General features: G+C 40.2%; 2 protein-coding genes and 1 non-coding gene across 3 annotated transcripts in view; 1 reads left to right on the top strand and 2 right to left on the bottom strand.

Annotated features, from left to right (window-relative positions):
- Positions 1-43254: 43254 nt before the first annotated feature.
- LOC113902613 lies at positions 43255-43361 on the bottom strand. The gene has a single exon (XR_003513878.1). It is a non-coding gene; the product is annotated as a U6 spliceosomal RNA (small nuclear RNA).
- A 73696-nt stretch (positions 43362-117057) lies between these two features.
- FREM2 (FRAS1 related extracellular matrix protein 2) lies at positions 117058-269986 on the top strand. The gene is made up of 24 exons (XM_027557360.1): positions 117058-122230; positions 127056-127145; positions 189366-189512; positions 195648-195878; positions 204116-204241; positions 205326-205577; positions 229764-229913; positions 231808-232017; positions 233846-234043; positions 235111-235275; positions 236232-236414; positions 239884-240014; positions 242066-242224; positions 244026-244329; positions 246718-246849; positions 248392-248723; positions 256762-256954; positions 258749-258853; positions 260360-260487; positions 260582-260716; positions 261994-262120; positions 264952-265139; positions 265353-265499; positions 267663-269986. The coding sequence occupies exons 1-24, from the start codon at positions 117058-117060 to the stop codon at positions 268173-268175; spliced, it is 9519 nt and encodes a 3172-aa protein (XP_027413161.1). The 3' UTR covers positions 268176-269986.
- Positions 269987-280876: 10890 nt separating this feature from the next.
- Positions 280877-288358, bottom strand: part of STOML3 (stomatin like 3) — a 26690-nt gene continuing 19208 nt past the window's right edge. The window contains exons 4-7 of the mRNA XM_027557359.1: positions 287824-287906; positions 286097-286300; positions 284268-284402; positions 280877-282119 (exon numbers count right to left, since the gene is read on the bottom strand). Of these exons, the coding sequence (XP_027413160.1) occupies positions 281895-282119; positions 284268-284402; positions 286097-286300; positions 287824-287906 (647 nt within the window). The 3' untranslated portion in view covers positions 280877-281894. The remainder of the gene's footprint in view (positions 282120-284267; positions 284403-286096; positions 286301-287823; positions 287907-288358) is intronic.

Below are 288358 nucleotides of genomic sequence, written 5' to 3'. Positions count from 1 at the left end.
CGAAGATTTCCTGGAGAGGCAAGTGGGTTGCCCACTCCAGTATTCTTGCCTGCAGAATCCCCATGGACAGAGGAGCCTGGTGGGCTACAGTCCATGGGGTCACAAAGAGTTAGACATGACAGAAGGTGTGATATACACATATATTTACTTGATATACATCTGATATACTTTAAATACTCCTTAGATTATATAATATCTAATACAATGTAAGTGCTATATAAATAGTTGTAAATATAATGGAAATGCTATGTATAATACATAGTTGCCAGCACTCAGCAAATTCGCTTTTGCTTTTTGGAACTTTCTAAAAAAATTTTTAAAGATATTTTTGATCCAAGGTTGGTTGAATTCCAGGATGCAGAACCCTAGGATGAAGAACCCTAGGATGCAGAGCCTTGACTGCACTCATTCAACTCAGCCCTTTCTGAATACCTGCTGTCTGTAAGAGAGGCTAACCATGTGGAAACAAAGATGGCTAAGATGGTCCTGCCTTGTCACTGTGAAAAAATGGCAGAGTTGAAATGTTTATGAAATACTTTCGGTACTACGTAAGCAAAACCTAGATAGTTTAACTTTTAAATGTCCAGTACCATAATTGTTAGCATTGTGAGGAATTTAATTCTCAGAATAAGACAGAGGTGAGCATGTTATTGAGCTTCCCTGGTGGCTCAGCAGTAAAGAACCTACCTGCCAATGCAGGAGACAAAACGGACATGGGTTCAATCCTTGGGTCGGGAAGATTCTCTGGGGGAGGGCATGGCAACCCACTCCAGTATTCTTGCCTGGAGAATCCCATGGACAGAGCAGCCTCACATGCTACAGTCCATGGGGTTTCAAAGAGTCAGACGTGACTGAAGCGACTTAGCACACATGTATGAACATGTTATTAGGACCACAGACTCTGGGAACTTACTATATCTACTCATATCTGCCCATGATTTATTTTGATATCTCAAGAAAAAGATTTCTAAATTCATATAAATTATAAGCATATCTTGGGATGAGAATAATGCTGGGATTTTTAGTGCTTGTTATGTGCCAGGTTCTTCTCTAAGGGTTCAGCCTATGTGATCTCACTTCACTCTCACAACCATCATATGAGACCTGACTCTCTTCCCACCTTGAAGAGATGCAGAGGCCAAAAGCACAAAGGGCTTAAACAATTACCAGCAGATCACACAGCTTGTTACACTTGACAGAGTCAGGGTTCAAACCCAAGCACAGGATATAAGAGCTCTCAATTTTATCCTGCATCGCAGGTGTTTCCGTGTTTAACCTATTGTATAAGAATGTGGGGAAGATAAAGAATGCTTAGCAGTGACTTTTGGATCTTTGGAAAATCACAGATCTAGACAGCAATAGGGCATCTGGTTGTCTATGGCTGAGGACTAGTCATGATAACACAAACTAATAGGTGTGTAACTTGTAGCCATTCAAATGATTCCCTAATAATATATCAGGTCAACATTGCTATGATGAACAATGGATATGTATAGTCTATGATAATCACAATGTGTCTTCCTTCAAACTTGACTAAATACATTTTATATGTGTTTTTTTGCACCTGAAGCATTTGTGATATATATGTGTGTGTGTTTATATACATGTGTACATATATGTTTATATACATATGTACATACATATATACATGTGTATGCTTACATGTATACATGTAAACAAAGCAGTTTACAGGCACATATATATATGTATCCTGTTTCATAAAAGAAGAAAGGGTATTTTATTAATTACCATAAGTCAGACAAACTCTAATTCATCATCAGTACAGACTGAGATCGGAGAAGGCAATGGCACCCCACTTTAGTACTCTTGCCTGGAAAATCCCATAGACAGAGGAGCCTGGTAGGCTGCAGTCCATGGGGTCGCTGAGGGTCGGACACCACTGAGCGACTTCACTTTCAATTTTCACTTTCATGAAGTGAGAAGGAGAAGGAAATGGCAACCCATTCCAGTGTTCTTGCCTGGAGAATCCCAGGGACAGGGGAGCCTGGTGGGCTGCCGTCTATGGGGTTGCACAGAGTCGGACACGACTGAAGTGACTTAGAAGCAGTAGCAGCAGCATAGACTGAGATGCTCTGATTCATTAATATTCTTGTTAATAAAAATTCATTTATCATTGATTCACATGCCTATTTGCTTAGGTCTCATAGTCATTTAATTTGTTTACTTCTCTTGTCTTCCATGAGATTGCAAGCACATTGAGTACTCAGATTAAATTCATGAGTCAGTTGCTTATGTTACAGTTCCAAATGTTAAGTATGGAACATAAATACCCCATCATCAAAATAATGAAATTATTAACGTTATAAAATAAACTCCAAAACAAGTACTTAATTGAATGACAAATATGCCAATTTTAATAAAAGCAAGTTGTTTCTTAAGCAGTTGTCACTTTTTAAAATGGAAACCAAAATGATTATGACAACATAAACGAGAGATTCATACACATGCATATTTATAGTATTGTGCCCATAAGGAATTTCAGTAATAATCTGATTTGTAAAATCAAATTTGTCATGCTCCTTTAATTAGGAACAAAAGGGAAGGTACAAATAGGGGCAAATATCAGAAAAAAGATAAGCTCTCTCTTAGGTGAGTCAGATAAAATCAAATAGCAGAAATTGCATTTTGTAATATCTTCTGTCTCCTAAAACCATTAATAAATATATGAAATCACTATTTCCATAATGATGGAGAAAGCAATATTTATGAATTTCAATATAAATGTAATTATATAATCTTGCCCTAAGTTACAAAAAAAAGGAAAAAATGACAAAAGCTATGGCAAAGAAACGTCTTTAAGGCACTCTCTCATGTATTACATTGTTTCTATATGTGAAATCTAAATGGTTCAAATCAAAATCATTTATTATTGTACAAAACACACATTGGGAGTTGTTCATACTAATCAATGACTATTATTTGGAGAACTTTGAAACTGGAAATCTTAAGACCCATCCAACACGAGGGCAAACTCTTGGTAACTGCATGATGCCAAAACATGGAGTGGAAATGTCTAACCTGAATTAGTAAATTTTCTTTTCCTTCAGTATTAACAACAAAGAACTGGTTTGATTTTATGTGTATCAGGCTAAAAACAAACTTAATCTTTTCCAACATTATTTGAGTGGAATAATACATTGCAAGAGATGAAATTTAGTGATTACCATAAAGTCAGGGAAGAAGTTACCCCTGGGTATAGAGAAAGGAAGCATGATGTATTAGGGAGAAGCACACACAAAGCTTCAAAGATACTGGCAGTGCTTACTTTACTGACTTGTTTTGGTAATGCGTCCCTAGGTGAGCATTTTATTTTAATTCTTTAAATTGTGCGTATGTGCTGTGTGTCCTTTATTCGATGTAAGACAAAGTTCACAAGAAAAAAATTAAAGGTTAAAATGATTTTAAAATCACTGAATAAACACATTTGAACTTCCTATGTATCTGTTGTTAGCTTATCTATTTGTTTGAGAGTTACTGTGTTAGGTTATTTTATATTTCCCTGGGTACCCTAAAATTCTTTGTTTCTGGATGTAAGTCCTTAATACATTTTAATTAGGATTACAAAAACAAGACCAGGAGCTGACTGTGGCTCAGACCATGAACTCCTTATTGCCAAATTCAGATTTAAATTGAAGAAAATAGGGAAAACCACTAGACCATTCAGGTATGACCTAAATCAAATCCCTTATGATTATACAGTGGAAGTGAGAAATAGATTTAAGGGCCTAGATCTGATAGATAGAGTGCCTGATGAGCTATGGAATGAAGTTCGTGACATTGTACAGGAGACAGGGATCAAGACCATCCCCATGGAAAAGAAATGCAAAAAAGCGAAATGGCTGTCTGGGGAGGCCTTACAAATAGCTGTGAAAAGAAGAGAAGCGAAAAGCAAAGGAGAAAAGGAACGATATAAGCATCTGAATGCAGAGTTCCAAAGAATAGCAAAGAGAGATAAGAAAGCCTTCCTCAGAGATCAATGCAAAGAAATAGAGGAAAACAACAGAATGGGAAAGACTAGAGATCTCTTCAAGAAAATCAGAGATACTGATATTTGGCAAAACTAATACAATATTGTAAAGTTTAAAAATAAAATAAAATTAAAAGAAAAAAAAAGAAAGAAAGCTGAGCGCTGAAGAATTGATGCTTTTGAACTGTGGTGTTGAAGAAGACTCTTGACAGTCCCTTGGACAGCAAGGAGATCCAAACAGTCCATTCTAAAGGAGAACAATCCTGAGTGCTCACTGGAAGGACTGATGCTGAAGCTGAAATTCCAATACTTTGGCCACCTGATGCGAAGAGCTGACTCATTGAAAAAGACCCTGATGCTGGGAAAGATTGAAGGCAAGAGGAGAAGGGGTCGACAGAGGATGAGATGGTTGGATGGCATCATTGACTCGATGGACATGAGTTTGAGTAGGCTGTGGGAGTTTGTGATATACAGGGAAACCTGGCGTGCTGCAGTCCATGGGACTGCAAAGAGTTGGACACGACTGAACTGAACTGACTGAAAAAATCTCCACTGTGTATGTACGTGAAATACATAAGTTAGAAAAGAGTGTGTATCACTGCACAATAGGTATTTATACATATATGGTCCGCATTTCAGTATCCAAAGTAATGATCAACTGAAAGCTTACAGTACATATGCTAGTTAGTAAAATTCTTATGATTTGCATATTTGTCTGTGCTGTTTGGTATTTCAGTAGCTTCCGTGTGCTGAGCACTCTTGTGTAGACTCAAGACATAGTTTACCTGTAGAATCAAGTAAACAATTTGGACACAGTCCCTGCCCACATATGAAGGAAAGCAACAAAGCAACATAAAGGGTGACCAAGAAAACCTTAGATAAGGAAAGGCCTCTCAGAAAATGTGGCAGCTGCTCTGAGACTAACGATAAGGTGGCAGGCATGTAAAAGCAGGAGGCTGGGGCAGAATATTATCAGCAGAGGAAGTTGTAGGAGCAAAGCAACAAGAGGAAGCGCCACGGCTCTCAGAGAGCAGGGAGGAGAGAAGAAGTATGCAAAGTGGCCGGAGAAGTACATACACTAAACAAGTATCACCCTTACAATCAGGAAAAAAGATCAAGCTAGTTTCATCCTAAAAAACAAACAAAAAATCTTTACCACTACCCCAATCATACAGGTGGACAAAATTACAAAAATCTTCCCTTGCTGAGGGCTTGACATGTGCTATGCTAAGTCGCTTCAGTCATGCCCATCTCTTTGCAACCTCACGGACTGTAGGCCACCAGGCTCCTCTGTCCATGGGATTCTCCAGCCAAGAATACTGGAGTGGGTTGCTATGCCCTCCTCCAGGGGCATCTTTCCAACCCAGAGAGGGGCATCTTTCCAACCCAGGGACTGAACCCGCGCCTCTTAAGGCTTCTACACTGGACATGGGTTCTTCATCACTAGCGCCACCTGGGAAGCCTAACATAAATATCTCATTTAATCCTCATGATAGAACTATTCAAAAGCATTCGGTGGGAGAAAATAATAGCAAATGAGACAAATGACAAAGGATTAATCTCCAAAATATACAAGCAGCTCAAACAACCTAATCAAAAAGTGGGCAGAAGACCTAAACAGACATTTCCCAAAAGAAGACATACAGATGGCTAATAAACACAAGAGAAGATGCTCGACACTGCTCATTATTAGAGAAATACAAATCAAAACCACAATATCATCTCACACCTGTCAGAACAGCCATCATCAAAAAGTCTACAGACAATAAATGCTGGAGAGGGTGTGGAGCAAAGGGAACCCTCTTGCACTGTTGGTGGGAATAGAAACGGATACAACCTCTCTGGAAAACAGTATGGAGATTCCTTTAAAAACTAAGAATAAAACTACCATATGACCTAGCAATCCCACTATTGCGCTTACACCCTGAGGACATTATAATTGAAAAAGACACACATACCCCAATATTCATGGCAGCACTACTGACAACAGCCAGGACCTGAAAGCAACTTGGATGTCCATCAACAGATGAATGGATGAAGAAGACACGGTACATAAACACTATGGAATCTTACTCAGCTGTAAAAAGAAACACATCTCAGTCAGTTTCAATGAGGAGGATGAACCCAGAGCCTATTACACAAAGTGAAGTAAGTCAGAAAGAGAAAGACAAATATCATATATTAACACATATATACGGAATCTAGAAAGAAGGTACTGGTGATCCTATTTGCAGGGCAGCAAAGGAGACGCAAAGATAAAAGACGGACTTTTGGACGCCGTGACGGGAGGAGAGGGTGGGATGATCTGAGAGAGCAGCAATGAAACATATAATTACCATATGTAAAAATAGACAGTGGGAATTCCTGTATGATGCAAGGAACCCCAAATCGGCGCTCGGCGACAACCTAGAGGGGTGCGATGGGCAGGGGGGTGGGAGGGAGGCTCCAGGGGGAGGGGACATGTATATCCCTATGGCTGATTCATGTTGATGTCTGGGAAAAACCAGCACAATGCTATAAAGTGATTATCGATCACAATATTGTAAGGTAATTATCATCTAACTAAAAGTAAAATAATTTTTTTTTAAAAAGCAAAAAAAAAAACAAACAAGAAAATCAGAGATACCAAAGGAACATTTCATGCAAAGATGGGCTCGATAAAGGACAGAAATAATATGGACCTAACAGAAGCAGAAGATATTAAGAAGAGATGGCAAGAATACACAGAAGAACCGTACAAAAAAGATCTTCACGACCCAGATAATCACGATGGTGTGATCACTGACCTAGAGCCAGACATCCTGGAATGTGAAGTCAAGTGGGCCTTAGAAAGCATCACTACGAACAAAGCTAGTGGAGGTGATGGAATTCCAGTTGAGCTGTTCCAGGTCCTGAAAGATGATGCTGTGAAAGTGCTGCACTCAATATGCCAGCAAATTTGGAAAACTCAGCAGTGGCCACAGGACTGGAAAAGGTCAATTTTCATTCCAATCCCAAAGAAAGGCAATGCCAAAGAATGCTCAAATTACCAAACAATTGCACTCATCTCACATGCTAGTAAGGTAATGCTTAAAATTCTCCAAGCCAGGCTTCAGCAATATGTGAACCGTGAACTTCCTGATGTTCAAGCTGGTTTTAGAAAAGGCAGAGGAACCAGAGATCAAATTGCCAATATCTGCTGGATCATGGAAAAAGGAAGAGAGTTCTAGAAAAACATCTATTTCTGCTTTATTGACTATGCCAAACCCTTTGACTGTGTGGATCACAATAAACTGTGGAAAATTCTGAAAGAGATGGGAATACCAGACCACCTGATCTGCCTCTTGAGAAATTTGTATGCAGGTCAGGAAGCAACAGTTAGAACTGGACATGGAACAACAGACTGGTTTTCCAAATAGGAAAGGGAGTATGTCAAGGCTGTATATTGTCACCCTGCTTATTTAACTTCTATGCAGAGTACATCATGAGAAACGCTGGACTGGAAGAAACACAAGCTGGAATCAAGATTGCCGGGAGAAATATCAATAACCTCAGATATGCAGATGACACCACCCTTATGGCAGAAAGTGAAGAGGAACTAAAAAGCCTCTTGATGAAAGTGAAAGTGGAGAGTGAAAAAGTTGACTTAAAGCTCAACACTCAGAAAACGAGGATCATGGCATCCGGTCCCATCACTTCATGGCAAATAGATGGGGAAACAGTGGAAAACGGGTCAGACTTTATTTTGGGGGGCTCCAAAATCACTGCAGATGGTGACTGCAGCCATGAAATTAAAAGACGCTTACTCCTTGGAAGGAAAGTTATGACCAACCTAGATAGCATATTCAAAAGCAGAGACATTACTTTGCCAACAAAGGTTCGTCTAGTCAAGGCTATGGTTTTTCCTGTGGTCATGTATGGATGTGAGAGTTGGACTGTGAAGAAGGCTGAGCGCCAAAGAATTGATGCATTTGAAGTGTGGTGTTGGAGAAGACTCTTGAGAGTCCCTTGGACTGCAAGGAGATCCAACCAGTCCATTCTGAAGGAGATCAGTCCTGGGATTTCTTTGGAAGGAATGATGCTAAAGCTGAAACTCCAGTACTTTGGCCACCTCATGCGAAGAGTTGACTCATTGGAAAAGACTCTTATGCTTGGAGGGATTGGGGGCAAGAGGAGAAGGGGATGACAGAGGATGAGATGGCTGGATGGCATCACTGACTCGATGGACATGAGTCTGGGTGAACTCCGGGAGTTAGTGATGGACATGGAGGCCTGGCGTGCTGTGATTCATGGGGTCGCAAAGAGTCGGACACGACTGAGTGACTGATCTGATCTCTGATCTGAAGTTCTACTTCAAGTTTAAAAAAAATAATAACAGTGGTCCAAAAATACAGAAGTTTGTTTTTTTTCACATTAAAAAAAAAAAAATGTCACAGGCACTGGCAATCCAAGAATGATGTGATAGTATTGCTCAAAAGGTTCTCAGGGACCCAGGCTTCTTCCAGTTTTCTGAACCATGAACCTTAGGCTATGACCTTGCTATTCATAATATGAAATAGAATGTCAGCTTCCCATTCCAGTTCTAAGCAGCTATATAAAGTGAGTGGGATAAGATGGAAGGAAAAGCTGCAATATATTCCTATTAAAACCTCATTGACCAGATGAGGTTGATCACATGGTCATACCTTCTTACAAGAGAGACTGGGAAATGTAGTCTTAATTCTGATAGCTTTGTTGCCCTCTAAACATCTTTTTTCTATGAAAGAAGAGAAAAAATACTAATAAATCCTAAGTGACCTGAGAATAATGTGGCAATGTTAACCATAAGAAATAATATCTTTCTGATGATTATGTTTACATATTTTAAAAAATCTTTCTCTCCTTTAATTTAGAGTTTATCAGATTAAAAACTCCCTCTACTGATCTGTATCTTCTATCTTTTAAATATTCAGATTCATAGACTATGTTTTTTAAACGCCATTCAGTATACTCTATTCTTTCCAGCAATACTTGATTGTATTTTAATATAAGAAACTAAAAGGGAAATATAAACATTGAGTCAATATATTGTCAGTTTTATTAAATTATTATGAAAATTAAAGTGTAATACCTGTAAGAATAGCATTACCACGTTTTTACCATTCATTTGTTAACTATATTGAGCATTTTAGGTAAATTTTAATGTAAAAATATTAAATGTAAGTTAGGAGTGAAATTTTCTTTTCTCCTATTCACAATTTGACCTTAAAAATTAGTATAGTTTCCATTTTTTTCAGTCATTTATCAAAAATAATATATATATATGTTAAGTTCAGACTACTACAAAGAAATTATTTTTCCTCATCCTATTTACATAGCTGAGCCAGAGTTTAAAAATATTTTTAAAATATTTATTTAATAAAGTCTGCTTTTTTCTCAGTTTTTTAATAACCACTTAATACATCATCTTTAAGTGAATAACCAAAGAAAAAATGTTGACTCATCCTTCATTCTGAATTTCAAATAATTGTGATAAATCAAATTTCCTGTCTCACAAATAGTAAGTTTTACCTTTTTTCACCAACATTAATAAATCAAAGTACTATTACAGTATAATATTTGATAGTCAAAACAGACAAAAGAATGGAACAAAGAGAAACTTTAAGAAACAAAAGTGTAACATGTACATCCTAAAGTAACATGTATGTTTAGTATGTAACATGTACATACTAAAGCGTTAGTGGCTCAGGCGGATCCAGCTCTTTGCAACTCCGTGCACTGTGGCCTGCCAGACTCTTTTGCCCATGGCATTCTCCAGGCACTGGCATGGCTAGCCATTTCCTTCTCCAGGGGGTCTTCCCAGTCCAGTGATCAAACCTGGGTTTCCTGCATTGTAGGCTGATTCTTTTCCATCTGAGCCATCACTGCTCACTTATGTACATACTAAGCTTTCTAGAAGTGTAGTAACTGGCTGTTGCGTAAACTGACAGTTCTCTGATTTACACAGAGAAAAATGAGGTATAAGTAGAAAATGCAGTGATATCATAAAGTACTCACATACAAGTTGAATTCATAAACATTTTAATGGCAAACCTTCAGTTAAAAATTGCTCATAAAGTCATGAAGCCAAATTTTGCAGTCAACTACTAATACCCAACTTAGAGATTCAATCTGATGTTAGAGTCTTCTACTCTGGGAGAAGGGTTTCTCAATTTACTTTCAGCTTCAAGTCAGCTTGTCATTCAGCACAAAGATAATGTTAGGGGCTGCTTTCCTGAGTGTAAAGGGAGTTAGAGGAACAAGCAACTTTGTATTTGCTCTCTGTCTTTCCTCCCACTGTGTTAATTCAAGTCACCTCCCGGGCTTAAGTGATTCTCTAATGAAGACTGTACTTGGTGGTTGCAACCTGGAAAGTTTATCCACAGCCTGATATGGTGACAAAGCTCACTCTGTTCTTGGCAGGGTGGCTGAATGTAACAATTTAGAGCAAGAGCTCTGGGAGTCCAGGGACTGTCTGTCAATCCTAGCTCCACTGTCTAGTAGCTGTGTGAACTTTAGCAAGTTAATTAACCTCTCAGTGCTTTGTAGATGATTTGTATGATGGGTGTGATTATAAGAGAGATAAACGAAAACAGATAATATAAGTAGATGCCTTGCATCTATCAAGTACTCAAAAAAATATGTGTCATCATCATATATTCTATATCAGTACAGACATATGTATCAGTTCAGTTCAGTTCAGTCGCTCAGTCATGTCCGACTCTTTGCAACCCCATGAATCACAGCATGCCAGGCCTCCCTGTCCATCACCAACTCCCGGAGTTCTCCCAGACTCACATCCATCGAGTCAGTGATGCCATCCAGCCATCTCATCCTCTGTCATCCCCTTCTCCTCCTGCCCCCAATCCCTCCCAGCATCAGAGTCTTTTCCAATGAGTCAACTCTTCGCATGAGGTGGCCAAAGTACTGGAGTTTCAGCTTTAGCATCATTCCTTCCAAAGAAATCCCAGGACTGATCTCCTTCAGAATGGACTGGTTGGATCTCCTTGCAGTCCAAGGGACTCTCAAGAGTTTCCTCCAACACCACATATGTATAAGTGTATGTATAAACATGACATTTAAAAAGAAATTATTGAAGAAGTTTTGAAAGTATTGAAAGAAAGTTTAAGAAGAAAGTTGGGTAGGAGCATTGGAAATTAGAGTTGTTCAAGACCAAAACACTGAGGAGGAAGAGAGTGATTGAAATCCCAATTAATCTCTTAAAAACTGTTATGATGTTGCTGTGCAGAGTACTTTTCACTCCACGTTGGATAATTCTGTTTGCCAGATCTGAGTTGTTACCCTAGATTTATATGTGATTTTTAATTTCTTGGGTAGTAATATATACCCAAATCCCCCAAGGATCAAACAAGCCTTGATCAGTGGACAAGATGCTGATTCCAATCCACCATTTCAAGCATCTCTTTCGTCACTACCCTCCCCTCTCATCCAACTGCTTGCTGTTCACTGTTTAGGGAACGTAATTCCTGCCTCTGGGAGTTTGCATGAGTTATTGTTCTTATTAAATAGCCTTTCCCTAACTATCTCTTCCACTGGTGAAGTCTTGCTCTTGTTTTAATACCCAGCTCAATCATTTTGTCCTTCCCATACTCAACAAGGTCAGTGGCTGTCTCCTCTGAGGTCCCCCAATTCTTTCCACAAGCTTACTTCACCTCCATTCTGCCTCACTTGGTTGTCTTTCAGCCAAGATCACTAGACTGTTAGCTCTTTGATGGCAGGGGTTTGCTTATTTTGTTTTCTCCAGTATCTAGCACACAGCCTGGAGTATAGAGTAAGTACTCAAAGAGCTATTGTCATGATTGAATAAATGTAAGCTCCTTATGAAAACATTATAATATTTTATAATGAGACATTATAATAACAATGCTAAATTCATGTGAAGTGTTACAGGAACTCAGAAGAAAGAGAAAGGAATGTCATATTAACACACAATGATTTTCCAAGATACACATTTCTTGTATAGAGACACTTGCATAGACTCATGTACTTCCTAGGAGCTAGAAAAAGATGAGATGATTCTTGCTTTTCTAAATTTACAGTCAAGTTAGGGAGACAAGACCAGTAAGCACTGTTCAAGATAAAATTCAGAGGTTTACAGAAGTCTGGAGATGGGGAAATCATATAGAGCTAAATTAGCATAAGCAAAGATAACTTTCTTGGGGAGGTGAGACTAGCGTTTGATGTCAAAAAAGACAGTGTTTGTACAGCGTAGGGGAAAAACAGATGGTTTCTGAGATGTGCGAAGCAAGGAAAGCAAAGGGAGCCTGGTGTGTATGGGAACTGCTGAAACAGAGCCCAGATTGCATGTTAGGAAGCCGTGGGAAATCATGGGAGACCAGTAGGTCGGGCCAGATTCTGATGAGGCTTTTAAAGTTACTGTTAACTAAAGTTTGAGATTTTTCTGGTAGCTGAAGCAAATGATTGATTGATGAAGCAGGGGGTGGGGAAACATTGCACTGACTAAATGTTGACCATTATAATTTTCAGCGCAACAGCTGCTACTGAAATTGCAGTCATTCAAAACGAAAAATAGACACTGTTGTTCTGAAATAGCTTGGACTATTTGGAACCCTGGAGCCTGAGTGCTGGCGATGTGGTTTCACTAAGAACATGATGGAGTGCGGGTTCCTGTTTTTCTTTTTTTTCCATAATGATTTGTTCTATGGATTGAGAATTCAAACTGAGCAACAATTTCACAGTCGGAGTTGGAGTGTGGGTTGTATAAAGTTGCAGAAGCATTTTTCCAAAGACTTGAAAACTCCTCCCTACTGCCTAATTGCACTCTCTAACTAGAATGATGTTTGAAAAACATCAATTGCTTACTTTCCTGACTCCTACAAGTCTATTTATTATCAACTCATTATTTACATTGTATTACTTGCTGATAGTTATTCTACCAAAGAATTTAGCCAAGAAGTTTGACAGTCTATTTTTACTTTAAGATAAACATTTACAAAACTACCCATGTCATGTAAACATTTGAGATAGGAATAATCCATAAATATTATTTACAGTTAAACTCATGATTACTTATTGTTTTATACACCAGATAAACAATTTTTTTCAAGGTCATCATTTTAGCTTCTTAGGGATTAGCAATCTCTGTAATGTCAAATAAATTATATTATAGTTCAACATTAATATACTATGCATCTTTGTTTATTTACTGGCCACCATCTCTGTATCTCTAAAGCCAAAAAAAAAACCACTATCTATGTTTTGAATATATAATATTGGCAGCAATAGAAAGATGAATTAGAGGGCAAAGGAAGAGATTTAAAGGCAGAGGGACTACTTACAAAATAAATGGTTAGGGCATGAAAAGATTTGCAAAAAAAAAAGAGAGAGAGAGAGAATCAGATTGAAGAGCATTTTAGTGGTTGAGTGGGACTTGTTTTTAGGGTACATATAAAACTACCTACCAGTGGTGGAGTCCCAGACATGCTTGCTAAGGGTCAAAATGGAGCTCTCTTGGTTACTGTAAGGAGAGAATGGCAGAGGCTTCTCTGGGTAGCAGGTTGCTATAGCAACAGTATCCTGTCAAGCACAGAGTCCTGTTGTCTCTGCTGGTGACCTGTAGAGGTTTCCAGAAGGCTGAAAATGTATTAGCATCCTGGACCAATTGCCTTTTTTTTTTTTTAAAGAAAAGCAATCATCAGATGGCTGTCATAAACATGGTTAAGATTTGAACAGAAGCCATATCTCATCTTATCAAATGTTTATGGGACTAAAACAAGTTTTATGTAAAAGTAGACTCCTGAAAACTTCAACTCTAGGAAAGTTGTTTAACATCTGTGTTTTCGTATTTCTTCACCTGTCAGACAGAATAATAATTAATGCCTGTCTCATAAGCTTGTGATATGGTGCTTGGAAAGTACAAGTTAAGCAAAAGGTAAACATTAGCCATTATTGCTATTGTTATTATTATCTGCCTCAGGTGAGTACGTAGCATAGCGTAGTAATTAAAAGCATGAGCTCTAGGAAGAAAATACCTTGGTTATTTATTTCAATATGGCACTTTTTAGCTGTGTAAACTTGGCAAGTTGTTTAACCTCTCTGTGCTTCTGTTTCCTCATTTTATTTTTCTTTAATTTTTATTGGAGTAGAGTTGATTTACAATGTCGTGTTAGTTTCAGGCGTACAGAAAAGTGAGTCAGTTATACACGTACACATATCCACTTTTTGTTTTAGATTCTTTTCCCATATAGACCATTTCAGGATATTGAGCAGAGTTTTCCGTGTTATACAGTGGGTTCTTATTAGTTATCTATTTTATATACAGTAGTGTGTCTGTTTCCTCATTTTAAAAATGGGAAATAATTTTATCTACCTCACAGAGATGTTATATTGGTTAATTGAATTACTATTTATAAAGTACCTAAATTGATGCCTTGCAATATAGTAAATACTTAACAAGTATTTATTAAATAAACAAGCAAACATAGACTATTCTTATCAGATTCCTCTTATCATTCTAATATTCTCATGTTTCATTTATAATAGTTATTTTTTAGTTTAATTTGCTCTTATATTTTCTATGGCTTCTGAATTTAAAGAAAGCAAAAAGGCGGTCAGGAAAGACAACTAAGATGTATTACATTTCTACTTTGTTCCAGGCACTCTTGGAGGTTTGTGTCATTTAATCCTCACAAAACTGCATGAGTTGTTTCCTTTACAGCATCCTACAGATAAGAAAACACACCCAGAAAACTGGAATAACTCAATGCCTCACAGGTGACAAATGTTTAAGCCTGAATTGAAATCCACATTCTCTTGATTCTAACACTAATATTCTTTAAATTATAAACAGAATTTCTTAAATAAGTTTGTAAATGATAAAAACTATTAACAAATAATCATGATAATCACTGATGATAATTATGTACTCTTTTATTTTCATTTTATTCCCATGAAACCTTACATTTTTAGTAGTTAACAGTTTTTTCTGTATATTGTACAATACATCAAATTATCAACCTGTTATATTATTCCTGGGTGAGGAAAGTATAGCATTCTAACAAGGGAGATATTTGATGATTAATTTATGATTGATTATTCAATTAGTAGTGGATTCAATGGAAAACAGACCCTACAACATGACTTTAAAAGCCCATTAAAATATATAAATGAATGCAGTTTTCTATCATAACCATATCTTTTGCTTTTTTAAAACTACCTTACACTAATCCTTTATCTTATAAAAATTATGTGTATCACTTTACATCTAATAGTTTTATTAGGTTTTAAGATGACAGTGAGATTGCTTTATGTCCTTTAAGACAAAGGAAACAGCCATTAAAATTATTTTTAAGGAATTGATAATGCCTCAAACTTAAGAGTTCACTCCCTTTAAAGCAGAAAAATAGATTCCCTCTTGGATTTAAGATGAATGAATTATTTGAGATACACAAAATCCATCATTGCATTTTTCATCCTCACCAAACTTAGACTTAATAAAAATGACTTCATCTGCTATTTTCAGGTTAATTTTCAGTTCAGCATTTTGCCAAATGATATTTCTAGCTAGAGTCCCCAGTTGCACAGAAGCAGCAATTTCCACATCAAAGTTTCAAGGAAAATAGAAACACATTTTCAGATGGCAAGAAAAGAAAATAATTACTGCTGTTAGTCACTCCTCAAGGGCCAAGGAGAAAATGGAAATGAGTTTAAATGTGGATGAAAAGGTGAAATGTGTTTCTTCTTTGTCACTGCTGTGCATTCATTACAAAGCAATCTAGTAAGCTGCAGCATCAGAGGGAAGAAATAAGGATGCCATAGGTATATTTTCTCTTTTCAAGTTCAAATAATCCACAATTTCTATTGCCTATCTTTTCGAAATTCCAATGAAGATATTTTCCACCTGCAAATTTGTTAGCGGCTATGCTTTCTATTCATATTATTTTAACATACCCTTAAAATGGAAGCATTGTATCCAAGGATTTATTTTCAATGATGTAGTTCAACAATGACCATGACCGCTCCTCAAAGGTAATCTATTCAACTCTTCTAAACAAATGCATTATTCTGTGTACATATGTTTACATTTCTACCTATCATTCTGAGAAAATAAAGCACCTCCGTTAATATAACCCATCAGATCAGATCAGATCAGATCAGTCGCTCAGTCGTGTCCGACTCTTTGCGACCCCATGAATCGCAGCAAGCCAGGCCTCCCATAACCCATACCTTAACCTAAAACCTGTACAAGCTAGTGAATAAAACCTTTGGAAAAAAAAATACAAAACTCATCCTAAGCAAATTCATGGTTAACCAGCATTCAGTCAGTTCAGTTCAGTCACTCAGTCATGTCTGACTCTTTGCGACTTCATAGACTGCAGCACGCCAGGCCTCCCTGTCCATCAACAATTCCAGAGCTTGCTCAAACTTATGTCCATCGAGTCGGTGATGCCATCCAACCATCCCATCTTCTGTCGTCCCCTTCTCCACCCACCTTCAATCTTTCCCAGCATCAGGGGCTTTTCCAATGAGTCAGTTCTTTGCAGCAGGTCAAAGTGTTGGAGCTTCAGCTACAGCATCAGTCCTTTCAATGAATATTCAGGACTGATTTCCTTTAGGATTGACTGGTTTGATCTCCCTGCAGTATATACCATGAAATATCAAAGTTTACAACACTGAAAACTTTTCTTAAGAATTACTGTTTCAAGAAGTGAGAACTTCTTTTAGAGAAATTGGAGCAAATCCAGTAGTATCTATGCCTTATATAGGAAAGGATTAAAATATTTGTAAACAGAGGGAAGGAAGGCTGAAATATAGTTGAAAAATTCGCCATGGGAAACAGAAGTTACGTGCCTTCAACCATTACTAAGTATGTTATTCTTAGAGATGAACAAGGGAAATAGGCATCAGGGAGCACTGAAATTTGTCTTAAGAAGAAATATTTTTAACAGAATGAATGTTGGATATGTAAGAGATGTTCTATTTCCCTTCGTTTCCACACTGTTTTTAACCACCCTGCTTTGTGCCCTGGGAGGCTGAACCCCATCAGTTGCACAGGCTCTTCTGACTTCCAGCTGGATTTGGTCCATGGAAAGTATTAGCACGTGAAGGAGAGTGAGAGCATTTATCACCCTGCTAACCCTTGCCAGCTTGCAGGTTGGCAGGGGTTGTATCACACCACCAAAGGCCAGAGCACCTGTTTGGCATCCCTCTCCTGTAACAGCCACAGTGAAAGCTACAGTGACATTTTCTCATGGACTCCGACGCCCATTCCCCTTCAGGTCTAGGATGCTAAGATTTCTGGCTTTTGCCAGTCCTGAGGTATGTCATCCCTTGCTGGTTTTGCTGGGGTTTTATGTTTTGTTTTGTTTGGAGTTTTTTGTTTGTTTGTTTTATTTTGTTTTTTAGTCTAGCCCACAATTTCACAAATAGTTCCTTTATTTTTTTTTAATTTAATTTTATTTTTAAACTTTACAATATTGTATTAATTTTGCCAAATATCGAAATGAATCCACCACGGGTATACCTGCGTTCCCCATCCTGAACCCTCCTCCCTCCTCCCTCCCCTACCCTCCCTCTGGGTCATCCCAGTGCACCAGCCCCAAGCATCCAGTACCATGCATTGAACCTGGACTGGCAACTCGTTTCATACATGATAATAGTTCCTTTATTAAACCATACTTAATTACCCCCATCTGAGAGCGCCACCTTTTCTGCTGACAAATATATGAAGCAAATACAGGCATTCTCAGCATTAAATTTTCAATCTCTTCCTTTAGCTACTAAAGAAATTAAAATGTCTTTAAAGCCATTTAAATGATTTGGGGGTTTATAAATAACAGACCGCTTCCCTGGATTAGGTAAGCCTCATAATTAAATGATAATGTAATGCTGAATTTAAAGTTTACCTTTTTCTCATGAAAACAGAAAAGTGTTTCACAACTTGGTAAATTATTGTATTAAGAGAAACAAACCTAGGTGATTTTTACAGAACCTCAATTGGAAAATTATGAAATTTTCTCATCTGATTTTGATTGCTATATCTTAATTAAAATATATCAAATAACCAAATCTCTCATTTTTTTCAAAGTCTTAGACATGTTATTTACCTATCACAGCATCTTTTAAACAATGGCAAAATTATATATTGATACTACTGTATTTGAGTCTTTATCAATATGTTAATATTCACATGGGTATCAAAGAATGAATTTTTATTTTTAAGACCCTCACGAGCAAAGCTCCAAACATAAGCAGTACAGACAAGCTCTAGGGATGACAGGAATTGTCACCTTCAGTCCGTTTGTGACATTCCCACAATGTCATTCACTCCTGCCCCAGTTTCTCAGTATTCTTTTTCCCTCACCTGAAAATAAATGCTAAATCAACCAAGTTCAAAAATAGTAGGCTGACACACACATTTTTCAGTGTCCCCTTTTATCCAATACGTATAACCACATCAATAAGCTTTACTTGCCGAACTCCACCATGATATTTTTATTTATTTGGCCAAAAGGCAAAGATAATACTTCTCTATTAAATTTAATATGAACATGGAAAAACTAACCTATCACTCATATTTGAACAGATCATAAACTGCATTATAATGGTATCAATATAGCAATTTTCCAGATGATGACATGGAGACTCAGAGAGAGGATGTGATTTTCTCAAGGTTACATAACCAGTAAGCTATAGAACTTGGTCTTGAACTCAGGTCTCTTAACTCTGCTTAACTGCTTTATTCGTCACGTCTTGTGAACATCCTTTGATCGAGCAGAGGAGAAAAGCATTAAAACACTAAACACCCAAGTCAGGATAAAGAGAGGAAGGGGAGACTGAGATCACTGATAGAAAACATCACCAAGTTTAGAATTTTAACGAGGACCAGCTTTACCTGAGGGGAAAAGACTTGAGACATACAGTGTTTGTCATTGGCCATTAATCTCAAAAGTAGAGGCCCAGTGGGTGCCAAGGAAAAGGAGGGAATGCAGATTTCTTCTCCCAACTTTCTGTCTTAACATCTTACCTTGATCTCTCCCAAGAGGAAGAGTTAAGAAATAGGTTAAAAATAAGTAATTACTTCAATAATTTATTGACCTAGTTGTCCAGAAAGACTTAGAACACTAGATAAATCAATGCCAACCATTTACTTGATGTGATACTAAGTAGCTGTTGGATTTGATGCCTGATTATTTCATTCATGAAGAACTCACATCAATGGAACAGGTATGCAGACTCCAGACCACAGTGGAGGTTTCAAAATTTAACTTGCACGTTGTTTGTTTGCTTCTCAGAAGAAATTACTCCCTTTCTGAAACTCATCATTAAAGCAAGGAAGAAAGGAAATTCAGTATTTTCATTGTACTAGGAATTAAACCATGTAGAATATTAGCCGAGGGAATTACCTTGAATGTGGTGTTTGAACATGTATGGGTGCTTATTTCCATTCTTCAGTCATTGATTCATTCAGCTGACATCTGTTGAGTACCTTCTAGGTGACAAGCACATACCAAGGACTTCAGAAACAAAGGAGAACCCTTGATGGTTTCAGTGGCTGAAGAGCCAGAAGACTGGTGGGAAGACTGAGGTGCAAAGGCACTAGAGTTCCAGCTTGAACATCCTTGGAATAGTGCAGTCACATTTGCACAAATAATAAAAATGGTGCATGGAATCCCACTGTGTACCCTCAGGACCCCAGATCCTCTCTCAAGGAGTCCTAGGGTGGACTATCTCCTGTCCGTCCATCTCATTGCCTGGGCCTTCACACCCCAATCTGGCTCCATGCCTTATGACTCCATCTTCTACTCTTTCCGCTAAGATCTTCTCAAAGTTCCCATGGACCACGTTGCCACTGCCACTCTGTCTTGAGAAGCCAGGGTGAAGATGCATCCCTCACTCTGTGATGGGTACAGTGCCAGCTTCACTAATGTATGACCAGTACAAGGACACAAGACTCTTCTTTCAAAAGGCCCACTTGGAGTTCTGTGCTCTGTGTTTACCATCTTGAAATTCTTAGTAAGTTTTTCTTTCAGTGTGTGTTTTTGAGTTAAAGTCCAATGGGACAGCACATAATGCACCAGAACTTACAGCCTAAATCCACACACACCTCCCCCCCAACTCCCACCATCTCTTGACTCCATGGTTCAGTTCAATTCAGTTCAGTCGCTCAGTCGTGTCTGACTCTTTGTGACCCCATTAATTGCAGCACGCCAGGCCTCCCTGTCCATCACCAACTCCCGGAGATCACCCAGACTCATGCCCATCGAGTCTGACTCCATGGTAAAAGGTCTAAATAGCCACTTCCCACCCTCTGATACCCTGGGTCCTGTCCTCCTTCCACTCATTGCTTCCCCTCTACTCCCTGACCTCTGTCATTTTCCACCCAGGGTAGCAACAGGTCCATACTGGTGGGGAGAGCTCTACATTCCTCCCGTTGTCCTTCACTCCCACAGGAGCCTGGGCAGTGGTCATGGGGCAGGTCTGGGTCACCTGCATGTGCCCTGTGATGTCTAGAGAGGCTGCATGGTGATGGTTATCCCATACCTGGGCAGGCAGGATCATAGCATTTGTGATGAAGGCAAGCCTCTGTTACACACTTGATCCAGCTCCACATGTTCCAACTTGGAGGAGACAGCCTCTTGGGGCTGAGGGTCACCCAGACAGTGATGCTTGTGATGGTTACCAACAGGAAATGAAGATTGACTTCCCTGGCCCGTCTGGGGGCCTAGATTTTCATCTTGCACTGGGGCTGCAGATTATGTAGCTGACCCTGAATAGGTACATCATACCTATTGGATATTATACTGACTAGAATAACTCATCCTACTGTTCCCTTTAATATGATAGAGTATGATGGAAAACGTTCACCGTGTTAGAATAATGTGCAGTCACAGAAACTGATGCTTAGGATACAGCCTTGACTGGCCTGAAGGAACCTCCATGCATAGAGGTGTTGAGGCAAAGGAGATGACTCATATGGTTAAAAAAATTACTTATATACAGACATTTAAAAACTAAGTGAATATATTGAGAATTATGGAAGCCAGATTTCTCACTGCTTGAGAAAATACAAATATAGAAATAAGGAAGGTGAGAATAAATCTTGAAGTGTTGGGTTGGAATTGTGAACTCATGGTTTTTAATATATAAATAGATGGATGAGTATAAAAAGAGATAGAGGTCTAAGTGAGCATATACATATGTGTATGTGTGTATATATATTTCTAGTTTTGCTGCTGAGTTCTGCAAGCCCAATGTGGTGGTGGAGGTTTAGTCTCTCAGTCGTTTCCGACTCTTTGTGACCCCATGGGGATGGCACACCAGGCTCCTCTGTCCACAGAATTTTCCAGACAAGAATACTGGAGTGAGTTGCCATTTCCTTCTCCAGGGCATCTTCCTGACCCAAGGATCGAACCCACATCTCCTGCATCGTGGGTGAATTCTTTACTGACTGAGCCACCAGGGAAGCCCCGTACCTAGGATCCTGATCTTGGTTTTTAAATGCTGTGCTCCACTAAACAAAACCAGGACTCTTTGGGAAAAATGGATGATTCCAGAGCAAGGAACATATACTCTGGAGCTGGAATTCTGTGTGGTCCCAGAAAGAAAGGAAGGGATTGAAGAATATTTGGGCATGGTAAGGAAGCAAAGAAAACGCCTTAAAAGGACAATTTGAGCAGCAAAATAAACAATAACAATTAGTTATAACCCATTGAATAAGATGGGAATCCATGAGTCCATGCTGATATAATGTAAATAAAGGAGTGAATAGCTAGTGGAAGAAAGGATTGCTTTATATAACGGTAAAACACCAACCATTAAACTGGAAAGAATGATGAACTGAGAATATCCCCTTCTGGCAGTCACCTCAGTAAAAATTGATTCAAGAAACAATAATCAATGGGTGATTATAAAAAGAGTGAGGGGTTTCCCTGGCGGCTCAGGAGTAAATAATCTATCCGCCCATATAGGAGACGTGGGTTCAATCCCTGGTCTGAGAAGATGCCACAGAGCAACTAGGCCTGTGGACCACCACTATTAAGCCTGTGCTCTAGAGCCCGAGCTCTGCAGCAAGAGAAGCCACCGCAAAAAGAAGCCCATACACCACAGCTAGAGAGTAGCCTCTGCTTGCTGCAACCAGAGGAAAGCCCGCACAAACAAAAATAAAGAAATATATAAAAATTTTTTTAAAAGAGTGAAAATTTGAAAGAAATGAAATTATTTACCTAGTCTCTAAGTTGTTCCCCAATCACTTTTATCAAAAATGGGTATTGAACTTTGTTGACAGCTTTTTCAGCATCTATCAAGATTATCACATAGCTTTCATCTTTCAATTTGCTAATATGTGTATCACAACCCACTTACTTTAAAGTACTTATGATTTATTTAAAAATTAAATTAATAAGTGCATGCTGACATAAATAACAATTTTTATTAAAATATTTTTTTAAAAATCAGTGAGAAAACAGACATTCCTTAATTTTTTGTAATTATTAATTACAAAATTATTAATATTGTGATTACTAAAAGATAGCCGATTTTCATATCTGCTTCTACTTTACTCCAATGTGACATGTTGTTTTGGCTGAAGTAGGTAAAAGATATGTAGTCTCACACAGATACAAAGTTGAAAAATGAAAGTAATTTAACAGTCTTTGCAGATAAAGTTTAATATTCTTTGGTACTATAGAAAAATTTAACATTAATTTCTTAAGATGTATCTTGAAAAATGTTTTATGACATAAAAATCGATCAATGAAATTGTCATATTCTTTTAAATTCTATGTATCTTTTTTAGATTAATAGATTTTACTGTTAATGGCTTTATATTTATTTTTAAAAGTGTGCAGATAATGCTGAGTTCTCATATACACCCCTACCCCACACACAGTTTTCCTTAGGATTAAGATCTTACATAATTGTGGCACATCTGTTCAAATCAATGAGTCACATTTGAGACATTATTTTCACTGAAGTCCTTGCTGTTGTTGTTCAGTCGCTCGGTCGTGTCCGGCTCTTGGCAACCCCGTGGACTGCAGCACGCCAGGCTTCCCTGTCCTGCACTGTCTCCCAGAGTTTCTCAAACTCATGTCCATTGAGTCGATGAAGCCATCCAACCATCTCATCCTCTGTCACCCCCTTCTCCCCTTAAAGTCCATAGTTCACATTTAAAGTTGCTCTTTGTGAGGTACAGTTCTCTGGGTCTTGACAAATATATAATGACATATACCCACCCTTACAGTGTCATATGAAATAATTTCACTGCCCTAAAAATCCCCTGCACTTCATGTATTCATCTTTCCCACCACCACTACTCCCCAGATGGCTGTCAACAATCAAGTTGCATACTGTCTCTGTAGTTTTCTCTTGTCCAGAATATCACAGTTGCAATTATATAATAATTAGACTTTTCAGATTGCCACCTTTTGCTTACTGATATGCTTTTAAGATTCCTCCATTTCCTTCCATGACTTGATAGCTCATTTCTTTTTATTACTAAATAATATTCCATACTGCTACAATTTACTTATGCATTCACCTATTGAGGACATCTTAGTGGCTGCCAATTTTTTTTGGCGATCAAGAATAAAGCTGCTATAAGCAAATGCATGCAGGTATTCGTGTGAACATCAGTTATCAACTCAATTGGGAAAATATCTAGAAATGTGATTTCTGGATAGTACAGTAAGACTGTAGTTTTGTAAGGAACTGCCAGACTGTCTTTGAAAGTACCATTTTTCATTCCTAGCAGGAACAAATAAGAATTATTGTTGCTCCACAGTCTCTATAGCATTTGGTATTGGCAGGATTTTTTTTTTTTTAATTTTAGCCAGTTGAACAGGTGTTTGGTGGTACCTCATTGTTTTAGTCTTCCTAAGAGAGTAAGAATATTTAATAGAAAAATGTTAAGCATATTTAACATTCTCATGGACCAAACATGCATGGAGAAAAGTGGACAGAGAGTTTTCTGCAAGGAACTAGAGACTTTCCTTCTAAAATTTTTAAACCTGAGAGCACCAGTAAGATGAAACATAATTTAAAGATTTCGAGAAGCATTGGTTTTACACCATAATGACATGATTCTACATCAGACATTTTCAAATTCTCCCAGAGATTTTTTAAATTGCTATCTGTGGAATACATTATTTTAGTAAAACCCGGAAACTATTGCCATTCCTTTGAAAAGATTTTTGAAAGTCAATCAAAGATTTGGAAAGCGTGTTAGCACTACTGCTTACAATTCCATTTAAATTAGGGGACAATCATGTGAATTTCTGTATTTCTTCTGTATGTCTGTATAAACTTGGAACTAAAGAGCAGAAGCCCGTACCTGATGCACCACCACTCTATATAAGAGAAATAATGACAAATTTCTCTTCATTGAGTGTAGAATTTCTATGAAATGTTCCAACAGTTGGCTGCCCCATGGTATTAGTTGGGTTTCCCTGGTGGCTCAGACAGTAAAGAATCCACCTACAATGCGGGAGACCTGGGTTCAATCCCTGGGTTGAGAAGATCCTCTGGAGAAGGGAACAGCTACCCACTCCAGTATTCTGGCCTGGAGAATTCCATGGACAGAGGAGCCTGGCAGTCTAAAGTCCGGGGGTCGCAAAGAGTCAGACAAGACTGAGCGACCTTCACTTTCACAGTATTAGTTATAGGAATTATTTTTATCAAACCTGACTTTATAAGCTCTCTGGCAAATTTAGTTGGTATATTTTACCATGTAAACCATACTCTGTCTGTGTGCATACCCATATATTCCATTTATTTATTATTTATTTATCACTCTAGTTCTATAGTATGAGGATGTGATAACACTTCACACTTTAATTTTCAGATAAATCAAGTTTCTTTGGTGTTGTATGAACCAATATACTTACTGCCTTTGTGTTTGGCTGTTAGAAATAGTTCATAAGATACAATGGGCTCATCATGTCTGACTCTTTGCACCCCCATAGACTGTATACCCTGCCAGGCTCCTCGATCCATGGGATTTTTCAGGCAAGAGCACAGGAGTGAGTTGCCATTTCCTACTCCAGGAGATCTTCCTGGCCCAGGGATCGAAACTATGTCTCTTATATCTTCCACATTGGCAGGCAGATTCTTTACTATTGAGCTACCTGGGAAGCCATAAGATATAACACTGAGATATAATATAGCTCAGCTACTTTTTCATTTTAGAGGAATAGTATTTAAGGCTGTTAGTTCAGCACATGCCATTAACATTTGTGGATCTTGGAACTTTTGGAACTCATTTGTTAAACATGAAGATTCGCATAGTATAGAGAAGAACAAAGAAAAGTAAGCTACAGACACCTAGAGCTTTCAATATTGAAGACACAGTGCCATCTGGTGGGAGGGAAAAAAATGGCGAGGAGAAATACGAAACACAGGGTCCCCACTGAGGGCAGAAAGATGCTGGGAAACAGACAAAGGCAGGTAGGGGAATCGGAGAGAGAGGGTCATTTCTGAACCCTCAGTGGTCAGTTTCTTGCTACAAACCGTGCTGTCATGAGGGAATCTCAGATGGGAGAAATTTTCTAACCTTCTTTCATTCATCAAATCTTCAAACCTTCTTTCATTCATTCATCTTTCATTCATCCTTCCACCCATTTTCTTAACAACTGTTTGTGAAGCACTGTCGTAAGCCAGACATCATAGCATTTACACCTGGTGGAAGGACATGGACTATAGATTGATCTTTTTAAAGATGTATTTAATGCTTCAGAGAAAGAATTAAATAGAGCAGGACTCCAGGAGTGCTGGATGGAGGAAGGGTAGGGAGGTGGTGCTCCTGGCTTATACTCTGATGCTTTGGGCAATAGCTGGATCGAACTTAAGAGCAACCTGTGGGACACCTGGGGGAAGAGTATCACAAGCAGGAGAAAGACCAATGGCCAAGGTTCTGAGAAAGGTCTGAGAAAGGGACTTGGTTTATTTGAGAAACAGGTGTGTATCCGGAGTCCAGTGAGCGTTGGGGAGACATGGATGAGATGAGATCCAGGAGCAGCGGCAGAGCAGATGATTCACCAGTGTTTGCACGTTGCCAACCAAGGGGCAATTTCTCAAGGAAATTGAGAGAAGCTAGTGTTTATTGCTTTCGACTGAATGAGGGCAAGGGAGATTCACCGTATTTCTACATTAAATGAATATTTATGAATGCCTGTTATTTGCTATATCTCGTGAAAAATACTGAAAACACATAGATAAACATGATGCTTTCAATGATGTCAGTCTAATGGGGAAAGTACATTACATAATTATAATAAAGAGTCCTATCAGATAATAGTAAGGCTTGAATGAGATACTACATATAAAACTGTTAGCAATTTTTGGGTAGCCTGTAAATATTAAGTAAAGGTTAATCCCTTTATTTATTTATTTATTGGTTTACTTTGCAGTTGAACGGGATAAGAAGGCATGTTACAGCCACCCATAAATAACAGAACGATGCTAATTTAGCACTGATACTGTAAAACTACACCAGCAATATCGCAAAAATAGCCATGATGTATCCTCTACATTCTCTAATCATCAAGATAAAGAGTATATATCTAAGGAGAGGCAGTGGAGAACTAGCTCTTAGCTAGAAAATGTGTTAATTCATTACTAAAACACAAAAAGGAAAGCACAAAAGTGTTCATAAGGATTTAAAGTACAGCAGCCTCTGTGTCAATGTCTCCTAGAATAAAAGGAGAGGCTGCCCATGTACATGTGGTAAAAAGAACACACGTTTGCCTTAAGAGGTTCCCCCCCCGGATATGTCTACCTGCAGAGAAGCCCTTCTGCTGGTCACCAAAAATGACCAGTCATTTAAGATTGAAGGACTTAGAAAATTATGTTAACCTTACCCTCAGATTCACACTCACCTTCTATTTCTCAGTCACAATTAACTTTCATGATAGCCTTTTTTAACTACTTGATATTCTCAAAACCACGTGCACACTGGATTTTTTTTTCCTGTCTATCCAGAATGTTGCCCTCTCTTCACTACTCACCACTACATCTGACTCATAACCTCATGTATCCTTCCGTTAAATGTCACCTCCTCCAGGATGACTTCCATGGTTCCTTCAGGTGAAATTCAGAATTTTCTCTTATGCTTCTCTGTAATGCTATGTATGTGCTCAGGTATGTCTGACTCTTTACAGCTCTACAGACTGTAGCCCACCTGGCTCTTCTGTCCATGGAATTCTTCAGGCAAGAATATTGGAGTGAACTGCCAATTCCTCCTTCAGGGATCTTCCCGACCCAGGAATCAAACTTGCATCTCTTGTGTTTCCTGCATTGGCAGGTGAATTCTTTACCACTGCAGTACCTGGGAATCCATAACCAATCTATTTCTTCTTGAATTTTAACTTGTTCCTGCATGCATTTATTTCTCCATCAGAATATAACCTTGGGGCTAAGAGATTATCATCTGTTCATTTTTGTATTTTATATACTTATCACAGTGTTTGTAACATGGTAGCACTTAAGTTTTTTCAAACTATAAGTCAAAATGAAGAGAAAATTCTAAGATGTGAGCTAGGAAGGGTCTTTTTCCAGTTTCTGACATGAAAATATTTCCTGTAAACAAGTGGTCTTAAATTCACTACAAATTGCTGAGCCCTTTTTGTTTTAATTTTTTTAATTTTGAAGCATGTTATTTACTTATCAACATGATTAAAGTTGAATGTCCTTGGATATGCATTCCAACAGTTTAAAAAGTCTAAATAGAGAAACACTGCTGCTGCTAAGTCGCTTCAGTCGTGTCCGACTCTGTGCGACCCCAGAGACGGCAGCCCACCAGGCGCCCCTGCCCCTGGGATTCTCCAGGCAAGAACACTGGAGTGGGTTGCCATTTCCTCCTCCAATGCATGAAAGTGAAAAGTGAAAGTGAAGTTGCTTAGTCGTGTCCGATTCTAGTGACCCCGTGGACTGCAGCCTACCAGGCTCCTCCATCCACAGGATTTTCCAGGCAAGAGTACTGGAGTGGGGTGCCATTGCCTTCTCCATAGAGAAATACAAGTGATATCAAATACCTAATTATTTTTCCTCTCTATGAGCTTTCAAAGATACACACGTTCATTGTTTTCCTCCATATAAAATAAATATGACAAAGCATAAAAGTATAAATGATTCAGGGACATATTAAGAAATGGAGGCTGAGTTAGGATTTTCCTGGAACCCCCATGTGCAGAGGCTTGCTATCAAACATGAGCACTTAGTCCAACTTCAGAGTAAACCCTCTTCCCCCACTGTCGGAAGGCAGCGTGTACAGCAACCTCACACTTTCCAGCCACTATTCGTCATCTTCAAACATGGTCATCCTAAGCTAGTCCAACATAGAGACTGAGCTCTTCAAAGGATCCAAAAGCACTGCAAGGCTTAAAATATCACTCAACAGAAAGATAATGATGCTTTGGCGAGGCTGTGTCATTTGATCGTTCATTCTTTCATAAGTGCCACTAAGTACCTCTTTGGCCAAGCGTCAGGTTTAGCTAGCAATGTGTAATTCAAATCTCCAGCGAGATTGGGCAGGAATGTGCACCGACTGATCAAGGTCCTGGCGGGATGAGAAAGCAGAGCCCTCTGGGTCAGGGTTGGGCTCCACTGCTTTATCAGTACAGGAGCCCTCCTGCGGCTAACTGGGGCCACTGCCGCTGTCTACACAGCATCCAAAAATAGGAAGCACCCGGGTTGCTATACCTGATGCCATAATCATCAATGGTCTTTCCTAATAGGAAATTGATCACGTTGAACAAAAATCAGGACCTGGTTTAAAAATGTAATAGCTACCTAGCTGTCAGTGAAAAGGTAGTAGTCTTTCAATGAACTTAAAACATTCCTAGAGTAGTGTCTATACGTCAATCCGTCTCCCGATTTATCCCCACCACCTCCTTACCCCCGGTAACCATAAGTTTGTTTTCTACATCTGTGACTCTATTTTTGTAGATGAATTCATTTGTACCCTTTTTTTTAGATTCCACAGCTAAGCAATCTCATATGATATGTGTCTTTCTCTGACTTATTTCACTAAGTATAACAATCTCTAGGTCTATCCATGTTCCTACAAGTTGACATATACACAGTACTCTACACAAAACAGAACTAATAAGAACCTACTATATAGCACAGGGAACTCTACTCAATGATCTGAAATGACCTATATGGGGAAAGAATCTAAAACAGAGTCTGTATCTATATATACATACATATATATATTGTATATGTAACTGATTTACTTTGCTGCACACTTGAAACTAACACAACGTTGTAAATCAACCATACTTCAATAAAAAAAAATTTTCTAAAAAAAAAGAATATTCCTAGAGGGGAGAAAACCCCTGGTGAGCACTGCCAATCTGTCAGGCTCTGTGGTGGGCCCTTTACCTAAAGGCTCCTGCTTTTACCTTCACCATCAGCCTATTCATTTCATGTTATTATGCCCACTTCACAGATGAGGAAACTGAGGATCAGAGAAAAGTTATAAAACTTTTTCAAGTTCTCACAGGTGAGAAGTATCACAGCTAAGATTTTAACTTAGTAATCAAATTTCCTTCCCACTAAAGCAAACATCTCTGGTTTATTCCTGGTCTCAAGCTTTCTAGGTCTTATAAGCCCCCTTTTCCTTACTCTAACCGTCTTTCTCTATTCTCCATCTCCTTCTCCCTTATGCTTTCTAAAGCTTTCAGAAAATGTACCAACTTCATTGCATGCCTCTCAAGATTTTGTTTCTAATCTTCAAAAATGCCAACCAAGTACAAGTGAATTTTGGACTCGTTGTTTGGAAATTGCACACTTTCTTGTGCTAGGAACCATTTCCAAACATAAGGAAATCAACCATTCTTCAGAGTAGATTCAGAAACAGGTCAAAGAGAAAACACTGGGCTTATTGAACAGTTGTTTCCTTGGAGAGAAGTTCTCACCAGCAGCAATGGGTGCAAATGTATCCTCAATATTCATTGTTCTGTCACTCAGTCATGTCTGACTCTTTGCAACACCATGGACTGCAGCATGCCAGCCTTCCCTGTCCTTCATTATCTCCTGGAGTTGGCTCAAACTCATGTCCATCAAGTCAGTGATGCCATCCAACCGTCTCATCCTCTGTTGCCTTCTTCTCCTCCTGCCCTCAATCTTTTCCAGCATCAGGGTCTTTTTCATTATACTTCACCCATATATGTGTATAATGTCCTACAACTCCACCATATCTCCAAATAAAGCTATTTCACCCTGGCTTTTTGCAGAAAACAAATATTTCATTAGACTTTCACTGATTGTTTTTTCTTAATTCTAATTTTTCAGGTCAATGAGCAATAGCAACTAGAGAACAAATTTGCGTAAAAGACTTAAATTTCTGGAAATGTTTGCTAGCTGTATGCCAGGTATATGTGAGTATTTATTTTCTGATATGTACCAAGATTTGAATTTTTAGACTTTTGGATTATAAAGGTAAACTACAAATGTTCATAATTTGCTAGCGATTCCCCATCAGTCTCCTCACTGCCATCTCACACTCTCCATATACTGCCCTTCATCAAAGACTACAGTACCTGCTGCTGGATTGGCTGTCTTTCCACCCACGTTCCGTCATCATCCTGACCAATAGCATCATCATTGACAACACATACGATCTCTCAGAAAACCAGCTCCTTGAACTCCAAGGATATTCACCTCCATTCAACTTCAAATGCCCTCAGACCATCGTTCTAAACTAGTTAGTGTTATCGCCCAGAATGGTTGATGCCTGTGAAACCCGAATCCCAAGGCTGCTGGGAACAACTGAGAAACAATCACGCAAACTTCTCTCAGAACAGTTTGTCTGCTGACTCACGGGGAAGCTGTCTTAACTGAGCCTTCAGCTACCATCCTCTCCTATCCTAAGAAATTCCCCTTTACTCCAGAGCGTTTCTTCCACAATCTTCTGTACCTTTGCTAAAATTTCCTACCCAAACATCTTTCCCATGTTTATTTTTCATTTACTTATTTCTTCATTATAAAATATTTACTGAACACCTATAGTTGGTCAGATCCTAAACTCAGGGTCTCAACTCCCACTTTGCAAAGAAAATGGGGTCCATTAGAGAGGTAAGTCTTCAGCTTCTTGTCGTGTCATCTACGAAGTACGTGGCACCCCTACCCCTCTTTTCTGGCTTCTCTGTATCAGAAGGGGTTCCCACACTGCTGAAGATGCTTCCATCTTTCCGTCTATACTTGGTTTCTTCATTCCTTCCAGGCTGCTCTTCTTTATCCCAGCCTTTCCCTTGCCATTGGCTCCATGTAAGCTGCACAGAAACATCTCAAATATTTCTAAGTTAAAAACAAACTGAGCAAAGAAACAACAACAACAAAAACCCACCTGACTGCACCTTCCTTTTTAGCTATTGCCTTCTTTTTTTCATCTACTTCTCCACCTCCCATTCACTCCTGAACTTTTTGTTTGTTTGTTTTTTGGCCATGAACATATGGGATCTTAGTTCCCTGACCAGGGATCAAACTCTCATTCCCTTCACTGGAAACACAGAGTCTTAACTACAGGACCTCCAGGGAAGTCCCAACACGCCTCCACTTCTTGCAAACCAGCTTGCCTTCCCATCACTCTATAAAGCATTGCTCACCAAGGTTACCAGCAATCTCTCTGTTACTATACGCAATGGACACCTGATAGTCTTTATCTTACATCACCTTTCACAAATGTTTGGCACTCTTGGCCACACTCTATCTCTTGACTTCAGAGGCACCTTGTGCCCCTAGTTTTATTACCTTCTCAGATTCTTGGTGGGTTTGTCATTCTCTCTGCCCTTTGCCTTCAGGTTAAAGTCCAAAGTTACTACCATGGCAAACCTTTGTCTTCTTCCCAGAGGCTCCTGCCTCTTCATCGTAACACACTCAGCTTTGCTTTGCTTTCTCCCCAACACCTTCCCTTTCCACTTTTGTCTGATGATGCCTACCCATGGAGAGGTATACCACCTTCTCTAAAACTCTTTCTCATCCTGCCATAGAGCTAATCACACTGTACTGAAACTGCCTCTGGTGGCTCACATGGTAAAGAATCTGCCTGCGATGCAAGAGACCCGGGTTCAGTCCCTGGATTGGGAAGATCCCCTGGAGAAGGGAATGGCAACCCACTCCAATATTCTTGCCTGGAGAATTCCATGGACAGAGGGGCCAGGTGGATTATAGTCCATGGGGTTGTAAAGAGCTGGACACGAGTAAGCAACTAACACTTTCACTTTCTTTCCCCACAGGACTGCCAACTTCTTTTTTTTTTTTTTAATTTTTATTTTGTTTTGTAGTATAGCTGAATAATGGGCTTCCCTGGTAACTCATTTGGTAAAAAATCCACCTGCAATGCAAGAGACCCTGGTTCAATTCCTGGGTCGGGAAGACCCCCTAGAGAAGGGATAGGCTACCCACTCACTCCAGTATTCTTGGGCTTCCCTGGTGGTTCTGGCAGTACAGAATCCCCTACAATGTGGGAGTTTTGGGTTCGATCCCTGGGTTGGAAAGATCTCCTGGAAGAGGGCATGGCAACCCACTCCAGTATCCTTGCCTGGAGAATCCCCATGGACAGAGGAGCCTGGCAGGGTACAGTCCATGGGTCACAAAGAGTTGGACACAACTGAGCGACTAAGGGCAGCACAACATGTATCTGATTAACAACATTGTGATAGCTTCAGGTGGACAGCAAAGGCACCCAGCCATTGGCAAAAGCCAAGATTACCCTAAAATATTTCACATCATCACACGTCCCATCAACATGTTGCTGTGTTTTCACTGTGCTGATACAATTGATGTCTACTAATTTATAGATGACTACAGCAATCTGAACTGTGAAGGTTGCTAATTCAAAATTATTTGAGAAATCTAAATTGTAACAAAGAAACAAAACTTGACTGATTTTAAACTGACATCATATATATTCTTTGCAAATAATAGTAAATTTAACCTCTAATTGAATAAGTCTCTTTGTTTTCAGAATCTGAGGACAGTAATCACCAGCATGGATTTTTCACTAGTGTCAAAATGCCTGCTGGATTTACGAGCAAGGCTTTTTGTCATCGTATTTCTAGGTGATTTCTTTCCTCAGGCCGATTTTTTAAGGATTGGAGGGAGGCATGGCCTTTATCAAAGTCACCTTGTTTTACAGAATCCAGCTCTACCAGCTTCTCTGAAGGTGTCAGGAGGAGGTCAGCTCCATAGATAATACCATAACATGGAATTCAAACGCAATTCACTTAGTTTTGCACTGATATCCTTTCTGAGGGCTCCTAAATTAAGAGCAGACTTTAAAGGAGACTTGCTTTTGAAAACATAAGAAACTTCACAAACGACCTTAGATATTTTAGGAGGGCACATCGGGCATTAATTTCTATTATGAACTAACCGTATTTAGCAGACTGTCTTTTTGTAAACCTACTTCACTCCACTTTAACAAAAAAGTACAGGACAGCTTAATAAACGGGGGAGGTCACTGTGAAGCACTCCAGCTAAATCATCAGCTATTATTAAAGCACTGTCAGGTTTAAGGAACATATGGTGCAATCGAAGACATGATGTCTCTCTCTACCTTTCAAGTATTTTCTAGTCCTATATTTATGAAGCATGATAGTGTGCATAGCTGTTAAGTGAGATATGGACTCTGACTCCAAGTATTTATAGTCTTGTAAAAAGAAATTTGGCCTGCTTCTAAATAGCTATACAGCTGAGATAGCTAGGATAAATGCTTGAGGAAGATATTAAAATATATATCATGGGAGTGTGGGGAAGTTAAGAGCAGAGATGTTTTCACGTGGATGAAATCGCCAACTCATCACGTTCCAAACTGTACACCTAAATCCCCTTGTCTCGTGCACTTACTCACTGCTTTCTTCAAATGAAACGTCAAAGTCCTGACTATATGCCAGATATTGGGCTGTGTTGATGACAGAACAATGCATAACATTCAATGCCTGCACTCAAGGGAATGTCCATCTACTTCCTCAAATCTCTCCTAGGACCTTGCATCCTATCTCATTAATGGTACCGTCTCCCCTTCCATCAAGCCAAGAACTTCAAAATCTCTCATTCCTTCTCCTTTATATTCAGTTGGACCAGAAACCCAGACAGTTCTTTCTCTTTGCTTTCTATTCACATTGTCTCATTCTGAGTTTAGCTATTTGTTAATAATTTATCATAACGAATTGCTGGCTCCCCACATGAGACCTCTCCAATGTCCTAGTCAACACCTTGTTGTTGTCACTGCCGTTCGGTCGCTCAGTCGTGTCCGACCCTTTGTGACCCCACGGACTGCAGCCCGCCAGGCTCCTCTGTCCACGGGATTCTCCAGCCAAGAATACTGGAGTGGGTTGCCATTTCCTTCTCCAGGGGATCTTCCCGACCCAGGGATCAAACCTGCGTCTTCTGCATTGGCAGATGGATTCTTTACCACTGAGCCACCTGGGAAACCCTGAATAATTGCTTATTACTAATATTTACATTTTACTAAATATTTACATATTACTGAATATTTGCATATTACTAAAAAGTGGAAGGAAAGACAAACATCCATAATCCAGGTTGGACATGAGATAGTAAAGACACTGAAGCCTATGGTAATAAATTTTAGATGTGTGTGCATGCTCAGTTGTGTCCAACTCTGCAACCCCAAGGATGATAGCCCACAGGCTCCTCTGTCCATGGAATTTTGCAGGCAAGAATACTGGAATGGGTTGCCACTTCCTCCTCCAGGGAATCTTCCCAATCCACAGCTTGAACCAATGTCTCTTTCATCTCCTGCATCACAGGCAGATTCTTTACCACTGTGCCACCTGGGAAGACATACCTCTAGTTCATAAGGACTTTGGCCCAATTATTACAAGTGCTTTTTTACTGACTTCACGTTGAAAGTAGTGATACTTCAAGATGGATAAGAGAAAGGCATTAACACTAGAATTCTCACTTACATTATCAGAACTAGTCCTCCTCTCCGCGTCTGCTATATGTTGCTAAAAGACCAGCTCTGGAGTATGAATTCTCACACTCCCACATTACTCCTTCCAGTGAAGTTATAGAAATGACAAGCAACCCATCAAAACATTTGGCAGCTTAATATCTGTGCCTCACGTTTCAGTGTCTCCTTTGATGTTGTAAGAAAAGCTGGTGGTTTTACATAAGAGAGCAAGATTGTGAGGTATGTGTTTCGACTTTAACTATATCTCAGTGTGATCATGTTACATGAATTTTTGGTTCTTTCTAAACTAGAAAGACTCCATTGTCACAAAGTCAAGTCTGAAATAAATGATTAAAAGAGGTACCCATATTGTGTTAGTAGCGAATTTAATCTGAATCTTAAATCTCTACCATAAAATTATTCTGTAATGAATTAGGAGTTTGAAGTAAAACATATAAAAGAAATTTTTGCTCTACCTGAAAGCATTTAGAATTTATCAGAACTATTATCTTCAGTTCCAAGCATGGTAGTTTAAGGAGAAAATGATTCAATGGAAATACAACTCAGAGAAAATCACCAGGTTGGTGAAGAACATGAGACCACAGGCTATCAAGAACTGTTGAAGTAATTGGGGTAAATCTTTGTAAAACTGAATATTCAGGAGGGAGTTGATGATTATATTCAAGTATCACTTGAAAAGGAGGGTTGTATTTGCCTAATAAGACACTAAGATTTAAAATATACCCAATGGGTAAAAGTTCCAGGTAGGGAGAGAAAAAAAACAAGAAGTAATTTTTTTGATACCTCAGGAAAAGAAAGGGCTCCCTTGGAAGGTTGTGCAGTAATATAGTCCCTATCAGTAGAGAAGATTAAATACCACAGTGACCTAGTGGCTGGTTCTGTAAAGTGGATTCTGATCCTAAATGAGTTGGTTATGACCATTGGGATCATTTGCAACTAAAGATTCTGTGATTTACTTATTGTAGGAAAACAGAGTTCTCATAAAAGTGATAAAGAGCTTCTGAATAACGTGTTCCAAGCATAAAAACTGGAATGAGTTATTACTTAAATATAAAATATTCCTTTTTACACTCTGAAAAAAGATAATTCCCTCAGATTTTTCACTCATCTTCAAGGATCCTAGGGACATGTTAAATAGACAAATTGTTAGAAATAAAATCTTTTTCCCAGTTTTGTCAAATTTTTTTTTATTAATTTAAACTTTTGGAAAAGACTCTGATGCTGGGAGGGATTGGGGGCAGGAGGAAATGGGGACGACAGAGGATGAGATGACTGGATGGCATCACTGACTCGATGGACATGAGTCTGAGTGAACTCCGGGAGTTGGTGATGGACAGGGAGGCCTGGCATGCTGCAATTCATGGGGTCGCAAAGAGTCGGACACGACTGAGCAACTGATCTGATCAGATCTGATCTGATAGCTGATTAACAATATTACGATAGTTTCAGGTGAACAGGAAAGGGACTCAGCCATAAATATGCATGCATCCATTCTCCCCCAAACTCCCCTGCCATCTTGCCAATTTTTTATTAAACAACTGAAAGAGTACTTGGAGATGAAGCTTCATCCAATGAGATTTTACAGAGCAAGTGAAAAAGCAAGCAGCAGTGTGAATAGTATTTAATTAAGGGGAAAAAATAGGAAACGGAGAGTATTCATGGTTGCACAACATTGTAAATGTAATTAATACCACTGACTTGTACACCTAAAAATAGCCGTGATGGCAGATTTTATGCTGTGTATATGTTACCACAATAAAAATAAAGGTCGTGATTATACTGAGGATAAAGAAAGAAAAAAGAGTAGAGAGGAAGGAGGAAGGAGGGAGAGAGAGAGGGAGAAAAGAAAGAAAGAGAGAAAGAAAGCAAAGAAAGGGGGAGTGAGGAAGGAAAGAAAAAAAGGAGAAAAAATCTGAATATACACTAAACTACTAAGTAATGGGGTGTTATTAAGAATAAGTTTAACTTTTTGCTCTTCCATAATACTTGAAAATGTTTTCAATAATTCCATATTACTTTTTAAAGTTTCTTTAAAATGATTGTTAAACTAAAGCTGACAGAGAACCAACCTCTCTTTGCTGCTGCTGCTAAGTCACTTCAGTCATGTCCGACTCTGTGTGACCCCATAGACGGCAGCCCACCAGGCTCCCCCATCCCTGGGATTCTCCAGGCAAGAACACTGGAGTGGGTTGCCATTTCCTTCTCCAACGCATGAAAGTGAAAAGTGAAAGTGAAGTCACTCAGTCGTGTCCGACTCTTAGCGACCCCATGGACCGCAGCCTACCAGACTCCTCCTTCCATGGGATTTTCCAGGCAAGAGTACTGGAGTAGGGTGCCATCGCCTTCTCCTAACCTCTCTTTAGCACTCAATAAATGTGAATTGACTCTTTGGAAAAGAACCTGATGCTGGGAAAGACTGAAGGCCAAAGGAGAAGAGAGCATCAGGGGATGAGATGGTTAGATAGCGTCACGGACTCAGTGGACATGAACTTGAGCAAATTCCAGGAGATAGTGGAGGACAGGGAAGCCTGGTGTGCTGCAGTCCACGCGGTGGCAAAGAGTTGGACACAACTTAGCAACTGAACAACAACAACAAATATGAATGACTTTCATTATAGAAGTTCTCAAAATATATTTCTGCCTTAAATACATTTTGGATGGTACTCTGCATTAAATGTCTACTAGATTTAAATACAAACCAAAATAAATTAAAAAGATAAATACAAAACAAACGAATAAAAAGTGAGGAAAGGAAAGCACTGTTCCTTTCTTCATGAAGATCATGATCAAAGAGAAAGGATAAGAAATGCATACACAAAATAACTAAGGGGCATATTTACCAAGCAACATATTCACAGAGCAGGCTTCATTAGAGAATAGTTAAAAAAAAAAACAAAACTATGTACATAAATGATAAAGAATCTTAAATAAAGCCAGGGTTAAAATTAGGTGGAGTTGCACAGAAATATTTTATGGATGAAGTAGGGATGTTGTTAGTGCAGGTTTCAAAGAAGGAAGAAGATGAGGGAAAAAAAAGTTAGATTAATTGTAATTGAATGACTCCTCCTCTCTAATTCTTAATTATTATACACTTTCATGGATTGTTGAAAAGCCTACTCTCTGCATCTCTGTTTCCAAGGACATCTGGCTTATATTTGCTAATTACCATTGTAATTTCGTTTGGAGGAGAGTCTTATGTTATTCAGGCTTAGGGACCCAGGTGACACATTTGTGGTTCTTCTTGGGTACACCATGTTTCAGATCATACTGTCAAAAAAGCTTTGCTCCAACTTGTATTTGAAACAATAAGAGAAGTCACAAAAGGTAACTTAGGTAACTTTTCCTCCACTTAATCTCACAGCCACGTGATGGTCCACTCCAGCTCCCCCATCTGTTAGGTAGAGACTGTTGTTGATGACCTGATGAGTAACTTCATGCATTAATAAGGGCTCTTGAACTTTTATTACACTTCTTTTGGCTTGTATGGTTTTTAGTGAAAAGTAATGCTTTGATTTTCTTACAGACAACCATTTCAAAGCTGAATTGCCCATTTGTATGATGTCCAAGACCTAAGCATTCTCTAAATTATGGGCTCTGTAGATTTCATGATCACTCTCATCAGAGACAGAGGGAAAAGGAAAGGAGTAGATTTCCCTGGTGGTTCAGACAGTAAAGAATCCAGGAGACCCGGGTTTGATCCCTGGGTCAGGAAGATCCCCTGGAGGAGGGAACAGCTACCCACTCTAGTATTCTTGCCTGGAGAGTCCCATGGACAGAGGAGCCTGGCAAGCTACGTCCATGGGGTAGCAGAGAGTCAGACACAACTGAGTGACTAACACTTTCACCTTCATTAATATATTACCACTTTTAGCATCTGTGGTAAAGAATGGACTAGATGGCCAATTTGCTTAAGTGTTTTAAATCATTATTTGCCTTTCTTTGCAGAGGTGTGGTTGAAGCAACCCAGGATTCTAGACTTGACTCTTTAAGGAGCTTTGGGGAGTTATGATGTGTCTTGCACATTTTTAGACACTCACTCACATTCACACACACACATGCATGCACACACACACACCTTATTTTTAATCCTCCAAACCACCTTGTAAGAAGGTATTTTAGGCTCACTTTTTAAAACTAAAAGAGATGTTCATAGAACTTAAACAATGAACTCATCATCAGACAGAAATTCATAGCATAACCAGATTTTGAACAGATTTCTTTTAACTCCCTGAACTTGCACCTCTGAGGTCTGGCATCCCTGTGGGTCTTATGAGCATTGGGCTGGTATCTCACACTCATGAGCATGGAGCCTGCCATTCCCTTCATGATGGGGTCCCCTTCCCAGCAGTCTCTTCCAATATACTGATGTTGAATGCTTCTGCATTCTGTACTCAAATCCTCCACTCAGGAAAGCAGCTACTCAGTTGCTCTCCCCTCCACCCCCATGGAGAACATAATGCCTGGTGGGCTGGCCCCAGACTCACCAACATGGACATGGACACCCTCTCTCCTACCTGGGCCTCAGTGCCTTTGGTGTGCTTGCTCAGTGTTCCAGGGGATGTCAGGGAACTGAAAGGTTTGCACACTTCCTTGGTAGCATTCACAAAAGAGTAGCATTGAGTTTGATGTTCTTAACTCATCTGAACCTGTCTCAGTGTGTTTATTATACAATTTAAAGAGTAGACAAGGTGACTTCCTTGATGAAAAACTTAGTCCCACTTCCTGGGCCTTCAAATCTAAGACAAAAGATTCAAATTCTCAACTCTACTTCCTCTCTCAAGTCACTTAGTCCTACAGCTCTCAGCTGCCTTTTTAGAAAGCCTCTAGGCATCCCTGGTGGCTCAGTGGTAAAGAATCCACCTGCCAATGCAGGAGACGCAAGACATGGGTTTGATCCCTGGTCAGGAAGATCCCCTGGAGAAAGAAATAGCAACCCACTCTAGAATTTTTGCCTGAGAAACCCCAGGGACAGAGGAATCTGACGGGCTACAGTCCATGGGGTCACAAGAGTTGGACACAACTGAGCGACTAAACCACCACCACCATCCTTTATCCCTTGTAACTAATTCTTTGTGAAAATATGCTTCAGATTTCCAGGATCCTGTGGCTTTCAGGATTTACAGGAAAAACTGTTCTTCCTTCAACTAAGTCTGATTTTTACAACTCAAAAGTACTTACTTTTAGGCTATGATTTTCCTAAGAACTCAACAAGCTGTACTTATTTTAAACCTCAAAGCAATTTCTTTGTGTTAGGGACTTTTTGAAAGAATGAATGCCTCCCTTTCAATGGGGGAGGGTCTTGAGATAATTAAGGAATGTGAAAGCAGTTTCAGAAAATAAAGATGTTGGTTGAACATTATAAAAAGTTTTAGCCTCAATAGTCTACATTTCCCATGTTCATTTTTAAAAGTCCATAGAATTTGTTAAGGATACTTTTAATTTTTTGTTTGGTTTGGTTTAAAGAGTCACAAAATTTTTAAGATTATTTAAAGTAATAGCTCTTTGACATCATCTTTAGCCCTTGAAACAGCATCTGAAGTAGACAAATAGGAATTTTTGGCTTAAAACCTGTGAAGACATAATGGACTATAGAATACCTCAAATTAGATCCTTTGAAGCTTTGAATTTTTTCATGCAATTTTCATTGTTCAGAAACTCTATGAAAAATGTAAGTTGCAAACTTTAATCCTTTAGATATAATTATACAGGCACACAAAATTTATTCTACAAAATGGCACTTATTTTATCCATATATTCGGAGGCATAACTATTGCAAGCCCATATTTCAGTTTTTTAAAATCTGTTAAAGTTTTTATGTTGCTCTAAAATTGATTGTAATGATGGTTGCACATACTGTGATTTAACTAAAAGCGATTACACTTTATACTTTACATGAGCAAGCCATACAGTATATGAACTATGTATCAATAAGCTGTTTTAAAATCTATAATGCACCGTTATATTACATATTGTTATTAAATTTTTAAAAATGTTTGTACTTCAGAAATTAATTTTTTATTCCACTATTGTTCAAACCATCATTCTTTCCTGAAAGATATATTTACAAATATATCTTACAAAATAAGTACAATACTTGTGTTGAGGACAAGGATTCATTCAACCATATTTATTAATGCACTGCTATATTTAAAATGGATAATCAACAAGGGCTCACTGTATAGCACAGGGAACCCTGCTCAATGTCATGTGGCAGCCTGGATTGGAGGGGAGTTTGGCGGAGAATGGATACATGTATATGTATGGCTGAGTCCCTTAGCTGTTCACCTGAAACTGTCACAATATTGTTAATCAGCTAGACCCCGATACAAAATACAAAGTTTAAAAAAAAATTGCTATCAAACATCTTTCCAGGAGCTAAAATTACAGTTGTGAATAAAACAGATAAAAATTCTTAACCACATGGAATTTGCAAAGTAGTGAAGGATAACAGTGAGCAAGTATTAGTAAATAAGTAGGTAAGTTTCATGGCAGAAAACATCTGCAGCCATTAGACATTGGCAACTAGGTTCCTGCTCTGGGCTTCGAAGTTTAGAAGCACCTGTTCTGATCCTTCACCGGCCATGCACCTCCTGTCTGAACAAGCCAACCACAGGGTCAAGGGTATGTGTTCATCCAGCCCTGAGGCTGGGGTGTCCACAGGCCAGTAGCCTAATATTACTGCACAAGGAAGCTGAAGGTAGGAAGAAAGATATGGAAGGCTGAGGTTTCCCCTTTGCTCTCTAGCCCTAAGTCCTAAACACATAAGAATATGCCCTGTGGGGCTTCCCTGGTGGCTCAGGAGTGAGGAATCCACTTGCCAATGCAGGAAACACAAGTTTGATCCTTCACCTAAGAAGATTCCACATGCCACCAAGCAACTACGCCCATGAGCCACAACTACTGAGTCTGTGCTCTAGAGCCCAGGAGCCGAAACTATTGAACCCACAGAGCTGCGCCTACTGAAGCCCACGCGCCCTAGAGCCTGTGCTCCGCAACAAGAGAAGCCATTGCAATGAGAGGCCAGCGCACCGTGACCAAGAGTAGTCCCTGCTCACCGCAACTAGATAAAAGCCTGTGCAGCAACAAAGACCCAGCACAACCAAGAGTAAATAAATTTAAATTTATAAAACTTTTAAAGTAAAGAATGTGTACCTTTGATTGATTATTACGGGCTGGACTACTTCACGTCTCTGTAGGGGTATAAATTAACTTGTATAAAAATGATATTAATGAGTATAACTACCATTCATCATGATGTAAATAAATTTTGTCTGGTAGAGTTTCAATCGATTTCTACTCTGTAAAAAAAAATTAAAAGATCATCTCAAACATTTTACTGCTTTACAGAATACTTACCAGCTTTGTATCTATTAGCAACTTCATTTCAGCATTCCTGACTATACACATGTGTGTGTATGTATATGTATGGGCGTGTTAAGTCATGTCCAACTCTGCGAACCCCTGGACTGTAGACCACCAGCTCCTCTGTCCATGGGGTTTTCTAGGCAAGAATACCTGAGTGGGTTGCCATTTCCTTCTCCAGGGGATCTTCCCCACCCAGGGATCGAACCCACATCTCCTGTACTGGCAGGCAGATTTTTTACCACTGAGCCACCAGGGAAGCACTGTGACATATTTGTATACATACACATTTATACATATGTCAGGAGTCTCCTTTGAACTTGTGCAAGCATCTTATAAGTTCTTCCTTCATTAATTCATTAATGAGTTAAATGACATTTTTAAAAATATTCATTTTTCCTTACAGGATTTTACCTTGTGAAAATTACACTTCAGAAAGAGTTTAAAGTTTATTTATTTTTTTAAATATAAATTTATTTATTTTAATTGGAGGCTAATTACTTTACAATATTGTATTGGTTTTGCCATACATTGACATGAATCCACCATGGGTGTACACGTGTTCCCCATCCTGAACTCCCCTCCCACCTCCCTCCCCATCCCATCCCTCTGGGTCATCCCAGTGCACCAGGCCCAAGCATTCTGTAACATGCATTGAACCTGGACTAGCAATTCATTTCACATATGATAATATACATGTTTCAATGCCATTCTCCCAAATCATCCCACCCTTGCCCTCTCCCACAGAGTCCAAAAGACTGTTCTATACATGTGTCTCTTTTGCTGTCTTGCATACAGGGTTTTTCTTACCATCTTTCTAAATTCCATATACATATGCATTAGTATACTATATTGGTGTTTTTCTTTCTGGCTTACTTCACTCTGTATAATAGGCTCCAGTTTCACCCACCTCATTAGAACTGATTCAAATGTATTCTTTTTAATGGCTGAGCAATATTCCATTGTGTATATGTACCACAGCTTTCTTAAAAATATGGAACGCTTCACAAATTTGCGTATCATCCTTGCGCAGGGGCCATGCTAATCTTCTCTGTATCATTCCAGTTTTGGTATATGTGCTGCCAAAGTGAGCACAGAGTTTAAAGTTTAAAATAGGATCATCAGAGAAGGTCTCACTGGTAAAGTAATATTTGGGCAAAGGCTGAAGGATATTAGAGAGCAGCAATTTGGTTCTCTGAGGTAAGAATGTTTCAAGCAGAGAGAAAAACAGATTCAAAGGTCTAAGAGAGAAGACATAAATAATGAGAAAAAGAAATTGATTCATTTCCATCTTTTACAACCTAGGTACAACTGAGGTTTTTGAGAACAGACACGAAACAACAAACATTGTATGGATATGGGTGACAGACATCTGGAGTCTACGTAATTCAAAATGCACATTTCTGAGGGGACATAGCAAACGAAGTAATTGATTCTGCTTGGATGAAGAGACAGAAGGCTTCCCTATTGAGATAACAATGAACATTTGGGAAAATTGGCAGACAACCAGCAATTTCATCATGCTGCTATGTGTCTGTCATTTTGAATTGACTTTGTCTAGTCATTTTGAATTAAAGTGACATTCAGAATAAATTTATTTTTTTAACAGTTTTACTAGATCATGAAGACGTGAAATTTAAGAAATTAGTCTGAACACAGATCACCTATTTGAATAATGCTGTCTACTAGCAAGCAGAAATTCTGTAGTTATATTTCTAATAGAGTTTTGTCCTTAATTTCATACTAAAATAATCTTGAAATATGGTTGTTGAGAATATTCAGAATTAAGATGCATTAACTGGTCCCAAAATCACTGAGATCTGAGTGGTCAGTTAAATCATTTCACTGTATTCCATTTTAGAATGTATATAGAGAGTTTTTATATATATATAATATATATATATATATCATATAACTGTAAGAAATTAGAAAAGAAGTCATATTCTACTAATCAAAACTTAAAATCTATAATAATTGAGAGATTAGTGTCTCACTTTACATTTTGCCCCAGAAATGAATAAGGCTCAGAGATAATAAACTTGATTTATGGATACAAAACAGGTAATTTGTATTTCCTATTATTAACAAAATATTCTCTGAGCCTCTTTCAGAATGTCAAAACACACATGAAAAGAAAATAAGTTTCATCAGCAAATAAGTCATTCACATATTTTTAAAAGCTGACAGAAGAAGCAGGTTGTCTGACCAGTTTTTATTCTATTCATGCTCTTCTTTGTGAGAGACACCACTCTGAAATTTTAAAACATTAGGCCAAAGGATGAAGGTACACAGTGTTTTGAAATATTTGTCTGCATTCCCCAGACTTTCCTTAAAATGCGTAATCATTTGGGGCAGTATAAATAAATGAATAGTTCTGTGGAGATGCATTTATGTCTGTGGTCACAAGCAGAGTCAGAGAGTCCCTGCTACTGCTTTTCTACTCAGCTCTTCTTGTCAGCCTACAAAAGAAATAGACCCTTGCCCTCCTTCCCAGAAACAACACAGCAAAGCGTGCACAAGACAGCAAGGTGCACAAAGAATCCTCTGAAACAGTGCTTAAAAACTTGCATCACAAATACAGTGAGAATCTACATCCTGACCCCACCTGAGCTATACGGACAGAAGTTCCGGTCTCCAGGAAGTGTCAGGATCTAGTAAGCAAGAATGATGAAGCAAATGATCAGAACATTGTTGATTTCACTCATGACTACCTTTGATGGCTTTGGTCATGAGTGCAGAGCAGCATTAATGCCGCTTAGCACGAGAGGCGGCTGGAAGAACACCCGTAGGAAGAGACTGCCAAAGGCTGCTCTCAAGAAGTAAGAGGAATAGCAGAGAAGGAAAAGAGGAGAGGAGCTTAGCAGCAGGAAAAGGAAGCTCTTGTTTGTTTAGATCTCTGAAAATCCGGGAAGAAGCTACACAAAATTTGGAAGTTTGAGATGCAGACAAGAAATCTACAAGCAAATGTGGTATTAACATGGTTTGTAGATGTCTGGCTGGTGAATTGAAGTTGATTTCAGGAAACCTCAGCAGTTTTAAGACAGCTGGAATGCAAGAAACTCCTTCACCTAAAGGGATTCATAAAAATATGTATCTTTGGGCAAAAGGTCAAAAATGAGGAGAAAAGCTACTGAGTTAACACTGTTTCCTGATTTACGGTGATTAAACTTGTCAGCTAGTTCTGTTGAAGTCCAATTTGGAGGGCAAACCACTGTCCATGTCAGTGTCACAGATATTCTACATAAAGCAGGAGATCCATAACATTCTTAATCTAAATCACTTGAGGCATCAAAAGAAAAAGGCTCTGTGTGTTTTTGTGTGTGTGTAGCTGGATTATACACAGGCATTAATAGAAAATTATTTTCATTAGTGTTGTATTTTGAACATTATCACATTCTGACTAAAGACTTTCTTGCTGTCATCTCCAGAAGGTGCTGTAAAGATTAAGAATTAAGCAATTTGTGGCTATACTGACTCTAATGATAAATTCATTTTTATAGATCTTCAAAGATTATGAAATTAAGGTACGAACTTTGAATCTTTCAAAATTTATGTGCTGTTGTTTTTTAAAAATTCTTATTGGAGTATAGTTGCTTTACAGTTTTGTAAAGTGAGTCAGCTATACAGCAAAGTGAATCAGCTATACGTGTAGATATATCCGCTCTTTTCTGGATTTCCAAAGAGAACTGAGTAGAGTTTCCTGTGTTACACAGTAGGTTCTCATGGGTTGTCTATTTATACAAAGTGTCAGTAGTGTATATCTGTCAATCCCAATCTCCCAATTCATCCCAGCCTCCCTTTCCCCCTTCATATCCATACATTTGTTCTCTATATCTGTGTCTCTATTTCTGCTTTGTAAATAAGATATCTGTGTCAACTGTTTCAGATCCCGCATGTGATATTTGTTTTTCTCTTTCTGACTTACTTCTGTATGACAGTCTTTAGGTCCATCCTCATCTCCACAAATGACCCAATTTCATTCCTTTTTATGACTGAGTAATATTCCATGGTATATGTGTACCTGTGTGCCCCTATCTTATTCAAACCATTTTGTAGTAGCAACTCAATCTCCAGTGGCTAGTACAAACCACCGCAGCCAATCAAGTAATCTAGTTTGTCAAATGTTTGATTCATATTACGAAAAACACAAAGTAGACATGTGGAAATCTCAGCCTTTCATTTTATGAAACCATTTATGTATCTCCCAGTGGAAACACTCCTTCTTGGAAACTTAGAAGACTTAAATCATAAAAGTCCAAAGTTGCAATGAAGGGAAGCAAACATTTGCTAATAGACCACCAGAAGGAACTGTGAGAGGAGCCATAGAGATAGTTAAACATTCTGATGTTAAACATTTATAGTGATTAATGTTTTATTGACATTATAAGATTATAACTGCTATGCTCTTATCAAACAAGTAATTATTTAATCAATAATTTTTTGGCAAAATAAGAGCATTTTTCCCATATAAAAATTAAATATTAAAAGAGTATGTGATGCAGTTAAAACTAAGGTAATCAATAAGCAACTTCCTCAATGCCACAACCTCAAATCCTTTCAGGAATGAAGCAAGTGGGTAAAAAATTTCATAAAACTAAACATTAGATATATACATGATGCTATACATTTTACTGTAGGATTTGAGCCATAGGACAAGTATAAAACATGGATTATAAGCTTTCCATATAATAAAAAATTCACTTCATATATACAGATGCTCAGAAAATATAATTTAACTGGGAAATAGATGGAAAATAAAAATGCTTTTTGAGACTTCATAATTGCATAAAAGTTTTTAATGCACTTTTATGGTTCGGAAAAATTGGGCCGGAAATGAAAAATAACTAGCAACATGTATAATTAACTCCTTTATCAAAATGTTCTCAGGCAGCTAATTCTTCAGGAAATGTAGCATGGTCCACTGCCAGTTAGAATGAATTAATGCTTTATTTTCCCTAGGTAGTATCTCACACCTGTTTCTAATATTTGTTCCTTTGAAATAATTCCATGCACTTGGTTCACTGATTTCTCCTTTTCAAGTCTGCCTAGTCTAAAAGAGTTGAGCATGACTGCTAAACCCAGGTGGTCTAGAAATCTTTATCACTGCAAGAATTGCGGTTAACCCTACTGGGTGAGAGTGGATATGATGCTTAACAAAACACGCCACTTTCTTTAAAGAAATCACATAGACCACACGGTCCTACTTCTCCACTGATGCAGTTGCCTGATGAGATGGGTTAATGGATTTGACTTCTTCAAATAAGTGATAAAACAACTTCCAACATAAAAAACATGAATCGTTATGCTCCAAGGAAAGCAGTGGTGATAAATTTCTTTTTGTGGTTTTGAAATCCAGCTAAAGATAACCTGAATAAAAGCCCTGGACATGTGAATCAGTTTATCCCTGTAATGTGTTGGAGCTTTGTTTCCATTTGTATAGTAAACTATTGCCATTCAATCGAAAGCCATGGATACACAAATATATGATCTTAGATTCCCTGAGCATGCATGAAAAAAAATATTTATTGTTTATTCTGAAAGAATTCCTGACCTTACAAAGGCCACAGTTTGGTGACAAAAGCAGCTAAAACCACCAAAGAAATATAGTAAATGTCAGAGTTTACTACCAAAGTTCAAAGAAGGAAGATGTAAATCAGAACTTTAGGAGAAAAACCGCAAATCTGACATGATGTTCCAGGGGATTTAACCTAAGCTGGACCTTGGGGCCAGCAGGAACTAATCAAGAGCAGAGTTGGAGAGAGTTTTCCCTGATGAAGTAACAGCTAGAAGGTCAAAAACAGTCACCGTGCTGAGAGAATGTCAGGAAGTTTTATGGGACTGACACGTGGACAACTGGTGGAGGTGACAGACAACATTAGGTGGGTAGGCAGGCATTTGATGATGAGGTCATGATATCTGTACTTGCTTACTTGAGTTTTATCTAAAAGCCTGAGTAGCCAGTGGGGGATTTTAGGCTATAATGTGACATGATTACCTGCATTTTTAAAAGAATCTCTGGCAACCTGCTTTGATTGGCAGAAAATCACGTTATATATAGGAGAGATATGGGATAAGAACCATAAATAGTGGCGATTAAAAGATCCCTGGGTGGAGAAGATCCCCTGCAGGAGGGCACAGCAACCCACTCCAGAGTTCTTGCCTGGAAAATCCCATGGACAGAGGAGCCTGGTGGGCTATGGCCCTTAAGGTCATAAAGAGTCAGACACAACTGAAGTGGTTGGGCACACAGAGAGATGGTAAGAAGGCCGATAGTTTCCAGGGACTGAGGGAGGGGAGAGCTGAATAAGCAAAGCACAGAGGACTTTAAAGCAGTGAAATCGCTCTGTATGAATCTGCAATGGTGGATACATGTCATTATGCGCACATGCTCAGCCACTTCAGTCATGTCTGATTCTTTGCAACCCCGTGGACTGTAGCCCACCAGGCTCCTCTGTCCATGGGATTCTCCAGAGAAGGATATTGGAGTGGGTTGCCATACCTTCCTCCAAAGGATCTTCTCCACCCAGGGACTGAACTCGCAATTCCTGTGTCTCAGACATTGCAGGCAGATCCTTTACCCTCTGAGCCACCTGGCAAGTCCACCTGTCATTATGCATTTGTCCAAATCCATAGAATGTATGCCATCAAGAGTGAGCCCTAATGTAAACTGTGGATTTGGGTGATTAGGGTGTATCCGTGGAGGTTCATCAGTGGTGACAAACAGCACTCTGATGACCATGTTGATGATGGAGGAGGCTGTGCTTGTGTGGGAAATCTCTGTACCTGCTGTTCAATTTTTTGTGAACCTAAAACTATTCTAAGAAATAAAATCTATTAATAAAAAGTAAAATGTTCCTGTTGTCTTTTTCTTCTAACAGTGGATTAGAGTAGATGGTGGAGTGCTAAACAATCACCCACGTTCCTTCCTTAAAGAAGAAACACTGAGGATACCCGCTGCTTCGTGCATTGTTCATCTTCACGGTGTGGAACAAGCTCTGATGGGGTGTAAGGAATACTGTGCTCTATGTCACAAAAATATTTGAAGATATTTCCAGGTAATTCAGGAAAGTGGAGAAATGCTTGACGCATTTCAAAAAATTCTTGTATATTAACACATGTGTGAGATCTAGAAAAATGCTATAGATGATCTTATTTGCAAAGCAGAAACAGAGACATAGATGTAGAGAATAAACTTATGGATACCAAGGGGAAAGGGGGATGTGGGATGAACTGGGAGACTGGGATTAACATACATGCACTATTGATTCTATGGATAAAATAGACAACTAATGTGAACTAATAGATAACTAATGCTAACTACTGTATAGCACCAGAAACGCAGCTCAATGCTCTGTGATAACCTAAACGGGAAGGAAATCTGAAAAAGAGGGTATATATGTATATGTGTAGCTGATTCACTTTGCTGTACAGCAGAAATTAACACAATATTGTAAAGCAACTATACACTAATAAAAATTACTTTTTAAAAAAAAGATTCTAAGACAACCTTGTGCTCTGCAACCTTTAAAAAGGTAAAGTTCATTTAAAAAATTATAAAAATCACAAGAAAATAGAAGTTCCCCCTCCCTTTCCCTCACACAGAGATAGCATCAGGTGGTTAAACATTCCAAAAATGTTCAAGTGCTTGAGGCTTTGGTCTCATAAAAGCCTAGTTAGTCATCCTTCCAAGTAAAACAGATTTCAGAGATCAACAGTGTCCGCATTTCACCCCCTTTTTCCTCTTTATAGAAGAGGAAGCTGATCACAGTGTATTGCCTAAAACCACCTAAAATAATGGCAGAATTACAACTAGAAACCCCAACCATTTGCTCTTTCTGCCTATTTATGACTTCCTTTAGTAAATTATTTAAAAAACTTTTTTCTGCTTTATCGTTCCTCCAAGTCTCATCTCAAATATTTACCGTATAAAGTGTTATCCAAAAGTGATCATACTTTACAGAAGCATTATCCAAAACATCACTTATAAGGCTATAACATTATGTAACCTTTAACTTTTGAACATATTATTTCAACATGTCAATGGGTTTTATACAAGTATTTCCATCAGATTGAGTGTGCCACATGCATTCTATAGAAAAGAGGAAAAAAGTGAAGTTGCTCAGTCGTGTCCGACTCTTTGCGACCCCATGGGCTGTAGCCTACCAGGCTTCTCAGTCCATGGGATTTTCCAAGCAAGAGTACTGGAGTGGCTTGCCATTTCCTTCTCCAGGGGATCTTCCTGACCCAGGGATCGAACCGAGGTCTCCCACATTGTAGACAGATGTTTTACCCTCTGAGCCACCAGGGAAGCCCAGAAAAAAGGAAATCATCACCCAAAGGTTATATCCAGAGAGTTCTCAGCAAAAATAGAAAGAACAGATTTGTTAAGTTTTATTAAACATGATTTGGCTAGAAACCATATGATTATTTAGATAATAAAATGAGCATATGTCGTAGAAATACAGGTTAAGCTGCAATTTCAACAAGTCGGCCGTTTCTAATTTGTGGGCTCTGATGTGAAATCCCAGTATTTTTAAAGGTGAAGTCCTGGTAACAACTGGGATTGAAGTATTTGGTGGATGGTAAGAATAGGTGAAGCTTGAATTTAAATTCACTGAGTCTTTGGACAGATCATACTTGCAATTATTCATTGATGATGAAGGAACAAAAAACACCGGAGGACTTTTTAAAAAGAGGTAACTGTGCTTGTGAGTTTAGTTTGTGGGAACAGGGGGTGAGAGAGAAAGCCCCATGGTACAGTAAATCCTCCCCATTGAGAAGCGCTACCCAGTGAATAATAGGTCTTGAATTAAATTGTCAATTCCTCTTGCTTTGGGAAAAAGGAAAAAAAAAAAAAAAGGTGTGGAAAGAGATAGCAAAGTCTCTCTCTCTCAGGGATCAAAGGGCTGCTGTTTGAATGGTAAAGGAACTGCCGTCTGAATTTTTCTCACATCTCCAATAAATTCTTTTTCATCTCTGACCAGAAAAAGAAAGAAAGAAATTGTTTTTTTGACCCTATGTATTGGTTTTATGAAGAAGGCAATGGCATCCCACTCCAGCACTCTTGCCCGGAAAATCCCATGGATGGAGGAGCCTGGAAGGCTGCAGTCCATGGGGTCGCTGAGGGTCGGACACGACTGAGCGACTTCACTTTCACTTTTCACTTTCATGCATTGGAGAAGGAAACAGAAACCCACTCCAGTGTTCTTGCCTGGAGAATCCCAGGGACGGGGAGCCTGGTGGGCTGCCGTCTATGGGGTCGCAGAGTCGGACGCGACTGAAGTAACTTAGCACATTGGTTTTATATAAACATTCCAAATGAACAACTTCTTGAGATATTTATAAAGTACTCTCAAAACAGCTTGAAATCTTTTTCTGGTTTTCTTTTGTGACAGTTCTATAATGGGAACTCCTAATACTGAAATTGTCAGAAGGTATTTACATAAATTAAGATTAGACAGTTTTTCTCATTGGACTTGATGCTTTTGATTCTCATTCAACATGAATTGTGAAGATGCAAAGATAATATAACGACAAAATATTTCTAGAACCAAACCCTTGAAGTAACCTAGCCAAACAAATGAAATCGCTCATAATTCAATGTCAGTTCATGTAAAACAAATTATCCTTAATGTCAAAAATACCTCAGCATCTTAAAACTTTATTCACCATTTCATCAAGTTTTGCTTTATCAGCACTTATTTTTCACTTCTTTATAAGTTTATTTTTTTTTAAATAGTACAAGTTTTTATCAAGTTGAGAAAGTTCTCTGTTTATGGTTTGTTGAGAGTATTTTTTTTTTCACCCATGAATAGCGGTTCAGTTCAGTTCAGTCGCTCAGTTGTGTCCGACTCTTTGTGACCCCATGGACTGCAGCACACCAGGCTTCCCTGTCACCAGGGAACCAACTCCCGGAGCTTGATCAAACTCATGTCCATCGAGTCGGCGATGCCTCCAACCATCTCATCCTCTGTTGTCCCCTTCTCCTGCCCTCAATCTTCAGCATCAGAGTCTTTCAAATGAGTCAGTTCTTCCTATCAGGTGGCCAAAGTATTGGAGCTTCAGCATTAGTCCTTCCAATGAACATTCAGGACCGATCTCCTTTAGGATGGACTGGTTAGATCTCCTTGCAATCCAAGGGACTCTCAAGAGTCTTGTCCAACGCCACAGTTCAAAAGCATCAATTCTTCAGCTCTCATTTTTCTTTATGGTCCAATTCTCACATCCATACATGACCACTGGAAAAACCATAGCTTTGACTAGATGGACCTTTGTCAGCAAAGTAATGTGTCTGCTTTTTAATACGCTGTCTAGGTTGGTCATAGCTTTTCTTCCAAGGAGCAAGTATCTTTTAATTTCATGGCTGCAGTCACCATCTGCAGTGATTCTGGAGCCCAAGAAAATTGTTTGTCACTGTTTCCATTATTTCCCCATCTATTTGCCATGAAGTGAATAGGGGTTGGATTTTGTGAAACACTTTTTCTGTATCTATTGATACTATCACATCATTTTCCTTTTTTTTTAAGCTTTATTGGGGTTAAACTGATATACAAAGGATTGTACCCACATAATGTATACATCTTGATAAGTTTGGACATAAATACACCTGTGTTACCATCACCACAACCAAAGTACTAAACATATTCATAAATCACATGGCTTTATTTACTCTATATAATTGATTAATCTAACTAATCTTTCATTCCTACAATGAATCCCACCTCCTTGTGGTGTATGATTCTTTTACACATTGTTGAGTTTCATTTGTTAACATTTGTTGATGATTTTTGCAGTTGTGTTCATTAAACATAATTGTTCTGTAGTGTTTCTTTCATGTAATGTCTTTATATAATTTTAGAGTAATGTCAGTCTCATAGTAAGGGCTTCTATTTTCTGGAACAGGTTATAGAGAATTGGTATAATTTCTTCCTCAAATGTTTGGTAGAATCCCATAGTGGTACTATCTGAACCTGGTGATTTCTTACTTGGAAGATTTTTTTATACACTTTCTTTAATAGTATAGTCCTATTCAGATGATCTATTTCTCCTTCTGTGAAATTCGGTAGTTTATGTCATTCAAGGAATCAGTGAATTTCACCTTTGTTGTCAAATTGATGGGACTTCCCAGGTGACGCTAATGGTAAAGAATCTGCCTACCAATACAGGAGACATAAGAAATCTGGGTTTGATACCTGGGTCAGGAAGATCCCCTGGAGAAGGGCATGGCAATCTACTCCAGCACTATTGCCTGGAGAATCCAATGGACAGAGGAGTCAAATTGGTGGACATGGAGTTTTTCACAAGGGGACAGGGTCTGATTACTCCCTGGAGTGAAAATCTGATTCAGTCATTTGGGGTAGAATGCTTTGCTTTGCTTTTTTTGTTTCTTTAACCCACAAGTTGATTCTGATGGATTTCTAGGTTTAAGAACCACTAATGCACAAGAATGGTCAACAAGTTTAATTAATTGCCAAAGATGAATTATTTGACCATATATCTTCTCAGAAGGGTATACTCTGCTGAAGCAGATAATCTTCCTGGTATGCAGGAGTGTGCAGTGTGCAGGCAAATAACTATATACAGCTATTTCCACCTGTAGAGTCTCATAAGCTCAAGGTCCCTTCCAAGGTGCTTGGAGTATTCTCAGTTAAAGCTTTGCATTCAAAAATGCATTATGTGTAGGGTATTTTATTACAGGAAGGGAAAGGCTGGAATAATCCACAAGATAACGAATTCATTTTGGAGATATCAGTATGAACTCACAGTTTAGCTTAATATAAATAGGTATGATTAAGTACAGAAATATTTATAGAAATAGAAAATGTATAGAAAATTAGAGATTTGTTTTAAATTAATTTATGTTGATGTATATTTGATGTAGGGCTTCCCAGATGGCGCTAGTGATAAAGAAACTGCCTGCCAATACAGGAGACAAAAAGAGACGCTGATTTGATCCCTGGGTCAGGAAGATTCCATGGACAGAGGAGCCTGGCGGACTATGCTATGCTATGCTAAGTCACTTCAGTCGTGTCTGGCTCTGTGTGACTCCACAGACGGCAGCCCACCAGGCTTCCCCGTCCCTGGGATTCTCCAGGCAAGAACACTGGAGTAGGTTGCCATTTCCTTCTCCAATGCATCAAAGTGAAAAGAGAAAGTGAAGTCGCTCAGTCTTGTCCGACTCTTAGCGACCCCATGGACTGCAGCCTACCAGGCTCCTCCGTCCATGGGATTTTCCAGGACTACAGGGTCACAAAGAGTCAGACACGACTGAAGCGACTTAGCACTCACAAATATTTGATGTGGCCTCGAATCTGCAGGCTCTTTGTGATAAGCACTGATGCTTGTAAGTGTGCTGGTTAATATATATTACGAGACTCCATCTTACTTAGGTACCTGTTTGGGAATGTTGACTTTTGGTTTACAGCCACAGAGGCATTCCTAATGGTCACGGAAAGGGCTGGACACAGGAAAGGCAGATGTAATCTTGTCTTGATCTGGACCAGGGGCACAATGATTCTGACTGAATGCATGCCTCAGCAGTTTAAAAACTCCTGTGGTGGTGGTGGTGCTTTAATTGCTAAATTGTGTCCAACTCTTGTGACCTCATGGACTGTAGCCCACCAGGCTCCTCTGTCCATGGGATTCCCCAGGCAAGAATACTGAAGTGGGACTGAATGCATGCCTCAGGCAGTTTGAAAACTTTTATCACACTTTATCTGGATTTCCTTACTCTTTTACTAAGGGCATGCTTCTTAAGGGAACTTCTCTTGCTCACTCGCTCTTTCTCTCTCCTCTTCTTCTTCCCCACCCCTTCCCATTTCCTATTTGTGTTTCAATGAATGACTGGGCTTCTCACACAGTGTTTGAAACTACAATCTTTATAGAGTGAAATTAACACATTTAGGGGTGGTAATTGAGCTTTTTTTCAGTTGTTAACTCTCAACATATTTATTGTTTTATAAGATTCACAAAGAATAATCTTTTTCTACATTCATGTGGTATTCACTCACTGCTGCTGCTGCTGCTAAGTCACTTCAGTCATGTCCGACTCTGTGCAACCCCATAGACGGCAGCCCACCAGGCTCCCCCGTCCCTGGGATTCTCCAGGCAAGAACAATGGAGTGGGTTGCCATTTCTTTCTCCAATGCATGAAAGTGAAAAAATAAAGTGAAGTCGCTCAGTCGTGTCTGACTCCTAGCGACCCCATGGACTGCAGCCCACCAGGGCCCTCCGTCCATGGGATTTTCCAAGCAAGAGTACTGGAGTGGGGTGCCATCACCTTCTCCGATTCACTCACTACTTTACTTGAAAGAATGAGCTGCAATTCACTACTATCACCATATACAGTCAAAGCTTCAATTTCATGTAAATAACTTTACTGCTATTTATTTTCATGGTTTTCCATGTTGGATAGGACTGTGAGAAGAAACTATTTTTTAAGCTGCTGTAGACAGAGTCTCTAATCCATTCACACCTGATACATGACATAGGAAGCAGCCTGCTCCCAAACACATTCAGCTATTTCATACTTAGACGCATCTTTCACAGCATCTGCTTTAGCTCTCTGACCAGCTGCAGCTTACACCCACTGTCAAACAACAGAGAAAAAAATGTTTGCTGTGTCTTAGCATGTGCCACTGGGGCACAACCTACTTAACATTCATTCATTTATTAATAAATTCAATGGACATTCATCAGATATCTAATATATACAAGACATGATCGTAAGTGCTGCTGACTTAAATGCAGAAAACAGAAATGGCATTTTGATCTCCTCTGTCCAAACATAGACAGTTCATTCTATTTTATGTTCACGTGTTAACTAAGTAACATGGAAAAAGAACATCTTGTATACACATTATTCTAATAGCTACCACTTGCTTTTGCTTTCTCATTGAGCTTTCTCTTCACTTGTTTGAATAATAGTTATCCTACATATTAGAAACAATGGGACTGGAATTTCTGACACATTTGGGCATCCAGAAGTAGTTATTTTCCTTCCTTTTATTTTTGGCCACATTTTGGCTTTTAGGATCTTACTTTCCCAACTGGAGTGGAACCATGCCCACTGCAGCGGAAGTGTGACGTCCTAACCACTGGACCACCAGGGAAGCCCCCAGAAATAAATATAAATAAATATGGCTTGTTATTGTCCACCGAATGTCAGGCTGGCAGTAACAGGTAGAAGAGACAGTAAGACTAACTTCTAAACCAAGTAGCCACATGAGTGAGATGATTGCCCAAGTTGATTCCAGGTCTAAATCAATATGCAAACTAGAGAAATATGCAATCTAGACTGCAGCTTGAAGGGTGAGAAGTGAATTCCCTGGTTATATCAAATGGGGGTTGTATTGTAGGTAGGGAACACTAAGGAATGGAGGTAAGAATTGATTCCTGATCTTGGGGCAGGAGGCTGGCAAAACCAGACAAGAGATGCAGGTCCTAGCCTCGTCTGTGGAGAATCAGATGATTTCCTTGTGGGCCATCAGAGATGTCACGAAGGGCTGATGAGTGCTTCTACCTCCCAGTAAACCCCATCACAATATTCTCCATCATTTCAAATAAACATACTCACTAAACACACAAATGTTGGCAGCAGTTCTTTTCCATAATGTCTAAAAAACAGAAAGCCCTGGTATCCATCAGTAGGACAATGAATAAACAACTGTGGCAAGTCTGCACAACCAAATACAAGTCAGTGATCAAAAGCCATGAACTACTGACATGAACAAATTTGCTTCCCAGTTGGCTCAGTGGTAAAGAGGATACCTCCCAAAGCAGGAGACTCTGGCTTGATCCCTGGGTTGGGAAGATCCCCTGGAGAAGGAAAATGGCAACTCACTCCAGAATTCTTGCCTGGGAAATCCCATGGACAGAGGAGTCTGGCGGGCTACAGTCCACGGGGTCACAAAGAGTAGGACACGACTTAGCAACTAAACAACAACTGATACAGGCAGCAAGGTGAGCTACAAAAAAGTGGAAATGCACTCTGGCTGGGCATTCATGTTTCCAACTAAAACTCAGGAGTGCTGTCCATTGAGTTTTAGTTGGAAGAGTATCAGTGGACAGCAACAGACTCTACCAGGTTGATAACGGTAAAAAGCTGCCTTGCAGCTCTGTTGTGTTTCATAGGGTAATTAATGTGTGAGGTTTAGCATAGTAATTGGTACATAGTAAGTAATAAACAGTTGTAGCTTGCATTTATAATAATAAGTATTATCAACTGTTTGTATGTGCTTGAGTCCAAAGGGAGACTTGTGCTATCCAACTACGTTTCAGGCTCAGAAAAAAAAAACTGTTATCAACTGAAAGCCAGTTCTAGCAATAGCAAATATCTCCCCCCTGCACAGATTATTCATTACAATCCCTTTCAATAATTAAATTTTTTCAATGTATCTTGGGTGGCCTGATTTTTTTTCTTTTTTTTTTTAGTTCAAGATTCCAAGAATAGTTACATCACATTCAGGGATGCTTAGCAGGATGAAGTTTTGTTTCTGTGACTGCTCTAATGGGTTTTTTGAATGAAACAAGTGGATTATGTATACTTTGCAACAGATTTGCTAATTTGCCAACAGGAATTATTTTTGATATTTACTTCCTAAAAGCATTCTCTTAAAATAAGTGAGGTTTTGTTTCATTAGATTCAAGGTTTAATGCCAATGAATTAAAAAGAAAAATATACACACCACAAAATAAAAAAAGGCATAAAAATAATTGTGAGAAAAAATTTAAGCTGAATTGCCATATGACCCAGCAAATTTCTCTTCTGTTTTAAAGACTTAAAACAGAAACTGAACAAATATTTGCACATCCATGTTCATAGAAACATTATTCACAATAGCCAAAAGATGGAAACAATGCAAATGTCCATCATGGGAGGAATTGATAATGAAACTGTGGTCTATACATACAATGGAATATTAATCAGGCTTAAAAACACCAGAGTCCCAATGGAAATCAACCCTGAATATTCTTTAAAAGGACTGGTGCTGAAGCTCCAATACTTCAGCCACCTGATGCGAACAGCCGACCCATTGGAAAAGACCCTGATGCTGGGAAAGATTGAGGGCAGGAGGAGAAGATGATGACAGAGGATGAGATGGTTGGATGGCATCACCAACTCAATGGACTTGAGTTCGAGCAAACTCGGAGACAGTGAAGGACAGGGAAGCCTGGCATTTTGCAGATCACGGGGCCACAAAGAGTCAGACACGACCTAGTGACTGAACAAGAACAAGAAAAGAAATTCTGACACATGTTATAACATAGATGAACCCTGAGGACATCATGCTAAGAGAAGTAAGCCAGTCACAAAAGAACATATATATGTATATGTTATGTATACATATGTGTAAGTGTATAATTCTACTTACATAAGGTACTTAAAGTAGTTAAATTCATAGAGACAGAGTGTTGAATGATGATTGCCAGGGGCTGGGGGCAGGAAGGAGTGAGGAGTTACTGTTTAATGAAGTCAGAGCTCTAATTTTGGAAGATAAAAGCAGTTCTGAAGCTGGAGGGTGGTGATGGTTTCACAACATTGCAGATATACTTAATGGCATTGAATTGTATGCTTAAACTGGTAAATTGAATATTAGGCATACTTCATTATATCTTTTTTAAAAAAATTAATGACTGTGAGAGGAATATATATTTTAATTGCATTGAATTTCTTCTCCCTTAAAATCCATCAAGTGTAAAAACTCCCATACTTGATGGCTTACATCTGCTTTCATTCATTCTTTGATTCATTCATTCAACGCACATCTGTTGGGTAACCAGTCTATGACAGGCTTTCTTCCATAAAGAGAGATTTCATTCTACTCTCATGAAGCTGAAATTTTATTGGGAGAAAACCTAACAAGCATTATTAAATAATATTATGTAAAGTAGTGACATGAGTCATAAGGAACAAAAAATAAATTTTAATGTGGAGAAAGTTAAAGCCGCTCAGTCATGTTAGACTCTTTGCGACCCCGTGGACCATACAGTCCATGGAATTCTCCAGACCAGAATACTGGAGTGGGTAGCCTTTCCCTTCTCCAGGGGATCTTCCTGACCCAGGGATTGAACCCAGGTCTTCCACACTGCAGGCAGATTCTGCTGCTGCTGCTGCTGCTGCTGCTGCTGCTAAGTCAGACTCTGTGCGACCCCATAGACGGCAGCCCACCAGGCTCCCCTGTCCCTAGGGTTCTCCAGGCAAGAACACTGGAGTGGGTTGCCATTTCCTTCTCCAAGGCATGAAAGTGAAAGTGAAAGTGAAGTCGCTCAATCGTGTCTGACTCTTAGCAACTTCATGGTCTGCAGCCTACCAGGCTCCTTCGCCCACGAAATTTTCCAGGCAAGAGTACTGGAGTGGGGTGCCATTGCCTTCTCCAAGGCAGATTCTATACATACACAAATCAGCTAAACCACCAGGGAAGCCCAAGAATATTGGAGTGGGTACCCTTTCCCTTCTCCAGAGGATCTTCCCAACCCAGGAATCGAACCAGGATCTCCAGCATTACAGGCGAATTCTTTACCAACTGAGCCACCAAGGAAGCCCACTGATGAGAACACACTGTAATTCTGTCCTATGTGATATTTTATCCACTTTGACAAATGGCATTGAGTGAGACTGTGTTTATATCAGGCCTCCAGAAAGGCCCTATTTCATATATGCTATGTTTTATTCCCAGTGCACAGCAGTGCATGGCACATTGTCAGTGTCAGATGGACAGCAGCGGAGGCAGCGAGGTGGGGGCGGCAAAATGTGAGTGTAAACGTAAAGTTACGTGAGTAGAACGAATTTCTGTTATCGGAACTGAAACAGATATATATATATTTTTTAATCAGTTGGTTCATTGCTTTGCAATTCATTCTATGAAGTTGGAATCTGGAAGCACCAGTTTCACATAGTATTACAACCTTCCTTGTTTTTAAGCTGGACTGACCGCTTTCTTAAGATTTCATTTTTCTGCATGATTCCCGACTGTGAGAACAAGCACTGTCTCATGCTAATTATTTCCATGCCTAATAAGATATTTAAAAGGCATAACTGTCCAAGAATGATAATATCCCAAGTCTTCAATTTTAATTTTTAAACTTAAAAAAATAGGTAAATTTTATACTCATTTTCTGCAATTTCATATTTAGTTCATTCCAATGTACTCGGTAGATTCAAACAATGGTAATTAAGTGTGGCATTGCAATCTTTTTTAAGTTTACTTTCTCAAAAGGGCTACACAGGTCGAGGTTATTTGTTGATGCCATTGGTGTTTTAGAACTTTTCTAAGACATTTCGAGAAGAAAAGCAGGAGGACAGCTCTTTGAAATATTGCTTCAAGAAGTACTATTTCATACCAAAAGCACTGTGAGAGTGTGTAGGCACAAGGTCTGTTTGTCAGAAAGAGAGTCTGGATGGGCGTGTGCTTGTGTGTATTTTCATGCTGACAGCACAAGAGTAACAGAAACTTTGGGGAATGTTTTTGAAAAAGTCTTGCTCCCGTGTGATAGGAAAAGACATTACGTAATATTTGCTGTTGACATTTCAATCCTAATTATAAAGGCTCAGCATCTTAGGATAAGTCTTTCTCAAGGCTCTAGAAGAGACTCTCATTGAAAAGAGAGACAGTTGGTCCAGTGTGTCATGTATCAATGCAAGAAGACAGAAAAAAAAAAAAAGAGTGGAAAGGGCTTGGCTCTAAAACTGACTTCCTTTCCACACAGGAGAATCCCAATTTATTGGCCTCCAGGGCAATGTACAAAAAGAAAACCTTTGTCTCAATTGCTGAGCATTAGCAGAAAAAGGCAACCCACTTGCTTAGAATCACACTTTCTCCTCTTATTCTGTCTGATCAATAGTTTCTTCTACCTTATATTCATGCATACAAAGGTTACTACCTTCTTACAGGATGTCTCCAAATTTCAGAGATTTCTGAGTTTTCAAAGTACATAACTTTGCAAAATAAATAGAGTGCTTACTGCAACTTTGTGACTGTCTGCTCAGCATTATAAGTGAGAGATATCTGACAATCATCTGTTTGTATTCATTCATCAGCTGATGGGCATTTAGCTTGTTTTCACGTCTTTTTTTTTTAATTGGAGGATACTTGCTTTACAATGTTGTGTTGGTCTCTGCTATACAACAATGTGAGTCAGCCACAAGGGAACATACATCCTCTCCTTCTTGAACCTCCCTCCCCATCTCACCCCTCTAGGTCATCACAGAGGACTGAGCTAAGCTCCCTGTGGTATACAGCAGCTTCCCATTAGTTAGCTATTCAACACACAGTAATGTATATATTTCAATGCTACTCTCTCATTTCATCCCACCTTCTTCCCCTGTCCACAGGTCTGTTCTTGACGTTTCTGTTTTAGCTATTATGAATAATGCTGCTATGAACACTTACATATAAATTTTAGGTGGACATGTGTGTTTTCAATTATCTTGGATACATACATAGAAGGAGTATTACTGAATCACATTGTAGCTTTATGTTTAGCCTTTTCTGGAATTGGCATACTGGTTTTTTTAATGTTTTTTTTTCTTTTTCATATTACACTCCCACGAGCAGTATACGAGGATGCCAATATCTCCACATCTTTACCAATATTCTTTATTCTCTTTTTTATTATAGCCAATCTAGTGGGTATGAAGTGGTATCTCATTGTGATTTTGTTTTCCCTAATGACTAATTGGAAGGAAAGTTATGACCAACCTAGACAGCATGTTGAAAAGCAGAGACTTATTTTGCCAACAAAGGTCCGTCTAGTCAAGGCTATGGTTTTTCCAGTGGTCATGTATGGATGTGAGAGTTGGACTGTGAAGAAGGCTGAGCACCAAAGAATTGATGCTTTTGAAGTGTGGTGTTGGAGAAGACTCTTGAGAGTCCCTTGGACTGCAAGGAGATCTAACCAGTCCATACTGAAGGAGATCAGCCCTGGGATTTCTTTGGAAGGAATGATGCTAAAGCTGAAACTCCAGTACTTTGGCCACCTCGTGCGAAGAGTTGGCTTATTGGAAAAGACTCTAATACTGGGAGGGATTGGGGGCAGGAGGAGAAGGGGACGACAGAGGATGAGATGGCTGGATGGCATCACTGACTCAATGGACGTGAGTCTGAGTGAACTCCAGGAGTTGGTGATGGACAGGGAGGCCTGGCGTGCTGCGATTCATGGGGTCACAAAGAGTCAGACACGACTGAGCCACTGAACTGAACTGAACTGAATGACTAATAACATCTTTTCTTGTGCTTATTTTATATCTTCTTTGGAGAAGTGTTTATTCATAACTTCTGCCCATTTTTCAGTTGGGTTATTTGCCTTTTTTCAACGGTAAGAGTTCTTTATATATTCTAGGTACAAGTCCCCTATCAAAAACATGACTTGATTTGCAAGTATTTTTTCCCACTCTGTAGGTTGTTTATTTACTTTCTTGATGATGTCCTTGGAAGCACAGAAGATTTTAATATTGATGATGTCCAGTCTGTTTTTTTCTGGTTTGTACTTTGGTGTCATAGCTAAGAATCACCGACTACTCAAAGGTTACAAAGATTTATACCCATATTGTCTTCTGAGAGTATTATAGTTTGACCTCTTACATTCAGGGTTCTCACCTACTTTGAGTCAGTCGTTGTGTATAGGGTGAGATAAGAGTCTAATGTCATTCTTTGAATGTGGATGCCCAGTTCTCTCAGCACCATTTTTATGAGGAGACCATTTTTTCCCAATTGGCTTGTGCTACCACCCTGATTGCCACATGGCTAGGCATCTGAAAGACAGCTGATATGTAAGCTTGCCAATGGCAGTGAAGTAACCTGAGTTCCAAAAAACTCCATCTAGTAAGAAAGAACTCAGTCAATGAGATTGTTCCCTCTTAGAAATTTGAATAGACACGCAAAAAGAATTTAGTAACTGAAAGAAAAACTAAAAGGTCATAAAGAAAAAAATGTAGTCATATGATGATTATGAATGAACTGGATTATTAGTAAATAGATGCTATAGATAGTCATGTATGGATGTGAAAGTTGGACCATGAAGAAAGCTGAGCACTAAAGAACTGATGCTTTTGAACTGTGGTGTTGGAGAAGACTCTTGAGAGTCCCTTGGATAGCAAGGAGATCAAACCAGTCCATCCTAAAGGAAATCAGTCCTGAATATTCATTGCAAGGACTGATGCTGAAGCTGAAACGCCAATACCCGCTTTGGCCACCTGATGCAAAGAACTGACTCATTGGAAAAGACCTTGATGCGGGAAAGATTGAAGGCGGGAGGAGAAGGGGACAACAGAGGATGAGATGGTTGGATGGCATCACCGACTCAATGGACATGAGTTTGAGCAAGCTCCAGGAGATAGTGAAGGACAGGAAAGCTTGGCATGCTGCAGTGCATGGGGTTGCAGAGTCGGACATGACTGAGCCGCTGAACAACAACAACACAGAGAAGGTATAGAAATAGAATGATTTGTTTGATCTGACAACTTATAGGAAAGTGACAAGAGACCCTGGAGAAGCAGAGCCTAAGAGGGCTGAGTCATTGTCAAGGCAGAGTGGAGATATTATACAGAAGCCATCGTTAAGGGTTTAGTGGACTCCCAGGTGGGACAGTGGTAAAGAATCCACCTTCCAACTCAGGAGATTCAAGAGACACAGGTTCAGTCCCTGCATCTGGAAGATTCCCTGGAGAAGGAAATGGCAACCCACTCCAGTATCCTTGCCTGGCAAATTCCATGGGCAGAGGAGCCTGATGAGCTACAATCCATGAGGTTTCAAAGAGTCAGACGTGACTGAGCATGCATGCACACTGTGGGTTTTACATGATATGTTTTTCTTAAATTCCTAATAACTACTACACCTTTCCTTGTGTTAGCCAGACAGATTTGCTGATCCTTGCAATTAGAATGACTGCCTATATGTGTTCTGTTAAATCTATAGTATCCATAGAATACTGTTAAATGAAATGAGACAGCTTATGATAATAAGTTTGATACATATCTGGCTCCTAACAGAAGCTGCACAAACACCCATTTCCCTCACTCACTCCCAGACTCTCCTTGTAGGTTTTATGGGCACTATCTGAATTCTGGCAGCTATTAGAGATGCCCCAAGTCATCCTGTTGTGCTAAATCATAACTGAAATTCCTTTGACTCCTGGAGTAAACACTGTAATGAATGATATATCAAATTTAACTGATGGACAGATGGAACCTGTCCAAATAACATCTCTTTTCAGATTTCCTATTCATCCAACACAGTACTTTTTTTTTTTTAACTTGGAGCCTTTTTGCCAGTTGCAAGTATTTTGGATCAGATATACCTTTTTCCCACTTAATAGGGCAAATCACATTAGAAATTAATACATATTTACCATGAATTCATAAATGACTTCACAGACACTGTACCAGTACTGATCTAAGCCACGTATTCTTTCATTTCAACTAATTGTGATCACCTTTTTGTCTTTGATTTCATGGAATGTTTAGTCTTTTTTTTTTTGAATCTCACTTGTCAATGAATTACACTTGAGAAGATAAGCTTGCAGCAGTGCAGCTTTGCAAGGAGGCAGTAATAGACAAAAATGATAGAGGTGGAAGGCAGATTTTAGGCAAAGTTCCAGATAGGCTACAATAGCAACATTCTTGAAGACTTAGAACTTCTTTCAAATTTTTCTGAATGCTGACTTTGCTTCTGGGATTTAAGGCTGCATAATTATTTTCTTTCTTTATGCCTTAGATCATTCCTGACAATAAAACATGATTTACATGAAAATCTGGATTATAACAACATAATTACTGATTTTGCTAAAATGGTGTTAAAGATTTTTTTTGCACAGTGTAAGGGTTGTGAGTTAAGTTTCATTTGGAGCAAAATGAGGACTGCAGCTTGGTAGATCACATTTCAAATAGCTCTGAGAAACTCTCTGAGGACATGAGAGGAGCAGCCAGGATATACAAAGTGTTTCGTGGGTAGTCAGGAATATCACAAGATTACTGTTAATTAAAGAAACCAAGTATTTCAAGTTAAGGAATTTAGTGCTTTCCTATGTTTGGGAAGATGCTAGAGTCTGGGCTCACTGAAATCATTCCTTTGATATGCATCTCAGGTATCTGGGGCCAGTATCCTGTGTCTTCATAGCCTGAGCTTCCTCAGGGCTCACCATTTGGGAGGGGCGGCCATTGGGGTTGCACAGAGTCGGACACGACTGAAGTGACTTCGCAGCAGCAGCAGCAGCCATTTGATGGCCGCTAGAAGGAAATGGCAACCCACTCCAGTGTTCTTGCCTGGAGAATCCCAGGGACGGGGGAGCCTTGTGGGCTGCCATCTATGGGGTTGCACAGAGTCGGACACGACTGAAGCGACTTAACAGCAGCAGATGGCAAGTATTCTCTCCGTCCTGAGTTCCGTCAGGTCTCACTAGCTCACCATCCATTGCAGCTGCAATTGCTGGTGACAGTAACATCCTTGTTTACCGATACGGCAGGAAATATTTCATTTGTCAATAGCATTAAAAAAGTTTCATAGAATAAATAATAAGTACAAATTATGAATGTCTTTATTTTATTATTCATTTAAATCTCATTGATCCATCAGCAGAACTTCTGTATTGGATGTGGGTCTCCATGTGGGCTCTGGCCCAAGCCCTGCAAGTATTGGGGGACAGATGCCAAAACAAAAGATAGAAATTTAAGGCAAAAGTAAATTTAAAACACCAGCAAGTAGGAATGTGATGACTTTCGGTGGCTTTCAGGTGAAAAACAAGAAAGAGTAGTACTTGGAATGGGAATTTATTTGTGAGGCACATTGCACCTGTTTTTTTGTTTTTTGTTTTTTTTTCCTTGCTAGAATAATTTTATTTGCTTTCTAACTTAAATGCCAAAATGTTAAATCCTTGGCTCAAGCTCCCCTCAAGAGGAGTGTCTTTGTCCCTGGAACCTGAAGTGTCCGATACTGCCCTTATTATTATTCACTTTTTAGGTTGTTATGATTTTTTCATATGGGGAAAATAACCAGAATCTTAAAAAAGAAAACCCATCATGTTTTATTCTCTCACTGAAAATATAAAGACTTTACATCAATAAAGTTTAATGCAGAGATAATTCTTGTAAGACAAAAGCATGTGTATTGTAAAAGCCAAGAGCATCATAAATAACACTGAGCTAAAATCAAGCATCATCAGAGAAACAGAGAGATGCTTTCCTTATTCATAATGCTACCTGAACTCTGCACTGTGATTGAGAAACAATATTTCCTACCTTATCAGTAAACCAAGGATGTCATCAATGATTGAAGCCCTCCAGTGTGAGCTGGTGAGCCCTGAGGAAACTCAGGAAGGTAAGAATACCTGCCATCTAGCAGCCATCAGGGAGACGGCAATGGCACCCCACTCCAGTACTCTTGCCTGGAAAATCCCATGGATGGAGGAGCCTGGTAGGATGCAGTCCATGGGGTTGCCAGGAGTTGGACATGACTGAGCGACTTGACTTTCACTTTTGACTTTCATGCCTTGGAGAAGGAAATGGCAACTCACTCCAGTGTTCTTGTCTGGAGAATCCCAGGGACGGGGGAGCCTGGTGGGCTGCCATCTATGGGGTCACACAGAGTCAGACACGACTGAAACGACTTAGCAGCAGCAGCAGCAGCCATCAGGCTCTTGCAACTTCCCATATACAGAAAAGGGCTAAATTCCTTAACTTGAGATATTTGTTTTTCTCTAATTAGCAATCATCTTCTGATGGTCCAGACTACCTGTCCTTCATTGCAGAATTTCTGCATAATCTAGTTACCCCCTACCCTCCTCAGAGCAGCTCTCTCAGGGTTACTTGAGATGCTGCCTCCCAGGCTTGACGTCCTAAAAATTTCCTACCGAATAAAACATAACTCTCAACTTTTAGGTGGCACATATTTTTTTAAGTCAGTAAGATTAAGGATGGTTGCAGATAGGGTCAAGTTATTTTGATAACAAAATTTAAGTGATTATTAATTCTCCATTCACTTTATCGCATTAAAGTCACCACTTTGAATCACTTTAAGGACTCAGGATTTTTCTTTCATATAATTTTGAAGAATGTCTGCAGCAAAGCAATATTTTCATATTTGGCTTCCTAGAATGATACTGTGTTCCATGAGTGCACCAAAGGCAAATTTCCTGGTGTATTATTTTGTCACCAAGGATGCCATCTTACTATCCTTCCATCAAAACTGAAACTTCGTTTTTGCAGAACGACCTTGCCTGTTCTCCAAACTGAATTTGGCCACATAGCTTAGTAGAAGTATTCCTCATTTTATAGCATTTCTGTTTATTGCACTTCACGTTGTTTACACATTGAAGATTTGTGGCCACTCTGCCTGGAGCCGGTCTATCAGCACCATTTTTCCAACAGCACTGGCCCATTTCACATCCTGGGACACATTTTGGTAATTCTAGAAATATTTCAAAACTTTCTTGTTGTTGTTGATTTGTTATGATGACCTACCGTTACTGATCTTTGATGTTAATATTACAAAAAGATTATGGCTTGCTGAAAGCTCAGGTGATGGTCGTCATTGTTAACAATAAAGTCGTTTTTAAATTAACACATGCATTTTTGAGACCTAATATTATTGCATACTTAGTGACTACAGTATAGTACAAACACAATTTTATATACAATAGGAAACCAAAAACGTCATGTGACGCACTGGATTGTGGTGGTCCGTAACTGCACCAGCGCGCTCTCTGATTTATTCCTCTATTTCCTGTGTGTTCCTGAATAGGGATTTTTACAATCACCATTTCCTTATGCCTTTATGTGTTTTCAGTCTATTCCACTAGATGAAGTTTAACAGCTACAAGGACTACACAGACCGTGTTTGTTAAGTTCACTACACGTCCCTGTTACCTTGCACTGTTTCTGGCAAACGTTACTCGCTTAAAAATGTTTGGGGCATAAATTGTATTCATCTCATCACCATTTATGATGAAGACTTAGGGACTGCTGATGTTTGAGAGTCCCAGAGGGTCACACAGATAGAAAAAGGCTAGAAGAAGTTGAAAATGGTTTTGTTTGGGGATGAAGAAGGAGAGGAAGACCAATAAGGTGGCCCTGGGTTTTTCCTTCTGAAGGGATGCTGGGCAAAAAGGGAGAGTTTTATGGCCTCTTGAGTTTCCTTTGCTTAAGGGAGAGATGAAAGATTCAGAAGAGGGGAATCTTGATCCTGGTGTTTTCCAAAGTAGACAATATTTGCATCAGCCCCTTTAACCATGAAGGGCTTCCCTGGGGACTCAGTGGTAAAGAATCCACCTATCCAAGGTTCTATCCTTGGATCGAGAAAGTCCCCTGGAGAAAGAAATGCCAGTCCACTCCGGTATTCTTGCCTGGAAAATCCCATGGACAGGAGCCTGGAGGGCTACAGTCCATGGGGTCACAAAGAGTTAGACATGACTGTACAAGCACACACACATTTATTTCAGTTGAGGTCTATCATTTATTAGTTTACCGGTTCCTCTAAGGGGAAATAAGATTGTCAGACACTAGCTTGAGAGATTTTATCTATATCCTCATAGTCGTTTAAGTGTTGAAAATTTCCAGTCTTCCATTTCTGGTCCATTCTATTGGGTTTTGTACTCTCTGGGAATATATCAGACTTTCCTTTGGTCTAACATGAGAACATGAAAAATCACATAATGTCTATAATCCGCCCCCTTCCCAAACTGAAGCTTTGTGTCTTATTTGTCTTAATGTCCCTAGAGCCTAGGGCAGTCCCTGGCACATAACAGATGCCTAAGGGGAAAAAAAATCCATGCAGAAGTACCTCATCTATAGGTCATTCTTTCCCCACATCCCCATCCCCACCCTCAGTCTTATTAGATTGAAGAAACCGAACATATAGGGCCTGTCAAGCCTTCCCTGGTGGCTCAGATGCTAAAGCATCTGACTACAATGTGGGAGACCCAGGTTTGATCCCTGGGTTGGGAAGATCCTCTGGAGAAGGAAATGGCAACCCACTCCAGTACTCTTGCCTGGAAAATCCCATGGACACAGGAGCCTGGTAGGCTACAGTCCATGGGGTCGCAAAGAGTCAGACACGACTGAGCGACTTCACTTTCACTTTGGAGTCAAAGAGATGGCACCATAGAAGCAGGATTTGGGAGAAAGTTGCTAAGAATTTAGAGAAACCCCTCCGCACACACATGTCCCCTGGGTTAAAGATAAGGCTTAGAGGAGGTCCAGGCAGGACAAAGCAGATTTATCCATTTATTGTGTAGACAGCTATGGGCATTTTGGATATATGATGTGAGTAGGACTAAGGTAATTCCAAGACACTGATGTTAAAAAATAACAGCCAATCAACTGGGGAATAGAACAGAGTTTTACTCTCCCAGGACAGTCTGTCTTTGGAGATGCAGAATAGCCATGCTTACTGATCAAGATGCCAGGAAGATATTACCTGCCCTAGAGGACAGTAGTTTTTTAAACTTCTGCTATCATGTACCACTTAGAGAATCTGCTAAAGGTGTTGGGCCACCTGAGGATTGATGGAAGTTCCCTGCAGTGCATGGGAAAGATTACAAAGATTAGAGTATCACAGAAGAGCTTAGCATCTTACACTTCAACACAGAAATATCAGAATATTGTCAAACCCCTGTATGTGAGGCAAAGCTTTTAGAAATACTAAACAGATGACTCTTTACTGGTCCCTTAGAAACAAAGAAATAGAAAAGGAAAAAAGCGAGAAAGAGAACAACAAGCCTGGTGGTGGATTCTAACTGTGAATAACTAAGGTGGGTGGGACAGAGCCTGGTACAACACTTGGTGGTAGGGAAATGCTTTCCCTTGCTCTTTACTTCTTCCATGCCAATTGTAAGAGAATTTCTGGGGACATCTGGGCTTACTTTGCCCCTTTACTTAGTCAGCCTCAAGTGGAATGACTTAGATTGATAATTTTAGTAAGACTAAACATGCCCTGCCTCTTCGCCTTTGGAGCAAGCCTGGAAGCAAGCTGTTTGCTGGTAATGAGGCCAGCTCTACTCTTCTTTTATGCCTACATCTGCAAAGCGTCGGACATGACTGAGAGACTAAGCACAGCACGTGCCTACATCTTAATCTGTGCGAAACTTGCTGGGTAAGGAGCTGTATGTTGGTCCTCCTTAGAGACCTCCACTACTTGATACAAAGTGATGCTCACTGTACATGGTACTTTTTCATTTATTCACTGATTTGCACACGTTCTCACATTAAGCAAATGTGAGACATCTTAGGATTCTTCTCGAAGTATCCTTACCAAGCAGAAATTTGGGTATGTTCTACAGAATCTTTTAAAATCCAGTAAACTAAGTCAATTCTACTTTAAATTTAAACATCATTTTGTATAGAAATTAATAACGAAGAAAAAAATTATCAATGACTCTATATTTAGATAATCTCGATGAAAGCTACTTTAGAATTTATTCAGAGCAAGAAACAGTTTATGATAGTCAAATAGCCAAGATCTTCACGTTAATGCATGTTTATTCTATAGTAAGATGCTCTATTGTGGTTGTCATTGTCATTGCCGTGTTCTCAACATTTACTAGCCAGGATTTTTCTGCTAACTTACAAGGCTGCTTAAATGAAATAAATGGTAGTCAGACAAAACTAATTTTTTTCCCACATATAATTGCTGAAATAAACCTTTAGAAATCATGTAAAAAAAAGAAATAAACCCAGGCCGTAGGAAGATACATAAGTAGATAACGTTTTTTGGTAATCTTTGAAACCTGTAATAAACTTAAAATTCACAGTATCAACACAGACTTTGCTTAAAGGGATTCCAATAAGGTCCAAAAGGGATGGCCCATCTAAAGCATGGGTGACTGGTGAACAGGAAAACACATCAAGGAATTCCCTGGTGGTTCAATGGTTAAGATTCTGCATTTCCACAGCACAGCCTGAGGAATCAATTCCTGGTAGGGAATTAAGATCCCACATGCCGTGTGGCATGGCCAGAAAAAAGAAAAACAACAATAACAAAAACATACCAGTGTGCATCCAGCTTTTTGGATAATGTCTGGTGGACGTCTGCTCTGAATGGTAAGTCATTAAGAACAAGTTGAGCAGGTCAGGCAACTCTCCATCAATGCATGTTATCAGCAAAGACCTATTAAACTTTAACTCCACATTATGAGACTTTTGTGGCTGAGAATGTTGAGGGTATGTGTAGCCCAGGAAATGCATGGTCAGAATAGTCACCACCAGATATTTAGTAAACAATGTTTGTGTCTACTCTAACACAGCGATGTGATGTTAGATGAGTGATAAGACATTTGATATAGACATTGATTATCTTTAACATAGAAAAGTCTAAATGCAATTCCAAATGAAGCAAACCCTATATACAATTAAGAAAAACACCTATTTCACTAATTTTTAACATATGTTGCTATTCTGAACATATTACATATTAAAGAATGATTTGAGTATATTGAATTTGGGGATAAGAAAACCTTGAATCCATATATTGCTATTGAATCATTATCACAACTACAAATAGGTCATTTACAATTTGATTTTATTACCCTCTAAAAATATAAAATGCTGCTACTGCTGCTAAGTTGCTTCAGTTGTGTCCGATTCTGTGCGACCCCATAGATGGCAGCCCACCTGGCTCCCCCGTCCCTGGGATTCTCCAGGCAAGAACACTGGAGTGGGTTGCCACTTCCTTCTCCAAAAAATATAAAATACCTTATGAGAAATAGAATATTGTCTGCCATATTAGTAAACAAATGATGTCACAGTCATGTGATGTCATGATGATGTCAGTCACGTGATATCACAGTTGCAGCCTATAGTGTGCTGGTGAGCCCTGAGGGAATTAGGAAGGGAACAAAAAATACCTGCCTTCTAGAAGCCACCACAAGGCTTCCCTGATGGCTCAGATGTAAACCATCTGCCTGTGATGCAGGAGACTTGGGTTTGATCCTTGGGTTGGGAAGATCCCCTGGAGAGGGGAATGGCAACCCATGCCAGCATTTTTGCCTGGAGAATTCCATAGACAGAGGAGCCTGGCAGGCTACAGTCCATGGGGTTGCAAAGAGTTGGTCTCAACTGAGCGAATAACACTTTCAGCAATAATCAGACTGCCACTCCCTATGGTGAGCCCTGAGGATACTCTGGATGAGTAAGCACAGGGCAGGCTCCGAAAGCAGAGATGCATATCAAAGGAATGATTTCAGTGAGCCCAGATTCCTGCATCTTTCCATACAAAGAAAAATATGAAATCCCTTAGCTTAAGATGTCTAGTTTTCTTTAATTAACAGTAATCTTGGGCTTACCAAGTGGCTCACTGGTAAAGAATCTGTCTGCCAATGTAAGATATGCAGGAGACACAGGCCTGATTCCTGGGTCGGGAAGGTCCCCTGGAGAAGGAAATGGCAATCCACTCCAGTACTCTTGCCTGGAAAAAACCCCATGGACAGAGGAGCCTGGTGGGCTACAGTCCATGGGGTCGCAGAGAGTCAGACACGATTGAGCATTACTAGCACTTTGTGCAATCTGCTCTTTGTTGCAAAACTCATATATGCTGCTTCCCCCAACGTTGCCTCCATGGAGCAGTTCTCTCAGGGTTACTTGAGACGAAATCCTAAAAATGTCCATGGAATAAAACATAGTTCTTAACTTTTAGTTTTTGTATTTATTTTTTTAGTCGACACTTATAATGTAAAAATTAAACCAAATATTTCTTTTAGATAGTCATAAGAAAACCTGCTTCATGTATATTTCAGTTATAAAAAATAGTGAAAATAATTTATTCTGCAACAGATTTCTAAAATGCTGAATTAATTGAAATTAGCAAATTTTGATTAATATTTGGTAGTATTAAATACAGCTTGCATGTGGGTGTGTTAAGTCACTCCATTTCTGTCTGACTCTTTGTGACCCCATAGACTGTAGCCCACCAGGCTTCTCTGTCCATGGAATTCTTCAGGAAAGAATACTGGAGTGGGTTGCCATGCCCTCCTCCAGGGGATCATTCCCAACCCAGGGATCGACCTAGTGTCTCCTGCATCTCCTACAGTGGCAGGTTCTTTACCTCTGAGCCATCAAGGAAGGCCAGTAAATACAGTTTAACGAACAGAATTACAAAATTTCATTGCAGTTAAGCTTAAAAATTGTATGGAATTTATGAAAAAGGGAAGAAGTGGATTTTTAGGTCACAATCTTTCCCCTAGGCTATTGCAACTAATAATCCTGTTTTCTCTCCTTTCTCTTTTTTTTTTTTTTTTTGACAATAAGCCAAAGCATCCAGAAGCACGGATTATGGAGTTTGAATTCATTAAATATCATTTTATTTTTAAGTCCATTAGGAGCCCATTGAGACATTTTATAAAGAAAAGCATATTCCAAAATCACTTGAGAAAGGGCCATATAGAAGAGTGAGACATAAGAAAAAGGTAGGGATCTGGGGAAAGGATGACAGAGGTCCAGATTTAACATGGTTAAAGCCCAGGGAGAATTCCTTGATGAGATAACACATACAGTTAACTGAATGACTATGGAAAATACAGGAGAGAAACAAGAGAGAAACACAGGTAGACTGCATACAGGTATTTTCTTCTATTTCTTACTGACACTCACTCAAATGATGATAAGGGGAGTTTTTTATAAAACATAAATACACAAGGATCAATGGTAGAGAAGATGTGGCAGGAGCCAATTTTTGGAAGCTAGAATCCAGTGAATTGATTAATACCTAACTTTACAGAATAGAATGAGCCAGGACCTGAGTTGGTAGCAGAGAAAGGCCAGCAGTAAAAACCATCTGGGCTGCAGAAACACAAAGCAGCCCAGAAATTGGAGGGACTATGTACCTGAAAGTAAGGATTCAGTTAAAAATAAAACTAAGATAAGCTAACTGTGCAGGTATGTAGTGGTTAGCCCCCAGATCCTGACTCTTCCCCCACCATACTGAGTAACTGCCCCTCATCCACCCAGGCAGAAGACAAGCAAGCCTTCCAGAAAGGTTGAACTGGGGAGAATGTGAGACCAGACACCAGGCTCCACTGGCTAGAAAGTGAGCTCTTGAAACTGAGAACCTGTGTAAGAAAAGGCTCCCCCCATTTAGCCCTGTTAACCCTGAAAGTGAAAGTCACTCAGTCGTGTCCGATTCTTTACGACCTGTAGTCTATGGAATTCTCCAGGCCAGAATACTGGACTGGGTAGCCTTTCCCTTCTCCAGGGTATCTTCCCAACCCAGGGATCGAACCGAGGTCTCCGCATTGTGGGCAAATTCTTTACCAGCTGAGCCACAGGGGAAGCTGTTAACCCTAAGGAAACACTAACTGACTTATTCTCATCCTTCTAAGAACAGAAAATCCCTTTCAGGGGAAACCATCCAGACCAAGCAGACCAAGAGGGAACACACACATATGCTGGTTGTTGAGTGCTTCTCCAATGAAACAACCCAGCCAGATCACCCTACTCGAGACCTACCACCCGGGAGGTCCTTCCAACACACACACACACACACACTCTCTCTTTCTCTAATGAATTTCTAACCAGAAAGGCAAAGGTCAAAATAATCAAATTAACTCAGAAAAGAACATAGGAAATGCAAGTAGCAGAAGAAAACATCCCAAAACTTTAATTACTATCTTCAAAAATATGAGAGTATATAATATTCTTAAAGTGAAAATAGAATTTTTTTTTTTTTTGCCAAGCCACACAGCATGCAGGATCTTTCTTCCACCAGGGATTTAACTTAGGCCCCATCAGTGAAAGTGCAGAGTCCTAACCACTGTACCACCAGGGAATTCTAGAATGGTCTTGTGAAAAAAAAAGAACATTCTGATATAAGAACTAGAAAATTTTGAAAAGAAGATTACAGGAATGGAAAATGTTAAAAACAGATTGAAAAGCAAAGTTGAAAAAGTTTCCCAGGAAGTATAAAAAAAAATTCAAAATATATGTATATAAAGTACATAAGAAAATTAGAAATCAATATCAAAATAGAGGCCTTTTAGAAAGACAGAGAACCAAAAAAACAACTAGAGAGGAAATGATTCCCCAGACCTGGGTATGAGCTTTTGGACTGAAAAGGCCCACGAGTTCCTAAGACAAAAAAAGACCTGTGTGAAAATACAGCATCAGAAAAAATTCAGAACTCTGTGCATAAAAGATATAAATTATAAAAATTACTGAGGAAAAAAATGATCAAAATCAAAGGATCAAGGATCAAAGTACCATCAGGCATCTGAACTACAACATTGGAAACTAGCAGACCATGGAGTCTGAAAGAAAATTATTTCTAACCATCAAAATTATCACTCAAGTGGGAAAATACGTAAAGATCTTTTTAAGGATGCATAGCAATAAGTATGTGGTGGTGGTTTAGTCTCTAAGTCAAGTCTGACTCTTGCAACCCCATGAACTGTAGCCCACCACGTTCCTCTGTCCATGGGATTTTCCAGGCGAGAATACTGGATAACATTTATCCATGCCATCTGTATCAGAGGAAAACTCAAAGTTTGCAAGATAAAGGTAACGTTTCTGATTTGGGGGGTTTTTTTGGAGGGGGGGGGGTCTTCTCAACTCTGAACATAAAGTTTGCCACTGAGTGAGTTACTTTCTTTAATTCAATCATGAGATTGTATTAAGAACTATATTGGGGCTTCCTAGGTGGCCCTACTGGTAAAGAATCCACCTGCCAGTGCAGGAGACATAAGAGACACGGGTTCGATCCCTGGGTCAGGAAGATCCCCTGGAATAGGAAATGGCACTTCACTCCAGTATTCTTGCCTGGAAAATTCCATGCACAGAGGAGCCTCACAGACTACAGTCCCTGTGGCTTCAAAGAGTCGGACACAGCTGAGAAATGAAGCACGCATAATCACTGGGTTGAGCTATATGAAAACATTTCTCTGGATGAGCTGAAGTAACTCCCAACTTCCAAAATTTTTAACCTTTACTTATAGATAGCATGTATAAGTATCATGTTCTATTTCATTATATGACTATCAAGACATTTGAGTAAAATACTATTATCCCTACCTCAATATTTCCAATAAATCACTTAATGGGCTTGTTAATTCAATTACTAATGAATCCAATCATTATTTTAAAAAAAGCGTATGTAACTGGAATAAAACATAGTAATACAAGTAGGACTTTTTTCTTTCTCATCAAAGTTAAACTCTATTCTGTAATGCCTAGGAGTTTAGCATTTAACAATATTCAAAATATTATAAATGAACATCTCTAAGTGCTAAAGAGTCAACAGTTAGCTAACTAAGCATGGTCCCTTCCTTTGTGACATTTTCAGGCTAGTGCTAGAATTGACAGTCACATAGACATTATACCCGTTTGCATGTCCTGAGAGTATGTCAAACAAGATTATGACACATGTCAACCTTAAGAATCTCAGATAAAAATTGTTATACGTGTCTATTAATTCAGTAGCTATGTGTTGATTTGGGCTATATATCAAGTACATTGCTAGGCCCTGGTCAGACAACAATAAATTGATTAGGTTTTATAGTCCAAAGAGCATCAGTTTACATAATCATATTCAAGTTTCATGTCTTTGTTTTAAGCTCATATATGTTGAGAGGGTTCATGCGTTGCTGTGAATTTTCTAAGTTATTTAGCTTGCGTATGAGAATAAGAAATCAGTGCCCATTGACTCTTCTTCCAACTGTAACAAATATTTGTTGAGTTTTGAGATCCTCACCATGTGATAGTAGTCATGAATAATCAAATAAACACCAAGTGACAAGCCTGTCATAGAAAAGCATCCAAGTACTCCTGGGTATTAGAAGATGATACAGCTAAGTATTCCAGGGGGCGCAAGAAAGGATTTATAAAAGACAAGGCATTAGAGTTTAATCTCGAAGGTGGGTGGATGTTTCCTAAGCAGAGAAAAGCATGCCAAGCACAGAAAAAACGAGAACCTCTGGATTCAGTCTGGTGATTTAGAGCACAGAGTTCAAGAGGGAAGATGTCAAGGGAACAAGATGACATCTTTTCAGAGGGTATATTTTTGCCACGAGAAATGTATGTGTTTGAACCGAATTATCAATCAAGAGCTCTTTTATAATCTGACTCAAGGGCCAAACATCCATTTCCTCCTTTTATGTCAAGCTTTTTCACAAGAAATGTAGCATTTTGAGGCATTCTATTTTGGTCAATGCTGGTTGATAGAAAGAATGTAAAAAAGTTTTTAATGTATTTTTCAATTAAATTTTTCATGAACTCAACAGATATTTGAAAGCATCTGCTCTACCCCAAGCACAATATACAGACCTGGAAAAACACAAGAGGTAAACAGGATGCAGCCTACCTTTGAGAATTTGCTGTTGAATTGGAGACACAAAGCTAATCCAATATAATTACATACAAATCTGACTTGCACTCTCTGATGAAGACGAGGCAATTTGGGGAGTGCAAAGATGTGACTATCTCAGGGGAAATATAGGTTATTTAACAGAAAAAGTAATATTTTCGTGTCTTTTGGAATGATTAAGGACTTGCCAGAAGGAAATGTGAGAAGAAAGTATTCTAGGCAGAGGGATAAAGATAAATGATGTGTTCTAGCTATAAATGTTCCTGGCAACCATATCTCTGCCCTAGTTTTTTATGCTAAAGAAAATGTTTTCAAATTTAAGAAATTCCTGTGTTTATAAACATTTGTTGTTCAGTCACTAAGTCATTTCCAACTCTTTGCGATCCTGTGGACTACAGCATGCAAGGCTTCCCTGTCCTTCACCACCTCCCTGAGTTTGCTCAGGCTCATGCCCATTAAGTTGATGATGCCATCCAACCACCTCACCCTCAGCTGCCCCCTTCTCTTCCTGCCCTCAATCTTTCCCAGAATCAGGGTCTTTTCCAATGAGTCCGCTCTTTGCCTTAGATAGTGAAAGTATTAGAACTTCACCTTCAGTCTTTCCAATGAATATTCAGATCGGTTTCATTTAGGATTGACTGGTTTGATCTTCTTGCTGTCCAAGGGACTCTCAAGAGTCTTATCCAGCACCACAGTTCGAAAGCATACATATGCTGCCGCTCATACATACATACATACATGCTCAGCTGTGTCAAACTCTGTGTGACCCCATGGACTGTAGCCCGCCAGGCTCCTCTGTCCATGGGATTCTCCAGCCAAGAGTACTGGAGCGGGTTGCCATGCCCTCCTCCAGAGAAAGCATACATACCTGCCCATTATAAATGTCTATTTTGCCAGATATTATATGCAGCCAATTGGACACCATGCTTTTGAAAAATATTATTTATGAAATAAACATATCCCAAACATCAAAACCAGTGGACTCAATTTTCATCCCTCCATTATATCCTCGTGTTTAAATACATACACAAGCAATATATAAGCTAATTATAAATTCTGAAAGATCAGTTCCCTTGGAAATACAGTAGTACTTTAAGCATGAAATAGATGCTGAAACACCAATATTACTAAAAACGTTTATGAAGTATTTTTTATCAGAGAAAGAATGCATATAACTATATTTATATGAATGAGTCACCAAACCAAAATAAAATTAATATCAAATATAACACCCATAAAGTAGTAGCAGAAGTAGGAAGTCAAGAAACACCTGGAGTAACAGGCAAATTTGGCCTTGGAATACAGAATGAAGCAGGGCAAAGATTAATAGAGTTTTGCCAAGAAAATCCACTGGTCATAACAAACACCCTCTTCTAACAACACAAGAGAAGACTACACATGGACATCACCAGATGGTCAACACCGAAATCAGACTGATTATATTCTTTGCAGCCAAAGATGGAGAAACTCTACACAGTCAACAAAAACAAGACCAGGAGCTGACTGTGGCTCAGATCATGAACTCCTTATTACCAAATTCAGACTTAAATTGAAGAAAGTAGGGAAAACCACTAGACCTAAATCAGGTATGACCTAAATCAAATCCCTTATGATTATACAGTGGAAGTGAGAAATAGATTTAAGGGCCTAGATCTGACAGATAGGGTGCCTGATGAACTATGGAATGAGGTTCATGACATTGTACAGGAGACAGGGATCAAGACCATCCACATGGAAAAGAAATGCAAAAAAGCAAAATGGCTGTCTGGGGAGGCCTTACATATAGCTGTGAAAAGAAGAGAAGCGAAAAGCAAAGGAGAAAAGGAACGATATAAGCATCTGAATGCAGAGTTCCAAAGAATAGCAAGAAGAGATAATAAAGCCTTCCTCAGTGACCAATGCAAAGAAATAGAGGAAAACAACAGAATGGGAAAGACTAGAGATCTCTTCAAGAAAATTAGAGATACCAAGGGAACATTTCATGCAAAGATGGGCTTGATAAAGGACAGAAATGGTATGGACCTAACAGAAGCAGAAGATATTAAGAAGAGGTGGCAAGAATACACAGAAGAACTGTACAAAAAATATCTTCACGACCCAGATAGTCATGATGGTGTGATCACTGACCTAGAGCCAGACATCCTGGAATGTGAAGTCAAGTGGGCCTTAGAAAGCATCACTACGAACAAAGCTAGTGGAGGTGATGGAATTCCAGTTGAGCTATTTCAAATCTTGAAAGATGATGCTGTGAAAGTGCTGCACTCAATATGCCAGCAAATTTGGACAACTCAGCAGTGGCCACAGGACTGGAAAAGGTCAGTTTTCATTCCAATCCCAAAGAAGGGCAATGCCAAAGAATGCTCAAACTACCACACAATTGCACTCATCTCACATGCTAGTAAAGTAATGCTCAAAGTTCTCCAAGCCAGGCTTCAGCAATATGTGAACCATGAACTTCCTGATGTTCAAGCTGGTCTTAGAAAAGGCAGAAGAACCAGAGATCAAATTGCCAACATCTGCTGGATCATGGAAAAAGCAAGAGAGTTCCAGAAAAACATCTATTTCTGCTTTATTGACTATGCCAAACCCTTTGACTGTGTGGATCACAATAAACTGTGGAAAATTCTGAAAGAGATGGGAATACCAGACCACCTGACCTGCCTCTTGAGAAACCTATATGCAGGTCAGGAAGCAACAGTTAGAACTGGACATGGGACAACAGACTGGTTCCAAATAGGAAAAGGAGTACGTCAAGACTGCATATTGTCACCCTGCTTATTTAACTTCTATGCAGAGTACATCATGAGAAACACTGGACTGGAAAAAACACAAGCTGGAATCAAGGTTGCTGGGAGAAATATCAATAACCTCAGATATGCAGATGACACCACCCTTATGGCAGAAAGTGAAGAGGAACTAAAAAGCCTCTTGATGAAAGTGAAAGTGGAGAGTGAAAAAGTTGGCTTAAAGCTCAACACTCAGAAAATGAAGATCATGGCATCCAGTCCCATCACTTCATGGGAATTAGATGGGGAAAGAGTGGAAACAGTGTCAGACTTTATTTTTGGGGGCTCCAAAATCACTGCAGATGGTGACTGCAGCCATGAAATTAAAAGACGCTTACTCCTTGGAAGGAAAATTATGACCAACCAGATAGCATATCAAAAAGCAGAGACATTACTTTGCCAACAAAGGTCCGTGTAGTCAAGGCTATGGTTTTTCCAGTGGTCATGTATGGATGTGAGAGTTGGACTGTGAAGAAGGCTGAGCACCAAAGAATTGATGCTTTTCAACTGTGGTGTTGGAAAAGACTCTTGAGAGTCCCTTGGGCTGCAAGGAGATCCAACCAGTCCATTCTAAAAGAAATCAGTCCTTGGTGTTCTTTGGAAGGAATGATGCTAAAGCTGAAACTCCAGTACTTTGGCCACCTCATGCGAAGAGTTGACTCATTGGAAAAGACTCTGATGGTGGGAGGGATTAGGGGCAGGAGGAGAAGGGGATGACAGAGGATGAGATGGTTGAATGGCATCACTGACTCAATGTATGTGAGTCTGATTGAACTCCAGGAGTTGGTGATGGACAGGGAGGCCTGGCGTGCTGCGATTCATGGGGTCGTGAAGCGTCAGACAAAACTGAGCGACTGAACTGAACTGACTGATAGCAGTCATATAATAGAGCAATGTTCTGTACAGACTTTACAATAAGTGCTTGGTTTAGAAAGAAATGAGATGTCAGCAGAATGCTATGTAAGGAAGAAAATGCAAGGACTATGAGGAAGTCATGTAGAAAATGGAGGGAGAAGCACATATAGGGGCTAATACGTGTGTGTGTGTGTGTGTATGCTGGGGGCAAGTTAAATACAGAACAGAGTATAATTTGTGAAGCATGGGGTGTTAGTAATTGCTTAATAAAAACAGTGCTTACATGAATTATAATAGATCATCAGTTCAGTTCAGTTCAGTCGCTCAGTCGTGTCCAACTCTTTGCCACCCCATGAATCGCAGCACGCCAGGCCTCCCTGTCCATCACCAACTCCTGGAGTTCACTCAGACTCACGTCCATCGAGTCAGTGATGCCATCCAGCCATCTCATCCTCTGTCGTCCCCTTCTCCTCCTGCCCCCCAATCCCTCCCACCATCAGAGTCTTTTCCAATGAGTCAACTCTGCATGAGGTGGCCAAAGTACTGGAGTTTCAGCTTTAGCATCATTCCTTCCAAAGAGATCCCAGGGCTGATCTCCTTCAGAATGGACTGGTTGGATCTCCTTGCAGTCCAAGGGACTCTCAAGAGTCTTCTCCCACACCACAGTTCAAGAGCATCAATTCTTCAGTGCTCATAGAATCCATTAAATAGTTGATGTGTAAGAATGTCTGAATTTCTACACAAATCCCTGAGACTGGCTGATCTTAAATGAACTATGGTACAAATGCTATTGGTGTAGGAGACTTTCATCCTGACATTCGTAATGTTCTCAGCAGACAGTTGATTTGGGGAAGCTATTTTGCTGAAATATAGTATTATGAGCAGAATAAGCAAGCTTTCAACAACTTAATTGAGAAAAATAAGCCCTTTTGATGGAAACATCACATTTTAAAATCAATAAAATATAGTATTATAAAAGGCAAAAGGACAAAAAAAAAAACCACACTAAAAGCAATAAATAAGGGGAAGGTTATTAAAAGTAAACTGAAGAGTTTCTGGGTATAATGGTCTTTTGATGGGTCTACTTGGCTAAGCTACAATGCCCAATTATTCAATCAAGCAATCATTTAGTTGCTGATGTAATTCAAGTTCAAATAAGTCGACATTAAGTAAATAATTTGGGTCGGCCTGATTCCATCAGTTGAAAGGCCTTTAAGAGGAGAGATGAGGCTTAGGTAAAGAAGAAACTCAACTGGTAGACAGCATCTTCAGCTCCAGAGTTCTAGCCTGCCTGTCCTGACAGCCCGCCTGTCAATGTGGGACTTGTCTACCATCCCCAGGACTACATAAGCCAATTCCTTGCAGTACATGTCTTAATACACATCTCTTACTGCTGTTCCTTCTCTGATTGAACACTTTCTGATACAAGGCATGCAAATAACAATGTTAATGCTTTTATATAAAACATCTATCTCAGCCCCTCATTTTCAGTGGTAAAGGACTTGCTATAATTGCATCCTAGAAAAGAAATTTCCTAAGACCATGGACATTTTAAAAATAAATTTACTTAAAACCATTTCGGAGAGCTTTGTGTTAACAGGGGTTGAAAACTATATATTCAAATATTTTAAACAAAACACCTTAATACTTTGTAATCAGGAAGCCATAACCAAGGAAAGTGTTTTTTAATTCATTTGATGTAACATATAAACAACAGCCAAATAAGAAAGTTTCAGCAGAGTGTTTCAGGTCATTACTTTCATAGGTTTTAAGACAAGCACCTAAAGTGATAGTTAGCATTCCTAGCTTATTTGTTTATGCAATGAGAGCCATTAATCATTCCATTTGCGCCCAAGTATTCGCAATTGAATCTAGAACTAGAGTGCTCATAGAGTATATACTTGAAGACTGACCCTGTGGAATTTCTTTTCTTACTTTAACAAACAATTCAGTTCAGTTCAAACATTTAGTGAATACTCATTAGTTACTAGGAATACAAATTCTTTAGGAATAAGCTTTGGTTATTTGCCTATTGAACTCGAATATAAAATGAATGTCAAGATTCAAATACTTACACGACTGAGAAATGTTACAAAATTAGAAAGTCACCATTATTCATATTCTGAAAGTAGTTTTCTTCCACTGACACTCAAGTGAAACTATTTCTAATATTTTCCCAATCTTAAACCATACCTCTGTCCTTCCTAAGTCAGAGGAAAACATTTTAAATTGTCTTTGTAATGCCATTCGGTAGCTAACCTAACTACCACTAAATAATCTCTTAATGGTTAGATTAGAGGAGAAGAAAAAAGAAGTCTGGCCAGGACTTAGGGTATAAAAATAGATGACAAAATTAGAAGGAGTATAAATAGATGAATATGAAAGGAGGGCAGAGAAATGATCAAAGGCAAAGAAACACAAACAGGAAACAAAATACAAAACAGGAGTAAGAAGCAGATGACAGATGTGAATTAAACAGCTAAACATCAGGAAATAAAAGCAAGGGATATGGTTCAAGTGAAAGGAATTTTAAAAACCATACTTCTGTGGGATAATCAATTAACAATAAAAAAACATTTTAGCATCCTTAGAAGAAAGCTTATATAATAAATCTCATATGATTTGATCGTACTTTACCACCAACTAGTCGGTAGGAAGACCAAACTCTTGTTAAGTCTAAGGCAAGGAAACTGATCCTCAAGAATGCAGATTTATAACATCAGTAGAGATGATTTGGGGATACTCTCTTATTTTTCTCCTTAGAAATCTAGGAGTGGTCTAATGCCTAAATTCACTTATGAGTGATGGATTGAGGCACAGAACTCTTTTAAAAATGTATCTGGACTCATTTTACCTTCTAATATATTAATGTTGTTCAATTGCTAACTCATGTCTGACTCTTTGCTACCCCATGGACTGTAGCCCGCCAGGCTTCTCTGTCCATGGGATTTCTCAGGCAAGAATACTGGAGCAGGTTGCCATTTCCTTCTCCAGGAGATGTTCCTGGCTCAGGGCTCTTGCACTGGCAGGCAGATTCTTTACCACTGAGCCACCAGGGAAGCCCAATATATTAATAACATAAAATAATACATGTCTGTCTATCCCTACATTTAGCCCACAATGTCTGGGCAGCCAGCCTGCTTTATTAAGAACTCCTTTTGTCTTTATGGGATTGCATGGGTACAAATGCAACCTGTGTGTGGAAGGAACTTTACCAAGTTTTACCAGGAATCTCTGAAGCCAAATGAGTTCTCACAATACACAGAATCACAGTCTTCTCTCATTCCTGTAAAGTAGCAGAAGTTTTTTATGCGTAAAAGGCTGGTTGTGGGCAAATTCTACAAAGTAAAACAAATTGAAGGACTCATGTCAACAGGTCAGTTTTGGTGGGTTTTTTCTCTTGAGGTTTCATCGAACATTTTAGTTTTAATTAGATGATAACTGATTTACAATGTTGTGTAAATCACCATGAATATACATATACCCCCCTCTCTCCTGAGCCTCCCTCCCACCCCCACTGAAACCCCCACCCCTCTAGGTTATCACACTGGTACCCAGGCTGAACGCCCTGCGTTATCCAGCAGCTTCCCACTAGTTACCTACTTTACACGTGGTTGCGTATATATGTCAATGCTTCTCTCCCAGTTCATCCCGTCCTTCCCTTTCCCCGCTGTGTCCACATGTCCCTTCTCTAAAAGGTCAGTTTTACCAAAGGTGTTCCCTTGGATTGTTTCTCACCTGATACACATCCTCTGGTGTACAGTAAGGCAAAGTGTGTATTTCTTAAAATCAAGATGTCTGATTCTGCCAACGTGAGGACACTAGGCCAGGAGGAGTAAAAGGAGTAAAGAGACTCTAAGAGTAAAGACAGAAGATGGTAAACACATGGCTAGTTTGTTTAATGTAAATTCCGACATAAAAAAACCTTCTTTACAAAATCCCTATTTGCTATGTTAATCTTTTCATCCTTGCCACTGTTGAAGAATGTTCCTCTTCTGGTATTATAAATCCTGGATTGTTTCCAAAAGCTGCCTAACCCAAGAAAAATGTCTCAAGGCCCTAACCTATTTGCAAAGATTTATGAACGTTAAAAAAAATTACAGATTTAAGCATTAAGCATGGTCTCTCGGCTTATTAAGTTGGCGTGGGCGCGCTACTTCTCTAAGACTATTTTACATGATGTTGTTCTATTGGAATCAGCAGGTTGGAAATTTCCAGGTTTGTTTGCCTGAAGCATTAGTTGTTGTTTTTTAGTCACTAAGTCATGTCCAACTCTTCCAACCCCATGAACTGTAGCCTGCCAGGCTCCTCTGTCCATGGGATTTCCAAATCCCAGGCAAGAATACTGGAGTGGGTTGCCATTTCCTTCTCCAGGGGATCTTTCTGGACTAGAGATTGAACTTGTGTCCCCTGCATTGGCAAGTGGATTCTTCACCACTGAGCCACCAGGGAAGCCCTGAAGCATTAGTTACTGATACCCTAAAATCTTTCCGTAGTATATGTACATGCCCATTGAGAATGCATCATAAAACTATTTCAGCAATTAAAAATTAGAGAGCATTATTTTTATCAATTCAGTTATCAACTAAAATGTTAGAAATTGAAAGCAATGAAAGGAACATAATAAGTGGGAGAGGTATTGGACAGGAAGAAACAAAATACTGGACAGTATTTGGTGAATGATGATTCTGATGCAATCACCGTTCATTCACATGTACTATTTCATCCAATTCCTGTAGCCACTCAGCTCAACAATACCTCAAGGAATATTCGTATTTCTATTTTACAAATGAAGACACTGAGAACTGACGAAATAAAACAATCTGTTCAGTGATCACACAAGTAGTATATGGTGAAGGGAGGATTCAAACTCAGGCATTCTGCCTCTGATTTCTACAACTTTGCACTATGCTACAGAAACTCACTTAAATTATTTTCCTGAATTATACATTGATAGCTCTATAATCTGAATTATACCTTAGCAAGAAGTCATGAACTCCCAATACAAACACCAGAATGACATTCCAACCAGGGTTCCAGTTGCCTTACGTAGATTTTACATAATACTAGGCAATGAGGCCTCCTGATTTTCTGCACTTAAAAAAAAAAAATCTTTTTCCTGATTTTTCCTGTAATACACTGTAGAAAAGAAATGCTATACTTTTTGGCCCTATGGCCGCTTCATGCTCCAAAATATGCTCTGAAAATTTATTGAAGATCTCAAAGGCTTTTTGTTTATGTAGGCTATATCTTTTTATATTCACTGTATTAAAAATTAATTTAATTAATTAATTTAATTTAATTAATTTAATTGAGAAATTTTTAAAAGCTGAATTTATAGCCTTATTTTAAAATACATGGGACTTCCCTAGCAGCCTGGTGGTTAAGACTTTGTCTTCCAATGAAGGGGGTGCAGGTTTAATCCCTGGATGGGGAGCTAAGATCTCACATGCCTCATAGCCAAAAAAACAAAACAGAAACAATATTGTAATGAAGTCATTAAAGACTTTGAAAATGGTCCACATTAAAAAAGTTTTAATTAATTTCATTAAGCACAATGCAAATCCATTGGGTGTTATCATGCATAAACATACTTTTATGAAAAATAACTACATTTTCTAAAAGAAAAAAAAGCAAGGAACTTCTCACTATTTTACATTTCTGGCAAATGTTTCACCATGTAGCTCCGTAGAAAGCTGCTGGATTGTATGTCTGCTTCTGTGTCAATGACATTCTTAACTCCCCATACACTGGTGGTGAAAAAAAGGAATGACCAGTAGGGTCATTTGGTACACTGTGTTGACTTGTGGCTAAGGCCCAAGAGTTTTGTATGTCATTACATTTGCTCATTCGGTGCAAAAGGCCAAGAGACCTGATATTTAAATCCCAATCCTTTATAAAAGGAAAAGCAGAACATAACCCTGACCAAATGAAGTTTTTGTTTCTACCAGCACAATAATAAAACAGTAATGGAAGACATCATTATTTATCAGGGAATGGTTCCTATCACGCCATTTTAATCCAATGAGGAAAGTTATTGGGAAAAGAATGGAAACCTTGATCTGACTCCAAGAGCAAAAATCAGCACCAGGCTCCTCCTTTTCAGGTGGCAGCTGTTTCTCGTAACCAAGACACATGTTTGTTTTCTAAAATAATTGTGAGGACTAAGGAATAGCTACAAATGCCTTATGTAAAATTAGAATCGTATTTTTATTTGGTTTATGGAACTTTACCAAAAAAAGAGATCAAACACTGTTGAAAGGAATTGTTTGAAGTCCATAAAAAAAAAGATTAGAATGAGCCATGTTATGATACTTCTTTCTTCCTTTGATACATACTGGATACAATTCTGGCAGACATATATGTCTAGCTAAAAAGATTGGTGATGGCTGTGTGACCAAAAGCACGTGACCCGGTAAGGAAGAATAGATTGTGGTGAAATTGACTAGCTTTTCTCCTGGCAGTAATTAGCACCTTGACTGCATACAAAACAACCCACCAAACCAATCTTTGTTCCAGCATTGTTATTAAAAGATGCTTTTTATTTGGTATGCCCACACCAAAGGACAGGAAAATCTTGCACTAATCAAGAGGGGTCAATAAAACTGAGTTCTCTGTTTGTTGTTCCCAGAAGTTACCTTTAAACACAGAACAAAAAAAAGAATGAATTGATTCAGAATGGCGGAAACAACAGGAGCCAATGGGAAGCATAAACAGAAGTCCAGCAGAGATGTTCTAACAACTTCCTTAGGCCATAGGGCTACTGGCCAATCTCAAAAACTGAAAAAAAAAACAAGAGTTACATTAAAGTCCTGTATCAGATGTATTTTCTGAGCATCCAGAAAATACACTGTTAAATAAATGTCTCCCTCCAATGACTAATGGTTTCTGTCTTTAGTACATTATATTATTGCACTTACTTGAGTGTTTATAAGTTCCTCCACCTCTGAAACTGTGATATTAAGGCTGAGAAACATCCTCCTCTGTGTTCCCAGAGCCTGGCACCCAGAAGGAATAACAGAGGAATGTATGTTACACTCTGCGAGGGCAGAGATCTTCCACTACTGCATTCCCAGTGCCTAGACCACTAGCACCCAGTAGGCGCTCAGTACACTTGGTTGACTGAGCGGCACAGCTATGACTGCACATGTGCTCCATTGCTCAGTCGTGTCCGACTCTTTGTGACACCATGGCTGTAGTGCCATGCCAGGCTCCTCCATCCATGGGATTTCCCAGGCAAGAATACTGGAGTGGGTAGCCCTGCCCTCCTCCAGGAGATCTTCCCAACTCAGGGATCGAACCTGCAACTCCTGCATTGCAGGCAGATTCTTTAACCTCTGGGCCACTGGGGAAGTCCACGGTTATGATTACCAGCCACATATCTCTCCCACTGAAAGAAGAAACTGTGTTTCTTTTCTTTTAGCTTATTTAAAGCTGAATTTTTCCTAATCATGACATAGATTTCTATGGCTCTTTTTTTTTACTGATTTGCCCTGGGTAGGCCCTTAGATTCTCAATTCTTCAAAAGCCAGAGGCAATTGTTTTACCCATATCTGAACTCTGAACATTTTTCTTTGCAACAGTAAACTCTAATGATGTTATTCATGGTAAAATGTCATATCCTATTCTCAACTCTTTTCATTTTATATTAAGAAAATGTTAAATCTATCTTCTTCATGTCTCACTTGTACATCCATCAAAAAGTTAAGAAAATCAAATAAGGGTATTTTAGAAAAAGGCAATTAGTATAAGCACTTAGAATGCCCTCTGTCTTCTATCTGCTCCTGTTAGCTCTGGTCCAGGCTTGTCCTAAGACATCTCCTTGACAGACAGGATCAGGGTGTGGCACACAGCACAGACAGTGGAGTCTTCTAGTTCTTGGGCCTCATAATGGGAGGGTGTGAGAGTGTGTGTGTGTGTGTTGGTTGTTCAGTCATGTCCAACTCTTTGTGACTCCATGCACTATAGCCTGCCAGGCTCCTCTGCCCATGGAATTCTCCAGGCAAGAATACTGGAGTGGGTAGCCATTCCCTTCACCAGGGGATCTTCCCAACCCAAGGATCAAACCCAGGTCTCCTGCATTATGCATAAAAAAGCGAAAATTTATAGAATCCTACTTCTGTGTGATGGCTAGTAGGAGAAAAGAATTAAAGTTTAAGTCTAATGAAAAATTTAGTTTTAATACTAAAATTGCAAATGTAATCATACCAAAGTTAGGGAAAAAGTAATTTATGAAAATGGTTTTGACATAGTAATCCCTAAAATAATTCAGTAATTGACATCAGGATTCAGTGTTCAGTTGACCATGGCAATGTGAATATGATCTAGTTAATTATCTTGTTATCTTCATAGTCTCCAGAGTGTGATTAATTTTATCTGTGATTTCCACGTGGTGTTGATGTGATTCCTCCTATAATAAAATCTTCTCCAAAGAGTTTTCAATAACCCAAACAATAAAAAAATACATGAGACAGAAATGAAAATCATAACCACATAACCAAAAATATGAGAATGCCTTATGAAGGAATAATGTAAATTGGAACTAATAAGTTTATTTACTGAGTCATGATTGTTGCCTAGATGGCATTTGACTTAAAGCTTTGCTGTTTGGGCTAAACAAAAACCAAGAAGGAAAAGAAGTTCCTTCCAGGCTGTGGTTGCTTGTGCCAGCTTCTATTAGGTTATCTCCACTCCTGATCCAAGGACCCTGGCAGCCTTACAGGAGCACAAGGCGCCAGCTGCCTCCACAGCCTCTGCACCTGGGTGTGAATGCTTCAGGCCTGATAGCTGAGGTCAGGGTGGAAATTCACAAGCAAATGTATCATAGTAAACATGGCTCTCATTCTTAATTGTAAATTGGAACTTCTTGAAAACCGTTTCTTCTGTTTATATTCTGGAGTGCTCCTAAGGGAAGCCCAAACATGCGCGAAACTACAAGAGATCACTGCTTGGTCTTCTTTAGGGGCAGAAGTCATGGAGTGTGGTGGATTTTCTTCTATTGACCAGCCAGACTGACAGCTCTGCCAGTACTGCCCACCTTGTTCATAGAAGGCTCTGACCATGTTCATCCAGGGCTTTCTTTTTCCTAAAGAGTCTGGCTTCATCCTCATTCCACTACTAAATTAACTTCCCCAAAGATTGTGCATCATCTTCTGATCATCAGATTCAATGACTGATGTTTATTTCTCATCAGACAAGATCCTACTGAACCAGTCCATATCCCCTTCTACTTCTGACCATGCCTTCGCCACCTGCCCCCCGCCCCACCTTAAAAAGTGGCTCTTTGATCTTATTCTTTTCTCAACCCTGTCGTCCTTTTCCTTTGAGATCCTATTCGCTCTCCCAGCCTTCATCTAAAAAACATACCACTTGGCTTTCCTTTCTTAATTTTCTGTTTGTGGTGCATGCATGCTAAGTCGCTTCAGTTGTGTTCGACTCTGTGACCCTGTAGACGGACTGTAGCCCACCAGGCTCCTTGGCTCATGGCATTCTCCAGGGAACAATACTGGAGTGAGTTGCCATTCCCTCCTCCAGGAAATCTTCCCAACCTAGGGACTGAACCCACTTCTCCTATATCTCCTGAATTGGCAGGCAGGTTCTTTACCACTCGCGCCAACTGGGAAGCCTCTGTTTGTGAACAAGCATCTTTTCCCAAGTCACCTGAAACCCATGTACAGAGGAGCCCGGCAGGCTACAGTCCATGGAGTCGCTAAGAGTGGATACAACCGATAGACTAACACAAACATATTTTGTTCAAATACTAAACTTTACTGAATCTTCACCTTATTATATTTAGCCATATGAAGTTTCTATTAATGTAGGTCCAACATGGTCAAATATCAGTAATTTCACAGGATTCACTTTACCGTCAAACAAGTTCAAGTGCTTTTAATCTCAAATAGTCTAAGTAGTTTCCACTTTTCATTGATCACCTTACAATTTGCCCCAAACCTGTCTTTGCAGGCTTTTGGCCTTACTCATCTTCAGATTCCCTCTGTTACAATTGAACTGATATAAATAGCATCTCTCTCAGATATTTGAGCAAGCTCCAGGAGTTGGTGATGGACAGGGAAGCCTGGTGTGCTGAAGTCCATGGGGTGGCAAAGAGTCAGACATGACTGAGCAATTGAACTGAACTCAGATATATATACTTCAGAAATTCCTCTATGAATAGACTTAAACGTTATTCTTACATATATTAAGGTTATATAATATATAACATATATACATTTCCAGTATCATTCACTTCACTGCCAATTACTGTTTTCATGACGTGTCTTTTTCTACACACTGTTTAAATGCCTTCAAAGTATAAATGGTATCTTTTATGTCTCTTTATTTCTTCATTAAGCAGACTAGAGAACTTTGTATATAGTAAGTGATCAAAAGATAGTTGCTCTTAGCGCTTTTTTAAAAGGTCTGAGATACCTATCTCCTAAATACCGTCACTTAATCTTCTCATCTGAAAATAGTTCTCTAGGCCCAGAGATGGGATGTCTTTTAAAGCAATTTTTAGATGAAACTCTATCAATGCTTCTGCAATTTATGCTATCATGCACTTGTAGACTGATCTATCTCCTAGGCAGACTCCTAGGTTTCATCAGAATAAAAACTGATGAAAGATAGACTCCTTTCACAGGTTTTTAGAATCTTGCACTAGACTTGAATTTCTTTAAATTGCTAGCAATGAAGCCTTGTAGAGATGGGCGGTGATACAGCTCAGAATCTATGAAATCCAAAGAGCTCGATTACTAGAGTTAAATTGAGAGCTTTGATACATGAATCCTGTCTTCATGGGACCTCATAATCTGTTATCTGGATATCCAGATAAGAACATGCCTCTTTTGTCATCAAGTCATAATTGTTTGGTTCTTCCACCACCTGCTTGATTTATTTTTAAATACCCTAATCTTAGTCTTCTCGTGTATCTAAATAAAATAATTTTGAAAAGCCCTGCTGGGCCCCTAACATTTTCTATCCATGTTTCATTTGTGCTGCCGGACAATTGCTGAGCTCAATCCAAGATGATTTAAAAATAGTCTTGTCTTTGTGTTTAGATAACTCCCTAAAAAGGTAACTCTAAATCTGAAAGTTGTATTTCTTCAGAAATTTCTATTACATGGTCCACTTTATTGCACAAAGAATAAAAAAGGCTAAGAATGAATCATTTTGACTTGAAAATAATTCTGTCCTTCACTAATAAAGGTAAAGATAAGAAATAACTTCATAACAGCATACTCTCTTCTGATTCTTTACACTCTTTTCAAAGACTACTTACAAAAAAAGAGTCAACAGGCTTAAACAAAGATTTATACCATTAAGCTCCAATGAGGAAAAGATTCATTTCAGAGGACCACAAAAAAAGATAATGAATAGGGAATAAAATAAATTAAATTTACTCTTTGGATGGGACATACTTAGTTAAATTTCTAAGTATCTGATATCATAGCATACAAAGTCATTTGGTTTAAATTCATGATTAAAGCAAACAAGATACCACATTTATTTAAATGTCCTGTATTCATTAATTATTGAACCACATGACTGGATTGCTATTTTACCTCGGTTAAAGATTAACTCTGGCTGTTCTTAAACTTTCCTTAAATCCTTTTACTTTGTAATTAAGTGGAAAGGTTATACCTAAAGTTAATTTCTATGTCATATTAGGAAGTAAAATTGATTGCACCAAGCAGAAAAATTTCCCTTAACTCAGACGTATTGATTTTAAAATGAGGACCAAACAAGAAAAGATCTTGTTTCTTTTTTTTTTTTTAAATTAGCCTTCATTCTTCCTTTATTTGTCTTGGAATGGATTACAAAGCTTTCTTACAAAACGTTTCATTTCTTGGTTTATATTCAATGTAATATTATTAGAAAAAAATTTACCCTCTCACAGAAATGCATATGTCTTCTAGTTGTTTCTTAAGTGCTGCCATCTGCAAACTAAGTGTAATTAATGTAATTTTAAATTAAGCATCATAATTTACTTCTCCAGAAGAAAAAATTTGTATTTCTATTTACTACCTTCCAATTCAAACCCCAAAATATTTATTAAATGTCTACTATGTGAGAGTACTTTAATAATTCCAATAATACTTTATAAGAAATGCAAGCAAAATATATAGATACATTTCTTTTCTTCATAGGCAAGAATACTGGAGTGGATTGCCATTCCCTTCTCCATGGGATCTTTTTGATCCAGGGATCGAACCCAAGTTTCCTGCATCTCCTGCATTGGCAGGCGGATTCTTTACCACTGAGCCATCTGGGAAGCCTTATTGTACTATTATAAATTTATAAATGTAATTATAGCTATTTATTATAACCACATGCTGCTGCTGCTACTGCTGCTGCTGCTAAGTCGCTTCAGTCGTGTCCGACTCTGTGCGACCCCATAGACGGCAGCCCACCAGGCTCCCCTGTCCCTGGGATTCTCAAGGCAAGAACACTGGAGTGGGTTGCCATTTCCTTCTCCAATGAATGAAAGTGAAAAGTGAAAGTGAAGTCACTCAGTTGTGTCCGATTCTCAGCGACCCCATGGACTGTAGCCCACCAGGCTCCTCCATCCATGGGATTTTCCAGGCAAGAGTACTGGAGTGGGGTGCCATTGCCTTCTCCGATAATCACATATATTTATGTAAATATAAATATAATTGTAATATTATAAAATTATAAATATAGTGCTTTGCAAGGTTCTGTGAAACACTGTAGTGAATTATTGTACTTGAGAGGATAATAGGAAGCCTCAAATTTGTAGCCATCAGAACAGAAGTGCAGGTGATCTGGTGTCTGAAGTTGAGGGCAGCCTTGTACAAGACTGTACCCTGAACTTGTGAAATTTAACCAAACTCAGGCAAGTTGGAGTAAGAATTGTAGTGTGCACAGTATGTTACTTCCAAGATGTAGTGGCTTCTGCTTCTCTCTCTTTTTCTCTGGGATCCCTTGCTCTGCGGAAATTAGTTGCCATGTTGTGAACAGTCCCAGAAAAAGTTCCATGGTGAGAAACTGAGACCTCCAGCCAACAGTTATGTGAGGGAGACTTTTGGAATTGAATCCTCCACCCTTAGTGAAGACTTTAGATGAGAGAAGGCAATGGCACTCCACTCCAGTACTCTTGCCTGGCAAATCCCATGGATGGAGGAACCTGGTAGGCTGCAGTCCATGGGGTCGCTAGGAGTCAGACACTACTGAGTGACTTCACTTTCACTTTTCACTTTCATACATTGGAGAAGGAAATGGCAACCCACTCCAGTGTTCTTGCCTGGAGAATCCCAGGGACGGGGGAGCCTGTGGGCTGCCATCTATGGGGTCGCACAGAGTCAGACATGACTGAAGTGACTTAGCAGTAGCAGTAGTCCTGACTGACACTTTTGTTATAATTTCACTTGAGATCCGAGATAGCACCAGTCCTAGATCCCTGAACCACAGTAACTGGAGAAAGCCGATGTTTAATTGTTTTTAACCACTAAGCTTAGGGTAATTTGTAATACTACAATAAATAACTCAAAAGGGAGGATAAAGTTACTTCTGTTTGGTTTGAAGATTCTAATCTCTTGTTTTCCAGTGCATCTCCAGATACAAGAATACCTTGTAACTTCCCCACCTCTGTCATCGATTAATTTTTCTTTGGAATAAATCTCAGTCAGTTTGCTTATACGTCCCTTAACCAGTAAGACTATCTCTCTAGACTTTAAGACAGGCTAAACCAACCCCAAAACTCAGTCGCTTATCATACCAAAAGTATATTTCATGATCACATTGTAGTTCAGTTCGGTTCAGTCGCTCAGTCGTGTCCGACTCTATGCGACTCCATGAATCTCAGCACGCCAGGCCTCCCTGTCCATGACCATCTCCCAGAGTTCACTCAAACTCACGTCTATTGAGTTGGTGATGCCATCCAGCCATCTCATCCTCTGTCGTCCCCTTTTCCTCCTTCCCCCAATCCCTCTCAGCATCAGAGTCTTTTCCAATGAATCAACTCTTCAAGTGAGGTGGCCAAAGTACTGGAGTTTCAGCTTTAGCATCATTCCTTCCAAAGAACACCCAGGGCTGATCTCCCTTAGAATGGACTGGTTGGATCTCCTTGCAGTCCAAGGGACTCTCAAGAGTCTTCTCCAACACCACAGTTCAAAAGCATCAATTCTTCAGCGCTCAGCTTTCTTCACAGTCCAACTCTCACATCCATACATGACCACTGGAAAAACCATAGCCTTGACTAGATGGACCTTTGTTGGCAAAGTAATGTCTCTGTTTTCAATATGCTATCTAGGTTGGTTGTAACTTTCCTTCCAAGGAGTAAGTGTCTTTTAATTTCATGGCTGCGAGGTGGTCTAAGCCAAGGATCAACAATGTGTTTCATTTTTCCACATCTGTACATGGGAAAAGGTGAGGAGGGTAGCACACGGGGCTCTTATCACCAGGGTTCAAAACTATGTACCTTACTCCTGCCACATCCTGTGACCAAACTCAGTCACACAGCACCATGCCAGCTTTGAAGAAAGCTGCAAAATGTGCTTTTTATATCTGGTCAAGAAGAAAAAATGGAATTTATGACCACCAGGAGTCTTTCCTATAGAGATATACTTTCTTTGGGGTACATTTGGTCTGGTCAGTAACATCAAAAGATATAAACAACAACATCCTCTACCCCAAATAATGCAATCTTCACAATTGACAGAAGATGGATTAGTACAGTATCAGTAAATATCTCTAGGAGGTGGCACTTTTATCATGACTTACTAGTTTCTGTTTTGGTGAAAATGTTATGCTATTTATTCACACTGTCACAAAACAAATAATATGAAATGTGGGTTTCTTTATTTCATCTACAATTATATTTTTTTGTTCTATCACACTTGAGACAGTTGCAATATCTGTACATTTCTATGTGACCTGATTGTGAGGATTGGGTTGAAGGACACTAAAGGCGACAATGAGTGAGGGAAGGGCATCTCATATAAACCCAGAGACACACTCACCCAGGTCATTTGTTCTGACCTGGGTTGCTTCCAAGATGGACGAGTTAGTGCCTAATTTCTCCAACTTCTCTAATCTGCAGGCATTATCTTTACTGAACTTTTAAGTTTTGCTCAGCTCAGACCCTGAGCCAGTCCTCATCATGAGAGTCTTCATTCCTGTGGGCTTAGACTCACCAACATGAAGCAGCAGAGTATAATGAATCCTGCTGCCCTGAGTACATGTGTATCAGATCCCTCTCCTGCTTCCCTCTTCTAGCCACGCCCCTGCCTCAGTTCCTCCTGCCCTGCCATATACACATACCTGTCATGGGTGCCCTGACCATATGCTTGGGGTTTTTCTTAATTGTATGTCCATTTCCCACGCTAGAATTAAAGCACTGGGCTGAAATGTAAACTACAACATTTAAGTCTTAATATCCACTTTGTTTCTTGTTAAATATGAATCTGAAATCTCCATATCCCTTTTAGATATTTAATTTAGACTAAAATACTAGAGGGACACCCATAATATAATATTTCTAGTGTCTCTGGACATGCTCACTACTAAATTTCTCCCTGTACCAGCAGCTTCTGATGAAGTTTCAGCATGGATGAAGGCCAAGCTTCCACAATTATGACATTATGCTGCAATTGGTTTTATCCAAGGACCTTTTGAAGAGTAAGTGAGCTAGAGAGAAAGAGAAGCTTAAAAGGACTGAATATTTATTTTTGAAAACAGTGTTCTAAGCAATTTTTGGCATTTGTAAGATATTAAAGAAATCACCATAATATTATATTTTCACATATATGGATTACTACAATGAAATGAAGACTACAAAAAATAGATCTAAATATGAAAAAAAATGATTCTGTTGGAAACCAGAAAGGCAATATATATTAATACAAAACATCTTAAATCATTCTCTTTATATGCTTATTCTTGAGTTCCTGGGAACCCAGAAAGGAGGGGGAAAAAAAATGTATTATCCAAGCTAAACAGGGCTCACTCATAATCTACAATTTAAATTAAAATTTGAGATAAAAAGTCAATTCTGTGGCTGATTGGCATATACCCTAAAGAAGAAAGGGATTATCCAAAGATTCAGATGCTCCCTCTCCCAAAAATCTGCCTGCAAAGCTACCTTGAACTTTAATGATAATGATAAGATTGAAATTTTATCATGTTTTATTATCTTCCTGAAATACAGGTAAGGATGAGGGTAGAGAAAGAAAAAGAATTGCTCATTAATTACTCTCTTTTAACTCTTGATTTATCCAGACTTTCCAAACTGGAAACTCTTGATATCTTACCCTGAGCTTTGCTATTTATCAATCTATAGATTAGAGAAGGAAAATTAAAAAGTAAAACAGCCACATGTGTTCTGATCTACTCTGCAAGGACTCTGAAAATATGCTTTAAATAAACAGGCATGGAGTATTTTTCTTTCTCTTCTCCCTGGAAGAGGAGAGCAGGGGGCAGAAGTTTCCACTGTCCTTTCTTCTAAGCACATTCTTTTAAAGAAAGGGGGCTGCTCACAAACTCAGTTCCAAATTGTCTTCTTACGATGAGAAGCTGTATGAATCATTGAACTGAAGACCTGGGCAAGACCCCAGCTGCTTACAATCAGTAACTCTTACAGTTGAGATAAAAAGAAAACTGACACAGAAAAAACTTAGAAGCACTTTTAACCTTATCCTCTCTGAAAGTAATAACTGAACCAATTCTGTCTTCACATGAACCCTGGGTGGGAAGCTTTTTTCCCAAATTAAACAAAGGAGAAAATATAATTATTTTTCATTGCAAGTATTAACTCTAGGTTTAAATTCTCACATCAGATGTAACTCGCCTTTCTGGAGGGCTCCCCAGTGCATAAGTGTTCTTCATCCTTTTTTTGTGATTTTATCTGAGAACATTAAAAGGGATGCACTAATCCCCACCCCCATCCTCACCCAAAGGGATGGGAAATACAGGGTGAGCTGTGTTCATTCACAAAAGTGCAGGGCACTAACCCTGTGTCTGACTTATTTTAGGTTCTAGGAACAGAAAGATGAACAAGAGGGTCAAGAGAAACCATGCTTCCCTTAGGATCTGTAGGACATTCAGGTCATCTCTCTCTATTTAAAAGCTTAGTTCCCAGGCTGTGAGCTTTGAGCCTTAAGGGGTACGTCCCGGCTCTAAAGATGTCTTTCTTCTTCCAAAGAAACCCAGAATGTGCATTTTCTCACGGGGCATTGAGACAAAATCAACACTGTGGACAACAGGGGTGTTCCAATCCTAAATGCATGTACAAAGTAAGGGCAGGAGTCAGCAGCAGGATCATCACAGGAAAATTAAACGAATGGTGCTCAGTGAATGGAAGGACCTTCTCTTTCCTGTCACTCTTTGCTGTCTGTTCCTGTTTACTTGTCAATGAAAATTATACTGCCATGTCCCCCCCAAACCCAATGTGGAACTTAGAATAATTGCTCACTTTTCCCAGCTCTTTAAACTACACGATAATTCAGTTGCCCTATTACTGTCCAGCCTTTTCACACAACTGCCTTTTCCCGTAATCTCTCAATCCGTTTTACGCATGCTTGTTTCACTTGCAATTTCCCACCTGAAATATGCAAATCTCACTGCCTCCCTCTCGCCCCTGTCAGTGTCAGAGTGGCTGCTCTACATGGCAACTCCACACCCTCTACAGTGTTAGGACCCAAATCAGCAGCACAAAAAAACCTCTGTCTTTATCAATCAGATAAAGAAGCCAATATGCAAAAACAAAAAAGTTTTCTTCTCTGTGCTTGAACTATGGAATGTGTCATTAAACCTCTACATGTCATTGCATTTCCACAGTATAATTGGGAAAACTTTTTGTAAAGTCATAAACATCATGCCACTGGGAGTATCTTGCATTTTTCCTTAATGGTGATAAAACTTGCAATTTGTTTGTTTACCATTTGTGCTAAGTTATACATTTGTTTTGCTTCATTTCGTTTGATTTGTTGTTGCTGTTGTTGTTGTTTTAAATTGGGGGAGCGATTGCTTTACAATGCTGTGTTGGTTTCTGCTGTACAGCAATGTGAATCGGCCATAAGTATACATATAGGCCCTCCCTCGGAATCCTCCCTCCCACCCGCTGTATCCCACCCCTCTAGGTCATCACAGAGCACCAGGCTGGGCTCCCTGTGCTATACAGCAGCGTCCCAATAGCTATCTATTTCACATATGGTAGCGTATATATGTCAATGCTAACTCTCTCAATTCGTTCCATGCTCTCCATCCCCCATCATGTCCACGAGTCCGTACTCTTATGTCTTTGTCTCTATTCCTGCCCTCCAAATAGGTTTGGTTTTAATTCAACAGTGTAAGCTCAGAGCCTGGCACGCCTGAGTGAGTGAATAACGCAAAGTCTAGATTGGTGTGCAGAACCAAGGAGTGGCTTAGCAACCCAGCTAATTGGCTACAAACTTAATCAACAAGCATTTCCTGCTTCCTACACTGCATGCATGCAGCATTCTGCATCTTATCTACCTCTTGAAACATATGCCTGCTTTTCAAACTGTCAGCATTGCTTTTCATCAGCCTAACTAAGGTAGAAAGAGGCATGCCGTGGTGGAGAGAAAAATAACTCTGCTTTACATGTTCAAACTTGACGGGGTGTCGTTTTTTTGGTGTTTGCATAATAAAAATCTGCCTGAGAGGGAATTATGTCAATTATGTACGCATGGTATTTTGCCTGCAGTAGCACCAAAAATCTTAGAGCCTTCAGACCTCTGCGAATCAAAGACAGACACACGGCGTCAGCCACCAGGTGATGTAAAGAAAAGGTTTTGTGGGAAAGTTGACGGATTTCAAGTTAAGTCATTTGCCCACAGTCATGAAGTAAATCAAAGAAAACACCAAGGTTCACACAAGGTGAGCAACAAAAGGCAACATATTCCCTGTTGAGAAAAGCTCATGTTATATCCATACACTGTTTCTCTATTTGTCATTTCCATTTGAATGTCCACATCAGTCACCCTGAAGCTGAGTGACAAGGCAAACAGACGCTGGGTTCCGGACATGTGTAAAGAATCAAAGGTTATTGAGTGGGAGGTTCTGCAACCGGTCAGCCTTAGTTTGGAATTCAAAACTTCTGGAAAGGAAAGGAAGGAGAGAGAATCAGAAGAAACCAAGACAATGTGGGATGAACTTTATGATTCAGCCAAAGGGTTAAATCTGAAAAGATCCTGTTACTGGCCGCCTCTCGATCATTCCCTCTCCTGTTTCCAGGCTCTGTTCCATTTTAATCCTTCTGTTGAAATTTCAGTCTTCAGCCTGCTGTTTGCTTCTTCTGTTAGTTTCTATAGAGCAGGTGTTTTACATCTAAGATCCATGAACTCCTGGATACCACGGATAAACTGGAGGGGTGGAAAGCTCCTCTTTGTGAACTCCTTGAAACTGCAGGCAAACTTTTTATATATATAATTTTACTTTTAGTCATTTATTTATCTTGGTTGGACCAGGTCTTCACTGTGGGATGTGGGATCTAGTTCCCTCACCAGGTATCGAATTGCTGGTGGAGGGGGGTCCCCTGCATTGGGAGTGAGGAGTCTTAGCCACTGGACCACCGGGGAAGTTCCTGCTGGCAAACTTGCAGCTGTACATCTCCCAGGCACAGGCAAATATGGGTCAATTACTGCCATAAAAAGTAAAGAAGAGTCACACATCAAATCCTATTCAGAAATTTTTTTTAAAAATGTTTCATTTAGAAACACAAGGGAAGTATTAGCTGAAAAGTGTTGATAAGAAACAGAATTGTAAATTGCACTACTGTTATGCTAGCTGATGAGGGTAAATTAGAATTACACTAACAGGAACTCCCCAGCTCCCCTCCCACCACGTTAAAGGTCACCCTCCCAAGCCTGCAGGACCCCTTCACCCCAGCTCTGCTTGTCATGACTCAGAGTGAGGCTTCTCTCCCAACAGCAATGGCTCTACTGACACTCACTGACTGCTGCTGTGTCTTCTTTCCCTGTAAGTGCCAGCTCTCTGGCTTTACTGAAGTTAAGGCTTTCCTTCAAATATTTTCTGGAGTCCTTTCTCTCAGAAAATGTATGTATGTATAAAAGAGAAACAAGTAAGTAAATAAACAGAAATGGCAACCCACTCCACTATTCTCACCTGGAAAATTCCATGGACAGAAGAGCCTGGCAAGCTACAGTCCATGGGGTCTCAGAGTCGGACGCGACTGAGCGACTGACGCATACATACATACACATGTCTGTGTTTATTTGTTTCTCTTTCTTCTGCTAGTACATCTAAAAGTATATTTCTGTTTGCTATGACATCACTGAAATCATGGAGTTTCTATGATACATCTCACCTTCCATCCTGAACAGTGATAGTTGGTATTCAATGACAGGTTTAATACTTTAAAAATGCCGAGTTTTAGAAAAGGTATTCACCTACACTACATCTAAAATGTAGCATTTTCAGATTACTACGCCCTTGTGCTAAAAATAGATGATTCTAACAATTGACTTCTCAGGCTGATCTCAGAAAAGAGATTTTAGAACTAAGCAATCAAAAAGAGATCCTGTTCTCAACTTTTTACAGTAATTCAACTTTATATAGTAACCAAGGTATAAGAAACAGAAAAACAAAGGACTCAGTCCTCATTTTTTTTTCTGAATACTGAACTCACAAAGAGTCTAAAGACTGAAGCAATTTACTAAAAATTTTAAAATATAAATACAAAATAGAAGCACAGCATGTGTCCAAGCTAAGTCAGAAAATATTCTGATGAAAAAAAGTGAAAAAGTGAAAGTGTTAGTCACTCAGTCATGTTCAGTTCTCTGCAACGCCATGGACTAACCTGCCAGGCTCCTCTGTCCATGGGATTTCCCAGGCAAGAATACTGGAGTGGGTTGTCATTTCCTTCTCCAGGAGATCTTCCCAACCCAGGGATCAAACTTAGGTCTCCTGCACTGCAGGCAGATTCTTTACCATCGGAGCCACCAGCGAAGCCCCATCCCAATGAAAGAACATCCTTAACAGAATTAGGTAATAAATGCTTCTTCATTCAATGGGACTAAGTTATAATAAAATAGGTTAATAACAAAAAGGTTAATTTTATCTTGATTAGCAAGACATTTTAGATGTAATTAATAGAAAGTCAGCTCAAAATAGCCCAAGGAAAAAAATTAGAGAGGGGAATTTATTGCCTTCCATAATATGCAAATGTTCTTATTTCTCCTTCAGTTCTAAGTGGCCTCCTCTTGAAAGCTTTCTTGAATCCCTACAAATCCCAAGTAGGTGATTCCACAGGATGCTTTTAGATTCCATCTTGGGGGGAATTTCATTTGTGAATTATAAACAAAACCCGTTTTCCTAGGAAAAGACTAATGGTTATATAGACATGTTAATAAGTAGCCACCAGCATTGTAAAATCAATTTAATCTCTGACAGCTTGCCTCAGGGAACATACTTTTGTAAGCCAGCCAAGCAGTAACAGCTCCTCGTGGATCAGGAATTGGCCAGTCAGAAATAGACTCAGACTCAGTCCTCTCAACTCTCCTTTAAGTGCCAACCAATTGACAGCAAGCTCCTCAAAATCTATTTCTACAGATGATGTTCAATTCATTGACATGCTTGAAATTCTGCCAGACTCTGAACTGCGTTCTTTTTCTGAACCATGTATGAGATCAACAGTCTGCTCTGCTCAGAGAGACTGTGCCTGAACAATGTAGTTCCCCCTTAGCACAGTAAGCAGCCCACTCATCTTTGAGCTTTCATCATTGAATCACACCTCATAACTCTTTGACAATCTATATTGCACTAGTCTGTTTTCTTATCAGTATCCACCACTGGACATTCTCATTAGGGCAAAGACAGAATCTGTGTTTGTTGGCATTTGTTGATTAAATATGAGGATGCATGTGGGGATGGATGAATAGATGGGTCAACTGATGGCTGCATGGGTAGATGGAAGGTGGTATTGAAAGCGTTAGTCGCTCAGTTGTGTCCAACTCTTTGTGACCCCATGGACTGTTACCTTGTCCATGGAATTCTCCAGGCAAGAATACTGGAGTGGGTAGCCATTCTCTTCTCCAGATGGCAGGAGAAAGACACAATCATATGGTTACCTGGAAGGTTCTGGGAGATGGCCCTCTGGGGGGAAAAAAATCAGAGGTCTCACAGGGAACATCAGTAGCAAAAGTAATGAAAGGATCCTTCCTAAAGAGATTGTGATTATATGTGAGATATTGGCAGAAATTCTCAAAATAGGTAGGGGTAAATATTAATACTAATGGAAAAACCCCTGAAGCTGGGAAAGATTGAAGGCAAAAAGACAAGGGAGTAATAGAGGACAAGATGGTTGTAGCGTCACCAACTCAGCAGACATGAGTCTGAGCTAATTCCGGGAGAGAGTGGAGGACAGAGGAGCCTGGTGTGGGATCCCTGCAGTCCATGGGATTTCAAAGAGTTGGACACAACTTAGCAGCTGAACAACAAAAACAAATATTAGTGGGGTCTTTTTTGGTTTTGTAGAGCAGAAAAAGGGGTCCTTGAGAAAAGAAATGATCCAAAAACAATAGTGTCTCAATGAATATGTGATCTATTATTTGCTCATCATCAGGTGGAATCAGAAGAAACTCAGGTTACTAAGTCATCACCAAGCCACTGAGAGAGTTGAAAGATTGGAACCCACGTTATAGCATTTGATTTTATCCACATCACATTGCCTTAGGTTGGGTTCAGTGGGAACAGAGCCTGAGATCAAGATTCTTGTTCACGTGATTTATTGAGGAAGAACTCTCATGAGATTGGAAGTGACAGAAGCAGGACAATGCAGGGGACAAAAAAAAAAACTAAGCAAGAATGTAATCTTAACTAAAACCTAGCTTTAGTGTGATTCCTCCAGAAAGCTCTGAAGTATGAATTACTCCACAGAGTCTGTCCCACCTTGAGGTACAGAGGCTTGCTGTTTACATCATTGGCCTTGGTCTAACGGTGAATGAGTAGAAGGGAGTATTGGTTGATCTATTGAGGTGGTTCTCATTTGGCCGAGGACAGAAGGGAGAGGACATGAGCTGTCATGAGTCAACACTCAAAGCAGCTGTCCTATGAAAAGACCAGCAGAGAACTCAGAGTCTTTGCCCCAGCTGATTAGCATTATACAAGTAACGTATGAGTGTTGATGATGAATGCCCTCAGCGAAGAGGAATGTTATATTTGATATTCTTCTCATGGATTGCCTGTTTTTTATTGCTACATTTTTTATTTTTCTTATTGCTACCTTTTAAGAACTTCTATAAATCAGAGCCATCACATCTTACAAAATTGCTGAGATTTTTCTAACATTATTAAAATTGAATATGTCATTTCAGTGACATTGGGGAAATAATCAATTGTGCAGTATCGGAGAAGTCAGATGGATTCTGATATTCCTATAGTTGTCTTCGTTTATTCACATCGCCTGCATGGAGGACATGCAACATAACCCCAAAAAGAAGCCATACTTAGCATCTACTTTCATTCGAAGGCATTAATTAGTTCTTTTAATGGGCTATTTTCCTCTATCTAATATTATCCAGAACACTTGTGAAATATTTCGGTTTTTATAATTGTAATGCACCAGTACTTTCCATCACATAAACTCCCAGAAGATATCATAGTAGTACTATTTCATAAAAATATTTTACCAACTTTTTCTATTTCTCTCTGTGTGTGTGTATATATATAATCTTAGACATGTACATATTTCTATTATTCTTTTAATAGCTCTCCTATAGTCAGGCACCAGCACAGCAAAATCAGTACCTAAGGTATTGTTTTTAAGCACACACAGTAGCCTATTGGAAACATAATATGAGTATGGTGAGTTACATACTCCAGGGAAAAGAGATAGTAAGGAGAGTCAAATATTTCATCATAACATAAAAAAAGATATTATGCTGCAGTATCTTATACCCATATCAGCATGCCTATAAAAGCAACATGTTTCTAGATAAAACACGGAACCCAAAGATATACATATATGTTTTTCTGAGTTAAGACTCATGTAGCTTAAGAGCATATTTTTACAAAAACCGTCCTACCTACACTGGAAAGCTATACTCATAGACACAGTCAGACAGATATCAACATGCAGGAATCTGGAGGCATTAGGAGGAGTAAGTAGGAATGTGCTGAAAAATATTAGTTTGACTACATAATTAAAAGAAGAAGATTTCTTCTAGAATTTAAATGGCAAGTTACACTGTTTAAAATATCGTAATTATATTATTTTAAAGTCTAAAATAATAGCGCAAAGAGCTGGAAGGAAAACACTCAGTGGAGTTTGAGACATTACAACTCTCTGTAACCAGAGCCCATGATGAATATCTTGGAGCATAACAGTTTTACACCAGGAATAGATCAAAGAGATGTGAACAGCCTTGTGTATATAATCACAGCCTTCCTTCCTTTGATGACAGCACAGTGGATGTGGGTGTGTACATGGACATGTATGTAAACATGTGCTCTTTTGGAACAAGACTCCCTTGTTCAGGTCCCATTTAGTTCCAGTTCTTTGGGTCTATGAAGTCTTCCCACATGTTAGAGGTCTCACACTTCCATTCCTATGTCTTACGAAATCTATTTTTCCACTCTTCTAGTTAGAAACCATAAAGCTGTCTTTCATTTTTCCGTCGTCTTGACACTATAACAATCCTGTCCATTCTTAGCATACTCCTTTGCATGTAGGAAGCATTCAACAAGTATTTCCTCAAAGTACTTGCTACGGACATATTTTCACTTCCAAACTTTCTAGCCTTACCTTTCGCTCCTTATTTCTGCAGCAACCCTACTCACCTTACCCCTGTCATTCCAATGAAATGACATCCTAAGCACTATATTCTCATTTACCACAGCTGGAAGTTAGCTGCCAGATTACTCTTCTTAGGACAACACTAATTATTGATCACCTTGAAAATCCCCAACAATCACTGCTAGTTTGGTTTTCAAGTCTTAATATCATCTTTTTAAATCTTTTAACTACAGTATAATTGTTTTACAAGGTTGTGTTAGTTTCTGCTGTACAACAACATGAATCAGCCATAAATGTGCATTTATGCCCCCTCCCTCGTGAGCCTCCCTCCCATCCCCCATCCCACCCCTCTAGAGTCATCACAGGCGCGGAGCTGAGCTCCCTGTGTTATACAGCAGCTTCTGGCTAGCTGGCTATTTTACACGTGGTAGTGTCTATATGTTAATGCTACTCTCTCAATTTGTCCCACCTTCCCCTCCAACCCCCCCGGTCCATTTCCTTTTTTTAAAGTGACTTTCTAACATGAATGGCTACAGCAAACTCATCAGTACTTAATTTTTAGTCTTTATTTTAGTACTTTATTTTAGTCTATTTTTATCAGTACTGTCTGCTACTAAGATGTAGGGTTTTTGTTTTTGTTTTGGCTGTGCTGTGTGGCTTGTGGGATCTTAGTTCCCTGACCAGGGATTGAACCTGGCCATGAGAGCATGAAATCCTAACTACTGGACAGCCAGGGAATTCCCTAAGGTACAGTGTACCCACACCCTTAACTTCTGCTGTCCTCCTTGACCTGCAAGCTCTCCTTTCTTTATTCAGTTATCCAAGTGCATCCTTCAGTTTCTAACCCAAACCTACTCCCTTCATTAAACCTTCCTATCTTTGACTTCCAAAGAAGGCAATGTCACCCCATTCCAGTACTCTTGCCTGGAAAATCCCATGGACGGAGGAGCCTGGTGGGCAGTCCATGGGGTTGCTTGGAGTCGGACATAACTGAGCAACTTCACTTTCACTTTTCACTTTCATGCATTGGAGAAGGAAATAGCAACCCACTCCAGTGTTCTTGCCTTGAGAATCCCAGGGAACGGGGGAGAGTTGGATAGAGTTGGACGGGGGAGAGCTGCACAGAGTTGGACAGGGGAGAGTGTCGGACACGACTGAAGCGACTTAGCAACAGCAGCAGCAGCATCTTTGACTTCAAGTACTTCTGTTTTGCTAAACAATTACAGTCTTTAGTGTATGTTGCAAATTTCATTATTTATTTACATATTATTCTGAATTCCTTTCTAATTTTCCCTTAATTTCCTTCTGGTCTATCCAATTTGATGGTTCAGTTTTTTTAAAAGGTAAGACAGGTTTTAATCACCACCTTTAAGCTCAAAAGTCATGAGTACTAGGCTTAGAAGATAAAGTTACTTATTTTATCAATGTTATGACTGATCTTGATGCACTAAGTCAGAAAATGTCTTGAATAAAATAATTGAAAGAAATGAAAAAAAATCACTTTTTCCTTCTAAGAAATCGATGTCTTTAATATGATAAGCATCATATGTAAGTTATGGGAAATAGCAGGTTACATCAAGTTCAAAGTCATTAATATGAATTTGAAAACTCTTTCAGAAAATTGCTTCAGCAGATTTTACTTTTCTTGTTCTTCCAGTCGCTGTTCTAGTTAGCTTTCTTAAGATGCAAACCAAGGAAGGTGAGAAACCTGAGTATTCTTAAAAGTAGTAGAAAAGAATGTAATGACATTTTACACAATAAGCTAACAATTAGAAAGTTTGTTTCAACTAAGTTAGTTTCTTAGATGTTATTGGATTTAGTATTTAAGTTAAAATATATCCATTCATTGACAGTGAGGTGAACACATTTTGTTTTCTATAATTGATAATTTCCATTAATGAGACCGGATCTCCTTCCTTCATCCATCCAAATCCCTGCAGCTTAGCCTTGCACATAATAAGCACTCAAAAATTATTTTTTCAAATGACCTGTGATGATATGTACTTTGCCTGGAAAATCCCATGGATGGAGGAGCCTGGTGGGCTGCAGTCCGTGGGGTCGCTAAGAGTCAGACACGACTGAGCGACTTCACTTTCACTTTTCACTTTCATGCATTGGAGAAGGAAATGGCAACCCCCTCCAGTGTTCTTGCCTGGAGAATCCCAGGGACGGGGGAGCCTGGTGGCTGCCGTCTATGGGGTCATACAGAGTTGGACATGACTGAAGTGACTTAGCAGCAGCAGCAGTGATGATATATTCTTACTTCCAAGTGTTGTTTTTCTCTCCTTGTTCCTACAGCCACCTGAGTCATCTGGTTCTAGGAACCGTATTTAAAATATTATAAATAATTATAACAAGCACTTGTTAAATAAACATTGATCTAACATGATTTTCTGGTGGGATGGAGATCTCCTGAAAGAGGAAATGGAAGCTCACTGCAATGTTTTTGCCTGGAGAATCCCACGGACAGAGGAGTCTGGTGGGCTACAGACCATGGAATTGCAGAGTCGACCATGACTGAGCAGCAGCAGATATAAAAAGGCGGCATATGCCTACCCTATTGTTTAAAGCGACTCCTCAAGTGATTTCTCTGTTAGTTTACTAAATTTTAATTTATCTTTCTATTTTCTTTTAGACAGTTTTTTGTGACTTTTTAAAATCTATAATATTATCATAAACATCTCTATTTGTATAGAACTCATTTTAACATTGCATTACTTCCTAGGATAAGTTCTTAAAATGACAATAACTTCTTCAAAGGAATAAAAATATCATCTCTTCATTGGGAACCAACCAATACACTAATAAGCTAATTTCTTTCCAGAAAGTGTGGTAACAGTGTACATGTTTTCTATAACTTAACATCCCTTTTGTTTTTTTCTTTCCTTTTAAATTTCTGATGTTGTTGTGTTTGTTTCTCTAAAAATTGAAGAGGTTAAAATGGAGCTAGGGAACTTTGCAGTTAATTTCTTTCTGCTGTTTTAAATTGTGCTTAGCAGGGTAATGTGGCTTATTTTACTTTGAAATACCCTTGAAACACAAATAATGGAAGCACTGTGTTGGCAGACAAGATTGTGTAGAATAGAAAAACCCAGTCATCAGATCTATATAACCTGGGTTCAAAGCCCAGCTCAGTCACTAATCAGTCATGCCATCCCAAGAAAGCTATTGTGCTTAGATCTTGGTGCCACCTTTTCAAAGAGGCACTGATAAACAGAGCAAATAAAATGGCAAGGGATCTGGAAAAGGTATCCCAAAAAAAACAGTTGAGCGAAGCAGCGATATTTAGTCTGGAGAAAAGATAACTGGTAGGGACACGATGGCTGACCTCAAATACCTAGGGAGCTGTCATGTGGAAGAAGGAGTAGATAGAATCCATTTCATGCCAGCGAAGAGAATAGATGGAATCGCAAGGAGGCAGTGTTCAGCTTTATGGAAGGATGAACTTTCTAGTAATTACAGCTTTTCAGGGATAAACCCGACTACCATCTGGAGTAACAAGCTTTCTGTCACTGGAGGGGCTCTAGCTGCAGCCAAATGACCATTTATCCAACTGGTGAAATTTAAATACTGAAGTCTGGCCAGGAAGGCAGGAGATGGGGATGGAATTTGGGGGACCTGGCAAAAGATAACAGGGCTGAGCCTGGAGAGAGCAAATTAGGAATATGGCTGGAGATCCTAGGAGGACACAAGCAGAAGCAAGGCTGGCATCTTTTAGGTGGGGGCTAGAAAATTCCTGGAAAATGGGGTCTAGAGATGGATTCATAAATAAAAAATGAAACAAAACATTTTTGGAAACCTTTAAGTGACCTACCAATGAAATTGTTCTCAAGAACTAAGTCATCTTAAAAAATAGCTTCTGAAAATAAATCTGTAATGGTTTCTGTGTTCTGACCTTATAATTCTGTTTTGAAGCCGTTAAAGGGTCTTTTCCCCCTCTAGAAGTATATGCACTATTCATCTCATATTAAAATTAGATTTTTTAAAACTTTTTAAAACTTGTCCCTTAGATTAGTCTGTCTTATAGAACTTAATCTGTGTGAGATGTAAATGAGACAAAGTCCTCTGCTTCAGAGGGGCTTTTGTAACTCATGTGGTCTATTCCTAGGACACTATGCATACCTCAGTGAAGGCCTGTTAATAGGGGTCAAGAATAGTATTGCTGTAAGAAACCTACAGAAGTCATCCTATACATTTTTTTTAAAATTTAAATCCCAGTAAGAGTTTTTGCCCTTATTTGTTCTTTGTTTAGTTCTGGGTTAAGCTGAGTGGTGGTCTCTTGTTTCAACTCAAATTCCACTTTGTTCAGAGTTTTGCTTAAAATTTATGGGTGAAAAATCCACAGCTATTCGTATCCTAGGATCACTGACTTAAAAAAAGAAAAGATCATAGCGTGACACAGCCAGATATTGGGGACAACTATGATAAAGGGTGACAAGTTAAGGCATTTATGCTGAACCTCGAGCCACGCTGAGTTTTTATTGCTAGTTCAGCTCAGGTCCCTGCAAAGCACAATGACCTGGCTGCTCTCTTCTCCTTCCTTCTTTGATTGCTTTCTTCAACAGGAAGAATTTTCACAATTGTATGGATTGAGTAGGTTTCCAAGTGTGTGGATCTAGTTATCTCTATTAGTGAAGCCCATCAGAAGATGATGCTGGGAGTGGGATGGGGTTGGGTGGGAGGGAGGCTCAAGAGGAGGGGGGATATATGTATACTTATAGCTGATTCATGTTGTTGTATAGCAGAAACCAACACAACATTGTAAAGCAATTATCTTCCAAATTAAAAAACAAAAAATGTGATGCTATTATGCACCACTTTCTCCTCTCTGCAGTGCTCAGTAAGCCTTTGCCTGAATAATAGAAACATAGGAAGCCTTTGCCAAATGTGCTTCAAGGATTTTTGTGTGTTTTTTTTAATGGCATATTTCAGAATGTAAAAGAAAAAACAAATTAGCAGTAGTCAGATGACTTGAATTGTAATTCATTCATTTTTAATCTCATCAAATTTATTTAATTCTAATTTGGTGATTAATGGCATGAACTTGGGAGGGGGGATGAACCCAGCTGTGTCTCCATCTGAGCCACCAGGGAAGAGTTTTCTCAAATATAAAATGGTAATACTGATACTTAACTACTATGATGTGCTGTGGTTGTATTTGGCTCCCTGGAGCTTCTTTGGCTTCTTTCTCTTGAGTGAGAAATTCCTGCAGTGTGAATCTTAGTGTAAAGAGAGCCACTCAACACCAGGAGGACAAAAACACCAGACGCACAGGTTCCCTGTACCCTTGGCAGCTAGAATGTGGGCCTGTGACTTAAGCTGGGATAATCCCCTCCTGTCTGGATGTGTGAGTTTACAGTGACAGAGAGAGAAAATTCATTTGGTCAGTTGCTACTGTGACATCTGGAATCTTAAAGAAGCAGAGGTGGTGTTTGCAGAGCTGCTGTCTCACACCCAGTGTTGGAAAGTCCAGTCCCTAAACACAGTGGCTCAGTGTTACTTGCTCAATCGTGTCTGACTCTTTGTGACTCCATGGACTGTAGCTCACCAGGCTCCTCTGTCCATGGAATTCTCCAGGCAAGAATCCTGGATTGGATTGCCATTCCCTTCTCCAGGGCATCTTCCCAACCCAGGGATCAAACCTGGATCTCCCGCATGGCAGGCAGATTCTTTACCACCTGAGCCATCAGGGAAACCCAAACAATATGGAGTTTGGCGTAAAATATAGAGATGAAGATAGTGTGTCTTACTTGACAGGCAATGGGAAGCCTAGAAGAAATTTTAGCAAAATGCTTATGATCAAAGAAGAACTTTCATTTTTTTTCTGGAGCAATGTATAGAATGGCAGATATAACAGCCAGGAAACTGGGATTTGAAGAAAGTTAAAAAAAAAGAAAAATAAATGATGAACTGAACTAGGATGATGACAGATAAGAGTGGGAACAGAGGACAGATGTGAACGGCATTGTGGAGATAGAGTCTCTACAATTCACAGCTGTAGAGAATGAGGTGAGTCATGGTCTGGATGACTTGAGGGGTGAAGGTCACTTTGTAGCAGGTTTATAAATCTGTTAGGTGATAAAGTTGAAACAGTAGATACAAATGATTCAAAAAATTCAGGAAGAGAGAAATGTGTGGGGCTGAGAAATGAGAGGGGCTGCTGTTTCCGAGGGACATTGTTTTTCTATAAAATAGGAAAAATTAAGCAAGATTTTAATCAAAGAGGAAGCAATTATAAAGACTGGAAATCCAAGCAAGAGAGGAAAACTAATAGAACAATTAATAGACATGGTTAGGATTTATTATTTGTTATGATCACAATCAAATGCTTCACTTTCACTAATAGGGCTTCCCTGGTGGCTTAGCTGGTAAAGAATCCACCTGCAACGCAGGAGACCTGAGTTTGATCCCTGGGTTGGGAAGATCTCCTGGAGAAGGGAACGGCTACCCACTCCAGTATTCTGGCCTGGAGAATTCCATGGACTGTATAGTCCGTGGGGTTGCAAAGAGTCAGACATGACTGAGCGACTTTCACTTTCACACTGACCCAAATATTTTGGGGGGCTTCCCTGATAGCTCAGTTGGTAATGAATCCGCCTGCAATGCAGGAGACCCCAGTTCGATTCCTGGGTCAGGATATAAGATACTAAGAAGTTAGTTGAGCAAATGAGATAAGGAGAACCAAAGAGAAACTAAGAGTTTGCCATCTTTACTTAGTAAAAATTTGGAATATTATCTCTATTGATCAATCTATATCTACATATTTCTAGATATAGAAAGGTATTTGAAAGCAATGATCATTTTTCTTTATTTCAACTTTGCATATATACATACACATAAACACATGCATATTTTATTATTAATATTTCACCTTTCCAATAGCATCATGAGGAAAATCTAGGCAATATTTTCATCTTCCTTCTCTCCTCTCCAATCACTTTTTTTTAGAGATGCAGACAGTGACTTGTCCAGAGCTCAAAGCAAGTAAGTGGAAAAGCCAGCTTCAAAAAAACAAGGGTTTCTGGCTTCTAGTCCAGTGTTCTTTCTTTTTTCCACAGAGTAAACCCCTATTTGAGCATAGCTTTATCTAAAAGATTGGGTATATATGACACTATGTGTATCACCTTATAATAGATTCATCTTGAAAATTTATCTATCCTCCTAATGAATTTTAATTTAGTTTTGTATTGCTAGGTTTTAATTTCTCTTTGATTAAAAAATATAGTTACTTAATGATGTATGTAAGCTACCCATGTCAATGAATGTAAAAATTGTTTCATATTATCTAAAAAGAAACAGTTGATTCATTGTCAAAGGGCATGAGCTTTGACTTCTAATTTTCTAACTAAGTAGTAGTCATATTTTTTTATTAGCTGAGTCAGTCTTTCCAGCAAGAATGATAACTATTGCTTCTGAGCATAGAACATAAAGAAGGAACTGGAAGGTCACCCATAAATTTGGTTTAAGGCACCAAACACCAAAAATCAAAATATTACCAAAGAGGAATTTGTCCACAAAGACTGAGAGCCTTGGTTTATAGTTGAGGAGACTGGTTGCTAAACAAAGGGGAGCTGCTTTAAGTCACTTAGTGGATGTCAGAGCCAAGGCTGAAATCCAGCTTTTGGTCAACGGGCACAAGGCTGTTTACCCTTTTAGCACCGCTCTGAAATTAGTTAGGTTTGGATTTATAGTAAGCTGTGGTTCTGAAACTATCAAAGAATAAAATTCTACTGAGAACTATTACAGATGTTTTACCTAAAACTTTAATCACTCGTCTGTAAGTACTTTTAAGATGCCTATCAGGCAATCTCTTCTAGTAGTCTCTTGAGCCAGTAGCGGAACATAAGAGAGGTGAAATAAACCGAGAAACCACTCTGAACAATCAAAATGTGACCACGTGTGTCTTTAGTGCATCTGACTTAAGAGCCCCAAACCTTCTATCCCATTTCTACCTGAATATCTTGCCTGCATCTTTTATTTTACAACACAAGAAGTTCTTGGGTGTTTAACCTTAGGTCAGAGATCCTTTGAGTTTTAACAATCAATAAACTTAGCTTTAAGTTGGTTTGAAGAGACATTCTGGTGTGTGTTCCATAGAGTAAATAAATTTAAAAATTTATTGTAAAGGATATTTTCCCCAGAATATATACAGCAGGTGTTCAAAAGCTTTAAAAAGCAAGAACTGAAGACTTAAGCTTGGTATTTTTAAAAAAACTACATGTTTGTCAACTTATTTTATCTCTTAAGATTTGCAAGTGTTGGTCATAAAATATTTCTTTGCCAATTTAAGTATAGAAATATTTTAACACTGAGGTATTTATCCTAATGAGGGATCATTACTATCAATAATCTTTGCTTTCAGATGAGAATTTAATATTTTACTATTTTGTCAATGATCATCAATGCAAAATACATTTAAGTAAATAAACGTATGTGTCACTTTCTATGTAATTAAAAAAACCCAAGTACCCAAGATATTTACCAAAAATAATTTCTAAGAGTCACTCTTTCACCTCAATCAAGGCAAGCTAAATTAAAAAGTCAAAAAAATTATAATTTACTGATTTCCTTAGGCTACTTGAAAATAAATGTGGACCTCTATTCTTCTTACCATGAAACAAAATATTGAACTCTGCCCTTCAGGCATACTGCCATACCTCAAATGCTGATCTTATCATTACTTGCAAGTCAAACAGAGTTGGACTTTAAAAGGAAGAAAGGAAAGCCCTCCAGACATTGGGAAGCACCAGGGGTCAGGCTGGTGGTCTCACTTCTCAGAACGAACCCACAATCACGATGCCTGACATTTTTCAATCAAGATCCATAACCAGGATTTGAAATAAAACACATAAAGAACCATATTCTGAAAATGATGTCCCTTTTCATTTGGCATCTTCCAGTTCGTTTTGTGAACAGAACATCATAGAATTTTTCTTTTGAATTCTGTACATAATAATAAACAAGGATATTAAATTATAAAATAATAATACCAAAACAGATCAGAAATTGATGAAGAGTTGGGTGGGGATTTTCTCATGTTTAAAAGATTAGTCACATCCCTTCTGTGTTCCTGGATGTCCATTTTGTACTAAATTGTAAAATGCATGTATGAGTTGTACACAGGAGTTCAAAGTACAATAGGCTGAAACATATTAGGCTAACAAAATGTTATTTGTTTGGATAAGAGGCTCACTTAAACTCTCTCCCTCTCCACTCCCAGGCGCAGAGGCTGCCCAGTGGGCTTCCTGGAGTGACTCTGACATCACTCAACAAAACTTATGTAGAAGTGGTGCTGGGTCCTGGAAAATAGCTCTCAATGCTGCAGGTAGGGATCAAAAACCTAAGCTGGAGGAACTCCGGATAAAAGCACCAAACGGTTAAACGGATAAATGCTTCTCACCGAAATGTAACCCCATATGCATCTTAAAGGCTTCCCTGGTGGCTCAGGAGTAAAGAATCCACCTGCCAAACAGGAGACGCTGGTTTGATCTCTGGGTCAGAAAGATCCCCTGGAGAAGGAAATGGCAACCCACTCCAGTATTCTTGCCTGGAAAATTCCATGGGCAGAGGAGCCTGGTGGGGCTACAGTCCATGGGGTCGCAAAGAGTCGGACACGACTTAGCGACTAAACAACAATGTATCTTACATCTTCAATTTGGACCAAAATGTAAAAGGACTTAACACTGTCTTACACTCCCTCCCCACCCCCACCCCCAAATCTAAAATACCCTTGAGCAGAAAAAGGGCAGAATGACCATTATTTCAATTTGATATTCCAATTATCCGATTTGTATTATTGGAGAGAAAAGAATGTGACTTAAAATAAAACATTTTGCTCAGGAAAAGCAAGACTGCTTAAAGAACAAATGTGCAAACGGTAGCGTCTTAATTGTGAGGGTTCAAGGAGGAGAGGAGCAATTAGAAAACCTTTCCGGACGGGAATCTCCGCACTTCTGAAACCTGACAAACACAAGGGGGCAGGCAAAGCTCGAGTCAGGCTTCAAAACCGGCTGCCTGAAGGGAGCTAACCTATTTTAGCTCGCCCTCCGGATATTTATCAGTTCTCTCGGCATGCCAAGAACTGTGATGCTGACAGGCGGGTTTAGTTCGTACTTGGTCTAATTACTGCGAAGGGAACAGGAACGTCTTTAATGACAGCTGCCCCAACAGCGGGCTTTGGAAGAGCCTGGGGCTACACTCCCCAGAACTTACTCTTTGGGGCGACCCTCGCGATTTCGATCTGACTGCATTTCTCACCCTTTCCAAAAGCCTCTTTCTCTTTTCGCTATGAAATTTGGTTGCAAACCGGGGACTTGTTGAAATCTCACCAGTCCCGAGAACTGCACCCGTCGTAATTTACAAGGAGACAGCAGAGGGCGAGGGGAGGCTCCGTCTCCTCTAGTTTTGCTTTTAATTCCAGCTCTCCTTCTTATGCAAAGTTGCGCCCGCGTTTCTCCCTTTACTGCCCTGGGTTTTGATTCAAACTCCAGCCACGTTGCTTCTAACTTGCCTCTTGGGTTTGCAAATTGCAGAGAGAAATAAACATTCCTTGAACGGGTTCCCATTGGATTTGGGGAGTGGGAGGTAAACTGGGGGTTCTCGTGGATCGCAGAAGGCTGAAGTCCCAACCCTAGCAGCCCAGAAAGAAGGGAGCCCCCTCACTTTCAGGACAACCTGTTGCGCCTTCTATCTCCTCCCCTGCGCGCGGTTTCCCCGCCTCGGCCCCCAGGACCTGATTGGCAGGAGTCGCTACCCAACCCTGGTCTCGGGGCCTCCTCCCCGGACTCACGATTGGCCTCCTGGGAGGACTGGAGTAAGGGGGTGCGAGGGGTGGGATTTCCCTCAAAGCTCAGGGTCCCGGGACCTGGAAAGGAGGAGTGGAGGAGACTCAGTTCTCCGCGCGTCTGAGCCGCGAGCCGTGGAGCTAGGCCGGCCGAGATGGTGTAGCCTCCCAGCGCAGCTCCAGCCTGGACCGCGCCGGGCCACTTTCCCATCCTTCTGGTCCAGCCTCGGCTACAGCGAGACCCCGCGGGCGCCGTGCGGAGTTCCTGGCACTTTCCGGAGGACGCTCTCACCTCCAGCCCGGGACTGGGACTGAGTGCGCTCTCCAGGGGACCGGGCTGAGCCGTCACAACCGGACCATGCAAGCCACCGGGACCCCCGGGGTCACCGCGCGCACGCGCCCCGCAGGAAACCCCACCAAATCTCCACCGACGCCTCCGACGCCGTCCGGGCTGGTGCTGCTGCTTCTCCTGTCACTGGTAAGCCGCGTCCGGGCACAGCCACCTGACCCCGGCCGGGCCTTGCTGTCCCCGGATCTCGCGGGGGTTGCAGGGGTCCCCGCCGAAGAAGCCATAGTGCTGGCGAACCGCGGGCTCCGGGTGCCCTTCGGCCGTGAGGTCTGGCTGGATCCGTTGCAGGACCTAGTGCTGCAGGTGCAACCGGGGGATCGGTGCGCAGTGACCGTGCTAGACAATGACGCGCTGGCCCAGCGGCCCGGCCGCCTGAGTCCCAAGCGCTTCCCCTGCGACTTCGGCGCGGGAGAGGTGCGCTATTCGCACCTGGGCGCGCGCAGCCCGTCGCGGGATCGAGTCCGGCTGCAGCTGCGCTACGACGCGCCGGGTGGGGCGGCCGTGCTCCCGCTGGTGCTGGAGGTGGAGGTGGTCTTCACCCAGCTGGAGGTTGTGACGCGAAACCTGCCCTTGGTCGTGGAGGAGCTGCTGGGGACCAGCAATGCCCTGGACGCGCGGAGCCTGGAATTCGCCTACCAGCCTGAGACCCAGGAGTGTCGCGTGGGCATCCTGCCTGGTTTGGGCGCGCTGCCTCGCTACGGGGAACTCCTTCACTACCCGCAGGTCCCGGGCTCGGCCAGCGAGGGGGACAGCCAGGAGCCCCTCCTGATGGACTGTACAGCATTCCAGGAACTGGGCGTGCGCTACCGCCACACCGCCCCAAGTCGTTCTCCGAACAGGGACTGGGTGCCAATGGTAGTGGAGCTGCGATCGCGAGGGTCTCCTGTGGGCAGCCCGGCTTTGAAACGCGAGCACTTCCAAGTGCTGGTGAGAATCCGAGGAGGGGCTGAGAACACCGCCCCCAAGCCCAGCTTTGTGGCCATGATGATGATGGAGGTGGACCAGTTTGTCCTGACCGCCCTGACCCCAGACATGCTGGCAGCCGAGGATGCGGAGTGTGCCCCAGACTTGCTGATCTTCAATCTCACCTCTCCATTCCAGCCTGGCCAGGGCTTCCTGGTGAGCACTGACGACCGCAGTTTGCCCCTCTCCTCCTTCACTCAGAGGGATTTGCACCTCCTGAAAATTGCCTATCAGCCCCCCTCTGAAGACTCTGACCAGGAGCGTCTCTTTGAACTCGAGCTGGAAGTAGTGGACCCAGAAGGCGCTGCCTCTGATCCTTTTTCCTTCATGGTAGTGGTGAAGCCCATGAACACACTGGCTCCAGTGGTCACCCGGAACACTGGTCTCATTCTCTACGAGGGCCAGTCTCGGCCCCTCACTGGCCCTGCAGGCAGTGGACCACAAAATTTGGTCATCAGTGATGAAGATGACTTAGAGGCCGTACAGCTGGAGGTGGTGGCCGGGCTCCGGCACGGTCACCTCGTCCTTCTGGGTGCCTCCAATGGCAACTCTGCCCCTAAGACCTTTACTGTAGCGGAGCTAGCAGCCGGCCGAGTGGTCTACCATCACGATGACAAAGATGGCTCACTAAGTGACAACCTCGTGCTCCGAATGGTGGACGGAGGACGCAGGCACCAGGTGCAGTTTCTGTTCCCCATCACCTTAGTGCCTGTGGATGACCAGCCACCAGTCCTCAATGCCAACACAGGGCTGACGCTGGCAGAGGGCGAAACCGTGCCCATCCTGCCCCAAGCTCTGAGTGCAACTGACATGGACTCAGAGGACTCTTTGCTGCTTTTTGTGCTCGAGTCACCTTCCTCCACAGCAGGGCATCTGCTTCTCCGCCAGACCCATCCTCCCCAAGGGGAGGAGATGCTTCTTGGGAGCCCTTGGAGAAAACAGGGAATATTCTATGAGAAAACAGTGACACAGTGGCGGCAGCGAGACATAACAGAGGGGAGACTTTTCTACAGGCACTCTGGGCCCCACAGTCCTGGGCCAGTGATTGACCAGTTCACATTTCGTGTCCAGGATAACCATGACCCCCCTAATAAGTCTGGGCTACAGAGGTTCATGATACGCATTCATCCTGTGGACCGCCTCCCTCCCGAGCTGGGCAGCGGCTGTCCCCTTCGGATGGTGGTACAGGAATCCCAGCTCACACCACTGAGGAAGAAGTGGCTACGCTACACGGACCTGGACACGGATGACCGAGAACTCCGTTACACGGTGACCCAGCCCCCAATGGACACAGATGAAAACCACTCACCAGCCCCGTTGGGCACCTTGGTCCTGACCGATGATCCTTCGGTGGTTGTGGCCCATTTTACACAAGCGCAGGTCAACCACCATAAAATTGCTTACAGGCCTCCAGATCAGGAGCTGGGAGTGGCTGCCCGAGTGGCCCAGTTTCAATTCCAGGTGGAGGACCGAGCTGGGAACGTGGCTCCAGGCACCTTCACCTTTTACTTGCAGCCAGTGGACAACCAGCCACCCGAAATCCTCAACACTGGCTTCACCGTTCAGGAGAAGGGCCATCACATCCTGAGTGAGACTGAATTGGGTGTGAATGATGTGGACACTGATGTGGCCCACATCACCTTCACTCTCATACAGGTGCCCAAACATGGCCACATGAAGCTGTCTGGACAGGTCTTGCATGTCGGTGGGATTTTCCACTTGGAGGACATAAAACAGGGTCGGATTTCCTACGCCCATAATGGGGCTGAGTCTCTGACCGATAGCTGTTCCTTGGAGGTCAGTGACAGACACCACGTGGTACCCATCACTCTCAGAGTGAATGTCCGGCCAATGGACGGTGAGCTGCCCATGCTGAGCCTTCCTGCAGGCACTCTGGGGTCCTATCTAGACGTTTTAGAAAACGGGGCTACTGAAATCACGGCCAATGTTATCAGGGGGACCAATGGGGACGCTGATGATTTGATGTTGACTTTCCTCTTGGAAGATCCACCCCTATATGGAGAAATCCTGGTCAATGGAGTTCCAGCAGAGCAGTTTACCCAAAGAGACATCTTGGAGGGCTCCGTCGTCTACGCTCACACAAGCGGGGAGATAGGTCTCTTGCCCAAAGAAGACTCTTTCAACCTGAGTCTGTCGGATATGTCTCAAGAATGGAGAATAGGTGGTAACACTATCCAAGGAGTGACCGTGTGGGTGACCATCCTCCCTGTTGACAGCCAGGCCCCAGAAATCTCTGTAGGTGAGCAGTTTATCGTTCTGGAAGGCGATAAAAGTGCTATAACCTCAATGCACATAAGTGCTGAAGACATGGATTCTCTCAATGACGACATCTTGTGCACCATCGTCATTCAGCCCACCTCGGGTTACGTGGAGAACATCTCTCCAGCCCCTGGCTCTGAAAAATCAAGAGCAGGAATTGCTGTAAGTGCTTTCACTCTGAAAGATCTCAGGCAAGGTCATATAAACTACGTCCAGAGTGTCCATAAAGGAGTAGAACCGGTGGAAGACAGATTTATATTTCGCTGTTCTGATGGCATTAACTTTTCAGAGAGACATTTTTTCCCCATTGTAATCATTCCCACCAACGATGAACAGCCAGAAATATTCATCAGGGAATTTTTGGTGATGGAAGGCATGAGTTTGGTGGTTGATACACCCATCCTCAATGCCGCTGATGCTGATGTTCCCCCGGATGACTTAACTTTCACTATCACCAAGTTTCCCACCCACGGTCACATCATGAACCAGCTGATAAATGGCACCGTTTTGGTGGAAAGCTTCACCTTGGACCAGATCATAGAGAGTTCCAGCATCATTTATGAGCATGATGACTCTGAGACTCAGGAAGACAGTTTCGTGATTAAACTCACAGATGGTAAGCACTCTGTGGAAAAGACAGTCCTCATCATGGTTATTCCTGTTGATGACGAGACCCCTAGGATGGCCATCAATAATGGACTGGAAATAGAAATCGGGGAAACCAAAATTATCAACAACAGAATATTAATGGCAACTGATTTAGATTCTGAAGACAAATTCTTGGTTTACATTATTCGTTATGGGCCAGGACATGGCTTATTACAGAGACAAACACCTACAGGTGTCTTTGAAAATATCACATTGGGCATGAATTTTACCCAGGATGAAGTAGACAGCAATTTGATTCAGTATGTCCATTTTGGGCAAGAGGGCATTCGGGATCTAATTAAATTTGACGTGACTGATGGAATCAATGCCCTCATAGATCGCTACTTTTATGTGTCTATTGGAAGCCCTGACATTGTCTTCCCTGATGTGATAAGTAAAGGAGTGTCCTTGAAAGAAGGTGGTAAGGTCACTCTCACAACAGATCTACTGAGCACTAGTGACTTGAATAGTCCTGATGAAAACTTAGTTTTTACCATCACCAGGGCTCCCATGAGAGGCCACTTAGAAAGCACAGACCAGCCTCGAGTGTCTATCACATCTTTCACTCAGCTCCAACTGGCTGGCAATAAAATCTACTATATCCACACAGCTGATGACGAGGTAAAGATGGACAGTTTTGAGTTTCAGGTCACTGATGGACGTAACCCTGTCTTCCGGACATTCCGTATCTCCATCAGCGATGTGGACAACAAAAAGCCAGTGGTCACCATCCATAACCTGGTTGTCAGCGAAGGTGAAAAGAAGCTGATTACTCCCTTTGAACTCACTGTGGAAGACAGGGATACTCCAGACAAACTCTTGAAATTCACTGTCACCCAAGTGCCTGTTCATGGTCAACTCCTATTCAACAATACCAGACCCGCCATGATTTTTACCAAGCAGGACTTGAATGAAAACTTAATCAGCTACAGACATGACGGTACCGAGTCAAGTGAAGACAGCTTCTCCTTCACAGTGACTGATGGTTCCCATACAGATTTCTATGTTTTTCCTGATACAGTATTTGAAACAAGAAGACCCCAAGTAATGAAGATCCGGATCTTAGCTGTTGACAACAGAGTCCCCCAAATTGTCGTGAACAAAGGGGCCTCTACACTTCGCACTCTGGCCACAGGCCACTTGGGGTTCATGATCACAAGTAAAGTATTGAAAGCAGAGGACAGAGACAGCTTACACGTTTCTCTCCGGTTTATTGTGACGGAGGCCCCTCGACATGGGTATCTCCTCAACCTGGGCCAGGGCAACCACAGTGTGACTGAGTTTACACAAGGTACGGTTCACTCTGCTTTCTTTATAATCAAAGGGCACTCCAAGTCTTACTTCTTGAGATACGGCTGTCATTGATAACTTTGTAAGTAGAGCATCAAATTAGAGGCCAGGGAGGACTTCCCTGGTGGTCTAGTGGTTAAGACTCCATGCTTGCAATGCAGGGGGTGTGGGTTTGATTCCTGGTCCAGGAACTAAGATCCCACGTGCCACATAGTGCTGCCAAAAAATAATTAAATTAAAAAATAGAGTCCAAGGAAAGAGAAGGAAAGGGAAATAAAGGAAAGGCGAAAATACAGGGACTCTGTTTCGTCAGAGAACAGCTCCCTTCTTGCCATATGTCCCACTGTAGTGACCTTCATTAGTAGGAGTATTGTATTTTGAAAATATAAGCTAAGATGCCAAAGAAAGAGCTGAACTTTGGTGACTTAAATTTGAAACAGGCTTTTCAACCCTGTTCCATCAGCCCCACTTTCCCTCTGAGCAACCTGTTTTGTATGCGGAAGACATGAAGCATGTTAGCATCTTAGAGAAGGATGTGCTTTCTAAATTTTCTGAATCCACATTATTATTATTACCAGCCACCATTCAAATAGGGGCCTCCCAGGTGGCACAGTGGTAAAGAATCCTTCTGCCAATGCGGGAGACACAAGAGACACAGGTTCCATCCTTGGGTCAGGAAGATCCCTTGGAGTAGGATGTGGCAACCCACTTTAGTACTCTTGCCTGGGAAATTCCACGGATAGAGGAGCCTGGCGAGTTATAGTCTGTGGAATTGCAGAGTCGGACATGACTGAGCAAATCAGTGTGTTACCATTCAAATAGACCCTTCCAATTTGTATTAATTTGATTGCTGTTTGGAGGGTTGTTCTAAGACTATTATTGTTGTTAACAACCTTGTAATGAAAATAGAAAGATGCATTTATATTTACTTTGTAGATTTTAGAATTCTTATAAGATTTTATGAGACTAACACCTGTCCAAAGATATAACGGGTAAACACATATCTACATTTAGAATGATTATGTCAGTACAAGTAGCACTAGTGGTTAAAGAGCCTGCCTGCTTATGCAGGAGACGTAAGAGACACGGGTTTGATCCCTGGGTTGGGAAGACCCCTGGAGGAGGGCATGGCCACTCACTCCAGTATTCTTGCCTGGAGAACCTAACGGACAGAGGAGTCTGGGGTCATGAAGAGTCAGACACGACTGAAGTGACTTAGCACAAGCAAGAAGACAGGAAGCCCATCACCAAAATATATATCCAGTTCATTGTTAAGAGCCTAAAGATATTTTAACAAAATTCGTAGTAGGAGGAAATTATTTTCTCATTTCAGACCTCCTCTCTGCCCTGTGTCAAACACAGTAACAAACTGCATCGCCTCAAGCATCTGCATTCTCGGAGATGAATGCATTTTTGTAACCTCAATTTTCTTTGTGTGTCCACAGAGTCTGAGACAGGAAGGGCAGGTGACCTGTGCAGAGTTAACTCAGTGACTAAAAGGAGAAGCCCATTCAATCTGCTGGCTTGGGAGTTAGACCTCTGTTTTCTAGAATGTGCAACTTTCATTACAAAGAGCTTTGGGTTGCTTTCATGAAAATCTCACCCTTGTCAGAATGGAAACCAGATCTCTCCTGTGTGAGCTCTGTGGGTTCGAGATGGAGTTAAACCCCAGGGCTTCCCAAGGGGGAGTGTTATTGTTCTGTAACAGTGTTAGACTCTTAGATAACAAATGCTTTAATAAACATGGATGTCGCAGAGTGTAAAGTAAACTGCTTCTCTGTTTTAGATTCTGGCAAATAGCCCTACCCTTCAACCTCCTGATTCTTGGCTGAAAGCCTGAATATATATCCCAGGGCCTGCAGGGACAGGAAAACTGGGTGCCAAGTGTCATGCCAGACCAGCAGGAAACTTGTGTGTGAAGGCTTTCTGAGGATAGAGATGCATGCGCTCTTGCACTGGTTTCTTTTCTTGGAAAGGAAAGAGGATGCAAGGAATAGTGAAAGGATATTCTTCAGAGAATCGAAAATGTTACTTCAAACGAATCCTGTGATCAGAAAAACGAATCCTGTGACCAGAAAAAAGAATCTGATTTTAGTGATTAAAAAAAAAAAGAATTTCTGAATGAAAATAGGGCAAGGATATTTAATTTAAATTCCATGGGCCAAGTGCAACAGCTCAAAATATTGGAATATTATTTCCTGAATACTGAGCCATTAAATCATTCTATTTCAGTACAGACCATTGCTCTGTCACTGACTTGGAATCACCGTGATTGCTTTTTATAGTCATTTGTAAATATAGAGTAGCTGTGAGTTTATTATAAAAAGTGAATATAAGTTTTTAAGATTACATTTTAAGAGAAAGCATCATGTTCCAATGAGAATGCGAATTTGAACATAGGAAAATTGTTTTTATTTAATTACACAGGACTCATTTCAACAAGTTGAGGCTGGTGTTTGATTCAGAGGAGTTTAATGGAAATTAGATGAGTGAGTAAAAACGGAGAAAGCTCCGTTATAGTGGTTACCATGGCTGCTCTTGCAGTAGAGGAAGTAATGTTGTTGTTCAGTCGCTCAGTCGTGTCCTACTCTTTGCGACCCCATGGACTACAGCACACCAGGCTCCTCTGTCCTCCACTATCTCCCAGAGTTTGCTCAAATTCATGTCTATTGAGTCGGTGATGCTATCTAACCATTTCATCCTCTGCCAGAGGAAGTGGAAGCAGTGTCTGAAGTGACAACTGTGCTGTCTTTTTCTTCGTTTTTTCATGAAGGGACAAGCTGAACAATATTTTGATGGATTTTCAATACACTAAATTAAGTCAACTTAGCATATATGGCTTGGGAAGGTTATTGCCAAACAGATTGACTAAATGGTCCCTAAGACGAAAAAAAAAAAAAAAACTTATTAACTTTCACTATTAGGAAAAGTAACCAAGGTAGAATTAGACAAATTAGGGAATTTTTTTTTGTTCTTTTCAAACTTCATGTTTTGTCGAGGTATGCTTCTTTGCTCTGTCCACCTCAGGTCTCAAGTACCAGGATTTTTTTCTCTATGACAAATACATAATAATATCTTATGGGGGATAATTTATTACTTTCAGAAATTTCCCTAAAGGTAACTAGGGTGTGGTTACCAGGAATGTCAATTAATTTAGAATTAAAAAAAAACATGAAATGATTGTGTAGATAAACTGAAATAAATCTGATGCAAGTTTAAGAGCAAGAAGAAAATCTAGTTAATTATCCTAAGTTTACTTAAAAAAGACAGTATTTTGGCTATCAGGTTTTTATCTTTTTAATACTTCTGTACCTTAAGAGGCAAGTGTTTATATATATATAAACATAATATATGCTCAGGCACTCAGTCGTGTCTGACTCTTTGTGACCCCATGGACAGTAGCCCACCAGGCTCCTCTGTCCATGGATTTCCCAGGCAAGAATACTGGAGTGGGTTGCCATTTCCTTCTCCAGGGGATCTTCCCCACCCAGGGATTGAACCTAAGTCTCCTGCATTGCAGGTGGATTCTTTACCAACTGAGCCACCAAAGAAGCCTTATATACAATATAAACACATTTTATATATAGAGAAGTGTATATATATACACATATATAAATACGTATATATAAAAGTATATACTCATATAAAGAGGCACCTGTAGAATAACTGTTATAATCAAAGTCTTTACTTGAGATTTTGAACAGTGCATTATTAAGAAAATTATAAAATGAGTTTTTGTTTGTTTCATCTAATCAATAGTTTAGGTCTAACTTGGAGGGAAAATCTAACTCTTGTGTATCTTATAACTGAATTCATGTTCTCATTAGTTTAAAAAAGAAAACTTCTGAAAAATCACCCTTGAAGTGGTAATTTGTTTTAATGAAACTATCTCCCAAGTACTATAGTTTTTGTGTAGAAAACATTAATACAAGGGCTGGGTGTTTTTTTCTTTTTCTTATAGTACAGCCTTTAGATTTTCTTCAGAATTAAAGATCGAATGGGAACACTGGACCAAGGTCTTTCCACGTGACCAGATGGTGTTGTCTTTCTGCTAAGCACCTAAGAAGAGTGGCATTGTTTCAGAGACAAACACACAATGGATGAATAAATTTTAAAATTGCGTATTAGTCAATACTGAAAACAAACCATACCAGTGAACTTGATAGCTAGAATAGAAAATAGCAGGAAAAAACACTTCTGAGGCAGAATAATTTTTCACTCTGAATAAAGGTTTCAGCTTTTACTAGATGTTTTCTGAGTTCTCTTTGGTACTGGGTCATGATAGTAACTTCAATCTGTGGGATTTTTTTTTTAATTTTCATTTTTTTTCTCTCAAAAATTTGGAGAGCTTAAAAACAGCCTGCTGTAACACAAGAGAAAAGAAAAATTAGCCTAAAGGGAAAGCAGAGGAACCTCTGTCCTCTCAGGGCCAGGGAGGCAAAGGGTGTGATTTCTGTAGTGCCAGGAAATCTGCCATGCCTCAAAATATCTCCCTTTCCACCTGTCATTGAGTCTGACATTCCGTATTTAGATAGTCACTCCTTTGGTGCACGAACATGCAAATACCACTGGGAGGGGCAACACCTTGCTATTATTATAGCCTAACTCTTACACTCTATTTAATCTGTGTAAGGGATCAGATTTCCAAGGGACAGCTGAAATCAAGGGGGCTTGGAGATAGGAGAAATAAGATAGCTTCTATTCCCTTAGGAGAAGAGGACCTAAACGTGGTTCAGAAGAGTAACAGCCAATAGGACTTACGATACATAATGAGTCACTGGTTTTGCCCTAGTAATTAATCATCTTGTTATTTGGTTGTTTTCTAGCTGACATTGATGATATGAAAATATGCTATGTCTTAAGAGAAGGGGCTAATGCCGTAAGTGACATATTCCAGTTTACAGTTGAAGATGGGGGTAAGTATTCACTCTCCTGTTAGTGTAAACAAGGAGAGTGGCTTTTATTCATTGCTCTTTGACAACCTTCATACAAGGAATCTGTATCAAGTATCAGTTTAGGCTCACCTAAATTTATATGGAGTGAATTTGGTATTTTCTCTAGAAAATCTTGCATTCTCAATCTGACACAGTCCTACTCTGCAATGATTGTGAATACATGTTCTAGTTATATTATTTTTGTCTTGTGATTTATAGAGCACTAAAGAGAAAGATCTATATAAATAGGATCCTCATGTCCAGTTGTTCAGATTTTGCTCTGCATAAAGCTTCCTACTTGAGGCAACAGGAAGATGTTGAACCAGCCAGCCCCACTTGCAAAGCATGTCCTATCTAGCTGTGTTTGCCCAAAGTGGGTGCCTATTTCTAATTTGCTTGGGTGCTGTGTGGACTAAGGCTGGTGGATGATACATAGCATTCACCAAGAGATCAATGTTAAGTAAAGGTATGTTTCATCTCATCAAGTTCAGTATGTCTAATGATTGTCTTAGTTTGGGAAGTTTAGTGACTTAGTCTAGCTAAACTTTTCCTTAGTGGAGTCTGAATACTGCAGAGAATAGACTATGACCTGAGATCTAAGTCACCTCAGTAATTTTTTTGTCATCACTCCCTCAGTGCCCTGACAGCCACTCACATTGTTCAGTTCTCTTCCTCACCCTAGGAGGAAAACTGGCCACTTCTAGATTGATCATAAAGATGTTTGTGTTCTCGTTTGCTCTCAGAAGAAGCAAAAGAACCTCAGAAAGAATATGTGAATAGGACACAGGAAATGAGGGGACATGTGTGCAAGGGAAGAGAGAGAGAGAAATAATTCCAGTTCAGTCATCTGTTTCTTTATGACACTTTATAAAAATGCACACTGTTCTGTCATCTATCTCAAAAAGATTCCATGCTCACCCTTCCTATTTTTTGAAGTATTAAATAGCGCTTGTTTAAAATATCATTGGATGTAACAGGATTGCAAGCTCTGAAAAATGACATCTGCTGAGTGTGTGCCAGAGAGGCAAAAAAAAAAAAAAAGTGTCAATTTGGGTTCAACTAAATTTAGTTAAGTTTAATAACTTTATTTTTTAGCAACCAAATTATACTTTACTATTCGACATATTGATAAGTGAATCTTAGTAGGAAACCAAGTTCTGAGAAGGAAATCAACTTATAGAAAACTAATCTGCTTGTTGAATCTTGCTGGTCAAATGGAAAGTTTCACTGTGAGTAAACTTTAGAATTAGACTCTGAAGTAATTCAAATTTGTATTTTATATACATATATTTGTGTGTGTGTATATATACACACACATATATTTATTGGCTTCCCAGGTGGCATAGTGGTAAAGAATCTGCCTGCTATGTAGGAGACACAGGAGATGTAAGAGATCCAGGTTTTATCCCTGGGTCAAGAAGATCTCCTGGGGGAGGAAATGACAACCCACTGCAGTATTCTTGCCTGGAGAATCCCACAGACAGAGGGGTGTAGCAGGCTACAGTCCATAGAGTCACAAAAAGTCAGACACGACTGAGCATCTGAGCACACACACACACACATACACACACACACACATATATATATATATATATATGTCTTCCCTCATAGCTCAGTTGGTAAAGAATCCGCCTGCAATGCAGGAGACTGGTTCAGTTTCCTGGGTCGGGAAGATCCACTGGAGAGGGGATACGCTACCCACTCCAGTATTCTTGGGCTTCCGTTGTGACTCAGCTGGTAAGGAAGTGAAGAAAGTGAAGAGAAGTCGCTCAGTCGTGTCCGACTCTTTGTGACCCCATGGACTGTAGCCCACCAGGCTCCTCAGTCCATGGGATTTTCCAGGCATGAATACTGGAGTGGGCTGCCATTTCCTTCTCCAGGGGATCTTCCTGACCCAGGGATCGAACCCAGGTTTCCCGCATTGTAGGCAGACGCTTTACCGTCCAAGCTACCAGGGAAGCCTGCAATGTGGGAGACCTGGGTTCGATCCCTGGGTTGGGAAGATGCCCTGGAGAAGGGAAAGGCTACCCACTCCAGTATTCTGGCCTAGAGAATTCCATGGACTGTATAGTCCATGGGGTTGCAAAGAGTCAGATATGACTGAGAAACTTTCACTTTTCATATATATATACATATATATATATAAATAATATAAACTTAAGGACTAAATTGTTGGCTCAAAGCACCATGTATATATCTCAGAATGACTGAATAAACCTCAATAACAAAAGTATCATTTTCTTTAAAATTGCCAAAAAAGTTTGAAATCTGATGACTACAATTCCAAGACATCATAGCTTTTGCTTTTCTATATATTTTACTTTTTCTTTCTTTTTATTCACATATATGCTCTGTTATTTTGCACATTTCTTTCCTTAGCTGGATGGACTTTTAGTATTTACTCTGAAATTTTGGTCTGTATTCAAATATTAGAAAACATTATGCTGTATCATATTTCAAAATATTAAGTGAGGAATGACTAGCTGAAGAGACTGGGTTTATTTTTGGATTTGCTGGAAAAATGGATGAGCCTCTAAAGACTGTGTTTATGGAAATAGGAACTAAATCATTTCGGGAGCTTTTTCAGAGCTAGAGTTTCATTAGAGAGCAAAAACTTCCAGAGATATTGTCTTTTACTCTTTTCTTCCTCACTGATAATGTGTTACTTATAGGGTTCAGGCAGATTCTGGCAACTTTTGGTGGAACAGAATTTATTTTTAATTTCCCCAATACAAGAAAACTTCTCTTTGACAGAATAATCATAGAGACCTGCAAGGTTAAAAACTGAAAAGTCACATATGTATTTCAAAATATTTTTAGTCTGATACTTATTTTTTGCATTGTCTATAACATATCCTAATATTTGAATGAGAAGTGCAATGCTATTTAAACTTACAGAGAATATTGAGTGAAATTCTTCTGTCTGGAAAGTGTGAGGTATTTTGACAAACAGAAGTAAAACAAAAAAATATTTTTGCAATATTTGTGAGAAAAAAAATAATTGTCTTTCCTTTCTACAAAAATATTATACTAAGAATTTTAAATTTTTTCTGAACTAGCTATGTATCTTCTAGTTGTACAGCCAATAATTTCACCAAAATATACTCTAGAAAAGACCTATTTTATAGAGTGTAATAGAAACACATATTTTCAATATGGTCAAATGTAACAATGTAAATTTCATGAACTAGATGACATGTTTATGAAGACACATTTATGATATCATTTAACACTTCTCAAAGATATGTATGTCTCAGGAATTATGGCAGGTACTTGAATCTTATGAACAAGGATTAGCCTTGCTTCTCAGTTGGAAGGATCTAGGTCTTGGAACAACCAGATAACTTCCCCAAACACAACCATCCTTCCAGAAAGTAACAAGGGTATTTATCTTCCCATCCATTTGATGACAGACTTTTTAGACCAGAGGGTTTGGTTATTGAATTCAGCTGTTGTGACTTATTGTCAGTTATCAATATTTTATTAACTATCCTGGTGGCTCAGTAGTAAAGAATCTGCTTATCAATGCAGGAGATGTGGGTTCAATTCTTGGGTTGAGAATATCCCCTGGAGAAGGAAATGGCAACCCACTCCAGTATTCTTGCTTGGGAAATCCCATGGACAGAGGAGCCTAGCAGGCTACAGTCCATGGGGTCACAAAGAGCTGGACACGACTTAGCTACTAAACAACAGCAATCAATACTTTATATAATTTTGTAAGCATGTCTATAAACCATTCTCATGAAATATATGAAATGCTTTTAGCATTTCACATCTGGGAAGCAAGTCAAAGTCTCATGTCATAAAACCAAGAACTCTCTACCACCAATTCTCTCTTCAACCTACTAAATTCACTTTCTTCAAATCTACCATATTTATTTTAGGATAGCAACTGTCTAAATAAATTTACTAGAGCAAATAGAATCTTCAAATAATCTTAAAAATAAAATATAGCTTTTAATTTCAGGAATCAAGAATGGGAGAAGAGAGGGAGGAGAACAGAAAACTAAAATCTTCTGTTTCAGATTTATCACAAGAACCTGGCTAGCCACAGAATTTTTCTGTTAACATTTAGTAATGGACTGGGACCATCCCCTACTAATGGGTGGTGCTTAGGACAGAGTTTCTGCTTTTCAGTTTTTGGAGGGCTTGGGGGCAATTACCAAATGACCGGACCATAGAGTTATCTATTCAAAGAATAGATAATGTCAGAATTTTCACCTCAGGGAGTTCTACTCTGTTTGGACTTAATGATTGTTGCTTAATATAGCAGGTATATATTATACACACACATATGTATTCATACCACATGCACACATACTCAATATGTCATTATTCTTTCAATTAGATCTTTTATCAGAACTATCATTTATGCAATTTTGCCATCATAGCTCCCAGCATGGTTAAATATATATATGACAGATGAGGAAACTGAATCACAGATATAGGTAACTGACCTCTTGCAAGTTGCATAATGAGGCAGCTAGAGGCCAGTTTGAATCTCGGATTCTTTCCCCAAATAGTAACTTCAACACATTCAGGAGAGACTTAAGAGGGCAGAATGCTCAAATCCTCTGGTTTCTCCAGACTGAGTCTTGCATGTTCAATAGATGAGACTGAAGAGCTCAGTTTGGTTCAGTTCAGTGACTCAGTCATGTCCAACTCTTTGCAACCCCATGGACAGCAGCACATCAGGCTATCCTGTCCATCACCAACTCCTGGAGCTTGCTGAAACTCATGTCCATTGAGTCAGTGATGCCATCTAACCATCTCATCCTCTGTCATCCCCTTCTCCTCCCACCTTCAATCTTTCCTAGCATCAGGGTCTTTTCCAATGAGTCAGTTCTCATCAGGTGGCCAAAGTATTGGAGTTTCAGCTTCAGCATCAGTCCTTACAATGAGTATTCAGGACTAATTTCCTTTAGGATGGACAGATTGGATCTCCTTGCTGTCCAAGCGTCTTCTCCAACAGCACAGTCAAAAGCATCAATTCTTCAGTGCTCAGCTTTCTTTATAGTCCAACTCTCACGTCCATACATGACTACTGGAAAAACCACAGCTTTGACTAGACAGACCTTTGTTGACAGAGTAATGTCTCCTCTTTTTAATATGCTGTCTAGGTTGGTCATAGTTTTCTTCCAAGGAACAAGTGTCTTTTAATTTCATGGCTGCAGTCACCATCTGCAGTGATTCTGGAGCCCCAAAAGATAAAGTCTCTCACTGTTTCCATTGTTTCCCCATCTATTTGCCATGAAATGATGGGACCAGATGCCATGATCTTCATTTTTTGAAAGTTGAGCTTTAAGTCAGCTTTTTCACTCTCCTCCTTTTACTTATGAGAAGATTGGATCTGCTGATAGGTACAAGTTCTGCATCCTTTGGAATATAGTCTTTTATTTTAGAATATCTTAAAGGTCACTGTATCCTAACATTTATAGTATTCTTTCCTGGTACCATACTGTAATTTTTCTAACTACATGTGGAGAAGAATGTATTCTTTCTAAAGTTAAACACAAATCAGATCAATCTTAAGATACCATTTTATACTAGTTTTATCAATTACAAAGAAACTTTTAAAAAAATCACCTCAGGGATTATGATGAAACAGTTACACTTCCAAACTATTTGTGAAGTTGAAAACTAAGAAAATGAAGTTGAAGAAACATCTCTGAGTTGTAGATGGAGTCAGGAAGGCTGTAAGACTCCACTTGAGACATAGCTTAACAGAGGTAAAGACTTGTAGGCACAGATATGTCACCATGCGAACAACAGCAATCTGGAAATTGCTCTAAATGCCAATAAAAATAAGAAGAGCTTTTTAGTAATGGTATCAACACCAGAAAATGGTATACAGCCCTGAAAATTCGTAATTATAAAGTCTGTCATAATGCTCATTTAGTAATGAAATATGTGTATTGGAATATTAATAAAGAACATGCAGCAATTCCCTGGTGATCCAGTGGTTAAGACTCTGCACTCTCATTGCTAAGGGCCCGTGTTCAATCCCTGGTGGGCTTCCTTGTTGCCTCAGATGGTAAAGAATCCACCTGGAATGCAGGAGACCCGAGTTTGATCCCTGGGTTGGGAAGATCCCCTGGAGAAGGAAATGTATTCTTGACTGAAGAGAAGAATCCCATGGACAGAGGAGCCTGGCAAGCTACAGTCCATGGGGTCACAAAGAGTCAGACATGACTGAGCAACTAACACTTTCACTGTTAGAGTACTAAAGTCCAGCAAACAGCATGGTGCAGCCAAAAAAAAAGAAATATTATATCAAAATAGGTCATCCATCCAGATTTTCTGGGGCCAAACAACACATGCATATGCATAGTTACAAGCTAAAAGGTCAGATTCTGGAGTTACGAAATGTGCTTCTGTCATCTGTGGCTTCTGCTGAGGAGATGTCTTACGTGAGTGTGCGTTACAATCACCTATGTGAGTGCATGCTTGCTCTTGTCTGACTCTTTGTACCCCCATGGACTGTAGCCCACCAGACCCCTCTGTCCATGGAATTTTCCAGGCGAGAATACTGGTGTGTGTTGCCATTTCCTCCTCTAGGGGATCTTCTCAGCTCGGGGATGGAAGCCTGTGTCTCCTGCATTGGCAGGTGGATTCTTTACCACTGTACCACCTGGATTTAGCTAAACTGTCTTCCATGTCTTTTGTTTTTATTCTTTATGCCTTCTCAAGACTTCCCTGTAGCTCAAACGGTAAAGAATCTGCCTGCCATGCAGGAGACCAGGGTTCAATTCCTGGGTTGGGAAGTTCCTCTGGAGAAGGGAATGGCAATCCACTCCAATATCCTTGCCTGGAGAATTCCATGGACAGAGAAGCCTGGTAGGCTGCAGTCCCTGGGGTCACAAAGGGTCGGACACGACTGAGCGACTAACACACACACACACGCCTTCTCAAGGGTAACTCTGTATAATAATAATAATACAGACTTGGAAAATATATCCTCTTTTGATAATTGCCTCTTTGAATGAAATTCCAGATCTAGTACTCTGGAATTTTGTGGGAAGAAAAAAGCATGTATTCTTTTATTTTTCTTTTATTTTTTTATTGGAGTATAGTGGCTTTACAGTGTTGTATTAGTTTCTGCTGCACGGCAAAGTGAATCAGCCACGTTTTACCTATATCCTCTCTTCCTTGGGTTTCCTTCCCACTTAGGTCATCTCAGAGCATCGAGTAGAATTTCCCGTGCTACACAGTGGTTCCCATTAGTGATTTATTTTATACATAGTAGTTTTATGTGTCAATCCCAATGTCCCAATCCATCCCACCCCACCTTTCCCCCCTTGTTATCCAAGTTTGTTCTATATGTCTGTGCCTCTATTTCTGAGAAAAGCACACATTCTTTTCTCCCCTTTTAACAGAGCATTTCTTGCCTGATTTCTTCTCAGCATTTAACTCTGTAATTTTCCTATTCTCACATTCTGTGTATGTTAACATGGAAGCGCTCCTGTCCCTTTTTAGTTTTCTCTCCAATAAACTCCTGTAGCTCTTTATTATGTGAAACCCAGTCTCAGGTAACTGTTCAGGCATGCCCCACCCTCAGCCCTAATGACTGCTAATCACTCTTCGACTTTCAACTCAAATGTCATTCCCTCTCTAGGGCTGTTCCCAACGTGTTGATAACAAAATTTGTCATGCCTTTTGTGTGTGTGTGTGTGCTTCTGTCCCTGTCTTTATTTATAACAAAAATGTTGTATCCTGATTATTTGCTACTGTGAAGATCTTCATTAGTAGAGAAGAAACTTTTTCAAATCAAAAAGATGTCATTAATCTTTAACCACAGTGCCTACACTTGGGTGAACACAGAGTAAATATTTCACAAATATTAATATAAATGAATAGATAAATGGCAAAAAGAAGCTCTATTTTATATAAGGATCAATTAAATAGTATTCTATGAAAAGCTCCTATAAACAATTCCCCGGGGGACCTGTGCATTCTTTTGGAACATTCTCTTATCCTAGCATTAATTTAAATCCCTGTGGCACCAAAAAAGATTTTTAGTAAAGCTTTCACATTTTTAAACACATGGAACTAACTCCTATAAAAATGCCTTTGAAATCTTCAGTGAAATATACTTAAGACTGAAGAGATTCATAGTAAACACCAGTTTAGAGCTCATGTTACTCTTAAAGAATTCTTTTCAGAAAATAAAATAGTTGACAGTATACTATAAACAATTGTATCATATAATGCAATTTTAAAAATTTAAAGAGATAGACATTTTTTATAAATCATTGAAATATGTAAGTCAGAACCACTGCCTAAAGTGTTTTTAGTCACCCCAATTTTTTTGCCTCATGTGAGACAACTTTACGACAAGAAGAGAAGTAGAAAGTATATTAGCATAAAATATCCTCAACTCTTATTAAAAAGTCATTATGTACATTTTTTCTGTTTCTTGTTTCAAGTCTCAAAGTGTCAGCATCAGATTCATCAGATTCAAGATACTTTGCTTTTTCTGCGATCTCTCTTGATTAACAATGTTGTGATGGTTTCAGGTAACTGAAAGGGATTCAGTTATACATATACATACATCCATTCTTTTTCAAGTTCTTTTCCCCTTCGGTTATTACAGAATATTAAGCAAAGTTCCCTCTGCTATACAGTAGGTCCTTGTTGGTTGTCTGTTGTAAATATAGCAGTGTGTACATGTCAACCCCAAACTCTGACATAAATCAAAGTACTTTTTGATGGGCAGAAGAAAGAACTAGGATATGTGATCATTTGGCTAGTTATACTAAGCAGGAGGGGCCCTCCTTTTTCTCCATTATGAAAATTGGTTGGCCATTTCCTCATTTCAGCTCTCATATGACACGGGCACGCCGACTAAGCGAGTCTGTCTCCGGTTTCGGCCCTGAAACTGGGGTGTCAGACATAATATGTATGTTGGCCATTGTAAAGCATCTGGTCCGTAGCCAGATGTGTGTTGCCACTGTCTTTGATTGTGCTTTGTGGTGCCTAGTTTTTCATCCGCCAAGATCCCTAATTCATATGCTATTGAAAGATATAAATAGCTTCTTGACATAGTAAAAAAAAAGCTGCCAAGTCATTTCTGTATGTGAAATGTCACTGGAGGGCGAGTCTTGCAGATTTTTAGTCCATACTTGACGATTGAATAGTCAAGACACAAGGAGACTGGACGCTTCTCATTCTGGCGAGAAGGAGCACAACTTTCTGCTGGAAGGTGACCAGTAACTTCACGGTTGAAGGCAAAGTCATTATTGATAATTAGCTTGAATTTAAAGCAAGGCTGGAAAAATATAGATAAGCGCAGTAAGTTGGAAAACAAGGTCTGAGTACAAGCATTAAAAGATTATACAAATATTCAGCTGAGAGGGGAAAAAAGCAAGCATTCTTGGCAATAAAGTTAATTGCTAGTGACATGAGAACCAGAGGAAAGATAATAGTGTCTCAGGGAGTTATAATAAGAAAGTGAAGTAATGTCAGGCACTGATGCAAGTATTTTTTAATCTGTAAGAGAGCACAGATCCACTAGAAAACTGATCCTGGGAGGAGGTGTTGGTGACTATGGCATAATGTTTGTAAGCCTTTCTTTTTTCATTGAGCAGTTCAGAACAGTTCAAGTCATCAAGCTCTTTCAATGCCAGACCCCTGCCTTTAAAAGCAGGAATCAGGAATTCTCCTGCAGTCCAGTCATTAGGATGCCATGCTTCCATTGCAAGGGTACTGGTTCAATCCCTGGTCAGGGAACTAAGATTCCACAAGCCACTAAAATCACATGGCCAAAAAGAAAAAAAATAAAATAAAAGTATGAATCTATAAAATATCTGTGCTGTATCCATGAAAGAAGTTGTATTTTTTAAACAGAAAAGTATGAACTACATTTTATTAATTATTCTTTAAGTTCATTCCAAAATTTTATGGATGTACCATTTTTATTAGCTTTAGTTCAGAGGAAGCTTTTTCTAAATCGTTAAATCTTCCCATGAATGTGAATCTGTATTAGATATATCATTTTTTTGTTGTTGTTTATAGCAGCTTTATTTTAACTGTCAGCAACTGGAAGCAACCAAGATAAGTATTAGACACATCTTTGAAGTTTAGCATGGTTCTATGTTACTCTCACAACAAATGATAATCACCTTTTAAAAAGTAAGCAAATGTTTCATAAGTGATTAAAATACCACAGTTTCAAATCAAATATTTATTCATGGTATATATTACATAACTCAAAAATATTCCAGTCTGTCTCTTTAAGTTTGCTCTGGGCAGTCAGGAGAAATAGAATGTGGTGTTCAATGGTCTAGTACACAGTTGTAGCTAGTATAATTGCATATTTGTTAGAACCTGTAAGAATACAATGGGGTTTCCCTAGTGGCTCAGATGGTAAAGAATGTGCCTGCAATGCAGGAGACCCAGGTTCAATTGCTGGGTGGGGAAGAGCCCATGGAGAAGGAAATGGCTACCCACTCCAGTATTCTTGCCTTGAGAATTCCATGGACAGAGGAGCATGGTGGGCTATGTCCACGGGGTTGCAAAGAGTCGGACATGACTTGAGGTAGCACTAGTGATAAAGAACCTACCAGCCAATGCAGGAGACATAAAGAGATGCGGGTTCCATTCCTGGGTCCGGAAGATCCCCTGGAGGAGGGTATGGCAACTCACTCCAGTAATCTTGCCTGGAGAATTCCTTGAACAGAGGAGCCTGGCAGGCTACAGCCCACTGGGTCGCACGGAGTCAGACACAAATAAAGTGACTTAGCACACACGCACACACTTAAGAATACAATAAAACCAGAATGCAATGAAAGAGTTTCTATGGTGAAAGTTACCGGGTGAAAATAATTTCCTTATTCATTTGTTTATTGAATTATTCAGCAAGTACTTTTGGAGCAGCCACTATGTTTCAGGTGTCTATTGGGATCTTGAAAAACAGTGACAGTCATGGCAATTATGATCTGATCTGAGGTTATGATAGGTATGGATAATAGAACAGTAGACAAATACAACATGTATTCATTGTTTAAACTATTGCAGAGGTTGTCAGTAAATCCAAGATAAAGATGCACCTGTCAGGAAAGGCTTCAGAAAGGTGATGTTTAAGCTTAGACTTAGGATGAGATGAAGCTGTCACAGGAAGAAGGGAGGAAGAAATGTTCCAGATGGGAGGAAAAGCATGTGCAAAGGCCCTGAGCTTTGTGTGTTCAAGGGACCAGAAGAGCATCAACACACCTGGAGCTGAGTTAACAAATGAGAGAGTAGCACTAGGCAGTGGATGCCAGAGAGCTAGACGGGGGCCAGATGGTACAGAGCCTTACAAACCCAGGGTAGCAATTCAGATTTTGTTCTAAGGGAAAGAGAAGCCCCCACATCTTTTTAAAACAAGGAAGTTCACAAGTTCTAATTTATGTTTTCAGATGATGACTCTTGTAGCAGTAGAGAGTCAAGGGGGCATTTCAAGGAGGAAGAAGGGAGATCGATGTAGGGCTGATGCAGGAAGACAGATGTGACATGGAGAAGAGGATGGGCTTGCATAATTTCACACCTCAATCTACGGGACTTACTGATGGATTGGAAAAAAGAGAATATGAGCATGATGCTGGGTTTCTTGGCCAGAGGAGAGTGGTGCTGCATTCACTGAGATGGGAAAGACTAGAGGGGCGTGGAAACGGTCTAAGGGGGAAATGAAGAGGTCACTTCGAACGTCTTAATTATAAGATGTCTTACTTCTTTGAAATGTGTACACAGGAAGGCCAGTCTCTTGACCCTGCGTATCTTCCTTTCCATCAGAGTGAGGGGAGTTGGAACTGGAATAAATAGAGGTTCTGCCTCCGACAAGAATTGGTGATATGACCCTGGGCCAGGAGACTGAGCCTTTCTCAGCCTCGGTTTCATTTGAAAAGTGGGACAATAATAGCACCTGGCTATTAGGGTTCTTTTGAAGATTTCAGTAAAATTATTCATGGAAATAGGATCATTCATGCAGTATAGTTTCTGTGGCATGGTAGCGACTGTGCAGGTAGCTACTACAGTGAGAGTCTCCAGAGCTTTTCCTTTTTCTTTTTCTTTTTTTTCCCCTTGCTTTTATTTTCCCTCTCTCCCTTCCTTCTTCTGTCCTTTTCTTTCCTCCTTTCTCTTGGCTTTCTTACAGTAACTGTGTGTAAAGTTTAACTGTCTGTTTTTGGTGGAAAGATGGGATAGGAGGGATGAAAGTGGAAAGATAATTAACATTTGTTCAGTGCCCACTTTAAAGGCTAAGAATGCTTCCAAAGTTATTGGACCACTAGTAAGTAGCTAAGCTAAGATTTCCATTACTCTAATAATAATGAGTTTCCACTTTGGCCAAATCATGGAAATGCAAAGCACTGTACTTCTTGAGCTCACTGTACATGTTTTATTTCTCTTTTTTGGTGCTTGGAAGTGTACATTTTATAGACTTTAACATTACATATAGTAACTCACTTTTACCAAAACATAGTACTCCAAAACACCTCGATTTAGCAGTTGTGGGAGGTTCGAAGGATAGTTTTGATTGCAAGTCTAATACGCTGGGCTGCAACCAGCTGAAGATAGGGATAACATACCATGTTTGTCCAGGTCTTAGAATCAACTAAATATATTTAGTACAGAATGCTGTAGTCATGCAGCTGACAGACTTATAAAGAAGAAAACAGTTCAATAAATGCGTCTTTGAGAAAATTAGTAAATTTAAGTAATAAGGAAGCATATATTTTTAAATTCTTCATTGAGGTCATTGGAAAATAAGGGCTGTGGATATTTAATTTTTGTTCCTAACATGTTCCTTAAAAATTTGATATTGCTTATGCAAATGATTTGTAGTAGACAGATACTTCTTGATTCTGTGTAATAAAAATGTGAAATCTTATTTTCCTATGATATCACAAGAAAACTAGTTGCTTTTTAAAACTTTGTCCCTTTAATGTTCTTATAAATAGTGTTTGAGTTATTACTTTATAGATTTTATTTGGGCTACCCTTGTGGCTCAGCTGATACAGAATCTGCCTGCATTGTGGGAGACCTGGGTTGGGAAGATTCCCTGGAGAAGGGAAAGGCTACCCACTCCAGTATTCTGGCCTGGAAAATTCCATGGACTGTATAGTCCATGGGGTTACAAAGAGTCAGACACAACTGAGCAACTTTCGTACATTTTATTTAGCAGCCTCATTTATTTGTTTCTACCTTATAAGTATTAAAGCCATGGATCTTTCTGCAATATTCCAGTGAAGTCAAAGGGACAAATGTCATACTTAATCCTGACTGCAAATCAGGGAAAATATGGTTTATTGAAGCTTAACATTGTGATAAAGTGAGGAATGTATGAACCACACACACATACACACAAAAATATAGATGTTTTGGTTCTTGTTTGACAAGTGTGGATCAATTTCATGATGTACATTTCTTGGGAGCAATAATGTTTGTGTAAAGGAAGGGGAAAAGTTTTCCTGAACATTTAGTTTTAAAATAGTGTAAATGAACTAAAATCATTAATTTATTGACCTGTTTCTGCCCCTAAGAATAAAAAATCAATTGCCAAGCCATGTTGCATAAGTGATTTTTCACTTAGGGAATAAATAATATAAATATTAGGTTAAGAAAACAATGTATCTTTAGATGGTTATAGTGTTGTTATGGTAGAAGATTCCAGAATAAATTATTCAGTTATTCCTAGTTCTGTCTCGGGTAAGATGCACTTTTTGCCCATGTTACTAATATTCTTGGTACTGGAAATTCAAAAGAAAAGATTAAGGAAACATAATTATCTCGCTATATTTAGTTTTCAGTTTAGAACTACTTTTTTATCCTTCTTATTAATGGTAAGGAAAGCTTAGAAAATAGCACGTTTAGAGTGTCTTTTGACGAAGGAAGCCAGGACACAATTCTCCTCGTTTTGTTTCAAGACAGCTCTGATGACTTTCCTCCAAACTGAGACAGCAGACCTGCCTGTTTTCCATTTCTTTGCTCGTTTCCTTGGTGCAGAAAGGCCTGATCATTTCGTCCTGGTAATGCCCTGCCTGTTACCTTTAACTCCATTTGTGTAGCTGTTAGAGGCATGATTGGAGAACACTGAAAACAGTGTTTTCAAGCGTAGCTCAAGAAAGCCACTTCAGGAATTGAAAATAAAGTGGTAAAACTGGTCCGTAGACTTCAGAAATCCAAGAGCCAGAAAAGAACTGTTTTGTGTTCCCAAGGCAATGGCAGCCCACTCCAGTACTCTTGCCTGGAAAATCCCATGGACGGAGGAGCCTGGTAGGCTGCAGTCCATGGGGTTGCTGGGAGTCGGACACGACTGAGCGACTTCACTTTCACTTTTCACTTTCATGCATTGGAGAAGGAAATGGCAACGAATCCCAGGGACGGGGGAGCCTGGTGGGCTGCCGTCTCTGGGGTCGCACAGAGTTGGACACAACTGAAGCGACTTAGCAGCAGCAGCAGCAGCAGTCTTTCTCTTGCTTTACATGTTTATGTAGAATAGCCCCAAATTAAATGCACTGCATCATTGCTCTAGAATTAAGAAAGAAGGTAAGCTACGCTTAACCATTTAAGAAACTGTTGGCATTGAAAAAAAAGATTTGATGAGTGAGTTGTACTATAATCTTACACTTTAAACACTTTTATAAAGCACATATACGTATACATAATATATTGTACTGCTTAGTATATTAACAACCTTATGCTGGTAAGTCACCTCAGTCGTGTCCAACTCTGTGCAACCCCATAGACAGCAGCCCATCAGGCTTCCCCGTCCCTGGGATTCTCCAGGCAAGAACACTGGAGTGGCTTGCCATTTCCTTCTCCAATGCATGAAAGTGAAAAGTGAAAGTGAAGTCACTCAGTCGTGTCGGACTCTGTGCGACCCCATGGACTGCCGCCTACCAGGCTCCTGCATCCATGGGATTTTCCAGGCAAGAGTACTGGAGTGGGGTGCCATTGCCTTCTCTGAACAACCTTATAGTATGCTATTATTTAATTTTGGCTGCACCGGGTCTTCGATGCTGCGCAGGCTTTTCTCTAGCTGCAGCCAGCGGCTGCTACTCTCGAGCTGCGGTGCGAGGGCTTCTCATTGGGTGGCTTCTCTTGTGTGAGCGCAGGCTCTAGGGCACACAGGCTCAGTAGTTGAGGCACACGGGCTCAGTAGCCCCATGACATGTGGAATCTTTCTAGACCAGGGAACGAACCTGTGTCCACCGCATTGGCAGGTGGATTCTTTACCACCGGACCAGCAGGGAAGTCTTCTTATGCTATTTTTAATTATTTGTGCTGCCATTTATACAGTAATTTAATTTTTTTGTTTCAATGTCATCTTTTATTTCAAGAAGCTTTTACAAGCTAAAAGATACCTTCCCTGGGCAATGATTTGACACAAGATCAAACTCTTTCCTCACTTTTGTCATTATTGTTGTTCACTGTTATTTGGTCATTCAGTCGTGTCTAACTCTTTGCGACCCCATGGACTGCAGCACGCCAGGCTTCCCTGTCCTCCACTGTCTCCCAGTATTTACTCAAACTCAAGTCCATTGAGTCAGTGATGCCATCCATCATTTCATCCTCTGTTGTCCCCGTTCTCCTCCTGCCTTCAATCTTTCCCAACATCAGAGTCCTTTCCAGTGAGTAGGCTCTTCACAGCAGGTGGCCAAAGTATTGGAGCTCCAGCTTCATCATCAGTCCTTCCAATGAATATTCAGGACTGATTTCCTTTAGGATGGACTGGTTGGATCTCCTTGCAGTCCAAGGGACTCTCAAGAATCTTTAACAGCACCACAGTTCGGAAGCATCAATTCTTCAGCACTCAGCCTCCTTTATGGTCCGCTCTCACATCCAAACAGGACTACTGGAAAAACCATAACTTTGACTATATGGACTTTTGTTGGTAAAGTGATGTCTCTGCTTTTTAATATGCTGTCTAGGGTTGTTATAGCTTTTCTTCCAAGGAGCAATCATCTTTTAATTTCATGGCTGCAGTCACCATCTGCAGTGATTTTGGAACCCAAGAAAATAAAATCTGCCTCTGTTTCCACATTTTATCCCATTGCCATGGGACTGGATGTCATGATCTTCATTTTCTGACTGTTGAATTTTAAGCCAGCTTTTTCACTCTCCTCTTTCACCATCATCAAGAGGCTCTTCAGCTCCTCTTTGCTTCTGCCATTAGGATGGTATCATCTGCATATCAGAGGTTACTGATATTTCTCCAGACAATCTTGATTCTAGCTTGTGATTCCTCCAGCCCGGCATTTCTCATGATGTACTCTGTGTATAAGTTAAATAAGTGGGGTGACGATATACAGTCTTGACGTACTCCTTTCCAAATTTTGAACCAGTCTGTTGTTCCATGACTGGTTCTAACTGTTGCTTCTTGACCTGCATACAGATTTCTCAGGAGGCAGGTAAGGTGGTCTGGTATTCCCATCTCTTTAAGAATCTTCCAAGTGTACTGTGATCCACACAAGTCAAAAGCTTTAGTGTAGTCAGTGAAGCAGATGTTTTTCTGGAATTCTCTCTTTTTCTATGACCCAATGGATATTGGCAATTTGATCTCTGGTTCCTCTGCTGTTTCTAAACCCAGCTTGTACATCTGGAAGTTCTTGGTTCATGTACTGTTGAAGCATGGCTTGAGGGATTTTGAGCATTACCTCGCTAGCTTGTGAAATGAGCACAAGTGTATGTGGTTTGAGCATTCTTGGGCTTCCCTGGTGGCTCACAGGGTAAAGACTCTGCTTGCAATGCAGGAGACCCTAGTTCAATCCCTGGGTGGGGAAGATCCCCTGGAGAAGGGGATGGCTACCCACTCCAGTGTACTTTCCTGGAGAATTCCATGGACAGAAGAGTCTGGCGGGCTACAGTCCATGAGTCCATGAGGTTGCAAAGAGTCAGACACGACTGAGAGACTAACACTTTGAACATTCTTATGTGTGAACATGTGCTTTCCCAATATTCTTCTCATAGACTTTCATGGTGACATCAGACTCTGTCTTGGTTTTATTATAACTGAGATCCTCTTCTTGCCTGTAATGCCTGGATATGATTCTAGTTTAAAGATTTAGCTTTTACACATTTCAGCTTTTGTAGATGCTGCGATTTCTCTGGCTTAGTTATAATAATAAGCTTACTAAATCTTACTGATTTATGTTCTAGACACCACTGAGACTGGAATGAGTTTATATTCTTAATAGACTCGCTTCACTCCCCCTTTCCAGCATCATTTTGACGAAGATGAGAAAACTACTCACCCCTTCCCCTCCCTATTCCCTCTACCACCTCAAGTATGTGTGTGGTGAAAGTCAGCATTGATAAGAAAAGATACAAAGTCAATTAAATGTTACCTGATATCTGTTTCATTTAATTAGGGAGAAAAGTAACACTGTAAGAGATAAAGTGGATTAGCAGAACATTTTATGCCAGAGATTCTTCTGAATAAATGGTGTTGCTAAGTGATGTGATAAGTAAAGGTGTCTAGAAATAAACTAGTATCTACTTTTACCTGCTTGATTAAACATTCCCTGTATGAATTTATATAGTGTATGTGGTGAAGACTGTATTTACACAATCTTCAGAATTTTAGACACAATATAGCATTTGATTTTGAGATTTCAGAGAAAAAGTTTCCTTTTAAATAGAAGATTCCTAAAAAGTTAATATGTTGACCAAGTCAGTAGCTTAATATATTCACGTAGAGATAGTTTTTAAAAGTCTTACTACTTAATTTAAAAATTGAAAATAATTTTAGAATTCTAAAACAATTTTTTCCATGAAAAAATGAAGTAAACTGAGTCCATGCAATTATAAAAACATGAATTAAAAAGAGCATTTGACACTTCATTATTACTATCTACAAATATCCACAGTGACCACAAACAGTTTTAAATTAAATGGTTTAACTTATAGATTCCTGAAGCTAAGAATTAAGGAATTAGATGAAAATAGGGCAGACTGGAAACACAGATGTATAGACTGATTTTGAGTAAGGCCTCTTCTGTAATTCTCTAAAAAAACATGATTTTGCCTTATTAGGTAGTTGCCTAATCCATGGTGATTGAGTTACTTGGCCCAAGGTTTTTTTTTTATTGTAAATAATATATACAACTAAGTTCATGATTAAGGTGCCTTTGAATCTAGCAAGATCCCTTAATACAGGTTCTGCCATATTCTTATTACTTCCTTAGGAATTATATACTGGGGCTTCCCTGGTGGCTCTGATGGTAAAGAATCTGCCTGCAGTGTAGGAAACCCAGGTTCAATCCTTGAGTCAGGAAGATTTCCTGGAAAAGGGAATGGTTACCCACTCCAGTATTCTTGCCTGGAGAATTCCATGGACAGAGAAGCTTGGCAGACCAAAGTCCACAGGATCGCAAAGAGTCAGACACAGCTGAGTGACTAACACTAGGGATAATATATCAATATAGACCCATTCTCATATTTTAATGATCCTTCAGTATCTTTATTAAGTAGAATTCAGAAAGCATTTTATATATGTTTCTATTTTTACCCGATCAGTTACTTTGAAACAAGGCAGTACACACACATTCACTTACACACTCACACACACAGAGACTTCTCCTGCGGGATCCTAGTGTATCACTTTTTTGTCAACCAGCTTTACACTTTAGTGAATTAAAATAACATTTCCTGATATCAATTTCAAAATTGCCATCTTAAGTGATAATATGAAAAAAGGCTGAAAATTTTTTTCACATTCTGAGTTATTCCTGGATGGTAATTTGATTTGACATTTAATTCTTACAGTAGTTAGGTGGCTATTATCACACGCGATGCTTCTGTCGTCCCCATTTCTATTAATGGTATGTCTGTTTTCTCAGTGTTCTAAACATTTTTATAAAATATTTTTAGACCCATCTATATTGCTCTTCTATATTAACAGGTGGAATCAAGCTATATTCTTGTTACTTTTAAGAGTTGATGAGACCAAGGCCCCCTCGGCATTCCTTTTCCCTTTTTAGGATTAATGGAAAGAAAGTATGGTTTATAATAATCTTTTGAACTTTGAATTCCTGGCATGCTTATTCAGAGCATCTACTAGCTCCGAAGTCATTTTATATCCCCTAGTGATAAGCTATACCAGAGTTTTTTTTAGTATTTGCTAATAGCTCTTGTTCTACCAGTTTCTCTCTCTTAAAAAATTACACTAATACATTTAAGAGATAATTCTATTAAGTCTATTAGATGATTATCTGTTAATTACATCCCCTCAGTTTTGAATAGAGCCATCATTGCAAGATTTATGGTGGCAGGTTGGTATGGGCCAGCAGATAGAAGAGATAGGAAATAGTGTGTATTGAATACTTCCTAGGTAACCAGCAATCCACCCTAGTCAATTTACTGGATTAGCAAAAGAGCAGTCAGTGATTTCTATTATCACCATTTTGTTGTTGCTGTTCAGTCGTGTCCGACTCTGCAACCCCATGGACTGCAGTGCGCCAGGCTTCCCTCTCCTCTCTGCCACATAAGCTAACACATTCACAGATTCCCCAAGGATTAGGATGAGGCTATCTTTGGGGAGCCATTATTCTTCCTACTAAGTAATCCTGCTTGTAGGAAATAAACCAAGTGACAAGTCAAGTCCCAAGTTGGTCCACAAGTTATTAGAACTCAAGAGGCACAAGATAGATCATCCTATGCAAAAATATCTCACCCACTGCCTGCCATGATACCTGAAAATCCACCATCAGAATTACTGTCTTTGAGGTTCATATGCAAAAGTCACTAAGACTCCCCCAAGTAAAATTCAGGAGATTTGTTGACAACTTATTGAATACAAGGAACATTTCAGGAGCAGGAAGTAGAGAAAAGGGTAGCAAAGGTCATTGAAAGAGAAAGCATAATGATGCTAATTTTCTTCCTAGTCTATTACATCTTTTGGCCCAGAGCTTGTCTTACTGGTAAAATGCCCCCCTTACTCAGGAATATGAGGCATGTACAAACAGCATTGGAACTTTTCCTTGATATATTTTCTGTATTCTTAATCCTTATTTACTACTCTCTTGTTGATACTTGACAGATTAAAGCTAATCAGTTGGCTCACTATCAACTAGAATGGAGATGTAGGTTTGTCTACAGAGATTGACACTAAATGTAGTCAATTCAATTGGACAAAATTTCATTGATTTCTTGATATGTGCAAGCCACATTGCTTAAAAACATGGGCTTACATGTGCTCTACATGCGTGCGTGCCAAATTGCTTCAGCTGTGTCCGACTCTTTTCGGCCCTATGGACTGCAACCCACCAGGCTCCTCTGTCCATGGGATTCTCCAGGCAAGCATACTGGAGTGGGTTGCCATGCCCTCCTCTAGGGGATCTTCCCAACACGGGGATTGAACCTGAGTCTCCTGCATCTCCTGCATTGGCAGGCGGATTCTTTATACTAGCATCACCTGGGAAGACCACATATGCTCTCGCAGATACGAATTTTGTCTCAATGCTGAGTGGATACCGACATATGAAAACCTGGGTTTATAAATTCAGGCCAGAATGATCTATGTGAATTAAAGAAAGCTGTCTGAATCACATTCTATAAAATTAAGTATCTGGAGTGTCCCATGAACAGAGGTACTGAGCCTGAGCTGGACCAGGGTAAGGGTAGGCTCCCAGCCCACAGCCCAATGGGCAGAAAGCTAAAGTCCTCAGTCCAAATGAATTGAACTGAAGTGAAGATGCTGCAGAGCATTTTGCAAATACTTTATGGGACAAACAGACACTAAGAAATCAGGATCAAGCAACCCACTTCAAAAGGGAGGGAGAAAGACTGAATCTAAATGTCATGGGGCCCCTGGCGTGAGGGGGCAGAGGTTTGGGTACCCAGAGGGTTGGGGTCCAAAAGAAGGAGGCCTTTTTCTAAGATGTATTACTGCTCGCCTCACTATGGATCCCATACTACTACAGGTATCCTCAGTGTGGAAGCACACGGATCTTTCTGATCGTGACTGATGAAAAGAGGTGCTGTGACTATTGAAGTAACTGTGTGTTTGGTAGATCAGGAAGGAAAAAAAAATGTTTAGTAGGCTGACAGTGCATGGAAATTGACTCCAGATGTCTCTAGAACTTGAGGAAACTGAGATTAACTGATAAGACATCAGAGGGAAGAGAGTAATGGGGCGCATAGGTAGGGACCAGGAAGGCAAGAGAGAGCAACCCTGAAGAGAGGATCAGCCTTGGGTCAAGACAGCAGACCAGAGGGAGATGAGGGAGGCAGAGGGAGCCGCCGGGGACAGAAAGGCATGCCAGCCACACAGCTTTATAGCCACTGGGTGCTTCTGCTGTGACAGTCATTCCATCATGTCCGACTCTTTGCAAACCCAATGACTGTAGCCCTCCAGGCTCCTCCGTCCATGGGATTCTCCAGGCAAGAATACTGGAGTGGGTTGCCATGCCCTTCTCCAGGGGCTCTTCCCAACCCAGGTCTCCCACATTGCAGGCAGATTCTTTACCATTTGAGCTACCTGGGAAGCCCCTTTGCTGTGCGACAGTGGTAAACTGATCTTTAAGAACAGTTCCACTGGGACTTCTCTGGTGGGCCAGTGGTTAAGACTTTACCTTCCAGTGCAGAGGGTGCGGTTTAGCCCCTGGTCAGGGAGCTGAGATCCCACATGCCTTGTGGGCAAAAATCCAGAACAAAAAACAGAAGTAATATTGTAACAGATTCAATAAATGTTTAAAAAATGGTCCGCATCAGAAAAAATCTTAAGGAAAAAAAAAAAGTGTAGTCTCATCACTTGTACCAGAACAATGGTGGATGTGTCAAAGATGACATCGACTGATGCTAATCCAAAAGCCAGGTTAATGGCACATTTTATGAGAAAGAGTATGCATATTCACGCAACACAATTTCAACACACTGTGAAGCTGCAAGGGAAAAAATATTGACTTTTTTCATAACTCTTATTTCTGAGACTAGTTTAACTCTTAATAACATTTTAGCACTGCTGAATCCAGTCATTTGAATGAAATCTGCCAAATTTTATTCCAAGTAACAGCAAATTAAGTAATGTTTACTCTTACATTTTAGTGGAATAAATACACACTCATTATCTCCTTATGGTGCCCAAAGCTACTAGTGCCAGAAAATCAAACTCTGAAAATGAAAACAGTGACCATCCTTCCTGAATACTACCTATAGCTTAGAGAGAGTAATTTCTTAGTCCCAGTCAGGTATCAAAAGTACACGGACAGTTTTCAAAAATCCCAAAGCCCAAGCCAGTCCCAGGAGTTTGAATCTCTGGAGCTGAGACCCAAGCATTTGCTATTTTTTTAACTCCTCCAGTAATTTTAATATGCAGCCAAAGATTGAGAAACACTGACTTAGACTCTAAATTCTAAATCCTGCCTGGAATTCTGACCTCTTTTTTTTTTTTTTTTTTTTAACACTGATTTGACTGACTCAGCTAAGTCTACATTGCTTGAGAAGCGGTTCTCAAATTTTAGCATGCATCAAAATAACCCGTAGGGCTTGTTAAAACACCGATTAAAAGGCCCCACCCCTAGAGTATCTGATTCAGAAGCACATTTTGAGAACCTCTGTTCTAACAAGATGATGTAAAGATAGAATCAAGCAGAGTTTATATCTGGTAATATTTTTTTCATCCTACTGCCTGACTACTTGACCTCAGAGATTCAGTCTATGACCCAGAGTTAATATCAAACATGAGATTTCAAATACGTCCTGTTTATTACTCATTTCTGACAATCTGTTGAAGAGGCTTGCAAACAGTCTTGCTGAATGTTGAAAATTTGAGCTTTGAAGTATTTAAAGGCCAGCTGAAGATGCCCAGGGGGTGTGCGGCAGTCAATATGTTTACTCATCTTGAATCTGTTAATATCTGTGTCTGGCACACAGTAAGCAAGTAGAGCTTGTTAACACAGGCATCAGTTTTTCACTTTGTCAGATATAAGAAGAAATTTTTGATGATACCGCTTACATAGAGAAAGTTTCCTTTGTATCTGCCTGTGCACTGATTGCTTATCCATGTCGCTGGGGGAGAAAGAAATACATCCTGAAATGGACAGTGTTCAAATGTAAATTACACTTGTTTTGAAGTATACTTTTTAGGGAAGAAAAGAAGAAGATGAAGTTATACCTAGGACTTTCGGGGAATTGTACGTAACCCCAGCATACATTCTGTCAGCCACAGGCAGTGATTTGGGTGTGTAAATGGATGTGCAGACACACACATTCATTTAAGAATTTACTCATTCATTAGCTGTTCATTAGTTAGCAATTTTGTGTCAGGTACAATACTAGGTACAGGTTTTAGACAATGAAGAAAACAAGGAATCCATGCCTTTATAGTTTTTCTAAGGGTGGGAAAAAAACCAGGGGACAGGTAAAAACATTTTCAAATGGTTATAGATCATAGTAAGTAGTCTAAAAATAAAAGGAAACAAATTGTGGGGGAATGATGGGGAAATAGAGGAGATATAGGAGGTATTAAAATTTTCCTAGGCAAGACCAGTGAAGACCCTCATTAAGCTGCATTTAAAGTGTTAGCTTCTCAGTCATGTCTGACTCTTTGTAACCCCATGGACTGTAGCCTGCCAGGCTTCTCTGTCCGTGGAATTCTCCAGATAAGAATACTGGAGTGGGTTGCCATTCCCTTTTCCAGGGGTCTTCCCAACCCAGAGATCAAAGCCAGGTCTCCTGTATTGCAGGCAGATTCTTTTCCCATCTGAACCACTAAGGAAGCCCCAAGCTGCATTTAAGCTGAGCCCTAATAGGTGAGAAGGATTTAGACCAAGGAAGACTTGGGAGAAAATGAGACACTCAGAATGAACAGTGTGGGTCATTTCTGCCAAGGCCTGAGGTAGAAAAGTCTCACCTCTTCAGAACTGAAAGAAGACCAGAGTAGCTGAAGGAAAGTGAAGTAGAGGGAAAGTGAGTGGAAGCCAAATCATTCAGAGACATTAACCCTCTTAACAGGCTTCCCAGGTGGCTCAGTGCTAAAGAATCTGCCTGCAATGCTAGAGACATTGGATCTTCCCTGGGTCAGGAAGATCCCCTGGAGAAACAAATGGCAACCCACTCCAGTATTCTTGCCTGGGAGATCCCATGGACAGAGGAGCCTGGTCGGCTGTAGTCCATGAGATTGCAAAGAGTCAGTCACGACTAAGCATGCACACAACCCTCTTAATAACCATGGATTCCATCTAAAATACAGTGGATGTCATGGAGAGTTTCTGAGCAACTGAAAACATTCATCTAATTTACTTTTGGAAATCTATAGAGAACTGATCTGGGCATCTTTCAAGCTCAAGTAATTGGATAAACGGCAAGGCTTTTTGGTGGTGTGGGGATGTAATTTGGGGAAAATGAAAAGTTCTACTTTAAACACAGCAAGACTAAGATGTCTCCAAATGAGGCGGCAGGTGTGCAGTTTCATATGGGATCTAGGACTTACTGAGGTCTGAGCCCATTTTGAAATGTGGGTTTTATTATTATTTATATATGGTGAGGCCAACAGATTAGTCTATGACTGCTATTAAAAAGGTAGTTTGGGTGGTCCTGGTGGTCCAGGAGTTAAGACTTCACCTTTTAATGCAGAGGGTACAAGTTTGATCTCTGGTTGGAGAGCTAAGATCTCACCTGCCTCTGGGCCAAAAAACCAAAACGTTAAAAAAAAAAAAAAAGTTTGTTACTCACAGTCCCCAAGAGGCAGGAGTACATCATGTCATGTGGGGCCATGTGGAGAAGCACCAGGGTTGGGGAAAGGGGAAAGCATTGGTAGGAGCCTTTACTGTTTCTTTTGCACAGGCAAGGTGGGGTAGGCAGGCTTAGGAGAGGCCAGTTTGAAAATTTTCAGCCGTCTCTGGAGAACAGGGCTGTCTCTAGCAGTCTGGTACCTGGCCCTGGGATGGTTAAGCAGAGGAGTATGCTTCCTAGAGTGTAAGAACCTGATAGAGGAGTTGGTAAAGAGTACAAGCTCTGGATAAGTTGCTTTGCATATGAAAAGCCTGTGACTGGGAGCAAGACCCCAGATTCCAGAACATCAAGAATACAGAAAATCAGGGAAGACTCAGTACTTGCTTCCTATGCAGGGGGCGCAGGTTCAATTCCTGGTTGGGGAACTAAGATCCCTTATGCCACAGGATGTGGCCAAAACAAACTACAGAAAATCAGAAAATATAGATTGTTAATCTAAGACTGGAGGTATGAATTTGTAAGTGGCATCTATTATGTGTTTATGAGGGCAGGGGTGCTAAGTAAAGGTTGAGAATTATTCACTATCCCAGATACCTTTGTGCTAAGTCACTTCAGTTCTGTCCTACTCTTTGTGACCCTATGGACTGTAGCCCACCAGGCTCATCCATCCATAGGATTCTCCAGGCAAGAATACTGGAGTGGGTTGCCATGCCCTCCTCCAGGGGATCTTCCTGACCCAGGGATCAAACAGGCGTCTCTTTTGTCTCCTGCATTGGCAGGCAGATTCTTTACCACTAGCACCACCCGAGAAGCCCCTTCCCAGATACCTTTGGTAAGTGCTAAAAATGATATCTGAAAGACTGGTGGAAAAATACTTTTTGTTGCTTTTTTTCCCCCCTCCACTAGAAAAGAGTCTGGCTGTAGGGAGCTTAGACAAAGAAATTGCAACTGCTTTCTTGTTGCCCAAACTATTCTTACTGATGTTTTAGCCTAGATGTGTGATTGTGGGTAGAAAAAAATAAAATATTTACCCAGTATGCATATAATGAACTTAACAGCTGTTGCTGCACCTTCATTTGGAATCCGATAGCTGTTTCTAAAAGAGTTAAGTGGTGGTTCAGCTAATCGGTAAGACTACTGCCAAGTTGCTAGGTATTTTAATTAAAATAGTTTAAATGAAAGGTGGTGATTGTCAGGTCTGACAAAGTAAGATTCTTTCCTGACTTTAATTAAGGTGCAAAGAAAGTATTGTTTTAATTCCCCAAAGATTGTCGGAGGTAGTTTTTATGCTTTAGGTACAATTTCAGCTGTACTGAACCAGAAATTTTCCTCTATTGCACCAAAACACCTCTAAATTGTAGGTATTTAGGTTTTAGCTTCTAAAGGATAGAAATCTGTGCCATATCACTGATACAAGTAATTTTAAAAGAATTCCTCTGCATAGTGTACTATTTGATTCGTTTATTTTAAATGCTATATAAGATACAGATCTACCTTCTGCTTTTCAAATGCATTTGAAAATGTTTCTTTTATTGATAAAATATTGCCAGCTGCCTGAAGGTGGGAACCACGTTTGGTCATCATTTTATCTAGCACTTAACATAGATAGCCCCTGGGCTTCCCAGGGGACTCAGTGGTAAAGAATCTGCCTGCAATGCAGGAGACTCAGGTTTGGTCCCTGGGTCGGGAAGATGCCCTGGAGAAGGAAATGACAACCCACTCCAGTATTCTTGCCTGGAGAATCCCATGGATGGAGGAGCCTGGAGGGTGCAGTCCATGGGATTGCAAAGAGTCAGACAGGACCGAATGACTGAGCGTGCATGCAGCACAGTCCTAGGCATAGAGTAGTGAAAGTGAAAGTCACTCAGTCGCGTCCGACTCTCTGCGACCCCATGGACTGTATAGCTCATGGAATTCTCCAGGCCAGAATACTGGAGCGGGTAGCCGTTCCCTTCTCTAATTATTATCTATTGATATGTAATAAGTGTTGCCATGTACTCATGCTTTTTTGCGTAACCTCTCAATTTCTTTCTTCAGCCCTGTTTGGCTTCTGCCAATAACATTTCATAATTTCATTATGTAATTTTAGTGATGGAAGTGGAACAATTCAGAACTATAAAATTAACTCTATTTATCTTTAATTATGATTGCAAGTGAATCCAAGTTGTTAGATGAGCATGGCTTGTGTGCAGCTGGTTGCATAGCAGCAACAGCACCGAGCGGTTCAGCCAAATCACATTAACCTTATAAATGCATATTGGATGTGAGGTCGGCCCATTTCTTGGATGAAGGAAATTAGGCAAGTAGAGGTTTAGGATATACTTAGATTCACACAGAGAGTTCATGTTGCATTCAAGACTAGAATCCTCAGATAAACTTCTGGTGAGCCCATGATATCATAAATAATACAAAACATTGTATACTTTTTTCCTTTTTTTTTTTTCCTGCCTGGTGGTTTTCTGACTCTTTGATAAGGACCAGGGCACCAATGCTATTATTGGTAGGCCAGTGTTACCATTTTTCACCAAGCAGGATTAATACTACAGGACTGAATATACAATGAGTGTGAGCTTAGGTATTCTCCATTTGAGTGATTGAGAAGGTCACATATCAATGGCTTTGTGTTTGAGATGGAACATTCACTAAAGCTCTCAACCCTATCATTTACATGAATATGTTTCACAAGTCACTAAGCTCATGAGATAGTCCATGAAAGAAAGAACACAGTAAGCTCTATGTTTCAGAACTACTGCCTACTTTATCTTCCTCATAAAGTGCCCTAAAATTTTGAGAGTTCTGAAGAAAAGAAACCTTTAAGTCATTATTTCCCATACTCATTTGATCACAGACATTGCGTTTTTCAAGTAGCATCAATTAGGATACCGTAGAATTTTTCTTTCCAAAACATGGCTTATAGACACTATGGAGAGAATGATGAGTTTTGGTGCATGTGAAATTTCCCCCCTGAATTATATATGAGATAATAGCAAGATAAGAACTTGTATGTCACTCTTGAAATGTGTTGCTACATAGCTGTCCAAAAAGGTAATGTAATTCTGTCATGGCCTCAGGAACATGTTAGCATATAATTTCCATTATTGCAACATCAGCAAGATTGTGATTTTCTTAAATTTTATTTTAATCATTATCACTGAATTTTAGACCAAACTAGGAATTTAGACTACTTTTACTTCTGTCATCTTCAGTGTTTCTAAAGGACTTGGGTTTAATCCTCATTCAACTTTATTTACCCATGAATACTTCTTTAAGGACACTATACCTGTTTATAAGTGATGCATTTGATGAGTACAGAATTGTGATCGGTGGACTGAAGCTTTCTAGATGTTTGCACCACTATTAAATGTGGGCTCTATCATACCTAGTGGTGTAATGTTTGTGGTCAAAGCTGGGCTCAATATGTTTCTTTCAAAAAAGTACATAATTATAGAGTATTTAAAATTGTTTCATATACTGAATTAGTAACATCAGGAGAAATGATAGCCTTATTTATGATCTGGCAGTAAACGTTAAGTTATCTTATGTTGGCTAACCATAGTTTTATCCAAATTTGTTCAATGATAAAACAGAGATGGCTGTGAGAATAAAGCTACAAATCTATGAGGTAGATAAATGAAGAGATCAAAAACACTAGGAAAGATTCCTTTTTTTGTACAAATATAGCGTAGTTGTAAACAATGTAATGAGGGGAGTGAACCCTGATGGCCAAGAATTTAGAAACAGTGTAGAATGCTGCTTTCGGTTAATGCTAAATAAACCGAGAATCCATTGTCGTGCACATCCCCTGGTACCCCCGGGCTGCGGCATGAAGATGTCTTATCTTCTGTTGTACCGTTGGGATTCTCTTATTTTCGGTTGGACTGTTCCGGTATGCTGCTGGTGCATTTGTTTAAAGAAAAAGTGTAGGGGAGGAGTGGATTGTTACACATTTAGCTTCTTTATAAATGGTTACTCTTTTTGTTTATAAAGGGATTCTCTCCACCATTATTCAGTGGTAAAAATGCAAGTGGCATCTAAGAACTTCATACATGGAACATGTACAGGGAAGGTGAACTTGGCAGCTTGGCAATTAGTAAAGGCACTTAGGTGCTTGCTACAGGGATTTCTGTGAGCTTTCGCTTTGCTATCAGTGTGAATCAGTATCCCGTTCTGGGAGAAAGGAATGCTGCCTTCCTGGAGATTCTCATTAAGACTTGGCACTTTCTTGGAAAGAGTTGTAAGAAGAAAGTAAAAGAATTATATTTGACCTATTCCTCAGGCAACTCACCCTCACTCCCCACCTCCCGAAACCTATTATTTGCACCTATGTGATTTGAGATGTGCTCATGGCTTATTCCTACAAGTTTAAAGCGCTTTTATTGAACCATGATTTGTCATCTAGATAAGGCTCCTTGCCTTCGTTTTATAGGTGCAGATAAGATGAGGAAAATAGTCAAAAATATTATTGTTTGTATATTAAAGGAGGGAAAGATCAAAGACACTATTTTTCTTCAAGTTTCAAAAGTGTAAATTCTAGGCAAATATACCAAAATGACTATAAAAGTATCTTTTATGCAACTTAATTTTCCATAAGTTTCTCTTCTTCAAAGTATTCATCTATGTCTTTGCTGAGAAATACTAATGCTGCTGTGAATGTTGTTTAAACTAAAGGATGCATTCATTTTGTTTTTGAATTTAAATCCAAATGCAAAGCTTAATGCTTAGTATTCCATTTCTGCCTACCACCTTTTAAATAACAGGACTCCATTCAAAATTTTATATCACAGAACTTTTCATGAGTGGCAAGAAAAAGAAAATAACTTAAATAAGACTGAGAGCTCTATGTTAACTACCAGAAATCGTAGCCTCTGAGGAAATAATTTTTGCTTCACTGACTTTATTTTACTTGGTAACTAATTTAGATATTAAATCAAGAAAATTGTAATGACTTAAGCATAAAAATTAAATGATGAAAGTTATTCTCAGATAAGTTGGCTTAAAAAACATCATATGGGTGTTCCTGGGGGGAGAGGGAGTAGACAGAAATTATAAGATGTCAGTGAGAAGTAGCCATCAGCAAGTCCCCTGTTATATGTATTAGCTTGTCAAATGGATCCTTTATGTCATTACAGTAAGTTCCCTACATGTGAATAAGTTCTGCTCTGAAGGCACATTTGTAAGTCCAGTTTCTTCGTTAAGTCCAACAAAGTTAGCTTAGGTACCCAGCGAACACAGTCAGCCACATAGTACTATATTGCAATAGGTTTATAATACTTTTCACACAAATAACACATTAAAGTAGACAGACAGAGACTGCCAAGATGTACTCCCTGACAGGAAGAGGTGTAACAGTGAGGAAAGAAATCACACTAATGGTGAGAAATATTACTGCATTGTTGTGATATTGTCTCAGTGATTTTACAATGGTTCAAGAACTATCAGGGGTGAAAGCAGTGTCACAAGAGGCTCTTTGACAAGGACAATACGAAAGCACCTTCATTATGGAGTGTTTGGTTACCTGCACAGAGGATGGCAACAGATGGTGGAAAGAGGGAAAACCGTCAGGCAATTGCTAGAGTCGTCAAGTAACGAGAAAGGGTGTCCTGAAGGTCTAGACAGTACTATGGACTCTGAAGACGGGAATGGGGAGTAGAACTGCCAGTTTCTAAGAGGCGCTGCGGAGGAGGGAATGGATCAGTGCCTCCTCTTCACTAGTGAATGAGTGGTCAGAACACAGCAGCCTCTAGTGGAGACGATCTGGGGGCAATGGTTTCTCCTGGGGATGTGCAGGTGTGATGAAGACAAAACCATGGAGGGAAAAAGATAACCTCGAATGCACAGGAATGTCTGCCTCTAACAGAGCAGGGATACAAAGGGCACAGCTCTTTTCCAGAGACCATACTCATCCCTGCTATCTACGGGAAATGGATATTTTCTGGTCTACCACTCTTACTAAGACATTGGTTGCAACCCACCACTAAAATAATTTCACTAACCACTGATAACATGAATTACAGTAGAAGGTTTTTCTCATAATTTTTTTTTAAAAAGTCTTTTAGGGAATTCCCTGGTGGTCCAGTGGTTAGGGCTCCATGCTCCCACTGCCAGGAGCCCAGATTCAATCCCTGGTGAGAGAACTAAGATCCCACAAGCCACGCAGAGTGGTCCAAAAAAAAAAGTTTTAAAAATCTTTAATCTACATGTATCTGCAGCAAGTGGTATAATGATTAAAATGGAGACATAATGTCATTCTTCAGTTCAAATCCCTTTCCTTTGTTTTACTGTTGTAAAAAATTTTTGGACAAAATACCTCTCATATTTATCTTAGGGAAACGTAAGCGGTCTGCATTTGATAAATAATTAGCTTACATAGAACTGTATTTACCACCCAGTTAATGATAAAAATAAATCTTCTAGTTTCAAGTCAGGAAAAAAAAAAACTTCACCTAAACAAGTGTTTAGGAAGCCTACTGAACAGGTTATGTAAGTAATGCAAGGAAAGCAACATTGATACTAAAAACTGGACTTTATGCCTATTTACGTTCTTATTTAAAACACATTTTCAAGTGAACAAACCAAGTAAAATGATCTCATTCTTAAGGAGTTTCAGGACTTCCCTGGCAGTCCAGTGGTTGAGACTTTGCCTTCCAGTGTGGGAAGTGTGGGTTCAATCCCAGATTGGAGAGCTAAGATCCCACATGCCCCATGGCCAAAAAACCAAAACAAAAAACAGAAAAAATGTTGTAACAAATTCAATAAAGACTTTAAAATACTGGGTGGGGGGGGGAAACAGTTTAAAAAAATTAAAAACTCAGCTTATATATTTTTTTTTAATTTTCACTTTGTAAAAAAAATAGCATGTATTGCCCTATTTTTTCAGTAATCAAATGTTTTCTGAACTTTACATGTTCAATATACATTTTTGAGCCTAGCAGGAGGCATAGAACAACATGAGAAAAAAGAACCTCAGACAGATTCAAGGGACAAAATGTATTTCTCGCTTTTGCAGCTATGAAGTATTTTATTTATATAAACAGTTAAAAGATTTTCCTTGACCCTTGAACCCTTGTGATTAAATTATTGTTTATGCATATTGTATAGCAGCAGTTCTCAGATTATTCTGGATTTGGAACTTCTTTTTATTCTTGCATAATTCTCAAGGATTGCAAAGAACCTTTGGGAAGACATATCTATGGATATATGCCATAATTTAAACTAAGATAATGTTAAAGTATTCATTTATTAATTCATTTAAACATACTAATAATGAACCCATTATTATTTGGCATTTTTATTAGTTAATATTTTTATTGATAATGCGTATATATTGCTAAATAAAAACCTTAGTGAGAAAAGTGGCACTGCTGTGCATTTCTAAAAATCTCTTTAACATTAGGTTTAATTAAAAGACAATCTGATTTTCATATCTGATTCTGCATTCAATCTGCAGTGATATGTCATTTGGATCAAAGTATATTAAGATTATTCAGCCTCACTATTTTTCCTTATGGAGAATTTTAATATCTTCATACTATATATAATTATTAGAAACTGAGGCTAACTCTTATGTTTAAGATGTTTGTATTGTGCTTAGTCACGTGTCTGATTCTTTGCAACCCCTTGGACTATAGCCTGCCAGGCTCCTCTGTCCATGGAATTTTCCAGGCAAGAATTTTGGAATGGGTTGCCATTTTCTACTCCGGGGGATATTCCTGATCCAGGGATTGAACCCACATCTCTTGCATCTCTTGCCTCAGCATGCTGATTCTTTACCGCTGCGCCACCGTAAGATGTTTAAATCATCTCAACTTATAACATGTATCATAATCCAATTTATAAATGTGTCCCTTAGTTTAGAAATTATATGGTCACATTTTGATAAGCAGAGACCTCTGACCACAATGTATATATATCCAATAATGGCTATATTTGCAACTGAAGTTCATTTAAGGCAGGAATGATCTGCTCTCTTTGATGGCTTTTTTTCTTTTTTAGCATTTTAAAAATTCTTTGATATAAGTGATACATAATAGAATAATTACAAATAAGTAAAAGAAAAAAAATCATTCCTGAATTTACTACAATGGAAAGCAGTTATATTTTTATATACATTCATTATGATTGTATCATTATGGATATATTTCTATGTCAGTAAGATGGTTCTTTCTTAATTATATCTCTGAAAAAGAAAACTGCTCCTTTGTCATCCTATTTTCAGTTTTTACTCTTGGTAAAAAAAAAAAAATTATCAAAATAGAAATTACTTATCACTGTAGCAGAACATCATAGCAAGAGCTTTTGAAAAATGCTTACTCGGGAACAACTTAGGACAACTTAAATAGTTGTTGCTGGACAGCTTAATACACATTAGTGAAGAGTCCAAAAATGTTTTGGTTAGTGAGAGAACGAACGGAGTGGCTTTTAGAGTAGACCCAGAAGTTGGCTTTTCCGTTGTTGGGAACCTTGTTCCAGGTGAGTGAGCGCATGGGGGACCCGTGAGCACCTGCCCAGGTGGGTAACACTGAAGGCTTCCCCTTGCGTCCCCATCCCAACTACTGTCTCCACTCCTCTTTCCAGGTGATGAAGCTAGGAAAATGGGATTTAGTTTACCAGATCCCCTCAAAGTCACGGAGATGCTGTTGCTGTGAAAACTGGAATCCCCATTTATCCAAGGAGCAGAGGGTTAGCAGTCAGTGGCAGAATGGGGGCGGGGGGGGGGGGTGATGCAGAATGGTTCTGTTTGACTCATGAATCCACTTCTGTATATTCTAACACCCCCACCCCCAAACACACACATACACATCCAGCCGCAAGCACTCTGAACCAGACTAGTTTGCACTGTTTACTCAATCAAGCTTTTATTTGCCTCAGAGGTTCACTTAATGATACAAGATATCTCAAACCTTGGAAGATAATTTTTAACTAGAAAGTAACCTATTTGGAAGAATGGTTTGTAGCAAGTGGTTCTAACTGGCTTGTGTTTTCTGGCCTTGGGGTGCTGCAAAATTGTTTCAAAAGAAAACATCTAAAAGCAGATGAGGGAAATAGAGGATGGAGAGACTGATCTGTGAAGGCAACTTGTTTAGAAGTTTTATGATTTTATTAATGAGTACATCCTCAAAACTGCTCTCTCTAACCAGGGACCAGGCATTGTTTTTCAAAAAACAAAAGGTACTTATAATTGATTGTAGTATTTTATGCTTTTTCAACATGTGAAACCTTTTGGTGGTTTGCATTGAAATGGTTCCATTTATACACTTTCCTCTTAAATGTTTATTTATATATTAGACTATATTCTCTCCATCCATAATATATAGCAAGACTCTTTTGATCATGGGGCTTGTAAGAGATGCAGATCCATAGATATATGGATTCAACCTCAAGCATTAGGAAAACAAAGCAGATAATAAGTGAATATTCCTAGTTTAAATAAACAGTGGAAAACCACCATGGAAAGAAATGTGTACTGATGCTCAAAACCAACACATTTCCCTGTGATGAAAATTCCATTCACCAATAGGTAATGTTAACTTTTAGCAGAAGACACACAATTAAATGTTTATTTTTGTTACTGCTTCCATAATTCTTTTTATTTGTTTCCTCTCTTACAGTTTACTTTTAGTTCCCTTTGCATTTGACAGTCTCTCTGTCTCAAATGTCCTTACTCCCGTCTTTATCTAAACTAAATCCTCTTTGTCTTTAAAGAGTCAGCTTCTGCAGGGTCTCCTTTTGTAAACTGTTAGTGACAAAGATGGTGTCACTGCTTTGTGCTCCCCACCCATGAAAGTCCTGAGTGTGTGTGTACACCTGTGTGGGCATTTCAGCAGCTGGTTCTCTTGTCCATCTCCCTTTGGGGGCTATGTCTCCTTCATCTTGGTACTATTTACCCCTAAAACAGCCCCTTGCACATTGCACATTTTTACAGTTTGTTGAATTAATAAACCAATGAATTAGATTTCACTTTTGAATGATTAGAAATCCCAGAAGCTCCCCTGTACAGTTGTTATTTCATTGTGAGGTGTGTGGAATGCTCATGTTTTTCCTTTTTAGATTTCTTTAAATTAAGAACAGTATCCAAGACCAGTCTGAAGGAAGGAATACACAGTGTTCACTTTTCTTTCAAATATCTATGGCAAAGTGCAAGCGTCAAGGCTGCCCAATGGAATTGACTACTGAGATTTGATTGGTGATCTTGGTGTACACAGGTTTCCAGGGACCAGAGCACCTGCTGCAATAGAGATCAGGTATTAATGAAGAAACTGGTATTTATTAGGTTGAGTCCTCCTTGACTTTTATGGGAAGGAGAAAAATGGGGTACCTTTTAGGTGTAGCCCTCTGAGACTGACAACGCCTGGTCTGTTCAGCCTGGCCCTTCATAATATTGAATGGTTCCGCCTGTATTTGCCTTCCTTTCCTTATACTGTTTCCTTCCTAGAAACCAGAACGTGGTTTCAGTGTGTTTTTTCTAAACACATGCCTCTAAGTGTTGTGTTGGTCACTCAATCGTGTCCAACTCTTTGTGACCCCATGGACTATAATAGCCTGCCAAGCTCCTCTGTCCATGGGATTCTCCAGGCAAGAATACTGGAGTGGGTTGCCATTTTCTTCTCCAGGGGATCTTCCTGACCCAAGGATTGAACCTGGGTTTCCTGCATCTCAGGTGGATTCTTTACCCTCTGAGCCACCAGGAAAGCCCCACCCTGATTATCCTTCTCTCTAAAACTCAGCCAAACACCCAAGCGCTCCAAGAAGTCTCCTCTCATCGCCCCTCTCACTGGCTCTCCTGTGTTCCCTCCTTTCAAACAGAACCTCTGCACCATCCCTACAACAGCTAACATGAGGACTTCCCTGGTGGTCCAGTGGTTAAGAGTCCACTCTTCCACTGCAGGGAACTCAGGCCCAATCCCTGGTTGGAAAACTAAGATCTCACATGCCCCATGGTATGGCCAAAAAATAAAAACAAAACAAAAACACCTATCACAGATCACTTTAGTGCCACTGTTTCCCAAAGAGATTCTAGCCCCTGCCTCTGAAGACACAGATTTGGAGTCTTACTTGGTTATGCAGTGCTTAGCTGGAACTTGTTTTATTGATCATGGTAACGTAACTGGAATATATTGTAATGTAATTTAAAGTTGCTTTTTAAAAATTAGCCATGTGATTGGTATCAAAACCTCAAATTGATATACACAAAGTCTGAGAGCATTCAGAGAAAGGTATTATTGCCTGCTAATACCAGCATAATTTTGTCCTTCGGTTTAGAGTGGCTACATTTAAGCCCGTTAAAAATAACAAGATGGATCACAGTGTTCAGCTATTCCTTCCACCTATAATTTAACTGATTCTTTTTGGCAGTTCAAAGCCAAACCACATCCATCCTTTTACCAAAAGTTGTGACTGTGTTTTTATAAACTCTAAGAAAACTTTCAGTAGTGAGTTATAATAATCTATTTTAATATGTCCTCAATTAATGTTTTTGTGTAAGTAAATAAGTCATTCATTGAAACATAAGCAGTAGGCTGTTTGCTCAAATACTTAACAAGCCATAGAGAAAAAAATGATTTAAAAATAACATTTTCATTACACACTATAGTTTCATGCTATAGAAATGTAGTATTTTGACTTAGAAACAGTAAAGAATCATAGCAAAATAGAAAACAAGCATGAGAGTAAGCTGAGATCTTACACACGCACAAACTGAAACAGGCCTTTACCAAAACACGCACTATTAGGAACTAGGACTTCTCAGATGAAAATAGTGAACTGTTGATTTCATTAATTGGAGTCCGTGGCTGAGTCTAATGATCATGTTGCTCTGTGTGCTTCATTCTTTACAAAAGAAGCAAAGAAAATTACAGTATCCCATTTGCAAGCCTTATTCTTCCTAAGGAAACAAACGGATCATTCTGTATTTGGTTCTCTGGTTTTGTTACAGCATCTGTCATGATGAAAAATTTAGTAGTGTTATTGGCCCTGTAGGTATCAGTAAGTGCTGATGATAATTGAAATTTTAATTGCAAATAGAAGCACAGTTGCATGTGATCAATTTTTTAAAATGAGTTCTTGTATGTTAAGGTTTTAGGAAACTTTTATGCAAGGCATGCCTTTGGAAGCTTGCCCCATTATTAATGGTTAGTGTTAAAAGATAGAAATGAGACTGGACTTGCAACTCTTGGCTCTTTCCTGCCTTAAGAGTGAAATTAGCGGGTGAAATTAAGCTTTACCCTTCAACAATGCAATGCTCGTATGTACATGCAGGTCATCCACACACACACACACACAAAACTTATGTAATAATATAAAGAATATATGCTTTTGCTTTATTCTTATTGACTTCAAATCTCTATCCTGCAAGGTGTTTAGCTCAAGGTTGCAAGGTAGGAAACTGAGGCACAGAGGGAGAATAAGAGACCTCAAGTACCAAGGAATAGTTGGAAAAGCTGGGATTCAGACCCTTGCTATACGTCTAAAAGAGAGTAGTCTGGCCACAAGCAAGACAAACAAGACTTATGTCCAACACAGCACCAGTAGGGTACAAGAGGGTGAAACAGTGCTAGACATTATGAAATAGAAAGATGAACAAGTTACAGAAGCATGTTATGCTCTTTTAACACATTTTAAAACATGGAATCACAGCAGACAGTGAGTGCAGCCATGAAATTAAAAGACACTTCCCTGCTCCTTGGAAGAAAAGCTATTACCAACCTAGACAGCATATTAAAAAGCAGAGACATTACTCTGCTGACAAAGGTTCGTCTAGTTAAAGCTATGGTTTTTCCAGTAGTCATGTATGGATGTGAGAGCTGGACCACAAAGGAGGCTGAGCACCAAAGAATTGAAGCTTTTGAACTGTGGTGTTGGAGAAGACTCTTGAGAGTCCCTTGGACTGCAAGGAGATCCAACCAGTCCATCCTAAAAGAAATCAGTCCTGAATATTCATTGCAAGGACTGATATTGAAGCTGAAACTCTAATACTTTGGCCACATGATGCAAAGAACTGACTCATTGGAAAAGACCCTGATGCTGGGAAAGATTGAAGGTGGGAGGAGAAGGGGACGACAGAGGATGAGATGGTTGGATGGCGTCACCGACTTAATGGACATGAGTTCGAGCAAGCTCCAGGAGGTAGTGAAGGACAGGGAAGCCTGGGGTGCTGCCGTCCATGGGTCACAAGAAGTCAGACATGAGCAACTGAACTGAAAACATGGAAGAAGTATTATGGACAAACAAGTGACAAACAAGCAGAGTTTCCCCCTAAAGTGAAAGTGAAAGTCGCTCAATTGTGTCCAACTCTTTGGGACCCCATGGACTCTACAGTCCGTGGAATTCTCCAGGACAGAATACTGGAGTGGGTAGCCTTTCCCTTCTCCAGGGGATCTTCTCAACCCAGGGATTGAACCCAGGTCTCCCGCATTTCAGGCAGATTCTTTACCAGCTAAGCCACAAGGGAAGCCCAAGAATATTGGAGTGGGTAGCCTAATGAGGACTTTAATGCCCTGAAATTACTCACTGAATTACCACCAGTTTGGAGTTCAACACATCTTTATGAATAATCAATATACACTAACCATTGAAATCCATTCTTGAGGATGTGAAATGCAGTCTGTGGCAAACATTTATAAACATGGACCTCTGTATGGCAAGCAAATCATTGTCAGAAGTGCATCGAGATGTTAAGATTCTGTGCTTTTAGTTTTTCCTAGGAAACGGCACAAATCTGAGGTAGTTATTACCTTAATAGCACTTCAGTTAATGGGCTCCCTGACTCTTAACCTTTAGGAAGCATTGTTTTCATTCCCTTACTTGAGTTGATGCAGCTGTCTTCATCCATCATGGAGGGTAATTATCCACACGGATGGTTATGCAGCCACTGCTCCTGGCACATATTTTTCTGAGGATGTGCAAATGGGAATCACTTCATCAAAATACCAGTGTAAATGTTGCCAAAGCCAAAGTGTGTAAATCTAGGGCTGAAGTCTTGATATGCTTGTCAGGATAGAGGAGGCCCTGAGGATCCTTTGATTTTTTTTTTTTTCTCTTGTTCACCTAATAAATACTGAAAGTTTAAAAAAAATGCATGTTGTTTAGAGGCTGGACATACACTAGAAATAAACTGCTAAAAATATAGTTTTGAGTTATGAACCTAAAATAAGGCAAACTAGCACCTTATTTACAATAACATCTAGGTAATTCTTTTCCTATCTGTCAACATTTCTTCCATGCAGTGCTCTCAACTGTTCGGGTTTTAAGGATCTCTACCAGAGATGAAGCTCACGTTTAAAGTTACTACTCTGTAGAAGTGTTTTAAAGACCCATTTAGGACAGATGGGTAGAGATGGATATACTATAAGAGTTCTACAAAAAAACATATACATGCACATCTAATAATGAGTGTTTATTTCTGCTACGTTCCATGAGGCAGGATTCCCTAATTTATACAGCACGGGGATCATGAAAGTGAGAAGTGAGATCTAATTCCTCATACAGAGAAATTTTATGGACTAGAAAAGTTATCATAATGTGAATTTTTCAGAGGGGATAAAACAGAGGCTAACTGTGAGGATCTACCTGGGACCATCAATTTCTGAGCTCAATTTTTAGTGTCTTCAGATACAAATTGGGCTTCCCAGGTGGCACTAGTGGTAAAGAACCAGCCTGCCAATGCAGAAGACATAAGAGACATGGGTTCGATCCCTGGGTTGGGAAGATCCTCAGGACGAGGGCATGGAAACCCACTCCAGTATTCTTGCCTGGAGAATCCCATGGACAGAGGAGCCTGGTGGGCTACAGTCCATAGAGTTGCAAAGAGTCAGACACAACTGAAGTGACTTAGCATGCACACACGCACACATCTTCTATGTTGGCAAGAACCAACACTTGTGAGTTACTGCAACTGTTAAATGACCATCAGGGCAATAGCAACCGTATTGCTGGTGGGAATGGCCCAATCACAAGGTCTGAATTAGGTTTGCTAGACTACCTTAGGCATTGAACTAGGACCGAAAATATTGTAACATTTCACATGTGTGATACACAGCATACTTGGCAAACTTATCTATATGGAGCATTGATTTAAAAAAAAAAAAAAAGGAGCAAGTAAAGCAAAACAAGTTCTGAGGAGCAAAATTGATACCCCATCTCATCCACCTTCCTTCCAGACATCCCTTATGCTGGGGAGAGGGAAGATCTCCTTTTGTCCAAATCTACACTCATACAATCCAGGGAGGCTTCAGCTAAGTTAATTTTTGGCATACCTGGGTCAGTTTTCTTTTCTGTCTGAATAGTATGTTCTTTATGCTATTTCCCCCAAAAAAACATGGTGCACCAAGGTTGCTCCTCTTTGCTTTGCTCGGTCTATGGAGTTCAGTTAGTCATTTATTCCAGGCTCCCAGCAGAGTTCAAAGATGATATCAGGATGGCTTGCAGAAGGAAATGGCAACTCACTCCAGTATTCTTGCCTGGAAAATCGCATGGACAGAGGAGCCTGGTGGGCTACAGTTCATGGGGTCACAAAGTGTTGGACACGACCGAGCGACAGCACATTAGGATGGGTGCAGAGCATCTACTTAAAAGAGGAAAGCTTTTATAACATAAATTGACAGCAAACAATTTACAATAATAGAAGAAAGAGAAAATCTATTTAAAAACAAGCCAGAAACTCAGAGGGCACAATGGAGTCTATTTAGTGTTAAGTACAGAAAGCCTTGTGCTTCTCAATAAGCCAAGAGGCATTGCTTTATTACAGAGTAGTGTAATAACAGCTGTTCATAACTGTGTTCCGGAGTCTCTAAGCCAAGCACTGTAGCACCCTTTACTCTCTGATTATCTCAGTCCTTAACAAGCAGAACAATAAAGATAGCTCTCTATGCGCTTTCCCTTATTACATCATGAGGTGGCTTTTTCCATCCATGGTCACCTAGCACAATGCCTGGTTCATGGCAGCCACTTGTAATTACTTGTACAGTAAATGGCTTAAAAAAATGGCTAGCCATGTAGAAAGCTAGGTAGGTAGGTAGGTAGACAGAAACAATTACATGTAAAGGTTACCTAAGACCAGAGAAATACTTACAAAAATATATAAAGACAAATTCTCCTAATTCCCACAGAAATGGGAGAGGTGGAAAAAAGACAAAGTGAACAGAATAAACATGAAGAGGTTTTGGGTTTGAAGAGTGTCAGCTAAGACCATAAACTACCAACATCTGTGAAGTCAGAAGAAAAGCATCTAAAATATTTTGTTGTTAGAGCTCTAGTTTACAGATTAGTGGCAAACCTTAGTTTTTCTTTGAGTGACTCCAACTTGTTTCTGAACTTAAGATAATCCCAAATAATTCTATAAAAAAAGAAGCCAACTCTTCAGTGACAAAGGATGCCACCTTCCTTATCCAGGTAATTAAGCAGATTTCAACAGGACTTTTACTCATAGAGGCCATGTGATAACAAATAATCACAGTCATTATTTATTTAGCTTTATATAAACAAGCATGACACTGTGGAGTTCACTGAATCATCTGTTTTTCACTAGAAGTCAAACTGTATACATTTGGATTATATCTTGTTTTTTGCTTAGGCAAATGACTTCATGGCCATTAAAATATTAGCTAGTATGAATGACCCAATAATCCTCAAATATGAAGGTGATGCCTGCATGGAAAAGAGAACTATTGTAGAAAATATAGAAAATAGAAATTAAGGCACACATAAGTAGTACATGGAATCCCATGATTGGGGCTAAATATTCATAAATTAAGCAGGCTTTAATCTGATTCAATTATTTTAAATTTTGTTGAAGTATGTTTTTAATCATGAAGTAATAAAATGAAAGTTTTGTTGAGCGTGCTTTTCATATTTTGTGATACATCTTTATAAAAAAGTTCCAATCGGGGCTATAAAACTATCCTGAGGGACTTCCCTGGTAGTCCACTGGCTGAGACGCTGTGCTCCCAGTGAAGGGGGCTGGATTCAATCCCTGGTCAGGGAACTAGATTCCACCTGATACAACTAAGACCTGGCATGGCCAAATAAATAAATTAATTTTAGGAACTATCCTGAAACATACCTCATTTAAATACATTTATTTGACCTTCCATCCCATACTTGTTATGGATATAGTCCCTGACATTTCATAATAGCATTCTGTGTGTTTCATTCTGGGGTATGATTGCTTATAAAAGTTGAGAGGTGGTACTTAATCACCTCCCTGGAGACACCAGGCTTGCTTCTGTCTTTCCTGTGTGGTTTTCACATATTTTGTCTCTTCTTAAAAATGTTTATGAAGAAATAGAATGTAAAAAATATTTATATTTTTCTCCCTTCTTGTCCTCTATTGACCTAAGAAGTCTAGGTTGTCATGCTAACCCAGTTACTTTTTTTTTTTTTCTTTCTTTCTCTATTATGGGAGCACAACAAAACCAGGAAGTTGACTAGGTCACTGTTGGGGATTATCCATATTCTTAGCAGAGATCCGGGGGCAAACACAGGAATTTTCTGCCTGCATGTGTTTGCCTACCTCATTTCTTCATCTTCCTTTCCTGGCTCCCCACAGCTACCCTCTGTGCCCAGTTCACATTCTAGTAACGTATACTTTCTAGATCTCAGCATTTCTTTATACGAAGACTCGGATCCCATTTCTCACTTTCATGATCCCTGTACAAATCAGGAAATCTTGCCTCACTGAATCGAGTTGAAATAATTATTAGATGAACAAGTGTACTTTTTATAGAGCTCTTAGAATTGCAGTCATCTCTACTCATCTGTCCTAACTTGGCTTTTGTGTGTGTGTGTGTTCATTGCTCAGTCGTGTCTGACTCTTTGTGACCCTACGGACTGTAGCCCGCCAGGATCCTCTGTCCATGGAATTCTCCCAGGCAACAATACTGGAGCGGGCTGCCATGCTATCTCCAGGGGATCTTCTTGATCTTTGTACCACTTCTATGCTAACAAGAAGCTCTAAACATAGGTTTAGTAACCATGTACTTTGTTTTTCTTCATGACAGCATCTCCAAGCCTATTTACCTTTTGGTAAGGCTGCAAACAGAATTCATAAGTAGAGAAATGTATGCGCTTAGAAGCTTCCGTATGTCTTTAGACTGTTCCTACTGAAAGATCTGTAATACTGTCTAAATGTGTTGAGCATGAGGAGTGATAAGGTCCTGATCCTGACTTTGCCAAAACACATAAGAATGTCCACATTCATTCAGAACACGCAGATCACTTTTCTAACCAAAAATCTCTCCCTAGAAATGATAGGGGTAAGGGATGCTGGCTGGCCAGAGGTTGGTATAAGAAAGATAAAGTGCAGCAACCATGTAATTTTATGAATTTTCTCCTGGGAGAAAATTAAGTAAGATTAAGTAAGATTAAGTAAGAATAATGGTCTACGGTAGGAAACAATTATTGAAATACATGCTTTAAAATATCTCACTATAGGAAAAATATTTGATGTTAAGAAGCTCCTCACTTATTACAAAAAAAAACCCATGAAAAAATAAAGGTCTATGTATTTTAGGCTGACTTACTTAAGAGAAGTTGTTTAGCACCTGACTGTTTTCAGGTAAAGGGGACTAAAATAGGAGGTTAGGAAGAAAGAAGGGAAATTGTAGAGCTGGAGGGCTGGCATGAAGGAGTAAGAGCTTTAAATGACTGCAAGTGATTGATTCCTCCAGAGAACAAAGGCGTAGAAGAGACACATAGAGGCAGATAGATGTTGCCTACCTGGCAGTGATAGCTGGGCCCTTGATGAAAACCAGAGCAGAGTTCCAAACACTAGGCAGGTGTAGCCTTCCAAACCAATGCAGACATCTTAACTCAGAACTTGATCACAAGCTAGGGCAATTCAGTCCAGTTCCCCCTTGTTTAAATTCATTTAGTCCAGTACCTATAATTTCTATCAGATATTCCCTTGCTTGAGTCTCATCCCTCACCTCTCCTGACCCTCCCATATTGAGAAAAAAGAAACAAGGCCCAAAAGAGAAGAAACAGGAGTGTTGATAACCATTTTACTCATTTTATGATCGGTAAAAGACTCGATAAAGGACAGAAATGGTATGGACCTAACAGAAGCAGAAGATATTAAGAGGTGGCAAGAATACACAGAAGAACTCTACAAAAAAGATCTTCATGACCCAGATAATCATAATGGTGTGATCACTGACCTAGAGCCAGACATCCTGGAATGTGAAGTCAAGTGGGCCTTAGAAAGCATCATTATGAACAAAGCTAGTGGGGGTGATAGAATTCCAGTTGAGCTATTCCAAATCCTGAAAGATGATGCTGTGAAAGTGCTGCACTCAATATGCCAGCAAATTTGGAAAACTCAGCAGTGGCCACAGGACTGGAAAAGGTCCGTTTTCATTCCAATCCCAAAGAAAGGCAATGCCAAAGAATGCTCAAACTACCACACAATTGCACTTATCTCACATGCCAGTAAAGTAATGCTCAAAATTCTCCAAGCCAGGCTTCAGCAATACGTGAACCATGAACTTCCAGATGTTCAAGCTGGTTTTAGAAAAGGCAGAGGAACCAGAGATCAAATTGCCAATATCTGCTGGATCATGGAAAAAGCAAGAGAGTTCCAGAAAAACATCTATTTCTGCTTTATTGACTATGCCAAAGCCTTTGACTGTGTGGATCACAATAAACTGGAAAATTCTGAAAGAGATGGGAATACCAGAACACCTGACCTGCCTCTTGAGAAATCTGTATGTAGATCAGGAAGCAACAGTTAGAATTGGACATGGAACAACAGACTGGTTCCAAATAGGAAAAGGAGTACGTCAAGACTGCATATTGTCACCCTGCTTATTTAACTTATATGCAGAGTACATCATGAGAAACACTGGACTGGAAGAAACACAAGCTGGAATCAAGATTGCCAGGAGAAATATCAAGAACCTTAAATATGCAGATGACACCACCCTTATGGCAGAAAGTGAAGAGGAACTAAAAAGCCTCTCAATGAAAGTGAAAGTGGAGAGTGAAAAAGTTGGCTTAAAGCTCAACATTCAGAAAACAAAGATCATGGCATCCAGTCCCATCACTTCATGGGAAATAGATGGGGAAATAGTGGAAACAGTGTCAGACTTTATTTTTTGGGGCTTCAAAATCACTGCAGATGGTGACTGCAGCCATGAAATTAAAAGACGCTTACTCCTTGGAAGGAAAGTTATGACCAACCTAGATAGCATATTCAAAAGCAGAGACATTACTTTGCCAACAAAGGTCTGTCTAATCAAGGCTATGGTTTTTCCTGTGGTCATGTATGGATGTGAGAGTTGGACTGTGAAGAAAGCTGAGCGCCAAAGAATTGATGCTTTTGAACTGTGGTGTTGGAGAAGACTCTTGTGAGTCCCTTGGACTGCAAGGAGATCCAACCAGTCCATTCTGAAGGAGATCAGCCCTGGGATTTCTTTGGAGGGAATGATGCTGAAGCTGAAACTCCAGTACTTTGGCCACCTCATGCGAAGAGTTGACTCACTGGAAAAGACTCTGATGCTGGGAGGGATCGGGGGCAGGAGTAGAAGGGGACGACAGAGGATGAGATGGCTGGATGGCATCACTGACTCGATGGACATGAGTCTCAGTGAACTCCAGGTATTAGTGATGGACAGGGAGGCCTGGCACGTGCTGCTATTCATGGGGTCGCGAAGAGTCCGACACAACTGAGCAACTGAACTGAACTGAAGAGACTAAAAGATATTTATAAGATTTTCATCTCTTAAGAAAGCATCCTGGGACTTCTTTGGCGATCCGGTAGTTAAGATTCTGAACTCCCCAGATGTAGAAGATGGACTTGTGGACACAGCTCAGGGAGGAGAAGGTGGGATGAACTGAGAGAGTAGCATTGAAATATATACATTACCATGTTTAAAACAGAGCTAGTGGGAAGTTGCTGTACAACACAAGGAGCTCAGTCTGGTGCTCTGTGATGACCTAGAGGGGTGGGATGGGGGATGGGCCGGAGGGTCAAGAGGAAGAGGATACATGTATACATATGACTGATTCATGTTGTTATACAGCAGAAACCAACACAACATTGTAAATAAATTATCCTCCAATTAAAGATACAAACAAACTGCATTCTCAATACAGGGGGCATGGGTTCTGTCCTGGTCAGAGAGCTAAGATCCCACATGCACCATGTGCGTGGATGCTACGTCGCTTCAGTTGTATCCAACTCTTTGCGACCCTATGGACCGTAGCCTGCCAGGCTCCTCCATCCATGGGATTCTCCAGGCGAGAATACTGGAGTGGGTTGTCATGCCCTCCTCCAGGGAATCTTCCTGACCCAGGGATCGGACCACGTCTCTTAAGTCTCCAGCATTGTCACAGAGCAGACAAAAAAAAAAGCATCCTGATAATCTTCTATATTTCTAATAGTTTTCCTATTATTATTCTTTAAAAGATACACATGGTCTGGTTTTCTGTTTGTGTGAATTTTCTCTTGTAAAGATTTTTCAGTTTCTTGAATGTGTATCTAAGTATATATACACTTTGACATATATACTCTTCTATAAATATATACCCCAATAGTGGAGTTAATTAACTATTTGCATTTCGTCCTTCAGTGAGTAAACGATGTTTTCCAGGAGAGCTGGCTAGTATCATTACAACAGTCAGTTGAGATGTGAATCGATGACCCAAGGATGCTTTTCTGCTTCCTCCTGAAACTGATGAGTACAGAGCTGTCATATTGATTGATATTCTCATGTGAAATAATTACTGATCAGGGTGAGGAAGAAGTACAGACTAGGAAACAATATGCTTTCACGTTTTTTTTAAAATCTGTTTATCAACCTAAAAGTCTTTGTTGCAGCCTTATCCTCTTTCCAAAACCCAGCTAAGTCTGTTCTTCCCGTGCCTGTTGTTTTAATAGCTTCAGAAGCATTCTCCTTAGTAAGCCTTTAAATCCCTTATCAGAGTTGGGCAGATCATCGGGTTCAAATATCCACAGTGAGTGAGATCCAACTGCGAATGGGAGGCTGACATGGCTCGTTGTACATTGCTGGTGATTTTCTATGTGTTTTTTTGGAACTGATGAAAATTATAGTCTTTGTCTCTTCTGACATCTGATCCCACATTTGACTAATTAAAAAACAGAGCTGAGGCATTATAGTGTGAAGCCATAAAAATGGCAAGGCATGTGTGCTTGAACAGTAAATGTGGTCTCTAGGAACAAGTTTACCAGTAATCAGTTGTATTTACCTGAGCTTAGTTTATTTTTCTTGGCGTTCTGCAAGCTAACATACTTATTTTTCCACTCAGATTAGGAAATGGAAGCACCTTGAGCCAGAATTTGTATGTTGATAGTAGGAAATCCCTTAACTTTATTGGTTTTTGCTCAAGATTGTGAATTTCAATTCCAATGTTTGGTGTCAAATGCGAACAACTGAAAGCGATGTGACTTGGATGTGATTGACATTCCACAGGACTCTCTGCTCATATCTGGATTTTAAATGCTTTATGGCAACCACTCCAGTATTTTTTGCCTGGAGAATCCCATAGACAGAGGAGCCTGGCAGGCTGCAGTCCATGGAATCACAAAGAGCCGGACACGACTGAAGTGACAGCGTACCTGAAGTCAACCTATCCAAAAGTACAGTCTGCAGACCAGAATCTCACAGGCTAGCTTCAGGACTGGGTTCCCTGGTGAAACGAGATTGGGAAATTCATCACCCTCTAGCACGCTTCTTGTGCCTGCTCAGTGATGTTCACATATTAAACCCTAAGACTTGCAGCAGTGAAGAGTTCTGTTTAGACAGTTTAATCCCAGGACATTTCTCTCCTCGTTGACTCAGGATGATTTTTTTTCAAAACAAAATGCTTATGAACAGACAGGAAACACACGATTTGAAAAAATGTGTCCTGGGAAATGCTTCTCTAACTCGTTCAGCGGAAGACCTGTCAAAGGGCGGTGTGTTCTGTACTTTTGGAGGACGTTTTGGACAGTATTTTCATTCTTTGTATAAGCCAAAAAAAGGATATGTGTGTGTGTGCACACAAGTGTGTGCCAGCACACAGGTGCATTTGAATAGGTAGTATTTCTCTTTTCAACTACAAAAAAAAGAAAAATGGAAAACAGGGTGACCTGTGCCCAGCTTCACCCTCCTAAAATGACCTTTGAAAGCCCTTCAACTTTAGGCTCTCAACTCTCAGCTGTTTCTGATGAAGCCGCATCTGCTGAGAAGCTCCTCATGGGAAATCACTGCCCACTTGATTTCATACTAAAATCCGTCATGCATACACTGTCACTTTGACATAGTTTGTGCATTTCTTGAGATAGTCGCTCCTAACTTCCCTGATCAGCCATAAATTTTGACTGAGTAGGAAAACTACTGGCTCAACTACTTCCTGAAACAATGGTTTTAAGAATGTCTGCATATTCATGTGAAAAGAGAAGCACGTTTATCATTCGACCACACGTACCATCAATTCATAAGAAAGCATGGAATTTACGGAGAAAAGTAAATATGAGAGGTTATGTTGATATGTCTGAATATAGGAAGTTTTAGAAGATTGACATTAATCCTTAATTCACAGTCTAATTCTGACTATAGGGTCCCTACCTTCCTGGCCTCTACCCACTAGATACCAGTAACCTCCCCTCTTTCTCTCCCCCATTGTGACAACCGAAAATGTCTCCCAGTGTTGACAAATGTCTCCACGAGGGCAAAATCATTAACCCTCTCTCCCTCACTGAGAACTATCAGTTTAGACTAGGTTCAGAGTTGCAAAGTCAATATATTGGCTTTCTAGTGAAAGTGAAAGTCGCTCAGTCGCGTCTGACTCTTTGCAACCCCATGAAATTCTCCATGGAATTCTCCAGTCCAGAATACTGGAGTAGGTAGCCTTTCCCTTCTCCAGAGGATCTTCCCAGCCCAGGGATTGAACCCAGACCTCCTGCATTGCAGGCAGATTGTTTATCAGATGAGCCACAAGGGAAGTCCATTGGCTTTCTGTCTTCAAAGAGTTTTCTGCAACCCATGAATTCTCTGCAGTCAGCATTGTCTCACATCCTCAGAATATTCAAATCATGCCACCAACATTGCATATTACCCAAGTGAAGAATATGTGGCTTATCTTGGCCTGAAAGAGAATCTTGTCACATTGATTGTCATTTTAAGTCGAGAGAGAGGAGTCAGAGAGAAACTTTTACCTGGGGCACTTTGGCAAAAATCTATGTTAAATCGACCAGTTCTACAAGTATATGACATTGACTGACTGTTCATGGTGGGTGTTTTGGTTAGCCATGTTATTTATTCTTGGGTAAATTTTAATATTTTAAGGACTCCTTTTTTATTGTAAGCAAAACTTTTTTTTCATATGGCAATATTCATATGCTCAGTTGTATCATATCGTCCACTGGCAGAAACCTAATATGGGGAATTCCCTGGTGGTTCAGTCGTTAGAGCTCTGCTGGCTCATTGTGAGGTTGGGGGTTCAATTCTGGGTGGGGGAACTAAGATCCCCACAAGCCAGGGTGGCCAAAGATAAGTAAACAAATAAATAACGTTATCAATAACATTGCTAATGATACCTTTGATTCCCAATCCCAATTCTAACAAGTCCTTGGATAATTCTACCAAATTAACATTTGTTAAAGCAGAATTCAGATTCTACCCTTCTCTACCCCAAATTTCCTTCTTCCGCCCCATCATCCCCAACTTATCTCCTCCTTCCCGACTGCACTTTGGCAAACCCTACAAAGCTGGACTGTTTTACTGATGCACATAACAGGCTCTCCTCCTTCTGCACCTGTTTTCCTGGGATTTCTTCCTCTTGGAGTGGCACCATCCTTCCGCCCCTCCAAGGTGTCTCTCGTGCCAAGATCTTTGTGGTCCCAGTTGAATGTCCTCCCTCCCCTCCTCTGAGCCCAGATGCTGTATGTTCAGCGTTTCACCTTACGTTTTTGCATTATAATTTACATATGGGTTTTGCTTTGCGCTCCTTGCTAGAGTCTAAGTCTTAACAGAAGGTACTATACATGAACCATCCTTATACTGTACAACACGTGTGTTTGTTCAGGGCTCTGATTAAGCAAACACGTTCGCTGGATGTTGTCTTATTTCCTTCCAAGGTCTGGTGCTTTAAACTACACAAACCTGTCTTTATACTTACTGTATCTATTGTCTTTTGGCAGCTATATATGACAGTAAAATCACCAAGGGTAGCTCCGGCATAATTTTAAAGGGATCAGAGCAACCACCAAAAAGTTTGATTAATTAAATAATGCACAAGTTGAGCACAAGAGCCAGCTTTGAAAAACTAATCTGAAATAAATGAACAGAAAAGTGAAAACAGACATATGACATTGATGGTATTCTACTCCACTCTCTCCTGGCTTCCCCCCACCCTCTCCCTCCTTCCTTTCTTCCCTCTCTCCTTTCATCCTGGATAGACATCAATGACAAGGCTTTTTTAGTTTGTCACAGGAGCCATACTAGGTAACCAGTTGTGATACAATTCCATACACTTCTTTTTAATTTTCAATCTAAAAATCTAAAATTTCTGAATCTCGCTTTTACTTCTGACAACAAATATATCTAAAAACGTGTTAATGACTCATATTTAAAAACAGTGACAATAGGTTAACCTAAAGCTTGAATTTTCAGGGAATTCTCATGTAGCACTAACATCCTAGGACACTAAGTTAAAAATCTTGTTTTATGGATAGAATGCCTTTTGTGTTGCCATACCACACTAATCCCTCCATCCTAGCCATCAAATTTAAATTGTGGTGATAATATAAACAAGTTAGGTTAAAGAAGGTTTCTTTTTTAACGACCAGATTAAAACACTTCTGGCATTTTTCCCCCCTCTTTTATAATTTTATCTCAAAGTAGATATAACACATTTTCAAAAGACAGTCCAAAATAGAACTCAGTGTATAATCCTTGTTAATTGTTGTGGCTGTGTCTTGTAGTAATGTGCATGGTCCTCTCATACAAATAGGAATTAGGGAGCCACCTCACTTCACAGGGAATTAACTAAATGGTGCTAAACCGGTTACTCCAAGAGGTACAGGAGAAAGAACCGTGGCTTTCATTTCCCTGCAGAGTCTCCTTGGGGTTGGGGGGAGGTGTCTGGCGCCACAAAAGGAATTAGGCTCCAGTTTGAACAGAAACCTGAAGGCTATTAAGTTTATTTTAAGAATGTGTTGCCAGAGATCTAATAAATTTCTCCGTTGCCGCAGGCAGTGCATGGGTGAAATCTTGCTGCACCAGGTGTTTGGTTTTGTTTTGTTTTTTTTTTTTCCTTTCCCCAAAAGCAGGAGAGGGTGTGAATCTTCTTGACAGACTTAACTGACACATTTTTGATGAAGTAGTTATTGTTTCTATGAAAGTATGGTGGTTTTTCAATTTTACTCCTATTTGTAAATGGGGAGGGGGAGAGGAAATGATAGAAAATTAATTATTCCTGGTTGCTTTTAAAAGAAATGAGTAAGTCTCCCCACATTTAAATATGTATATAATATTTGATCATTTTAAACACATGACTTTTCTGATTTTCTGCTTAACCACAGTGTTTGAGATCACAGTCTCTTAAATGGAAAGACCAGTAGACTAGGAGTGAAAACCTCCGGGATTTATTCCTCTTCTGCAAATAGCTGCTTTGTAATCTTATTCAAATCACAGCCTTTCCGGATCTTGCAAAAACAGGGCCATGAGAAAAGATGCAATCAAGAGTTCATTCTTGCTCTAAAGTGCTTGGAGTTTGTACATGCCTTGTTCAACAACATAATTATTTCTTGAATTAGTTGATGTTCTTGATTCGAATACAGAATCCCACTTTCATTTTCAGAAAATAGTCTCCCCAGTTACTCATGTTACCACTGGAAAATGATGGCGCTAGTTTTTAATTTTGACTGCACGTGATCAGCTTGGAACCCGCCTGTTGTAAATGAGAGTTCACCTTGAAATTATACATTTGCCTTGTCCTTTGTCCTCTCTAGAGCTACCTCTGAATTCCGTATCCTAGGCATACATACCAAGAGGGAAGACATTCATTCCATCAGGTTTAAACTCCTAACGAAGAAAGCAAAGTATTGCACGATTAGGTTTGATTAATGAAGTATTTTTAAGCCCTAGGTTAGGAGATATACGCTCATAGTTCTCCCCTTACTTTTTTCATTTTGTTACAGGCGCTGAAAATAAGCACATTCGTTTTTTCTCTAGAGATGGAGTTGGGGGAAGGGACATGCTTGGAGAACTCTGGAGGACTCCTGCAGGTTGGGGCTTGCTGACTGACCCAGCTGTGGCCCTGATGGAGCACATCCGTTAACCTGGAAGAAGGGTTCTCCTCCCAGCATCCCTTGCTTTGGGCTATGGCTCCCAGTTCGTTCATAAAACCAAAGGGTCATATCCTTCTTAACTTTTCTGTGATTCAGTCTCAGATATTTGAAAACTGACCTTCATACCCTTGTTTCCCTACCTAATTCTTATTATTTGTCAGCCTCACTCTGCATAACACAAGAGGGCTTCCTGATGGTCCAGGGAAGCACACTCAGACCATCAGTTTTGCTTCAGTCCACAGGCAGTCATTTAGAAATTAGGTTAAAGCAAATTAAAATTCAGCTGGAGTCACCTATACATAGAATGGTGACCTAAGGGAAGTGATGTGATTACTCAGAAGAAGTGTAAAAGCAGTACTAGCAGGCTGTATCTGAATCCTAGGTCTATCACATACTATTGATGCTGTTGTTGCTTAGTCGCTCAGCTGTGTCTGACTCTTTGCAACCCCATGAACTGTAGCCCTCCAGGCTCCTCTGTTCATGGGTTTTCCCAGCCAAGAATACTGGAGTGGGTTGCCATTTCCTTCTCCAGGGGATCTTCCCAACACAGGAATCGAACCCACATCTCCTGTGTCTCCTGCATTGCAGGTGGGTGGGTTCTTTACCATTGTGCCATCTGGGAAGCCCATGTCCCAGTGGTAAAGAATCCACCTGACAATGCAGGAGATGCAAGAGATGCAGGTTTGGTCCCCAAGTCTGGAAGATCCCCTGGAGAAGGAAAGAGCAACCCACTTCAGTATTCTTGCCTGGAAAATCCCATGGAGAGAGGAGCCTAGTGGGCTACAGTCCATGGGGTCGCAAAAGAGTTGGACATGACTGAACTAATGCACACTAAAGCTCAATTCCACGCGGCTTATGTGATAGTTACCCAGATATCACAGTGCGTGTGTGCTTTTTTCTTAGGAAGGGTGTGCGTGTAAGTGCCTTTCCTAAGAATAGCCTAGAAGACCTCTGCACAAGCATATGTATCCATAGAAGTCAACATGTGCTATGCTTATTTCTCTCCCCCTCCAGGTCTTGGTCATGGTGCTTGTTTTTCTATACATTTCTACATATATTCTCTACATGTCTCTGTGGATCTGACCCCTTGTGCTGTGCACCCTAGTTTTTAGAACGTGTTTGATAGTGGGAGGGCTTCCCCTGTGGCTCAGCAATAAGGAGTCTGCTTCTGAATGCAGGAGATGCAGGTTCAATCCCTCGGTCTGGAAGATCCGCTGGAGGAGGGCATGGCAACCCACTCCAGTATTCTTGCCTAGAGAATTCCATGAACCGAAGAGCCTGGTGGGCTACAGTCTATGGGGTCGCAAAGATTCAGATACGACTAAGTGACTAACACTTACTTACTTACTCCCTCTTTGTCTTTAATACCCAGTTACTGCAATAGAAAAAGGAGAGGGAAATAAATATTGAGTAAATGTCCTGAGCTCCTATCAAATTCTTTGAAGTTCCCCCTTTACTGAATTTCTTATCTCTGTTCTTATACTTAATCTTCCAGGAACACTTCACCTCCCCTCCCCACCATCTCGCTGAGTATCCAAATACCTGTGCTTAAGACTGCATTTAAACGCTATCTCTGCCGTGAATTTGTCTTTGATCCCCTCAGGTCAGCATAATCTCTCCCTCTTGTGAGCTCCCCCAGCTCTTTATCAGTGCCGCTCTCCTAGCAGTTGTCAGCCTCTAGCTTATGCACATTATCTATGTACTCAAGCCATCTTCCATGGTTGAGTGTCAACTCCTGGGGGTGGAGGGTGGATGTTAAGAGCTAGTTGGCTCCAGCTTCGCACCTGGTGCTTTTCCATAAACAGTAGAATCCACCTGACTATAAGGGCCAGAAAACAGAATTCCAGGAGCTCTCAGAGGTTCTGTTATGGAAGATTCTAAGGTCAAGCAAATTTTTGTTCTTTTTTTTTACTAATTAATTTTTCTTATTGGATTATAGTTGATTTACAATGTTGTGTTAGTTTCTCTTTGTACAGCAAAATGAGTCACTTATATCCACTCGCTTTTAGATTCTATTCCCATGTTGTTGTTCAGTCGCTAAGTCATGCCCAACTGTTTGCAAGCCCATGGACTGCAGCACACCAGGATTCCCTTTCCTTCAGTTCAGTTAAGTTGCTCGATCTTGTTTGACGCTTTGCGACCCCATGGACTGCGGCACATCAGGCTTCCTGTCCATCACCAACTTCTGGAACCTACTCAAACTCATGTCCATTGCATCGGTGATGCCATCCAACCATCTCATCTTCTGTCGTCCCCTTGTCCTCCTGCCTTCAATCTTTCCCAGCATCAGGGTCTTTTCCAAGGAGTCAGTTCTTCGTATCAGGTGGCCAAAGTATTGGAGTTTCAGCTTCAGCATCAGTCCTTCCAATGAACACCCAGGACTGATCTCCTTTAGGATGGACTGGTTTGATCTCCTTGCAATCCAAGGGACTCTCAAGAGTCTTCTCCAACATCACAGTTCAAAAGCATCAATTCTTTGGCTCTCAGCTTTCTTTATAGTCCAACTTTCATACATGACTACTGGAAAAACCATAGCTTTGACTAGATGGACCTTTGTTGGTAATGTCTCTACTTTTTAATATGCTGGCTAGGTTGGTCGTAACTTTTCTTCCAAGGAGCAAGCACCTTTGAATTTCATGGCTGTAGTCACCATCTGCAGTGATTTGGGAGCCCCCCAAAAGTAAAGTCTCTCACCATTTCCACTGTTTCCCTATCTATTTGCCATGAAGTGATGGGACTGGATGCCATGATCTTAGTTTTCTGAATGTTGAGTTTTAAGTCAACTTTCTCACTCTCCTCTTTTATTTTCATCAAGAGGCTCTTTAGTTCTTCTTCGCTTTCTGCCATAAGATTGGTGTCATCTGCGTATCTGAGGTTATTGATATTTCTCCCGGCAATCTTGATTCCAGCTTGTGCTTCATTTAGCCCAGCATTTCTCATGATGTACTTTGCATATAAGATAAATAAGCAGGGTGACAATATACAGCCTTGACATACTCCTTTCCTGATTTGGAACCAGTCTGTTGTTCCATGTCCAGTTCTAACTGCTTCTTGACCTGCATACAGATTTCTCAAGAGGCAGGTCAGGTGGTCTGGTATTCCCATCTCTTTCAGAATTTTCCACAGTTTACTGTGATCCACACAGTCAAAGGCTTTGGCGTAGTCAATAAAGCAAAAGTTGATGTTTTTCTGGAACTCTCTTTTTCAATGTCTTTCATTATCTATCTCCCACAGTTTGCTCAAACTCATGTCCATTGAGTTAATGATGCTATCCAACCATCTCATCCTCTGTTGTCCGCTTCTCCTCTTGCCTTCAATCTTTCCCAGCATCATGGTCATTATAAGTATTGAGTAGAGTTCCCTGTGCTATATGATAGGTTCTTATTAGTTATCTCTTTTATATATAATAGTGTGTATATGTCAATCCCAATCTATCCCTCACCCCACTTCATTCCTGGTAACCATAAGTTTGTTTTCCCCATCTGTGACTCAGTTTTTGTTTTATAAGTGGGTTCATATATACCATTTTATAAGATTTGATGTATAAGTGATATCACATGATATTTTTTTCTGTCTGACTTACTTCATTCAGTATGACAATCTCAAGCAAAGTTTCAAAGTTCATCCTAACACCAAAAGGGCAATGAAATAAATCCCTTATTTTAATTTTAATTTTTGATTTTCACAGTAATTAATAACATAGATGCTGATGGTAGTTGCATGGCCACTGCCCTTACTTTCTAAGAGAACAAGACTGCTTAAGAATCAAATTATCAAATTTTCCCTATAAATTAGGTAGTATTGTTATCTTAATCTTTTCTATATTAATATCTATCTTTACTGCTGATTTAAAGCTTGATATCCAGCTTTTTCAAACAGCCATATATTTGATTTCCAATTCACTCCCAGGCTGAACTTTATTCTAAACAAATGGAACTGTAGCAAGCTAGAGTCAAACATGACTGAGCAAATGAACTGAGAACTGAGCAAGCTAGAAAATCTTAGGGCTTCCCTGGTGGTTAAGATGGTAAAGAATCTGCCTGCAATGCAAGAGACCCAGGTTCGATAAGAAAATCTTAGCAGGTTGGAAAAATATTACCACTGGAATTATGTTCTATTGGAAGCTAACTTTCTTCATGAAAAAAAAAAAAAGTTGTCAGAGCTTAAACAGGCACCCAGAAATGACCGTTTATTTAAGCACAAGTCAAAGTCGATACACCACCAGTTTTGTATTGAAAGCAGTGTGCTTTGTCTTTACAGAAATTAGGCAGCCCTAAGTTCCTAGGGAGGGCTAATTGAAGGTTGTGACTCTTTGTTATTCTAAAAAAATCTGTTGTGTTCCCATTGAGAAAGAAGCTGAAGATGACTGAAGACCAGCTGGAAAAGTTCAAAAGAGGTCTTTTCATCACAGCCTTAATGGCTGTGCTGTCAGGGTTTGGGGACAAAGCATTTGGGAGTGTGGTTATCAGCTGTCAGACACCTGTTGTATGGATTTATGACACCGGTTACGACTTTAATTTGTTTCCAATGGGAATAGCTTCTTGATGGCAGAATCTCTTAGAAAACCAAAGAATGATGTGGAAGTGAAATTTTGTCAGTTTTTTAGGTTGCTTGCTGCTGCTGCTGCTGCTAAGTCACTTCAGTTGTGTCCGACTCTGTGCGACCCCATAGACGGCAGCCCACCAGGCTCCCCCGTCCCTGGGATTCTCCAGGCAAGAACACTGGAGTGGGTTGCTGTTTCCTTCTCCAATGCATGAAAGTGAAAAGTGAAGTGAAGTTGCTCAGTCGTGTCTGACTCTTCGAGACCCCATGGACTGCAGCCTACCAGGCTCCTCCATCCATGGGATTTTCCAGGCAAGAGTACTGGAGTGGGGTGCCATTTCCTTCTCTAAATTCATCTAAAATTTCATATTCAGTAAGCTGTGGCTATTATTATTAAAAGGGTCAACACTGATTATTCCTATACTTTGAGGTTTTATGGGAATCTACATGGTAGGTAACCTGTAACATGTAATAAATAACGTGTCTTTACATTATTTTTCTGTGGACTAGTTTTTGAGACTTTATTGAATTTGCTACAGTATTGCTCCTGTTCTATGTTTGGGGCTTTTTTTTTTTTGGCCACAAGGCATGTGGGATCTTCGCTCCCCAACCAGGGATCGAACCTGCACCCCCTGCATTGGAAGGTGAGGTCTTAACCACTGGACCTCCAGGGAAGTCCCTTTACATTCTTTAGATGAAGTACAGAGTTCCATGTGCAAGACTGATTTTATTTTATTTTTTTTATCCTTAAATCTTTTAATGTTGCAGAATTTCATTCCTTTGAACTAAAAATAGGAGCTGCATCAAAATGAACTTATGTGCAAGGTCAGTTTTAATAATCAGAGTTACAATAAAGTTCAGCTTAGCTCTTCAGGTCCTTATAGTACTCCTGCACAATAAGTAGTGCCTAAAATTTTGCAGATTCTGAGATGCAATATGATTCCCGTATGTAGAAATCAGAAGAGTCATGTACTATTTAATTCTATTTAGAGTGAAGCTTTATACACTAACATTCTAGCCTCTAGTAAGATATCTACTTAAAAATCCTCAATGTAGACTGAACACTGAGCATTTAAAACAATTACCTGGACTGAGTCTTGGTCTTGTGAAGCAAAGTTTCTCAGTGTTTCTTTGGAATTTTATTTCAAATAAAAGCTGAAAGTGGTGGACATATGAAGTCCTTGGTGGACTTATTCAGCTGTCTGTCACTTGAAACCCTTGATTAACCAGTAACCTGGCACTCTGATCCTTCCAGGACATAAACACCAACCGGAAAATAAGCTTTATAAATCTGTAAGTAGAGGTGAAATTGGCCATCCCTAAGACCATCTCTGCTACTTTATAATGCAACAGAAGGGTTAAACAGGGCTTTTGTCATCAATAACCTCTGGAGGTCTAATCTAGACAAATCCAAATTCCAGTAATTCACATTCATAGGCAATCATTTAAAATCTTTACATAGTGTTCATAGACGTATGCAAGACACTTTAGAAAGAGTGCTATGAAAAATAATTTTATTTCGGAAATTCCCTGGTGGTCCTGTGGTTAGGACTTGGGACTTTCATTGCCAGGGCCCCAGTTTCTATTCCTGGTTGGGGAACTAAGATCCTGTAAGCAGCATGGCACAGTCAAAAAAAGATTTTTTAATTAAAATTTTTGTTGTTGTTTTAAAAAGATACAGCGCTAAAAGGGATATGTTACATTTATATAGGATATTTATATTGCCCGATAAATGAAGCATTTCTGAACTTCTTTCAACCAAGATGTTAGAGTGTCTAATTCATTAAATCAGCATTTTTCTAACCGTAAGCAAAATGAACTCCCTGCTCTCCTAGGTCATGGGTTACAATGGGAGGAGGCAGAGTGAACAAACAAAAACGAAAGCGTAAATGGGATACGAGGTTGTGGAAAGCACTGTAAGGAAAAATTACCAGAATAAAGGTGCTCGAAAAGGCTGGGTTTTTTATTGGTGTTTGCCATTTCATATTGAATGTCAAAAGGCCTCATTGACTTGAGATTCTTAAAACATACAATATTTAGGAAAAGGGTAATATTTTCCAGAGTATTTCAGGAAAGAGAATCAGATCTTAAAATTAGCTAAAAATGATTAAAGAGAAATGGTATGCTTAATGATCTCATTCTTAGACATAGGGGGAAGAGACAGTCAGGAAGAAAGTATACAGAACTATAATAAAATTCATTTGTTGAACACATTAAACACAAGAGTTACTGAATAGGTCAGATGTGATTAATCACAGTCAAGTCAAACTGTAGTATGTGTTTTATTTTTATTTTTTGTAAGCTGAGAACCGTTAAGAAATAAGGAATAAAACAGGAGTTGCAAAGTATCCATTTTATAACTGAAAATCATATTTACTCCATAGGCCTTTTATCGACAGTCAAGGAAGAAGTCGGTAGACCTCACAGTGTCCCTGCCATTACACTGGCTTTGGACTAGCAGGATGAATTTGACCAGGGCCTGTCCTGGGGTGGGGGAGTCGGGGGGGTGCTCGGGTAGAATAAGCATGAAGATAAAGAATTACAATTACCCTGATTGAAGATACAGAAGAAGTACCCACAGCATGCTAAGCCAGGCTTCCTGAGCTGGTGATCTGGCCTTAAACAAATAAAGGAGGAGCAGGAAGCTACAGGTATTCTGAGCAGAAGACTTCCCACATGCAAAAATCACTCATCAAGTTCAGAAAACAATGAGAAGTTGGGTATGAGTGGCTGTTCCTCCCCATGGAGAAGCGATGGGACATGAAGCTGTAGGTATTCAGATGGACTGACTGGCTTGGTACAGCTGGACCAGAAGTTCGGAAGAAAGTCTAGGACTTGATGGAGCCACAATCTGAATGAGAGGGAAGTGCAGCATAAAGTTGTTTTCAAGTAATAATGAGAAATCAGAAAGCTGTTAGGTATTAATTTAGGTAATTAAATGTTATTCTATTTTTGTTGGCTATCTATGACTTTTTAGAAGAAATGTTCTCAATAATAGAACATAAAGGCAATAATGTAAAAAAGTATTTTTAAAGATAGCAAGACCAGGTCTTGGTGATGGTAAAAGAATGAATGGCCACTCTCAGTCTCTGATGAAAATGACTACAATTAGGAAATGTGTATAATTAAACAGTAGGAGAGGATATCCAGTAAATTGCAAAACTGCCCAAAACAATCGACAGATGAACAGATGCAGAATTACTGAGATGAGAGGGCTGGAATGATGACAGGAGGCTCCATGGAGGAGATGGTAAAGGGAGACTTTGAGTAGAAAGTTCAAGCACAAGAGTGATGGGGACATCATCACTGTAGGCAGGAGAGTAGAAGTGGCAAGAAGAGCCAGGGTGACAAATTCACGGAGCAGCAAGACTCTTGGCTAAACCTCAGAGTAAGCAGGTTAGAGGCAAATGGAATAAGACAGGGCAGGTGAAACCAGAAATCTGCAAAGATTGCCTCATGGCTTGATGTGCGCTGCAGCTGTAGGGAGATGGGGCGAAGGAGGACTGAGGATTTAAGGCAGATTAAGAGTCAGGCAGTTGGTGAGCCAGGTAGATTTGAGAATGCTTGGTGCATCGCGAGGAACCGGCGAACTTTGTCGAAGGAGGCTACATTTGTATCACACTGTAATGCATGCATCGGAGAACGCAATGGCACCCCACTCCAGTACTCTTGCCTGGAAAATCCCATGGACGGAGGAGCCTGGTGGGCTGCAGTCCACGGGGTCACGAAGAGTCGGACACGACTGAGCAACTTCACTTTCACTTTTCATGCATTGGAGAAGGAAATGGCAACCCACTTCAGTGTTCTTGCCTGGAGAATCCCCGGGACAGGGGAGCCTGCTGGGCTGCCGTCTCTGGGGTCGCACAGAGTCGGACACAACTGAAGCGACTTAGCAGCAGCAGTAGTAATGGATGCATGCAAGGCTTATCTCACTTGACCCAAGCATTAATTAACATTACCTTCATTTTACTCTCCAGATGAGGAAACAGAGGTCTAGGAAAGAAACTTGCTCAAAATCAAACAGCAGATAGAAGTGAAGTAGGCTGTGGACTCCAGGTTGGGGAGCACTCAGCCTGTGCCGCCCACCCCCTCCAGAACAGTACCCAGTATCTAGGACATGGCAGGCACAATTAAGAACAGAATGTGGAAGGAACTCCTGTTCTCCAATCTATTTATCTTATATATTAAAACTTAAATGAAAAGTTGAAACATCTTCAACCCCACCCATCTAAACACCAAGCAGCTCCCTACTTGTAACGTCTCATGTTATATTCCTGCATTGACAAGCATCAATATTGTTTCTGTATTTTAAGTGTTTTAAGTATTTCAATAAAAATTTCATATTTTTTTGTTTAATGGCTGAATTCTCTTTTGTTTATTTTTATATACCATAAAAATAATAAATTCTAAGATTTTCTATTTGGAGGCTAGTACAGAATGTATCGCAATGCACAGTCCCTTACAAATATATTTTTGCTTCTCCCATAGAAGGACTTACGAGAGCACATGGTATGAACATCTTTTTGTTTTTACATGCATTGCCATGTAGCTGTCTAAATGGCTTGTGCTAATTTACGATTTAAACAGCAATAAACAAGAAAAACAATTTCCTTACGTAATCTCAGCTGTACTGGGTGTCCTCTTTCATCTTTCGCACATGTCATTTCAAAGCTCAAAGATACTGCAATTAAAAAAATTTTTTTTCCAGCAAAGATGAACATTTTTTTTCACGTGTTTGTTCACTCACTATGTTTCTCCGTGTGCAGATTTTTTATTAAAGCCTTGATGTTTTCCTGTCTCATTTCTCTCTCTAGCATAGCCTTGTGTGAACTCAGAAGGGAAGAAACTGAAATTAAAATTGTGCCTCTAGCTGTGTTTGGTATTTGGGCTTTTTCCCACCCTTTTACAGAAAGGCTTAAAAGCAATTATTGATGCCTTTGTTTATAAACCTCACCTTACTCTGAAATAATTGGTGTAGATCAAAGGAAATAGAAGGATACATGCATAGTGATCAGCTGATAACCACTTCTCTTTTCTTTTACCTAGCAGAGCAGCTTTCACATTATAGAGATCACACACAAGGTTTATTTTCCCCCGCATAGGAAGCCAGCTCCATTTTGAGGGGATGGGGGGAGGAGAAAGCCTTATCTTCAGAGTAGAATGAAATCAATGAAAGGAGCTGTCTGTTTGCTCTAAGGAATGGAGTGGACTCTAGCGGGGAAGGGAGGCGGAGAAGGGATATTTGTTTTTCCTTAAGTGGTTATAATTAAAGCCTTCCACCCAATTGCTCAGTGAACCAGAAAAAGGTATTTGTGAAGCTGTGTGTGTGTGTATGTTTAACACCACGAAAACGGCTTGCAGCATTCTTTTTGGCAAAACTTGCTCTCTAGCGGCACCTTGTGGGGAGTGACTCATCCTTCAGCTGGAATATTTGATTTTGTGAAGAAACAGAAGCGCTTTTGGTAGTCCTGTGCTCCTTCCTAGTAATCCATTTCCCCTGCTAAAGACTAAGGCATTTTGCGAAGATTTATGTCAGCTATTGTGTGTCTTCGTAACAATGGGTGGACAGTAAGCTGGTTTTCCTTGGATATATTCTAGATTGTGAATCAAGCCAAGTAACTAGAGGGATTCTTAATGCTACATCATTTGAGTCATCTTTGGAATGTCTAAGGTCATTCATTAAAGAGAGCACTAATCTGAGGCTTTACACTTTTGTTTTCCAGGTGGAAACAAATTAACCAAGCAGCATTTTCGTCTGAATTGGGCATGGATCTCCTTTGAAAAGGAATATTACTTGATCAATGAGGACTCCAAATTTCTAGATGTCATGCTTAAGCGTAGAGGTTATTTGGGAGAGACTTCCTTTATAAGTAAGTTTAATTTGCACTTCTGTCCCCATATCCCTTTTTCTATCAAAATTTCATGATTTTATAATAATTAAAAAATGTTTCATTTTTTCTGGTCTAGGTTTAAAGCTTAGGGAGAGATTGACACTTAAAGGCTCTTTAAACTGCTAACAAAACATACCAAAAGTTTTGTGTTGAGGCTAAATCAAAGAAACAAAGCTTGAAAAATAAGGAATATGTAATCAGAATATATATCTCTTCAAAATTTCTACCTACATATGATGTTGCCCTGGTATAAATTAATAACAAAAGGGCAATAATCGCTCATATGTGAAAATAATTTAAATGTCACTAGATCTTAGAAGGTTGTTTAGTTGCTCAGTCATGTCTGACTCTTTGCAACCCCATGGACTGTAGCCTGCCAGGCTCCTCTGTCCACAGGATTTCCCAGGCAAGAATACTGGAGTGGGTTGTCATTTCCTTCTCCAAAATCTTAGAATAGGCTCAAGCAACTCTGTAATTTATAAGATAAAAGTCTGCTGAAATATCAAATTATGAAAGCTAGTTTGATAATAAGTAAACTAGAAACCTACTTAGTGACCTATTAGGCATTGAAGTATAATTTACTATCTGTTGCTTTCAAATGTTCTAGTAGGTCACTAAAAGTTTCAAGAATCCTAACACTACATAAAAGGTATACGTTGCTACTTTTTCCAGCATTAACAGGTGTTAATAAACATTAATCATTTTTTGCTGCTTTACCCCTTTATGTAAAACTGAGAGTCAGAAACACATGAGTAAAACCTTTATCAGCTCTAATCTCACATTCAATTTCATGTAAGTGTAAAATAGAGAAAAGTAGGTATATTTGTACTTTTAAGCAGCCATTTTATCAGCACAAAATATTTGGCATGTTAGTGAAAAGTGATGGCCTCCCAGGCAATTATATTATTTTTTAGTAGCCTGTTATATAGGGGCTTCTCTGGTCTCAGTGGTAAAGAATCCACCTGCCAAAGCAAGAGATGCAGGTTCAATCCCTGGGTGGGAAAGATCCCTTGGAAAAGGAAATGGCAACCCACTCCAGTATTCTTGCCTGGAGAATCCCATGGACAGAGGAGCCTGGCGGGCTACAGTCCATGGGGGTCACAAAAGAGTCAGACATGATTTAGTGACTAAACAAGAACAGCAATGTTATACAGACATCTAGGCTCATAGAGTTTTCATGGGGTGAAATAGCTTTCATTGAGAGTATCAACTAACGTAAGAATCTAGGGAAATGTTGGCAAAATAAAAAAGCGGATAACCCTGTGTTGTTTCCAAAATGATTATTTGAAATTTTACTGGTCCACAAAATTAAAAAACTTTTAACAGTAGATCCATATCAATGCACGTACACACACACAGACACACACAGACACACACAGACACACACACACACACAAGCCCACACATACACATTCCACACACCAAGCTTTTGCCAGGACCACTGTCCCCACCCACCTGCCAGGATTCCTCCTGATGCCTGCATGCAGTATATTAATTACCCCTGATTTCAAAAATGCTTTTTGTTGTTTTAATTTTAGAGGAGGGTTTTCCACACCGTGCTTTGCCAGCTCCTCAAGATTGTTCTAGCTTCAGAAGTACTGGTTGACCCTTAGACCCATCCCCCAGCTTTGCTTTTAGCACATGCCTCATTGTAGACAGTCATTTACAGTCTGTGTTTAACCTTCCAGAGCACAGTGAATGCTCTTATTGCCCTTAAAGACCTGTGCTCTTTCTCTGCACACACAATGTGACCTTCAGATCAGAAATCTGATTAATTCTGTCTTACATGGTCAGTGAGAGATGTGCCTTAACTGTGCTTTGTGCTTGAAAATATAGCAGATAAGTTGCAGGGAAAATAATAACTAAAAAATAGAGCATCTTAGCGACTCTTCAGCAAGGTTTCATCTATTTGCGTGTTACCTAAATTCCCACTCCTAGTATGTGAATTTAATTATTCACTCACTTAGTCACTTGATAGGAATGGGAAAGTTAATAGTTGAAAAATATTTTCAAAATACCAAACGTAAAGCAGAAGCAATGTTATTACTAATTCAATAAAGACTTTAAAAATGGCCCACATCAAACAAAATATTTTTTTTAAACTATCTTTTCAGATTTTTCTCTGTTGCACTTTTAAGCTGGATGCTAAAATACTGAATGAGTGCTCTTTTTTTTCTCCTGCAGTTATTTTTTTCAATGAACCAGTATTTCCTTCTAGTATAGAAATCACTCACAATCCTATAAAGGCTCTATAGCTCTACTAGGTTAACCTCACCAGGTTACTTAGTAACCTGGGGTGATGGAAAGTTGGAAAGACTTCTGTGCATGGCCCTCACTCATCAATCATTGAAGATGGTAATAGAATTTACATTAGGACTGGAATGGGAAAGTCAGGTTAATGTAAAGGGTGATCCCATGGAAGTTCTACAATGGATATTTTTTCATATTACTGTTCCCCTACAACCTCCAATTTTATGTATGGACATTTAGAATTGGATAGTTTTATTATAGCTAATGGGGCTTCCCTGGTGACTCAGTGATAAAGAATCCACTTGCCAATGCAGGAGACTCGAGTTTGATCTCTGGATAGGGAAGATCCCCCAGGAGGAAGAAATGGACACCAACTCCAGTATTCTTGCCTAGAGAATCTCATGGACAGAGGAGCCTGGTGGGCTACAGTCCGTAGGGTCACAAAGAGTCAGACATGACTGAGAAACTGAGCATGCGTGCATTATAGCTAAAGACAGGAGTTGCTTACCTACAGGCACACAGATAATAAACCATGAGTTTTATATATGTATTTTCCCAGAGATAATTGTTCATTTTATAACCATAATAACCCATTGATAAATTAAATCTGTATTTGCATTTCACAGAAGAAATTCAATTTCAAACATATAATTGCTTCCAGTTATCAAACATTTACTAAATACAAGCTATTCAGCTAAGCACATTAAGTACTTTACCCATCGCTTTTTACACTTTACAATCCTTTATTCACTAACTCAACTAGTATTTTATGAGTGCTTGGTAAGTGCCAGACACTGTGTTAGAAAATGGACTATAAGGTAGTGACTGTCATTATGATGTTGTTGTTTAGCTGCTAAGTCACGTTTAATTCTTTTGCAACCCCATGGACTATAGCCCACTAGGCTTCTCTGTCCGTGGGATTTCCCAGGCAAGAATACCGGAGTGGGTTGCCATTCCCTTCTCCAGGGGATCTTCTTGCCCCAGGGATCGAACCTGTGTCTCTTACATCTCCTGCATTGACAGGCAGGTTCTTTACCACCAGCACCACCTGGGAAGGACCTTACTTAACCTCCATGCCATTTTTCCATACCCCAGGAAGAGATGCAATTGTAAATTGTAAATTCAGTAAATCAGAGTAATATGTTTTCTTTAATAGTTATCTTTGAAAAAAAAACATCAATTTAAGCCTAATTTGTAAGCTTTTACTTTCCACAATTCTTTTTGCCCCGTATAATAATATTTCTATAACAGGTATGGTTTTACCAGCTGAGTATTTGTATCTCCAAGTAGGAGCAAAATTTTTGAACATTGACTATGTGACTGTCTTGCCTATTGCATTCAAGTGTGGACCATCTCCTCCACATCTGTACACCATTTCTTCATCCTTTATTAAAGTTAGGCACCTCTGTCTAGGGCTTCGTGGAGGTATGACGTATTTCGTATGTGTCTACCCACCCATGTGAGTCTTACGCATGTTACATGAGGATCTTGTTAAAATGATTCTGATTAAGTAAGTTTGGGGTATGGATTTAAATTCTGAATTTCTAACGAGTGCCCAGGTCTTGTTCAAGCTGCTGACCCATGGACCACACTTTAAGTAACAAGGTAGACTAGCCCTGTGTTTAGAGTAGGTCTTATGTGTCAGTTATGAAAAGGGAATCTTTATTTTTACTCCAAGCAAGTTTAATATTCCATCTGGCTCTTATTCAACCTTTTAAAAAAGATGACATGCCTTTCATTGTTTTCTCATGTTTGAGAAACATGTCAAACAGTTTAAGATGACAATCTTTCCCACGAAATAGAAATCTATTTCTCTTCATTTGATAAATCAAAGATACTGTCTGTTTATACTTCACATCCAACTGAAAATCTCTTATAAAATCCACCAGAAAATTTCTGGGTGTTTTTTTGGCAGCAACAACTGAGATTTGCTTTTGCAGTTTATTTTTTATTAGGTTGGATGACTTAATTATCAATTAGAAGGATGACTAGTTGGAACTAGCGGACATTCCTTATGTTGTACGGAATCCTTCTGGTTTTTCACTGCCTTTTGAATCTCTGGGAAAATAATGCATTGTTGATGAAACAAAACAAAACAGAAAAGTGGGCAGTAGCTATCAGAGGCAAAATAATAGATTCTTTTGCTGGTCGTTCCACTGGGAATAAATGGGTCAACGAGCCGCGTGTGTGCTGGAACCTCAAAGAGAATGATTCCTTTCATCATCACCTTGGCAGTAAATTGTAGTGGATCTAAGAAGTGTTGACAGCCACTCTGTGTGTTCTAGGAACCAGAGAGCTAACAGGAAGTCTGAAATGCTCAACATGATATGTAGTGCTGAAATTCCTGGTTCTGTGCCCCTTTTTTGTTGCCATTCAGTAAATTATGCTTTACCTCTTATTGAACGATAGGCAATATTTCTGAGATCTATAACAAGTGATATATTCAGATGAAGAAATAAAGTTCAAATTGTTCTTGCATAAGCACACAAGGACAGAGGTTTTATCTGTTTCGTCTAGTGCATAGTAGGTGCTCTATGTATATTGGTGGTTGAACAAATCTTACTTGGTCCAGTTTCTAGTTTGAAGAACAAAGGGACATTTTTTTTCTGGAAACAAGATAATTTTTTCTTAATTGAAAAATGATGTGAGAAGTGAGAAGTGATGCAAAGAATTCATTTTCAGATTTTTTCATTCCAATAGGCTCAAAAGTTTATTTTTCTCCTTTTAAATCTTTCTACCAACTTCTCTGAAAATGACCAATGTTTAAAGGAATATATTTGAAAATTATCCTATTAACTTGAATCATTAAGAGGTTCTGATTTAGTACCCAAAGATAGAACAAGTACTAACTGCAATTTTGTAACTTTTATGTGATGTTGAATTTTTTGACTCTTATTCATCGCTTTATAGATAATATATTTTATTATTTGAGTATGTGGCATAGTAGGCAAATAAAGATCTTCTCATAATGTTCTTAGAGACTCAGAGATCCTTCAACCTTCCCAGCTAGTGGAAATTGACCTTGCGTGAACCCACAGAGTAAGCCAAACATACTGCTCACAAAAGTCGTATATATTTAGCTCTCCAGTTCTGTTCACTTGGCGTCATGGAATTCTGGAGCGCTCCACAAAGAAAAACCTGGCAGTGGTCATGTTGACAAACAGTAAATTCGATTTTTTAAGGGTTCTAATGTTGAGTGAATATAGTAAATTTTTATTATTATTCTTGGTCATTTACAGCTCAGATTATCAAAGAATTCACTGACTCACGGAGTCTCTTGCTGGCTTATATTTTCTAGTTAGAGAATTTTTCTCAAGTTTTAAAAATATGACACATACAATACAACCCATGCAAAAAAGTAAGTGTGAAGAGTTTTTAGATTACATGAATTTGTGGGTGTACGACTGTTTCAGAGTGTGAGCATCAGTTTCCTCTATCTCACTTTACAAGCAGTTCTAATACAAACTTAACTCAAAAATATATGACGGAAGGACTTCCCTACTGGTCCAGTGGCTAAGACTCTGCTCCCCCTGCAGGGGGCCTGGGTTCAATCCCTAGTCAGGGAACTAGATCCCATATCCCTCAACTAAAATTCCTGCTTGCCACACTAAGACCTGGAGCAGCCAAATAAATATATTTTTTAAAAAAGAATATGTGAAATAACCATACTGGGGCCACAGTAGAACAGAAATCATGGACTGTTAATACCTACAACAGGACACTTAAAATTATCCATTTCATGGAATGGAAGCAGGATTTACTTTGCACTGCAGGATATCGTAACACAGAATGTTAACAGCAAGGAAAACCTTAATAACCCAACTGAAAATGACACTAGGGCTATGATGTTGTGTTTTTGTGAAGGTATTGGCACAAGAGATGGGACTGCAAAAAAAGACAAGGACTTCAAGGGCAAAGCACAGAGACAAGTGCAGTTCAACCCAGGCCAGACCCGGGCCACGTGGCGAGTGCGGATTCTGAGCGACGGGGCGCACGAGCAGTCCGAGACCTTCCAGGTGGTTCTCGCAGAGCCCGTGCTGGCTGCCCTGGAGTTCCCTGCGGTGACCACAGTGGAGATCGTGGACCCAGGAGATGGTAAGAGCGACCGGCACCTTGCTCGTGTTGTCGCTGTCGGCTTTTTATAACAAAGCACTTTGCGGAGGAGGTTTTTACATGTAATGTTTGGATTTCCATAGCGCAGACTTTTCTAGGTCAGCATTCTTAGATATGCTGCTGGATTAGGGAACTCAAAAATGAAAGAAGAGAAGCTGTACTTTTTTTAAGTCAGTGAACTACGAGTATGCGTAGGATTATCGACATGTACATCACTGATCTCATTTTTCTAGAATTATTTCATGACTTTGTTGTTGTTTAGTCACTCAGTCGTCTCTGACTCTTTGCGACCCCATGAACTGCAGCACACCAAGCCTCTGTGTCCTTCACTATGTCCCAGAGTTTGCCCAAGTTCATGTCCGTTGCATTGGTGATGCCATCCAGCCATCTCATCCTCTGACGCCCTCTTCACCTTCTGCCCTCAATCTTTCCCAGCATTAGGGACTTTTTAAAGTCTTTTAAATGTCGTTTAAACAAATACTTTAAGGATTAGACGGTTTGGGGATTAATTTGTTCTCCATATAACACTTAATTATTCAAATTTATTCATATCTTCATCAGTCAAAACTTTTCATCCTGCCGTACGTTTCCATATTTTTTACATGACCGCCAACCCACCCCCGCTTTTTGGTGAAAAATCTCTTGAATCATTGCTCCTAAATCTATGAGATCACGTTCTCTTGTCATTGCACAGCCGTGGCTGATGTTGGTTAAAATGAACCTCACTGCTTTTGAGTGTAATTTGACCTTCCCTTCCCCTGCCACACTCCTACAGTCCTGACTTGTCTCACTGCAGCCAAGAAGGAAAAAAAGGTTGAATCGGCTTTTTGAGGGCTGGCATTTATACAAAACTTGGAGAGACTCCGCTAAAGCTGAAATCCTGTCAGAAGACAGACATGACTTTCTTTTAAACTGCCAGCCTACTTTATTTCATCAGCCAGAAATGGTCTGTGAAGATACAATCTACTGAGTACATGAAATGGAGACGTATGTGGAAATCTCTGGGTTTAACAACAGAGCATAATTAAAGAAAGAGGATGGGAGAACCGGAGCTCCGGCTCTGCTTGTTTAACATCTTTGTCCTTAGTTGAAAATGAAGCTCAGTTATGTTTATCATTTCCATTAAAGAACAGTTAACAATTTAATTACATTCAATTTTATCTGCATTATCTGGGAATAAACAATTAAATTTTCTTTTAGTCCTGAGTTTGGGGTAAGTTTTGGGTAAGCTAGCATAATAAAGCTTCTCTCTTTGGAAGAAGCCTATGACAGCTTTACTACATATAAACTGGCCTGTTAGTTAGAGCTTATTTGAAGCCATTGCTTGGTATTTGCCCATTGGTATAATTGCCATACTGACCTTAAGGAATAAGACACTTAAATTCATGTGCTCTCCTATTTATAAGCCCAGCATAACACAGAATACTCTCTACTCATATTAAATCTAAGAAGTGGGGTTTTAATAACAAATACACACAGGTACACACACACACACACACACATACTCTTTATATAACCTTAAAGGCTACCAAATAAAAACTTGCCATAATTTCATCTTATGTAATGGTCATCTAAGCTGTCTTGGCATTTTCTGGATGAAGTTCAACCCCATTCATTCCAGGCCATGATCATCCCTGTGATGACTGACAAATGTTCTGATACAGCAAATGCCTGGTATGTTCCTTGTCTTGTTGAAGACCAGTGGTCTTGAAATTACAAGACCTGGCTTTGATTCCCAACTCTACCATCTCTAGTTGTCTGACCTTAATCAAGTCAAATAGCTTTTATTACTATTAATATTATTTAATTTATTAATTATTAATTAATTATATTTTATTAATATTTTGCTTCCCAATGAACAAAAAAGAAATTCTTATGAAAGAGTTCCATAAAAACAAGAAGCACAATACAAATACGGTTGTTATTTCTCTTACCATAAATATAATGTTTGTTATATTTCATATTCACAGATTAAACAATCTTCTTTCTTTCCGCAAAGGATTGCTTTCCTAACCATTTCAAAAGTTCAATTGTTTCTTTCTACTCTGTCTTATAACTCTTCACCTATAAATTCACTAGCTCTAGGAACCATTGTGTCTATAAGCTCTCTTGCTGCATATTAATTCTAGAACATGTTATGAGACTGTTTTTGCATGCATTAAAAATGTATCCAACTCACACTGGTGCTGAGTACAGCACTCTGTATTGGGGATGCAAAGATAATAGAATAAATTCCCTCTATCAAAGAGTGTATGGAGTAATGGGAAATAGAGCTCTATACGTAAGTGATGGCAACAGAGTGTGATGTAGTAGAACAAAGAATGATGTAGAACAACAAAGAAAGTGCCTTATGGGAACAAGAAGGGGAGAACAGCAACTCTGCTTTGTCTTAGGCTGGGAACTGCTTTTACTTATGAGCCATTTAATATTATATAAACACACACAAGTACGCTTTTGCCGGTTCTTTACTTACCCATAACTGGCACTGATAGTGATAATAACTGAAATTCATCGAGCACTTGCCGTGTGGCAGCCAGTATCCTCAACACGTTTTACACATTCTTTCATTCACTTCTTTACCTCACTACGTCTCAGGCTTCTGTACCAGTGTGGGCGTTTTACTTGATACAGTTCTTCTGTTTGAATTCGATTGCTGTGAAGCATGGGTCATTGTCTTAAGAGAAAGAAAAAATTACTAAACAGTTGTTCAAAGGTCCACACACATTTATACATTTCTGGTACCAAAAGGTCAATAAGAAAAAAAAAAAAATGGTACAAAATAAAACTATTTCATGTGATGGAAAACTTTCCAAAATAAAAACATTTAATGATATGAAAGAAGATTACCCAAAGATTCACTCTAATCAAACTATTTGCATAGTGCTTTAGAATAATTTTTGGACCTCATGGTATCCTAATGTGAACTTACCATACTTACTATGTGACTTATATATGTTTTTATTAGTCTTATTTTTAAAGTTCCTATTAAATTAGCCTATTTATCTGTTTTGGAGTTTAAAAAAAAAGAAACACGTTGAAATGTAAGAAAGCTTTCCATCCATGTTCGCCAATCATTGGCAGACTCCACATTCAGTGCCATTTGTTGGTTAGTCTGAGGCCATACGGGCAGCCTGAAGATGTCCCAGAATATCTTCTGGGTCATTTTTGAATATGCCAAACTTCTTAAAGATGATGGACACTCACTACCTTCATCCAGGCACTGTATTTTTCTTTCCCTTCTTTGTTCTATTATAGCAAAGAGTTTTAGGAGATATTTTTTCTATCCTGTTTTTAGCAGTCTCTCTTTTTCAATCTGCTCAATATAGTTGAGAAAAGGACATCTTTCAGATGTAGTTACAACTGTTTTATTTCTGAGAACAGAAGTCATTTTTTGCCTGAGTTACAGTGCAGTCAAAACCTAAAAATAAAATTGCTGTTAAATGAATCAAAGTACTCCTTTCAACTTAGCCACACGGGCTAATAAAGAGTACATTCATTGTATTCGACTTCATCTTTCAAAACAAAGACTAGTGAGACCAATCTGAAGACATAAAGGTAGCACACGTTCCTTGTCAGGAATTCAGAGATTTAAAGAAATGAAAGTCACCTGTGGTCCTACCATGTGAAAAGAACCAGTGCTTACCTCTCAGGGGATGACCCTGCGGCCACTCTTTTCTGTGTCTCTGTTTACTTAGTCAGGGCTTCCCAGGTGGCACAGTGATAAAGAATCCTCCTGCCGATGCAGGAGACAGGAGACGCAAGAGACGCAGGTTCGATCCCTGGGTCAGGAAGATCCCCCAGAGTAGGAAATAGCAGCCCACTCCAGTATTCTTGCATGAAAAATCCCATGTACACAGGAGCCTGGCAGTCTACAGTCCAAGGGGCTGCAAAGAGTTGGACACAACTGAGCCCAGCTCACACATTTACTTAGTAGAGAGTTCAACTGTTTCTCCAGTATCACCCTTGCCTTGTCTCTCGGTGTACACAGTAGTGTGTATCTATTAATCACAGACTCTTAATGTATTGCTCCCTCAAGCTTTTCCCATTGGTAACCATAAGTTTTATTCCACAATAAAACTTTCCCCTCCTCTGACTGCTTTGGGTCTCAGCCAAATACAAGTAATGGTGGCTGACTCCCCTGCTATCAGTTCAGTTCAGTTCAGTCGCTCAGTCGTGTCCGACTCTCTGCGACCCCATGAATCGCAGCACGCCAGGCCTCCCTGTCCATCACCAACTCCCAGAGTTCACTCAGACTCACGTCCATTGAGTCGGTGAAGCCATCCAGCCATCTCATCCTCTGTCGTCCCCTTCTCCTCCTGCCCCCAATCCCTCCCAGCATCAGAGTCCTTTCCAATGAGTCAGCTCTTCACATAAGGTGGCCAAAGTACTGGAGTTTCAGCTTCACCATCATTCCCTCCAAAGCTCTGAATAAATCGCCTTTGTTTGTTTCATCCCGTAGGGTGGTCTTTGTTTCCACAGTATCTTGCTCTGAGTAATACCAAGGTGCTTCCAGTGGACTTTAGTCCTGAAAGCTCCATGGATCCACCTACCACCCACCTCATCACCACTTCACTGGCCCCGTGTTCTGTCCTGTCCTCCTTGCCCAGTTTACTCGAACCGTGTTAGCACCCTGGCCACTCCTTGTATGGGCTTCCCTGGTGGCTCAGTGGTTAAGAATCTGCCTGCAATGCTGTAGGAGACACGGGTTCGATCCCTGGGTCAGGAAGATCCCCTGGAGAAGGAAATGGCAACACCCCGCAGTATTCTTACCTGGGAAATTCGATGGCCAGAGGAGTCTGGTAGCCCACAATCCTTGGTGTCACAGAGTCGGACACCACTTAGGGACTAAACCACCACCACCATTCCTTGTATATACCTGGCCCGGGGCCCTTTTCACTTGTTCATACCTTTGCCTGGAATTCTCTTCTCGAGTTACTCACATGGGGTATTTCATTATCACTTTTCAATCTCAGCTAAAATTTGACTCCATCAAAGAGACTATCCTGTTTAATACAGACCTGCCACGGCATACACAGGCCCCAGCCCTCTCTACACCCTCAGGACCCTCCATCTTCTCCATATCATTTGTCACCTCCTGATATACTATGTATTTTCTTGAATATTTGTGTATTTTCTTCTTCTTCACTCCCAACTAGAATGAAAACTCCATGAGACCAGGGATTTTTTTACTTCCATATCTCCTCTGCTTAGTTCAGTGTCTGGCAAGTTGAAGTCACCCCATCAACGTTTGATAAATGAATAATTAGTTGTGAAAGCTTATATCCACAGCTTTTTTAATGGTGCCATTTTTTAAACTTGTATATCAGAGTCCCAGGAGAAAACAAAAGGCACATTCAAAATTAGCAATTTTAAAATACTTGAATAACAAGACTATTTGCAAAGGTGAGGGCGAGGATTGGGAAACCACCAGGGCTTCTCAGGTGGCACTGGTGGTGAAGAATCTCTGCCAATGCAGGAGATGCAAGAGACGTGGGTTCGATCCCTGGGTCAGGAAGATGCCCTGGAGAAGGAAATGGCAGCCCACTCCAGTATTCTGCCTGGAGAATCCCATGGACAGCAGAGCCTGGTGGGCAATAGTCCAGGGTCCCAAAGAGTTGGACGTGACTGAGTAAATGAGCACAACACAGGTATAGTTAAGTGCCTTAAGGCTGGTAAGAGCAGGTACCATCACCACCTCTAGCCTGGGGGAACAGAGAAGGAGGAGCTAGCTGAGTCAGTGTGTGAGCTGGGGCAGCCAGTGGGCACAATGACCTTTATTTGTTGGGGTGCTGCCAGCTCTGGGACCTTGAGGGCAGGCGGGGGGAAGGTCCTGTCTGTGCTGCTCTGTGGCTGGCCCAGCCAGAAGCCAGAGAACAAGGGAAACCTTTGATGTGGTTCACATTAGTCAGCCCTTGGGGTACAGGGCAGGGTGGAGAGGGGTGGAATGTGGACCTTGGTGACCAGTGTCCATTATTCCAGCATCTTTTGTAATCATCCAGAGCAGTGTGGCTTACTGTTTTCAAAGTAACCAGAACATTTTCTGTGTATATATGGGACTTCCAGTGAAACAGACTCCCAGGCAAATATCAAAGCATCTGTTTGGGGGTTTATCATGCCTAGCTATTGACCTAAACGTTTTATTGAATGTTTTATTGATAGATGGCTCAAGCAATAAAGAATCTGCTTGCAATGCAGGAGATGCCAGTTCAATCCCTGAGCCAGGAAGATCCCCTGGAGGAGGAAATGGCAACCTACTCCAGTATTCTTATCTGGGAAATCCCCTGGACAGAGGAGCCTGGCAACTATAGTCCTTGGGGTCACAAAGAATTGGGCCTGACTGAGCACATGATTGATAGACAGTTTTACATTGAACCATAATTTTCAACAACTTCATTATGCCATTTTTACTATTTACTGAACCTCTCCTCTACTTTACAAAATGAATCATTGAGACTTACAGTATTGTATAATGTTGTATACTCAAGAAATGATAGATGTGTTCATTACGGTCAACATATAGATGTATCAATTCTATAGGGACTACAAACAAAATCACCAGGTGTTAAACAAGGCATAATTATACTTTTAATCATTAATCATTTAGAAGGGACACATGGGGTTAAAAAAATAATAGAATGGCCATTACAAGATCTGAATTTTAATCTGAACTTGATCAGTAAGAGTTCTTGACAAGTAATTTCAACTCCGTGGGTCCAAGTTCCCTCATCAAATTGAGGGGTGAGACAAGAGTGCTTCTACGCTCTCTTCTACATCTAAAAGCTGAACTGCTCCATTGGAAGATGGTGATCTTCACCAAGAGAATGAGGTTGGATTTAAAGGAAGTGTGTCAGCAGCACTTACTAATTGAGAAAAAAGCAATTACTGGAGTTGAATGCAATGCTGTGTTCTATTTCTGGGTTAAGAATTCATTGGTCTGGAGCCTACCTGCATTATAGCTGTTTCTTCTCCCCTCTCTTCCCTCCTTCCCCTCACGCTGAGCTCTTCTGAAAGAGTATGTGGGGAGGGGGAGGGGCGGGGTGCCTATATACAATGGAATATTCAGTTCAGTTCAGTTCAGTCACTCAGTCGTGTCTGACTCTTTGCAACCCCATGAATCACAGCATGCCAGGCCCCCCTGTTCATCACCAACTCCCAGAGTTTACTCAAACTCATGTCCATCGAGTCAGTGATGCCATCCAGCCATCTCATCCTCTGCCGTCCCCTTCTCCTCTTGCCCCTAATCCTTCCCAGCATCAGGGTCTTTTTCAATGAGTCAGCTCTTCGCATGAGGTGGCCAAAGTATTGGAGTTTCAGCTTTAGCAATGGAATATTACTCAGCCATAAAAAGGAATGAAATCGGGTCATTTGCAGAGACATGGAGACTGTCATACAGAGTAAGAAATAGACAAGCAAATACTGTATATTAATGAATATATGTGGAATCTAGAAAATGGTAAAGATGATCTATTTGCAAAGCAGAAATAGAGACAGAAATGTAGATAATACTGTATATTAATGAATATATGTGGAATCTAGAAAATGGTAAAGATGATCTATTTGCAAAGCAGAAATAGAGACAGAAATGTAGATATGTGGGGGCATGGAGGGAGGGCGGGGCAGGGAGGGTCAATGATGAATTGGGAGGTTTGGCTTGACATATGTACACTACTGTGTATAAAATAGGTAACCAATGAGAACCAACAGTATAGCACAGTGCTCTGTGTTGACCAAAATGGGAAGGAAATCCAAAAATAAAAGATGAGATGTTATATACATATGGCTGATTCGCTTTACTGTGCAGCTGAAGTTGACACAGCAGCACAGAGTAACTGTACTCCAATTAAAAACAAAACTAAATAAGCCATAAGTGTACAAATATCCCCTCCGTCTTGAACCTTGTGCCCACCTCCCCTGTCCCACCCATCTAGGTCATCACAGAGCACCACGCTAACAATTATGCAAATAATGATAATGATGATAAAGAGGAGGAAGAGAGCAGGAGGGTAACAATGAACCAAAATAATAATGATATTAAGAAGAAGAATAAAACTGAGATGTATAACAAGTAAGTAAATAAAATTGAGATCGTACATGAGGAAAAATTTTAAAATAAAAGAATATGCAAGGGGAAATGATCAGTCACGAGAGCGGTTTTGATTTGCACAAGATCGTTTCACATATAAGAAGCTCAGACAAAAACAATTGTATTTTCTCCTTAGAATCAACTGTGTTCATCCCCCAGTCTGAATACTCCATTGAAGAGGATGTTGGCGAACTGTTCATTCCCATCAGGAGAAGTGGAGACGTGAGCCAGGAGTTGATGGTGATCTGTTATACGCGGCAAGGTAGCTTGATTTGCAAATGAAATAAAATGTCCCCACAAAGATATAAATAAGCCTCTTAACATGTCGGAGCTATAACATTAAGCCGTGAAGATTATACTTTTTTAGTACAATTTTCAAAAAGAAAAAAAAAAAGTGCATGCAGACATCCTCCTTCACTATGGCACCTTTGAGGGTCTGGAAGGACTTTGCTGCTTATTGAAAACATTTCGGATATACTTGGTTTACTCTAATACTCAAGGCCTTTGGGATTGCAGGAAATTGAAGTTCCCCTCCTCTACTCAAGCCTGCTCAAGTAGAAGGAGATTACTATTAAAAACAACAACCAAAAGAAGAGGCAAGGAAATGCATACCCAAGGAAAAGAACTAATTTTAAACTAGTTTGAGACTCATTGCAACCAAATTTAAAAACGCTTGTCTTGCTCATTGAGTCAGCATGCTCTGAAAGGTGATTTTATGTAACACAAAATTTAGATCAAAACATAATATAATTAATATTCTAAACACCTTTCTAGGAAACAGGTAAATTTTTTCTAAGCATATAAAAGAAAAGGTCTTAGGTACAGTTAACACCTTAGCAGACTTTCATTAAAATTTTCATTAATGTATATGAGTTGAAAGTCAATATAGTATGGTGGTCAAAATGCAAATTTCAGGATCAACCTTGAGCTCTGGGTCCCAGAGCAAGTGGTTTGACTTCTATAAACCTCAGTTACCAAACGTGTAAAACCCAATAGACTGGTTAAGAGGATTAAGGAGCCAATGCATGGAAATCGCTTGGCACTTTGTCTGTACACCGCAAGCATTTGAAGAGTAGGAGCTATTATATTATATTATTGTGTTGCTTTAAAAAGACCACTGGCAGGAAGTAGAGGAGAAAACACTTGAAATGTAATATTTGTCATATGTTGGAGACCATTATGAAGATGACTCATAATGCCAGAACAGTATGTAGGCGCTATTGCGATTTCCAGGAGTATTCATAGATACGATGGACCATGAAAATGCTACAGATGAAAATAATCGTTTCTGGAAATACTCTTATAGTATGTTTTATAAGCCCCTTTTGGATCCTCCTTGCCTCCAGGAACGGCAAGAGGAACCGTGCCAACGTCTGTGCTCTCCTATTCTGATTACATATCCCGGCCCGAGGACCACACCAGTGTTATCCGCTTTGACAAAGATGAGCGGGAGAAGATGTGCAGGGTCGTTATAATTGATGACTCCTTGTTTGAAGAGGAGGAAACATTCCACGTTCTCCTGAGCATGCCGATGGGTGGGCGAATTGGATCAGAGTTCCCAGGGGCTCAGGTTACAATCAAACCCGACAAAGACGACGGTAAGTACTAATTTAGCTAAAAATTATTCCTCCTACCGGGCAGACCAGCCCTCTAAACCTTCTAGAAGCAAAGCCCTCTAAACAGAAAGAATGAGAGTGTGAAAGAATTTTCATGCGTGCATTTATCTTATGCTTGACTTTATAGTGTGATTAGGTTTCTAGGCTGGCTGCATGAGTCCACTGTCTTTCTCGCTTTAGTGCTTTGGAAGGGTAAAGCCATGCCTATGCGTGTTTTCTCCTGTGTACAGTTTCTTTGACAATGCCATGTCCCGTTAAGTGAATAAATTTAAAAATTTCATGGCGAAGAATCGAAGCAGTTTTAATAAATGATTTGTTATTTTATTTGTTTTGCTTCAATTGTAAAAGCTTATTTTTTGTAACTCGAATCTCTGTGTTTGAATTTGTTTAACCAAGAAACTAGCAGACAATTCTATTAAACGAAGAACTAGGAAGGTGGTAAGTGTATGGGAAATTAAGTCCAACAGGCTTCCAAAAAGGAGGAGAGTTTATCCTGACTCTTCTTCATGAGGGAAACCTAATTACCATAAAATAATCCTCCCAGGCTTCCCTGGTGGCTCAGATGATAAAGAATCCACCTGCAATGCAGGAGACCTGGGTTCAGTCCTTGGGATGGGAAGACCCCCTGGAGAAGGGAATGGCAACCCATTCCAGTATTCTTGCCTGGAGAATCCCATGTATACAGGAATCTGGCAGGCTACAGTCCATGGAGTCACAAAGAGTTAGATGTGACTGAGCGACTAGTACACACATACACACACACACACACAGATTTGTTCATTAGGAAGAGTGTGTTAAGTCATTGCTAGCGATATTTCACTAATCTTTGCTGTCAATCTTTGGCAGTTAACTAAGGAACATTTCAGCTGATTCCAGTTTCAGCTTTTGTGTGCCAACCCAGGGGTTGGGGTTTTAGCTATAGTGGCTGAGGTTTTAGCTACAGGGGCTGGCTTCCTCAGCCACCCTGGAGAGATTATCACGCTGGTAGATATAAACCAGAGACATGTAAAAGGTAGAATGATGCACCCTGTGGTAAATGTAAGTCAAGTCAGTGCCATTCAAAAGCTTACTGACGTTAAAAAAGCTTTCTCAACAGCAGGAGTACCATAGAGAAGAAAATATTTCTAGTGCTAAAAAAATACATCATGGTATGGTGTGTGGGTGAAATATGGTTTATTCGTTTGAACTGAACTGACAGGCCTGATCACCATCCTTTTTATTCTTGAATACTTTTATTTGCATTTGGGTAAACTCCAGTTAAGTAAGGGCTTCCCTGGTGGCTCTGCTGGTAAAGAATCCGCCTGCAATGCAGGAGACCTGGGTTCAATCCCTGGGTTGGGAAGATCCCCTGGAGAACGGAAAGGCTAGCCCCTCCAGTATTCTGCCTGGAGAATTCCATGGACTGTATAGTCCATGGGGTTGCAAAGAGTTGGACACGACTGAGCAACTTTCACCTTCACCTCACCAGTTAAGTAATGCCAGGTCAATATGTAAGGAATGGCCAAACTCAGTTAAATTAACAGCTGGATGAAGTGACATTCTGCCAAGAATGACATTCCTCATCTTAGCCAAAAGGCCAAGAAATGATGACAAAGTTACATTCTGTATGTAGTATGCTTGAGTTAGAACAATATTAAAAATCAAGAAATGGAAAAATGAGTTTCTAACTGCTCAGAATATTAATGCATTGAAGCCATTAACAGACTGTTTAATATAGTTGATAATGCTAAGGATTCAGTGAAAGCTAATGGATGTTTAATGAGTTTCTAGTCTGTGGGAGGCATTGCAAGAATGCGCTGAATAGTAAAGATTATACCAGTTTTTCCACATGGGAAGACTACTAGTTTAATGATGTAGATATTAGACTCTTTGAAAACAAAAATAAGATAAAGGAAAACATATAGGAAATGTCTTGCCTTTTAAAAAAATAGTTAACCTCACGTACCACACACACAGTGAGTATTTATTCTATACTTACTAAGTGTAACATGTGGGAACTATAGAGACATTTAATGTGGAGGCCAAGATCTCACGAAGCTTAAAATCTATTTCGGGGAAAAAAACCTAAGTACATAAAAGGTTAAAGGAGAATAATTTATAAATGATCATTTGGGACAGTAAAACGGAGACAGAAGATGGCAGTTCAGTTCAGTTCAGTCGCTCAGTCGTGTCCGACTCTTTGCGACCCCATGGACTGCAGCACGCCAGGCTTCCTTGTCCTTCACCATCGCCCAGAGCTTGCTCAAGCTCATGTCGGTGATGCCATCCAACCGTCTCATCCTCTGTCATCCCCTTCTCCTCCTGCCTTCAATCGTTCCCAGCATCGGGGTCTTTTCTAATGAGTCAGCTCTTTGCATCAGGTGGCCAAAGTACTGGAGAAGGGACTTTAGACCTTTAAAACAAACTGGTTTTAAATGTTGCCTCTTGTTAAAATGACTAAAAACTAAAATGGTGTGGTCTACTTCCCTCATTTTGTACATCCTTTGGGTTAAACATAAACCATATTATGATAAAGGGCCACTTCATATCATTTTTCAAATTGTAATAGTTTCAGGAGAGGAGTTGGGCAATTACAGGATCAATTTATTTTTGACAAACTCATGAGTGGGGGAGGGCAGGAAGAAAAAGAGTGTTTGTGAATGTGAATGAGTGAGTCATTCCCTAAATATGATTAGGAGGGTCCAGAGAAGGGAGACTTTCCAGGCTTGACCATGGGAGGACCCACAGGGTCCCCAACCCCAGTCCTCTCTTAATTCTGGACCTGGCTGGACACAGAGCCCAGAAGGCCAGTTATTCATTGGGAACAGCTCCACGTGGAGCTGGGGGTACAGGGGCATGCATTAAAATAAAGGCAAGTGAGTAAGGGTCTGAGGCTGCTGGGATGGGTCATTAGCAATGGGGTACCTTTGACTCAAGCTGGTATGGTCATCGGCTCTAAAGGACTTTGCCACAAGGCTGCTGTGAACTAGTTTTTTTGAAACTGTTGATACAGTGTACTGCTCACAGCAGGAAAGGCATTCAGAGCTTTGTTCCTTTGTACACACACGAACTTGGCAAGCAGCCACTTGAATCTCTTCTGCCAGTCGCATGAAAACATTCACCACCATTACCAGAAAAGGCAAGAAGAGCTCCAGAGTTCTCTGTGAGAACAGCTCACCATTTTATATAATTTGCATTGAAGAATGACCTTATGGCTCCCAAGAAAGTGAGCACAGGGAACCGTGCCAGGGCTTGGGAACGGTTCACCCAGAAGTAAGCTCTCAAACTCATGGAGTGTAAGCTAACAGCTGTGTTGTCTTCTAGAGTGATTCTAAGATACTAAGGCTGCAGTATTGAACAGATCGTACTGTTTGCAGTATTAAGTCAACTCATATCTTTGTTTTTCAGGTCTCTATAGACAGCATATATGTCATATAATAATAACTATAACAAGGAAACTGAAGTGGGTTGCCATTTCCTCCTCTAGTACATCTTCCCAACCCAGGGATCAAACCCATGTCTCCTGCATTGACATTACAGGAGCCACCTGGGAAGCCCAATAACTATAATCTATAGTCATTAATAGGGGCTTCCCAGGTGGCCCTAGTGGTAAAGAACCCACCTGCCAATGCAGGAGACATAAGAGATGCAGGTTCAATCCCTGGGTCGGGAAGATCCCCTGGAGGAGGGCATGGCAACCCACTCCAGAATTCTTGTCTGGAGAATCCGCATGGACAGAGGAGCCTGGGCTACAGTCCATGGAGGAGCAGAGAGTCAGACATGACTGAAGCGACTTAGCATGCATGCATAGTTATATATAACTATTGTATATGATAACAGTAGCTTAGCTGTGCTAAGCCTTTTACTTAAATGATTTCATTTAATACAGAGACACACAGACTATGAGCATGGTTCTGTTATACTCAGTTTTATTATCTTTGAGTGGCCAGGTAACCTGCTCAAGGTCAAATAGCTGAGAAGAATTTGCCAGGCTGACAACACAGAGTCCATGGCACAATCGGTATGTTGCCCACATCATAGTGTACTGGCAGCATGTATATTGAACAGTTATTATAGAGTGTATATTTTATACTATAATATTCAAAAATAGCATGAGGCATCCTAGTAGAGATGAAACAAGCTGTATACTTTTCTATGCATGTTGCACTTGATGATCCTAGAATACTTCAAATGTTAGCAGTTACAGATATTCGGCTAACTAGTGCATGAATTATTTTGGTTCACCTTTATCAGTTAAAATTCCTCCAGAATCACTAGGAGAACATATGAGTGGAGTCTGGCAGTTCAGTTGTACAAAGTAAAGCATTGCTTTTCCACACCATTTAGCAAAGTGCCTAGTGGAAGGTTTTCCCGTCTGAAGGACTAGACTGGAACTGTCCTGTCAAGCCCTTATGGATAAATGGCATCTTGTGTTTGTTTTGTCTTTTGCACGGTAATGCTATCTGCCTCACTCCCATCTTTTCCACAGGGGAGAGAGAATGCTGGCTATGTAATACCGTCTTGTAGATGTTGAAGGATAAATATTGCTGATTTATATCACTAAATCCCTGGAAGCAAGTCACTAAAAACATTAGAAACCTCAAGATCTCAGTCACAGGTGAACTCCACGTTAGTGCTAAAAATCACATAAATGTGAGAAGCAACTTCTCAGATCCTAGACTTCAGATTTTAATAAGCCCAATTTCAATAAGCTTGAAATTATTATTAAAAGAGATATTACAATTTAAAAAACAACAAACTTCATTAGAGATCAAACCATTAGAAAAGATATCTTAGTAAATCTTAGTGTCAGCATCAGAAACTCCAAATTATTCACCAGCAACAGAGGTTTAACGTATCCTTTTGTCTAAATCATAAAACACAAAGAAAATGCCGATAAGCTGAGGCTACATCTTAGCTGAAAACAGGACTTTTAAAGCCTTGACCTGCATGCTCCATGATGTAAACAGAGGTCAGAATCTATGAAACACTACAGTGAAATCACAGAGGTCTGAGTGTTTATTTAGTAAGTCCAGACAGTGCACATATATGTACCTGTGGTCTGTTGAAAATATATGCTTCATAAATTGATTACTAATTAGACAACAGCATCTTCTTTAATTGTTTTAGAATGAAAAGTTAAGAAAGCGTTTTGGAATTTATGTACTATTTTCTGAGACATTTGGTTGAGCAACTGGTCACCGTAGAAATGTGACACTTGTTAGTTAGGTTTTCTACGACACTTGTCACCAAATGAAGGTAGATCTCAGATTAGAAGTCCTGAAGGGCCACCGTGTTCTCGGGATATCTTCCTTGCTCTGCACAGGTAGCTGTTACCTTTCACAGGAGGCTCATGAATTTTATGATTTCCCTAAGAAGCAGGTCTTCATTCTGCCTTACTGAAGCAGACGTTTGCATCTCTTCTCTCCCTTTATTCCTAGTTTATCAGTCATATACATACCTTTTTTTGTCATTGGCCTTTTGAATCTGCCTTTAAATGACATCAAGAAACTTGCTACTGACCTCGAGATTACCCAAAATTACCCAATAAAGAATACAGGTAATATCATTTGATAAAACCAGCGAGCTACATTGTGCTACAAAGATCACAATGATAATGTATGTTAGGATTATAAAGTGTAGCTAAAACTAAACAAACCTCTTTTCTTTGGGCCATTTGTAGCAGTTTGAAGCACTTAAAATTATGGGTAAAACTTTCCCCTTCACACTTCTAGAGACATAAAGCATCGCTTCATCCTTTTCCTAAGAAACAGGTCTTCATTCTGATGTAGTGAGACAGACGACTGAAATAATATATATTCAGACATTTGCTTATTTAAAACATTTTCTGAGCATCTCTAATGCCCCAAATGCTGTGCTAGGGTGAAAGAGAGAAAGGATTTCTCCTGCCCTCACTCACTCACCCTCTCTCTCTCTCTCTCTCTCTCTATATATATATATATATATATTTGTATATAGATATGTATATGTGTGTATATATATATATACATCAACACCACATAACACTTAGTAGTACCTTTCCTGAGTAGCATGCACCCCTGAAGGCTCCAAGGACACCGTGATGAACAAGACAGGCCCAATCTATAGAGGATTTCCGCAAGAAAATAGGCAAAGGGATACAAGTTAGCCACTGATAAAACCAGGCTCCACATGCAATGAAGTGAAGTGAAATAGCTCAGTCGTGTCTGACTCTTTGCAACCCTGTTGACTGTAGACTACCAGGCTCCTCCCTCCATGGGATTCTCCAGGCAAGAATACTCGAGTGGGTTGCCATTTCCTTCTCCAGGGGATCTTCCCGACCCAGGGATCGAACCCGGGTCTCCCACATTGCAGGCAGACTCTTTAACCTCTGAGCCACCAGGGAAGCCACATGCAATGGGTGTTTTCAAAACAACATCGAGTGCGGCCTGAGGTTCCAGAAAAGCCACACCAAGAGTCAGGAAGACTGAGTCATGGGAGTTGGCAGCCCAGAAACTGATGTGCATTGTCACATATCCCCTCCGGCTGTGACAGGCTCATCACCGTGAAGACCACTACAGTGTCCGGATGAGCCAAATCACAGGACAGGTCAGCAATCATGTAGTTAAACACAGTCCTGGGGAAAGAAATCAAACGACTGGTAGAGCTTTACTAGTCAGTACTTAAAACTCAGAAGAGTCAGTATATTGACCCAGCGAGAGAAAAATAGCTTTCTCTTTACACTTCATAGGGCTGAAATATATCTCAGCTTCCATTTCCCTGAGGGTGTTTCACAAACAACCTGCTTTACAATCTCAGGAAGGATGCCACAAAGCTGGAACTCTGCGGTCAAAATGCCATCAAGAAACCCGTTCTTCTTTTGTTGTCATTGTTTGAGAATCACGCTTATTCAGAAGGGTGATTTTTCAGGATTGCACCCACCACCAGGGAAAGCTTTAAAAAGCTTTGCATTCTCAGTGCTGCAAGGTGATCCTCGAAGTACAGAAGAAAATTGTAGAGGGTATAGATGCCACTTCTACACTTTGTGGATCTGTGGTGTGTGGTCCCGAGCTCAGTAAACTGGTAAAATACTGTCTACACTACACAATGGGCTTTCCCAGTGGCTCAGTGGTCAAGAATCCACCTGCCAATGCAAGGAGCCGCAGGAGATGCGTGTTTGATCCTTGGGTCGGGAAAATCCCCTGGAGAAGGAAATGACCACCCACCCCAGTATTCTTGCCTGGAGAATCCCACAGACAGAGGAGCCTTGTGGGCTACAGTCATTGTGGGCTACAGTCGTGTCCAGAGTCGGACATGACTGAAGTGACTTACCGTGCGAGCAGGCACTCTGCACAACAGGGATGTACTGAGAGTTTACCCACTTTCCAAGGGGTCATTATCCTCCCAACGCATCTAGCTTGCTTGCCTTAACTGATATTGGTCCAGAATATATAAAGTTCTTTAAAATGTCAGCGCATCTTAACAGCTCTGTATACCAGACTTACTTCAATATACCAAGAGGACAAATAAACTATTAGCAGGAGAGGTTTGATTAATTCTCTGAGGACAATTTCATTACCGTGTTCAAAACATGATATCCCTCGACATTTCTGTGAAGAGGGAAACTCCATTAAACTCTTGTGTTATCATTGTGGGGGACCCGATAATTGAGTTATGTGAGGGGTCTGTTTCTTATTTTTCTTTTGAAACAAGGAAAGTACTATAGACATATGAGTCACCGTGGCCCTAAGGCCTTAGCTTCTGAAAGAAATCAATGCAAATCAAGGGAAAAAATAGAGAACAGTAGTCCTTGCTCTAACCTGGTTTTCGTCCTGTATTTTTTTAAATTACTTTATTTGCTATTTATTTATTTGGCTGCACCAAGTCATGGCATGTGGGTTCTTTAGTTGCTGGCATGTGGGATCTAGTTCCCTGACCAGGGATTGAAACTAGGACCCTGCATGGGGAATGTGGAGTCTTAGCCACTGGACCACCAGGGATGTCCTTCCTCCTGATTCCTTAATCTTGGTGACTAGTTCTACCATGACTAGACTTTCTTCTTCCACTCTCCACCCCAAATCCTTGATTCTGTCTCCCTTATACCTCCAAATGTGATGCGTTTGCTGTCTTTTACACCCATCAGAACCGCTCCCATCTTGTGCTAGCCAGCTTCACGCCCATGCACGCGTGCCAAGTCGCTTCAGCCATGTCCGACTCTTTGTGACCCCATGGACTGTAGCCCGTCAAGCTCCCCTGTCCGTGGAATTCTCCAGGCAAGAATACTGGAGTGGGTTCCCATGCCCTCCTCCAGGGGGTCTTCCTGACTCAGGGATCAAACCTGAGGCTCCTGCATTGCAGGCGGATTCTTTACTGCTGAGCCACTGGGGAAGCACCCAGCCAGCTTCATTATCTGGGCTAAATTCCTGAGATTGCTAACTAGTCTCTCTGCTTCCAGTTTGCCACCCGCCATGGGCATCCATCCTCTAGACCCTGTACATGCATGTTTCATCACATCCCTCCCCTTCTTGAAACTGAACCCACTTGTTACGGGATAACTTCTGGGGTGAGCTTCCAACCCCTTGGCATAGCACACGTGCCCTGCCATTGCCTTCTTTTTTATTTGTATTTATTTGACTGCACTGGGTCTTAGTTGTGGCATGTGGGATCTAGTTCCCTGACCAGGGATTGAACCTGGGTACCCTGCATTGGGTGCTCAGAATTTTCGCCACTGGACCACCAGGGAAGTCCCTGGCTGATGCCTTCTGTTTTCCCTTTTCCCCCATCTCCTCACCCCAAGTAGCATACCAGCCATGCCAAATGCTTCCAGAGCCCCCAGACACTTGAAGCTATCCCTTTTATCCCAGGAGGTTATATGGCTTTATTTTTTTTTAATCTTGCTTTTTAAAAATATCAGACAGCTCTTCTCTATAAATTAAGACAAAGCACAAGTTGAAAGGGTGAAATACGATGTTATCTTGGGACCCAGATATATTACTGAGTAAATTTTATCTGAATATGAGAAATCGTTTGAAAATCGTAATGTCTATATTTTTATCTTCTGTGCTTATGGTTTCTCCTTACTGTGCAAACCATTTATAAGAAAGAATGATTTTCTGACTCCTATTTTTCCTTGAGAGGAAGCAACTATTTTCCTTGCAATAAAGAATGGGGATAGTCAGCATAAACAGGTCACATGGATGTTAAATGAGAGAAATAGCTGCCAACTAGTATCATTATCAATAAGAAAAGCACCAACCTGAGAAGGCCAGGAAGGGGATGTGCAGAGACCTGAGAGCTTAGTGACCTGACTTTGCACAGCTGGGCTGGATTCTCCATATTGCAGACCAGAAACCTAAGAACCAAAGAGGTTGACTTTCCCAGTGTCAGGCATTTCTGAAATGACTGAAAGGGGCCTTCACTCATGGCTTGTAGGAGAGCTTCTTTTGTTTTGTTTTGTTTTGTGTTTCCTCATCACACTACAAGAGGATGGAAGAGCCCTGGACCACTTTTGAGGGTCTACACTAAAAAGCAATAAAGCAGAATCACCCGCTGCTACTGAGTAATACAGGGGAAAACGAGGAAGGAGGATTCTTACACAAAGGGAGCCCATTGTCTCAGCTGGAAATGGAATGGCTTTAGCTCTTTATTCTAGAATCCCTTTCTTTGCTGCCTGCAGGCGTGTTTCAAGTGTCAATTATTGAACAGTCTGTGGTCAAGGTTATTTGTTTTTCCAGTGTCAACCACATGCCTTTATTCCTGAGACCTCACACAGACTGTGTTTGACACCACGTTGGCCGTACTCTTTTGGGATTCCCACATAAATCATCCTGATGTCAAAGTCTCTATGGATTCTGAAATCTTACTTATGAAATTCTCTTTAGTCAGCAGGAACAAAAATGTACATGCCTGCCTTCTGATGGGTGATTTGGGGAGCAGTAACAATTTTAAAGGAATGGAGAAATTAAGCATAACGTGACACCTTATTTTTCTTTTCTTTCTATAAAGGTCTGATCTTGTTTTTATTTTTAATAAAGACATTTTTCTTCATAACTGAAAAATATTGATCTATAACATATTCTAATTTTTCTCTTACATGGAATATTCGGGCTCTGTCTTTACAGATGCTCATTAAGCTTCTTTTTAAAAAAATATTCTTAAAGTGCAAACTTTTCCATTATTTAATTATTTTCAGAGACAGCACTACATCATGAAAAGAAACACAGCTTTTGCAGTCTTAGAGACTTAGGCTTGAATCCTGCATCTACTACATCCACGCTATGTAACCTTAAGATAATTATTTAATCTAAGTCTACATTTCATTTGGTTTGTAAACAGCAGATAAAAACAATGACCTTAGAAGCCTATTAACCTATAGGCTGTTGGGAGCACCATAGGTTAATATAACAAGATTCTAGAGATTCTGATGTGACCTAAAGAGGCAGACACTCAGCAAAAGTAGCAATTACGTCATAATATTACTCTTACACTAACTGTATTATTTATTGGTGTGTTATTATTTATTTATCTTAGCCACTGGACCACCAGGGAAGCCCTAAATGTGATGATTTGTATTGGTAACACTGGAAGCAGTCTGCATACTTTTTTTTTTTATCTCATGTGTCAGGCTCTATGCTTCTCATTGGAGTTTACAGATGATAACGGATGAACAGTACTTGATTTCTGCCTTTGGGGGTGTCTCTGCCTAATGAGGGAGAGGAGTGAGTGAGTGAACAGAGTGTGAAAAGTGCGACGTGGGAAGTGTGAGCCGGCTGGACGTGCTTGACTGTCAACTGGATATGTGGATATATGGATATCCACATGGATATATGTCAATTGGATTCACAACTTCCATATGTGAATATGGAAAGAGACCAACTCTGTAGGGCCTTGCAAACTCTTAGATAATGATTTTTTGAAAAGCACAGTAACTACTCAGTTCCCTGGAAAGCACACTCCTCCACAGCACTGCAAAATACTGCAGCAAGGTGGTAAAGAGGCCAGAATCTTTAACGAGTTTAAAATGTTTCCGATCTTAACAAGAGAGAAAAGACTCTCTGCTTTGTCATAAATACTTTTCTTAAATCTAATATTTTAAGAAATATTAGATTTAGTATTTTGAGGCTGTGGTTCATGGAGGTATGTTGTGCAGATTAACTCTTGCTTAGTATTAACATTTTTATTACAAAATTATTGCATGAGAACCAAATAGAAGAACATCACCTAAATGGCAGTAGCCTTAGCTCCCTTGTCAAACCCATCCGTCTCCCTTGAGGTCACTTGAGTACCGTGTGTGGCTTTTCTGTATACACAGTCATGTGCACACATTTCTTTTGACTTTGACTAGAATTAATTGTTGTTATAGCAAAGAAGCAACAAGCACATATTTCCTAGAATGTGGGAGACAGTCTGTCTTCCTTCCCACTTACTGGCTATTGATCTTGAATTCCTGGACTTCAGTTTCTTTATCTGTATAGTAGAGATGATAACAAACCTACCTCAAAGGGTTATTAGTCCTTAAAACAATTCAGGCACACTAAAAATACTCAATTAATGTTTACTATTTTACTTGTCCTTCCCTTGCTGGTTCAGATGGTAAAAGAATCTGCTTGCAATGCGGGAGACCCAGGTTTGATCCCTGGGTTGGGAAGATCCCCTGGAGAAGGGGGATAGCAACCCACTCCAGTATCCTTGCCTGGAGAATTCAATGGACAGAGGAGCCTGGCAGGCTACAGTTCATGGGATCACAAAGAGTCAGACATGACTGAATGACCGTGTTATGAATATTATTTTATGTTATGCTTACTTCACAGAACAGTGTATCATGAAAAAGTTTATGATGGTACCCATAAACCTGACTAATTCTTTTCAGTGGCTACACAATATTTCACAATGTGGCTGTAACGTATTTTAAAAATTCCCTACTGATGAGCATTTAAGTTGTTTTCAGATCTTTTTTCTGTTACACATATGAGATAGTAAATATCTTCTTCACATGTACAAAATATCTTTTATTTCTCTAGTGTTTATCATTATATTAGGTTTTAGATGCCATAAAGAATAGTGGTTAGGGAATTGTACATTGAATCCATTGAGTTGAGAAATCAATTAGTGAGTTATGATCAGCTTTCCTTCCTGTCCCTTGTTTATATGAAACAAATATTAAAAGTCTTAAAAACCCTCTTCTAGAGGTGGGTTCTCAACAGTGTTTGTTGAATAAATAATATTCAGGAAGCCTTCTTCAGAGGCTACTGGATGGTAGAAAACTCTAATGATCTTGACATTTAAATTTTATTTTAAACTTATAGCAACCCTAAAAATGACAAAATCAGAGTTTGGGAGTAAAACCAGATTGACAGTAGAATCTCTGATAACATTGTCTTTTCTGGAGAAAAGCTCCCCACATATTCTCAGCTGAAATCTTGAAAAGGTTCAGTCCTTAAGTTATAAGCATTTTTAGACATGTCCTGTCTTTTCTTTCTTCTTTCTGAGGCAATTATAGTTGGCAAGGGGAAAAAATGTCAAAACATGCCTTTAAACTGATATATACTAAATCTATATTTGAACTTTATTTTTCCAACAGAAATTTTGAAAATGCTTGTTAAAGACTAAATATGAAGTCGTTCTTAAGAATGTTTATGTATTTTTTGAAAGAAAAGTACAGAAAGGCCCAGTCAAAATGATTTAACACTAGTTTTTTTAAAGATGTCATTTATAGAAGGAAGTTAACCTGATTTTGTTTTTCTTCCTATTTACAAAAGTAATACATGCTACTTGGAAAAAAAAAAAAGTAAACTATAGCAAATTAGTGTGTGGAAGAAACGCATAGCAAAGGAGGTAAAATTTCCTCCTAATCCCATCTCTAGGACGTAACGAGGCAGCAGTTTGATATATAATCTATATACATTCTACACCACCTTCCTTCTTCCTTATTGGCTTCATATAGCCTTCTTGCATCCTTGTATTTTACCTGTTTTCCTCCAGTTTTGTTTACAGCTATGTTTATAAGTCTTTTTGTTCTTTAATCCAGTCTATCAGTTTTAAATAAGAAAAGTTAAACAGTGTACCTTATTCTAATTAAGTAATATATTTGTGCTTTTTATTTGGCATCTGTCTGTATGGATTTTTCCTTTACAGCTTCTTCTTTTGTCCAGAAAGTTTTCTGTGTCCTTTGTGAAACTTTTATTTTCTGCTGGTTTCTGTCCTATTGGTGGCAAATCATAATATTAATGAAGATAATTTACTATCTGCCTAACAAAGTTTACTCTCTTGAAAAAGACAAGGACATGGAAGAGTTTAGAGACCCACTGAACTCCTCCATTTATAACTTCCTCTCTGTTGTTTCAAGTTTCAGTTTCAGCATTAAGTTGAAAATATCATTTATGATGATCATTTATGCTTGCAGTAAGTAGTTGGATTTACCAGCATATTTTATCCGTTGCTTAGCCAGATCTCTTTCATTCAGTTCTTCTCTTTGATTTTACTCAATGTGTATCTATAAGTGAGTAAAACCTTTGTTTTTGATTGCTGAAAATATCTATATTTTGCCCTTGAATTCTGTTTTCATTTGGTTTCTTCGATTCCAGTATTGGTTCACAGCCTTAAAATACCAGCAGAAGAATTCACTTCTGGCTCCACTCACCACTATGAAGTCCTGTTGTTCTGTTACACTTTTAGTTCACAGAAATGCTTACCTGTTTTTGAGCACAGCTATCCCATTCCTTATCAAGCATAATAATGATAAGTGAAAATCTTCAAAGCTACCAAAAAGAAATGTCATGCTGTCTTTCATTTTTAATCTCTCATTACTGCTGATGAAGCCAAGTAGAGGGTGTAAAATCACAAAACTGTCTTTAACCAGACATCAATGTCTTACTAGCTTTTATGTATACATATATACCTTTAAAAAGGGAAAGGAAAAAAATCAACTTCCTAGCCTGGTGTTTCAGTTTATGAATGAACTTAATACAATCAGTCTCCTTCTGGGAGAATTTGCGCTTGTTTTCAGTTTTGCCCTAGTATAAATGAAGTACAACATATACCTGTGTATGTGTCTTTGTACATTTATGTTAACATTTCTGTATGATAAACTCCCATTTATTGAACTGTGGGGTGAACGTTATGTTCGTTAAAATCTTGTGACCACCTTTTGTATTATGACCTCTCTCTTGCCGTAAAGTTAATTAGCTCAAGGGCACACAGGGCTTCCCAGGTGGCTCCGTGGTAAAGAACCCACCTGTCAATGCAAGAGACAAAGACGTGGGGTTGACCCCTGGGTTGGGAAGATCCCCTGGAGGAGGGCATGGCAACCCACTGCAGTATTCTTGCCTGAAGGAGTCCGTGAATGGAGGAGCCTGTCGGGCTACAGTCCATGGGGTCGCAAAGAGTCAGACACGACTGAATCAGCTGAGCGTACACACAAGGACACACACTTTTTCTTGGTCTGGATTGCAATCCACTATTTCCCTGACGCGTGGTTTTAGGCAGATCTCTTAATTTCCCTAATCCTTAGTTTCCTTGTCTGTGAAAACAGGACTCACATACCTCACAGGGTGGCTGTAAGGATGAAGTAAGATAGTGTTGTATCTAACCACGAATCACCGTTTGCTAAAACACTGACATAAGCAAAAAACAACCTGCAGATTGCCGAGACCTGTAGAGGTTTTCAAAAACACTGGTGCGATGCGTGGATGGAGCGGGGGGTATATGTAAACCTCTGTACCTTCTGCACAATTTTGCTGTGAACTGAAAACTACTCTAAAAAATATAGTCCACTGAAAAATGAGAAAGAAAAAGAGACAGTGCTGGTGTCTAGGGGTCACCCACCGGAAATTCTGATTCGATAAATGGGAGGTGAGACCGAGCCTCAGTATCTTTCAATTTCCTTGGATAAATCTGATGCACATCTAACCTGGAAAAGCCTGCAGGCAAAGTATTTTAAAAGTGAAAGTAAAAAAATCTCTTGGAGTTCATGGTGGTGGCTTTCCCTCGCCCCTGTGGGCTTGCTCCAGATTCAAATGGCTGCCCTCCACAGTCATTTTAGTGCAAAGACATCTTCTTCATTCTCCTGAGGCTTTGTAACCCCCACTCCCTGCTGCTAAGGACTATGGTCTTCTAACTCACCCACCACAAAGACACACAGTCAGTTCCCTACATACAAATGATTCCATTCTGACGGCACACTGGTGAGTCCAGTTTGTTCCTAAGTCCAACAAAGTCAACCTTGGTAAGCAGTGATGGCTCAGATGGTAAAGAATTCACCTACAATGCAGGAAACCTGGGTTCAACCCCTGGGTTAGGAAGATCCTCTAGAGAAGGAAATGGCAACCCTGAAAATTTTTCTTGCCTGGAAAATTCTGTGGACAGAGGAGCCCGGTGGGCTACAATCCATGGTGTCCCAAAGAGTCAGACATGACTGAGCAACTAACACTTTTCACCCAACTTACACAATTTGCCATATAGTACTATAATAGGTTTGTAATTGTAACTGTGCTATATTAAGTTAATAATATATACAAAACACAAAAACAAAAAATTAAGAAAACATTTTTATGTATTTATTTTCCCACCCTGCCTTCTCCCACAGAGTCCAAAAGACTGTTCTATACATCTGTGTCTCTTTTGCTGTCTCACATATAGGGTTGTCATTACCATCTTTCTAAATTCCATATATATGCATTAGTATTCTGTATTGGTGTTTTTCTTTCCGGCTTACTTCACCCTGTATAATAGGCTCCAGTTTCATCCACCTCATTAGAACTGACTCAAATGTATTCTTTTTAATGGCTGAGTAATAATCCATTGTGTATTTGTACCACAGCTTTCTTATCCATTCGTCTGCTGATGGACATCTAGGTTGCTTCCATGTCCTGGCTATTATAAACAGTGCTGCGATGAACATTGGGGTACACGTGTCTCTTTCAATTCTGGTTTCCTCAGTGTATATGCCCAGCAGTGGGATTTCTGGGTCATAAGGCAGTTCTATTTCCAGAAGAATCTTATAGTACAGTAATATGGCACCCCACTCCAGTACTCTTGCCTGGAAAATCCTATGGATGGAGGAGCCTGGTAGGCTGCAGTCCGTGGGGTCGCTAAGAGTTGGACACAACTGAGCGACTTCACTTTCATGCATTGGAAAAGGAAATGGCAACCCACTCCAGTGTTCTTGCCTGGAGAATCCCAGGGACGGGGGAGTCTGGTGGGCTGCCGTCTCTGGGGTCGCACAGAATCGGACATGACTGAAGCGACTTAGCAGCAGCAGCAGCACAGTAATATCAGCTATATTACTGCTGCCTTTATACCTGCTTCAGGACACTCTGGGTTCAAAATAAAAATATTGTGTTACTGTACGCTGCACAGTGCGTGTGTGCATGCTTAGTTGCTCGGTCATGTCTGACTCTTGTGTGACCCCATGGACTGTAGCCCGCCAGGCTCCTCTGTCCATGGGATTTCCCAGGCAAGAATACTGGAGTGGGTTATCATTTCGTCATCCAAGGAATCTTCCCTTGCCCAGGGATCGAACCTGTATCTCCAGCACTGGCAGGCTGATTCATTACCACTGAGCCACCTGTAAAGCCCGCTGTACATAGCACTGTATAATAAAGTACACAAAAACACAACCACTTGTAGAGGCTGCACACACATGACAGTTCAGACGTGTGAACTAACTTTTGTGTCTGGACACAGGAAAGCACGTTCGCACCTTTGAAAGTTCGCAACTTGAAGGTTCATGTGTAGGGGGACTTCCTGTATTTGTTCATTTGCTCTGGCGAATTAAAGGTCCTATTTTACAGGATGTTCATTCATTCCACAAATGTTAATTGAGCACCCTATGGCCAGGCATTGTTAGGAAAATATCAGTGAATAAAGGAGGTTGAATTCCCCCCCTTAGAGAGCTCAGAGCCTATGGGAGATGCAAGCCTGCCGAGGCTGGAGGGAGAGAGGGCTCTGATGGAGAAGACAGGAGACTCCCTGGCACAAGTGACTTCTAAACAAAAACCTGAGAGGATCAAGAGTTATCCCAATGAGGAGGAGTGAAGAGTGTTCAAGACAATGGCAATGGCATAGTGAAGACTGAACATGCCACATTTGACATTCAAGACACTGGATTGTTGGATAGAAAGGAGGCCAAAATGCAGTTTAAAAGGCAAATGTTTTTAAAACCAAATGTTTAGTGTTTTACAAACCAGCGTTTTTAATTAATGAAATGATGGTTAGGGAGTTTGGGATGGACATGTATACACTGCTATATGTAAAATGAATAACCAGCAAGATCCTATTATATAGCACAGGGAACTTTGCTCAGTGTTGTATGGCAGCCTGGATGGGAGAGGAGTTTGGTGGAGAACGGACATGTGTATACGCATGGCTGAGTCTCTCTGCTGTCCACCTGAAACTATCACAGCATTGTTAACTGGCTATTGATCAGTCACTAAGTCGTGTCCGATTCTGCGACCCTGGGGACTGCAGCACGCCCGGCTTTCCTGTCCTTCACTGTCTTCCAGAGTTTGCTCAATTCATGCCCATTGAGTCGATGATGCTCTCTAATCATTTCATCCTCTGCCGCCCCTTCTCCTTTCCCTGCATCAGGGTCTTTTCCAGTGAGTCAGTTCTTCACATCAGGTGGCCAGAGTACTGGAGCTTCAGCTTCAGCATCAATCCTTCCAATGAATATTCAAGGTTGATTTCCTTTGATATTAACTGGTTTGATCTCCTTGCTGTCCAAAGGGCTCTCAAGAGTCTTCTCCAGCACCACTATGTGAAAGTATCAATTCTTCAACATTCAACCTTCTTTATGGCCCAACTCTCACATCCATACACAATCATTCGAAAAACCATCGCTTTGACTAGATGGATCTTTGTTGGCAAAGTAACGTCTCTGTTTTTTAATGCTCTGTCTAGGTTTGTCATAGCTTTCCTTACAAGGAGCAAGCATCTTTTAATTTCATGACTCCACAGTCATGGTCCACAGTGATTTTGGAACGCAAGAAAAGAAAATTTGTCACTGCTTCCATTTCTTCCCCCATCTATTAACATGAAATGATGGGACTGGATGCCATGATCTTAGTTTTTTGAGTGTTGAGTTTTAAGCTAGCTGTCTCCTCTTTCACCCGCATCAGGAGGCTCTTTGGTTCCTCTTCAGTTTCTGCCATCAGAGTGATATCACCTGCGTATCTGAGGTTGTTGGTATTTCTTCCAGCTATATGCCAATATAAAATAAAATATTTAAAATAAAAAAGGCTGTTTTCAACCCGAAGAGCACTGAAACACTTGACAGGCTTTCTGCAAAGGCATTACCGTGATGGGATTTTCTTTGGTGGATGGCCTCTGGTTAGGAACCTGGCTGAGTGGCTGCTAGAGGGGTTCAATGGTGGGTGATGCTGGCTGTATCTAGGGTAGTGGCTGTGACAGAGAGAGAAGCCAGGGGCGGGGCATGGTGGTGAGTCTACTGCAAGTTTGCCTGGAGGTGCCTGTGGCATGGGACTGTATAGGCAGCTGGTTATCAAGGTCCAAAGCTCAGAAGAGAGATCTGAGTTGGAGATAATTTAGGGAGGTTCCTTTCTATTGTTTACAGCACTGAACCAAAAGACGGCATAAAAGTTTTTGTGTATTTTTCTTTTCATTCAGTTCTAAGCAAACATCTTAGAGCTACAACGCCTACTTGACTGATAGTCCAGGTACACGTGAGTAAATAAGATTTGGCTCCAGATAGCAATTACTTCAGGCACCTCTTCCTTTCATCTCCTGAGACACAAAGTAATTGTAAACATCAATCTAGACACCACAGACTCAGCAAGGGAAAAAAGTTCACTTTTTCCCTGTGGGGAAAAACGAGTTATTTTCCCTTTGTCTTCACTGCAGGTGTGTGTGTTGTGCGACTTGTCGAGCCGTCCTCATCAGCATTGTTTGTAAGAAATAGACATGATCCTATCTGTGTTATTTGTGTTGAAAGTCTCTCCAACCTTGAAAGGCATATTAATGTTTAATGAACTAAAACAGACTTTTCTGTAGTCATTGCCTTGATCTGTGCCCTTTATTTAAAAGTGTTAAGACCACAAAGGATACAGAGAGTAAAGCTTGGCTTCCCTTAATTTCACACTATGTCATGTGGCCAAGCTAAAACTTTCCTTGTGGTGCTCACACACTATTTGGATATAACTTATCTTTTGTCTCCAGAGGGAATTAACATGCATTCTGCATGTTTTCTGTGGATGATGGAGTGGGGAAGAATGACTGTTTTATGGCATTTTGTGGATGTGGGCTGTGGCATACACGACTTTAATTGATTGTTCTCTTATTCCAGGTAGTAATATCAGCCGCTGACTTTTCTTTATTAAGACTGTGAACTTACAAGACACAGCGTGTATTTAAGATCTGACTCTAGGGACTCTCCTAGTGGTCCAGTGGTTAAGACTCTTTGCTTCCAATGCAGGGGGCACGGATTCAATCCCTGCTTGGGGAACTAAGATCCATGCCATAGCGCATGACAAAAAAAATTTTTTTTGTTCACAAAATTAAATGGGTCTTTTTTTTCTGATTTGCTTGAAGTTGTAATGTGGACGTTTATAAAACTAATAGACAAAGGTTTACAGTTTACTTAACTTTTGGAGAAACCAAGTGCCCATATAAAAACAAACAAGCATTGTACCAAAGAAAGGTGAGTTAAAATCTTACTTATAAATTATAATAGTTTTGCAAGAACAAGCAATTTTTTTGGATTTTGCCCAAATGTCTTTCAGCTTTTGACAGTTTTCATGCATCTATTCTTTCTTCCTTTTACTTGATTATTATCTATGCATTAAAATGTCCAGTAACCTCTTGCCAGTTATTTTGAGTGATTATTTATAACTCAACTCATTGCTTGAGAATGTTTAAGTCCTTCATATTACATGAGACTCTGTCCAAATGATGACAATTATAAATAGTATTTAAGTTTTAGAGACGGATGATGAGGTATTGAGAAATTGAAACTAGGCAGTTAACAAGAGCTGTTTCTCTTCTAAAAATATTCAATTGTGTTTTAATTTCATTATAGTCACTTTATACTTTAATCACAAAGATTTCAAATTGAATAGTAGACCAATTTTCCAGTCATCATGAATAGAGCACAGAGAGGAAGAGAAATTACATAAATAACTCAAATCCATAGATATGCAAAAGTCCATCTTAAGGAAAGAAATCTTTCTTAATGCCTTCTATTACCTGCGATAATAAAATTGAGAGATTTAGGATTAAAATCCTTCTTCCATCTTTCCTCTTTCTTTCTGCTGGAGGTTACTACATACTACACAATGGTGATATAAAATGTTGTTTGCATTATTCCCATAAATCTTATTATGTATTGTTACATGCACCATTACCTCCCACTTGTCTCTCTTCTTCTCTCTTGTTTTCTCTCTCTCTCACACACACAGAACATAGGTCAGACACATAATAAATGTCCTACATATGGTAACTGTTATCATTACTCTTCATTCTTAACAACAATTAGGATTAAAATTTTTCAGAGTACTATGTAAAACATTTTTTCTTACAGAAATGCGCATTGAGCGATACCATAAAAACACGTGACCTACAGTTGACGGAGTGAGTCTGAAACACACAGGCAGAATAGAGCTTTGGCTCTGCAGAGCCCATGTGGTGATTGATGATCACCTTCCCTCACATGATTTTATTCTGTTCCACCTCTAGTATGTGTCTGGGAGGCATAGAGAGACAGGAGGACAGGAGGGATCATGATTAAATAGGGGGTCTTCCTTACTGCACTTCCCAGATCTCCCCCATAACCCATATCTAATCTGCACAATGATGTGGTTTGTCAGAAATGTCAAGAGCCTTAGATTACTCGCTGGATGCCGATGATCAGGCCTCTGCCATAATTATGTTAATAAAAGCCTTTTAAAAGACGTACAGATGTGCTTGGTGCAGCTGTCTGGTCCAAGTAAGCATTTTCAGGGTTCTGTCTTCACCTCTGCCCCCTCCTCAGGTGTGAGAAATGTAAGGAATTTATTGGCTTGTAGTTGAGGTCCACCTTGGCTGAGGTGAATAAGATAACCTTCATCTGCACACATCCACTGACATGTCCAGGCACCCTCCAAGTCTAAAGGATGAGAGGCCGGTGAAAGTATGCTATGGGCAGGTTTATCGTTTCATGAACCAAAGCGTGCAGGCAAAATGTCCAAGGTTGGTTGTGTATTATTCAAGAGTCCACGGAGCTCTATGCTTTTTATTATACATGCCTTAGGAAGAAACAAAGAAAACACCAGTTTCAATGAAGACGATTTATCCTGCAGACAGGAAAATAAAGAATCTTTACTCCACTTGAGCAGTGCCCCAAACTGGCTTTCCTGTGTGGCTGTGAGCCACAATTGCAGAGTTTTGTCTGATTTTTGTGTTTGATAATTCAATTAGATGCTCTGAAATGGGATAGTCATCTCCTGAATGGCCCTGCCTTTTAGGAAACACTGATGTGAGTTGTGTGACCTTTTAGACTTAGTCCTTTGGAGTCTTGTAAAACCAAACACAGATGACTAAAATGTCTCAAGCCAAAGGCTGTTTGCCTTATTAAGTGAATATATGCAATTAATTTATCTTTGTTAATGGTTGCTTATAAAATAAGCTCACAGTGGGTAAAGTATATGCTTTATATGCTATTTTTGCCTTTTCTCATGAGCCTATAAATATTTCAGAATAAGTCTGGGGAATTTTTAAAGCAAACTCACAAATCATCTCTGCTTTCTTCATTAGTCAGTTAACTGCAGTCCCTCAGACTTCCGGCTGTTTTGCAAGGTAAACTCCTGGTCACAAGGGGAATTCATCATCAGTACTGGAGAGAAGTATAAAGTCTCCAATGTATGTGTCTGTTTTAATGACCTGAGTCACACAATTTTCATACATGTTTAAAATAAATGTAAACTCCTTGGTATAAGATTATTTCTCTAGTGGAACCTCCATTGGTATAGAGTACCCTCAAAACCTTATCAGTTCAGTTCAGACACTCAGTCATGTCCAACTCTTTGCGACCTCATGAACTGCAGCACACCAATCCTCCCTGTCCATCACCAACTCCCAGAGTTTACTCAAACTCATGTCCATTGAGTCGGTGATGCCATCCAACCATCTCATCCTCTGTCATCCCCTTCTCCTCCTGTCTTCAATCTTTCCCAGCATCAGGGTCTTTTCCAATGAGTCAGTTCTTCACATCAGGTAGCCAAAGGATTGGAGTTTCAGCTTCAGCGTCAGTCCTTCCAGTAAATATTCAGGACTGATTTCCTTTAAGATTGACTGGTTGGATCTCCTTGCAGGCCAAGGGACTCTCAAGAGTCTTCTCCAACACCGCAGTTCAAAACATAAATTCTTCAGTGCTCAGCTTTCTTTATAGTCCAATTCTCACATCCATACACGACCACTGGAAAAACCTTGACTAGACGGACCTTTGACTAGCCTTGACTAGACAGACCTTTGTTGACAAAGTAATGTCTCTGCTTTTAATATGCTGTCTAGGTTGGTCATAACTTTCCTTCCAAGGAGTAAGTGTCTTTTAATTTCATGGCTGCAATCACCATCTGCAGTGATTTTGGAGCCCCAAAAAATAAAGTCAGCCACTGTTTCCACTGTTTCCCCATCTATTTGCCATGAAGTGATGGGACTGGAAGCCATGATCTTAGTTTTTTGAATGTTGAGCTTTAAGCCAACTTTTTCACTCTCCACTTTCACTTTCATCAAGAGGCTCTTTAGTTCCTCTTCACTTTCTGCCGTGAGGGTGGTGTCATCTGCATATCTGAGGTTATTGATATTTCTGCAGGCAATCTTGATTCCAGCTTGTGCTTCATCCAGCCCAGCATTTCTCATGATGTACTCTGCATATAAGTTAAATGAGCTGGATGACAATATACAGCCTTGACGTACTCCTTTTCCTATTTGGAACCAGTCTGTTGTTCCATGTCCAGTTCTAACTGTTGCTTCCTGATCTGCATACAAGTTTCTTAAGAGGCACGGTGGTCTGGTATTCCCAACTCTTTCAGAATTTTCCACAGTTTATTGTGATCCACACAGTCAAAGGCTTTGGCATAGTCAATAAAGCAGAAATAGATGTTTTTCTGCATCTCTCTTGCTTTTTCGATGATCCAGCGAATGTTGGCAATTTGATTTCTGGTTCCTCTGCCTTTTCTAAAACCAGCTTAAACATCTGGAAGTTCATGGTTCATGTATTGCTGAGACCCCGATTCAATTCTTGGGTCAGGATGATCCTCTGGAGAAGGGACAGGCTACCCACTCCAGTATTCTTGGGCTTCCCTGGTGGCTCAGCAGGTAAAGAATCTGCCTGCAATGCGGGAGACCTGAGTTTGATCCCTGGGTTGGGAAGATCCCCTGGAGAAGGGAACAGTTACCCACTCCAGTATTCTGGCCTGGAGAATTTCATGGACTATGTAGTCCATGGGTTCACAAAGAAACAGGGCTGAGCAACTTTCACTTTCAGTGGACTAGAAGATGTCATTATGCAAATAGTCTCCAAAGTGATAACTCAGTAGGAAACATTTTGACCAGTCAGGCCAAATTTATAAAATTTCAGTCTTTTTTGTTTTGTTTCATTTTGTTGCTATTTTACCAGCTAAATGTTTAGGAAATGCATTTAGTAACCATTCATAATTCCACGTACAGGGGACAAAGTAACTCATATGCCTCAAAAGAAGAATGTTCCATTAGAGGGACGTCCCTGGCAGTCCAGTGGTTAAGACTCTGAGCTTCCACTGCAGGGGGCACTGATTCGACCCCTGGTCTGGGAATTAAGCTCCAGCAAGCTGCAAGACAAGGCCAAAAAAAAACCAAAACAAGCCATAAAAAAAGTTCCATTAGACACTTTACTGTGTGTATTTCTGTTTTTCAACAGAGACATTTTAATCTGAAGCCTTGTAGAAGTCTAGACATTAAAGAGATGTCATCAGGACCTCCCTGGTGGTCCACTGGCTAAGACTCAGTGCTCCCAAAGCAGAGGGCACTGGTTTGGTCCCTGGTCAGGGTTCTAGGACTCTGGCTCCGCATGGCATGGCCAAAATAAATTAAATACAGAGGTGTTATCTTGCTAAAAGGAAATAATATGACCTTCTAAGGATGTCTATGAGATGAGGCTAACTATTCTCGGTAATTACATATGTAGAGTTTGATGTGGAAAAGCAAATGTAACAGAAGTGGTTTCTGTTTCCTTCTTCACAGAACCTGTCTTCTACTTTGGTGACGTCGAGTACAAGGTGGATGAGAGTGCGGGCTCGGTGGAGGTGCGGGTGTGGAGGAGTGGCACTGACCTGTCCCAGGCTTCTAGTGTCACCGTGACATCGCAGAAAACAGACCCTCCCTCAGCCGATGGTGAGTAGTTTCCTACAATGATTCTTTTTGATGATTCCACAATTTTCAACTTCTTATGACAAAATACCTTAAAGCCCAAATACTTCACTTCTGTTGAAGCAGTCTGATTGAATGTACTTTTTTCCTGACGTTATTGCTATATAGTAAGTAAATTTACACTCTGTTTACTATTGTGAGAAAATGCACCCCAGGGCCACAAATCGAAAGCTAAGTTATAAACATGTAAGTCAAGAACTTTAACTTTGAATGCCTTTTTTTGCCTGAACGGGTTCTATCTATACCTGGCAAATCTACCATGGCTGAATCCTATGGCGTCATTTGCACAACAGGAATAATCTTGCTGGCCACCCTTACAGAATCTAGTGACATTTAAGTGTCATGCAGGCGTGGATCTCTGGCTTAGCTCCCTCTTCATTTTAAACAAACATCCCCATAAGTACTTGAGCCCCAAAGACTTTTTCTACCTTTCATTATACAATCTGTCCTAGCTGGCACATGGTTGCCTTTGATTCTGGAATCTACATGTGCAAAAAGTTGATCGTGAAACTTAGGACAAGCATAAGATATGAAATTGCCTTCTCTTTGTCTCATGTAAATGACCAATAAAGGACTTCCCTGGTGGCCCAGTGGCTAAGACTCCATGATCCCAATGCAAGAGATCCAGTTATCGAACTGGTCAGGGAACTAGATCCCACGTGCTGAAACCGTGACATCTGCAACTAAGACCCAGTGCAGCCCAATAAATAAGTAAATGAAAATACTTCAAAAAAATTAAATGAACAATAGTACAATTTACCTCTTTCTCATTCATACACACACGCACACATAAGACACTCATCACATGCTCACACACAAAGCAAGTAGTGGCCGTTCCATTTTAAAAGTCACCCTTAAGTTTTCACTTTTTAAATGTCGTAGAACCAGTAGAGTGCTTTGAATGTGGTCCGTGTCCAATAAACCTTTGTTTAGCCAAATTAGTCATTTCTTTAGAGAACATTCCAATCAAAGAGATGAGAATTAAGATGTAGAAGCAGAGGACAAGAAAAATACAAAAGGAAACACAACGAGATAGAGATTTTTAAAAATAAAGACATGTACTTAATTATAGTTGCATATTCAGAGGTAAATAGATACAAAATGAGAGTTAGAAGAGCATTAGATATGAAAACAAAGAGATAATACTGAACTGTCTCCCCTGTTCCCAGTCTTCATGGATGTCATGCCTAAAGATTAAGAGAAAGTTTTGTTTCTTAAATACTTTAGACATATATGGAGGTGTCAACATTAGTATGCACCCCACAGTCTGAAAAATAATACACTAAAAGCGAAATATGTCTTTGAGAATTAAAGATTGCTTTCTTTGCCAGGGATAGGAATGGGCGAAGTGTGTTGGACAAAAGCTTATATCTAAAATATGTTGCTTTAACCAGCAGGCAATCACACACCTAAATAAGATGTTCTGTAGTAACTTCTGAAAATAAAAAATGGTTTTTTAACTATGGTTAACTATTTCCATGTTTATATTTCATAACTTGTTATGATCAAATACTTGATTGATATGCTGATTATTTTTAGACCTGATTTTTATTAGCTCTAATTGAGAATTCCAAAATAGATAAACTACAAGACAGAAAGCTAAAATAACAGAAAAGTAAAATAACCTTAGACATAGATACGACAGAGTTAGGAACCTGGTCTTTGAGCTACCATCTCATATCCAATGTAAATGCTAATCTTTTACATTTCATTAAATACACTTCTCTGTAATGTTATGCTAGTCAATATATTTTTTAAAGAATTATAAACAAGTCTGTTGAAAACATAGTTTTCATCTCGTAATTTTGTGTGCATTTAGCCAGTCCCCAGCTGAAACATTCTTTTGTTCCTGTCACAGCTGGAACAGACTACGTGGGAATCAGCCGTAATTTAGATTTTGCACCTGGAGTCAACATGCAAACCATTCGTGTTATCATTTTGGATGATCTCGGACAACCAATGCTGGAGGGTATTGAGCAATTTGAACTGGTGCTCCGAATGCCTATGAATGCAGCCCTTGGGGACCCCAGCAAAGCCACGGTGACCATAAATGATTCTGTCTCAGATTGTGAGTGTTTATTAACTGATGACGATAAGTAAAAAGATGGCTAGTGTTTACATAAATGTTAAGTAAAATGATAAACTAGGCTTTATATGGATGTGAATTTGAGCAAACCCCAGGAGATAGTGGAGAACAGGGGAGCCTGGCGTGTGGCAGTCCACGGGGTCACAAAGAGTCAGACCTGACTGAGCGACTGAATAACAGCAACAACCTTTTCAAAGGGATGTGAGGGAAAGAACGGTTCCAGCTCTCAGTTTGTAGATAGCCATCTTTTCTGTATGTGTCTTTACATCACCTTCTATGTGTATTTATGTGTTTAAATTTCCCCTTTTGTATAAAGGCGCCGGTCATATTGAATTAAGGCCCACGCTGATGCCCTCATTTTTCCTTCATTAGTTCTGTAAAGACCCTTTCTCCACATAAAGTCATATTCTCAGGTATTGGTTGTTAGGACTTCACTCTATGAACAGGGGGCAGGGAGGGAGGTGTGGACGGACAGTTCATCCCATAATAATACCTTAGCTGACAAAGTCTTTCTTTCTTCTCCTGATTGTTTTCTTATTGTTTTGATAGAATTAGACAGTCTCAGAAGAAAAACTTGTAGTCTTCCTTTCAAATTAAAATAAAAGTGAGATTGTTATCATTACCTTGCTTGTGTGTCAAGAACTCCCTCCCACAGATTGGTGCAACTGCGTGAGATTGCACAAACCCTCGAGTATTAATGGTCTTTTCCCACTTCTCAACACCAGACACTTCCTGTTATCTCCTTACACACAGACAGTCCTGAAATTACTCCTAACGATATGCCAAAAGTGAGGCTCTCTGATTCATCGTCGAAAGGAAATTCTAAATAACCTTCTACCATGATGATCTTGGCATTACTTGGAGGAGTCTAACTCGTCAATGAGATCTATAGTTAATTGACCCAGTATAGGTGTCACCTGTGTTTTCTATAAAGGCTTCCCTGGTGGCTCAGACAGTAAAGAATCTGCCTGCAGTGCAGGAGACCAGGGTTCAATCCCTGGGTCAGGAAGATCCCCTGGAGAAGGGAATGGCAACCCACTCCAGTATTCTTGCCTAGAGAATCCCTTGGACAGAGAAGCCTGGTGGACTATAGTCCATGGGGTCGCAAAGAGTCAGACATGACTGAGCAACTAACACTTCTTGATGCAATTCCACATGTATTATGTAATATATATATTATAGTCATTGTCATCTTTTCCATTATGGTCTGGGTAACTATGCTTGTAATTATGTACACAATCTTTAATGTTTTTCATATGAAGAAATTTTGAAAGGCTCTTGATTAAGCAATATATATAGATGGTGGTGGTTTAGTGGCTAAGTCATGTCCAACTCTTGCACACCCATGGACTATAGCCCACCAGGCTTCTCTGTCTATGGGATTCTCCAGGCAAGAATAGTGGAGTGGGTTGCCATTTCCTTCTCCAGGGGATCTTCCTGACCCAAGAATTGAACCCAGGTCTCCTGCATTGCAGGCAGATTCTTTACTGACTGAGCTATGAGGGAAACCCAACGTATATAGATACAGATATCTTAAAGTCTCTGGTTTTATCTACTTTTTCCCATTTCGTTGTGTCTCCCTACTCCACAAAAGAGGCAGAGCGAAATGTCAAGGATAAGGAAATCGCAACTCCGGGTTAAGTGGTTAGCTCAAGCCCAAAACACTGGCCAGTAACCGAGCAGAGACTGGGATCCAGTTCTTGTTGTTGTTTTGGTGTTCTTCCCACTGAGCCATGTTTTCTGAAATTCCGTTTTCCTCAAATTTCTGTTCACTTTGATTCAGGTATTTATGTTCTTGTGTTTTCTGCAGTACCTAAGATGCAATTCAAAGAACGAGTATACACTGGCAATGAAAATGATGGGCAGATAGTCGCCACGATCCACCGGAGTGGGGATACCCGGTACAGGTCTTCAGTGAGATGCTACACGCGACAGGGCTCTGCACAGGTGATGATGGACTTCGAAGAACGCCCCAATACTGACATCTCCATCATCACATTCCTCCCTGGTACGTGTCAGCTTGAAGTTTTTGTTTGGAGTTTGCAGAAGCCAAGTTTTGGGTGTGAAGTATCTATCAAGGATACTTGATTCTACAAGTTCTTGATTCCCTCAAGCTTCTGACATGGTTTAATGTGCACTAGATGACAATGAAGTGAGGTTGATTTTAACAGGTTGAATGCGTTTCCCTTTGGTTTCTGTGTCAGTGTGTTGATTAGTTTCTAGTGATGTGCTATATTGTTTGGGCTTCCCTCGTGGATCAGCGGTTAAGAACCCACCTGCCAATGCAGAGGTACAAGTTTGATCCCTGGGTCAGGAAGATCCCCCTGGAGGAGGAAATGGCAACCCACTCCAGTATTCTTGCCAGGAGAATCCCATGGACAGAGGAGCCTGGCGGGCTACAGTCCATGGGGTCGCAAAGAGTCAGACACGACTGAGCACACATGCTATATGGTTTATTCAAAACTTATTCAGCAGAAAATGGTATGTACAGATTTTACAATAGTGGGAAAGACTTAGTGTTCAAATGATAGAAATGAAAAGAAATAGGTGTCACGTTTTCAATATGGATTCAATGTCTTAAAATACTTGACTACTTTGATCCAATAATTGTGTAAGAAACATGTGAAAAGTGAAAGTGAAAGTCGCTCAGTCATGTCTGACTCTTTGCGACCCCATGGACTATACAGTCCAAGAAACATGTACTGTGATCCATTTGACAATGACCAACTGGTACAAATTTGCTAAATTTGCATCCTGATCATAATGTTAGAAATTTGTAAATGACATTAACATTTGCTCTTTTCCCCTTGTTTTCAGACATGAGTAACAAAACTTAAAGACAGAAGAAATTCCCTGTACTAATAGGAACCTGTCATTGCATACATTCAAACCTCGTTGTTCATTCAGCAAATAGTAACTGAAGGCTTATTACATGCTAGACATAGCTCTTTGCACTACTGATGCAGCAAGGGACAAAACAACATCCCCACCCTCGTGGTGTTTACCTTCTACTGCAGAGGTATCCGTTATGGCTTAAGGGATATGACTGACCTGCTTTCATGATTATCGTTCCAGGGGAGATCGAAAAGCCTTGCATCCTGGAGCTGATGGATGACGTATTGTACGAGGAGGTAGAGGAGCTCCGACTGGTTCTTGGCACCCCACAAAGCAACTCTCCTTTTGGAGCTGCAGTTGGGGAACAAAATGAAACTCTGATAAGGATCCGAGACGATGCTGATAGTAAGAAGCCATGTCTTGTGCTCAGCTGTAAATTGGGAACTGAAATCCATCTGTGTTCAAGTTTTAGGTAGCTCAGAAAATAAGCCCCTCTTCCTGACTAGGCTTTTTAAGTGGTTGAGAAATAGGAAAAAGGGGACTTCCTAGGCGGTCCAGTGGTTAAGTCTCCACCTTCCAATGCAGATGGTGCAGGTTCAAACCCTATTTGGAGACTTGAGCTCCCACATGCCGTGTGGTGCAGCTAAATAAATAAAAAGAACTTTAAAAAAAAAAGATTGTTAAAAAGAAATAGGAAAAAGACTAAGATAAATGGAGAAGGCAGTAAACCATTTAAACCGTAAGTTGATGTTGAAGAACATTGTTTATACGTAAATGCTGAGTCCAGAGCACTCATACCTGCTTGTTCCTCCTCCTGCCTTCAGTGCAGGTAATTCTGGAGCAACAGTTTCTTCCCTCCCCTCCCGCAGTCAGTGGCCCACTCATGTAAAAATTTTTGGCACACAGAGACAGCCCAGAGCACGCGATTTCTGGGGGCTGGTTAATTTCCAAGTAAGGAGCTGGGCCACGCATGCCCAGTTTCTCCTGACACACTCACCAGTTATACTGAGGGAACAGAGAGAAGCCCAGCATATGATATAATTAAGTCCTCCCACATGAAAAAGGGGCTTCCCAGGAGGCACTAGTGGTAAAGAACCCATCTGCCAATGCAGGAGACAGGGGTTCAATTCCTGGGTCAGGAAGATCCCCTGAAGAAGGGCATAGCAACCCACTCCAGTATTCTTGCCTGGAGAATCCCATAGACAGAGGAGCCTGGCGGGCTGCAGTCCATAGGGTCCCAAAGAGTTGGATATGACTGAAACAACTTAACATGCACACACGTGGGAAAAAAAAACTGTCAGAAATGAAGGAAAAAGCATTCCCTTTACAAACTAATTTGCCCATGTTTCCTACTGTTTCAGAGACAATTATTAAATTTGGAGAGACCAAATTCAGCGTCAGTGAACCCAAAGAACCAGGACAGTCAGTGGTTATAAAAATTCCAGTGATTCGCCAAGGAGACACTTCAAAAGTTTCCATCGTGAGAGTTCACACTAAGGATGGCTCGGCCACTTCTGGAGAGGACTATCACCCTGTGTCGGAAGGTATGGGGGCTCTCGGGATGTCCGGATGAGTTGTACTCGCACTGCGTTGGTGCTGGTGTCCTTAAGAAAAAGAAGAGAAATATCCATTTACCTGAAATACAGATGCACATACTCCTTTAAGTTAACTTCCTTCAGAAAAACAAAGTCAATGGAATTTATTTCCAGGCATCTCCTTTTTGATTTACAGACTATATGTCTTAGGATTTAAGGAAATTTTGAGTAAAGTTGCTAGATGTTTGAGTCTACTTTCATTTTCAACAATCTTTACCTTCATTATGGTCATTCGATATTAAATAATAACTTTCCTGAATATTCTATTACATGGAAAATGTATGTCATAGCCAAGAAGATAGTCTTTTTTAGTTTATAGAATACCAACAATCCAAAACGTCAAGCTTGAAAATTTTGTGTTAATGTAAGGCAGTGAAAAGGGGAACAGACGACCAACTATAGAGACCATGAATTCTCTGGGCTTCACGAGCTTGTCATAAACACATTTCATCCATCCCTTTTCTTCTTCAAACTTTTGGATCATTTCACCATCTATTTTTAGAAGTATAAAACAAATCAATTAGTCTCTCTCTCTCTGGATTATTTACTGGCAAAATAGACATAAAATGATGTCCAAAATTAAGTTTATGAATTATTTGTAGTTAGTTGTCCTTATCCAGAGAAGGCAATGGCAACGCACTCCAGTACTCTTGCCTGGAAAATCCCATGGATGGAGGAGCCTGGTAGGCTGCAGTCCATGGGGTCGCTAAGAGTTGGGCATGACTGAGCGACTTCCCTTTCACTTTTCACTTTCATGCACTGGAGAAGGAAATGGCAACCCACTCCAGTGTTCTTGCCTGGAGAATCCCAGGGATGGGGGAGCCTGGTGGGCCGCCGTCTGTGGGGTCACACAGAGTCAGACACGACTGAAGCGACTTAGTAGTAGTAATTGTCCTTACCCACTTCGTTTCTAGTTTTCTACCTGCCACAGCCAACAGTTTTTAGTGATCATAGACTACAGGCATTCATCTTGGTCTGCCAACTTCAGAACAGTTTAGAAAGTGACTAATAGTTACTATCAGTCATTGACTGAGTTAATGAGACAATAGGAAAAAACAGCATCTTCTACAAAGAACCATGTATTTTCTTTGCATATATGGTAAAAGTCTGATGAACTGCTATAGAGCTTCAAAGTTATCTTCATATTATTTCCTATGTAAAGAATGATAATCTATTTGAAATAAATCACATAAAACTGAAAAGGAGAGGAAAAAACTGATCAGCTATGAAATTATAAAATCTGAAATAAGTATCTCTAACATAAGCATGTTTTACATGAAGGAAGCATCTTCTAAATATGTACAATATGACCTTTAACAGAAAATATTTTTCTTAGAAATAAAACCATTCTTTTTGCTAAGACAAAAACAAAATCATATGTATATAGTAAATTGACAAATGAAGTCAGAGAAAACATAAAATGTTAAATCAACCTGTGTCTCTTTTGTCCTATAAATATGAGCATGCTATTTATAAATGTTTATAATAAAAATTTAATCTTTCCTGAAACATAATATCTTCTTATGGACCAAATTGTGGTCAGTCCTTTGCAATAAACAAAAAATTAAACATAGAATAAAAGTTGAAATAGTTTTGTGTTATAAATGTCTGGGGACTTTTCTGGCAGTCCAATGATTAAGACTTTGCCTTCTATTTCAGGGACTGCAAGTTCAATCCCTGATCAGGGAGCTAAGATTCCACATGCCTTTTTGCCAAAAAGGCATCACAGTACATCACAGATGCAATATTATAACAAAGTCAATAAAGATTTTTTAAATGTTCCACATCAAAAAAAAAGAAACCCTAAAAAAATGACTAAAGTGGCAGATAAAGACTATATATTGATTGAAGGAAGAACTGTCATTTAGCACATATATGTAAGAAGACAGTAATCTAAGCATTTAAAATAAATACTGAAGTTTTCGACTTCTTAGAAACTGGGTCTGTATAATTCACAGCACTGCCGAACTCAGATGCTTATAAGGCTAAGATAAGCAATGAAAATGAGTAGATCAAGGAGGGTATGAGGGAAAGATGGAATAATGGAAATCTTCTTCAACAAGAAAGTTCATTCCCTGCTGAGCAAAACTTGTATGGTCATAGCCAGATGACAGTGTGCAGTCAGAAAAGTGCAAAAGATATGAAAAATCTGTATTTTCCTGTGAAATCCCCAGATATTGAAGGATTAGAAACTAACTTTCCATTGCAACATCACCACAGGTCAAGCCAAACAAATTGATGACCCGAAAGTGATCAGCTATTTTCACCCTCTGGAACAAGAAGCATAAGCCCTCCTGGCGTGGGAGAAATATAAGACTGATGGACTCAAATTATAGGTTAAGGCCAATGTGAGAAATGGCTGTACTGAGAAACAGAACTGATTTGAAAGATGAGTCTGGCTTACTAACACAATTTTAAAGAAAAAATCTTTTTCATAATTGATGGAAGTAGGCAAAGAAAGATACATTAAAGACACATTTTCTTCTGTTACATTTTAAAGGACTTCTTAATTTAGAATTATAATGATCAAATACTGCAGCATCTGTTATCTTCTCAGATTGGAATGATTATGCATTATATTCTTTATTTTCTCTCCTGAACCAGTTTCTTAAAAGGCATTGTAAAGCCCACAAAGTTGTTTATCCAACTTTGGTCAGCTGCTTATTCATGAGTTCAATAAAATCAATTAATTTTTTAATATCTTGAGAATTTTAGAATAAATGATTAAAAGGGGATTATCATGATGGGTTTAATTTTCATAACAATGAAGGAATTATTTTTAGTGAGGAGGAACAGGGTGAGAGCAAAAACACCATTAATGCTTTTGTTAATAAAATGTTCTGCATTTCTAAGATTAACATCAACAAACAAAAGAAGTCTTTTTAAAATATAATTTGACATGATGTTAAAAATTGCAACCATTGTATGTCCAGCTTTTCTAGATACATACATAATGAAAATACTATTCACACTCAGTAATACCTGTGTGATCATATATTTGACACACGTCCTATTGGTCTGGAAATTCTGGGAAATGAGAGGTGAGTTTGTCTGGTTGTTCCAGTATTAGAATTATGAATTGCCTATTCCATCACTCTGCATTTTTTCAAACTGTGAATCAAAAAAATCAATTTAGTAGCTTATGATTAGAGTTTTCTTCTGGATAAAATGGAATGGAAAAATATTAGCATGCAATGCATATAGTGAGAATAGATGATGTTTTAAAAACTTTATTCATTTTATTCACACCCACATGTGCACATAAACATGTGCAAGATATGTGAGTATCTTTACATAGTCTAAGTATACTGGGCCACAATATAAAATGTATTTCTCATTGTGGGTCATTGTCAAAGGTTACCAGAAGCTTCTCATATTCCTATGTAAAGGATTTAAACCTGTGATTTTGCATTTGTAGAAATTGAGTTTAAGGAGGGAGAAACCCAGCACATTGTTGAAATTGAAGTAATATTTGATGGCGTAAGAGAAATGAGAGAGGCCTTCACTGTCCACCTAAAACCTGATGAAAATATGATAGCAGAGACACAGGTAAGTAATCAGATATGGATATAAAGTCATGGCCAACATTTTATCAGGGAAAATGCGTGTAACCATCCCCAGTATACAGCTAAGTCATGGACTTTAGACTTGTATAAAGAAGATGCACATAATCTCTCTTCACCTCCTAAATAAATGTTACTTCCATTGGAAAACAAGAATGAAGAAATTCCTAAATTCCCTGGTGGTTCAATGGTTAGGGCTGTACGCCTTTACTGCCAAGGACCTGCGTTCCATCCCTGGTCAGAGAACCAAGATCCCACAAGACAAGTGACACGGCCAAAAAAAAAAAAGATTCCTGTCTCTTTCTTGAAAAATCATGTCTGTAGGAAGTCAAGGACTAGAGTCTCTGAGTCCCACAGCAGCCCAGTTTACCCTTCCCATTTCAGTCAATAATGATTGAATCTAATAATGATTGAATCTGGGATTAACCTTTGTGCTTTGTAGTCTCAGCACAAGGATGAGGCTATTAGTTTAGTGCCATAACTCATTAAAACACACATTTTTAACCCATGAAACTATTTTCTAACCCTCAAAATCCCCACCTGTTCATCATAACTATTAAACTGATGTCCAGAGGCTCAAAGACTCAAATGTTACGGTCCTAACAATTCTTTTCTGTTTTCATTTTATTTTATATTGTATCATCGACCAGATTTTCTTCAAGATAACCATAATCTCCATAGAATTTTGATCTTTAAACCTAATTTTTAAAACTAAAGGATTTTTAAATCTTTATTTTATATTGGAGAGTAGTTGATTAACAATGTTGTGTGAGTTCCAGGTTTACAGCAAAGTGATTCAGTTATGCATATAGGTGTATCTGTTCTTTTTCAAGCTCTTTGCCCATTTAAGTTATTACAGAATGTTGAGCAAAGTTCCCTGTGCTATACAGTAGGTCTTTGTTGTTTATCTATTTTAAATAGAGCAGTTTGTACATGTCAGCCCCAAACTCCCATTCTATCGCTCCCCACCACCCTTCCCCCCTAGTAACCATAAATTCATTCTCTAAATCTGTGAATCTGTTTCTGTTTTGTAAATAGGTTCATTTGTATCATTGTTTTAAGATTTTTGCATATAAGTGATATCGTAAGATTTAAGAAACTGACCAATGTTTATATTATTCTATTTCTTTTATATATTAGTGACTTCACTATTAGTATAAGATATTTTTCCCTTAAGTACAAGTATTTTTAATATTTTATAATTTTTGCTACTTGGCTTTTTTTTCAAGTCATAGTTAAAATTCAAGAAGTAGGAACAGCAAATCTTTTTCAAATGTAAGTCTTGATCACCTAAGAAGTGAGTCTTTAATTTTTATGGAGCATTGTATTAACCTCTCCTGAGTAAGAGGAACAGAGATTCACTCAAATGACTTTAAGTGATCAAAGCCTCTTTTAAGAGGACATTGGTAAGTATAGGCTTAGGAACTGTGAGGTATCATCAGATATTGGAAGATGGTTCAGGAGCTAAGGCAAATGTATCAGCAAGGTGTTCTTATCACCCTACGAGCAGTAGATATTCACAGGACCCTCTTCTGTCTGCGACTCAGCTTCTCCCTCTGCCTTTGCTTCACGCTGTGCTTCTGCCCGTCTAAAGCTTCACTTTGCACGGCCATCCCCTTCAGCAGAATCCACAATCTCACGTGATCCCTAGAATCCACCTTCTCCCATGGCTCCTTCAGCTTTCCTCCCACTATTCATTAACTGACTTTGTCATCGTCTTCCACTTTACAACCCCAACCCTTCAAACCAAGTTACATTTAGCCAGTATCATTACCATTTGGAGAAAAAATTACCACCACATACTTTGTGGACCACTGGCCAACAGACTGCCCTGGGCGCAGGTCCCCTCCCTTGTACATTCTGGGGTCATTAGAAACAAGCCACATAGGGCCTGTCACACCGCAGGGTCTCTGGGTGTGACAGTTGCTATTATATTGAAACCATGTACTTGCCTACTTGTCGGTATTGTTCTGCACGGTAGAAGCATCCAGAGTCTGACATTTCAATAATCATGGGTAACTTATCTTTTCCTTCAAGGCGACCAAAGCCATCGTGTATATAGAAGAAATGAACAGCATGGCCGATGTCACTTTTCCTTCTGTCCCTCAAGTTGTGTCCTTGCTGATGTACGATGACTCTTCCAGGGCCAAAGAGAGTGCTGGGCCTGTGTCTGGTTATCCTGTCGTCTGTATCACAGTGAGTAGGAAATGGAGGAAAATTGTGAAATAGTAAAAATAGTTATGAACATTAACCAAGGTCGCATGGGCTTTGCCATGATGAGATAAAAGTGGGAAAATACTGCAGTATTTACTCTTTGGTCTTTGGAGAGGAAAATATTACTCAAGTGAAGCTCCCCTTTTTCTCCCTTTCATCTGACAGAGGTTTACTAACTGATGTGCCCGTAGTATGTATCTCATATTATCTCAGAATCTGTCACTGGGAGAAAAATTAGTAAGATATAAACTTTGTGCTCGAGGAATTTAAAAATAAGGAAGAGGAAAATATGTAAGACTCTGTCACTCTACTATAAGGCAAGATGAGCATTATCATGATACAAACTAGGAAATAGAACCGCAGCTCCACCTGTGAGGGAAGGTTTGGGACGGTCTGATGGAGGGTCACTAGTTTGAGTCACATAAGGAAATATTATTCCAAAATGATGGTTGCATTACAAATGGCATATTAGCATTACTTTTTTTAGTTACCCTCTCTTTGCTATAAATTATAAGCACCTTGTGAGCAAAAATCAGGACACATTTACTTATTTTATATTGCTTTACAATGTTCTGCTAGTTTCTGCTGTACAACAAAGTGAATCAGCTATATGTCCATATACATATATCTCCTCTCTCTAGTGCCTCCCTCCCACCTCTGTAAGTCATCACAGGGCCCTGAGCTGAGCTCCCTGCACTCTACAGCAGCTTCCCACTAGCTAGCTATTTTATACATGGTAGTGTATGTATCGGAGAAGGCACTGGCACCCCACTTCAGTACTCCTGCCTGGAAAATCCCACGGACGGAGGAGCCTGGAAGGCTGCAGTCCATGGGGTCACTGAGGGTTGGACACGACTAAGCGACGTCACTTTCATTTTTCACTTTCATGCATTGGAGAAGGAAATAGCAACCCGCTCCAGTGTTCTTGCCTGGAGAATCCCAGGGACGGGGGAGCCTGGTGAGCTGCCATCTATGGGGTCGCACAGAGTTGGACACGACTCAAGCGACTTAGCAGCAGCAGCAGCAGTGTATGTATCGGGCTTCCCTGGTGGCTGAGACAGTAAAGAATTTGCCTGCAATGCAGGAGATAAGGGTTTGATCCCTGGGTTGGGAAGATGCCCTGGAGAAGGAAGTGGCAACCCATTCCAGTATTCTTGCCTGGAGAATCCCATAGACAGAGGAGCCTGGTAGGCTGCAGTCCATGGGGTCGCACAGAGTCAAACACGACTGAAGGGACTTAGCAGCAGCAGCAGCAGCAGGGAGCTCTTGCCCAGAAGAATGACATGAGCAGAGGGGTTGTACTGAAGTGTTACCATGGCAGCAATGGTCCCCTGACTAGAAAGGCTCTGAATTAGATAGAAAGGTGATGCTGGGAATGGGAAGAAGGGACCAACTTACGAGACAGTGCACAAAAAGAATCAACCAAGTTCACTCACCCACTGGACATGGGGGACAAAATAAAAAGAGGAAAGTGAGGGAGCGAGAAAGAACAGGGATGATCCGACAACTCTAAGGATGCGAGAGATGATGAAATGAGTGTCACTTTTACTCAAGTTACCAAGTTAAAGGCGGAAAAGCCCCATAAGCTGTTTGAAATGCAAGATCAGAGTTCCTGAAAGCTAGCATGGATAGGAATAGGAATTTGAAAGTTGCATGAATAGCATTGTTGACTTCGGGTGAAAAAAAAGTAGCACCAAAGATATTAAAGTAGAGAGAATTTAAGAGGAATAATTTCCACCTTGTTCTATCCTGTGGCCCTAACATAGTTATTTGTTTCCCATAGGCTTGCAACCCTAAATATCCAGACTATGAAAAAACAGGCTCTATTTGTGCAAGTGAGAACATCAATGACACTTTGACCCGGTACCGATGGCTGATCAGCGCCCCCGCGGGCCCCGACGGCGTGACCAGCCCCATGAGAGAAGTGGACTTTGACACCTTTTTCACTTCGTCCAAGATGATCACTTTAGACTCCATATACTTCCAGCCTGGATCCAGAGTGCAGTGTGCAGCTCGAGCTGTGAATGCTGACGGCAGTGAAGGCTTGGAGCTGATGAGTCCTATTGTGACCATCGGCAGAGAAGAAGGTAGTTTTCACATCATGTTTGCTGGAATACCGAGGAATGTTATATATGTCTAATGTCTAGTTATTTTCATTCCTCCAAATGCCCCATGTATTCTGTGATACGTTGATAATTTCAAATGATAAAGTGAAAGTGTTAGTCACTCAGTTGTGTCTGACTCTTTGCAACCCTGGACTGTAGCCCACCAGGTTCCTCTGTCCATGGGATTTTCCAAGCAAGAATACTGGAGCAGGTTACCATTCCCTTCTCCAGGGGATCTTCCCAACCCAGGAATCAAACCCTGGTTTCCTGCATTGCAGGAGGATTCTTTACCATCTGAGCCATTGCTGCTCTTAAAATGATAGGTATTTTAAAATGATAATCTATTTTCACAAAAATAGACATTAGAAAACAAATATATACTCATTGTTCATTTTTCAATCACCACACAAGTGTTACAATTTTGCTGGAATATGAAAAATAAGGCAGGATTCCTGCCCTCCCATATTCCTGCCCTTCCTTCACACTCAAGTTGAAGACAGACACATTTTAGTCTGGCCAGGGCTCAGAAATGCAAAAGTCATCGTGATGAGTTCTAATCTGAATGGATCATGAAAGGTTTCATCAAAGAGGAGATGCTTAAGCTGAATTTTGAAAACAGGAGTGGGGGAAAGGCATGAGCAATGACTCATAGACACACGAGGAAACCTAGAGTATTCTGGGAACTGCAAGCAGAGAAATAAGGCAGCATGTAGGGGAGAGAGGGGTGATCAGATGAAGCAGATGGTACACGCGGGTCGGATCTGGGCAGCGTGGCTCATGTGAAGGTGCAAAGCCAGGGCACTCCCAGCTGGGTGTTGGATGAGCAGGAGCTTGCTGGGGCAGGAGGGGAAGGACAGTCCAAGAACAGAGGTATGCAAGAGTGTCTATACTTTATTATTACAAGGGAGTTAATAAGGGAAGTACATACTGTAAGAAACCATATAGAGAGAGAAAACTATGTATTTTGGTCTCTTTAAGATTCTCTGATTCTAGTTTTCATTTCTAAAATGAGTACATTTTTAACTTTATTTTATTATAAATAATGTATATTTTATGACTAGTCAAGTATTTAATTCTAGGATAACAATCTCATTCATTTAGTTAAACCACAGTTACTTTTTCCCTGTTGTTTCTCAATCATTTTTACTATGTCTGTTTATATTAAAATGATCTTGTGAATTTGACTGTAACTGATGATGAGGCAGGACTGGAGCCCAGACACAGTGGAGGTGGGAAATAGATGTGGCTGGAGACAACATTGAAAAGACGGGAAATCCACTTCATAAACTAACCCTCTACTCTGCAGAATTTTTAACCTAGAGTTTAAAAATAATTATTTTTATAAGATTCTATTTCTAAAAATTCCATTTGTAAACAATTCTTCAGAAGTATGTTTGTTGCAGCAAGAAAGGTTATATGGACCATCTCCCACCCTTATATATTCAGGGTCAATATATATTAATAAACAGTGTAGTAAACATGTTCTTTTATCAGGATTAAAATGTATGATTTTTAAGTTTCTTTTAAAGCCAAAGTATTGTGTTGATGCCAAAAAAATTAAACAATGACTTTAAATTAATCACCCTTTATTAATAAAACAGACATGCCTGATGCTAGGGCCTGATTCTGATTTTGTTGACATTCTCATAAATACCTTTTGAACTGTGGTGTTGGAGAAGACTCTTGAGAATCCCTTGGACTGCAAGGAGATCCAACCAGTCCATCCTAAAGGAAATCAGTCCTGAATATTCATTGGAAGGACTGACGCTGAAGCTGAAATGCCAACACTTTGGCCACCTGATGCGAAGAACTGACTCGTTGGAAAAGACCCTGATGCTGGGAAAGATTGAGGGCAGGAGAAGGGGATGACAGAGGATGAGATGGTTGGATGGTGTCACCAACTCGATAGATATGAGTTTGAGCAAGCTCCGGGAGTTGGTGAAGGACAGGGAAGCCTGGCGTGCCACAGTTCATGGGGTCACAGAGTCGGACACAACTGAGTAACTGAACTGACACTTTTCTCCTATTGTTTCTCAGTCATTTTAACTGTATCTGTTTATAATAAAATAATCTTGTGAATATGACCATAACCGATGATGTACAGCATATATTAAATCACATTGAACAATAACTCTTTTTTCTCAAACTTTAGAAGATACTCCAAGTCTTAAGAAGTAGCCATTGGACTGTCTGCTGGAATTACTTGTCACACAATGGTCTTTTGATTCCTCATAGTATCTACTCTCAGCAATGCCATGGTCCACAGAGAATTTTAAAGTAGAGAAAAATAATAGTGCCTATTAAAAACGTATATACTTTAGGTGTCAACCGTTATCTTCTTTTAGCATAAGTGTCTTCACTGTGCCTTAGGCCTTTGCCAGCCCCGAGTGCCAGGGATAGTGGGAGCAGAGCCCTTCTCAGCTAAACTGCGCTACACGGGCCCCGAGGACTCAGAGTACACGAACCTCATCAAGCTCACCGTCACGATGCCCCACACAGACGGTAGGTGACTGCGTAAGCAAAGCGTGGAGATGGCTTGGGTTTCTCTTTCCCTGGTTTATTTTACTGAATACAGGCAGAGCTCATTTCATTGCACTTCACAGATACTCCGGTTTTTACAAGTTGAAGGTGGGTGGCAACCCTGCTTCCAGCAATGTTGGCACTGTTTTCCCAACAGCATCTGCTTGCTTCACATCTCTGTGCCGCATTTTGGTAATTCTCTCGATATTTCAAACCCTCTGCCAGCATAAAGATTTTGATTCACTGAAAGCTCGGGTGATGGTTAGCATTTTTCAACAATAAAATATTTTTCAGTGAAGGTGGGTCCATTGTGTTTTAGATGTGACGCTATTACACACTTTACAGTATAGTTGCACTGGGAAATGAAAAAATTCATGGAACTCACTTCATTTTTATATTCACTTTATTGCGGTGATCTAGAACCAAACCTGTGGTATCTCTGAGGTCTGCCTGTTTTCTGAATAACCAAGTGTACAATAAATGCTCAGTTTACATTAAGTTTCAAGTCTTGCTTCTTTTGAGTGTATTTTGCTATCTGTCTGCCCAGTTTTATTTTTTCTGACAATTTCAGTGTTTAAAATTAGGTAAGTGTCATACATGTCACAACACAATGAAACAAAGCTTTGGTTGATGTGGTTTTACAAAATGGCATAGTGTGCCTTCAAAACTCTTGAACTTAGACTTACATTAAAGCACATGATATCTCAGTCCCTGCCTTCAACATCTATTTGCTTTTTCATAGCAAGAATCTCATAAATCTCTGCCAATATTTATTGCAACAACTAAGACATTTCTTAGGCATTAAAATAAGATAAAAATACCCCTAACAATGTTAAATTCTGTGTTCATTTTCTCTGGATAGCGAAGTGCAGCGAGAATTTCTGAGTCAGTAACTTTATCCACACTTTAGGAACATTTCCCAATGTACAGAAGACAGTTTCATATTCTATTCCTCTTAATTCACTTTATATCTAAAGTATATAAACATTAATTCTATTAGTTGGTACATTAGTTATAGTTTAAGTAGCTAATGGACAGGAAGCTTTAGGCAATATTAGGCAATATTATATATATCTGCTGCTGCTAAGTCACTTCAGTCGTGTCTGACTCTGTGCGACCCCATAGATGGCAGCCCACCAGGTTCCTCCATCCCCGGGATTCTCCAGGCAAGAACACTGGAGTGGGTTGCCATTTCCTTCTCCAATACATGAAAGTGAAAAGTGAAAGTGAAGTCGCTCAGTCGTGTCCGACTCTTAGCGACCCCATGGACTGCAGCCCACCAGGCTCCTCTGTCCCTGGGATTTTCCAGGCAAGAATACTGGAGTGGGGTGCCATTGCCTTCTCCAGGGGATCTTCCCAACCCAGGGACTGAACCCTGGTTTCCTGCATTGCAGGCAATTCTTTACCATCTGAACTGTCACTGCTCACTTAGCTTTTCAAGAGATAAAGAGATTATAAAGCAAGTGTTCAAAGCCCTTTGCTGTTGGTGAAAATGGTAACAGTGATTATCACAATTCCTTGTAGGCATGCTCCCTGTAATCTCTACCAAAGAGCTTTCCAACTTTGAGCTCACACTCAGCCCTGATGGTACCCGTGTTGGAAACCACAAGTGCTCCAACCTCTTGGATTACACCGAAGTAAAGACCCACCACGGTTTCTTGACTGATGCTACCAAAAATCCAGAAATAATTGGAGAGACTTATCCTTACCAGTACAGCTCATCTATCAGAGGCTCCAATACCTTACGCTTCTACCGAAACCTGAACCTAGAGGCCTGCTTATGGGAGTTTGTTAGCTACTACGACATGTCCGAGCTGCTCACTGACTGTGGAGGGACCATTGGAACCGATGGACAGGTATGGACATTTAACATCTGAGCTTTGGTCACTGGACAAACCGGTTGGACAGAAGTCCCAGCTTCTGTTTTCCATCTTGGTGATGGAGGTTACTGGGCACAAGAAAGAGTAGGTGATTGGCACGAGTGCTATAAAAATCCATGTCTATTTCTAGAAATCTATGTCTTTTTTTAAGCAATGGGTCAGTAGCATTATCTTTGGATTGAAAGGACACCATATAACTATGCTGTAAGCTCCAAATCTACTCTGATATTATAAAACTGCAAATACTAATTTCTCTTCGAAGTATACATTTGCATTTTTTGTGTTGTGTTCCAGATGCCTGGGATGTATCATGAACCATCTAAAGTAAGGATTTAGTCCCCAAAGTCAGTCCAGTTTTTCTCCCTCCTTACTTTCTTCTTTACCTACCATCTATCTTTCTCTCCTTCTGCCTCCATTGTGCCTCCTTTATCTTTCTAGTTTTCTCCCCTTTTCTTCCTTATTTGGTTCATCACTAACATAGTCCATCACTAACATAGTCAAAAGTATTTTCATTTAAAGCTTACTGTTATTTCTACTCTACAATTACTTATTCCTCTTCATACTACACAGGCAGACATTTATACATAAAAATAGACACACATACACACACTCCACCCCCCATCACCACCACCATCAGCAGCAAAGTTGTTATTAAAATGGTGGTGAAGCAAGGTCTTCATTAGCAGTTATAACAGAGAATCTAAAATATATAGGGTGTAGCTTAGATTTGAAATGAGTATTTTAATTAAAACTCTTGCTCCGTCCTACCGGGCTGAACAAAAGTTTATATAAGTAGGCTTATACTTTAAACTAGGGCTTCCCAGGTGGCGCTAGTGGTAAAGACCCTGCCTGCTAATGCAGTAGATGTAAGAAATGTGGGTTCAATCCCTGGGTCAGGAAGATCCCCTGGAAGAGGCACAGCAACCCACTCCAGTATTCTTGACTGAAGAATCCCATGGACAAAGGAGCCTAGCAGGCTTAGCACACATGCATACATTAAAGTGTCAAATGGTATCCAGAATAATCTTGTCTTTCAAAATTTAACCATGAGTCTATATTTCTTTCTGTGCTATATTCCTGTGATGTTAAAATATAAGAAAACTAGTAGTAAGGGGAATGTAGATCATAACTGTGGGTTTACCCCCAGAGCAAAGCTGTAAACCTGGAGCAGTTCTGCTGGTGTTGATGTCGAATGGCCATGTATTTTATGTCTGGGATCTATTGGACTCCAAGGATGTGAGACTTTATCTCTACATCCTCCAAAAGCAACAAATGCCCAGAAACTTGCTTGAATTACTAAAAATCCCAAGTAAGAACACCAACAGGAAGACAGTATAGAAGGGTGTAAAGAGCCTGCATATTGATATTTAGCAAATGCAGACCTAAAGTTGGCTCTGACATTTTCTAGCTCCGTCTTCTTGGGCAGGTTACTTAAACCCTCATAAGTGTTACCTCTTCAAGTCGCTCTTTGCCACCTGGAAGAAACATGAAAGAAACAAAGTCCTATCCCCAGAATAAAGACTCACGTTGACACATCTACATCAGCCTTTTTCTTTAGAGGACAAGTATCTCCAGTCTTTTGATTGTCCCTTACAGAGCCTGTTTTTGATGCATTATTAAATCATTCCTGTGTTCTGTCTGGATGCTCTTCTCTCTGGATCTTGCCAGAGTCATGGGCTCTACTGGCATAAACACAATGGGACATAGTAATAGGATTCCACTGTTGTTCTGGTTCTTGTTTTTTAAAAAGCTTTTCGTACCATGGAGCTTCTCTGTAGATCTTATCGAGTCTATGGTCACTTTTTAGTCTCAAGAATGTTTTCTATCTTCTCTGCAAAATGGCAGTACTTTTCTATCTTTTATGCATGCAGTCCAGACAGGCTTCCCTCCTGAAAAGCCTGCAGTTACCCTGGCTCAGTCACGTCAGTTGTGTCCGACTCTTTGGGACGCCATGGAGTGTAGCCCGCCAGGCTCCTCTGTTCATGGGATTTTCCCAGCAAGAATACCGGAGTGGGTTGTCATTTCGTACTCCAGGATCTTCCTAAGCCGTGGATCGACCCTGCATCTCCTGCATTGTAGGCGGATTCTTTACCAACTGAGCCATCAGGGAAGACAATAATAGTATAGCTAACATCTGTTTAATGCTTACCTTATACCTGTCATCATGTCTAAGTACCTTACGTTTTTCCACTAAATCTGCCCTCACAAAAACACTATGAGACAAATATGATTTTTTTTCCCTTTTTGGAGATGCTGAAGCAAAGAGAATTCAAATAACTCATCCCAATTCAATTTGTTTGTAAGCCTCTGCTCTTAACCACATCATGATACTTATCTGGACATTTATTTGAGTGAGTTCAGTGTCATTTAGTTGGGTGAACATGAGGAATGGTTATGGTCACAGATGAAATTGCAAGAAAGACAAACTTTGTTCTCCGTTCCTTAAACAAGAACAGAAATAAGCCCGGGTCTGTTTGTCTTCTGCCAATACCGCATCTCCCTGGCCAAGCAGCAAATAGATGTGCCTTTCTCTCTTCTAGTCCTTTTCTAGACTTGCCAACTTAGATCAAGGTAATCACTATGCAAACCAATTTTACTAAGTGGTAATTGCTTCTGCCAAGAACAACATGATGAAGGACCGATTTTTATCTTTCATGTTCTTAGTAGCAAGAGCTACTGCCTGGAAATATTGCCAGGTCTCTGCATTTTTCTCTGTGACTAAAAAGCTGTTTTGTAGCACACTTTTAAAGGTTTCTGGTTTGTCTAACCTCCCAGCTTCAAGTTATTTAACTTACAAGACAGAGTTGCCAAACTGAAAGAATCACATGAAATATCCAAGATAGTTCTCTGTTAACAGCAAATGAAGTTTTATTAAGTTTTATTCAGTTTGATTACAACTAGTTTTAGCTAATATTAAGACTTGTTCTGCTTTTTCTGTCTTATTCATTGTGGCTCAACAGTAAAAAAAAAATCCGCCTGCAATGCAGGAGATGTGGGTTCAGTCGCTGGGTCAGGAAGATCAACTAGAGTAAGTTATGGCAACCCACACCAGTATTCTTGCCTGAAAAATCCAATGGACAGAGGAGCCTAGCAGGCTACAATATAAAGGGTTGCAAAAAGACACAGCTGAGCACACACGCACACAAGACTGGTTCTGCATTTTCTATCTAATTTATTGCCACTTATTCATTAAAGAAATATTGAATAAGCACCTACTCTGTGCCAGGGTCTGTATGGGTACCCGGTGAGGACATCAAACACAGACGTTAAACTCCCTCCAAGTCGAGTTACAGGAGTTAAATACTCACTCTTATAAAAGTTAACAATTTACTTTCCAACAAAAAGAAATTTGGAATTTCTCTAATGATAGTCAATGCTAAAATCCCTCTTAATAGTTAGTTTCTAAAATGTAAAAGCAGATTCAGCAGGAAGAGAGAAATAGAGATAAATTGAAAATTATTCTGCTCCATCGTTTTGTGTGACCTCGTTTATGAATAAACTTTTAAATTGTTTGGGTGAAACAATGAAAAACACTAGTGATGCAAAATAGTCATTAAAGTTGAACTAAATTTTTAAACTGTTGGATTCTTTTGGAGACTTTCTCTTGTAAACGACTTCTCTTAAGACTAAAAGATCTCAGTTCATTCCACCTTTCACAGCCTGGTCAGCAGCATTGAAAGGTCAGAGGTTTAACTCTCACCTTATTAGCAACAGATAACATTATTCAAGGAGAATGAACAAGTTGCAGAAATTCAACTTCAATCACATGAAATGGCAGTTTACTCATGAAAAGACATAATATAATTCTGGAAAAGTATGCATGTTTTTTCTTAGTTGTTTTGATCAGTGGAATACTTTTCCTTTAAAAAAAAACAAAAACTGTTTGATTTAGAAACATACACCCCTGAGGCTAGAATCTACTTTAGAAGTCATCTCTTTCCATCCCATTATTTTCCACTTAGCACACCAATTTACTCTTAAAAAAAAAAATTGTAAGCCACTCTAAATCATTTTGTGAGAAATAGCAAGAAGAATCCAAAATGTATAAATTTCATGAAGTACATTGCTTCCTATGTTGTCAAGCTTGTCAATATGTTTAGTGATGTAGGTTTTTTTGTTAGTGAAAGTAAGGATAGTTCTATGGAAAGCTGGGAAACCAAAAGTTTACAAAAGAACTCACTCCTTATCCACAATCACTGTACACAGGCATATTTTCTAGTCTCTTTTCAATATGTATATGCATTTTAATAGTAACGGCATATTATTTATACTCTTTGGTTATGGCTTTTTAATTTAACATATTATAATCCTTTTCCTCCTTGACAAGGAAAATTCGTCCCAGACATGATTTTTTCTATGGTTTTAGATTTTACTAACTTATTGGCTGTTCCGGGTTGTTGTCGCTGTGCGGGCTTTTCTCTAGTTGCAGCGAGCAGGGCTCCTCCCTCGCTGCGGAGCACAGGCTCCAGAGCGTGCAGGCTGCAGTAGTTGTGGCACGCTGGCTTAGTTGCTCCGCAGCATGTGGGGTCTTTCTGGGCCAGGGATTGAACTCGTGTCTCCTGCATTGGCAGGCAGATTCTTTACTGAGTCCCCAGGGAAGCCCTTATGTTTATTTGTGTATTTTCAGCTGCACTGGGTCTTCGTTGCGGCGCACGGGCTTTCTCTTGTTGCAGCGAATGGGGGCGACTCTCTAGTTGCAGTGTGTGGGCTTCTGCAGTGGCTTCTGTTGTTGCAGAGCACAGGCTCTAGGGTGCACAGGCTCAGTAGTTGTGGTGCGTGGGCTTAGCTGCCCTGTGGCATGTGGAATCTTCCTGAACCAGAAATCGAACCCGTGTCACTTGCATTGGCAGGCCGATTCTTAACTACCAGATCACCAAGGGAGTCCTTCATAAACATGATTTTTGGTTACTACTTGATCTTTCATATTAAAAAGCAAAGACATTACTTTGTCAACAAAGGTCCGTCTAGTCAAGGCCACAGTTTTTCCAGTGGTCACGTATGAATGTGAGACTTGGACTATAAAGAAAGCTGAGCACCAAAGAATTGATGCTTTTGAACTGTGGTGTTGGAGAAGACTCTTGAGAGTCCCTTGGACTGCAAGGAGATCCAACCAGTCCATCCTAGAGGAGATCAGTCCTGGGTGTTCATTGGAAGGACTGAAGTTGAAGTTGAAACTCCAATACTTTGGCCACCTGATGTGAAGCGCTGACTCATTGGAAAAGACCCTGATGCAGGAAAAGATTGAGGGCGGGAGGAGAAGAGATGACAGAGGATGAGATGGTTGGATGGCATCACCGACTCAATGGACATGAGTTTGGGTGGACTCTGGGAGTTGGTGATGGACAGGGAGGCCTGGCGTGCTGCGGTTCATGGGGTCACAAAGAGTCAGACACGACTGAGCGACTGAACTGAACTGAACTTGATCTTTCACCTTGTTGGCATGCCATCATAATTATTTAACCATTCTTCTATTATTGGTCATTTAGATTATTTCTGATTCTACTATTGTAATGTCCTATAGAGTTGTCCTAAAGAATTTGTGGACTAGTATTGACTCCTCCTTGTTTCAAGGTCCCTCATTCATCTCTGATACCACAGTTGTTCAGAAAGGCGTCTAATGGGACAGATGCCAAGATCTCCGTCCAAGTGTTCCTGGATGTGTAGACTGCTATTACTCAAGAGACCTTGGCTAAGAGTTCTGACTTGTTCAAACAATGTCCTCCACTGAGTAGCTAAGTACACACTTTATTGAGACTTCAAGCTATTGAGATCTATGAGCTGTTCTTACACATTCACACACACCACCATCTTGATGGTATAGACATGTGTCTGTCAACAAAAGCAGCAACAGAAAAAAAATCTCAACCAGTGGGAAATCCTCAAGTAAGATTCTAACAACTCTGGCTCAGTTTCCTTTGACATAAGCACAAGTCACATATCCCACACAGAATATCATGGCTATCACGTATCCCACATAGAGTATCATGACTATTGATACATGACTGTCAAATATTTTAAAATGATTGTTGTTTTCAATGTGTGCTCTAATTAAAAGACCTCAGGTAGAAGAGTCTAATCTGTGCTGTCCAATACGGCAGTCATTAGCCATGTGTAGCCATTGAGCATTCAGAATGGGGTTAGTCCAAAATGGGATGTGCTGTGCATGTAAAATTCATACCAGGTTTCAAAGACTTGGTGCAAAAATAATAATAATAATTTAAAATATTACATTAAAATTATGTTTATTGATGGCATATTAAAATGTAGTATGTTTGATGTACTGGATTAAGAAAATTAACTGCTCATTCACATGATATTTAGAAGTTAAATGAATGCATTGCATTCTTCATTTTTATAGGAATGAACAGGTAAATGACCTGAATGATCTACCTAGTTCCATTTAGGTTCCAATTCCTTTAGACAGAGATTCTAAGCTGAGAAGAAGATGCAATAAGATGCTGATTCCACATCCAGAAACAATTAAACTCTAGTTTACCAGTGAAATCAAATGAAATCAAGAAGAAATAGTAAGGGAGCTGTACACCAAGTAACTTGTCCCTAGGACGTCAATGTTAGTTTTCTCCAAAATAGCACACTTGGTAACATTTGATGGATAGTGTGTAATGTAGGCAAAATTATTCTTTTAGTTTAATTGGGAATCCATGTCTGCAGCCTATTTTTTAATGAGTGTTTATTAAAATCACAGGATGAAACAGTCATCTTAATTACTCGTGGCATATGGATTAGCAATCACTCTCCATTACACTGTCAGGGTGTTAAAACTGCACTTCAAGATCAATTTCTCAATGACTGCAAGAATAGCAAGTCCTAGAAAATGCTATCTTAAAAGACCTCGACGTAAAGCCCCTCTTCTGCTGGCTACCTTAGAAGATAATGGGGAGTATTAGCTACTACACAGCTGAGAATCAAATAATCCACAGCTTGGTGGATGGTTTTCTTTTATTTATTTTTGATTGTGCTTGGTCTTGGTTCCTGGTCAGGCTTTCTTTAGTTACAATGCAAGGGCTTCTCGTTGAGGTGGCTTTTCTTGTTGTGAAGCACAGACTGTAGGGCACAGGCTCCATAGTTTTGGTGCACGGGCTTAGTTACTCCACAGCAAGTGGGATCTTTTCTTTCTGGATCAGGGATCGAACCTGTGTCCCCTGCATTGGCAGGTGGATTCTTTACCATGAGGGAAGCCCCAGATGGTTTTCATTTGATACATTTTTGTTCGTGATTCAGGTGGTCATTTTGTGATTTGAGGAGTTTACTTTTAACTCCATGAAAACATGATAAATGAGAGTTTATCATGTTTTTAATTATTCAGTAACTCACATGTGTGATTCCTATTGCCAGCTCAACATAGAAGGAGAAATAGATATATCAGAAAACCTGACTCAAACTTGTGAGCAGTATGATCTGACCTAAGCCCATTTCCTCATGTATAAGAAGAAGATAGTTGTCTTTGCCCTGCTATTCTTCAGGGCTATTCTGAGAATTAAGGATGATAACCTTTGGTAGGTGATCATAAGACAACGCTCAGCTTTGGAATATAATCAAGTGTGAAAGAGTAGAACAAGCATGGGCCAAAGACTGGTATTTGTTACTGGCAGGGCTACTCCAGGAGGACGTGGGAAATTTCTGTTGGGAAATTTGCTTTATTTCTTTCAGTCTTAACTCTCCTGTCTCTATCCTTCACCCCTCTATCCATTCATTCAGTCATTCACACATACCTATAAATACAATTATGGGAGAGAATGAAAATATTGAGTAGCTTTATTTGGGAACCCAACACAATGTCAGTGGTAGGCGCTCAGTACATAATTATTTATCCTCCATGACCCCAATCCAAAATTAAGTGAGGGGGCAGTAGTGTTGTCAATGCTCTCATTTCTTTTCCTCGATGATTAACTCAAAATCTTCAGATAAGTGAAAGGAGAAAATGGCTTGTACAAAATTAAGTGTGTTTAATTAACCCCAGATGGTGCTGATAGACATAATTGTATTGTTTTAGGTCCTAAACCTCGTGCAGTCCTACGTGACTCTCCGAGTCCCTCTGTACGTCTCCTATGTGTTCCACTCCCCCGCTGGGGTCGGAGGCTGGCAGCATTTTGACTTGAAGTCCGAACTCCGTCTGACATTCGTGTATGACACTGCCATCTTGTGGACCGATGGAATTGGCAGCCCCCCAGAAGCTGAACTCCAAGGTGAGTTAACAGAAACTTGGAAAATTAACATTTTTCTTACCTGTATGAATGACTTAAGTGACATTTTTACTGCAGCTAAAAATAAGAGAAGCAACTTTCAATAATTTTACTGTTATTGTTCATACTTTAAAATAATTTCATTTTGTCATGGAAAAATCTATTTTAACTAAATTATATCAATGCCTTAAATTTTTGCATTTGTGACTATTAAATATAATGTCCATTTAAGGTAATTAATCGCTCATGCGGTACTCAACACAATCTATCTCTCCCTCTAGATTTTAGATAATGGATGGAGGAAGTTCCAATTGAAAGAAAAGAAAGAATTCAGAGAAAAACTTCCACATTTTTGTTTCTGAAAGTGAGAGAGGCATTTTAAAGCCTAGTATAAATTGTGTCCCAGATTCTATTTCTGGGTTTACAGCTAACTAGCTGTGTGATCTCAAACATATTGCTTAATCTCTGGCACTCAACTTCTTATGAAAGATAGACTAGACTTCTAATATTCTTTCAGTTTAAAAATTCTATTATTTTGTAATACTTAAGCTGAATGCCTTGGAAGAGTGGTGGTGTGAGCCACTAACTGTTGGGCCCCAAAATCATTTGCCCCAAATAATAACTTAGTTTCAATCTCAGTGTCAGAACCATAATTCAAAGTCCATAAGCATAAAGTAAATTACTCCATTGGTAGAATTAATGCTGTTTCTTTTCAAGCACATACTGCTGTTCTGGTTCCTTGCATGTCTGACCATCATGACCTTTTATGAGCCAGAGAGAAAATACTGTTGATATTTTTTCAAAAATCTCAAAATCTATTATCTTAAAGAGATTCAGTTCAGTTCAGTTCAGTCGCTCAGTCATGTCCGACTCTGCGACCCCATGAATCGCAGCATGCCAAGCCTCCCTGTCCATTACCAACTCCCGGAGTTCACTGAGACTCACATCCATCGAGTCAGTGATGCCATCCAGCCATCTCATCCTCTGTTGTCCCCTTCTCCTCTTGCCCCCAATCCCTCCCAGCATCAGAGTCTTTTCCAATGAGTCAACTCTTCGCATGAGGTGGCCAAAGTACTGTAGTCTCAGCTTTAGCATCATTCCTTCCAAAGAAATCCCAGGGCTGATTTCCTTCAGAATGGACTGGCTTTAAGATTACCTTAAGGCTATGTGAAAGGTAATATGATCACCCTGAACAAACCTTTTAGATCCCTGCAAATGTTTTAATCCCATATCTTGCCTTAGAAATGTATATTTAAGTGAATCTTACTGCAGATTCATCGCTCAGTTCTCAGCTTCCACATAAGAATCTCAGGTTACCTTCTTATACCTGGAGCCAACTTTGATCAACTTGCTAAATTTCTTAGGAAGCCTTTGGAGTTTTCATCAAGCCTATAACATTTGGAATTATTCTGGAGAACAAAAACCTGTTTCCACCTACATGTGCAGATCTTCAAAGTCTGACCAGTTCATTCTGTCTCTCATTTACAGTTTAATTTATGTAGACCAAAGCTTCAAAAATACTTTGGCCTATTGTCGTCAATCCATATATTTCATATGGACCTCACTCGTATGACCTAATTCTATTTTGCCTGCCTGCCAGACAATTCTTCTTGTTAGAAAAGCAGAACAAAATAAGAATACTTCTGTCTCTCTGATCACTTAGAATTTTTCTGATAATACCCTTTGGCTAGAATACTTAAACATGAGATGAATCTGAATTTGGCTTTGGAAGAAACTCCATACGTTTGGAGCTGCTGGTCACCAATATTTCCACTCCTGTGAATCGTCCCATCCTAGGTTCTCTCTACCCAACCAGCATGCGCATCGGTGAAGAGGGGCGTTTGGTCGTGAACTTCAAGACAGAGGCTCAGTTCCATGGCTTGTTTGTGCTGTCACATCCTGGTAAGCCCCATTACCCACAAACAGCCACTCTGCAGACAAAAAAAGAAGATAGGTTTTCCATATTTGCATGTGTTTCCACATGCTTACCTATGAGCTTTGAAGCCCTTAATTTCAAATGAATTGTGTATGTGCGAGTATCTACATGAGGGCTTGATCACTGTTCAGCTATATGTCTCATAAACTACAAAATCATCACTGTAGACTTCTAGAGGAAATACCAAAAGATTAAAGTTAATTTAAACGAAAATTCTATCGGGAGTTCCCTAGTGGTCAAGATCCAACATTTTCACTTCCGTGGCCCAGGTTCAATCCCTAGTCAAGGAATAGAGATCACAAGCCACGTGGTATGGCCAAAAAAATAAATTAATTAAACAAAAGAAATAAAAGAAAAATCTACCAAGTTAATTAAGAGGAATTTTCCTTTAGATAGAGAGCATAGCTATAACATTCCCATTCTCTACTTTAAATGCATTGTTCAGAAATTTGACCATTTATTCAGCAAGCACAGCTCTTTTCCAGGTATTGTAAGAGACCGTTATAATGGTGTCAGAAGTAGCATTTCTCTATGATACCTAGTTTCAGACATGTTAACTTTCTAAAGTATTAGCTACGTAATTTTACTAATTTGGCAGATTGTGCTATACATATCAATAATGTGGCAGTCACTAATGTCCTATGTTTAAGCTTTTCTAAAAATTCCATTTCATCAGAAATAACTTCTTATTCGACTTCACATTACTAAACTGGCTTGCACATTTTACTGGTGTGCCAACTCATGTCAGATTGGAAGGGGGAAATAGTTCACGTACTGTCTTCTGTGTCCTTCCTTTTTCTGGATCCAAGCTCTAAACAAAAAAGAGGTTAAGCCTGAAGACACAGGAAGAGAAAGATGGTTTGCTGTAATTTTGTGAGTCTGAGTTCCGAAATACAGAACCAAAAAGAATCATTTAGCTTTATTGCAGCTGACTGTTTTGCAAAATGAGGATTTCCTGGTCTTTTCAGTGTCCTTCTGCATGTCTACCTTTCTAATAAACTGAGTCTTTGTTTAGACACGATTGAGGCAATCTAATTAAAATTAGACTCCATTTATAAATTGGGTTTTCCCGGATCTGTCTACCCAGATGCGAGTAGACTGAGGTTCACTTCATAGCTTCAGTGCACAATGACTGCATTCATATCAGCCTTTATTGAACTGCTGTGCCTCCCTGGAAAGTAGCCTTGAACCATCTGAGCATTTCTGTACGATTATTTTTTGGCAGAATAATAGAGTGGAAAAAGCACCGCATTAGGAATGAGAAGGCACATATGCCAGCTGTGTGATCCGGAGAGAGTCACACAGTCACTCTTAGTCCATTTCTTTATCTGAGAAATGAGGATAATTATACCAACTTTGTAGGCTTATTATAAGAATACATGCAAATAAGGTATCATAAGGCACTTTGAACACTCTAAACTGTTATGATCCTTTTAACCACTAGACCATTATTGTTGTTGGCAATTTTCTAGCATCCTTCACAAGCTCAATGATCATGTCAGTCGATCATCCAGGTCTAACGTTTTCCCTGCGTCTCATAAGAAGTGAACCAACCTATAACCAGCCAGTCCAGCAGTGGAGCTTCGTATCTGACTTTGCAGTAAGTGACTAAGACTCTTCATTTGTCTTTGTTACTTCCTTTGATTGCGCCTCAGATTTTTAAGTGAAAAGCACAAACTCTCTGCTCCTTAAAGGTCCGTGACTACTCGGGGACCTACACAGTAAAACTGCTGCCATGCACCACCCCATCCCATCAGGAATTCCGCCTGCCTGTCACCTGCAACCCCAGAGAGCCTATCACTTTTGACCTTGACATCCGCTTCCAACAGGTGTGTCTCATAGAATGCTTTTTCCCGTGTGTACGTGTGTGTGTTAGTTGCTCAGTCATGTCTGACTCTGCGACCCCATGGACTGTAGCCTGCCAGGCTCCTCTGTCCATGGGATTCTCCAGGCAGGAATACTGGAGTGAATTGCCATTCCCTTCTCCAGAGGATCTTCCAGACCCAGGGATCAAACCCTGGTCTCCTTCATTGTGGGCAGATTCTTTACGGTTTGAGTTATAGGGAAGTCCCTTTTCCCATGTAGAAGCCCTTTGTTAAAGGCATAGTTTACTTTTATCAGTTAAAAAAAAAAAATTCTTACCCAGTGACTTCAATTCTTGCATGCTGAGAAAAAAGGAAGTCAGGCAGTAAGGGAGCAAGAGGGGAAAGAAAGAGGAAAGAATTGCCCTTTATTCCTTACTGGTTCAGTATATCAAATCCACAGTTTAAGAGTCTGTAAGGGTTACTGTTTCTTATGTGATCTGGTCTCCTCTGGAGTCTGCTACCTTGGAGATTTGAGTCTTTTCCCCAGAGTTCTGCACTTCTTTGTCTTGCTCTTGATCATTGAGGAGAATGAATATCCTGTCATTTACGCCGCCTCAAAGTACCAAATCGTCAATATGCATTAAAAGAAATATGAGAAAATCTTTTGCCCAAGAACTTACACTAAATGTTGGCCCTTCCACTGACCGAGATATTTATATATCCTTTATATATATATAAAGGGTATGTATACATATCCTTTATATATCCCAATTTGTATATCCTTTATATATATAAAGGATATGTATATACATCCTTTATATATCCCAATAAATCAGTGGAAATAAGCTCAAGCAATGCTAGTTAGTCCCATTTAAAAAATGATTTAACCCTGGAACTTCCCTGGTGGTCCAGTGGTTAAGGCTTCAGCTTCCAATGCAGGGGACGCAGGTTTGATCCCTGGTCAGGAAGCTAAGATCCCACATGCCTAGCAGCCAAAAAAACCAGAACATAAAAAACAGAGGCAATATTGTAACGAATTCAATGAAGACTTTAAAAATGACCCACATCAAAAAAGTGTTTTAAAAAATGGTTTAATGTTGACCATTTTGCCTTCTTAAGAAGGACAAAGCCAGTGTCATAATTCCTTAAGTCGGTTTGGTTGGACATGAACACTGATCACAGTGCAGAGTTTAGTGTTTTTTATGCCAGGGGACAGCGCATGTGTGTTTCTGCAAATAATGTGTTTGTGCACCACCAGAACCATCAACAACACATAAGAGGGCTTTTACACTTGGTTTTAGGTCAGTGACCCAGTGGCGGCTGAGTTTAGCTTGAACACCCAGATGTACCTCCTCTCCAAGAAGAGCCTCTGGCTGTCTGACGGATCCATGGGATTTGGGCAGGAGAGCGACGTTGCCTTTGCAGAAGGTATCACTTTACAAACGAGAGGCCTGCTCTGTCTGTTTGCCATTGTGTCTGTTGTCCTTTGCTTTATTGGGATTGTGATTGAGGGGGACAATTACAAATTATTTTATGGTTTTGAGAATGTAACTGGGTCTTTATCATTTTGGCAGGGATGGGGGAGGGGTCATTGAAACTGGATATGTATTTAATGTGCTTTGCGACTCCATAGACTATAGCCTTCCAGGCTTCTTTGTCCATGGGATTCTCCAGGCAAGAATACTGGAGTAGGTTGGCATTTCCTTCTCCATGGGATCTTCCTGACCCAAGGATCAAACCTACATCTCCTGCATTGGCAGGTGGATTCTTTACCACTGAGCCACCTAGGGATCCAGATATATGTTACAGGATGAATTTTGTTCTCAGAAAATCAACCTTTATTTCCCTTAGTGAAGTGAAAGTCTCTCAGTCATGTCTTACTCTTTGCAACCTCATGGACTATACAGTCTATGGAATTCTCCAGGCCAGAATACTGGAGTGGGTAGCCTTTTCCTTCCCCAGGGGATCTTCACAACCCAGGGATCGAACCCAGATCTCCCGCATTGCAGATGGATTCTTTACCACCTGAGCCACCAGGGAAGCCCACGAATATTGGAGTGGGTAGCCTATCATGTCTTCAGGGGATCTTCCCAACCCAAGAATCAAATCGGGGTCTCCTGCATTGCAGGCATATTCTTTACCAACTGAGATTTCCCTTAACTAAGCTGAATGCCAAAGAATTGATGCTTTTGAACTGTGGTGTTGGAGAAGACTCTTGAGAGTCCCTTGGACTGCAAGGAGATCCAACCAGTCCATTCTAAAGGAGATCAGTCCTGGGTGTTCTTTGGAAGGAATGCTGCTAAAGCTGAAACTCCAGTACTTTGGCCACCTCATGAGGAGTTGACTCATTGGAAAAGACTCTGATGCTGGGAGGGATTGGGGGCAAGAGGAGAAGGGGACGACAGAGGATGAGATGGCTGGGTGGCATCACTGACTCAATGGACGTGGGTTTGGGTGAACTCCGGGAGTTGGTGATGGACAGGGAGGCCTGGCATGCTGCAATTCATGGGGTCTCAAAGTGTCAGACATGACTGAGCGACTGAACTGAACTGAAGTGATTTTTGAAACAAGTCTGGAATTTTTTCCTTGGATGTTTTTTGTTTTGCAAGTTCAGTTCAGTTCAGTCGCTCAGTCGTGTCTGACTCTTTGCGACCCCATGAATTGCAGCACACCAGGCCTCCCTGTCCATCACCAACTCCCAGAGTTCACTCAAACTCACATCCATAGAGTCAGTGATGCCATCCAGCCATCTCATCCTCTGTCGTCCCCTTCTCCTTCTGCCCCCAATCCCTCCCAGCGTCAGAGTCTTTTCCAATGAGTCAACTCTTCACATGAGGTGGCCAAAGTACTGGAGTTTCAGCTTTAGAATCAGTCCTTCTAAAGAAATCCCAGGGCTGATCTCCTTCAGAATGGACTGGTTGGATCTCCTTGCAGTCCAAGGGACTCTCAAGAGTCTTCTCCAACACCACAGTTCAAAAGCATCAATTCCTCGGTGCTCAGCTTTCTTCACAGTCCAACTCTCACATCCATACATGACCACTAGAAAAACCATAGCTTTGACTAAACGGACCTTTGTTGGCAAAGTAATGTCTCTGCTTTTAAATATGCTATCTAGGTTGGTCATAACTTTCCTTCCAAGGAGTAAGAGTCTTTTAATTTCATGGCTGCAATCACCATCTGCAGTGATTTTGGAGCCCCCCCAAAAAAGTCTGACACTGTTTCCACTGTTTCCCCATCTATTTGCCATGAAGTGACGGGACTGGATGCCATGATCTTCATTTTCTGAATGTTGATCTTAAAGCCAACTTTTTCACTCTCCTCTTTCACTTTCATCAAGAGGCTTTTTAGTTCCTCTTCACTTTCTGCCATAAGGGTAGTATCATCTGCATATCTGAGGCTATTGGTATTTCTGCCAGCAATCTTGATTCCAGCTTGTGCTTCATCCAGCCCAGCGTTTCTCATGATGTACTCTGCATATAAGTTAAATAAGCAGGGTGACAATATACAGCCTTGACGTACTCCTTTTCCTATTTGGAACCAGTCTGTTGTTCCATGTCCAGTTCTAACTGTTGCTTCCTGACCTGCATGTAGGTTTCTCAAGAGGCAGGTCAGGTGGTCTGGTATGCCCATCTCTTTCAGAATTTTCCACAGTTTACTGTGTGTTGCACACACTCAATATTTCATACACCCAAGTACATGAGAATGTAGCTCATGGGTTAGGATTGTGTCTGTCTTGTTTAGTGATATATTCCCAGAACCTAGCAAAATGCCTAGTACACACAGTAGGTGTTCAGTAGTGGCCGTGAAATAGATGAGGAAATACCAGGGAGTTTCATTAAACCCTCCTTTAAAAGCAAACAAAGCTAATTTGGCTTTGTTTGGTGTTTTCATTTTTGTGTTATCCTATAATGATTTTCCTACATCTTGCCAACTAATAATGTATTGTGTAAACTGGGCTTAAACTACAACGGGATGTTATGAATGTTAAGTTATGAGCCATGCCTCGAGGTTATTCCCACTGGCATGTAAAGGTCAATAAATCTTCAGTACTTGTGGTCATCTGCCAAGTGGTCCTATCTGAGGCCTGGGAGTGGACGAGACCCTGAAGCTCATGCAGACAGTCCTTCAACATTTGATACCAGATTAGAAAGAGAAGGGAATATTATTGTTATTGTCATTATTGTCATAAACTGTTTGCTGCGTCACAGAGACACACCATATCCCTTAATAGAAAGGACATTGCCACATGTCTGTTGCAGGTGATATCATTTATGGTCGGGTCATGGTGGATCCAGTCCAGAATCTAGGTGATTCCTTTTACTGCAGCATTGAAAAGGTGTTTCTGTGCACCGGGGCTGACGGCTACGTTCCCAAGTACAATCCAACGAACGCAGAATACGGCTGCTTGGCTGATTCACCTTCACTCTTATATAGATTTAAAATTGTGGTAAGTGCTCTGACCCAAACAATGCACCAGATTAGACAGTCAAAGTTAATTGTTTCTGTCTTCTATTTTAAAACAAAAGCATCTTTTAAAAATGAAACCAAATGGTGATCTTTTACGGTAAAGGGTACTTGCACAAAACTAATAGGAAAACCTCCTGTGTTCGCAAACGTTGGCATTATCCACAGCAATCCTCGTTTTCCTTATTGCCTAAAGGACAAAGCTCAACCAGAGACACAAGCCACCAGCTTTGGAAATGTCCTGTTTAATGCCAAACTGGCAGTGGATGACCCTGAAGCTATCCTCTTAGTGAATCAGCCTGGATCTGATGGATTTAAAGTCGACTCAACACCACTCTTTCAGGTGAGCCAGAAACAAGGTTCCTTACAATAGCTGTGCAATCACATGCAAGCCACTTAACATTGGAATGCCTCAGACATTTCCCAGATAAGAGGCAGTAATTGCCGTATTGTGTAGAGTTCATGTGAACTTTGAGTAAGATAATGTATGTAAACCGCTCCGGACCGTCCTGAGTGCATCATGCTGCTGCTAAGTCACTTCAGTCGTGTCCAACTCTGTGCAACCCCATAGACGGCAGCCCACCAGGCTCCTCTGTCCCTGGGATTCTCCAGGCAAGAACACAGGAGTGGGTTGCCATTTCCTTCTCTAATGCATGAAAGTGAAAAGTGAAAGTGAAGTCGCTCAGTCGTGCCCAACTCTTAGCGACCCCATGGACTGCAGCCTACCAGGCTCCTCCGCCCATGGGATTTTCCAGGCAAGAGTACTAGAGTGAGGTGCCATTGCCTTCTCCGAGTGCATCATGAACATTCCATAAACGTTAGCTATTATTATGTTTATCAATATATTCATCATGTTTTATGTCTATATGTAATGAAGACCCTTATTCAGCCCAGAGTATAAATCTAAACCTGTTGGTTAGGAACTCTGGTGGTCTTCTTCAAAATCTCCTTTCATTTGACTTTTTATGACTGTCTTTATTAGAGTGATCTTAAATGAACAGCTGGACTCAGAAAAACTATTGTGCACAGCACAGAAATCTCCATTCTTCATAGACCAAAATAAGAAGAGCTAACCTAGAGACAGAAGGTAGAAAGATACCCAGGAGACCATAACATTGAGCAGACAAATGAGACAAATTCAGAGATGTGTTCATATTGTGAATCCTTGGGGTAGCACGTGCATCTTTCAGGATGTTTACTGAAAATTGACCAAATAGGATGGGCTGGAGAAATATATTACCCTTATTCCACTAAGGGTTTCTCTTGTGGCTCAGCTGGTAAAGAATTCACCTGCAATGCTAAAGACCTGGCTTCGGTCCATGGGTTAGGAAGATCCCCCGGAGAAGGGAAGGACTACCCACTCCAGTGTTCTGGCCTGGAGAATTGAATGAACTCTATAGTTCATGGGGTCGCAAAGAGTTGGACACGACTGAGCAACTCTCACTTCACTATTTTGCTAAAGAGGGAATTTAAGGAAGCATGTCTGTTATCCTGAATCTTTTCAAATAGGAAGTCAAAGTATGATTTTTTAAAAATATTTACTTGTTAATTTATGTATTTGACTGTGCCAGGTCTTAACTGTAGCAAGCAGGATCTTTAGTTCCAGCATGTGAACTCTGAGTTGCGGCATGCAGGATCTAGCTCCCGGACCAGGGACTCAACTCAGGCCCCTGCATTGGGAGCACATAAACTGAGCCACCAGGACCAGGACCACCAGGGAAATCCTGACTTTTTGTTTGTTTGTTTTTATTGTTAGCCCTCAAAGCATTTGACCTGAAGTCAAATCCTGAAGTCTTTGAAGAACCTTCTTTTCACAGACCCTGAAAAAAGCAGAAAAAGTTTTCTATGGCCTTATATGTAAATACACAGCAAGACACACTAGAAAAAGAGTTCTGAGCTTCAGAAAGTCTTACCTCTAGCCCTGCCTCTGATTCTAACTAGTTCAATGATATTGGGCAAGTCACTTAACTGCTATGGATTCTCATTTGCTCATTTTTAAACTTTTTTTAATTGTTAAATTTTTATATGTTTTTAAAGGTTACTGTCTCATTTACAGGTATTAATATTACAAGATATTGGCTCTATCTCCATGTCATACAGTACATCCTTATTGCCTATCTTGCATCCAATAGTTTTTTCATCTCCCACTTCCCAATCCTTATGTTGACCCTCCCCTCTGCTGGTAACCACTCATTTATTCTCTGTGTCTGTGTCATCCACTCATTTTTTAAGTGAATACGTTAGACTGTGTGGTCTGGAGTTCTCTGCAGCCCTGACAGATATTTACCTGCACATGTTCCCTTAAGAGTTGCACAGAGTATTTTACAGAGTGCTTTACACAAAGCCTTGCACAGACTACACATATAGCGATATTAAATATATTAATTCTGCAGACTAAATTAAATGATTATTCATGATCTCTGTTATGAATTTCTCTTGCAGAGAGTTGTGAATTTTTAGATTGCCCTAGGATTAAATTTTCTAATGAGTAGAATTGTGTTTCTAGGTTGCTCTGGGTCGAGAATGGTACGTACACACCATCTACACAGTAAGATCGAAAGACAGTGCCAACCGAGGCATTGGCAAACGCAGCGTGGAGTACCGGTACCACTCTTTGGTGGGTCAAGGGAAGCCCCAGGCAGCTACCAAGAGCCGGAAGAAGAGGGAGATCAGAAGCAGCCCTCCGCTGGCGTGGGAAATCGGGGCTGAGAACAATCGGGGAACGAACATCCAGCACGTCGCCCTGGACCGCAGCAGCAGGAAGCAGATCCTTCACGGGAGGGTTTCCCCTGACGGCGTCCTCCCCCGGGAGCTCAACAGTCCCAGCTCTGAGGTCAGCCTGCTCACGGTGGTGGGGGGCGTCGTGGTGGGACTCCTGGCCGTCATCCTCACTGCCGTCACGGTGAGGATGCACCAGGGCAGGAAGGGTGCCAGGAGGAAGGATGCACCCAAGGACCCCGGCAGCCGTGAGCCCATGATGCCCTCAGTGAGCCACCACAGCGACAGCTCGGAGGTTTGATGGCTGCAGGGGAAACCCAGCCTTTTCCTCCAGTGCCCAAGAAAAGACAATCAAAACCAACCCAGTGCTTCTGTCGACAGCAGAGAATTGGGGACTTCTGTGACAAAGCTGCTCAGAGGACCTGCCTGTACTAGTGAACATTGACTGGCATTCTGTCTACTCATTCAGGCATCAGAGGACACCTTCAGACCATAGACCACATCTTTCCTCTTGCCCAGAAGGCATCAAGTGCATATCCAGGTGTACACAGAGCCATGGTAGGCGGCGACGAATGTACTCACCTTAGGCATTTTCTCTACGCAGTGGAGATGAACCTGGTGCTCACAGACTCCTTCAGAAACTTAACAGGAGTCTCTTGTTGCTATGTTGGTGTGAATCTTGAAGGTGCAATTATCACACTGTTTATTCATTACATAACATTTTAGTACTCGAAAGGTTTTCATCAGTAGTCTTGAAGAATGATAAACACATTGTTTATGGTGACAAGTTTTCTAATAGGCGAAGACAGCATGGAATTATGACCAAGGGTAGCTCAACCCACAAATCACCTTTTTTTCCTACTTGAGAGGGAGTGGAAGGAAAGATAGAGGGCAAGTAGCTCAGCTACTTGCATTTGCTTTGTTCCTCATCTTCGTCGGATCCTGCTTGTTTCATTTGCTTATTTAATTTTAAATTAAACCAAAGAATATGTTGAGTCTGGAGAAGATGGTTGAAGAGAGACTGCTCTGTTTGGGTACATAGTAAGAAATAGTAGAGTTCTTGTGTAATAATATACCTTATTGGTGCTCATTTGTGGGACATGAGAAGGATGGTGACAGTTTGATGATGAAGAAATGCCATAGAGTTAGATCCCCATTTACAAGACAATGTTCTCGAAGAACTGAGCCTAGATGTTTGCAGTATTTAACCCATAAATGATAAGGAGAAATGTCATTATGATGGTGAAGGGAGAAAGTGGTATTTATTAATATAATATGTTTAACCAAAGTGCCTCTTACGTATACTTTATAGAATAAAAGAACATTTTGACAATGACACATGAGGTTAACCCTCACAATAGCATTACACAATGAGGTCCTAAATGTAAATTGTCCAGAAGGCATTTTATTAGCTTCCTAAGCAGCACCTGGTCCAAACAACGGGAATCCCTTCAACCGTCATTCCAGAGATGATCTTAGAGATGGCCAGCATCACTGATCATATTCTTCTTCTTCTTTTTTTGGCCATGCCACAAGGCATGCAAGATCTTACTTCCCCAACCAAGGATCGAACCTGTGCCCCCTGCAGTGGAAGCTCAGAGTTCTAACCACCGGACCACCAGGGAATCACCAATCATATTCTTCTTTGATCAAAGAAGAAAGCTTCAGCTCTCTGACATCTTCAGTTCTGTGAAATGAACTGCATTGCAGTCCATCTCAGTATCTAAAAATACTGTTTCCAGGGTTAAAAACCAAGGAACTTGAGTGAGCTTATTTGAAAAGCCTCCCATTGTCTTTCTGAGAAATATGGTTTCACCAAATAGCAGAATTTTCAGTTGATAAGGGAATATGTCAGTAGTTTAGTGACCAATCTTCCAAAAGTTAGTACATGTATTTCAAGCAGAAATAGGTCAGCAGGAAAAGAACCTGACCTAAAGACTCCCTCTCAAGTGCTGTCTGGGATTCCCTCTCATGCCTAGGTATAATCTGGCCAAGCTGGACATTCTGGTGGACTGGAGATTTTTAGAAGGTCAACGACTCAGTCAGTAAAGAAACCGCCTGCAATGCAGGAGATGCAGGTTCAATCCCTGGGTTGGGTAGATCCTCTGGAGCAGGGCATGGCAATCCACTTGCCTGGGAAATCCCGTGGACAGAGGAGGCTGGTGGGCTGCAGTCCGTGGGTGGCAAAGAGTCAGACACGGCTGACTAATACAGTCACAGCGGCCTCCTTGGGTCATTCAGGCACTTTCAAGCTGGTGTCTGTGAGCCCCAGTCATTTCACTTCACTGGAGAAAAGAAGTGACATTGGTGCTGGGAGAGAGGCCAGAAGTGGGGGCAGCCCTGAACTTGACATTCAAAGTCTTTTAAAGAATAGGGTAGACTGTAGTCTTCTTGCACTGGGGAATACATAAATGTCACCTACAACTCCAGTGTAGGTGGTCCACGGGAGGACTTCTATAGACAGAAAGTACTGTATGACCCAGGAGATCACTTATCAAATAAACATTAATACTTTCTTAATGATCACTTTCCCTTTTATTTTGCTTTCTGGTAGATGCTTAGCGACTTCTTTGGCTACCTCGTGACTTGCATAAGAATGGGCATTTCTTTAGCAACTTTAAATAGCGTGTGGACTTTTTTTACAACTTAGCATTGGATTCAGTTTTATGGAAACTTAGAGCAAGTACTCTCAATTGACTTTATATTATGTTTTATTAAGATGCTCTGAGCCTGATTGTCAAACAGCCTTGGGGGTTTCTATCACTGACTATGTTATCAGGCAAGTGTCATTACAAGAAGGCTATTGTAAACCTTTGGGCCAGGCTGGTTTTATACCAAATTTCTCTCTACAATGAGTTGTTCTGGTGAGATGACTGGATAAATTGGAGAGCTCACGTAATATAGAAAATGCCCTTTCTAGAAAAATCTCTTCCTCTCTGCCCATCTCCTTCTCTATTTCCCTTTCTCTTCTTCCTTCCCCATGGGGGTGGAGGGAAAAGAGCCTATGGGAAATAGGCAGGTATAGCTTTCTTAAGTATGAACTACTTGGACTTCTGCATCATTTGTTAATATATGTATACTTAATATGTGATTTAATAGATGTCTAATCATTAAAAACTCTTTAGTGGAAAAAAAAAGGCATCAGACATATGCTTTTCTGTACAGTAAGACAGACCCTTATAGAATAGTTTCAATATTCTAGTTTTAGAGAATCATTCTAGTAAAATAAATTCCCATATATACATAAAATAAATACCTAAAATAAATGCCCATAGAGGACAGGGTGTAAGCAGTAATCACTCCTTAGATCTCAGTAGCTTCTGACTCCAACAAAACAAGGTCTGTTGACATTGCATAGGAAACACAAAACTCAATATTAAGCATTAACTGCTCACCTGACATATGAACCATGAAACATTAAAATGCATAAGTGTGTTTTAACATATGGTTTTATTTATTTCAGTTCGTTCCCTCAGTTAATATTTACTGAATGTTCCTCTAGGATTAGCCCAAGCTACTGTTCGTACCCTGGGGCAGGTTACCATCAAATGTGGCTGTTTCTTTGGACTGAAGGGATCAAGATTTGCATTTGTCTCCCTCTTGGATGAAGAAGACACTAAGCCTATCTGTGAACTATAGTTTAACAACCTCTCTCCACAGGAGCAGAGGAGTCAGCTCCTCTCCATCTAAAGAACCCCACGTTATGGATCATTCTGAACACAGATCTAACACCAAATATTTCAAATAAGAAATTTGATGGAATCATCCTTTACACAACTGTGCAGAGAAAGCATGTTGCAGAGAGCTGGGTCGCTGAGTCGAGGCCCACTCTTTGTGACCCCATGGACTGTAGCCCGCCAGGCTCCTCCATCCATGGAATTTCCCAGGCCAGAATACTGGAGTGGGTTGCCATTTCCTTCTCCAGGGGATCTTCCTGACCCAGAGCCTGAACCCCCCATCTCCTGCATTGGCAGGCAAATTCTTTACCACTGAGGCACCAGGGAAGCCCCAGTAATGTGGGAGGCCCGGCGTATTTTTTCTTCTTCATGGAAGATAGGCCTACTTTATTCCAAGGATGTGGTGTAACAGCTAAGCTCTTCTGGTTCTTTAACATCAACCGCATGTCCTAAAGTCGCACGCTGTGATTCACACAAGCATCACGATTTGCGAATGATATGAAGAAAGGCCACTAGTAATCCGCTGCCATTCTATTGCAGAGTGTTTGTGACAAGAGGATTGACTCTGGGCTCAATGCCAAGGGATTCAGTTCTGGAAGCAACAAAGAGCCTCTTTATCAAGTTATCTTACCTCTTATTATTTTCCAAGTTACCAACTCCAAAGTGTTAGTCATTCAGTCATGTCCAACCCTTTGCAACCCCATGGACTGTATCCTGCCTGGTGTCCATGGAATTCTCCAGACAAGAATACTGGAGTGGATTGCCACTTCCTTCTCCAGGGGATCTTCCCAATCCAGGGATCGAACCGGTGTCTCCTGTGTCTCTTGCATTGCAGGCAGATTTTTAACCATCTGAGCCACCAGCCTACTCACCAACTCCAAAGTCAATTTTCAAAATGAAAACAGAACTGAGTAAAAACCACAGAGAGCCCTTCCTCAGACAAATTGGTGCTAGGGGTTAAAATAGCCCCAGCCTGAGAAATGTTAGGGTAACAATAACAGTGAAATGGAATGACATCTAGATTTTAAGAGTTGGGAATTTGATTTCAGCTACTGCTTTGAAAATATCTATTTAGGATTAACTTAGAAATCAATGTTATACTTTAATAGGAAAAAGAAAAGAAATATTTTTAAAGATGCAAATAATTTACAAATTAGAATTTACATAATTATACTAATTTGAAAGCCAGAATATTATGGATCTTTGAAACTTTCATTTTTTTTCTAGCCATGATAGCAATAATAAAAGGATGGAAACAGGTGTCTTCACTGACCATATGGCAAATTAATAGAACACACATGCTCAACAGCCCAACTTGTCAAGGCTTTAAAAAGTATAATTTGGCCAGAAACTATAAATACTACTCTTAACACACACACGGAGGCTCACATGCATTAAAAAAAAAAAAAAAAAAACACACTTCTAGGAAATAATGACCCGAAAACCATAGTTTTAACTGGAATTGCCCATTATGAAGATTTTCAAGGTCAACACAATGCTCATTTGTAAAAACAGACCATAGTGGGAGTTTCTTTGATACTAATTCAAAGGTTAATGTGTTTCCTTAAGAGATCGTTTCCCTAGAACTGATTCAAGTAATATTAATACATAGTTGGACTGTGAAGAAAGTGCCGAAGAATTGATGCTTTTGAACTGTGGTGTTGGAGAAGACTCTTGAGAGTCCCTTGGACTGCAAGGAGATCCAAGCAGTCCACTCTGAAGGAGATCAGCCCTGGGATTTCTTTGGAAGGAATGGTGCTAAAGCTGAAACTCCAGTACTTTGGCCACCTCATGCGAAGAGTTGACTCATTGGAAAAGACTCTGATGCTGGGAGGGATTGGGGGCAGGAGGAGAAGGGGACGACAGAGGATGAGATGGCTGGATGGCATCACCGACTCGATGGACATGAGTCTGAATGAACTCCAGGAGTTGGTGATGGACAGGGAGGCCTGGCGTGCTGCGATTCATGGGATCGCAGAGTCGGACACGACTGAGCGACTGAACTGAACTGAACTGAATGACATAGGTTTCTAGTTTCTTCTTAGAAACTATCCATATGTTCAAGGTAACCGTGTTTAATTCTCTCTGTTTCCATATCCTTCGATATTAAGAACATAGTACTTTGAGATTTTGGTAGTTATTTTGATAAGAGATTCTAAAACAGAAATGCATGATATTTTCCTACAGTTTTTACTAAAAAGATTACAAAGAAACCTTTAAAATAGGGAAAGAAAGCTGATTCTTTTAGAACTAAAGTTGATAAACAATACAGACTAATGTGAGACTTTGTTTTCATGGAAGAAAAATGAGAATGTTGAACTTACAAACTTTTAAACAAGAAAGGTGTTTTTTTTCCCTTTCCTGTCTTTCAAGTGCATTTGCTTTCTGTTCCTTAATATTTGTTTATATTGTTTTCAATATTGTGTTTTGCTAAAGAACAAATTCGACATCAAAAACTACTGCTCTAGCAACAACATCTACTTTCACTTTGTTTTCTTTCCGTTTTCCCTCCTTTATGTCCTTGTTTCTCTTGTGGGCTTGTTTTTTACCCTCTCTGAGATCTGTCATTTTTTCAGTAGTGCTTCCCTTTTAGTTTTGAAACCGTTACTGTTTTCACTAAATCGTTAGTGTTCTCAGTCATCTGAAAGCTGGCAAGTGAGCACAGGGCTTGTATAGTGTCCCTTCTTTAGAAAACGTTAAGGCTTTTGGATGAAGGAGGAGAAAAGAACTTCCTGCAAAAGATCAAAGGCATCATATTGAATAATGTGATGACAATCTGTGTCTTGATTTTTCTCTCAGTGGAGATTCAACATTGACATTTAAAATGTAAAAAACATCCCTTTAAGAATTTAATTGAGCAAGAATAAAAGGTCAGAGATCACAAGATGAGGTTGTTTTGGATGATGGAATACCTTGGAATGAAATGAATGGCCAGAAACTTTGTTAAAATGTTAACACTGTTGAAGTATTTAAAATTACAGTCATCAAATGCACAAAACTCCTTTACTGCTGCCCAGATGTGGCTTCCACTGAGTACATGATTGTTTAGACACTCTCAGTGAATTTCTGCTACAGACATTTATTTTTTCTGATGTTTGAGTGATCCTGTAACAGGAAATCTCAGTACTGTAGCTAAAAAGAAGAAGAAAGAAAAGAGAAACGTAAACTTTAAAAACTAATATTAAAAACAAAGACCATTATAATAAAAATCACTTAAAATATGAGAAGATAATTATTAGTAAGACTAAAAGAAAATTTCTGTAAGGGCCCACATTAAGCACATTACAAAAAGAATACAAAGCAGAGTCTTTGTCTGTGGCTTTAGGAATTCAAGCTTTTGGCAAGATATTTTTTAAGTCCATTTGTCTATACAAAAAACTTTATCCTGGACAAAGAATTGTGTGCTTTATAATCATTTTAAGTGCCTGCTTGTGTATCAAGTGCCCTCCAAAACACTCGACAAATTTATATTTATCTAGCCCCCGAGTGACATAACGGTGTGTAATTGAATTATTTGAGAACTTAATAGCCTTTGTGATTTTTCCCATGGGAATTCTTCACACAGAATCTAGGTTTATTTTTTCTATTTACTAAGGCACTGCATATTTGCTGGATATTGAAGTTTATCCCTGGGAATTCAATTATGCAAACAATTTGGAGTTATTCAGTCTTAAGTCCATGTCTAAATGAATTCTTGCTCCCCTTGTGTTTTATAACTGCACCTGTTTTCCTTTACAACATATCACATGTTGAATATAAATAAAACCCGTATAAACATAAAGTGTTCAAACGGCTAAGTTATTGGGGTGTATTCTATACCTTTTAGCCACACAAAAATCACGGGATCCCTGTAAGTCGGCAATGACTGGCAGTTGTTTTCCATTCTGATTCTACAGCCTTGAGCATCTGTAGGTTTTCACCCTGGGACCTACAGGTCTGTCTACCCCATGACTTCCTTAATGCTGGTGGTGAAATACTGCTGCTCCTCAGGGTCTTAGCACCTGCCTACCCATTGTAACAGGTGCAGACACGGCCAGAGAGCTGCCAGGGCAATGGATATTTAGAGACAACAACATACTTAAGTGACTAACATTTCACGGGGTGGGGCCATGGCAGATGAGAGGGAAGGTTGACTAGACCTGGCTAAGCTGCACTGGTGAAGATGAACCAACTCATCTGATCTGTTGCCAAGGGTCTTTACTGCCAAGGAGATTAGTCACTTCTTTGCAAAGTTAACCTAAGTTAATGGGCTTCCATGGTGCCTTGGTGCAAAGAATCCATCTGCCAATGCAGGAGACTCAGGTTCTATCCTTGGGTTGGCAAGCTCCCCTGGAGTAAGAAATGGCTACCCACTCTAGAATTCTGGCTGGGAAAATCCCAGGAACAGAGGAGAATGGTGGGCTACAGTCCACAGGGTCTCAGAGTCAGACAAGACTTAGCAACTAAACAACAGCAACAAACCTAAGTCAGTAATCTCGTTTGGTTTATTTTAATATCATTTGATTATTTTAAACCAGTCATTTATTAATTTTACATTAGTTTGTATTTATTTTATTTTTGTTGTTGTTGACCGCACTGCAGGATCTTAGTTTCCTTGACCAGGGATTGAACCCACACCCTTGGCAGTGAAAGCACAGAATCTTAACCACTGGACCACCAGGGAATGCCCTAATATTTTAATGCCAAAAGGAAACAAAAAGACAGCCTTTTATTGGTACTGAAGTAGTGAAAGTGAAAGTCACTCAGCCATGTCCGACTATTTTGTGACCCCGTGACTATACAGTCCACAGAATTCTCCAGGCCAGAATACTGGAGTAGGTAGCCTTTCCCTTCTCCAGGGGATCTTTCCAACCCAGGGATTGAACCCAGGTCTCCTGCATTGCAGGTGAATTCTTTACCAGCTGAGCCACAAGGGAAGCCCAAGAATACTGGAGTGGGTAGCCTATCCCTTCTCCAGCGGATCTTCCCAACCCAGGGATTGAACCAGGGTCTCTTGCATTGCAGGTGGATTCTTTACCAACTGAGCTATCAGGGAAGCCCTGCTATTGAAGAATTACCCCCTAAAATGGGCAAAATACACAGAATTATTGGAGCTGGGGGGACGGGAAACTCCTGTGTCAAAGTTCTCCCAACACTTCCAAGAGTCAGGGGAGAAAAAGTTGTGTTTTAGCAGAAAGGTTGTGATCAGCAACAGAGATATGTGGATGGATTGGTCAGTCCCCGCCACAGAAGAAAAAGAAGGTCTGTGTGCTGGAAATTTCCAAGCTGTGAGGGAGAAAGCCTGGCCTTCAGGAGCTTGGGGAATGGAACCAAGAAAGGGAAGACTGACCATCCAGCTCCACGAGAATACCGACAGTTAGAACTAAGATCTCCCTGCCAGAAAGTCACAACCACCCCAAGAGGCGCTCAATTTAAAGGAAACGTCCCCAAGCCAGAATTAGTCAAAGTGGACCTGACTAGAGAAAAAAGCCATCAGGAGATGAGTCAGGCCCATTTGAGCTGACCCGATACAGACTCCTGCCTAACCACCAGCTGCCATATCTTAAATAGAAAGTGAAAGTGCTAGTCTCTCTGCTGCTGCTGCTGAGTCACTTCAGTCATGTCCGACTCTGTGCGACCCCACGGACGGCAGCCCACCAGGCGCCCCCGTCCCTGGGATTCTCCAGGCAAGAACACTGGAGTGGGTTGCCATTTCCTTTTCCATTGCAGGAAAGTGAAATGTGAAAGTGAAGTTGCTCAGTTGTGTCCGACTCTTCGCGACCCCATGGACTGCAGCCTACCAGGCTCCTCCGTCCATGGGATTTTCCAGGCAAGAGTACTGGAGTGGGTTGCCATCGCTCATCTCTTTCAGTTGTGTCCAACTCTTTGCGACCCCATGGACTGTAGCCCACCCCACTCCTCTGTCCATAGGATTCTCCAGGCAAGAATACCGAAGTGGGTTGCCATTCCTTCTCCAGGGGATCTTCCCCACCCAGGGATCAAACCTGGATCTCCTGCATTGCAGGCAGATTCTTTACTCTCTGAGCCACCAGGGAAGCCCAATAAAACTCTTAAATGTAAGTTTTATTATAATTCAGGTATGACAAGGCCAACAGATTAAGAGATAATTGCCATTGAAAAGATACTTATTATACTCAGCTCCCAAAATGAGCGCCAGGGGAGCCACAGTGTCCATCAGGAGGCAAAAGGAGTGAAGGTGAAGTGTAGGCAAGAGCCACTACTGTGGTTTCCATGGGAAGGGATGGATAAGGCAGGTGAACTTGTGTAGGATGAGCTGAACACTGAGCTGAAATTATTAGGTTTGAATCATTTCACTGGGCTCTAGACAGAGTTGTCTCTGCTTACCTAGTGCCTGGCGCTGGGGTGATTGGAGCACATAGATCTGGACCAGAGTGTTAGAGCCAGAGAAAGGAGGCGGGTCGGGTAGGAGCTCTGAATTGCTTGGTTTGCATATGAAAGACACACAGGTCTAGGAATTGGTTAGCCTTCTTGGACTCTATGGCTTCCTTAGTGGCTCAGAAGGTAAGGAATCTGCTGCCTACAGTGCAAGAGACATGTGGCTTGATCCCTGAGACAGTAAAGATACCTGAAGGAAGAAATGGCAACCCACTCCAGTATCCTCTCTTGGAGAATTCCATGAACAGAAGACCCTAGTGGGTTCCAGTCCACGGGGTTGCAGAGAGTCAGATGCAACACTTTCACTCGAGTTATAGAGTCAGTTGAATCTACTGAAAAATCTGTAAGTTGTGAATTGTCCAAAAATCATATAAAGCATGATATGGCTTAATGGGGAAAAAACAGGTTAGAAAATCAAAAGTAGAGTGGGATCTCCATTTCGCATTTATATGCAGATAGTCCCTTACAAATAGCTGTGAAAAGAAGAGAAGCAAAAAGCAAAGGAGAAAAGGAAAGATATAAACATCTGAGTGCAGAGTTCTGAAGAATAGCAAGAAGAGATAAGAAAGCCTTCCTCAGTGATCAATGCAAAGAAATAGAGGAAAACAACAGAATGGGAAAAACTAGAGATCTCTTCAAGAAAATTAGAGATACCAAAGGAACATTTCATGCAAAGATGGGCTCGATAAAGGACAGAAATGGTATGGACCTAACAGAAGCAGAAGATATGAAAAAGAGGTGGCAAGAATACACAGAAGAATTGTACAAAAAAGATCTTCACGACCCAGATAACTACGATGGTGTGATCACTGACCGAGAGCCAGACATCCTGGAATGTGAAGTCAAGTGGGCCTTAGAAAGCATCACTACGAACAAAGCTAGTGGAGGTGATGGAATTCCAGTTGAGCTATCTCAAATCCTGACAGATGATGCTGTGAAAGTGCTGCACTCAATATGCCAGCAAATTTGGAAAACTCAGCAGTGGCCACAGACCTGGAAAAGGTCAGTTTTCATTCCAATCCCAAAGAAAGGCAATGCCAAAGAATGCTCAAACTACTGCACAATTGCACTCATCTCACATGCTAGTAAAGTAATGCTCAAAATTCTCCAAGCCAGGCTTCAGCAATACATGAACTGTGAATTTCCTGATGTTCAAGCTGGTTTGAGAAAAAGCAGAGGAACCAGAGATCAAATCGCCAACATTCACTGGATCATGGAAAAAGCAAGAAAGTTCCAGAAAAACATCTATTTCTGCTTTATTGATTATGCAAAAGCCTTTGACTGTGTGGATCACAATAAACTGTGGAAAATTCTGAAAGAGATGGGAATACCAGACCACCTGACCTGGCTCTTGAGAAATCTGTATGCAGGTCAGGAAGCAACAGTTAGAACTGGACATGGAACAACGGACTGGTTCCAAATAGGAAAAGGAGTACATCAAGGCTGTATATTGTCACCCTGCTTATTTAACTTCTATGCAGAGTACATCATGAGAAACGCTGGGCTGGAAGAAGCACAAGCTGGAATCAAGATTGCCGGCAGAAATCTCAATAACCTCAAATATGCAGATGACACCACCATTATGGCAGAAAATGAAGAGGAACTAAAAAGCCTCTTGATGAAAGTGAAAGTGGAAAAGTTGGCTTAAAGCTTAACATTCAGAAGGTGAAGATCATGGCATCCGGTCCCATCACTTCATGGGAAATAGATGGGGAAACAGTGGAAACAGTGTCAGATTTTATTTTTTCGGGCTCCAAAATCACTGCAGATGGTGATTGCAGCCATGAAATTAAAAGATGCTTACTCCTTGGGAGGAAAGTTATGACCAATCTAGATACTATATTGAAAAGCAGAGACATTACTTTGCCAACAAAGGTCCATCTAGTCAAGGCTATGGTTTTTCCAGTGGTCATGTATGGATGTGAGAGTTGGACTGTGAAGAAGGCTGAGCGCCAAAGAATTGATGCTTTTGAACTGTGGTGTTGGAGAAGACTCTTGAGAGTCCCTTGGACTGTAAGGAGATCCAACCAGTCCATTCTGAAGGAGATCAGCCCTGGGATTTCTTTTGAAGGACTGATTCTAAAGCTGAAACTCTAGTACTTTGGCCATCTCATGTGAAGAGTTGACTCACTGGAAAAGACTCTGATGCTGGGAGGGATTGAGGGCAGGAGGAGAAGGGGATGACAGAGGATGAGATGGCTGGATAGCATCACTGACTCGATGGATGTGAGTCTGAGTGAACTCCGGGAGTTGGTGATGGACAGGGAGGCCTGGTGTGCTGCGATTCATGAGGTCGCAAAGAGTCGGACATGACTGAGTGACTGAACTGAACTGAACTGAACTGAGTCCCTGTGTGTTGAGGGGAGCATGCGGAGGAGATGTGAGTGGAGATGGGGGTAGGTGGAGGGGGAGAAAGTAAGTGTGGGTGTTACATGGGGAGTATGCGTCGAGTGTGAAAAGGAGTTTGAGTGTATGAGGATTTGTGTGCTCATGTGTGTGCAAGCTCTGAAGAGTCCTAGACACAGTGGAAAACTATAGTGAGCACCCAGACTTCTAGAACATAAAAGATTGGAATTGAAGGCAAAAAAGCAATGGAAGGGTTCCATCGCCTCCCCCACTCACCTCTCCCCAGGAAAACTCAATGATATTTAAGAGCAAGAACTTTGGAGGCAGATCTGATTTCCAGTCCCAATCTATCACTCACAGGCTAAGGGACTCTGCATAAGTCATTCAACTTTTTGACACCACTTTCTCCTTTATAATGTAAGAATACTTCTTAGCATCCATGCGGGATGGAACACAGTGTCACACACAGCAGACATTCAATAAAGGGTAACTTTAAAAAATTCTATCCTGTTGCTCAAAATGGCTCCCAAAAGAAAACTGCACCATGGCAACAAAATAATCTCCAAAAAAGCAATTTTTAAAATACATTCACATTCTATGGCGTCTTTATTTTTGAGGGGTTTGGGGGCATGGGTTAGAGAGGAAGAATCATTACAAGCAATCCTTGATGACTTGTGACTCTTGGGACTAAGGATAGATTGAAAACATGAAGTTCGCAGGCTACTGTTCCCCAGTGATTTCAAATAACACAGCCTTTTGCCAGCTTCTCACTTGTGAACAAATAAGCAGACTGGAGCCTGCAGGATCGCAGTGTCTTATCTCACCCTCTGACAAAGGTGCTGGGAGGCCGGGATTGGCCACAGTTCCAGGAGGAGGACACACAGCCAGGGAGCTGAGGGCAATCTGCCTGGAAGAGGGAGGTGGTGATAAATTTGCAGCCAGAAGCCTCAGTGCCTCTTTAGTCCTTAACATCAAAATCAATCATAATTTTAAGCATTCTGGGGATTTGTTGTCACAATTAGAAATTTAGCTAATAACTACTTTGGAATTACAAAGCAGATAGCTAGAACTGGAAAGTGAGCAAATAATCACTTTCTATTGATAAGGCAAATAGCTAGTATAAATGTGTTACTTTGTCGATTATCTAGAGTGCCAGGGGAATTTTCCCAACCCAGGGATTGAATCCAAGTCTCTTACATTGCAGGCAGATTCTTTACCATCTAAGCCACCAGGGAAGCCCTGCTTAACCTCATTAAAAAACAATTCTGAAATCATAATCACGGTCACCCAAAGATCACCCCAGCTACAGCAAGAAAGTTCCTGTTCTAAGTCAGCGATGCCTACTTACTGATTATCCTAAGACTAATGCAAAGTTTTCTTTCCTTTCTTAAAAATAAAAGTAGCATACAGCCCTTCTTTTTTTTTCTTTTTTTCTTTCTTTCTTTTTTTTTTTTGTAGCCTCTATGCCTTTTCCTGCTAATGCTGATCCAGCTGTAAAGTTACTCTGCTTGAATAGTGTTGACATTCTCAACACTTCTAAGTGCTGGGGTTGCCATAGGAACAGATATGTCTAAGTGATGGCCAGAGGCAGCAGGAGGACCTCAAGCTCTGTTGGGGACCTTCTTGTGGTTGTCGTAGGTGATGCCATCAATGCCCTCTAGCATATTTATGGGCAGAGGAAACACAATGGTGGAATTCTTCTCTGTGGCCACGGTGGCTAAGGTCTGCAGGTAACGCAGCTGGAGGGCTGCCGGGGACTCGGCCAGCACCATGGAGGCGGACTTCAGAGCTTTAGAAGCATTCATTTCTCCTTCCGCTGCAAGGACCTACACCAACAGAAAGAAAAGACTTTAGAAATAAGGTTCCCGATTGTGACTAGTGCTTGCTTTCTTTTTCTGGGTCTGCAATGATGTTTCTCTCCTAGCCCCCACTTGGCCACCCATGTTTCACCCATGTTTCGGCAAGGATTAGAGTTTCATATCCTTATGTGATTAGAGAAATTTGAGGAGGTTGCAGGAAACAGGGAGATAACTTACAAATTATGAGTCCCTACTTTTCATTCCAAACAAAATAAAAGCCCTGCCTTTAACCCAAACAAATACAGGTCCAGCCACCATAGTGGTGCTCTTGAATCTGTCCTCCCCATCTGCTGCTTTCATTTGCTGAGAAGTCTGAAATTCAAGGCTTCCAACTGGCTTTTTCTTCTGTGAGTTTCATTTATCACAGATTTTTAAAAAATTTTCATTCTGTTGCCAATTTTGTTTCATTTTTTAATTGGAGTATAATTGTGTTAGTTTCTGTGTACAAGGAAGTGAACCAGCGATATGTATTCATATATCCCCTCCTTTTGGACCTCCCTCCCACCAGACCCCCCATCCCACCATCTAGGTCATCACAGAGCACCGAGCTGAGCTCCCTGTGCTATGCACTAACAATGAAAGGTCAGAAAGAGAAATTAAGGAAACAATCCCATTTACCATTGCAACAAAAAGAATAAAATGCCTACCTACAGAGGGCAAAAGACCTGTACTCAGAAAACTTTAAAAAACACTCATGAAAGAAATCAAAGATAATACAAACAGATGGAGAGCTATACCATGTTCTTGGAGTGGTAGAATCAACACTGTGAAAATGACTATACTACTTAAAGCAATCTGCAGTTTCAATGCAGCCCCTAATAAACTACCAATGGCACTTTTCACAGAATTAGAACAAAAAAATTTCCAATTTTGTTTCCTTCTTACAGTGTAAGAATTGTTTCCAGTTCCACCTGCTCTTGATTACAAGCAGCAGCTAGTGCAGTCTGCAAACCCTCTTTGGAACCCTCCTAAGCACCCTGCACCTCCTCTGGTTCTCAAGCTGCCCAGGAATGACTTGGAACTCAACTCCCCCGTCGTGGGCACTCACTGCCCATGTGCAAAAGTGCCTCCCAAGTCCACCGCTTAGAAGCTGCTGGAGCTCAACAGAGAAGTCAGAGATAAGCAGAGGGAATCTTCCTGGACTCCCAAGTAAGATTCCCAAGAGGATAGTTGGAGGCTTCTAATCTCAACGGGTTTCTGATACTTCAGGAAATTCCTCTACACAGACAAGAAGGCTATGAATCCAATAGATTCAAGAACACTTGAGACCAAGTTGTGCTCATATTTTGTAACTCTAACCTGGATTGTAGGCACCTGGTCCTCTTAATCTAGTGTGTTCATTTAACATACTAGAGGGTTAACGCTCGAAAGACAGGCACCAGGTTGCTACATCAGAATCACCAGCTACATGAGAATGTAGGTTCCTGGGCCCACTGGAGCCTCTGCTTCACTGAGTCTGAGGTGAGACCTGGGGATTGGTGTTTGCCTTGCTCATGTCTCTCAAGGGGACCCACCTTGCTAAGTCACTGTGTATAATATAAATCTATATTTATATTATAATATTTTGCATTGGGGTAGAGATGATTGACGTGAGTTTGAACAAACTCCGTGAGACAGTGAAGGACAGGGAAGTCTGGCGTCGCAGAGTCCAGCACAACTGACTGACTAACTGAACGACAACAACATTGCTGATTAACAATGCTGTGCCAGTTTCAGATGGACAGCAGAAGAACTCAGCCACACATATACATGTATCCGTTCTCCCCCAACTTCCCCTTCCATCCAGGCTGCCACATAACATTGAGCAGAGTTGCCTGTGCTCTACAGTAGGTCCTTGTTGGTTACCCATTTTCAATATAGCAGATGTACATGTTCATTTCAAACTCCCTTAATATGCCTTCCCCCATCCTTCCCCTCAAAGTTGCCCATGACCTTTTAATTCAGGAAGAAATTCTCGGTAAAACTTCTAAAAAAAAACAACAACAACAAAGGGAGGAAAAGAAGCAGCCTTCTTATTAAAATCATTGAGGAAGCCTGAGCTTCCATTCAAGCTCCATCCTCATGGGCTCCAGGGTGGGGGGCTCACCCTCCAGTACCGACTGGAGTCGCCCTTACCTTGGCCCTGGCTTCCCGGGTGGCCTCGGCCTCAGCGGCCATGGACCTCTGCAACTGCACGGGAATCCGGACGTCTTTGATTTCCACCCGGGCCACGCGGATCCCCCACAGCTCAGTGGCATCATCAAGTAAGGTCTGTTTCCAAGTCAAAAGAAAGGACATCAATCAGAATACAGGCAATGCGATAAAAGAGTCTGCTATATTTTACATATGCAAGAGAAACACTCTTCCTTTTCTCCTTTTGAATTTACAGCATTTGGAGTGAGACCATTTGGGAAGAAAATAGGAGTTCTTATCACTGCCTTCCTGGAATTGAAGTAAATCCCAGGAAGGATTCAGAAACATAAGTTGGTATTTCTTTTAAGAGGTGGTTACTCAGCAGATGCACCCAAACCATTCCTAAAGAACATACACTGTTCATCCAGATTTGAGCAGATACCCCACATTTTCTTGTCACTGACACTAAGCAGGCAGCAATGGCATTTGTCCTGGTTCTGCCATTTACAGCTGTGAATCATCGGGCTCACTCCTTAACCTTTCTGATTCTCAGTCTTCATACCTATGACAGGTTTTCTTTCAGGATTGCCATGAGGTTTGGATAGAATACACATAAGATATCTATCATTGCCCAGCAATAATTCAATATATCTTAACATTATCACTGGGTACTTTTTGAGATACGCTTTTTCTTGCTCTGTTTAACCTCTGACCTGTGGCTCAGTTTTAAACAGGTAGCAAGGCATACATGTTTTTTTAGGGCAGAAGAAGCCTAAAACCAAAGACATCCTCATCCTTCGTTAGAGCTTCAGACAACTGAAGATAGCTTGCTGGTTATCCTGGAGGGGTAGGGATGAGAAAGAATGCCTCAAGAAATAGCGAGATTAGATGAATAGTTCTCCTAAAGCGTAAAGGGCAGAGATCTCCGTGCTACCAACTAGCAAGTGAGCCCTTGCTTTCCTGTGATCCCTGCAGAGAGCCGGGAGATGGGGAGAACTCCCAAGAAGCCACTGACCTAACTGTGATGGGGAAACATCTGAGTCATTGAACTTGTGAAGCTCTTAAAATGGCATGGAGCATTATCATGCAGAATTGATATTATCTTATAAAGCCTCAGGGACTTTGTGCTACCTTAGAGACTGGAGGAGAAGCCAAGAAGGACCAAAGATGAATTTCCCTCTTAGAGAAGGCAGGCTCAGAATAAAAACATAACTGATTCCAAAAACACAGAAATGTGATTGTCTATAATCTAGGGCTTCCCAGGTGGCACAGTGGTAAAGAATCTGCCTGCCAATGCAGGAGACACAAGAGATGCAGGTTCAATCCCTGGGTCAGGAAGTAGGAGTAGGAAATAGCAACCCATTCCAGTATTCTTGTCTGGAAAATTCCACAGAGGAGCCTGGTAGGCTACAGTCCATGGAGTTGGACAAGACTTAGCACACATACACACATATACATAATCTAGGGTGAACAAGAGGTGAGAGGGCTACCTGTTACATCCTCATCAATAGTATAACTACGATTACTATTCATATCTTTATTGACATTGGGAGCATGAAGTCAGCTTTCCTAGGAGGAAAAAGCTGAAGTGTATGATTTCAATTCAACATTTTGAGTTCCAAAAGCAATTCCAGTGGCTCCCTCTTCCCACCTACATATTTAAATCTGGACCTCACGATTGTTTAAGAAAAAAAGAAATGCTAAACTGAAGCCCATCTGTTAAGAGCAGCAGTGCACATGTGTGTGTGCACACGTGGAGGAGGTGCTTTGAACTGCTGATATTTGATTATCACCGATAATTAAAATGAGTGGATTAACAATGCAGGCTTTACCTGGATGCTATGGGCGATTTCTTCTCGGCCAGCTAGGATCTGGGACAAGGTCCGTGTCCCTAAGACATTTCTCAGAGTGGTCTGAGCCAGCAGAAACGTGGCTTGATGGACATCGTTGACATTAGCCACCGCCGAGACGGCGCTATAGATCCTGTAATAGACCACTCCATCCACCTGAGTGGTCACAGAGTCTCTGGTGAGGATCTGGAGAGCAAGAACACGGAAAATCACATGCATGTGACTTTCACACAAAGAGTCAGACACGACTGAGCAACTGAGCACAGAGACACATGAATTTCACAATGACCAAAACAGCGGCAGACTACCTCAGAGTCCACTCCACAGAAGAAGAGCGCTCATCACAACTCATGCCAGCATCACCAAAAATCTGCCCTGACTTGAATCTACTATCATCCTAATTAGTAACCAAATTCCTACATAGGTGTGATATGTACCTATCCCTGTAACTGCATCTTATGGAAGTCTCACATCCCCTACTCAGAGGTGAAGCAGGTGTTCCCACTTTAAAATATAGACCCCTGCTGAAATTCTACCTTCTAAATAGAGGTAGAAAAGTCATTTCCCTGATACTTGAAATCTTTTCGGTTCTCAGTTTCATCAGTTTGATGAATAGCAATGCTTCTTAGAAAACATAGATGGCACCAGAGATCCGTGTTCTATATTCAGATAAAGAAAAACCAATTTAACTTTATAGAGGCTCTGCATTAGTTATTCTGAACTAACATGACAAGGGACTTTGGGAAAAATCAGATTTCTGGGCATACCACGAAATTAGACCCTAGAACTCCATTCTCCCACCTAGAACTATTTACCACGGAGCCATAAAAAGCCTGTGACAGGTCCCTAGGCATCCCAAGGTCTCTTATGATTAGGGCTGAATTCTAAGGTAAGCACTCTGTAACTCCCGCCAGTGCTATGAAGACATCATGGCTGGGTCTTGATTCAGTTTTCTGGACCAGAGAGAGGAAAATTATCATTTACCCAAAGATGTTGATTGTTCTCTCTTCTAATCCCCTTTGCTCTTCCACACACTTTCTTTTCTCTCCCTGGATTGTTTTTGTTTATTAGAAAGTTGCATGACGATTAATAACTCTGTTTCTCTCCCCTGTCCCCCAGTCACTGGCTTGGTTCATTCAGTTTCAGTACTTCAAGAACTGAAAAGCATTATTTGAAATCCAACTGCGGGTGAGCCCTGTGCCCTGGGTGTTCTTTCTCCATGCCCATCTCACATTACTGGATCCAAACAGATAAACAATTTAGAGCAGAGGTGAGAGATATAGATGACACTAAAGCATTTCCTGAAAAGGTGATGAAAAGGATAATATCATAACCAGTGAGTGCCACCTACCAAATTACTTTCAGCTCCTTCTTAAAATCATTTATCAGACTCTCCCAAGCATCTGCTTGTCATTCTGCATCTCAGCTTCTCTACCTTCTGTATCCATTCTCTCTCTCCTTCCAGACTTTCTCCCACCCAATCATTCCACGTTTTCTACCTTTGCAGCCCTTGCTCTTGGCTCCATTCTCATCTGGCAAAACAAGGCCCCAAAGTTTCAGGAGCCACCTAGGACTCCTCCAGCAGGTCTCTAAGAATTCAGTTCATCTTTCCCTTTATCGTTTGAAAATATATTATGAATTCTCAACTGTCCATGTAACAGGGAAGAGATTGGCTTTATTTCCAGAAACATATCTTTAGTCAGCATTACCTCCTGGGGAGGAATGTTGCAAGTAACGGTCCGGAGATCAACTTTGACAAACACATCTATGCAGGGCAAGATCAGAATCAGACCTGTGCAAAAGTAAATACAGTTTAAAATTTGACCAACTGAAAATAACTGCAATAGATTGTCTCCTAGATATACAGTACATTATTTTTGTGGGAGTATATCAGATGATCTTCAATAAGTACATCTTTAACTTTGGGGTAATTATCTCCCCCTATCCCAAAGAAAGGCAATGCCAAAGAATGCTCAAGTTCAGTTCAGTTCAGTCGCTCAGTCGTGTCCGACTCTTTGCGACCCCATGGATCGCAGCACGCCAGGCCTCCCTGTCCATCACCAACTCCCGGAGTTCACTCAAACTCATGTCCATCGAGTCGGTGATGCCATCCAGCCATCTTATCCTCTGTCGTCCCCTTTTCCTCCTGCCCTCAATCCCTCCCAGCATCAGGGTCTTTTCCAATGAGTCAACTCTTCACATGAGGTGGCCAAAGTACTGGAGTTTCAGCTTTAGTATCATTCC

Source organism: Bos indicus x Bos taurus, chromosome 12, assembly GCF_003369695.1.
Source record: "Bos indicus x Bos taurus breed Angus x Brahman F1 hybrid chromosome 12, Bos_hybrid_MaternalHap_v2.0, whole genome shotgun sequence".
Lineage (NCBI taxonomy): Eukaryota > Metazoa > Chordata > Mammalia > Artiodactyla > Bovidae > Bos > Bos indicus x Bos taurus.
Note: the sequence above shows the minus strand (reverse complement) of the source record. Positions and strands in the feature narration are given on the sequence as shown.

What these genes read in the sequence shown, in the direction of transcription:
- FREM2 (XM_027557360.1), top strand. Translation starts at nt 117,058, where the DNA reads ATGCAAGCCACCGGGACCCCCGGGGTCACCGCGCGCACGCGCCCCGCA. An exon ending in GTTTACAGTTGAAGATGGGG is followed by an intron (nt 127,146 to 189,365) that starts GTAAGTATTCAC and finishes TTTGTTTTCCAG; the next exon opens with GTGGAAACAAATTAACCAAG. An exon ending in GATCTGTTATACGCGGCAAG is followed by an intron (nt 204,242 to 205,325) that starts GTAGCTTGATTT and finishes CCTTGCCTCCAG; the next exon opens with GAACGGCAAGAGGAACCGTG.